The sequence below is a fragment of the Bufo bufo genome, chromosome 1 (genome assembly GCF_905171765.1).
Source record: "Bufo bufo chromosome 1, aBufBuf1.1, whole genome shotgun sequence".
Taxonomy (NCBI): Eukaryota; Metazoa; Chordata; class Amphibia; order Anura; family Bufonidae; genus Bufo; species Bufo bufo.
Window position 1 is genome coordinate 448,448,948 of NC_053389.1, and position 288,358 is coordinate 448,737,305.

The window sequence follows — 288,358 nt, forward strand, 5'->3', positions numbered from 1 at the left end:
AATCTTCTTTATATTCTAGCAATACAACCATTAGGAACCCAGCTCTAAGTTGAATTCGCAATGCGATTAATATAACCTGTATTAATCACATTGCGATTACAACTTAGATCTGAGTTCCTAATGTTTGTATTGCTAGAATTGACGAATATAACGAATATAGCCTTATATTCTCAATCTTCGTTATATTCTAGCAATACAACCATTAGGAACCCAGCTCTAAGTTGAATTCTCAATGCGATTAATATAACCTGCATTAATCGCATTGCAATTACAACTTAGTCAAATTTGTGACACTGCAGCTTCAGAATGAATGCTGGATGCTGTCCTTGCTTTTTGATAGGAGGTGGGAGGGTCTGGGAGGGAGGGTATGCTGATTGGCTGGAATGTGTCTGCTGACTGTGAGGTACAGGGTCAAAGTTTGCTCAATGATGATGTATAGGAGGCAGACCGAACATCACAAATGTTCGCCCGCCGCGGCGAATGCGAACAAGCTATGTTCGCCGGGAAGTGTTCGCCGGCGAATAGTTTGGGACATCACTAGTCAGGAATTTAGTCCAGACTTGTAATAGTGCAGAGGGTTATTCCTTAGTCCCTTTCTGCACTCTTCAAGTCTGGTTGCCTGGTGGTCACAGACTGTGACATATAAGCGTTTTGCCCCCTTTTAAACAGACTTTTTTTTAGATGTTCATCAGGCTGTGACAATATAAGTATTTAGGAACGTTCACCAGTGTATTTGAATAGTGTGAGATAGTTACAACAGTGACATTACCATGAACTGGATATCCCTCCAAAATTTATAAAAAGATGAGAAGAAAACTGGTCTGGGAGGCTACCAACAGTCCTACAGCAACATTAAAGGAGCTGCAGGAATATCTACTGACTGGCTGTGTGGTACATGTGACAACAATCTCCCGTATTCTTCATGTCTGGGCTGTGGGGTAGAGTGGCAAGACAAAAGCCTTTTCTTATGAAGAAAAACATCCAAGCCAGGCTACATTTTGCAAAAACACATCTGAAGTCTCCCAAAAGCATATGGGAAAAGATATTATGGTCTGATGAAACCAAGGTTGAACTTTTTGGCCATAATTCCAAAAGATATGTTTGGCCCAAAAACAACACTGCACATCACTAAAAGAACACCATACCCACAGTGAAGCATGGTGGTGGCAGCATCATTCTATGGGGCTGTTTTTCTTCAGCAGGAACTGGGGCCTTAGTTAAGATAGAGGGAATTAAGAACAGTTTCAAATACCAGTCAATATTGGCACAAAACCTTCAGGCTTCTGCTAGAAAGCTGAACATGAAGAGGAACTTCATCTTTCAGCATAACAACGACCCAAAGCATACATCCAAATCAACAAAGGAATGGCATCACCAGAAGGAGATTAAAGTTTTGTAATGGCCCAGCCAGAGCCCAGACCTGAATCCGATTGAAAATCTGTGGGGTGATCTGAAAAGAGCTGTGCACAGGAGATGCCCTCACAATCTGACAGATTTGGAGTGTTTTTCCAAAGAAGAGTGGGCAAATCTTGCCAAGTCAAAATGTGCTATGCTGATAGACTCATACCCAAAAAGACTGAGTGCTGTAATAAAATCAAAAGGTGCTTCAACAAAGTATTAGAATAAGGGTGTGCACACTGTTTTGCATGCACACAAGCTGTGCTGTCTTATCAACTGTCTGCTCCAAATTGCAAGTTGTTAGTGAGTCGTGCACGAAAGAGAAACCTCTTCAAGGATCAAAGCAGAATTCTCTTGTTTATTAGAGAAAGTTAAGCAGTATATATGTACATCAGATGGGGCATCCGCCCTGAGGCTCATGGCATTGTTCCATTGGCCATTATACAAAAATACATTTTCACTTCTGCGCAACAAGCATAGGTAAGGAATGTAAACTATAGATAAGTAGGGAGTGATCCTGGATGCCAGTGCCATATTGTAATGACTTCCGATCTTTCAGTCTCATATCCACAACACACCTCTTACTGAAAAGGTAAAATGTTAGAGGACAGTATTTTCTTGACATGTTAAGGTTTTGCTATGTTTTAAAACTTACCAAAATGTCTCTTGCTATATGAGGATGAGTAAATCAATTTGGAATTCATTCCAAATTAGAGAGGGAGGCAGACTGAGGCTGAGCATTGACTGGAAGGATATGCTGTAGTTGTGAAACCCATCTTTTTTCAATCCTTTTGGAAAGAAAGCTGAATTACATATGTTTGAGCAAATCCATTTTACCATTTTGGGATTAATGTCAGATGAACCAAAGAGAGAGAGACCTCCAAAGCAACATTCAACCAAAGTCAGACAAGCAAACTAGAATATCCCACCGAGAATTACACTTCTCTCAATAAAATATTCATGTTAGCTCTTTCTAGAGGGACAAGGGAACCAGAATCTCTGAAGAGAAAATTAAATCTTGCTTATCTGACTGGCCATGTGGTGTACTCTTCAAGGTGCTCTTTATCATTAGGGAGATCAAAAAATATGTATGATGAGTAGTGTTGAGTGAATCGGATTTAACTAAGCGGACCTCGATCAGAATTTCAGGAAAAATTTAATAAGTCATGAAGCCTAATTTCCTCACGCTTCGTGGTAATTCATCAATTTTTCCTGAAATGGTGATTTTAAAAAAACATACCTTAACCATTTGACCGCAGATAGGCTGTCACAGCCATCTTGATGTCACTGTGTCCAACGCAGGAGAGATTTGGTGCATTTTCTTCAATCAGGATGGTCATGCTGGCCTCTTCCCAATCAAATGGATGAGTTGAGTATGTACTTTTTTTTAACCCCTGATTAACCCCTGAAAGGCGCCAATGTGACTCTCAAATGCTGCGATTAGCGTTGAACATGGCATATGAGAGGATCAATGATGGGGGGGCAGCGCGATCGCCATTTCCTGCCTGCTACGTACAGTGTAATATGATTCGTGATGAAGTACTTCGTAACTAATAAAATTTTGTGTTTAATTTCGGTGAAGCAGCCAAATTGAATCTGTATGCCAGGCAAAACTACTTTTGGTTTTCTAGGAAGAATATATGCAAATTCATCTTAATTCAGCTTGCATGAGATAAGATTACCATTATTAATTTTTTTTGCAAGAAAAGTTAATTTGAACATATTTCCCAGAAACCCAAAGTTATGCAAATGTACTTGCCTGACAAGAACAAAAGATGGGACATCCTGTGTAATGCCAGCAGAATTAAGATATGCTAATTTGCATCTATTCTTCCCAGAAAGCAAGAACAGTGTTGCCTGGCATATAATACTTATCAAGGATATTTTTGTTCCTCCCAATAAGTTATTTTTCATAATATAATTTTTATCTATTGCTATGCTAGCTTCTCCACATAATGCTTCTCTGAAAAATATATATACAAACTAGTCTACTTTCTAAAAGGAAAGGAAAACTGTCTTGTACCAGTTAGGGGGGATTCATATCAGTGTTTCCTTTTCCGTTATAGCATTTAAATGTGATTAAAATGGAAAATAGCAGAATTACTATAACGGAAAGACAAATGGAACACTTTAAAAGGCATTCCGTTTTAATCCGTCCTGATAGAGTTGAATAGACAAAAATAATGGAAACAAGCATTCAGTATAAACATAGAAACATAGAAACATAGAATGTGTCGGCAGATAAGAACCATTTGGCCCATCTAGTCTGCCCAATATACTGAATACTAAGAATAGCCCTTGTCCCTATCTTATATGAAGGATGGCCTTATGCCTATCCCATGCATGCTTAAACTCCTTCACGATATTTGCAGCTACCACTTCTGCAGGAAAGCTATTCCATGCATCCACTACTCTCTCAGTAAAGTAATACTTCCTGATATTACTTTTAAACCTTTGCCCCTCTAATTTAAAACTATGTCCTCTTGTAGCAGATTTTCTTCTTTTAATTATTCTCTTCTCTTTTACCTTGTTGATTCCCTTTATGTATTTAAAAGTTTCTATCATATCCCCTCTGTCTCGTTGTCACCGCCAGCTCTCTGAGAAGCTCTGGCAGACGTTCCTCTGTACCTCTTGCATGATGTTCTTTGTTTTGGTTTCACTTTGTCATCTCTTTTCCTTCTCCCAGCTGTCATCTGTTTACAGTGATTGCCTCCCTTTATATTCCCTCCCATACTGCCTCACTTTGCGGTTTATACTACTTCCTGAATTGTGTTCACTGCTAGAGGTTGCAACTGCTGGTTCCTCAGATAAGTGTTTTCCTTTTTTTGCGTTTCCGCGCTGGCTTGATTCTAGGTGACCCTGACTCCCTCCGTATTAAGTGCAGGGAGCCGGTGGTCGTGTCCCCTCACTATAATAGGGTTTTCAGGTGTCACACAGTCTAGGTACGAGGGCATGCAATTATCTATCATAAAGATCTTTGCATGGGCATAGCAGTCAGGGAGAGCTCTAGGGGTTTTATAGGGCTCACCCATATGTTCCTTAGTTTGGGATCAAGTCAGTCGGATGTTTATTTATAACTTCCAGTTTTCTGCAACACCATCCGTAACACTCGTCATTCTTCCAAGCTATACATCTTAAGGTCCTTTAATCTTTCCTGGTAAGTTTTATCCTGCAATCCATGTACTAGTTTAGTAGCTCTTCTCTGAACTCTCTTTAAAATATCAATATCCTTCTGGAGATATGGTCTCCAGTACTGAGCACAATACTCCAAATGAGGTCTCACTAGTGCTCTGTAGAGCGGCATGAGCACATCCCTCTTTCTACTGGTAATGCCTCTTCCTATACACCCAAGCATTCTGCTAGCATTTCCTGCTGCTCTACGACATTGTCTGCCTACCTTTAAGTCTTCTGAAAAAATGACCCCTAAATCCCTTTCCTCAGATACTGAGGTTAGAACTGTATCACTTATCTTATATTCTGCTTTTGGGTTTTTACGCCCCAGGTGCATTATTTTGCACTTATCAACATTAAATTTTAGTTTCCAGATTTTTGACCATTCCTCTAGTTTTCCTAAATCCTTTTCCATTTGGTGTATCCCTCCAGGAACATCAACCCTGTTGCAAATCTTTGTGTTATCAGCAAAAAGACACACCTTACCATCGAGGCCTTCTGCAATTTCGCTGATAAAGATATTAAACAATATGGGTCCCAGAACAGATCCCTGAGGTACCCCACTGGTAACAAGACCATGGTCTGAATATACTCCATTGACTACAACCCTCTGTTGTCTGTCCCTCAGCCACTGCCTAATCCATTTAACAATATGGGAGTCCAAGCCCAAAGACTCTAATTTATTGATTAGCCTTCTATGTGGGACAGTATCAAAAGCCTTACTAAAGTCTAGATAAGCGATGTCTACTGCACCTCCGCCATCTATTATTAGTCACCCAATCAAAAAAATCAATAAGATTAGTTTGATATTATCTCCCTGAAGTAAACCCATGCTGTTTTTCATCTTTCAATCCATGGGATTTTAGATGTTCCACAATCCTCTCCTTAAGTATGGTTTCCATTAATTTCCCCACTATTGATGTCAGGCTTACTCGCCTTTGGTTGCCCGATTCCTCCCTACTACCTTTCTTGTGAATAGGCACAACATTTGCTAATTTCCAATCTCCTGGGACGACTCCTGTTACCAGTGATTGGTTAAATAAATCTGTTAATGGTTTTGCTAGTTCACTGCTAAGCTCTTTTAATAGCTTTGGGTGTATCCCATCAGGCCCCTGTGACTTATTTATATTAATTTTAGACAGCTGACAGAACCTCTTCCTCTGTAAAGACACATGCATCAAAAGATTCATTAGTCTTCCTTCCTAACTGAGGTCCTTTTCCTTCATTTTCCTTTGTAAAAACTGAACAGAAGTATTCATTGAGGCAGTCAGCTAGTTCTTTATCTTCTTCCATATACCTTCCTTCTTTTGTTTTTAATTTGTTAATTCCTTGTTTTAGTTTCCTTTTTTCATTTATGTATCTGAACAATGTCTTATCGCATTTTTCACTGACTGAGCTAATTTCTCTTCTGCCTCTGCTTTAGAAGCTCTTATAACTTACATAGAAACATAGAAACATAGAATGTGTCGGCAGATAAGAACCATTTGGCCCATCTAGTCTGCCCAATATACTGAATACTATGGATAGCCCCCGGCCCTATCTTATATGAAGGATGGCCTTATGCCTATCCCATGCATGCTTAAACCCCTTCACTGTATTTGCAGCTACCACTTCTGCAGGAAGGCTATTCCATGCATCCACTACTCTCTCAGTAAAGTAATACTTCCTTATATTACTTTTAAACCTTTGCCCCTCTAATTTAAAACTGTGTCCTCTTGTGGTAGTTTTTCTTCTTTTAAATATGCTCTCTTGTTTGGCCTCTCTCTGCCTAATTATAAATTTGCCTGTCATCCTCATTTTTTTTATTTTTATAATTACTAAATTATTATAATAATTATAATTATAATTACTATCTTTTGTTTTTTTTTATGATTTTGGCCATTTCTGCTGAGTACCATAGTGGTCTCTTCCTTTTTTTGGCTTTCACTGACAAGCCTAATGCAATTATCTGTTGCATTCAATAGTGCCACTTTTAAGTAGTCCCATTTCTCCTGGACTCCATTGAAACTGTTCCAATCTGTACCACTAATCTAATTTTAGAAAAGTCAGTTTTTCTAAAATCTAAAACTTTTGTTTTTGTGTGGTGTGACTCAGTCACTGTACTTATAGTAAACCACACTGAATGGTGATCACTACATCCCAAGCTTTCCCCTACAGTAATATCAGATACCAAATTACCATTTGTGAATACTAAATCTAAAATGGCCTCCTTCCGGGTTGGCTCCTCAACTACTTGCTGTAGAGATAATCCCAGTAGGGAATTTAGAATATCTGTTCTCCTGGCAGAACTAGCTATTTTGGTATTCCAGTTTACATCAGGAAGATTAAAGTCTCCCATAATGATACATTCCCCTTTCAATGTCATTTTAGCTATTTCCTCAACTAGTAGATCATCTAATTCTTTGACTTGGCTAGGTGGTCCATATATCACACCTACACGAGTTCCCTTATGATTGTCAAGCTGCTAGGTAACCCAAACTGACTCTAAATTGGTCTCGCTAACTTGTATTAAATAAAATTTTATGCTATCTTTCACATACAGGGCCACCCCTCCCCCTTTCTTGCCTTCTCTGTCTTTCCTATATAAAGAGAACTCTGGCATTGTTATATCCCAGTCATTACTCCCATTGAACCATGTCTCAGTAATAGCCACTAAATCTATATTCTCAGATGCCATTATAGACTCAAGTTCATTGATCTTATTCCCTAAACTGCGAGCATTTGTAGACAAGACTCTGAGCTTGTCATTTCTTAACCTCTGTGCTACTGGCATCTTCTGGCATTGTTCTGGGGGCAGTCGGACTGCTGGATTATCACCCTTTTGTCCCCCTTTCTTAGTTTAAATGCTTCTTAGCAAATACTTGGAACTTTTTATTGAGGACATTCGTTCCCTTGAGAGAAAGATGCAAACCATCTTTCTTGTACAGTTATTTTCCATTCCAACGAGAGCTAACATGAGACACAAAGTCAAACCCTTTGTTCAGACACCATTCTCCAAGCCATACATTGAATTCCTTAATGCGCTTCTTCCTATCATGCTGAAAGTTATGCATAGGCAAAACTGCAGAGAATGAAACAGTTGATGCCACCTCCAGTATATCATTTCCAAGTGTGTGAAAAGCTTCCTTCACCTTTGAAACCTCATTGCAAGCCAGATCATTTGTCCCAAGATGGACAATAACATCCACCTCCCTTTCCTGCTTTGCTTGCCTAATAATATTAAGGATACATCGTCTATCCCTGCTAGCGGTAGCACCAGGGAGACATATCACAAAACCATTTTCCTCAAACTTCACATCTCTTATGATAGAATCGCCCGCCAACAGCTGCTTACTATCAGTCCTCACCTTCTCCTTTTTGTCTTTGGCTGCAGTCTTGCATACTTTAGGCATGGGAGATGATTGTTCCTCACCCACTGTGCCTGAGACATCCTCCATGTAATGTGGCCAAAATCTGATAGAAATCTAAAGAAATCTGAAATGTGATAGAAATCTAATTATATATAGGTATATTAACCCCTTAAGGCCGTAGAGCGTACCAGTACGCCCTATTTCCCGAGTCCTTAAGGACTCAGGGCGTACCGGTACGTCCTAACTTTAAATAGATATTTCGGCGCCGCGGGGGTTAATCGCAACGGGATGCCGGCTGAAATCATTCAGCCAGCATCCTGTCACAATGCCAGGGGGGGTCAATTCAGACCTGCGGTTTGCTGCGATTTCTGCAGTTTCTGATCCCTGCGGTCCCTGACCGCGGGGATCAGAAACTTTAAAGTGCCCAAAATGACGATTTGCACCCCCCTGCATGATTTATGTGGGTGGGAGGTAGGGGGTGCGGGCGTTGCGGAAGGTGGGCGGTGCGGCAGGCGGGATCGCGATCCCCCGCCCGCCTCCCCCTGAAAATTCATTGGCGTCTAGTGGTTATACCAGGGTGTCAGCACATTGCTGACACCCTGGTATAAACGGCTGACATCTGTGCAGATGTCAGCCGTTTAACCCTTTCCAAACCGCGGTCTGTACTGACCGCTGTATGGAAAAGGTTAACTGTCATCGGTCAGGGAGCTCCCTCCCTCTCCCATCGGGGGGCTGCTGTGCCTTTGCAGCCCCCCGATGGAGAGGGAGAGAGCCCCCCGACAGCCCCCTGCCAGCCCCGTGCCCACCCTTCCCCGTCTGCGAAGTTGTGGCAGACGGGGAAGGTTCCCATGGCAACAGGACGCCTTCTCAGGCGTCCTGCGGTCCATGGTGCTAAACAGATCTATGCTAAAGGCATAGATCTGTTCAGTCTAAGTAAAATACAATACAGAACCCTATATGGTGTACTGTACTGTATTATACAGACACCAGACCCACTGGATCTTCAAGAACCAAGTGGGTCTGGGTCAAAAAATGCAAAAAAAGTGAAAAAAGTTAAGAAAAAAAAACACATTTATCACTGAATAAAAATTAAAAAAATAAAATACACTACACATATTAGGTATCGCCGCGTCCGTAACGACCTGATCTATAAAACGGTCATGTTACTTTCCCCACACGGTGAAGGCCATAAAAATAAAAAAATAAAAACTATGAGAAAATTGAAATTTTGCCCACCTTACTTCCCAAAAAAGGTAATAAAAGTGATCAAAAAAGTCGCATGTATGCCAAAATAGTACCAATCAAACCGTCATCTCATCCCGCAAAAATCATACCCTACCCAAGATAATCGCCAAAAAACTGAAAAAACTATGGCTCTTAGACTATGGAAACACTAAAACATGATTTTTTTTTGTTTCAAAAATGAAATCATTGTGTAAAACTTACATAAATAAAAATAAAGTATGCATATTAGGTATCTCCGCGTCCGTATTGACCGGCTCTATAAAAATATCACATGACCTAACCCCTCAGGTGACCACCGTAAAAAAATAAAAATAAAAACGGTGTAAAAAAAGCAATTTTTTGTCATCTTACATCACAAAAAGTGTAATAGCAAGCGATCAAAAAGTCATATGCATCCCAAAATAGTGCCAATCAAACCTTCATCTCATCCTGCAAAAAATGAGATCCTACTTAAGATAATCGCCCCAAAACTGAAAAAACTATGGCTCTTAGAATATGGAGACACTAAAACATTTTTTTTGTATAAAACTTACATAAATAAAAAAAATTGTATACATATTAGGTATCACCGCGTCTGTGACAACCTGCTCTATAAAAATACCACATGATCTAACCTTTCAGATAAATGTTGTAAATAACAAAAAAAACGTGCCAAAAAAGCTATTTCTTGTTACCTTGCCGCACTAAAAGTGTAATATAGAGCAACCGAAAATCATATGTACCCTAAACTAGTACCAAAAAACTGCCACCCTATCCCGTAGTTTCTAAAATGGGGTCACTTTTTTGGAGTTTCTACTTTAGGGGTGCATCAGGGGGGCTTCAAATGGGACATGGTGTCAAAAAACTAGTCCAGCAAAATCTGGCTTCCAAAAACCATACAGCGCACCTTTTACTATACGCCTCGCTGTGTGGCCATACAGTGGTTTACGGCCACATATGGGGTGTTTCTGTAAACGGCAGAGTCAGGGCAATAAAGATACAGTCTTGTTTGGCTGTTAACCCTTGCTTTGTTAGTGGAAAAAATGGGTTAAAATGTAAAATTAGGCAAAAAAATGAAATTCTCAAATTTCATCCCCATTTGCCAATAACTCTTGTGAAACACCTAAAGGGTTAACAAAGTTTGTAAAATCAGTTTTGAATACCTTGAGGGGTGTAGTTTATAGAATGGGGTCATTTTTGGGCGGTTTCTATTATGTAAGCCTCGCAAAGTGACTTTAGACCTGTAGTGGTCCCTAAAAATTGGGTTTTTGTAAATTTCTGAAAAATTTCAAGATTTGCTTCTAAACTTCTAAGCCTTGTAACATCCCCAAAAAATAAAATATCATTTCCAAAATAATTCAAACATAAAGTAGACATATGGGGAATGTAAAGTCATCACAATTTTTGGGGGTATTACTATGTATTACAGAAGTAGAGAAACTGAAACTTTGAAATTTGCTAATTTTTCAAAATGTTTGGTAAATTAGGTATTTTTTTATGCAAATTTTTTTATTTTTTTGACTTCATTTTACCAGTGTCATTAAGTACAATATGTGACGAAAAAAACAATCTCAGAATGCCCTGGATAAGTCAAAGTGTTTTAAAGTTATGAGCACTTAAAGTGACACTGGTCAGATTTGCAAAAAATGCCAAGTCCTTTAAGGTGAAATAGGGCTGAGTCCTTAAGGGGTTAAGGATGAACGAATCAGGATTGTTATGAATTTCATAAAAGTTTGTCTATAAAATTTTGATTGCATAAAAACAACGCCCAGCGGCATTTTACGGTTAATTTTGGTGAGGACAAAAAATTAGAAAGGAAGAAGATGGATGATCAAATGACACTTGGAGGAAGTGGAGGGATAGTTGTTTTGATTGGCTCAGAGTCTGAATTTTATTTTTGAACCAGTAGTATTATTCTCAAATTACATAGAAATTTCACTGTCAACATGGTCAGCATTGTTATATTGGTGCTAGACACATCATTACATTGCATAATGTGTTTTATAGTACCAAAATGTAATTTTTAAACCAGTGTTATTAAATAGATAAAAAGGGGTCATTTAAGACCAGATATACACCATTTTTGTGGCATATACATGGGGCAGATTCTGTTGCACGCCATGTTGCAGCAGAATCTTCAACTTCTTCTCCGCTCACGCCAGGTCTAAAAAAGTGGGCGTGGATAAGGAGGGTAAGTAGGCGGGCCAGTAGGCTCATCTCATTCACCATTTTCTACGCCTGGTCTACATCTAGGACAGCAATGAAGCTGTCTTGCATTTAGAATCAGCTCTGGATACGTTGAAGTTATGTAGAGGCCAGCACCTCTACATAACTCCAAAAAGGGGAAAGCAGTCGGCACTCCTCTGGCAGAGTTGTGGTGCACGCGTCCAGGGTATGAAAAGCCCACTTATAATATGGAACAGAAGACCAGCACTTCACAGGTGGAATCTTCAAACTTTTATTTCAGCATAGGAGGAAATAGCACAGATGCGACACGTGTTTCGGCTCAGGTGTGAGCCTTTGTCAAGCATAATGAACTATTGCATGAAACACATTTAAATAGGCCGCCTACATGGGCGTCGAACGTGATGAAGTCACATCACCATGGGAACGGAGATACAAATCATAAGGTGCAACAATTCTCTACATTGTTGCAACAAGGTACTATGCTGTATGTGATACAATTACATCTTTAAGAGTATTACAGAAAAGAGAAATCAATAGTAGACATGGGATACAATAAATCTAGAAATTACAATAAACATATTCAATGTAATGATAATAATAATCATCTATTTGAGAACTAAATAACCCACTGGCTGTCTCAAAATATCAACATATTAAATCTTGCTGCTCTTTTTTCTTTTTTTTCAGATGCTTCATTATTTTCATTTTCTCTGTGACTGAATGAATAAAGAATATATATAGTACATTAAAAATGTAATTACAGTAGAATTTCCTATTGGATCTTACAGGAATGCACTCAAATCATATTCTCGATTTAAACCTTTCGGTTCAATGGTCTGCAGGGTGTGAATCCAAAAACTTTCACGTTTTTTCAGTAATAGCAACCTGTTGCCACCTCTGCGTGGTGGCAGTACCTGCTCAATTATTTGAAACCTTAATTGTGAGACATTGTGAGCACACCTGTCAAAATGAAGGGGAACAGGCAATAGCAAATTTTTCTTACGTATGGTGGATTTGTGATTACTGAACCTGTCCTTCATTCTGACAGATGTCTCACCAATGTACAATAAGCCACAAGGGCATTTTAGCAGATATACAACAAAATTGCTATCGCAAGTGAAGAAACCTTTTACTGGAAATTTCTTACCAGTGTGCGGATGAAAAAAGGATTCGCCCTTAATTACCGCAGAACAGTGAACACACTGTAGACAGGGGAAAGTGCCTCTTTTTGGTGTGGAAAGAAAAAGTTGACGGGGCATGCTAGTAGTACCACCTATGTCCGCTTTTACAATAGTGTCTCTAATGTTCCTGGTTCTCTTATAGCAGATCATAGGGATATCGTGGAATTCGGCAACATCTGGATAAGCTGAGCGCATAATCCCCCAGTGTTTATTAACCACATGACGAAACTTATTTATCCAGGGGTGATATTTGACAATAAACAGTAACCGCTTATTTTCAACATGGGGCTTAAATGTCTCAATCTTACATTTCTCTATCTCTGAATCTAAGAGGGGTTTAGGATATCCCCTTAGCAAGAATTTTTCTGCCATTTCATTGAATCTGACCTCCCTCACTAATGGATCTGACACAATCCTCTTGATACGCTTAAATTGTGAGGAGGGTAAAGACCTTTTCACCGCCGGTGAATGGTTGCTGGAGTAGTACAACAAACTGTTCTTATCCGTTTTTTTGATGTATAAATCAGTCTGTACACAACCATCATGACCCTTTATCACCAAAGTATCTAAAAAATTAATTTTGTCATGGTCATGCTGCACTGTAAAGCACAACTCGGGCCATATATTGTTAATGTACTGGGTAAATTTTTCCAAGGACTCAATGCCGCCCCGCCATACGCAAAAAATGTCGTCTATAAAACGACGCCAGGCAATACACGATTGTTTATATAATGGATTTACGTATATGAATTTCTCCTCAAGCCACGACATATAGCTATTTGCGTACGGCGGTGCGGCATGCGAGCCCATCGCGGTACCCCGTTTCTGCCGCCCTACATGGGCGTCGAACGTGATGAAGTCACATCACCATGGGAACGGAGATACAAATCATAAGGTGCAACAATTCTCTACATTGTTGCAACAAGGTACTATGCTGTATGTGATACAATTACATCTTTAAGAGTATTACAGAAAAGAGAAATCAATAGTAGACATGGGATACAATAAATCTAGAAATTACAATAAACATATTCAATGTAATGATAATAATAATCATCTATTTGAGAACTAAATAACCAACTGGCTGTCTCAAAATATCAACATATTAAATCTTGCTGCTCTTTTTTCTTTTTTTTCAGATGCTTCATTATTTTCATTTTCTCTGTGACTGAATGAATAAAGAATATATATAGTACATTAAAAATGTAATTACAGTAGAATTTCCTATTGGATCTTACAGGAATGCACTCAAATCATATTCTCGATTTAAACCTTTCGGTTCAATGGTCTGCAGGGTGTGAATCCAAAAACTTTCACGTTTTTTCAGTAATAGCAACCTGTTGCCACCTCTGCGCGGTGGCAGTACCTGCTCAATTATTTGAAACCTTAATTGTGAGACATTGTGAGCACACCTGTCAAAATGAAGGGGAACAGGCAATAGCAAATTTTTCTTACGTATGGTGGATTTGTGATTACTGAACCTGTCCTTCATTCTGACAGATGTCTCACCAATGTACAATAAGCCACAAGGGCATTTTAGCAGATATACAACAAAATTGCTATCGCAAGTGAAGAAACCATGTTGATTGAAAAAGTCCTCACCCCATTAACGAAAAAAATGCCATCTTTTGTACTTGACACTAATCAATTTTTGTTAGACATTAAAAATTTACGTCTTGAGGTAGGAGATTTATTGGTAACATTTGATGTGTGCAGTCTTTACACATCTATTGAGCACACAAAAGGTCTTACTGCCGTAGAATGGATCCTAGAACAGTCAGAATATTCTAGTCAAGAAAAACAATTTTTTCTACAATTATTGGCACTGACTTTACAGGAAAATTATTTTCTGTTCCAGGACACATTCTTTCAGCAGAAACGGGGTACCGCGATGGGCTCGCATGCCGCACCGCCGTACGCAAATAGCTATATGTCGTGGCTTGAGGAGAAATTCATATACGTAAATCCATTATATAAACAATCGTGTATTGCCTGGCGTCGTTTTATAGACGACATTTTTTGCGTATGGCGAGGCGGCATTGAGTCCTTGGAAAAATTTACCCAGTACATTAACAATATATGGCCCGAGTTGTGCTTTACAGTGCAGCATGACCATGACAAAATTAATTTTTTAGATACTTTGGTGATAAAGGGTCATGATGGTTGTGTACAGACTGATTTATACATCAAAAAAACGGATAAGAACAGTTTGTTGTACTACTCCAGCAACCATTCACCGGCGGTGAAAAGGTCTTTACCCTCCTCACAATTTAAGCGTATCAAGAGGATTGTGTCAGATCCATTAGTGAGGGAGGTCAGATTCAATGAAATGGCAGAAAAATTCTTGCTAAGGGGATATCCTAAACCCCTCTTAGATTCAGAGATAGAGAAATGTAAGATTGAGACATTTAAGCCCCATGTTGAAAATAAGCGGTTACCGTTTATTGTCAAATATCACCCCTGGATAAATAAGTTTCGTCATGTGGTTAATAAACACTGGGGGATTATGCGCTCAGCTTATCCAGATGTTGCCGAATTCCACGATATCCCTATGATCTGCTATAAGAGAACCAGGAACATTAGAGACACTATTGTAAAAGCGGACATATGTGGTACTACTAGCATGCCCCGTCAACTTTTTCTTTCCACACCAAAAAGAGGCACTTTCCCCTGTCTACAGTGTGTTCACTGTTCTGCGGTAATTAAGGGCGAATCCTTTTTTCATCCGCACACTGGTAAGAAATTTCCAGTAAAAGGTTTCTTCACTTGCGATAGCAATTTTGTTGTATATCTGCTAAAATGCCCTTGTGGCTTATTGTACATTGGTGAGACATCTGTCAGAATGAAGGACAGGTTCAGTAATCACAAATCCACCATACGTAAGAAAAATTTGCTATTGCCTGTTCCCCTTCATTTTGACAGGTGTGCTCACAATGTCTCACAATTAAGGTTTCAAATAATTGAGCAGGTACTGCCACCGCGCAGAGGTGGCAACAGGTTGCTATTACTGAAAAAACGTGAAAGTTTTTGGATTCACACCCTGCAGACCATTGAACCGAAAGGTTTAAATCGAGAATATGATTTGAGTGCATTCCTGTAAGATCCAATAGGAAATTCTACTGTAATTACATTTTTAATGTACTATATATATTCTTTATTCATTCAGTCACAGAGAAAATGAAAATAATGAAGCATCTGAAAAAAAAGAAAAAAGAGCAGCAAGATTTAATATGTTGATATTTTGAGACAGCCAGTGGGTTATTTAGTTCTCAAATAGATGATTATTATTATCATTACATTGAATATGTTTATTGTAATTTCTAGATTTATTGTATCCCATGTCTACTATTGATTTCTCTTTTCTGTAATACTCTTAAAGATGTAATTGTATCACATACAGCATAGTACCTTGTTGCAACAATGTAGAGAATTGTTGCACCTTATGATTTGTATCTCCGTTCCCATGGTGATGTGACTTCATCACGTTCGACGCCCATGTAGGCGGCCTATTTAAATGTGTTTCATGCAATAGTTCATTATGCTTGACAAAGGCTCACACCTGAGCCGAAACACGTGTCGCTTCTGTGCTATTTCCTCCTATGCTGAAATAAAAGTTTGAAGATTCCACCTGTGAAGTGCCGGTCTTCTGTCTACATAACTCCAGGGGATCCACCGTCAGCTAAAGGGCTTATTAAGACCACCATCTAACATGCTGGTCTTAAAAAATGTGCCCAATAGTTCAGAAGCCACAGTAGCACCCAGTTCCATATCATGAATATGGTGCAATTCTTTCATGTGCCACGCTAGTCTAAGGTAAATCAGTGAATGGACATGTACTGCCTCAACACTGCCTCATACACTGTTCCCTGAGCGCATTTACTTCTGAGTAGGCAGACTAGAACAGTTGACCAAACTGAACTGGCCTGCTATGCTCTCTGTTGCTCAGCTTCCAGTTTAATCTCAGAGAGGGTTTTCAGTGTGGAAGGGGAAGTTGTCTTTCATGAGTTTACAGAACATCACTTTTGTCAAAATTAATGAGGCATAGATCCATGACAGCTTTCACACTTCTTCAGCTAAAGCCTATGAATAGATCTGCCCCATAATGCCACTGCTGCTGCTGTCTGTCTGCCTGCCTACCATCATGTTCTGAACTATATGGCTGTTGATTCTTCCGCCATCATGTCACTGTCTACCTGTCTACTATTCTGTTCTTTATGGTTACTGCTACCATCATGCCACTGCCACTGTCGGCCTGCCTACCATCATGTTCAATACTGTATGACTGCTGCTGTCGCCAGCATGCTAATGCCACTGTCTGTCTGCCTACCTTAATTTTCCATACCTTATGGTTGCTACCATCATGCGACTGCCTGACTGCCTACCATTATACTCTGGACTGTATGGCTGATGCTGCCACCACTGCTATCCCTGCTACTAATCCCCTACTGACACTTCTATTACCCCTACTACCACTACCATTACTGCTACATAGTCATCAATACTACTACTAATCCTAAGCAACCAGACACATATCTACTGCCCTTTCTGTTCCATACTGTGCTGCTACTGCTGCCGATACTATTGCTAATTTAATATTGCTGCTCCCAATTAAATGAGAATTTTTCCAGACTCATTAAAAACAAGCCACTCTATGAAAATTAACATTTGTGTATGTATATATATGGACAGGCATTCTAGCCTCATTAAGGCATAATTTTTGGATGCTTGTACAGAACAAGACCCTTTTTTTCTGACATAAACATATGTGTCTATAAACAGGGTTATAGATCTGCCACCGTTGATGGATAATTTCTGAATGCTTGGGACACTTTTCCATAACACTGTGTGTGTTTAAACACCATCTTCCCCTGATAATGGACAATTTTTGGAAGCTTTCTAATATGAAAAAGCATAACATATGCGATGGTGCAGTTCGTTTTTAAATGCACTGTTAACACCATCAGCCATGTGTTTACCCATAGGTATATATGTCAGTGTCACTCTGGCATTATTTGCTATTGTTGTCATTGTGTTCAAGAGCTTAAGGGTGGGGGGCTGGGTTGAGAGAAAGAGCAAATATTTGCAAAAAAAAATCTTTTCATAATAAATCTTCTAGGGGACTAGAGGGTGTTATATAACAATTTTTAGAGTAATTGGAGCAACTTTGATTCATGAAGAATTGATTTGAACACAAATCTAATTTTTGTAAAAATTCTATGAATTGGACACAAATCGAATTTCAAAAATTTAAACTGACCATATATAATTACAAAAATGGAAACTAACAATGCTTCACATAATGTAACTACTAGGAAAGGAAATACATTTGCACAGATTGCAAGACACAAGGGCACAATAAAGTTGTTGTATTTTGTGACTCCACTTAGCCACATACCTTTAACTAGACATTTTCCAAAACTATTGAAGGAACAAAAAGTTTTTAAAACACATATGTTTTGGTACACAGCATGTCCTCCCCTTTCTTCATGCATTTGTGCAAGAATACTGGTATGGTTTGTTTCCTGCGTGGGTTTAAGATATTTGACCTTTTTTTGTCATCCGCTAGTCTTCATTTATGTATATTTTGTAGTTATAAATATATCTACAGATGTCCTGTTTGAATAAGAAAGATGTGCACTGAATAATGTGCAGACATAGATTTTCTCTTACAGGTGGCAAACTGCTCTTGATTGACAGAATGATCCAAACACCACATCAATTACACTTATCAAAGCAATTACATCTGTCTGGATTTTGAGATATGTAGCTACACAGCAGTCAACAGGAGATATATTTTTGACATTGAAATCCCACTAATCAAGATTTTTTTTTATAAAGGGAGATAAGGCATACTGACTGTGTAGTAATAAGATGAAGTCAACAAATGTGAGATATTCTTCATGGGATTTTAAAATCGAAACTACTTTATTTTTTGTGATTAGGATCTGAAGGAGTCAGGCATCATATATAAATTCCAATATAATTTTGCCTCTGGTTGGTTTTTGCTTTGTTTATCTGTCAGATAAAAACTCACATACAATAACATATGTATTAAAGTCCTACTTTTCACAAGATGGTGTATAAAATGTATATGGACTGAGGATGTGGCCTAACTGTTCCAAATGTTAGAACTAGTGATGAGCGGCAGGGGCTATATTCAAATTCACGATATTTCATGATTATTTGGGCGAATATTCGTCATACATTCGCAAATTTGTGATTTTTTTTATTTATTACGAAAAATCGCCAATTTAATATTCGCGCAATGCGTGCAAAATACAGGCGTGGGTCACTTTTGCTACATTTTCCAAGCTGCTAGAAGTTTCCTGAGACTGGAGAAAATGGTTGGCACGGCAGAACATAAAAAATGGCTTTTTATGCAGTTAGAGTGCTCCAATATATTTGCGATTGCGCTAATCGGCACTAATGATGCAAATATTTTGCCGCAATACGTAAAACTTCACATTTTAGCAGGTCTGCATATATGTATGGACAGCAGAACCTATCACACTACCTAACACACTTCACTGGAACAGCTACACTATATCAGGATATAACCTACACTGACTATCTCCCACTAACTATCTGTATTTTATATACAAGCTACTGTATCTAACTATCTATCTAATGTAGTGTGGAAAGCACAGAGCACAGCAATTAAACGGCTGTCTCTCTCAGAACTTTAAAAAAAAACTGTAGAAAATGGCTGCTGGAGAGTTTCTTATATAGTAAGAGGTAGGCAACTTTTCTATTGGTTGCTAGGGATGTTGCTAAGCTCAGACAAATAATTTGCGGCCTTCTTATTGGCTCACAAGCAAGAAGGGAGGTTACTGATGAAAAAAAAACTAGATTAGAAATTACAAATATATATCACTATATTCTAAATATTCGTGAATTCTCGAATTGATAATATTCGCGATTAATATTCACGATTCAAATATTCACACCCAACACTAGTTAGAACTAGAAACGGTGTAAAGAATTTGAGAATGCATGTTATTGCCTATCCATGAAATATAGTCAGTTCAGTAGTCTTCATGTAAGCCCTTTTGTAATGATTTATGTCTCTAACAATACAGTTGTTTTCAAAATTATTCAACCCCCACTGAAATTGAGTGTTTTGGCCAGTTTGACATTGATTTTGATCATTTCAGTCATCTTGTTTACAATTAAATCAAAGAGGCACTTGTAAGTCAGACAAATATAACATAACATTTATAATGAAATAACCACAAATGTCTTTTCTGTGCTCACATCATTATCAGTTTTATTCAACCCCCAAGTGACATTCAATCTTAGTACTTAGTACAACATCCTTTTCCAGTTATAACAGCTTTTAAACGTGAAGCATAGCTTGACACAAGTGTCTTGCAGCGATCTACGGGTATCTTCGCCCATTCTTCATGGGCAAAAGCCTCCAGTTCAGTCACATTCTTAGGCTTGCGCGCTGCAACTGCTTTCTTTAAGTCCCACCAGAGGTTCTCAATCGGATTTAAGTCTGGTGACTGCGATGGCCACTTCAAAGTGTTCCAGCCTTTAATCTGCAACCATGCTCTAGTGGACTTGGAGGTATGCTTGGGATCATTGTCCTGTTGAAAGGTCCAACGTCTCCCAAGCCTCAGGTTTGTGACGGACTGCATCACATTTTCATCCATATCTCCTGGTACTGAAGAGAATTCATGGTACCTTGCACACGCTGAAGCTTCCCTGTACCTGTAGAAGCAAAACAGCCCCAAAGCATGATTGACCCCCCACCATACTTCACAGTAGGCAAGGTGTTCTTTTCTTCATAGGCCTTGTTCTTCCTCCTCCAAATATAGCGTTGATCCATGGGCCCAAACAGTTCTAATTTTGTTTCATCAGTCCACAGAACACTATCCCAAAACTTTTGTGGTTTGTCCACATGACTTTTGGCATACTGCAGTCGACTCTTCTTATTCTTTGGAGACAGCAAGGGGGTGCGCCTGTGAGTTCTGGCATGGAGGCCTTCATTACGCAGTGTGCGCCTTATTGTCTGAGCTGAAACTTCAGTACCTACATCTGACAAATCTTTTTTCAGTTCCTCAGCAGTCACACAGGGACTTTTCTCCACTTTGCGCTTCAGGTAGCGCACAGCAGTCGAAGTCAGCATCTTCTTTCTGCCACGACCAGGTAGCGTTTCAACAGTGCCCTTTGCCTTGAATTTGCGAATGATGCTTCCTATGGTGTCTCTTGGTATGTTTAACATCTTTGCAATCTTCTTATGGCCATTGCCCTTCCTGTGAAGAGAAATCACCTCTTCTCTTGTCTTCCTGGACCATTCTCTTGACTTCACCATGTTTGTAAACACACCAGTAAATGTCTAGAAGGAGCTGAGTATCACAGTCCTTTTAAATCTGCCTAATTGGTGCTTATTATACTTGATTGCTGCTCCTTGACATCCACAGGTGTTTTCAATACCTGATCGAAAACACTTGAATGAACCTCTGTTCTTAAGAGTGGTAGTCTTTAAGGGGTTAAATAATTGTGTCAATGAAGAAATCACAAAAAAAACATTTAATACTGTATTACAAAAACAATTGATGTCATTTTAGTTGCATTTGGTTCTTTAAAAAGTCCTTGTAAGATTTCATTCTGAACACAATTACAAATGTACACTAAATTCCCTAAAACCCTTTACAGCATTGGGGGTTGAATAATTTGGAACACAACTGTATATGGGGAAATGGTATGTCGCAGATCGTAAATGTGCTGCTATTTAACAAACTTGCATATGGATCAATTATTGATATATGTTCAGCCTCCATTCTTTTATCAGTTACATTATGCGACCTTGAGACACACGTAGTTAAAAAAAAAAAAAAATTGGACGATTTAATTCATCACAAATCGCGATAAATCTGGTATACCTAGGCCACTCTGCCTAATCATATGCATCCCAATTCATGGTCCAATCTCAGTGTGAAAGCTTGGAACTTAATCTGCAGGGACAGTGCAGGAAGAGTGGGGTATCGCCATGTGCATTACATTCTAGTGCACCCACATGCATTGTTAATCGATTCTGTAGGCACTGTGCCATCAGTATTACGGGCAGTTTAATTTCTCGCTGTCTACATCACTATGCAGGGCACCAAGATTCATAGCTAATCCCTTCTGTTAGCTGTGGAATTACTGTGCATCAGTATTGCAGGTCAATAAAAGCGTCAGGTTTAATTTATCATTGTGAACTTAACCGCAAGATTTAAATTGTGGCCCCATGACAGAGTGGGGATGGTGGCAGCATCAGCAGTGGCAGTAGTGGTTCCATGACAGAGTGGGGAGGGTGGCGGAAGCAGTAGTGGCAGAAATTGTGACAAAAGTGGCCCCATGACAGAGTAGAGACAGTGGCCGCAGCATCAGCAGTGGCAGCAATGGCCTCGTGACAGAGTGGGGATGGTGGCAGTTATGGTAACGGTAGTGGCCCCATAACAGAGTGGGGATAGTGGCAGTAGTAGTGGCTCAATGACACAGTGAGGATGATGGAAACAGCAGCAGTGGCAGTAGTGGACCCATAACAGAGTGGGGACAGCAGCAATGACAGTAGTGGCCCCTTGGGATGAGTGAGGATGGTGCAGCAATGGCAGTAACTATAATAATAGTGGCCCAATGACAGAAAGGGGATGGTGGCAGCAGCAGTAGTAGTGGCAATAACCGTGACAAAATTGGCCTCATGAAAGAGTGTCGAGGGGGGCAGTAGCAGTGGCAGTAAGGCTGTGTTAACATTATTGTTCCCATTCCTGTTTTTCTGATTCATCAGAAGAGCATCAAAAAAAATAATAATAATAATAATAATAATCCTGTATTTTGAGCATCCATAAAATATTGATGAAAAACACTGACCAACCACTGACAAAAAAAATCTAGTAACTACAATTAATTTGGGTTGAGTTGGTTGAGTGATTTGAGTGGTTCCTTCCGATAACCAACAACACTCCTCCCGTATGGCAATAATCTATCTGTCATGTTTGATGCATCTAGCAAGTTCAGCTTATCTGGTTTTAATCCTAATACATGATGAAAGAAAAATACCATTAAGTTAATAGTATGGAGGGATCCCAGACATTATGGGGGGACCCACATGGGTTCAAATTTTGTTGTACTGCACAGTAGAGATGGCATTGCGGTTTGCCTGGTGGTCATTTTGCGGCAAACTTTGCTCGTTTGTGGTTAGCTGAACGGGCGAACATATGGAGATGTGCGCCATATTCTTTTACATTGTGAAGAACTTTGACCCATGACACATCCATCAGGTGGTACAGGAAAGCCAATTGAGACATTTCAGCACAAGGATCTGGACCCCATTTTACATTTAGTCTTTTGCCAGTGTAGGGAGAGGCTGCTGTGTGGAGCAGGGACAGACTGTTAGGGACACCAAACGCTATCTAATAGGGCCTAGAAAGTCCTTTTAAGGACTGGTATAGGTGTGCTTACTGAGGGGTGTAATATACTTATAATTTACTTTCTAACATAGAAAGTATATTATAGTGCATTTGTATTGTGCAGCAGTTGTGTGTGTTTCTGCGATACTGCAGCCACACAGAGTGCCAAACAATATTGGAACAAGAAAATGTCTACTACAGTGATATACCAGTTGCCCACCAAAAATGATTGAAGAAGGGGTGTTATATACCAATAATAAGCATTCTTTTGCGGATTAGCTGCGTTACCGCAGCTACAGATAGTGACAAACGCCATTGGAACAAATAAATTCTAATGGTGTGATATACCAGTTTCTCCCCCCCCCAAAAAAAAATGATTGAAGCAGTGGTGTTATATACCAATTATATACTTTCTATATAGTGCATTTGGGTAGTGCAGCATTTGTTTGCGGTTTTGCTGCGTTACCGCAGCTACAGATACTAACAAACGACATTGGAACAAATAATTTCTACTGTTGTGATATACCAGTTGCCCCCCCCCAAAAAATTATTGAATCAGGGGTGTTATATAGCAATTATATACTTTCTATATAGTGCATTTAGGTAGTGCAGCATTTGCTTGCGGTTTAGCTGCGTTACCTCAGCTACAGATAGTGACAAACCACATTGGAACAAATAATTTCTACTGGTGTGATATACCAGTTGCCCCCCCAAAAAACTGATTGAAGCAGGGGTGTTATATACCAATTATATACTTTCTATATAGTGCATTTGGGTAGTGCACCATTTCTTTGCGGTTTTGCTGCGTTACCGCAGCTACAGATACTAACAAACGACATTGGAACAAATAATTTCTACTGTTGTGATATACCAGTTTCCCCCCCAAAAAAATTATTCAAGCAGGGGTGTTATATATAGGGTTGAGCGAAACCGAACTGTAAAGTTTGGGTTCGTACCGAACTTTAGGATTTTTGGAGCCCGGACCCGAACATTTTCGTAAAAGTTCGGGTTCGGTGTTCGGCACTTTCTTGGCGCTTTTTGAAAGGCTGCCTACTAATGGCATGGCTGTGATTGGCCAGAGCAGCATGTGACCCAGGCTCTATATAAGCTTGGGTCACGTAGCGCTGCACATCACTCTGCTGTTACAAGTGTAGGGAGAGAATGCTGCTGGACTTGTGATTTCAGGGAGAGCATAGGAGAGAATCTAACTCAGCGATCTACAGACAAATAGTTGTGTGGGTGCAGGGCACTATCGTTTTACCCTGCCCTTAGCTCATTGACCAAAAATACTAACTTTTAGAATTCCGTTAGTTGGGTGGGTGGTGGCGGCGGCGGTCATTTTATGCCTGCTCAGTGCACCAGCACTGCATCTGAGCTTTTGGGACATTGCAAATCACAATTTTTTGGGGGCAAACTACAACATCTGTATTAGTCAGTGTGCAATTTAAGCTAGAAATACACCCATCATTTTCTGGGGTTTGAAAAACACACATTTTTTTTCTCCAAAAAACAGTATTTGCCAGATCTGCAAATGTTAAATTCAAGTTTAATATATACAGCATTAATATTCTGTTAGCAAAAAAAGACTTTTTGGGCAATCTACAACATCTGGATTAGTCAGTGTGCAATTTAAGTTAGAAATACACCTATCATTTTCTGGGGTTTGAAAAACACACTTTTTCCCCCCCCAAAAAACTGTATTTTCCAGATCTGCAAGTGTTAAATTCAAGTTTAATATATACAGCTTTCATATTTAGAGATGTCCCGAACTATTCGCCGATGTTCAGTCCGGCCCCTATATGTCATCATTGAGCAAACTTTGACCCTGCACCTCACAGTCAGCAGACACATTCCAGCCAAATAGCAGCATAACCTCCCTCCCAGACCCTCCCTCCCAGACCCTCCCTCCCACCTCCTATCAAAAAGCAAAGACAGCATCCATCTTAGATTAATTCGGAAGCTACAGTGTTAGTGAGAGCAGGGACAGTGCAGCTGCTGCTGATTTAATAGGGAAATAGTTAGTTAGGCCAGTGTATTCAGTGTCCACTCCAGTCCTCAAAGACTCATCTGATCTGCTGTAAGGACAGCGTACTGACAGCACCCCAAAAAGCCCTTTTTAGAGCTTGTACATCAGTCTGCTTTTTTTTTTTCTCTGTAATCTAATTGCAGTTGCCTGCCAGCGTGTGTGTCAGGCCTACAGCGTGTACTGTGCCCACTACTGCCAGTGCCCAGTGCCACCACTCATATCTGGTGTCACAGTAGCTTGCATTTAAAAAAAAAAATAATTTTTTTTCACTGTAATCTAATTGCAGTTGCCTGCGTGTGTGCCAGGCCTACAGCGTGTACTGTGCCCACTACTGCCAGTGCCCAGTGCCACCACTCATATCTGGTGTCACAGTAGCTTGCATTTAAAAAAAAAATAAAACATTTTTTCACTGTAATCTAATTGCAGTTGCCTGCGTGTGTGCCAGGCCTACAGCGTGTACTGTGCCCACTACTGCCAGTGCCCAGTGCCACCACTCATATCTGGTGTCGCAGTAGCTTGCATTTAAAAAAAATTAAATTAAATTCACTGTAATCTAATTGCAGTTGCCTGCAAGCGTGTGTGTCAGGCCTACAGCGTGTACTGTGCCCACTACTGCCAGTGCCCAGTGCCACCGCTCATATCTGGTGTCACAGTAGCTTGCATTTAAAAAAAAAAAAGTTCACTTTAATCTAATTGCAGTTGCCTGCAGGCGTGTGTGCCAGGCCTACAGCGTGTACTGTGCCCACTACTGCCAGTGCCCAGTGCCATCACTCATATCTGGTGTCATAGTAGCCTGCATTTTAAAAATAAAAACAATTTTTTCACTGTAATCTAATTGCAGTTGCCTGCAAGCATGTGTGTCAGGCCTACAGCGTGTACTGTGCCCACTACTGCCAGTGCCCAGTGCCACCACTCATATCTGGTGTCACAGTAGCTTGCATTTAAAAAATAAAAACAATTTTTTCACTGTAATCTAATTGCAGTTGCCTGCAAGCGTGTGTGTCAGACCTACAGCGTGTACTGTACCCACTACTGCCAGTGCCCAGTTGTACCACTCATATCTGGTGTCACAGTAGCTTGCATTTAAAAAATAAAAACAATTTTTTCACTGTAATCTAATTGCAGTTGCCTGCAAGCGTGTGTGTCAGGCCTACAGTGTGTACTGTGCCCACTACTGCCAGTGCCCAGTGCCTCCACTCATATCTGGTGTCACAGTAGCTTGCATTTAAAAAATAAAAACAATTTTTTCACTGTAATCTAATTGCAGTTGCCTGCAAGCGTGTGTGTCAGGCCTACAGCGTGTACTGTGTCCACTACTGCCAGTGCCCAGTTGCACCACTCATATCTGGTGTCACAGTAGCTTGCATTTAAAAAATAAAAACAATTTTTTCACTGTAATCTAATTGCAGTTGCCTGCAAGTGTGTGTGTCAGGCCTACAGCGTGTACTGTGCCCACTACTGCCAGTGCCCAGTGCCATCACTCATATCTGGTGTCATAGTAGCTTGCATTTAAAAAAAAATAATTATAATTTCACTGTAATCTAATTGCAGTTGCCTGCAAGCATGTGTGTCAGGCCTACAGCGTGCACTGTGCCCACTACTGCCAGTGCCCAGTGCCACCACTCATATCTGGTGTCACAGTAGCTTGCATTTAAAAAATAAAAACGGTTTTTTCACTGTAATCTAATTGCAGTTGCCTGCAAGCGTGTGTGTCAGGCCTACAGCGTGTACTGTGCCCACTACTGCCAGTGCCCAGTGCCACCACTCATATCTGGTGTCACAGAAGCTTGCACGCATAGTACAACTAATCAAAAAAAAAATGACAGGCAGAGGCAGGCCACCCCGCAGGGGCCGTCGTGGTCGTGGTGCTGTGATTTCCTTTGGCCCTAGAATAATGCCCAGAGTTCAGAGGCCACGTACCCTGAACTCGAAAAGTTCTGAGGACATAGTTGACTGGCTTACACAGGACACCGAATCTTCTACAGCTTCCGCTCGGAACCTTGACGCACCATCCTCCTCCAGCTCAGCTTCGGGCACCTCTCAAGTTTCCACTCGCCCGCCTGCCGCCACCACCAACACTAGCACCACAGCTGCTTCACTTGATCTGTCAGAGGAGTTATTTACACATCAGTTGGAAGAAATGAGTGATGCGCAGCCATTATTGCCAGAGGATGTAGATAACAGGGATATGTCTCAGTCAGGCAGCATTACACACATGGACGTATGGTGTGATGATGATGATGTTGTACCCGCTGCTGCTTCCTTTGCTGAGTTGTCAGATACAAGTGAAGAGGTTGATGATGACGATGTGTCCGTGGATGTCACGTGGGTGCCCGCTCGAAGAGAAGAAGAACAGGGGGAAAGTTCAGATGGGGAGACAGAGAGGAGGAGGAGACAAGTTGGAAGCAGGGGGAGGTTGTCACAAGGAGCTAGTGGCACAGTCAGACAGCATGTATTGGCACCCGGAGTCAGCCAGACAGCATGCCAATCAGCGCATGCTGTTGCCACCACCAGAATGCCGCTATTGCAAAGCTCAGCAGTGTGGCATTTTTTTGGTGTGTCTGCCTCTGATAACAGCGATGCCATTTGCAACCTGTGCCAAAAGAAACTGAGTCGTGGGAAGTCCAACACCCACCTAGGTACAACTGCTTTCCGAAGGCACATGATCTCAAATGACAAACGCCTATGGGATCAACACATGATGAGTAGAAGCAGCACACAAACTCAAAGCCACCATCCTCCTCCTGGTCCAGCATCTTCAGCCATGTCAACCACTGCTGTCCTCCTTGCCTCCTCTCAACCATCCGTCACTCCGCCTCTCACCTTCAGCAGTTCCTGCTCATCTGCCCACAGTCAGGTGTCGGTCAAGGAAATGTTTGAGCATAAGAATACAATGTCACTGAGTCACCCCCTTGCTCGGCGTCTGACAGCTGGCTTGTCGGAACTCTTAGCCCGCCAGCTTTTACCATACAAGCTATTGGGACACCGCAGTGGAAGGTACCCGGCAGAAATTTCTTTAAACAAAAGGCACTCCCCAACCTGTACTCTATTGTGGAAAAGGAAGTCATGGCATGTCTGACACACAGTGTTGGGGCAAGGGTCCATTTGACCACTGATACCTGGTCTGCAAAGCACAGTCAGGGCAGGTATATCACGTACACTGCGCATTGAGCAAACCTGCTCACGGCTGCCAAGCATGGAATGCGTGGCTCTGCAGAAGAGTTGGTGACACCGCCACGACTTGCAGGCAGGCCTGCTGCCACCTCCTCTACTCCTCCTACTCCATTCTCTTCGCTAACCTCCTCGGCTGAGTCCTCTTCTGCTGCTCGTCTTGCTCCACATCAACTGCACCCCCCCATCTCCCCAGGGGATATTCCACATCCCGGATACGACAGTGTCACGCCGTCTTGGGGTTGACTTGCCTGAAAGCAGAGAGTCACACCGGACCAGCACTCCTGTCCGCCCTGAACGCACAGATGGACCAGTGGCTGACTCCGCAGCAACTGGAGATCGGCAAAGTGGTGTGTGACAACGGAAGCAATTTGTTGGCGGCATTGAATTTGGGCAAGTTGACACATGTGCCGTGCATGGCACATGTGTTTAATCTGATCGTACAACGCTTTGTGTATAAGTATTCAGGCTTACAGGACGTCCTCAAGCAGGCCAGGAAGGTGTGTGGCCATTTCTCGCATTCCTACACGGCCATGGCACACTTTTCAGATATTCAGTGGCGAAACAACATGCCAGTAAGGCGCTTGATTTGCGAGAGCCCGACACGTTGGAATTCAACACTCCTAATGTTCGACCGCCTGCTCCAACAAGAAAAAGCCGTCAATAAGTATTTGTATGACCGGGGTGCTAGGACAGCCTCTGCAGAGCTGGGTATTTTTTTGCCACGTTACTGGACGCTCATGCGCAATGCCTGTAGGCTCATGCGTCCTTTTGAGGAGGTGACAAACCTGGTCAGTCGCACCGAAGGCACCATCAGTGACATCATCCCATTTGTTTTCTTCCTGGAGCGTGCCCTGCAAAGAGTGCTGGATCAGGCCGTAGATGAGCGTGAAGAGGAAGAGGAAGAGTTGTGGTCCCCATCACCACCAGAAACAGCCTTATCAGCATCGCTTGCTGGACCTGTGGCAACGCTGGAAGAAGAGTCTGTGGAAGAGGAATCAGAGGAGGAATGTGGCTTTAAGGAGGAGGAAGACCAACCACAGCAGGCATCCCAGGGTGCTCGTTGTCACCTATCTGGTACCCGTGGTGTTGTACTTGGCTGGGGGGAAGAACAGACCTTCAATGACATCAGTGAGGACGAGGAATGGGACATGAGTAGCTCGGCATCCAACCTTGTGCAAATGGGGTCTTTCATGCTGTCATGCCTGTTGAGGGACCCTCGTATAAAAAGGCTGAAGGAGAACAACCTGTACTGGGTGGCCACGCTACTAGACCCCCGGTATAAGCAGAAAGTGCCTGAAATGTTACAGAATTACCGGAAGTCGGAAAGGATGCAGCAGTTCCAAAACAAGTTAAAAAGTATGCTTTACACAGTGTATAAGGGTGATGTCACAGCACAACGGGAATCTAACAGGGGAAGAGGTGAAAGTAATCCTCCTCCTACCACGACCATGCCGGCAAGGACAGGACGCTTTACAGACGTGTTGTTGATGGAGGACATGCAGAGCTTTTTAAGTCCTATGCATCGCCACAGCCCTTCGGGGTCCACCCTCAGAGAACGAATCGACCGACAGGTATAAGACTACCTCGCCTTAACTGCAGATATCGACACTCTGAGGAGCGATGAACCACTTGACTACTGGGTGTGCAGGCTTGACCTGTGGCCTGAGCTATCCCAATTTGCGATAGAACTTCTGGCCTGCCCCGCTTCAAGTGTCCTGTCAGAAAGGACCTTCAGCGCAGCAGGAGGTATTGTCACTGAGAAGAGAAGTCGCCTAGGTCAAAAAAGTCAAGATTACCTCACCTTTATTAAGATGAATGAGGCATGGATCCTGAAGGGACTTCCAGTGGGGGATGCATTTGACTAAAAAAGGCCTGATGAGATGCCTTGGGCTATAAAATGGTCCACACCCTGCTGTATTTAATTTCTTCATGCCGGATCACTTGCGTGACTTCTCCGCCACCAACTAAGGTTCAAGACGCAATGTTTTAGTGCACTTTCTGCCTGGAAAACATCAATTATTCCAGCAACAATACCTAGTTTTTCAGGCATGTGTACATGCCTAATTTTTCTGGCCTCTGGTGTTGCACTGTGGCTGCAAAAACAAAACAAAAAAAAAAGGCACATACATGTGTCAATCCCCCTTCGTGATCGTTACCTTGTTGTGGTGAAGGGGCTTGCGTATCACAATGAAGAGATCACCTCTATGAGTGTGTTGGCAATGGCAATATTGGCACACCCCAGATGAGATAAGGTCGTTGCTTCATTGTGAACAGACCAAAAGCGATCAGCTGGATAATTTTGCATAGAAAAAACATAAATTTTCTTTGTGATCATCTAAGGTGATCATTAAAGCCTACTAGGCCAACAATGGGCCCACACTGCAGAATCATTGTTTTCTGGGTCACTTAACTGTCACTGAACTACCTCAGCACGACCATAGCCTTTGAAAAACCGCCATCGACTGCAATCTCCCAAACGTGCGCACGAGCACAGTCATCACTACACCAAGATTGACGCATAGAGGAATAAAATTTATGTCATGAGTGTGTCAACTATTGACAACTCTTTGTGGTTGTCTAAACTCTATTCCATACACGTCCCCTGATAGGGGACGTAACAGGGATTAAACTGATAGGAATAGTACTACTTAACATACAACTCATATCTGGTAGCACAGTAAATTGCACGGCGCACGCGCAGTGCCCCAAATTGGAAGTAAGAGTACCGACCAACCATCTTTTTCCATCTCCCAGTTCCTAAAATCTATTCTATACACCGGCCCCTGATAGGTGACAAAACAGAGATTAAACTGGTAAGAACAGATTTTTTTAATAAAAAAAAAAAGAGGATAGCCTCTGCGGAGCTGGGTATTTTTTGGCCGCGTTACTGAACGCTCATGCACAATGGCTGTAGACTCATGCGTCCTTTTGCAGAGGTGACAAACCTGGTCAGTCAAACCCAAGGCAACATCATCGACCTCATCCCATATGCGTTTTTTCTGGAGCGTGCCCTGCGAAGAGTGCTGGATCATGCCGTAGATGAGCATGAAGAGGAAGAGTTGTGGTCACCATCACCACTAGAAGCAGCCTTGTCGTCGTCGATTGCTGGACCTGCGGCAACGCAGAGAGAGGAGTCTGAAGAAGAGGAGTCCGAGGAGGAAGGTGGCTTTGAGGAAGTGGAAGACCAACCACAGCAGGCGTCCCAGGGGGCTTGTTGTCACCTTTCGGGGACCCTTGGTTTTGTACGTGGCTGGGTGGAGGAAGAGACCTTTTAATGACGTCAGTGAGGACAAGGAACAGGACATGGCTAGCTTGGTATCCAACTTGTGCAAATGGACTGTTTGCGGTTGTTTGCGGTGCGTTAAACGGGGAGTTTGGTCTGTCATAGTTTGGTCTGTCACTGTGAAGCGGGCGTAACCCTTACACTACCTGATCGATACAACAGCATACCTGATGTTTTAAAGCACGTTATTCCAAACAATTTAGGAATGTCAGGCGATTTATGCCCTTTATGGATTAAAACCCAAATCTGCGTCAACTACGTAATTTTCCATGGGAGTTTTGCCATGGATCCCCCTCCGGCATGCCACAGTCAATGTGTTAGTCCCCTTGAAACAACTTTTCCATCACTATTGTGGCTAGAAAGAGTCCCTGTGGGTTTTAAAATTCGCCTGCCTATTGAAGTCTATGGCGGTTCGCCCGGTTCGCCCGTTTGTGAACATTTGCGGAAATTCGCGTTCGCCGTTCGCAAACGGAAAATTTTATGTTCGCGACATCTCTATTCATATTCTGTTAGCAAAAAAAGACTTTTTGGGCAATCTACAACATCTGTATTAGTCAGTGTGCAATTTAAGCTAGAAGTACACCTATCATTTTCTGGGGTTTGAAAAACACACTTTAAAAAAAAAAAAAACAGTATTTGCCAGATCTGCAAGTGTTAAATTCAGGTTTACTATATACAGCATTCATATTCTGTTAGCAAAAAAAGACTTTTTGTGCAATCTACAACATCTGTATTAGTCAGTGTGCAATTTAAGCTAGAAATACACCCATAATTTTCTGGGGTTTGAAAAACACACTTTTTTTTTCCAAAAAACAGTATTTTCCAGATCTGCAAGTGTTAAATTCAAGTTAAATATATACAGCATTCATATTCTGTTAGCAAAAAAAGACTTTTTGGGCAATCTACAACATCTGTATTAGTCAGTGTGCAATTTAAAGAGGACCTTTCACCGATTCTTACCCTATGAACTAAGTATACAGACATGTAGAGCGGCGCCCGGGGATCTCACTGCACTTACTATTATCCCCGGGCACCGCTCCGTTCTCCTGCTATGCCCTCCGGTATCTCCGCTCACTAAGTTATAGTAGGCGGAGATACCAGTCCCTAAGTTATGGTAGGCGGAGTCTGCCCTAGCGCTGGCCAATCGCAGCGCAGAGCTCACAGCCTGGGAGGTTATTTTCTCCCAGGCTGTGAGCTCTGCAATGCGATTGGCCAGCGCTAGGGCAGACTCCGCCTACCATAACTTAGGGAACGGAGATACCGGAGGGCATAGCAGGAGAACGGAGCGGCGCCCGGGGATAATAGTAAGTGCAGAGAGATCCCCGGGCGCCGCTCCACATGTCTGTATACTTAGTTCATAGGGTAAGAATCGGTGAAAGGTCCTCTTTAAGCTAGAAATACACCCATCATTTTCTGGGGTTTGAAAAACACACTTTTCTTTTTCAAAAAACAGTATTTTCCAGATCTGCAAGTGTTAAATTGAAGTTTAATATATACAGCATTCATATTCTGTTAGCAAAAAAATGACTTTTTGTGCAATCTACAACATCTGTATTAGTCAGTGTGCAATTTAAGCTAGAAATAAACCCATCATTTTCTGGGGTTTGAAAAGCACACTTTTTTTTTTTAAAAAACATTATTTTCTATATCTGCAAGTGTTAAATTCAAGTTAAATATATACAGCATTCATATTCTGTTAGCAAAAAGAGACTTTTTGGGCAATCTACAATATCTGTATTAGTCAGTGTACAATTTAAGCTATAAATACACCCATCATTTTCTGGGGTTTAAAAAACACACTTTTTTTTTCAAAAAACAGTATTTTCCAGATCTGCAAGTGTTAAATTCAAGTTTAATATATACAGCATTCATATTCTGTTAGCAAAAAAAGACTTTGTGCAATGTACAACATCTGTATTAGTCAGTATGCAATTTAAGCTAGAAATACACCCATCATTTTCTGGGGTTTGAAAAACACACTTATTTGACAAAAAACTATTTTCAGGCCTTGCAGCATCAGCTCGTGTGAAATTACAGGCTTATATACTGCTGTCAAATTCAGTTGTTAAACGAACAGTCGTTTGGGCTCCAAAAATTTAGTTGGCAGCCTTTGATGCAGATGTCATTGTGAGATACACCCTTAATACATTTGGGTTACATTCAGAGATTATAAATACCGCCATTTGGTGCACCAATATTGAATTCAGGCCTACAGAGGTTCAGGCCCTGTGAGATACCACCTCTACATACAGGGGTTTGAATTAGGCATTTGAAATACAGCCATTTGAAATACAGCCTTTTTGTGCAAAGATATATTTACTTCAGGCCTACACAGGTTCAGACCGTGTGAGATACCCCCCTACATACAGGGGTTTGAATCAGGCATTTGAAATACAGCCATTTGAAATACAGCCATTTTGTGCAAAGATATATTTACTTCAGGCCTACAGAGGTTCAGGCCCTCTGAGATACTACCTCTACATACAGGGGTTTGAATTTGGCATTTGAAATACAGCCATTTTAAATACAGCCATTTTGTGCAAAGATATATTTACTTCAGGCCTACACAGGTTCAGGCCCTCTGAGATACTACCTCTACATACAGGAGTTTGAATTAGGCATTTGAAATATAGCCTTTTGAAATACAGCCCTTTTATGCAAAGATATATTTACTTCAGGCCTACACAGGTTCAGGCCCTCTGAGATACTACGTCTACATACAGGGGTTTGAATTAGCCATTTGAAATACAGCCATTTGAAATACTGCCTTTTTGTGCAAAGATATATTTACTTCAGGCCTACACAGGTTCAGGCCCTCTGAGATACTACCTCTACATACAGGGGTTTGAATTAGCCATTTGAAATACAGCCATTTGAAATACAGCCTTTTTGTGCAAAGATATATTTACTTCAGGCCTACACAGGTTCAGGCCCTCTGAGATACTACCTCTACATATAGGGGTTTGAATTAGGCATTTGAAATACAGCCATTTGAAATACAGCCTTTTTGTGCAGAGATATATTTACTTCAGGCCTACACAGGTTCAGGCCCTCTGAGATACTACCTCTACATACAGGAGTTTGAATTAGGCATTTGAAATACAGCCATTTGAAATACAGCCTTTTTGTGCAAAGATATATTTACTTTAGGCCTACACTGATTCAGGGCGTTTGTGATCCCCACTATACATACAGGGGTTTGAATTAGGCATTTGAAATACAGCCATTTGAAATACAGCCATTTGAAATACAGCCTTTTTGTGGAAAGATATATTTACTTCAGGCCTACACTGATTCAGACCGTGTGAGAGACCCCCCTACATACAGGGGTTTGAATCAGGCATTTGAAATACAGCCATTTGAAATACAGCCATTTTGTGCAAAGAAATCTTTAATTGAGGCCTAGTCTGGTTCAGGCTGTGTGAGATACACCCTTTACATACTGTCGTTCTTTTTTACTATTAATTAAACACCCATTTAGGGCAAGATCCTAAATTCAAAAAATATGAGGAGAGCGTCAAATAAGGGACGTGGCCCAGGTCGTGGTGCTGCTGGTGGAGCTCCTGTTGCAGGGAGAGGACGTGGTATATCTGTGCCAGCTACACGCACAAGTGAAACCCCTTCCTCAGGTGCGAGTAGCCGACAAAACCATACAGCCATTTTGTGCAAAGAAATCTTTAATTGAGGCCTAGTCTGGTTCAGGCTGTGTGAGATACACCCTTTACATACTGTCGTTCTTTTTTACTATTAATTAAACACCCATTTAGGGCAAGATCCTAAATTAAAAAATATGAGGAGAGCGTCAAATAAGGGACGTGGCCCAGGTCGTGGTGCTGCTGGTGGAGCTCCTGTTGCAGGGAGAGGACGTGGTCGATCTCTGCCAGCTACACGCACAAGTGAAACCCCTTCCTCAGGTGCGAGTAGGCGACAAAACCTGCAGTGGTATTTGGTCGGGCCTAATGCTGCTCTACGAATGGTGAGGACTGAACAAGTACAGGCGATAGTAGATTGGGTTGCTGACAGTGGATCCAGTTCCTTCACATTGTCTCCCACCCAGTCTCCTGCTGAAAGACCACAGTTTGCACCTGCAGCCGATGTCCATCAGTCTTTCACCTCACCCCCTTGCAAATCAGCCAAGCAGTCTGAGCCCCAAGTCATGCAGCAGTCTCTTCTGCTTTTTGATGACTCGGTTAGCAGGGTTTCCCACAGCCATCCACCTAGCCCTGCCCCAGAAGTGGAAGAGATTGAGTGCACCGATGCCCAACCACTTATTTTTCAAGATGAGTACATGGGAGGACCATTGCAGCACGTCTCGGATGATGACGAAACACAGGTGCCAACTGCTGGGGCTTTCGAAAGCGTGCAGACCGACAAGGAAGTCAGGGGTGAAGACTGGGTGGAAGATGATGTGGAGGACGATGAGGTCCAAGACCCCACATGGAATCAAGGTCATGCGAGTGACCGATGTAGTTCGGAGGAAGAGGCGGTGGTCGCACAAAGCCACCAGCACAGCAGAAGAGGGAGCAGGGTGCAAAAACGGAGTGGCCGTCCTGTAGACATTACGCCTTCTACTGCCCACCGCAGCAAGGGACCGAACACAGCAAAGCCAGCTCCAAGGAGTTCCCTGGCGTGGCAGTTTTTCAGACAATGTGCTGACAACAAAACACGAGTGGTTTGCACGCTGTGCAATCAGAGCCTGAAGCGAGGCATAAACGTTCTCAACCTGAGCACAACCTGCATGACCAGGCATTTAAGTGCAAAGCATGACCTGCAGTGGAGTAGACACCTCAAAAACCAAGAAAGGTCTCTGGCTCCTCCTGCTTCCTCTTCTGCTGCAGTCACGGCCTCTTCATCCACCTCTGGAGTTACAGTGCCACCTGGCACCCCACAAACAGAGGATCTGCCAGCAACACCAACACCTGGGTCACCAAGCATCTCCACAATGTCCCACGGAAGCGTTCAGCTCTCCATATCCCAAACGCTGGAGAGGAAGAGGAAGTACCCCTCTACCCACCCGCGATCCCTAGCCTGAATGCCAGCATTTCTAAATTAATTGCCTTTGAAATGCTGTCATTCCGTCTGGTGGAGACGGATAGTTTTAAAGGCCTTATGGCGGTGGCTGTCCCACAGTACGTCGTGCCCAGCCGCCACTACTTTTCAAGGCGAGCCATCCCTTGCCTTCACAACCAAGTAGGGGACAAAATCAGGTGTGCACTGCGCAACGCCATCTGTGGCAAGGTACACCTGACTACAGATACGTGGACCAGTAAGCATGGTCAGTGCCATTATATCTCCATAACAGCACACTGGGTAAATGTAGTGGCGGCTGGGCCTGAGGCGGATAGCAGTTTGGCGCATGTCCTTCCACCACCGAGGATTGCAGGGCGCTTCAGTTTGCCTCCTGTTGCTTCCTCCTCCTACACTGCTTCCTCATCCTCTACCAGCTCCTCATCCGGTCAGCGTAACACCTTCACCACCAACTTCAGCACAGCTAGGGGTAAACGACAGCAGGCAGTTTTAAAACTGCTATGTTTGGGGGACAAACCCCACACCGCGCAGGAGCTGTGGACGGGCCTTGAACAACAGACCGATGAGTGGTTTGTGCCAGTCAGCCTCAATCCCGGCCTGGTGGTGTGCGATAATGGGCAAAATCTCGTAGCAGCTCTGGGACTAGCCGGTTTGACGTACATCCCTTGCCTAGCGCATGTGCTGAATTTGGTGGTGCAGAGATTCCTTAAAAATTACCATGACATGTCAGAGCTGCTGCATAAAGTGCGGGCCGTCTGTGCGCGCTTTCGGCGTTCTTACCCTGCTGCTGCTCACCTGTCAGCGCTGCAGCGTAACTTCGGCCTTCCTGCTCACTGCCTCATATGCGACGTGCCCACAAGGTAAAACTCCACCTTGCACATGCTGGCCAGACTGTGCGAGCAGCAGCAGACGATAGTGGAGTTTCAGCTGCAGCAGGCACGGGTGAGTCGCTCGGCGGAACAGCACCACTTCACCACCAATGACTGGGCCTCCATGCGAGACCTGTGTTCCTTGTTGCGCTGTTTCGAGTACTCCACCAACATGGCCAGTGCCGATAATGCCGTTCTCAGCGTTACTATCCCACTTCTATGTCTCCTTGAAAAAACGCTCATGGCGATGATGGAAGAGGATGTGGCACAGGAGGAGTAGGAGGAGGAAGAGGGATCATTTCATTGGGTTTCCGGCCAATCATTCCCAAGTGGCTCAGAGAGTGGGTTCCTGCACCCACAAACCCAAGGTACTAAATTGTCCAGCCAGGGCACAGTTCTGGAGGATGAGGAGGTGGAGGATGAGGAGATGGAGGAGGAGGAACCATGTTCACAGCAGGGTGGCACCAAGACCAGCTCATGGCTATCACTGGTGCGTGGATGGGGGATACAGAGGACACAGACGATACACCTCCCACAGAGGACAGCTTTTCGTTGCCTCTGGGCAGCCTTGCACACATGAGCGATTACATGCTGCAGTGTCTCCGCAACGTCCGCAGAGTTGCCCACATTCTAACTTGTGCTGAATACTGGGTGGCTACGCTGCTGGATCCCTGTTACAAGGACAACGTACTGTCCTTAATTCCGTCACTGGAGCATGATCGTAAGATGCGCGAGTACAAGCGCACGCTGGTAGACGCGCGGCTGGTGGCATTCCCCCCTCACAGCGGGGGAACAGTGGAAGCACAAGTCGAAGGCGCAGAGGAGGAGGAAGAGGTCGTCAACGCAGCTGGGGCACCACCAGCACCTCAGAAGTCAGAATTAGCATAGCTGAAATGTGGAAAAGCTTTGTCTTCATGCCACAACAACCAGCAGCACCAGCTGATATGGAACTTCTTAGCAGGAGGCAGCATTTCACCAACATGGTGGAGCAGTATGTGTGCACACGCCTACACGTACTGAATGACGGGTCTGCCCCCTTCAACTTCTGGGTCTCCAAATTGGGCACATGGCCTGAGCTTGCCCTTTACGCCTTGGAGGTGCTGGCCTGCCCTGCATCCAGTGTATTATCTGAACGTGTGTTTAGCATGGCAGGGGGTGTCATCACAGACAAGCGCAGCCGCCTGTCCAGAGCCAACGTGGACAAGCTCACGTTCATTAAAATGAACCAGGCTTGGATCCTACAAGACTTGTCTGTACCTTGTGCAGAATAGACATTTATACCACCATCAAACATACATTCTTGTACTCAAGTCAAGTGCAATGATTCTTTGTTTTCTTTTTTTTTATTTGTCACAATATTTTGGGGGCTACCTACCCAAATAAAAAATAAAAAAAAACATTGTTGGCTACCTCCTCCTCCTTCTCAACTGGAGGCCAAATTACTTTGTTGCCAGGACACACTGTGTTCACAGCAAGCTGCAGCTTTCAGTGAATAGATGCATGCTGCCCATATATTTATGGCCACTCTCCACTAGGGATGAGCGAACCCGAACTGTATAGTTCGGGTTCGTACCGAATTTTGGGGTGTTCGTGACACCGACCCGAACCCGATCATTTACGTAAAAGTCCGAGTTCGGGTTCGGTGTTCGGCTCTTTGTTGGCGCTTTTTAAAAAGGCTGCAAAGCAGCCAATCAACAAGTGTCATACTACTTGCCCCAAAAGGCCATCACAGCCATGCCTACTATTGGCATGGCTGTAATTGGCCAGTGCAGCATGTGACCCAGCCTCTATTTAAGCTGGAGTCACGTAGCGCCGCACGTCACTCTGCTCTGAACAGTGTAGGGATAGGATGCAGCTGCTGCTGTTAGGGCCAGATTAGGCAGGGATTTACTCATCAAAAACACTTACTGAAGTGATCGATCTACAGCTGTGTATCATTCAACTTCTGCTAATTAATTGCTCATTGTTTTTAGGCTGCCCAGAGCGTTTTTCTGTCACTTTTTTCTGGGGTGATCGGCGGCCATTTTGTGTCTTGTGGTGCGCCAGCACAAGCTGCCACCAAGTCCATTTAACCATCAATAGTGTGTTTTGTTTTTTTGCTATATCCTACATCAGGGGCTTGGCTGTGCTTGCTATTTTATTGAGGGGTGAAATACAATTGCCAAAATAGCAGTACCCTAAATCTGGTGTTTCAGCTGTGGCTAGCCAATTGTAATACTGTCTGCTGTCTGGCAAAGGATATATTCTTTTCTGGGTTGAAATACAATTCCCAAATTAGCAATTCCCTAAATCAGTGGTTTCTGCTGTAGCAGGCCAAGTTTAAATCTATCCATAAAAAGGGTATATTACTGTAATGACCGGCGTCACACAAAGGGAGGGAAATGGGAAGGCCCTGTCCAAGGGAGAGGGAAAGGTGGTGACCCCTGACTCACCTTGTGGCTGGCACCTGACTGCCCTGACGTCCCTAGACGGGTTCCTCACCCGTACGCCGATCACGTGCCTAAACCCTGGCTTTCCCTAAGATGAGCCCTGTGTAGTGAACGGGGCGGTGGGATCACTAGTCCGCACCACTGACACTAAGAGGAAAACACCAAGGAGAGGACAGACAATAAGGACAAACATATAATCCCAGGTGGGCGACAACAGCAGACCACCAAGGCCCAACAGGGATCCGGAGGGTAACGTTCTGGAACAACAACCAGGGAACACAGCTACACAGCTCCAGTGGGTCAGTATAGAAGTCCAGGCAGGAAGCTCTATATCTGGCAACCAGAAAAGTGAAAGATGGGAATATAAGGAGGTTGGGATTGCTGGACAAGAAACAGCTGAGGAGGAGAAGCTACGGATCCCTGAGTGAGCCAAAAAGGATTGCAAGGCAAACCCAGAAAGCTACCATTACGAAACAGCACTGTCTTTGTACATCGAACGCACAGCCACCCGCTGCGACTTCCTGACCCCGGGTATAACGGAGTCAGACGTGGCTCTTGACACCATCGTGACAATTACATTGAAGGTGCTGATAGGGTTATCCTCAATAACTTCACACGCTACCATGCATTTCCAAGTCTAATTCTGTCCGTAAAAGGCAGAACACCCACCGGCAAGAGAGTTCGCCTGCTACTGGCCACCGCCACCTGGGACCGAGCACCCCAAAGGCAGCTTCAAGGAGTTCCCTGGCGTGGCAGTTCTTCAAACAATGTGCTGACGACAAGACCCGAGTGGTTTGCACGCTGTGCCATCAGCCTGAAGCGAGGCATTAACGTTCTGAACCTTAGCACAACCTGCATGACCAGGCATCTGCATGCAAAGCATGAACTGCAGTGGAGTAAACATCTTAAAAACAAGGAACTCACTCAGGCTCCCCCTGCTACCTCTTCTGCTGCTGCCACCTCGGCCTCTTCCTCTGCCTCGGGAGGAACGTTGGCACCTGCCGCCCAGCAAACAGAGGATGTACCACCAACACCACCACCTCCGTCACCAAGCATCTCCACGATGTCACACGGCAGCGTTCAGCTCTCCATCTCACAAACATTTGAGAGAAAGCGTAAATTCCCACCTAGCCACCCTCGATCCCTGGCCCTGAATGCCAGCATTTCTAAACTACTGGCCTATGAAATGCTGTCATTCAGGCTGATGGACACAGACAGCTTCAAACAGCTCATGTTGCTTGCTGTCCCACAGTATGTTGTTCCCAGCCGCCACTACTTCTCCAAGAGAGCCGTGCCTTCCCTGCACAACCAAGTATCCGATAAAATCAAGTGTGCACTGTGCAACGCCATCTGTGGCAAGGTCCACCTAACCACAGATACGTGGACCAGTAAGCACGGCCAGGGACGCTATATCTCCCTAACTGTACACTGGGTAAATGTAGTGGGGACTGGGCCCCAGGCGGAGAGCTCTTTGGCGCACGTCCTTCCGCCGCCAAGGATCGCAGGGCAACATTCTTTGCCTCCTGTAGCCTCCTCCTCCTACTCGGCTTCCTCCTCCTCTTCTTCCACCTGCTCATCCAGTCAGCCGCACACCTTCACGACCAACTTCAGCACAGCCCGGGGTAAACGTCAGCAGGCCATTCTGAAACTCATATGTTTGGGGGACAGGCCCCACACCGCGCAGGAGTTGTGGCAGAGTATTTAACAACAGACCGACGAGTGGTTGGTGCCGGTGAGCCTCAAGCCCTGCCTGGTGGTGTGCGATAATGGGCGAAATCTCGTCGCAGCTCCTGGACTAGCCGGTTTGACGCACATCCCTTGCCTGGTGCATGTGCTGAATTTGGTGGTGCAGAAGTTCATTCACAACTACCCCGACATGTCAGAGCTGCTGCATAAAGTGCCGCTGCTCGCCTGTCTGCGCTACAGCGTAACTTCAGCCTTACCGCTCGCCGCCTCATATGCGACGTCCCCACCAGGTGGAACTCCACCTTGCACATGCTGGACAGACTGTGCGAGCAGTAGCAGGCCATAGTGGAGTTTCAGCTGCAGCACGCATGGGTCAGTCGCACTGCGGAACAGCACCACTTCACCACCAATGACTGGGCCTCCATGCGAGACCTGTGTGCCCTGTTGCGCTGTTTCGAGTACTCCACCAACATGGCCAGTGGCGATGACGCCGTTATCAGCGTTACAATACCACTTCTATGTCTCCTTGAGAAAACACTTAGGGCGATGATGGAAGAGGAGGTGGCCAAGGAGGAGGAGGAGGAGGAGGAGGAGGAAGAGGGGTCATTTTTAGCACTTTCAGGCCAGTCTCTTAGAAGTGACTCAGAGGGAGTTTTTTTGCAACAGCAGAGGCCAGGTACAAATGTGGCCAGACAGGGCACACTACTGGAGGACGAGGAGGACGAGGATGAGGAGGAGGTGGAGGAGGATGAAGCATGTTCACAGCGGGGTGGCACCCAACGCAGCTCGGGCCCATCACTGGTGCGTGGCTGGGGGAAACGCAGGACGATGATGATACGCCTCCCACAGAGGACAGCTTGTCCTTACCTCTGGGCAGCATGGCACACATGAGCGACTACATGCTACAGTGCCTGCGCAACGACAGCAGAGTTGCCCACATTTTAACGTGTGCGGACTACTGGGTTGCCACCCTGCTGGATCCCCGGTACAAAGACAATGTGCCCACCTTACTTCCTGCACTGGAGCGTGATAGTAAGATGCGCGAGTACAAGCGCACGTTGGTAGACACGCTACTGAGAGCATTCCCAAATGTCACAGGGAAACAATTATAAACCCAAGGCGAAGGCAGAGGAAGAGCAAGAGGTCGCCAATGCAGCTGTGTCACGGCCAGCTCCTTGGAGGGCAGGGTTAGCATGGCAGAGATGTGGTAAAGTTTTGTCACCACGCTACAGCTAACTGCACCACCACCTGATACGGAACGTGTTAGCAGGAGGCAACATTTCACTAACATGGTGGAACAGTACGTGTGCACACCCCTCCACGTACTGACTGATGGTTCGGCCCCATTCAACTTCTGGGTCTCCAAATTGTCCACGTGGCCAGAGCTAGCCTTTTATGCCTTGGAAGTGCTGGCCTGCCCGGCGGCCAGCGTTTTGTCTGAACGTGTATTCAGCACGGCAGGGGGCGTCATTACAGAAAAACGCAGCCACCTGTCTACAGCCAACGTGGACAAGCTGACGTTCATAAAAATGAACCAGGCATGGATCCCACAGGACCTGTCCATCCCTTGTGCAGATTAGACATTTATAACTACCTCCCCTTAACCACATATTCTTGTACTCCAGGGCACTTCCTCATTCAATCCTCTTTTTTTAATTTTACCATTATATTGCGGGGCAACCCAAAGTTGAATGAACCTCTCCTCTGTCTGGGTGTCGGGGCCTTAAAATATCTAACAATGACCTGTTCCAGTGGTGGGTGACGTAAAGCCTGATTCTCTGCTATGACATGAAGCCTGATTATTTGCTATGGGACCTCTCTCCTCTGTCTGGGTGCCGGGGCCTAAAAATATCTGACAGTGGCCTGTTCCAGTGGTGGGTGACATGAAGCCTGATTCTCTGCTATGACATGAAGCCTGAATCTCTGCTATGGGGCCTCTCTCCTCTGTCTGGGAGCCGGGGCCTAAAAATATCTGACAGTGGCCTGTTCCAGTGGTGGGTGACAAGAAGCCTGATTCTCTGCTATGACATGAAGCCTGATTCTCTGCAATGGGACCTCTCTCCTCTGTCTGGGTGCCGGGGCCTAAAAATATCTGACAGTGGCCTATTCCAGTGGTGGGTGACATGAAGCCTGATTCTCTGCTATGACATGAAGCCTGAATCTCTGCTATGGGACCTCTCTCCTCTGTCTGGGTGCCGGGGCCTAAAAATATCTGACAGTGGCCTGTTCCAGTGGTGGGTGACATGAAGCCTGATTCTCTGCTATGGGACCTCTCTCCTCTGTCTGGGTGCCGGGGCCTAAAAATATCTGACAGTGGCCTGTTCCAGTGGTGGGTGACATGAAGCCTGATTCTCTGCTATGACATGAAGCCTCAATCTCTGCTATGGGACCTCTCTCCTCTGTCTGGGTGCGGGGCCTAAAAATATCTGACAATGGCCTGTTCCAGTAGTGGGTGACATGAAGCCTGATTCTCTGCTATGACATGAAGCCTGAATCTCTGCTATGGGGCCTCTCTCCTCTGTCTGGGTGCCGGGGCCTAAAAATATCTGACAGTGGCCTGTTTCAGTGGTGGGTGACAAGAAGCCTGATTCTCTGCTATGACATGAAGCCTGATTCTCTGCAATGGGACCTCTCTCCTCTGTCTGGGTGCCGGGGCCTAAATATATCTGACAGTGGCCTATTCCAGTGGTGGGTGACATGAAGCCTGATTCTCTGCTATGACATGAAGCCTGAATCTCTGCTATGGGACCTCTCTCCTCTGTCTGGGTGCCAGGGCCTAAAAATTTCTGAGAGTGGCCTGTTCCAGTGTTGGGTGACATGAAGCCTGATTCTCTGCTATGACATGAAGCCTGATTCTCTGCTATGGGACCTCTCTCCTCTGTCTGGGTGCCTGGGCCTAAAAATATCTGAGAATGGCCTTTTCCAGTGGTGGGTGACATGAAGCCTGATTCTCTGCTATGGGACCTCTCTCCTCTGTCTGGGTGCCGGGGCCTAAAAATATCTGACATTTGCCTGTTCCAGTGTTGGGTGACATGAATCCTGATTCTCTGCTATGACATGAACCCTGAATCTCTGCTATGTTGTCTCTCTCCTCTGTCTGGGTTCCGGGGACTAAAAATATCTGACAATGGCCTGTTCCAGTGGTGGGTGACATGAAGCCTGATTCTCTGCTATGACATGAAGCCTGAATCTCTGCTATGGGACCTCTCTCCTCTGTCTGGGTGCCGGGGCCTAAATATCTCACAGTGGCCTGTTCCAGTGGTGGGTGACATGAAGCCTGATTCTCTGCTATGACATGAAGCCTGAATCTCTGCTATGGGACCTCTCTCCTCTGTCTGGGTGCCGGGGCCTAAAAATATCTGACAGTGGCCTGTTCCAGTGGTGGGTGACATGAAGCCTGATTCTCTGCTATGACATGAAGCCTCAATCTCTGCTATGGGACCTCTCTCCTCTGTCTGGGTGCGGGGCCTAAAAATATCTGACAATGGCCTGTTCCAGTAGTGGGTGACATGAAGCCTGATTCTCTGCTATGACATGAAGCCTGAATCTCTGCTATGGGGCCTCTCTCCTCTGTCTGGGTGCCGGGGCCTAAAAATATCTGACAGTGGCCTGTTCCAGTGGTGGGTGACAAGAAGCCTGATTCTCTGCTATGACATGAAGCCTGATTCTCTGCAATGGGACCTCTCTCCTCTGTCTGGGTGCTGGGGCCTAAATATATCTGACAGTGGCCTATTCCAGTGGTGGGTGACATGAAGCCTGATTCTCTGCTATGACATGAAGCCTGAATCTCTGCTATGGGACCTCTCTCCTCTGTCTGGGTGCCGGGGCCTAAAAATTTCTGAGAGTGGCCTGTTCCAGTGTTGGGTAACATGAAGCCTGATTCTCTGCTATGACATGAAGCCTGATTCTCTGCTATGGGACCTCTCTCCTCTGTCTGGGTGCCTGGGCCTAAAAATATCTGAGAATGGCCATTTCCAGTGGTGGGTGACATGAAGCCTGATTCTCTGCTATGGGACCTCTCTCCTCTGTCTGGGTGCCAGGGCCTAAAAATTTCTGAGAGTGGCCTGTTCCAGTGTTGGGTGACATGAAGCCTGATTCTCTGCTATGACATGAAGCCTGATTCTCTGCTATGGGACCTCTCTCCTCTGTCTGGGTGCCTGGGCCTAAAAATATCTGAGAATGGCCTTTTCCAGTGGTGGGTGACATGAAGCCTGATTCTCTGCTATGGGACCTCTCTCCTCTGTCTGGGTGCCGGGGCCTAAAAATATCTGACATTTGCCTGTTCCAGTGTTGGGTGACATGAATCCTGATTCTCTGCTATGACATGAACCCTGAATCTCTGCTATGTTGTCTCTCTCCTCTGTCTGGGTTCCGGGGACTAAAAATATCTGACAATGGCCTGTTCCAGTGGTGGGTGACATGAAGCCTGATTCTCTGCTATGACATGAAGCCTGAATCTCTGCTATGGGACCTCTCTCCTCTGTCTGGGTGCCGGGGCCTAAATATCTCACAGTGGCCTGTTCCAGTGGTGGGTGACATGAAGCCTGATTCTCTGCTATGACATGAAGCCTGAATCTCTGCTATGGGACCTCTCTCCTCTGTCTGGGTGCCGGGGCCTAAAAATATCTGACAGTGGCCTGTTCCAGTGGTGGGTGACATGAAGCCTGATTCTCTGCTATGACATGAAGCCTCAATCTCTGCTATGGGACCTCTCTCCTCTGTCTGGGTGCGGGGCCTAAAAATATCTGACAATGGCCTGTTCCAGTAGTGGGTGACATGAAGCCTGATTCTCTGCTATGACATGAAGCCTGAATCTCTGCTATGGGGCCTCTCTCCTCTGTCTGGGTGCCGGGGCCTAAAAATATCTGACAGTGGCCTGTTCCAGTGGTGGGTGACAAGAAGCCTGATTCTCTGCTATGACATGAAGCCTGATTCTCTGCAATGGGACCTCTCTCCTCTGTCTGGGTGCTGGGGCCTAAATATATCTGACAGTGGCCTATTCCAGTGGTGGGTGACATGAAGCCTGATTCTCTGCTATGACATGAAGCCTGAATCTCTGCTATGGGACCTCTCTCCTCTGTCTGGGTGCCGGGGCCTAAAAATTTCTGAGAGTGGCCTGTTCCAGTGTTGGGTAACATGAAGCCTGATTCTCTGCTATGACATGAAGCCTGATTCTCTGCTATGGGACCTCTCTCCTCTGTCTGGGTGCCTGGGCCTAAAAATATCTGAGAATGGCCATTTCCAGTGGTGGGTGACATGAAGCCTGATTCTCTGCTATGGGACCTCTCTCCTCTGTCTGGGTGCCGGGGCCTAAAAATATCTGACATTTGCCTGTTCCAGTGTTGGGTGACATGAATCCTGATTCTCTGCTATGACATGAACCCTGAATCTCTGCTATGTTGTCTCTCTCCTCTGTCTGGGTTCCGGGGACTAAAAATATCTGACAATGGCCTGTTCCAGTGGTGGGTGACATGAAGCCTGATTCTCTGCTATGACATGAAGCCTGAATCTCTGCTATGGGACCTCTCTCCTCTGTCTGGGTGCCGGGGCCTAAATATCTCACAGTGGCCTGTTCCAGTGGTGGGTGACATGAAGCCTGATTCTCTGCTATGACATGAAGCCTGAATCTCTGCTATGGGACCTCTCTCCTCTGTCTGGGTGCCGGGGCCTAAAAATATCTGACAGTGGCCTGTTCCAGTGGTGTGTGACATGAAGCCTGATTCTCTGCTATGACATGAAGCCTGATTCTCTGCTATGGGACCTCTCTCCTCTGTCTGGGTGTCGGGGCCTAAAAATATCTGACAATGGCCTGTTCCAGTGGTGGGTGACATGAAGCCTGATTCTCTGCTATGACATGAAGCCTGAATCTCTGCTATGGGACCTCTCTCCTCTGTCTGGGTGCCGGGGCCTAAAAATATCTGACAGTGGCCTGTTCCAGTGGTGGGTGACATGAAGCCTGATTCTCTGCTATGACATGAAGCCTGATTCTCTGCTATGGGACCTCTCTCCTCTGTCTGGGTGCCGGGGCCTAAATATCTCACAGAGGCCTGTTCCAGTGGTGGGTGACATGAAGCCTGATTCTCTGCTATGTGACCTCTCTCCAATTGATATTGGTTAATTTATTTATTTTTAATTTTTTTAAATTGATTTCCCTATCCACATTTGTTTGCAGGGGATTTACCTACATTTTGCTGCCTTTTGAAGCCCTCTAGCCCTTTCCTGGGCTATTTTATAGCCTTTTTAGCGCCGAAAAGTTCGGGTCCCTATTGACTTCAATGGGGTTCAGGTTTGGGGCGAAGTTCGGGTCAAGTTCGGATCCCGAACCCGAACGGTTTCGGGAAGTTCGGCCGAACTTCTCGAACCCGAACATTTAGGTGTTCGCTCAACTCTACTCTCCACCTTACGCAGAGTCACCCACCTCACGTAATCTCCTTTGCCCAAAACAGCAGAAACTGCTACAGCAGCTCTTATGTTTTGGGCAGGCTGAGGCAAATCAGCAAATGGAGATGTTCCACCTTAACACCAGGGTTCAGTGCTACCTGGACTTTCTCTAGCACATACCATGTTCCCTGACCCCATGGACTTGTGGGCACGTAGACTGAAACAATAGTCCGAACTGACCCATTATCCTGTCTCTTGCCCAGCCTCCAGTGTCATCTCAGAGAAGTTTTCAGAATGGCAGGGGCAATGTGACACCCAAATAGACAAGGTTATCCTCTGCCAGTGTACAAAACATAATTTTTGTCATAATGAACGAGACATGGACCCATGAGGATTTTCACACTCCTCTGGCTGAGGCCGATGAATAGATCTGCCCTTGCTGATGGTGTCCCAACATGCCACTGCTGCTGCCAAACTGCCTACCATTATGTTCCATACCGTATGGCAGGTGGCTGCAATGTGCATGTATAAATGCAGGCAGGCATTCTGCCCATGTTAAGACATAATTTTTGGACATTTGTGCAGAACAATCTGGGCCACTCTAGATGTAACATCATTATACAGCAACAATATACATTCACTAGGCCTTAAAGCCACAAACACATATCTAGACAATGACACCATCATGACATCAGTCCAAAAAGAATTAATTTTGAGATCCATAGAATTCATCCTATGCCCCAATTTCACGTATAAAGAAAAATTTTACATCCAAACCAAAGGAACAGCAATGGGCACCAAATTTGCACCCTCTTATGCAAACCTTTTCATGGGGGCTTTCAAGGACCAACACGGTCTACTAAAGCACCCCAACATCAAATTCTACAAAAGATATATCGATGATATCATCTTCATCTGGCAAGAAAGACCTTAAAACATTCGTACAGACTCTCAACCAGAATGATTGGAACATTAATCTCACATTAGAATCTGACCCAACAAACACAGTTTTCCTAGACCTCCACCTCAATAGCAAAGACAACATTATCTCCACCAGCACACATTTCAAAAACGTAGATGCCAATAGCCTTTTAGACTTCAACAGCTGTCATTACCACAAATGGAAAACCAACATACCCTTTAGCCAGATGAAAAGAATAAGACACAACTGCACAAATACAGACACCATGAAAACACAAATAGAGACCCTAAGCCAAAGATTCCTGGAAAAAGGTTATCCCCCACAACTCATCAAAAATTCAAAAAATAATATTTCTCAAATAGACCAGAAAGAAAGCCTCCAACCCAGACCAAAAGTAACTAAAGAAACCCCCTTTAGACCAGGGCTAATCACAAGATATAATCAAAATCATCAAACAATCAGACACATTTTAACTAAACACTGGTCCGTACTACTCAAAGACCCCATACTAGGTAAAGAAATACCAAAAATACCAAGACTCACCTTCCGAAGAGCCAAAACCCTAAAAAACATCATGCCCAAACAAACACACCCCGAAAACAACAGAACACACAAAAATAATAAGAAAACACTAGAATTCAAGGGTTCTTCCAAATGCGGCACAAAAAAATGTAAATGTTGCCAAATGATTAAAACGGCAGAAAGAGAGATGGACATCCCACATCCTATAGGTAAAATATCATTCCAACAACAAATGACATGTGCAAGCAGAAACGTTATCTACCTACTTCAATGCCCCTGTAACATCTACTATGTAGGCCGAACCACACAAACGCTGAGGGAGCGGATGAATGAACACAGATCAAACATAAAAAGAAAAATCCCAACACACAGCGTATCGCGTCATTTCTCACTACTGCATGAAGGCAACCCTCTCGATCTGAAAGTTATCCCTCTAGAGCAAACCCCTTCCTACCAACAACTTTGTAGGAAGGAAATGTTCTGGATTTTCAAACTCAACACCCTCACTCCGTTTGGCCTGAATGAAACACTAGAACACGCCAACTACTAATTATTATCACTACAGTCACAACAAATACCCAAAAAACACCCCACCATCACCTCCTATTTTATACTTCTCACCAGTTTTTATCCTTTCTTTTCCCTCTACATCTTATAAAAATACATGAACTACATATATCTTTATCAGAACATACAACAGCGCATCAAAATACCCAATTCATGCAGATCATGATGTGGATGCACATATAACCGCCCTATTGATATCTTTTAGCCAATAGTCATGCACACACATGTCCAGACACCCCCATGATGTTAGGTAGAATAAATCCCAATATCGATTTTTTATGCCCCACACAAAAGAAAAAACTGACCCAATGGTGATGATTTTTATTATAAAGACCACTGTGAAGATGCTCCTATCGGGTCCTTTTATGCCCACATAATGAAACAACCGCAAGTAACACATAAAAAGATTGGAAGAATTAGCATTGAAGATCTCACCAGCTGGAAGATCTGCATGCGTTCCAGCTTGGAACGCTATACCCCACTTCCGGACATGCGCACAGTCCGCACAAACAACTCCGGACGCCGCGATGCGCTCCAGCCTGGAACGCATCAACTTCCGGTCATGCGCAATGGCGCGGCCGGACACTTCCACATCCGTCCGGCCGAACGGATCGGATTTTGGCGGTATTTTCCCCCTGTGGGCGGTCCCCTGGTATGTTTTGGTGCCCTTTTACCAATTAGGCACCATTTTAACAATAATTTGAGAGTAAAATGAGGATATAAATACCTGCTACCACAGACAGACCAAATATTTCTCCTGATGAAGGGACGTGCCTGTCCCGAAACGCATTGAGCCGGATTTTTACATGTATTGCAATAAAGACAAGTGAAGAGAAGCACCCGTGTGATTGGCTGCCTTCATCTGTTAAGATTCTAAAAGCGATCCAGGCTGGGGGGTGTTTGGTTTACAGGTGTATTATGCTTATCCTGGTAAACCGCCCCCCTCGTGAAGTGAGTAAATAAGCATACGATACTACAGTATTTTTTATTATATTTACTTGTATCCTTTTAAACAGATTTTACCTATTTGTTACAACTCACTCGCCCTACTACACCACACTGTCGTGTATGACACTACAGAATACGGTCTCTTAGGCTCTTGAGACAGAATGTAGTGTACTTATGCTCATCCATTCCGAATTTGTTCCTACCTTGCCTGTATTTTTTTATATATCTTATATCTTATATTTAATTTTTTTATATATCTACACACTTTTTATTATACTTTTTTTTTTACAATTTTGAAATTTGTGTAAAATCCACTGTACCCTTGAATAACTTGACACTGACCTACCACTATTGGCGCTAAAAAGGTTTTTTCCAAGAACAGGCGAGATTGAGGTTGTACCAATACCCATCAGTCCCCCTAGTTCGGCATACTCTCACAAAAGCACATATGCAGTGCTGGTGCACTGAACTTGCATAAAATGGCCACCTCCACTCTCCTTACTAACAGACGGATAAAAGTTATTTTTGTCTGTCAAAGGGCTCAGGGCAGGGTAAAAAGATTGTGCACTGCACTCACAAAACAAAATCTATGTAGATCGCTGAGTTCAATTGGAGTTCTGATTAAAGATTCTGTCCTTTTCTCTCCCTCACAGCAGCAGTATTCTATCCCTACACTAAGCACAGCAGAGTGACGTGCATCGCTTCGTGACTCCAGCTTATATAGAGGCTAGGTCACATGCTGCACTGGCCAATCACAGCCATGCCATTAGTAGGCATGGCTGTGATGGCTTCTAAGGGCACACAGTTAAACGCTTGTTGATTGGCTGCTCTGCATACTTTCAAAAAGCGCCAAGAAATGGCCGAACACCGAACCCGAACCCAAACTTTTACAGAAATGTTCGGGTTCGGGTCTGGGGTCCAAAAATCCTAAAGTTCGGTACGAACCCGAACTTTATAGTTCGGGTTCGCTCAACCCTAGTTACTATTAAATATTTCTCTATAATCCTCTCTCAATTAAAATAACGCAGCATGCTCGCCCCAATGTGCAGTCAGCTGCCTCCCAGAAAAAATAAAGCAAGTAAAAAATCTGTTCACACATAGTATTTTCTCAAACCACAGATGAAGATAGTTTGAAAAATCATTACACTTATCTAATACAAAGTAAAATTAGTATAATCATTTTCTTATGTCACCATTTTCAAGCACAATTGAAGTTCAAATGTAGCAACACTAGTATTTTACTTAAAAAAAAGGAGTATATGAGTATTTATGCTAAGCTTGTCTTCAATATACAATCTCACTTACCAGAACATTTTGTGAGATATTCTAAAATTTTATATCAACAAAATGTAAATTATTCATAAAGAAAGGAATATCTAATAAAGATGAGAGCATTGTTACTGAATTAATCGAATTTGAACAAATTTTCTAACAATTCCATTCAAATCTGAATCCAATTTTTGGCAATATGATTTTTGTGAATTTCTTAAAATGTCAGCCTTTTTTCAGATCAGTAGACAGGAAAAATGAAAAATGAGGATCAAATAACCCCAGACATGTTTACTCAATCCAGCAGGCATTTGTCACCAAAAAGCTAAATTTGTTCTGAACTTTTTTTTAAACAATAGAAATCTTACAGTACAGGTTTTTTTTAAGGAGGTTTTTACCACCAACAACCATGTGTTTACCCATAGTCATACAGGTGAAACTCGAAAAATTAGAAGTCCATTTATTTCAGTAATGCAAATTAAAAGGAATTGCATTAATGCAGCTTAAAATTAGAATTTTGTGAAAAGCTTCAATATCCTAGGCTCAAAGTGTCACGCTCTAGTCAGCTAATTAATCCATACCCCCTGAGCAAAGGGTACCTCAAAATTGATAGTTTGGGGTTTCATAAGCTGTAAGCCATAATCATCCAAATTATACCAAATAAAGGCTTGAAATATCTCGCTTTGCATGTAATAAATCTATCTCATATGTTAGTTTCACCTTTTAAGTTGCATTACTGAAATAAGTGGTAGGCAATTAAGAGTGCCGTATTTGTGTGAGGGGAGGCGGGGCGTTCACTATTTAAACCTGGCCCTCCTCCCCCCACTTGTCGGTTCGAACGATTTCGAATCGGCTTGTGGGTTGGTGCCAGAGAAGGGCATGCGTCACTGGAGGATCGGGGGATCGGCTGCGTCGAGCTCGTCGCTACGGTGATTAGGTAGGCAGGGTGGCTTGCACACCCGTCTCGCTATGTATAACATGTGGGGCTGCCGAGCGTGCCGCCGGTCCCCAGCTGCGCTGGAGACTGCCCGCACTCCCGATCGCTTCCGGCACCCCGAGACAGGCACCCCGATCCGCTCCAGGCCCTGCGCTAAGCACCCCCGCTCCCACATGCAGTGTCCCCCAGGCAGGCACCTCTCACCTGTGGCTCAGCAGCGACGGGTCACGACGTCCGCTCGCATACCCTGAGCATCGGTCACGCCGGCCGTCGGCTCCACGACGCAGCGTTATATATCACTCACTCCCGTATCAGAACGTTCCGCCGTAGAGGAAAACGCCGTCCGCTCACACAGGGATCTATTCATTAGCTGCAATCAGTAAGCGGAGGTTCAGCTGCAGGATCAGGGGACGGAAGCCGAAACCTATAGGCGATTAATACGCCGCGGCTTTCCCTGTACAAATAGTCGATAGCGGTGGGCACGGGATGCAATGTTCCACATGGCGGAGCGCAAATCCCTCGCAGCCGATCCTGATGCACGTTCTCCTGGTAATTACAATTAGCGAGGCTGTGAAGGTGGACATGCTTATTCATGTATAACAAGTTATGATTTCAATGGTTAATTCTAACCTAGAAGGGAATCACTGGCTTGCTGCGCTCCAGCAGGTCCTGGCTTGAGAGAGGGCGGGGGATGGTCGACACCTACAGGCCCATACTGGTACTGCAGTCTTGGTGCAGGGCTCCTCTGCTCAGGCACAGTGGCTAGGTACTAAGGCAGGAGTAAAAAAAAAAAAAAAAATATTTAAAAAAATTTGGAATATGTTCAAGGATCAAATATAAAGAGGGCTTCAAGGAGGGGGGCTGGCCACGTCACTTTGCGCACGCAGCCGGGCCGCCCATAAGCCCATACGGTCAGTCAGGGGGTTGGTTCGGGCGCAGTCACAATAATCCGGTGGTTAGCTAGGGAGCGGTGGCATGAGTGAAGTGTCGCCCAGCTGGCGTGCGCTCACTCACACGTCTGTCCTTGGTTATTCAGGTCCACAGGTGGTGGGCTAACTTACGATACTGTGGGGTTCGTGGCTGTCATGGCCACCAGGTGAGTCAGGGGTGGTGCATGCGGGGGCCAACCCCCTCTTTTCTCCTGCATAGGCTTTGGGGACAGGGGATGGTGGTCTATTATGTCCAGGCCTCTGGCGCATCTCTTACAGGATGGCGCCTACAGTCGTGGCCTTTGGTGGGGGGGAAAAGAAAAAAAAAAAAAAAAGGAAAAAATTATAATAATGGTATAGATAGGAATGTTGCTTTGCCAGGTCTGTCACGACTACAGACTCCTTATAAAGCCCTGCCACGACTGCAGGCATCAGTCTGTCACGACTACAGACCCGCTCTAAAGCCCTGCCACGACTGCAGGCAACAGTCTGTCACGACTACAGACCCGTTATAAAGCCCTGCCACGACTGCAGGCATCAGTCTGTCACGACTACAGACTCGTTATAAAGTCCTGCCACGACTGCAGGCATCAGTCTGTCACGACTACAGACCCGTTATAAAGCCCTGCCACGACTGCAGGCATCAGTCTGTCACGACTACAGACTCGTTATAAAGTCCTGCCACGACTGCAGGCATCAGTCTGTCACGACTACAGACCCGCTCTAAAGCCCTGCCACGACTGCAGGCACAAATCCGTTACGACTGCAGACTCATTATTAAGACCGGCCACGACTGCAGGCATTAGTCTCATGTCAACAGACTCATGAGGTAATACTACCACGTCTACAGGCGATGGTCCGTTACCGCTACTCTCGATGTAGGGTCCCCTCACGACTATAGGGGCTAGTCGGTCACATCCACAGACTCGGACGCACTCCCGTTAACTACAGGCACTGGGTGGGCATCTACGGGTAGTTGCGTCACGACTACGCACGTGGGTCAGCCACGGCCTGGGAGGTCAGCCTTCACAGTCACAGGTAGGTCCAGTTAGGCTTCAGTCTCCCAGCGGGTTCCAGTCACAATAACCAGCCCCTAGGTGAGGGGGGGCACTCCCGCACCGGCGCACAATGCCAGGGAGCTGTGCGGCTCCTCACGCGGCACACGGTTCAAACCAGCGGGGGCCGGGGCCCACGGTAAAGGAAGGGCTCCCTCTGATCCGGTGCACATTGCCAGGGAGTGGCGCTGCTCCCCACGCGGTACGAGTGTCCAGCCGGCGGTGGGTCGGCCCTCCCGCACTGGTGCATTCTGCCAGGGAGCAGCGTGAGCTCCCCACGCGGCTGGGGGGTAAGGCTCCTCATCTTCAATAAAGTCTGGCACGGGCCGCCGTGCCGTTAGGTAGGCAGGGATCAGGGGAAGGAGTACTAGGCTCGGTCAGGGGGAGCAGATCATAGGCAGTGGCTGGCTTCCTGCTGCCGGCCGTACATTAGGTTCCAAGGGGGTTATTTAGGCACAAGATGTTAGTTAGTCCGTGCAGGTGATCTGCGTTATACCATGCTCTTCATGCTCGTACTCAGAGCTGTGCCCATACGGGAGCTGCTTAAGTGGTTGATAGTGAAAAAAAAAAAAAAAAAAAGTATGTGTATATATATATATATATATATATATATATAAAAAAAAAAAATAAAAAAAAAATTATATATACATTTTTGAGTCTCTCACGCATGGCTTCTCCGTGTTAGTTTTACACATACAGATCTGCCATTAGAGTCTCTCATGCATGGCTTCTCCGTGTGAGTTTTACACATATGACTCCGCCATTAGTCTCTCACGCATGGCTTCTCCGTTTTAGGTTTACACATATGACTCCACCATTAGTCTCTCACGCATGGCTGCTCCGTTTTAGGTTTACACGTATGACTCCGCCATTAGTCTCTCACGCATGGCTGCTCCGTTTTAGGTTTACACATATGACTCCGCCATTAGAGTCTCTCACGCATGGCTTCCCCGTTTTAGGTTACACATTTGACTCCGCCATCTGAGTCTCTCATGCATGACTTCTCCGTTTAGGTTCACACATATGTCTCCGCCATTAGAGTCTCACGCATGGCTGCTCCGTTTTAGGTTACACATATGACTCCGCCATTAGAGTCTCTCACGCATGGCTTCTCCGTTTAGGTTCACACATATGTCTCCGCCATTAGAGTCTCTCACACATGGCTTCCCCGTTTTAGGTTACACATATGACTCCGCCATTAGAGTCTCTCACGCATGGCTTCTCCGTTTTAGGTTTACACATAAGACTCCGCCATTAGAGTCTCTCACGCATGGCTTCTCCGTTTTAGGTTACACATATGACTCCGCCATCTGAGTCTCTCACGCATGGCTTCTCCGTTTTAGTTTTACACATATGACTCCGCCATTAGAGTCCCTCACGCAGAGCTTCTCCGTTTTAGTTTTACACATAGGACTCCGCCATTAGAGTCTCTCACGCATGGCTTCTCCGTTTTAGGTTACACATATGACTCCGCCATTAGAGTCTCTCACGCATGGTTTCTCCGTTTTAGGTTACACATATGACTCCGCCATCTGAGTCTCTCACGCATGGCTTCTCCGTTTTAGTTTTACACATATGACTCCGCCATTAGAGTCCCTCACGCAGAGCTTCTCCATTTTAGTTTTACACATATGACTCCGCCATTAGAGTCTCTCACGCATGGAGATTAAAAAAAAAAAAAAAAAAAATTTCCTCACCAGGCCCAGCTGCGCTGGGGCTAGTCTCCCATCTCACCATAGCTAAGAGACTGATGGCCAATTCCTTGGCCAGTAATACTCTGAGGGCTTACAAGACAGCTTGGCACCTGTTTCAGAGATATGAGAACACCTACCCGGCCGCTGGCCGGGGACCTATCACTCACCTATTGGGCTTTGTCAGGGTTTTTGCCACTCTCAATTAAACCTGTCCTATAGCATTGTTAACTATACATGGCAGGTATTCAGCACCATTGGTGCAGGCTACATCCGGACCTACCGTCACTCTTCTCCGCCCACCCGATCAAAGCGGCGTTGAAGGGTTTGCGCAAGATGTCTGTTGTGAAACGACATGGGCGTCAGCCATTTACCGGTAGCTTGTTCAGGCCGTGACAGGCAAACTGCAGGGGCAAACCGTTCGGGCCGCAGGTTAGCGCTCTGGTAGAAACAGCCTTGTACCTGGCTTTCCATGGATTCCTCAGGTCAGGCGAGCTCATGGGCACCAATACGCTGGCTGGGTGCCTGCGGAAAGGTCAGCTCATCCGGCGCGGGTCCATCTATGTCCTCACCTTGGCCTCGTCCAAGACGTCACGGCCGGGGCAACCAGTGGCGGTCAGATACTTTCCCACGGACAGCAGATGGTGTCCGGTGCAGGCCTTGGAGGCTTGGCTGCGTAGTATTTAGTCCAAGCGGCATGTTCTCCCGTACTCGAACTAGTCAATGCCCGGCTAACCACCGCGGCCTTTCTTACGTACTTTCAGGTTAGTTGACAGGTCCAGGGGTCGGTCCTCGCTGGATCACAGGACATTCCTGCCGCATGGGCGCGGCAGCGGCGGCGTCCATGCATAAGGTGCCAGTACATGTCATCAAACGGTTGGGTCGTCGCAGTTCCGTGTGTTCCATACGTAATATCCCGGATCCTTATACAAAATATCATTGGCTTTCGAGTTTTGGTCTGTAGTTTCTGTTATCAAGTTTTCTAACTCCTATGCATGGTTCTTTTGGCCCCTTTAGGCTACCCTTCGATAAGCAGTTCCGGCCTAACTCTGCTGCTTCTAGGTTGGGGGGGTGGAGTATAGGCGTAGGTAGGGGACCCTCTCAGCATGAGCCGATCCGAGCACAAGTGGTAGGCAATTAAGAGTGCCGTATTTGTGTGAGGGGAGGCGGGGCGTTCACTATTTAAACCTGGCCCTCCTCCCCCCACTTGTCGGTTCGAACGATTTCAACCCACCCAGGAGCCCTCCCTTCTTTCAGGTCTCATTATTGGGGTAGCCCCCTTTAGGCTACCCTTCGATAAGCAGTTCCGGCCTAACTCTGCTGCTTCTAGGTTGGGGGGGTGGAGTATAGGCGTAGGTAGGGGACCCTCTCAGCATGAGCCGATCCGAGCACAAATAAACTTTGCACAATATAAATTTTTTTCGAGTTTTACCTGTATCTGTCACTGTCACTTTATGATTACTAATGCTGTATTGGCATTAAATAAAGCTTGAAATGAGTTGCATACAGTCCTAGAAGACCCCAAAATGTCATCCACAACTTTTCAAGGCAATTTTAGCACTTTTGATTTAGTCAAATTTATTTGAACCTGAATTGAATGAGACCCATTGAATGTGTTTTATGGCTAATTGAGGCTGATTCTCAAGAAGTTTTAAAATATATTATCAGACAGTCATACTTATATTTGCTGAGAACAATGACTTTTTACATTAAGATCAGTCTTGATATACAAGAAATTATAATGATTTTTTTTGCTGTTAGACTTGTAAATAATGATTGCAATTACTCAGATATCAACTAATCATAGTTATTGCTACATAAAAACACAAATTTAATCAGATCAGAATTTTGAAAAAAAAACATCAAATTGTTTCTTATGCCTCGCCAATAAATTACAAAGTTAATGCTCATTCACACGACCGTATGTATTTTGCGGTCTGCAAAAAACGGATCAGCAAAAAATACAGATGACGTCCGTGTGCATTCCCTATTTTGCAGAACAGAACAGCTGGCCCCTAACAGAACAGTACTATCCTTGTCCGTAATGCAGACAATAATAGGACATGTTCAATGTTATTGCAGGATGGAAATACAGACATATGGAAACAGAATGCACACGGAGTACCTTCCATTTTTTTTGCGGACCCATTGAAATGGTTCCGCATACGGTCCGCAAAAAAAGCAGAACGGACACAGAAAGAAAATAAGTTTGTGTGAACTCTCCCTTAGGCCTCTTTCACACGGCCGTTTTTTTTTTCCGTTTTGCGGGCCGTTTTTTGCGGTCCATATACGGTCCGTATACGGAACCATTCATTTCAATGGTTCCGCAAAAAAAACGGAATGTGTTCCGTATGCATTCCGTTTCCGTATTTCCGTTTTTCCGTTCCGTTTAAAGATAGAACATGTCCTATATTTGGCCGCAAATCACGTTCTGTTGCTCCATTAAAGTCTATGGGTCCGCAAAAAAACGGAATGCATACGGAAATGCATCCGTATGTCTTCCGTTTCCGTTTTTTGCGGAACCATCTATTGAAAATGTTATGCCCAGCCCAATTTTTTCTATGAAATTACTGTACACTGTATATGCCATACGGAAAAACGGAACGGAAAAACGGAACGGAAACGGAAAAACAACGGAAACAAAAAACGGAACAACGGATCCGTTTAAAACGGACCGCAAAACACTGAAAAAGACATACTGTCGTGTGAAAGAGGCCTTACTTAGATCTTTTCACTATATATCACATTAGCCATTTTGTTTCCATTTTCAAAACATGTTGTCGGGACTAAAATCACCTTCTTCTCACAGAGGAATAATACTAATATCTTTTCCATCTCTTTAATGTCAAATATGCTCACTGCCTAATAAGATGGTTAAAAGGTAAAAAATAAAACTTTATTAAAGGTACTTGTTTAAAATACAGCTAGTCCCTCTCATTATGTTTGAAAGTAAGCATCGGGATCAGAAATCAGTGGGGGTGAATATATTTTAGACTTTCCCGCAAATGGAACTGCGGACAAGGTATCACTATTTATGGATTTTCACTGTGACGTTAAATGTGTCTGCAGCTGGATTCCAGGTGAGTAAGTGGCACTAAGAGACCGTGACTATTTTTATTTTATTTTATTAATTGCTATGGTCCAGCTACCAATATTCAGCAGGGGTCCGTGTCCATAACCCCAGAAATTTCTCAATGTTGCCAGTGTACTTGACTACCAGAGCAGATATCTGGGCGACCCCCACCACTGCTCGCATTGGCTACCTAGTGGTCCTCTGCCCTTCTTAACACGTTTCTGGTTGCCCTATGTCGGGCACCTCTTCAGGAGCTATGGGTAAGCAGGTGCTAAATAATCATAATCTAGTTGCCTAAGCTGGAGACAAGCGGAGGACTCTGCACGTGTATCGTGCAGCAGCATCGGTGCTGGTATGGCTGCTATAAGCCCCACTGATTTCTGATCCTGATGCCTACTTTAAAACATAATGAGAGGGACTAGCTGTATTTTAAACAATTACCTTTAATAAAGTTTTGCTTTTTTTACCTTTTAACCATCTTACTAGGCATTGAGCACTAAAATTAGTGTTGGGCGCAAATATTCGAATAGCGAATATTAATTGCATATATATCGGCACTTCGAGAATTAGTTAATAATTAGAATATAGTTATATATATTCGTAATTTAGAATATCCGAGATTTTTTTTTCATCAGTAACCTCCCTTCGTGCTTATGGGCCAATGAGAAGGCTGCAATGTCTTTGTCTGAGCTTAGAAACATCCCTAGCAACCAATAGGAAAGTTGCCTACTCCTTACTATATAAGAACCTTCCCAGCAGCCCTTGTATGCAGTATTTTGCAGATCTGAGAGAGACAGAAGTGTTATTGCTGTGCTCTTTCTTTACTGTTTAATTACATTAGATAGTTCGTTAGTTAGTTAGCTTATAAATAGAGTTGAGCGAACACCTGGATATTCGGGTTCGAGAAGTTCGGCCGAACTTCCCGGAAATGTTCGGGTTCGGGATCCGAACCCGACCCGAACTTCGTCCCGAACCCGAACCCCATTGAAGTCAATGAGGACCCAAACTTTTTGCCACTAAAAAGGCTGTAAAACAGCCCAGGAAAGAGCTAGAGGGCTGCAAAAGGCAGCAACATGTACGTAAATCCCCTGCAAACAAATGTGGATAGGGAAATGAATTAAAATAAAAATAAAAAAAATAAAAATTAACCAATATCAATTGGACAGAGGTCCCATAGCAGAGAATCTGGCTTCATGTCAGCAGAGAATCAGTCTCTTCATGCCATAGCAGAGAATCTGGCTTCATGTCAGCAGAGAATCAGTCTTCATGTCATAGCAGAGAATCAGGCTTCACGTCACCCACCACTGGAACAGGCCACTGTCACATATTTAGGCCCAGGCACCCAGACAGAGGAGAGAGGTCCCGTAACAGAGAATCTGGTTTCATGTCAGCAGAGAATCAGTCTTCATGTCATAGCAGAGTATCAGGCTTCACGTCACCCACCACTGGAACAGGCCACTGTCACATATTTAGGCCCCGGCACCCAGACAGAGGAGAGAGGTCCCGTAACAGAGAATCTGGCTTCATGTCAGCAGAGAATCAGTCTTCATGTTATAGCAGAGAATCAGGCTTCACGTCACCCACCACTGGAACAGGCCACTGTCACATATTTAGGCCCCGGCACCCAGACAGAGGAGAGAGGTCCCGTAACAGAGGATCTGGCTTCATGTCAGCAGAGAATCAGTCTTCATGTCATAGCAGAGAATCAGGCTTCACGTCACCCACCACTGGAACAGGCCACTAACACATATTTTGGCCCAGGCACCCAGGCTGAGGAGAGAGGTCCCGTAACAGAGAATCTGGCTTCATGTCAGCAGAGAATCAGTCTTCATGTCATAGCAGAGAATCAGGCTTCACGTCACCCACCACTGGAACAGGCCACTGTCACATATTTAGGCCCCGGCACCCAGACAGAGGTCCCGTAACAGAGAATCTGGCTTCATGTCAGCAGAGAATCAGTCTTCATGTCATAGCAGAGAATCAGGCTTCACGTCACCCACCACTGAAACAGGCCACTGTCACATATTTAGGCCCCGGCACCCAGACAGAGGAGAGAGGTCCCGTAACAGAGAATCTGGCTTCATGTCAGCAGAGAATCAGTCTTCATGTCATAGCAGAGAATCAGGCTTCACGTCACCCACCACTGGAACAGGCCACTGTCACATATTTAGGCCCAAGCACCCAGGCAGAGGAGAGAGGTCCCGTAACAGAGAATCTGGCTTCATGTCAGCACAGAATCAGTCTTCATGTCATAGCAGAGAATCAGGCTTCACGTCACCCACCACTGGAACAGGCCACTGTCACATATTTAGGCCCAGGCACCAAGGCAGAGGAGAGAGGTCCCGTAACAGAGAATCTGGCTTCATGTCAGCAGAGAATCAGTCTTCATGTCATAGCAGAGAATCGGGCTTCACGTCACCCACCACTGGAACAGGCCACTGTCACATATTTAGGCCCCGGCACCCAGACAGAGGTCCCGTAACAGAGAATCTGGCTTCATGTTAGCAGAGAATCAGTCTTCATGTCATAGCAGAGAATCAGGCTTCACGTCACCCACCACTGAAACAGGCCACTGTCACATATTTAGGCCCCGGCACCCAGACGGAGGAGAGAGATCCCGTAACAGAGAATCTGGCTTCATGTCAGCAGAGAATCAGTCTTCATGTCATAGCAGAGAATCAGGCTTCACGTCACCCACCACTGAAACAGGCCACTGTCACATATTTAGGCCCCGGCACCCAGATAGAGGAGAGAGGTCCCGTAACAGAGAATCTGGCTTCATGTCAGCAGAGAATCAGTCTTCATTTTATAGCAGAGAATCAGGCTTCACGTCACCCACCACTGGAACAGGCTGTCACATATTTAGGCCCCGGCACTCAGACAGAGGAGAGAGGTCCCGTAACAGAGAATCTGGCTTCATGTCAGCAGAGAATCAGTCTTCATCTCATAGCAGAGAATCAGGCTTCACGTCACCCACCACTGGAACAGGCCACTGTCACATATTTAGGCCCCGGCACCCAGACAGAGGAGAGAGGTCCCGTAACAGAGAATCTGGCTGCATGTCAGCAGAGAATCAGTCTTCATGTCATAGCAGAGAATCAGGCTTCACGTCACCCACCACTGGAACAGGCCACTAACACATATTTTGGCCCAGGCACCCAGGCAGAGGAGAGGTTCATTCAACTTTGGGTTGCCCCGCAATATAATGGTAAAATAAAAATAAAAATAGGATTGAATGAGGAAGTGCCCTGGAGTACAATAATATATTGTTAAGGGGAGGTAGTTAATGTCTAATCTGCACAAGGGATGGACAGGTCCTGTGGGATCCATGCCTGGTTCATTTTTATGAACGTCAGCTTGTCCACATTGGCTGTAGACAGGCGGCTGCGTTTGTCTGTAATGAAGCCCCCTGCCGTGCTGAATACACGTTCAGACAAAACGCTGGCCGCCGGGCAGGCCAGCACCTCCAAGGCATAAAAGGCTAGCTCTGGCCACGTGGACAATTTGGAGACCCAGAAGTTGAATGGGGCCGAACCATCTGTCAGTACGTGGAGGGGTGTGCACAGGTACTGTTCCACCATGTTAGTGAAATGTTGCCTCCTGCTAACACGTTCCGTATCAGGTGGTGGTGCAGTTAGCTGTGGCGTGGTGACAAAACTTTTCCACATCTCTGCCATGCTAACCCTGCCCTCAGAGGAGCTGGCCGTGACACAGCTGCGTTGGCGACCTCTTGCTCCTCCTCTGCCTTCGCCTTGGGCTTCCACTGGTTCCCCTGTGACATTTGGGAATGCTCTCAGTAGCGCGTCTACCAACGTGCGCTTGTACTCGCGCATCTTCCTATCACGCTCCAGTGTAGGAAGTAAGGTGGGCACATTGTCTTTATACCGGGGATCCAGCAGGGTGGCAACCCAGTAGTCCGCACACGTTAAAATGTGGGCAACTCTGCTGTCGTTGCGCAGGCACTGCAGCATGTAGTCGCTCATGTGTGCCAGGCTGCCCAGATGTAAGGACAAGCTGTCCTCTGTGGGAGGCGTATCGTCATCGTCCTGTGTTTCCCCCCAGCCACGCACCAGTGATGGGCCCGAGCTGCGTTGGGTGCCAGCCCGCTGTGAACCTGCTTGATCCTCATCCTCCTCCACCTCCACCTCCTCCTCATCCTCGTCCTCCTCGTCCTCCAGTAGTGGGCCCTGTCTGGCCACATTTGTACCTGGCCTCTGCTGTTGCAAAAAACCTCCTCCCTCTGAGTCACTTCGAAAAGACTGGCCTGAAAGTGCTAAAAATGACCCCTCTTCCTCCTCTTCCTCCTGGGCCACCTCCTCTTCCATCATCGCCCTAAGTGTTTTCTCAAGGAGACATAGAAGTGGTATTTTAACGCTGATAACGGCGTCATCGCCACTGGCCATGTTGGTGGAGTACTCGAAACAGCGCAACAGGGCACACAGGTCTCGCATGGAGGCCCAGTCATTGGTGGTGAAGTGGGGCTGATCCGCAGTGCGACTGACCCGTGCGTGCTGCAGCTGAAACTCCACTATGACCTGCTGCTGCTCGCACAGTCTGTCCAGCATGTGCAAGGTGGAGTTCCACCTGGTGGGCACGTCGCATATGAGGCGGTGAGCGGGAAGGCCGAAGTTACGCTGTAGCGCAGACAGGCGAGCAGCGTCAGGGTGTGAACGCCGGAAGCGCGAACAGACGGCCCACACTTTATGCAGCAGCTCTGACATGTCGGGGTAGTTGTGAATGAACTTCTGCACCACCAAATTCAGCACATGCGCCAGGCAAGGGATGTGCGTCAAACCGGCTAGTCCCAGAGCTGCAACGAGATTTCGCCCATTATAGCACACCAACAAGGCCAGGCTTGAGGCTCACCGGCAGCAACCACTCGTCGGTCTGTTGTTCTATACCCCGCCACAACTCCTGTGCGGTGTGGGGCCTGTCCCCCAAACATATGAGTTTCAGAACGGCCTGCTGACGTTTACCCCGGGCTGTGCTGAAGTTGGTGGTGAAGGTGTGTGGCTGACTGGATGAGCAGGTGGAAGAAGAGGAGGAGGAAGCTGAGTAGGAGGAGGAGGAGACAGGAGGCAAAGAATGTTGCCCTGCGATCCTTGGCGGCGGAAGGACGTGCGCCAAACAGCTCTCTCCGCCTGGGGCCCAGCCGCCACTACATTTACCCAGTGTGCAGTTAGGGAGATATAGCGTCCCTGGCCGTGCTTACTGGTCCACGTATCTGTGGTTAGGTGGACCTTGCCACAGATGGCGTTGCGCAGTGCACACTTGATTTTATCGGATACTTGGTTGTGCATGGAAGGCACGGCTCTCTTGGAGAAGTAGTGGTGGCTGGGAACAACATACTGTGGGACAGCAAGCGACATGAGCTGTTTGAAGCTGTCTGTGTCCACCAGCCTAAATGACAGCATTTCATAGGCCAGTTGTTTAGAAATGCTGGCATTCAGGGCCAGGGATCGAGGGTAGCTAGGTGGGAATTTACGCTTTCTCTCAAATGTTTGTGAGATGGAGAGCTGAACGCTGCCGTGTGACATGGTTGAGATGCTTGGTGACGCAGGTGGTGTTGGTGGTACATCCCATGTTTGCTGGGCGGCAAGTGCCAATGTCCCTCCAGAGGCGGAGGAAGAGGCCGAGGCGGCGGCAGCAGCAGAAGAGGCCGAGGTGGCAGCAGCAGAAGGTTGTGGTAAGGTTCAGAGCGTTAATGCCTGGCTTCAGGCTCTGATGGCACAGTGTGCAAACCACTCTGGTCTTGTCATCAGCACATTGTTTGAAGAAGTGCCATGCCAGGGAACTCCTTGAAGCTGCCTTTGGGGTGCTCGGTCCCAGATGGCGGCGGTCAGTAGCAGGCGGAGTCTCTTGGCGGCGGGTGTTCTGCTTTTGCCCACTGCTCCCTCTTTTGCTACGCTGTTGGCTCGGTCTCACCATTGCCTCTTCCTCTGAACTGTGAAAGTCAGTGGCACGACCTTCATTCCATGTGGGGTCTAGGACCTCATCGCCCCCTGCATCGTCTTCCACCCTGTCTTGATCCCTGACCTCCTGTTCAGTCTGCACACTGCAGAAAGACGCAGGAGTTGGCACCTGTGTTTCGTCATCATCAGAGACGTGCTGAGGTGGTATCCCCATGTCCTCATCATCAGGAAACATAAGTGGTTGTGCGTTAGTGCATTTTCTCTCTTCCACCCCTGGGAAGGGCTAGGTGGATGCCCTTGGGAAACTCTGCCAGCAGAGTCTTCAAACAGCATAAGAGACTGCTACATAACTTGAGGCTCAGACAGTTTCCCTGATATGCATGGGGGTGATGTGACAGACTGATGGGCTTGGTTTTCATGCGCCATCTGTGCGCTTTCTGCAGAAGACTGGGTGGAAGATAATGTGAACGTGCTGGATCCACTGTCGGCCACCCAATTGACTAATGCCTGTACCTGCTCAGGCCTTACCATCCTTAGAACGGCATTGGGCCCCACCAAATATCCCTGTAAATTCTGGCGGCTACTGGGACCTGAGTTAGTTGGTACACTAGGACGTGTGGCTGTGGCAGAACGGCCACGTCCTCTCCCAGCACCAGAGGGTCCACTAACACCACCACGACCATGTCCACGTCAGCGTCCCTTACTAGATGTTTTCCTCATTGTTACCGTTCACCACAATAAGAAAAACATTATTCGGGTCAATGTATTGAATTAAATTCAGGCCTTTTTTTACAGACACCTAACAATATCTGGCTATCTATTTAGGTACCGCATTACACTAATACAGGTACACCAGTAATGACAGATTTAGCTGAATATAAATGTGAGGCCTATTTTTTAGGCGCTGGGTGACAGGTATACGTTTAATCACAGAATTAGACTTGGATCTGCACTGTAGCGTGTGTGTTAAGTTTTTCAGAATGACCCTATCAGCACCTTGAATCTAATATACCCTTTTAGGGATAGATTTAAAGTAGGCCTGATACAGCAGAAACCACTAATTTTGAGAATTGCAAATTTGGGAATTGTTTTTCAACCCAGAACAAAAACTGTGCTTTGACGGTCACAAAAAATAACTTGACCAGCTAAAACAGTACAGATTTGGATGAATATAAATGTGAGGCCTATTTTTTAGGCGCTGGGTGACAGGTATACGTTTAATCACAGAATTAGACTTGGATCTGCACTGTAGCGTGTGTGTTAAGTTTTTGAGAATGACCCTATCAGCACCTTGAATCTAATATACCCTTTTAGGGATAGATTTAAAGTAGGCCTGATACAGCAGAAACCACTAATTTTGAGAATTGCAAATTTGGGAATTGTTTTTCAACCCAGAACAAAAACTGTGCTTTGACGGTCACAAAAAATAACTTGACCAGCTAAAACAGTACAGATTTGGATGAATATAAATGTGAGGCCTATTTTTTAGGCGCTGGGTGACAGGCTCAACTTGCCCCTGATGTAGTATATGTCCAAAAAATAACCACACTATTGATGGTTAAATGCACTTGATGAAAGCTTGACCCTGATGTAGGATATAGCAAAAAATAACCACACTATTGATGGTTAAATGCACTTGAGTGACACAGGCTCAGCTTGCCCCTGATGTAGTATATGGCCAAAAAATAACCACACTATTGATGGTTAAATGCACTTGATGAAAGCTTGACCCTGATGTATTATATGGCCAAAAAATAACCACACTATTGATGGTTAAATGCACTTGGGTGACACAGGCTCAGCTTGCCCCTGATGTAGTATATGGCCAAAAAATAACCACACTATTGATGGTTAAATGCACCTGATGAAAGCTTGACCCTGATGTAGGATATAGCAAAAAATAACCACACTATTGATGGTTAAATGCACTTGGGTGACACAAGCTCAGCTTGCCCCTGATGTAGTATATGGCCAAAAGATAACCACACTATTGATGGTTAAATGCACTTGATGAAAGCTTGACCCTGATGTCGGATATAGCAAAAAATACCCACACTATTGATGGTTAAATGTACTTGGTGGCAGCTTGTGCTGGCGCACCACAAGCCACAAAATGGCCGCCAATCACCCCAGAAAAAAGTGATATAAAAACGCTCTGGGCAGCCTAAAAACAGTGAGCAATTGAATATCAGCACTTCAATGATCCACAGCTGTAGATCGATCACTGAATGAAGTCTTTTGGAGGAGTTAATCTGCCTAATCTCGCCCTAACGTCGCAGCTGCAACCTCTCCCTACGCTTGTATCAGCAGAGTGACGTGCAGCGCTACGTGACCCAAGCTTATATAGAGGCTGGGTCACATGCTGCACTGGCCAATCACAGCCATGCCAATAGTAGGCATGGCTGTGATGGCCTCTTGGGGCAAGTAGTATGATGCTTGTTGATTGGCTGCTTTGCAGCCTTTCAAAAAGCGCCAAGAAAGCGCCGAACACCGAACCCGAACCCGGACTTTTACAAAAATGTTCGGGTTCGGGTCCGTGTCACGGACACCCAAAATTTCGGTACGAACACGAACTATACAGTTCGGGTTCGCTCATCCCTACTTATAAATATAATAATGATAGTTAGTGGGAGATAGTCAGTGTAGGTTAGATAGTGATATAGTGTAGCTGATAGGTTCTGCAGTCCATACATACATGCTTCATATATAGTGCTGTATGTATGTATGTATATATGCATGCTACATACATACATACATACATACATAGTGCTGTGATGTCACAAGTTCACAACGATACTTAGTGCACAAATCACTAATAAGTAGTCAGACCTGTTAAAATGTGAAGTTGTACGTATTGCGTCAAAAAATTTGCTTCATTAGTGCCGATTTCACAATCGTGAATATATTGGACCACTCTATCTGCATACAAAGCTAATGTAATGTTCTGCTGTGCCAACCATTTTCTCCAGTCTCCGTAAACTTCTAGCAGCTTGAAAAATGTAGCTATAGTGACTCACACCAGTATTTCGCATTAAGCGAATATCACATTGCCGATTTTTCGCGATCAAGAAAATAATCTCGAAGTCGTGAATTTTGGAATATATGACGAATATTCTACCAAATATTTGTGAAATATCGCAAATTCGAATATTGTCCCTGCCGCTCATCACTGACTAAAATCACCTTCTACCAAAAATCTACAAAACAACTAAAAATATGGGCAGAATATATACCCATTACCCTATTAGCAAAAAATTGATCAGAGCCCTGATACAATTCAGGCTTTGAATACACTCCGAGTTAATGAGCAGGCAATGGGCCCCTAAGCAAAGGGAGGGGGGAGTGTACTTATTTAAAATATAGCTTTTAATAAGTTATACGATATGCAGAGTAAAAAGGACTCACTAAACGAAAAACATACAAACATAGATAGGACCAATTAGTACCAGGCTGGTACAAATGAAAAATTCTGCTCCGTCTGTGAGGACGCGAGCAGTCTTACCAGACCCTTTGTAGTAAGTGGGTACGGTTCCTTGGTAACCGGAGGCAGGAAAACCTGGGAGTATGCCGGGCGGAGGACGGATGCTTCAGCTGTGCAGTCAGGTAGATCAGACAGTGTAGTCAGGTAGATCAGACAATAGGAGGAGTCCTATATATCCCTATCAAGGTGAGAGGGGCTATTATGCTGCTACCTGTCTATACAGAGCACTCGCCTTGAAAAAGGAGACCCCGTCCGGTAGCCTGTCCCTATGGTGGACCTGTACCCTGGAACTACAGAAGGTTTTTTCAGTGATGAATGGATGGTTATACTTCCAGTGGTCACCCGACGTGGCACGTTTCTGTCCGTGACTTCTTCAGGGGGAACGACTGCAGGAGGTAACAGTATAGCCGTAGGTATTTAACCTTAGGCTAGTTTAACACTGAGTTAAAAGGACAGGCTGTAGTGGCCTGTGGACTGCTGAAGCCTGGTTGGGCTGCAGTTGCTGCTTAATCCAGGGTGGAAAGCAGAGTGGCACAGGAGGTGTAGTCTTGTGCAAGACGGTCTGGGGAATCTAATAATCCCTTTCAAACATGTGCAACCCCTATGGTTGGGGGTGACAGTATAGACCAGCCGCTGGTCTATACTGTCACCCCCAACCATAGGGGTTGCACATGTTTGAAAGGGATTATTAGATTCCCCAGACCGTCTTGCACAAGACTACCCCTCCTGTGCCACTCTGCTTTCCACCCTGGATTAAGCAGCAACTGCAGCCCAACCAGGCTTCAGCAGTCCACAGGCCATTACAGCCTGTCCTTTTTCCTCAGTGTTAAACTAGCCTAAGGTTAAATACCTACGGCTATACTGTTATCTCCTGCAGTCGTTCCCTCTGAAGAAGTCACGGACAGAAACGTGCCACGTCGGGTGACCACTGGAAGTATAACCATCCATTCATCACTGAAAAAACCTTCTGTAGTTCCAGGGTACAGGTCCACCATAGGGACAGGCTACCGGACAGGGTCGCCTTTTTCAAGGCGAGTGCTCTGTATAGACAGGTAGCAGCATAATAGCCCCTCTCACCTTGATAGGGATATATAGGACTCCTCCTATTGTCTGATCTACCTGACTACACTGTCTGATCTACCTGACTGCACAGCTGAAGCATCTGTCCTCCGCCCGGCATACTCCCAGGTTTTCCTGCCTCCGGTTACCAAGGAACCGTACCCACTTACTACAAAGGGTCTGGTAAGACTGCTCGCGTCCTCACAGACGGAGCAGAATTTTTCATTTGTACCAGCCTGGTACTAATTGGTCCTATCTATGTTTGTATGTTTTTCGTTTAGTGAGTCCTTTTTACTCTGCATATCGTATAACTTATTAAAAGCTATATTTTAAATAAGTACACTCCCCCCTCCCTTTGCTTAGGGGCCCATTACCCTATTATCAAACTAATAGAAGCAATCCATTAGTAGATTCTAATGGGGTCATTTATCAAATCTGCTATGACAGTTTTGTCGTGTAAATATGTAGTAAGTGATGGCCACCTGAAATTTTGTTATACTTTGCAACATTTGGTGAGCCTGGACAATTTTAGGAATGGTCAGGATTTCAGATTAGAATACCTTTATGTCTCATTTATGATGCATGACATTTTAAAAAATCATACCCTCTGGTGTACTTTTACAGACATACAGTAGGTGTACACCACATTGCACTTGTACTAGAGATTAGCAAATTTCTTGAAATTAGTTTTTGGTCTGATTTGACAATAAAAAAAAAATTTGATTTGTAACCAAGTCAAATATGCTACATTGCCCTGAAATTTGATAAGTATCACTTGCTGGTCTGCTAGTCAAAAAGACTAATAGTCTCTGGGACAATAGAGAAAGAGAGAGAGAGAAAATGTGAGAGACAGAAGACTAGTATGCTACTATGGGTTTCGTGGCAATATATAAGCATTGTATGGGGGTTATTCTTTCTAATTACAAAGAGTGCCTAGTATGCATAGTATGTGTGCAAAAGTATTGTAAACCAGGCAAAGTTCTTCTAAGTTTCTGAGAATTAGTGTTCCCTCAAAAAGGAATAGAGGAGCATTGACTTGCTTACTCCTCATATTTACTCATCGGCATTCTCCATAAGAAAAAAAAGTACCCCAACCAAGGACTCTCAGGCAGCCAAGCAAATTTTCTTTGCTTAGCTCTATTAAAGGGTACCTGAGACATTCAGTGGAGTTGCATTAGTGCCTATGGAGTGGGCAGCTCACATATCTGGAACTATCAATGCTGAACAGTATATAGATGTTTTAGAACAACATATGCTTCCTTCCTGACATTGTCTCTTTCAAGGAAACCCTTGCATATTTCAGCAAGATGATGCCAATCCACATACTGGGCAAAACCTTTAGAGAATTCCGCAGAAGAATCGCAGAACATCTGAATGACATCCGTAAGGGTGCTGATACCCCTATTGCGAGGCATATATCCACCCTACATGGTGGTAATGCGGAGGTGATTAAATTTCAGGCCATTGAGGTGGTGAAAAGATCCCCAAGAGGAGGCGACTTCGATAAGCGGTTACTGCAAAAGGAGACACAGTGGATTTATCGTCTGCATGTACTCCAACCACAGGGACTCAATGAATATGACTCTTTTGTTTGTTTTCTTTGAGCCCCTTTATATGTGGCGTTCCTTATAGGACTGTGGGGGGTTAATCAGTTGGTATATGAGTGAGGGTATGATCTAAATTGATCTGCCTTGCATTCATGACATCTGGCCCTTTGCAGATAAGTGAGGAACTCAGCGGTATCATATATTCTATTATATATGGTATTTTTGCAGTTAACCGCTATGTCGCAATAAGCATCACCCCTATTGTGAGATTATGCAGGACCTTCCCGTTCCTGCTGCTTTGATCTATATTTGACAATTACAGCAGTCAATATTGTAATCATTACACTGGATCATTTACCATCATAAGACTCTCATTCCGGGTCCTGTAACACCATGCTGCCGTAGTAATGTAAGCCGCCGTATGATCATTCTTACATCTATTATACGAATGTTTTGACATTCGTCTGAGATCGCCTCATAGAGGGGGCGGGTAGGTGGGGCGGGATGGATGATGCAGCGTTTGCCGCGCCTCCTGTTTCCCTATTGGCCGCTCCAGGGGCTGGATCCAGCGAAGGGGAGGGGCTTCCTCCTTATATAGCGTGCGTCCTTGCGGCCTCGTACGGCCACTTAGTGCTGACAGCTGCAGCCTCTGTAACGGAGGTCAGCAGCTTATTCTGCTATTTGTCGTCTCACCCACATTATATGCTCCTGACGAGCCACACATGGTGAAACGAGTTGAGCGCTAGTGGGGGCAAACCTTTGCTTTTTATATGTCGCTTGTATTGCGCTCACACTACAGCAGTGGTCTGTGTCAATCCAGCCCTCTGTAGTATGTGAGCAGCCGCAACCAAGCTTCTCCTGCTCATACCCAGCCAGTTTAGTGTCCCTAGATTCGTGTTCGTAGGGCCGACACTCAGACACCTGGTTCATCCACGAACAGGTGCCCCTTAGTAGGTCGGGCCCTATGGGCAGATGTTTATCAATGGATTAGTGTGTTAAACTTAGTCCAGGGTCCACCAAGCTGGGTTTCTTTGAGCATAGCACCTCGTCCGTGCCATGGTGCACACCTGGGCTGCACGAGCTCACCACGGCCGACGGCTTGGTGGTGCAGCCATTAGTAGCGCACCAATAGTGGATTTTTCTAGTGACCCTATCCACACCTGAGCGGCACCGCTTCATGCGGTTTCACGTGTCATCTTGACCCGGGTTCAGAATTGTGGTTAGTTAGGTCATTCGAATTTTAGATATAGTTTGTAGGTTTCCTTTCCTCCCCCAGTTTTTTTTGAATTAATAAAGTATTCGTTTTATCTAATTTTCATAGCGTTCCGTACTTCAGTGATATACAATCCACATACTGACTCCATCACAACAGTATGACTTTGTAGAAGAGGAGTGTTGGGTGCCTGCATTCCAGACGTTTGACCAATAGAAATCATTTGGCCCATCATGAAGCAAAAATCCAAGAAGAAGGACCCAGGACTATCGGCCTATGAGATTTGAAAATCATTGAATTCAGTTTTTTATTTATATTTCTTTACATTTTACACAGCATCCAAACTTTCTTGTAATTATAATGAAAATATTGAAATGCTAACAAAGTATCAATTACTGTAAGTATAAAGAATACTTGATATATAGTATTTTTTGCTACATGATGGATCTGCTGATTATACTTCAGAAATCTCAGCTCTTCAAATATATTGTTTTTACAAAGTAAAATTAATAAATGAAAACTTTTGAAGGCCACAAAAGTGTGAAAAATGTCACAGGAAATCTTAGAAGATTTTATATTGCAGATAGTGTATTACTTTTCATCAACACACTTCTCATTTGCAACTTGAAATTTGACAGCATTTATTAGAAGGGTGATGGCTTGAGACAATAGTTTATGAGGAGATTTAATTAGAAATAATAAAAGAGACAAAAAATAATAACAACCGAACACCAATAAAAAGAAATACATTTAAATACTTCTGTTTGCAGAGTGTACAATCAGTATTATATTACTCTGTCTACTATCTAGGTGCAGAAATTATATATATTTTTTTAAATATTCAAGCATGGAAGTTTTCAAAGAAAAACATATCTTAGACTGTGTAATTATATCTTAATTGGAACAGACAATGTACTTTTGCTCAAATAATTAGGTTCGGGGATTGAGTAAGCTTGAAGTCTAAGCTTGTTTTCAAAGATTATTAAATGTTATGGAAACAGCACTTTCTCCATTTGGAAGTCAAAAAATAAAAATAAATCCAAAAACCCAAAAAACATAAAAACAAAAAAATCATGCTTTTGGGCAAATCTAAAACATAAAGAGGAAAGAGCTCAATTGTTTCTATTAATACTAAAAATGAGTGTCTTGCCTCTGCTATGCAATCTCCCTCTGCAGTGAAAGAGTTATTGCTGATAGTATTTGGCAAAGTGATTAGAAGATTTTTAAACCAGTGAGACTTAGGCCTCTTTCACACGAGCGTGTCCGGATAAGGTCCGGATGCGTTGCGGCAAACCCGCGCAAGTAGGTACCCAATTGCAGTCAGTTTTGACTGTGATTGCGTTCCGTTGTTCAGTTTTTATATCGCTCGGGTGCAATGTGTTTTGCACGCGCGTGATAAAAAACTGAATGTGGTACCCATACCCGAACTTCTTCACAGAAGTTCAGGTTTGGGTTCAAGGTTGTGTAGATTGTATTATTTCCTCTTACAACATGGTTATAAGGGAAAATAATAGCATTCTGAATACAGAATGCATAATACAATAGGGCTGGAGGGGTTAAAAAAAATAAAAAATAATTTAACTCACCTTAATCCACTTGTTTGCGCAGCCGGCATCTCTTCTGTCTTCTTCTTTGAGGAATAGGACCTTTGATGACGTCACTGCGCTCATCACATGGTCCATCACATGCTCTTTTACCATGGTGATGTTCATGTGACGGACAATGTGATGAGCGTAGTGACGTCATCAAAGGTCCTATTCCTCAAACAAGAAGACAGAAGAGATGCTGGCGGCTCGAACACGTGGATTAAGTTGAGGTAAATTATTATTATTTTTTTTTAACCCTTCCAGCCCTATTGTACTATGCATTCTGGATTCAGAATGCTATTATTTTCCCTTATAACCATGTTATAAGGGAAAATAATAAAGATCGGGTCCCCATCCCGATCGTCTCCTAGCAACCGTGTGTGAAAATCGCACCACATCCGCACTTGCTTGCGGATGCTTGTGATTTTCACGCAGCCCCATTCACTTCTATAGGGCCCGCGTTGCGTGAAAAACGCACAATATAGAACATGCTGCGATTTTCACCTAACGCAAAAGTGATGCGTGAAAATCACTGCTCATGTGCACAGCCCCATAGAAATGAATGGGTCCGGATTCAGTGCAGGTGCAATGCATTCCCCTCACGCATTGCACTTGCACAGAAATCTCGCCCGTGTGAAAGAGGCCTTAACGTGATAAAACCACATAGGGCAAGTCACACAACTTGGCAGCAGTGATGGCCAGTTCGCAGTGTTTGCCGACGAACACATGCGATCTGCCATCTTTATTCCCAAGTCCGGCAATGCAGAGGTAAGTCCTTACCTGTGCCTGCGCCGCGAGCCACTCTGAAACACATGCGGTCACCGGGAGCAGGCAGTTCCGAGAACAGCCCGGTGACTGCGAACTGGCCATCACTGCTTGGGAGGTGATTTAGAATTGTTTGTTCATGGATTCATGGAAAAGTGAGTAGATATATCAGGTAAGACTTTGCGCCAGTTTAACAAATGCATTAGCACTTTCAATTAATATAGCAACTGCACAGACAAGTAAAGGAAATAATAATAATGTACCAGTATTATTTCTAATTTATGCTTCCAGTACCTAATAAAGAGAGAAAATATGTAAAGCAAGTAAAAAGTATAAGTAGCATTGTGTATTAATAAATGCATCCCACATTAATGATTTTATCACAAATAATGGTAAACTTTTTTCTTACTTTAATTAGATTTTTCAAACATAAAAAGACCACAACAAAGTACCAATTGTTATAAAGTTAGCATATTATGCATAGTTTACAATAGTTGAATGCACAGTAACAATTCACAATAGGTATAGTAAAATGGTATAGTAGTATAACTATTAGGTTCATAAGCGATCGATAATGATCAAACAATGTGTAATCAAAAAAGGTACAAGACTATATATTATATATATTTATCATGGCTAACTTTATACTGGCTCTTCAAACAGTCCAGGGTATTTTATTACAAGATGGGGAAACAGAAACCAGGGCTCTTTTGGAGAAGAGAGAGTGAGACTTTTAACACATTGAAGTCTGGACAATCTAGGCCCAAAGGATAGGCAGATCTACATCTCTCTATTCCGGAGGTTCATCCCCCATCTTCTACAGTGAGGTGAATCATGGGACAATGTGCAATTAAATATAGATGGGGATTCATAAACAAGGAATTTGGATATGGACCAGAAGGGTACATAGCTCTTAGAGATAGGCAAATTTCCCAAATTTCGATTTGGGTCCAATTCAGTTGAATCAGCCAAAATAATTAGTTTGAATAAATTTGGTCCTGATCTAAAGTGCCTCAGTGGCCCTGAAAAGTCGTGTATGACACTCTGAGGTCTTCTAGGACTGTATCTAACTAGTGTTGAGCGCGAATATTCGAATAGCGAATTTTAATCTCGAATATCGGCACTTCAAGAATTTGCGAATATTTAGAATATAGTGCTATATATTTGTAATGACGAATATTCAGAATTTTTTTCCATCTGAACACATGATTCCTCCCTGCTACTTGCTTCTTGAGTCATTGGCCCACAAGCAACTTAAGCAGGGAGGAATCATGACTTCAGATGGAAAAAAAATTACGAATATTCAAAAAAACAAATATATAGCACTATATTGAATATAGTGCTATATATTCGTTTGTTAGAATATTCATAATTTTTTTTCCATCTGAAGTCATGATTCCTCCCTGCTTAAGTTGCTTGAGGGCCAATAGCAAAAAAATATACAATGCAACAGCACTCTGCAAACCAAATAAAGTACAAATGCCAAAGTAATAGAAAGTATTCTGGTGCTAATGCTACGCTAATAAGTTTGAGATGCTTGGCAAATACATTTTGTACAAATTTATTTGGGCCCGTCTGCCAAACGTCAAGGCGATCTCACTAAGATGGGAATCTAAAACTAAATACCACATTAACTGGTGCCATACTGGCCTCCATTATCATTCAGGGAATGCAGTTTCCACATGCATGCCAAGCCCACAATGTATTAGCGCCACGATGGCCTCCATTATATTCAGGGGATGCAGGCTCCACAAGCATGCCGAACCCACACTATATAATACCTCTTTGGTGCCTCACTGACCTCTATTTTGTTCAGGGAATGCAGGTTCACTAGCATGCTGAGCCCACTTTGTATTCCACCTTTCCTGGTGCCAAATGGCCTCCAATACATACAGGGAGAGCAGGCTACAGCTTTATAGCTACACTAATTAAAATCAGCCTATGGGCCAGACAGGTTAATCAGGAGTGCACGAAAAACTGTTACATCTGTGACAGGTCTTAGAAGGTCTGAAAGATTGTCTACGCATTAGTGATCTGACAGCCTCTTTTGGTTTCACTTTGTCTGTGTGTTGCTGGTATGTCCACACCTCCTGTTCAGGTGTGGATCATGTGACCTTTACCTCGCCCTATTTAGTCTGACTTTTCCCATCACTCCTTGCTTGGGATAGCTTCATTTGGTCTTGGAAGAGCTGGAGTGTGGTTCGTGTTGAAGTCCTGTTCGTCCATCATCCTCTGAAGTTAAGTGTTCCGCTTGTTATGTTTTGTATTTCCCCCTGGTTGTTTACTAGGCCTCAGTGAGACGCTAGTTCCTTCGCCAGGGAAGGAACAGGTGGTCTCTGCCCTGTCATTATCTTTAGGGCATCTGAGGGTCACCAGGGTTTTCTAGGTTCCCGTGTATGGGTATCTCTACCATCGAGAGGTGCCCATTCGGATAGGAGTTAGGGCCAGGAGCAGGGATTTATAGATGGTGACCCTTTTCCTTCCCTAGTGGTGAGGCCTAGTGTCTTTCTCCTTCCTTCTTGTTGTCTTTTGGTGTTCTCCCCTACTACATCTGTGACAACAACAGAGTCAGCCACACTTCCAATAAAAACTGCAAAGAAAAATTGGGGGTCAGTCAGCACATCCAGTGCGCAGGTGCGCGTTGCCATAAATTTTGTGCTTTCAGCCATGGCAAGGCGCACCTGCGCACTGGATGTGCTGACTGGCCCCCAATTTTTCTTTGCAGCTTGTGGGTCAATTAGTCATTGGCCCACAAGCAAGAAGCAGGGAGGAATCATGAGTTCAGATGGAAAGAAATTTTGAATATTCGTAATTTCGAATATATAGCACTATATTGAATATAGTGCTATATATTAGTTTTTTAGAATATTCGCAATTTTTTTTCCATCTGAAGTCATGATTCCTCCCTGCTTAAGCTGCTTGTGGGCCAATAGCAAAAAAATATACAATGCAACAGGACTCTGCATGACTCATTGGCCCACAGGCAAGAAGCAGGGAGGAATCATGTGTTCAGATGGAAAAGAAATGTATTCGTCATTACGAATATATACAGTTGCAAGAAAGTATGTGAACTCTTTGGAATGATATGGATTTCTGAACAAATTGGTCATAAAATGTGATCTGATCTTCATCTAAGTCACAACAATAGACAATCACAGTCTGCTTAAACTAATAACACACAAATAATTAAATGTTACCATGTTTTTATTGAACACACCATGTAAACATTCACAGTGCAGGTGGAAAAAGTATGTGAACCCTTGGATTTAATAACTGGTTGAACCTCCTTTGGCAGCAATAACTTCAACCAAACGTTTCCTGTAGTTGCAGATTAGACGTGCACGACGGTCAGGAGTAATTCTTGACCATTCCTCTTTACAGAACTGTTTCAGTTCAGCAATATTCTTGGGATGTCTGGTGTGAATCGCTTTCTTGAGGTCATGCCACAGCATCTCAATTGGGTTGATGTCTGGACTTTAACTGGGCCACTCCAGAAGGCGTATTTTCTTCTGTTTAAGCCATTCTGTTGCTGATTTACTTCTATGCTTTGGGTTGTTGTCCTGTTGCAACACCCATCTTCTGTTGAGCTTCAACTGGTGGACAGATGACCTTAAGTTCTCCTGCAAAATGTCTTGATAAACTTGGGAATTCATTTTTCCTTTGATGATAGCAATCCGTCCAGGCCCTGACGCAGTAAAGCAGCCCCAAACCATGATGCCCCCACCACCATACTTCACAGTTGGGATGAGGTTTTGATGTTGGTGTGCTGTGCCTCTTTTTCTCCACACATAGTGTTGTGTGTTTCTTCCAAACAACTCAACTTTGGTTTTTATCTGTCCACAGAATATTTAGCCAATACTGCTGTGGAACATCCAGGTGCTCTTGTGCAAACTGTAAACATGCAGCAATGTTTTTTTTTAGACAGCAGTGGCTTCCTCTGTGGTATCCTCCCATGAAATCCATTCTTGTTTAGTGTTTTACATATCGTAGATTCGCTAACAGGGATGTTAGCATATGCCAGAGACTTTTGTAAGTCTTTAGCTGACACTCTATGATTCTTCTTCACCTCATTGAGCAGTCTGCACTGTGCTCTTGCAGTCCTCTTTACAGGACGGCCACTCCTAGGAAGAGTTGCAGCAGTGCTAAACTTTCTCCATCTATAGACATTTGTCTTACCGTGGACTGATGAACAGCAAGGCTTTTGGAGATACTTTTATAACCCTTTCCAGCTTTATGCAAGTCAACAATTCTTAATCGTAGGTCTTCTGAGAGCTCTTTTGTGTGAGGCATCATTCACATCAGGCAATGCTTCTTGCGAAAAGCAAACCCAGAACTGGTGTGTTTTTTTTATAGGGCAGGGCAGCTGTAACCAACACCTCCAATCTCATCTCATTGATTGGACTCCAGTTGGCTGACACCTCACTCCAATTAGCTCTTGGAGATGTCATTAGTCTAGGGGTTCAAATACTTTTTCCACCTGCACTGTGAATGTTTACATGGTGTGTTCAATAAAAACATGGTAGCATTTAATTATTTGTGTGTTATTAGTTTAAGCAGACTGTAATTGTCTATTGTTGTGACTTACATGAAGATCAGATCACATTTTATGACCAATTTGTGCAGAAATCCATATCATTCCAAAGGGTTCACATACTTTTTCTTGCAACTGTAGCACTATATTTTATAGTGCTATATATTAGTTTTTGACCCACGCCTGTATTGAGTGCACAATATTCACATATTACACGATCATTACCTTGCGTAAAAAAAAAAGAATGTAGAATATAACGAATATACGAATTAGTGAATATATGAAAAATATTCTACAAAATATTCGCTAAATATCACGAACTTGAATATGACCCCTGACGCTCATCACTATATCTAACCCCTTTCAAGTTCTTTATACAAATATATCATTAGTAGGGTTGAGCGAACATTAAAGTTAAAGTTCGGGTTCGAGACCCTTTGCTCAAAATCTGAATCTAACTCAGCGATCTACATACATTGTGTTTTGTGGGTGAAGGGCACAATTTTTTTATACTGCCCTGAGCCCAGTGACCGAAAAAAAATAACTTTAATAAATCAGTTAGGTGGGCGGAGGCGGCGGACATTTTATACAAGCTCAGTGCAAGAGCACCGCATCTGAGCTTTTGGGACATTGAAAATCCAATTTTTTTGGGCAATATACAACATCTGGATTAGTCAGTGTGCAATTTAAGCTAGAAATACAGCCATCATTTTCTGGGGTTTTAAAAACACACTTTTTTTTGCCAAAAAACACTATTTTCCTGATCTGCAAGTGTTAAATTCAAGTTTAAAGGGCTTCTATCACCAGATTTGGTCCTATTTAGCTGACTGACACTAGCGATGTGCTAGTGTCAGCAGTCCATAACAGTGTTCTTACTTAACATCTGTCTGCTGCCGTTCACCTTAAAAACGTACTTTTATTGATATGCTAATGAGCCTCTAGGTGCTATGTGGGCGTCATTAGCACCTAGAGGGCTCTGTCCACCAACCATTTCAGCCGCCCATCGCGTCCCTCCAGCCCACCCCGCTCCTGTTGATTGACGTGAAACTTCTGAGTATCTCGTACCAATTCCCACGCCTGCGCCGTGCGCAGGCGCAGTAAGTGAATGCCGCGCTCCTGGTGCCGGCTTCCTCACTGTAACGTAGTTGGCGCAGTGAGGAAGCCGGCACCGGGATAATACAGAAGCGCACGGCGCAGGCGCGGGAATTGGTACGAGATACTGAGAAGTTTCACGTCAATCAACAGGAGCGGGGCGGGCTGGAGGGACGCGATGGGCGGCTGAAATGGTTAGTGGAGTAAGTTTTTAAGGTGAACGGCAGCAGACAGATGATAAGTAAGAACACTGTTATGGACTGCTGACACTAGCACATCGCTAGTGTCAGTCAGCTAAATAGGACCAAATCTGGTGATAGAAGCCCTTTAATATATACAGCTTTCATATTCTGTTACCAAAAAAAACACTTTTTTGGCAATATACAACATCTGGATTAGTCAGTGTGCAATTTAAGCTAAAAATACAGCCATCATTTTCTGGGGTTTTATAAACACACTTTTTTGCCAGAAACCAGTATTTTCCTGATCTGCAAGTGTTAAATTCAAGTTTAACCCCTTAGGGACACAGCCTTATTTCACCTTAAGGCAATTTTTTGCAAATCTGACCAGTGTCACTTTAAGTGGTGATAACTTTAAAACGCTTTGACTTATCAAAGCCATTCTGAGATAGTTTTTTCGTCACATATTGTACTTCAGGACACTGGTAAAATTAAGTAAAAAAAACTTTTATTTTTTTTGCATAACCTAATTTACCAAAAATGTGAAAAAATTAGCAAATTTCAAAGTTTCAGTTTCTCTACTTCTGTAATACATAGTAATACCCCTAAAAATTGTGATGACTTTACATTCCCCATATGTCTACTTCATGTTTGAATTATTTTGGGAATGATATTTTATTTTTTGGGGATGTTACAAGGCTTAGAAGTTTAGAAGCACATCTTAAAATTTTTAAGAAATTTACAAAAACCCAATTTTTAGGGACCACTACAGCTCTGAAGTCACTTTGCGAGGCTTACATAATAGAAACCACCCAAAAATGACCCCATTCTATAAACTACACCCCTCAAGGTATTCAAAACTGATTTTTACAAACTTTGTTAACCCTTTAGGTGTTGCACAAGAGTTATTGGCAAATGGGGATGAAATTTGAGAATTAAATTTTTTTGCCTAATTTTCCATTTTAATCCATTTTTTCCACTAACAAAGCAAGGGTTAACAGCCAAACAAGACTGTATCTTTATTGCCCTAACTCTGCCGTTTACAGAAACACCCCATATGTGGCCGTAAACCGCTGTACGGCCACACAGCGGGGCGTAGAGTGAAACGTGCGCCGTTTGGTTTTTGGAAGGCAGGTTTTGCTGGACTGGTTTTTTGACACCCTGTCCCATTTGAAGCCCCCCTGATGCACCCCTAGAGTAGAAACTCCATAAAAGTGACCCCATTTTAGAAACTACACCCCTCAAGGTATTCAAAACAGATTTTAAAAACTTTGTTAACCCTTTAGGTGTTGCACAACATTTAATGGAAAATAGAGATACAATTTCAAAATTTCACTTTTTTGGCAGATTTTCCATTTTAATATTTGTTTTCCAGTTACAAAGCAAGGGTTAACAGCCAAACAAAACTCATTATTTCTGGCCCTGATTCTGTAGTTTACAGAAACACCCCATATGTGGTCGTAAACTGCTGTACGGGCACACGGCAGGGCGCAGAAGGAAAGGAATGCCATACGGTTTTTGGAAGGCAGATTTTGCTGGACTTTTTTTTTTTACACCATGTCCCATTTGAAGCCCCCCTGATGCACCCCTAGAGTAGAAACTCCAAAAAAGTGACCCCATTTTAGAAACTACGGGATAGGGTGGCAGTTTTGTTGGTACTAGTTTAGGGTACATATGATTTTTGGTTGCTCTATATTACACTTTTTGTGCGGCAAGGTAACAAGAAATAGCTTTTTTGGCACCGTTTTTTTTTTTGTTATTTACAACATTTATCTGACAGGTTAGATCATGTTCTAATTTTATAGAGCAGGTTCTCACGGACGCGGCAATACCTAATATGTATACAATTTTTTTTATTTATGTAAGTTTTACACAATGATTTCATTTTTAAAACAAAAAAAAGTTTTAGTGTCTCCATAGTCTAAGAGCCATAGTTTTTTCAGTTTTTGGGCGATTATCTTAAAGGGACTCTGTCACCACTTTCTAACCCCCCCTTTTAAAAGTATTGTTATCTCCATGGCGCCCCTGTGATTAGGTGTTGAAAGGTGTTGTTAGAAGATAAATTCGCCGTCTCCTTTTGATAAAAAGAGCTTTTATCTAACCTGTCAATCTTCTTGATAAGGTGCCCAGGGCGTTTCTGTTGGTCTCAAGCTGCCGCCCGCCGCCGCCGCTGTTGGTGCCCAGCTCCTCCCCTGATGCTTTCAGCGCCGCCTGAATGTAATGAAATACGCCTCCGGCTCTCGCTCAGTGCCCCCTCCTCCTTTTCAAAGATCCCGCGCGTGCGCACAGGCCGGCTGCAGTGCTCATCTGATGAGGAGGTTGAGCGAAGTGCGCGCATGCGCACTTCGCTCAATGAGGCTGATTGTAAATGTCCGCACGGGCGCATCAGGCACAGGCCTGTGCGCACGCGCGGGATCTTTGAAAAGGAGGAGGGGGCACTGAGCGAGAGCCGGAGGCGTATTTCATTACATTCAGGCGGCGCTGAAAGCATCAGGGGAGGAGCTGGGCACCAACAGCGGCGGCGGCGGGCGGCAGCTTGAGACCAACAGAAACGCCCTGGGCACCTTATCAAGAAGATTGACAGGTTAGATAAAAGCTCTTTTTATCAAAAGGAGACGGCGAATTTATCTTCTAACAACACCTTTGTAATCACAGGGGCGCCATGGAGATAACAATACTTTTAAAAGGGGGGGTTAGAAAGTGGTGACAGAGTCCCTTTAAGTAGTGTCTAATTTTTTGAGGAATGAGATGACGGTTTGATTGAAATGCCTTTTTTTACACCGTTTTTATTTTTATTTTTTTACGGTGGTCACCTGAGGGGTTAGGTCATGTGATATTTTTATAGAGCCGGTCAATACAGACGCCGAGATACCTAATATGTATACTTTTTTTTATTTATGTAAGTTTTACACAATGATTTCATTTTTGAAACAAAAAAAATCATGTTTTAGTGTTTCCATAGTCTAAGAGCCATAGTTTTTTCAGTTTTTGGGCGATTATCTTGGGTAGGGTATGATCTTTGCGGGATGAGATGACGGTTTGAGTGTTACAATTTTGGCGTACATGCGACTTTTTTGATCACTTTTATTACCTTTTTTGGGAAGTAAGGTGGGCAAAATTTCAATTTCATCATAGTTTTTTATTTTTTATTTTTATGGCGTTCACCGTTCGGGTAAAGTAACATGACCGTTTTATAGATCAGGTCGTTACGGACGCGGCGATACCAAACATGTGTAGGGAATTTTTTTTTTTTTCATTTTTAATCAGTGATAAATGTTTTTTGATTTTTACTTTTTTTCACTTTTTTTCACTTTTTTTTTTACCCAGACCCACTTGGTTCTTGAAGATCCAGTGGGTCTATGATACAGTACAGTACATTATATAGTGTTTTGTACTGTATTTTACTTACACTTTGTCTGAACAGATCTATGCCTTTAGCACAGATCTGTTCAGCACCATGGACAGCAGGATGGCTGAGAAGGCGTCCTGTTGCCATGGGAACCTTCCCCGTCTGCTCAGTAGTGGCCAGAACTGCGCAGACGGGGAAGGGTAAGGAGGGGGGCTGTCTGGGGGCTCTCTCCTTCTCCATCGGGGGGCTGCAAAGGCACAGCAGCCCCCCGATGGGAGAGGGAGGGAGCTCCCTGAGCTGTTAACCTTTTCCATACAGCGGTCTGTACGGGCCGCGGTATGGAAAGGGTTAAACGGCTGACATCGCATCACAGATGTCAGCCGTTTATTCCAGAGTTTCAGCAATGTGCTGACACCTTGGTATACCCACTGGCCACCAACGATTATTCAAAAGGAGGCGGGCGGGGGATCGCGATCCCGTCTGCCTCACCGCCCGCCTCCCGCTCCTCTCGCAACACCTCCCGTGCACCTCCCGCCGCCATAATATCATTCAGGGGTGCAGGGGGGGTGAAACATATATATTTTAGGAATACTAAAGTTTCTGATCCCTGCGGTAAGGGACCACGGGGATCAGAAACTGCAGAAAGTGCAGCAAACCGCAGGTCTGAATTGACCTGCGGTTTGTTGCGATTGCCGACATGGGTGGGTCACGAGACCCCCCGCGCATTTAGCCGAGGTGCCTGCTCAATGATTTGAGCAGGCAAAGGCTTCCGATCACAGCCCGCTGCGCTGCGGTGATCAGAAATACAAAGGGCGTACAGGTACGCCCTGTGTCCTTAAGTACCAGGTCATAAGGGCGTACCTGTACGCCCTATGTCCTGAAGAGGTTAATATATATAGCTTTCATATTCTGTTACCCAAAAAAATTTAACTTTTTGGGCAATATACAACATCTGGATTAGTCATTGTGAAATTTAAGTTAGAAATACACCCATCATTTTCTGTGGTTTTAAAAACAAACTTTTTTGCCAAAAAACACTATTTTCAGGCCTTGCAGCATCAGCATGTGTGAAATTACAGGCTTATATACTGCTGTCAAATTCAGTTGTTAAACAAACACTCGTTTGTGCAAAAAAAAAAAAAAGTTGGCAGCCTTTGATGCAGATGTCATTGTGAGATACACCCTTAATACATCTGGGTTAGATTCAGAGATTTGAAATACCGCCATTTCGTGCACCAATCTTTAATTCAGGCCTACTGTGTGTCAGGCCGTGTGAGATACACCCTGTATATACAGGGCTTATATTCTTTCATTAATAAAACACCCTTTTTGGGTCAAAATACATAATATGTCAGGCCTTGCAGCATAAGCACGTTTGAATTTCCTGGGTTATATACTGCTGCCATATTGAATTATTAAACAAACACCCGTTTGGGCAAAAAAAAAGTTTATTTGGCAGCCTTTGCTGCATATGTCATTGTGGGATACACCCTTAATACATTTGGGTTAGATTCAGTGATTTGAAATACTGCCATTTGGTGCACCAATATTTAATTCAGGCCTACATTGGTTCAGGCCGTGTGAGATACATCCTTTACATACAGGGGTTTGATTCAGGCATTTGAAATACAGCCATTTTGTGCAAATAAATCTTTAATTGAGGCCTACAGTGGTTCAGGCCGTGTGACATACACCCTTTACATACAGGGGTTTGATTCAGGCATTTGAAATACAGCCATTTTGGGCAAAGAAATCTTTAATTCAGGCCTACAGTGGGTCAGGCCGCGTGAGATACACCCTTTACATACAGGGGTTTGATTCAGTCATTTGAAATACAGCCATTTTGGACAAAGAAATCTTTAATTGAGGCCTACAGTGGGTCAGGCCGTGTGAGATACACCCTTTACATACAGGGATTTGATTCAGGCTTTTGAAATACAGCTATTTTGTGCAAAGAAATCTTTAATTGAGGCCTACAGTGGTTCAGGCTGTGTGAGATACACTCTTTACATACAGGTGTTTGATTCAGGCATTTGAAATACAGCCATTTTGGGCAAAGAAATCTTTAATTGAGGCCTACCGTGGTTCAGGCTGTGTGAGATACACCCTTTACATACAGGAGTTTGAATCAGGCATTTGAAATACAGCCATTTTGGGCAAAGAAATCTTTAATTGAGGCCTACAGTGGTTCAGGCTGTGTGAGATACACCCTTTACATACAGGGGTTTGAATCAGGCATTTGAAATACAGCCATTTTGGGCAAAGAAATCTTTAATTGAGGCCAAGTCTGGTTCAGGCCGTGTGAGATACATCCTTTACATACTGTCGTTCTATTCTACTATTAATTAAACACCCATTTAGGGCAAGATCCTAAATTCGAAAAATATGAGGAGAGCGTCAAATAAGGGAGGTGCTGCTGGTGGAGCTCCTGTTGCAGGGAGAGGACGTGATCGATCTGTACCAGCTACACGCACAAGTGAAACCCCTTCCTCAGGTGCGAGTAGGCGACAAAACCTGCAGCGGTATTTGGTCGGGCCTAATGCTGCTCTACGAATGGTGAGGCCTGAACAAGTACAGGTGATAGTAGATTGGGTTGCTGACAGTGGATCCAGTTCCTTCACATTGTCTCCCACCCAGTCTCCTGCTGAAAGACCACAGTTGGCACCTGCAGCTGATGTCCATCAGTCTTTCACCTCACCCCCTTGCAAATCAGCCAAGCAGTCTGAGCCCCAAGTCATGCAGCAGTCTCTTCTGCTTTTTGATGACTCTGTTAGCAGGGTTTTCCAGGGCCATCCACCTAGCCCTGCCCCAGAAGAAGAAGAGATTGAGTGCACCGATGCCCAACCACTTATTTTTCAAAATGAGTACATGGGAGGACCATCGCAGCAAGTCTCGGATGATGACGAAACAAAGGTGCCAACTGCTGGGGCTTTCGAAAGTGTGCAGACCGACAAGGAAGGCAGTGGTAAAGACTGGGTGGAGGATGATGTGGAGGACGATGAGGTCCTCGACCCCACATGGAATCAAGGACATGCGAGTGACCTATGTAGTTCGGAGGAAGAGGTGGTGGTCGCACAGAGCCACCAGCACAGCAGAAGAGGGAGCAGGGTGCAAAAATGGAGCGGCCGTCCTCTAGACAGTACGCCTCCTACTGCCCACCGCAGCAAGGGACCAAGCACACCAAAGCCAGCTCCAAGCAGTTCCCTGGCGTGGCAGTTCTTCAGACAATGTGCTGACGACAAAACACGAGTGGTTTGCACCCTGTGCAATCAGAGCCTGAAGCGAGGCATAAACGTTCTCAACCTGAGCACAACCTGCAAGACCAGGCATTTAAGTGCAAAGCACGAGCTGCATTGGAGTAGACATCTCAAAAACCAAGAAAGGTCTCTGGCTCCTCCTGCTTCCTCTTCTGCTGCAGTCTCGGCCTCTTCATCCACCTCTGGAGTGACAGTGCCACCTGCCACCCCGCAAACATTGGATCTGCCAGCAACACCAATACCTGGGACACCAAGCATCTCCACAATGTCCTACGGAACTATCTCCCAAACGCTGGAAAGGAAGAGGAAGTACCCCCCTACCCACCCGCGATCCCTAGCCCTGAAAGCCAGCATTTTTAAATTACTGGCCTTTGAAATGCTGTCATTCCGTCTGGTGGAGACGGATAGTTTTAAAGGCCTTATGGCGGTAGCTGTCCCACAGTACGTCGTGCCCAGCCGCCACTACTTTTCCAGTAAGCACGGTCAGGGACGTTATATCTCCATAACAGCACACTGGGTAAATGCAGTGGCGGCTGGGCCTGAGGCGAATAGCAGTTTGACGCATGTCCTTCCACCACCGAGGATTGCAGGGCGCTTCAGTTTGCCTCCTGTTGCTTCCTCCTCCTACTCTGTTTCCTCATCCTCTACCAGCTCCTCATCCGGTCAGCGTAACACCTTCACCACCAACTTCAGAACTTCAGCACAGCCAGCGGTAAACGACAGCAGGCAGTTTTAAAACTTATCTATTTGGGGGACAAACCCCACACCACGCAAGAGCTGTGGACGGGCCTTGAACAATAGACCAATGAGTGGTTGGTGGTGTGCGATAATGGGCAAAATCTCGTAGCAGCTCTGTGACTAGCCGGTTTGACGCAGATCCCTTGCCTGGCACATGTGCTGAATTTGGTGGTGCAGAGATTCCTTAAAAATTACCACGATATGTTAGAGCTGCTGCATAAAGTGCACGCCGTCTGTGCGCGCTTTCGGCGTTCTCACCCTGCTGCTGCTCGCCTGCAGCGTAACTTCAGCCTTCCCGCTCACCGCCTCATATGCGACGTGCCCACAAGGTGTAACTCCACCTTACACATGCTGTGCAGACTGTGCGAGCAGCAGCAGGCAATAGTGGAGTTTCAGCTGCAACACGCACGGGTGAGTCGCTCGGCGGAACAGCACCACTTCACCACCAATGACTGGGCCTCCATGCGAGACCTGTGTTCCTTTTTGCACTGTTTTGAGTACTCCACCAATATGGCCAGTGCCGATAATGCCGTTCTCAGCGTTACTATCCCACTTCTATGCCTCCTTGAAAAAACGCTCCTGGCGATGATGGAAGATGATGTGACACAGGAGGAGGAGGAGGAAGAGGGATCATTTTGTAGGGTTTCCGGCCAGTCATTCCCAAGTGGCTCCGAGGGTGGGTTCCTGCACCCACAAACGTAAGGTACACAATTGTCCAGCCAGGGCACAGTTCTTGAGGATGACGAGGTGGAGGATGAAGAGGAGGAGATGGAGGAGGAGGAACCATGTTCACAGCAGGGTGGCACCCAGACCAGCTCATGGCCATCACTGGGGCGTGGATGGGGGGATTCAGAGGACACAGATGATACATCTCTCACAGAGGACAGCATTTCGTTGCCTCTGGGCAGCCTGGCACACATGAGCGATTACATGCTGCAGTGTCTTTTTTTTTCTCTCAGGCTATGAGCTGAGCGCTGGAGCCGGCAGGCTCCACCCAGTTAAGCCGAACATATGAAGATACCGGAGCCTATACCGGGAGAACAGAGCGGCGCCCAGGGATAACAGTAAGTGCAGGGATACTTAGTTTACATTTTTTATTCTAGTGAAAGGTCCTCTTTAACTTCGTTAATTATAGCAAGCTGACCCATTAGAAACACAGCTCTAAGTTGAAATCGCAATTCGATTAATATAACTTAAAGTAATCGCATTGCGATTTCAACTTAGACCTGGTTTACTATGGTTGGCTTGGTAGAATTAGCGAAGATGACGAATATGACGAATGTATTCGTCATATTTCTCAAAACGAAGATAACAAAGCATTCTCCATCTTCGTTTTAGCTCCATATTCGTCAACTTCGCTAATTCTAGCATTCAAATTGGAAAGTTGACTATAGAGACAGCTATGTTTAATTCACTATGTGATTATATTACTTGGCTTTTTTTTAAATAAATAGAATAATTATAATTATCAAGTATTTTATTTATTTAAAACAAAGCAAAGTAATATTATCGCATAGCGAATTAAAAACTTAGCTGTCTCTAGTCAACTTTCCTATTTAATTGCTAGAATTAGCGAAGTTGACGAATATGGAGCTAAAACGAAGATGGAGAATGCTTCGTTATCTTCGTTTTGAGGAATATGACGAATACATTCGTCATATTCATCATCTTCGCTAATTCTAGATATCAAACCAATATTAAAGTTAACTTAAGTTAAAATCGCAATACGCGATTATTTAAATCGCATATTAATCGCGATAACTAGAATAATGACGAATATTCGATTTCGACAAATATGAGATGAATATTCGCGAATTTCATCGAAATCGAATATGGCACCTCTCGCTCATCACTAGTACTGAATGACGGGTCTGCCCCTTCAACTTCTGGGTCTCCAAATTGGGCACATTGCCTGAGCTTGCCCTTTACGCCTTGGAGGTGCTGACCTGCCCTGCAGCCAGTGTATTATATGAAAGTGTGTTTAGCATGGCAGGGGGCGTCATCACAGACAAGCGCAGCCGCCTGTCCACAGCCAATGTGGACAAGCTCACGTTCATTAAAATGAACCAGGCATGGATCCCTCAGGACTGGTCCGTACCTTTTGCAGAATAGACATGTATACCGGCACTAACCAGCCATTGTTATACTGCAGCGCAATTGCTCATTCTTGTATTTTGGAAATTTCACACTCTTTTAGAGTGTACCCTAATAAAAAAAAAAATATTAAAACCAAAAACCTGTGTTGGCTACCTCGTCCTCCTCCACCGCCGCTTCCACCTACACCGCTATGTCCACCGCCTCCTCAAACTCCTACTTCATATGGAACTCCACCTCATAAATCAATATTTTTTTTTTTTATTTGTACGTATTTTATTTTATATCATTTGACTACTTTGTCAGTTACATTTTCTGGTGAAATTAAGCAATTTTTGGGTGTATAGTACCCCTGCTATACTAAGTAGACAGGTGTACCAAAAATATAAAAATTGTCATTAACTTTTTCGTGCGAAATTCACAAATTTTTGGGTGTGATGTACCACTGCTATACCTAGTTAGCCGGTAAAAAAAACAAAAATTGTCATTTACATTTTAGGGTGAAATTCACCAATTTTTGGGTGAATAGTACCACTGCTATACCTAGTAGGCCGGTTAAAAAAAAAATTGTCATTTACATTTTCGGGTGAAATTCACCAATTTTTGGGTGTATAGTACCACTAGTAGGCCGGTGAAATTCACCAGTTTTTGGGTGTATAGTACCACTAGTAGGCCGGTTAAAAAAAAATAATTGTCATTTACATTTTCGGGTGAAATTCACCAATTTTTGGGTGTATAGTACCACTGCTATACCTAGTAGGCCGGTTAAAAAATAAATAAAAAATTTTGTTTACATTTTTGGGTGAAATTCACCAATTTTTGGGTTTGATGTACCACTGCTATACCTAGTAGGCCGGTTAACAAAAAAAAAATATATATTGTCAGTTACATTTTCAGTTGAAATTCAACAATTTTTGGGTGTGAAGTACCACTGCTATACCTAGTAGGCCGCTTAAAAAAAAAAAATTGTCAGTTACATTTTCAGTTGAAATTCAAAATTTTTTGGGTGTGATGTACCACTGATATACCTATTAGACCGGTAAAAAAAAAAAACATTTGTCAGTTACATTTTAGGGTCAAATTCACCAATTTTTGGGTGTAATATACCCCTCCTGTACCTAGTTGACTGCTTAATAAATTTCAATAATTTTTATTTTATATTTTCGGGTGACAATAAACAATTGTTTTCTGTCATAGACCCCTGCTCTACCAAGTAGACAGGTTAATACATTTCTGTAATTTTTCTGTTACATTCTTTCTGTTACAATTGTAATCCCTGCATAGGTGACAGGGATTACAATTTCTGAAATGCTTCTTTAATTGATGCGCGCCACCTCCTTTGATTCAATGCTTAAACTTAAACAAGTTGTGCCACATTTGCACTTCAATAATTTGTCCCACATTCCCGCTATACTCTTTTGGCCAACATTTGCGCCTCAATAGCTTTTCCCTATTTTATGTTATTTTAAGTGATTTCCCTATCTACATTTGTTTGCAGAGCACTTTCCACGCTCTTAACCACATTTTGACGACATTATGCAGCCCTCTAGCCCTTTCCATGACATTTTTACAGCCATTTTAGTGCTCAAAAGTTCGGGTCCCCATTTACTTCAATGGGGTTGGTGTTCAGGGTCAAGTTCGGGTCAAGTTCGGGTCCCGAACTCAAACTTTTTTCTGAAGTTCGGCCGAACCCATCGAACCCGAACAGCCAGGTGTCCGCTCAACTCTAATCATTAGTAATATCACATTGAAAGCAACATATATGAATATTGCAAAAAAAATCGTAGCTGGAGGTAACAATCTGTTTTAAATCACACAACACTGGTAGATTTTCTTTAAAAATTTTAAACATAAAAATGATCCTTTTTTCGTGGCAGATGCTGCCTTTTCTGTCTTCTGATCTGTGAAATGGTGGCCGATATTGTTGATTTATTCATGTGTTACAAATTAAAACATTTTTGGATTGGCCAAAATTGGAAACATTTGGAAAATACATAACAAATTCAATTCATGTAGAACCGATTTGCTCATTTGTGGTGGCTCTAAAGCCCAAGCCAAGGGCTGAAGGTAAAAAATATAACTGGATAAATTCAAAAGGATTCACATATGAAAGGAATTAAAATGTGGTCTGTTTCATTACTCTTCTACCCTAATGGAAACAGAAAGACTTGTGATAGGTCTCCTGTTATTTTCTATGTTTTATTATAACTGTTTTGTTTATTTTGTATGTCATTTTTCTATTTTTTTTTACTTTTGTAATCACTGTACCTTCTATATTTAATACATTAGTCCTTGTGTGCTCCAATATTTCCTAGCCAATGAGAGAGTGTTAAAGGGTATCTGTCACCGATTTTATGTTGATCTCCTTAGCAAAATGCTGGGTCACTTTATTTGATTCTTGTCATTTTGCTAAAATCTTCTGCTAAATAGCTCAAGCGTATGCCAAATGAGTCCCCATATTCATGAGCTTGGCTCTCCCCGCCCACCTGCTGCTGATTCATATGAAAAATCTGTCAATCAGAGGCAGCTGGGAAGGGAGAGCCGTGAGCTCGTGAATATGGGGACTCATTCGGTATGCGCTTGAACTGTTTAGTACAAGATTTTAGCAAAATGACTTTGTCAATTAAGCAAAGTGGCCCAGCATTTTTCTAAAGAGAACTGTCACTATTTTATGTTGTCCTTAGCTAGGACACCAAAAAACCGGTGACGGATTCCCTTTAAGTCTGTTTGATGCCAGAGGACAACGTGTGCATTTAGCTACTGATGTATTTATGGAGAATAGTGATGAATTGTGGGAGTGTGTATCTGAGGATAATCGGACTGTGTTTGTGGTGTGAGTTATGGTCAATCTGCATCCTGAGACTGGGGTAAGTGGAAGATTAAGGGAGTAGAGGTAGTTAATTGCTCCCACATTCATCCACTTCACATGCTGGAAATGTGCATACATGACACTAAGCTCTCAATATACTCAAACAGTATGACAGTGTGAAAATGGATCTGCCAAAATATATTCTAACATAATTTAAAAAATATATATATAATAATGTTCAGAAAATGTATAGTAGGTTCAAGGATAAACAAGATATAGAAACATGCTGATAGCAGTAGTTGTGGAAAACAGAAGTAAATGAAAATTCTTGTTCAGGTAGTGGGACTTGTACACTCATAAAGCCTATGCACTAAGTGAAAGGACTGCCATAATATGTTAAAATAATAAAAAGGGCAGTAGTAAAATGTAACTTTTAATGTTATACCTTAAAATTCAAAAGACCCACAAACAATTCCCTACCATGAAAGTGTGTTTATGCCTAAAAAGGATAAACCAGCATTCATAAAGATATACACTTCTTACTGGAGAACATGTACAACTAGGGCCTTGGTTGAATCTCACACCCAATCAGGTTGTTCCCGTCCCCACAGATGAAAAGTGCGGAATCTGCTGTATTCCACAATCTGTGACCACACCGATTTCTCACCGTCTGGTCTGTGTGTGTATATAATGTTGCAGAAAGGGCAGAAGGATAAAGCCATACCACTGATAGTTAAAGAGTGCTAGGAAACCTAAACATAAGTGCTCAGATAAATAGATATATGTGTTCTAATATAATAGAGGGCCTCATTCACATTGTGGTACAATAGTTCAGGTAGTGGGACTCCTACACTCATAAAGCCTATGCACTAAGTGAAAGGGCTGCCAAAAATTACAAGGAACCGGCACTCCAAAACACCCTTTGTTACACATAAAGGAGGGTATCATACACACCCTTGAAAAATTATGATTGATGGCCTGCTGGTGACCCTTAAAAACATTTGGGGCATGCCCTCTGATCTGACCATCTAAAACATTAGGGGTGAGGGCCTGCTGCGGCATTGGTGACTCTAGATAACCTCTGGGCGATTGCTGGTCCCCGTGACGGCGACGATCCATTCGGATGTCTGCCCTATAAACTTTCAAAGCTCTTTTCTGGGACTACCATGGTGATCACGGGTAACGGGGAATCAGGGTTTTATGCCAGAGAGGGAGCCTGAGAAATGGCTACCACATCCAAGGGAGGTCAATGGCTGAAATCAGATTGGCTGTTGTTACCTTGCCCCTTTTTTTTCCTAATTGTGAACCACCCAGAGAGGGTGGGTCAAGTTATTAAAGCACAAGCATCCAAGGAAGGCAGCAGGCGTGCAGCAATTGCTCACTTCCTACTCGGGAGGTAGTGATGATAAATAACAAGAGGTCATGTTATTGGAATGAGTACACTTTCCGTTAACGAGGATCTATTGGAGGGCAAGTCTGGTGCCAGCAGCCGACTTTCTCCCGGCCTCCACAACGTTCACCCAGTGTGCTGTCATGGTGAGGATTGTGTTGACAAGACTCTTGGCTACTGAGACTGGACTTGTAGGTGAGGGCCTGCTGCCGCTTTGTTGACTCTAGATAACTTCTAGGCGATCGCACATCCCCGTGATGGCAACTATCAATTTGGATGTCTGCCCTATCAACTTTGGAGCAATTTTTCAACAAGCACCTTCTAGTAAAGCACCGTTTTGCTTGTCCTCTGCACCAGAGGAATGAGAGATGAGAAGTTCTCTTTGTAGCGGGGGTCAAGAAAGGTGAACAACCAGTACTCCGTGTTGTCTAAAATGCGTATAACGTGCGGGTCGTGGGAAAGGCAGCCTAACATGAAGTCAGCCATGTGTGCCAGAGTACCAACAGGCAAGACTTCGCTGTCATCATCAGAAGGTGAGCTGACCCTGTAAAACATTATATGTGAGGGCCTGTAGGTGAGCTGACCCTGTAAAACATTATATGCGAAGGCCTGCAATTGAGCTGACCCTGTAAAATATTATATGCGGGGGCCTGCAGGTGAGCTGACCCTCTAAAAAATTATATGCGAGGGCCTGCAAGTGAGCTGATCCTATCAAAAGTTGTATGCGAGGGCATATATGCGAGGGCATTATATGCGACGAATAAGCATGTTGATGTGATGGAAGATGAGGAGGAGGAAAAGAAAAGGAAGATTTAACCATATACCCTTTTTTGTGGTGGAAGAAATACATTTTTCATTTTTATAAGAGTCAACCTGTCAGAATTTTCAGTTGACAGGGGGATACGCTTATCTGTTATAATGCCACCAGCAGCACTAAATACTAGCTCAGACAAAATGCTGGCAGCAGGGCAGGCCAGCACCTCCAAGGCGTAGAGCGCCAGTTCGCGCCACGTGTCCAGCTTGGGCACCCAGTAGTTGTAAGGTACTGAGGGATCACTGAGGACGCTGACACGGCCTGCTATGTACTCCTTCATCATCTTTCAAAAATTTTCCCTCCTTGTAACACTAGGCACCGCATCAGGGTAAGGGTGCTGGCGGGTGTCATGAAACTGTCCCAGACCTTGGAGAGTGTTGCCCTGCCTCTGTTGGAACTGCTTAGTGTTCCCCTTGTCTTCCCTCCTCGGTTGCCCAAGGAAGTATAGACTCTGCCACCAGCATTGTCAGATGGAAATTTTTGGAGCAATTTTTTAATAAGGACCTTCTGGTATTGCACCGTTTTGCTCGTCTTCTCCTCCTGAGGAATGAGAGATGAGAAGTTCTCTTTGTCGCGGGGGTCAAGAAGGGTGAACACTCAGTAATTCGTGTTGTCTAAAGTGCATATAACGCACGGGTCACGGGAAAGGCAACCTAACATGAAGTCAGCCATGTGTGCCAGAGAACCAACAGGCAAGACTTCGCTGTCATCATCAGGAGGATGACTGTCCATCTCCTCGTCCTCTTCCTCCTCTTCTGCCCACCCAAGCTGAACAGATGGAATTAAACTTCCATGGGTACTACCCTTTGTAGCGGAGGCAACCGTCTCCTGCTCCTCTTCCTCTTCATCGTCCAATTCGCGCTGAGAAGACAGACGGAGGGTGGTCTGGCTATCACCCTGTGTAAAGTCTTCTTCCCCCATTTCCACCTCTTCCACATACAAAGCGTCATTCTTAATTGTGAGCAGCGAGGGTTTGAGTAGACACAGAAGTGGGATAGTTACGCTGATAATAGCGTTATCGCCGCTCACCATCTATGTTGATTCCTCAAAGTTTCTTAAAACCTCACAGAGGTCAGACATCCATGCCCACTCCTCGCTTCTGATTAGCGGAAGCTGACTGGAAAGGTGACGACCATGTTGCAGCTGGTATTTCGCTACTGTCCTGTGCTGCTCACAAAGCCTGGCTAACATGTGGAACATCGCACAACAGCCGGTGAGCTGGCAATTTCAAGCTCTGCTGCAGCATTGACAGACCGGCTAAAGCGGTCGATGACTTGCAGAAATGTGCACACACGCGGCGCACCTTCACCAGTAGCTCATGCAAATTGGGGTAGGTTTTGAGAAACCTCTGAACCACTAAGTTTAAGACGTGGGCTAGGCATGGGATGTGTGTGAACTTGCCGAGCTCCAAAGCCACCACCAAGTTACAGCCAAGTTACAGCCATTATCACACACAACCATGCCTGGTTGTGGGTTGAGTGGCGAGAGCCACAGCTCAGTCTGGTCTCATATCCCCTGCAACAGCTCTGCGGCGGTGTGCTGTTTGTCCCTTAAGCATATCAGCTTTAGCACAGTCTGTTGATGTTTCCCCACTGCAGTGCTACACTGCTTCCAGCTACCAGCTGATAATTTGATAATTTGGAGGTGGAAGTGGAGGAGGAGGCAGAGGAGGATAAGTGGGAGTTGAAGCCACTAACGTAGGTGCTGGCGAAAAAATCCTGATCCCTCCCCCTCTGTACTGCTGGTCGGGTCAGTGACCTCATTGTCTACCACCTCCTCTTCCACTTCCTCACTCTGATCGTCCTCTTGATTTGTTGACCTAACCACAACCTCAGTGATTGACAACTGTGTCTCCTCCTCTTCATCAACCTCTTGAGACAGTAAATGCAGTTGACTCATCGTCATCCACCTCATTAAACACTAATCGCCGTTCCCCACCGTCATGTTCTTGTGACTGTGGTTGCTCAAGAGGTTGGGAATCAGGGCACAAGATCTCATGTCCCTCTTCAAGCGTGCTTGGCGAGAGGTCCAAATCAAGTAATGGCGATGAAAAGAGCTCCTCTGAATTTCCGAGTGTGGGATCACTTGTTTGGCCAGACTCTCCATGGTGGGAGGAAGGAGGATCAAGGTGAGGATTCTGTTGACCCGACTGTTGATTACTGAAACTGGACTTGGTGGAAGACAGGGTTGTGCTTAACCAACTGGAAGCATTATCTGCTGCAATTCAACCGACCCCCTGGTCGCACTGGTCTGACTTCAAGAGTTTAGTCCTGCAACGTCCTGCAAACTGGAACATGAAGCTAGGTATCGTGGATGATTGTTTTTCTTGTGCTCCGGTAGCAGGCACAGTTTCAACGCGCCCAGGACCACGGCCTCTGCATGAACCATCAGCATCAAGGCCACTTCCCCGTCCCTTAATGCTCGCCTTCTTCATATTAAATTTTATATGCACGCTTGACACACAAGATGTGGCACGGATGTCACAGTTCACAAGTCACTGTAGACACCCTCTATAGAAAAAGTATTGAAAAGTATGGAAAAAATATAGTAGTTTTCACTTATATTTTTCCTATCTCTGGCCCTGACACACAGAAGGTATTGCACAGATGTCACAAGTCACTGCAGACACCCTCTATAGAAAAAGTATTGAAAAGTATGTAAAAAATATACTAGTTTTCACTTATATTTTTCCTATCTCTGGCCCTGACACACAGAAGGTATTGCACAGATATCACAAGTCACTGCAGACACCCTCTATAGAAAAGGTATTGAAAAGTATGGGAAAAAATTTGATGGCTATATTATATTGCTGCCACCACACACAATAGTCCTTAAAACAACTTTTGGGTCTGTAAAACGATTTTCAACTAAATAGATTGCGATCACACTCCCTACACTATATGTCCCTTCCTAAGCGCAGCTCTCCCTGAGTAATAATGAGCCGAACACGTGCCATCGGGTGCTATATAGCACCCGATTAGGTTTTCCGGCCAGCCAATCACTGTAATGCCAGTAACCAACAAGGCTACGGCATTACAGTGATGGCAGTACTTACCTGCACGTTTATTGGCTGCATAACAGCCGCGAAACATATGGGAAGGAGACTCGAGCATGGCGCTCGAGCACATGCGGTACTCAGCCGAGCATGCTCGCTCAACACTAGTGGCTATTTTTAGTAGAAACATATCGGTTCTGGTGGCTTGATGAGTCCAGGGAACATAACAAAAGTTGTGGTGCAGGTTCTATGCACCACAACTTTTCATGCACCAAGGGAACGCTGTATGATATATCCACTAAAAAAGCTGTCTCTGGAGCTTATAGTACTTTACAATAGATCGTTATTTTTCTTGTAATTGAGACTGATGCTAGTATTAAGAGTGATATTTTAATCGGCAAATAAATTCTGTAAAACATGGCTTGACTGTAACAAAACTACCATAGCACAATATAATATGAATGTAAATGGAACTTTAGCAAAAACATAAGCCTCATATGTACAATATATAAGAAGAATGGCTCTTTTTAAAAACATTTTCATGCTTATTGGAACTAGATCTTTTCTAACAGCCATTTCATGTTGTGAGAGTCTCTGGATGTCCATTTCATATTCCCATTCCTAATATGAAGTGTCAGCTGGTAAAGCCACCTGTGATCCTCAGAGATGTTGAGGCACTAGAGGCAGCTATGTATGACATTGCATTAACAATACCTGCAATAGGCAAGCTGCTCTCTCCTTTTCTATATTGTGGAAGCATCTGTTCATAAATGTTTATTATGTTTAAATTATTTCTCATCAGCTGTTGCAGATTCTCTTTTCTTTAGACATCAACTTTCTATAAATTCCATGGCAAAGAAAAGGAACCTCACCATATTTTTAGATTGATTAATTTAAGAAATAATTAAATGCAATAATTTATTTTATTTCTATGTTCTGCCATAAATGCCATAAGGTCAGGCTCACACTAATGTCTCTGTCTTTTTTACACATATGTTCTTAATAAACATATGGTTGATGGATGCTAGTAATGGAATTCATAGGTCATAAAACCTTACTGTATATTGCATTTGGGTGCACTGGCTTAGAGGCTAGTTGATGTCTTGGGCAATTGATGCAACCTAGCTACATGAAGTTAAGCCACAATCATGAGATTGACTTGGAGGTATTGTCAAAATAATGTTTTATGACATTCAACATCATAAAGCACTGATTGTGTGGGTTTGGTCTCTGTTCTAGCACCATCAGTTTAAATAACTTGTATTCCAATTATATCAAACAAGAGGAACCTTGAATGTGCAACCACCTCTTTATGGATGTATTTTGCAAAACTGGACTGTGTTTGGGTTTGATGGTGGTTCCATCAGCCAAATTCCCAATGATCATTTCTATATATCATCCTATTAACTTGCCATAAAACAATACCTCCTAATCTACAGTACATTTAAGGGTGCAGTCTAATTTCTATAAATGTTTACTGTACTAAGAATGAGCCTTTTAGTATCTTCTAAACATTTACAGAGAGCCTTAAAGGGGTTCTTTGGCAATTATGTGTTTTTTACAATTGCCTGCAGCCTGCCTTCGTAAATTGAAGATTCAAACATACCTGTTTCCCTCCTCTCCAGTCCTCTCTGCTACCTCTTCTGTGTCCACATTCTAGATTGTTTTCTTCCGGGACTGTATGGACATTGTCAAATGCTCCGCTGCAGCCAATAACTAGCTTCAGCGATAAGATGGCTACAAGCAGCACAACACTGCTAAAGCCAGTTATTATAAACATAATGTGCAGCTCAAGAACAAAATAAGCTAGGGACTGGGACATGGACACAATGGAAGCAGCGCAGAGGACTGAAGCAGCAAGGAGCAGGTAAGTATGAATCTTTTATTTAGGTTTGCATTCTGCTGGCACTTAGTAAAATCACAGTATTCCCAGAAAACCCCTTTAAGGCAAGGAAAGAGAACTGCAGGTTTCTAGAGAACAATGGATGTGCAGTTTCCCCCTAATAAGATATATTACCAGGTTTCATAATAATTATAATGAGAGGTATGCTTTAAATCGGCACTGATTTGAAGCAACCTGACAGAGCAAAATTTATTTGTCTCACAGTTACCAAAATGTGGCACAGCCTGACTTTCAGATCAAGGTTTCAGCATATCTTTCTCTGACGATCAAAAAAAATCTAGTAATGCTTACCCAAGCTTGTTAGGCCAATGCTGTGGGGATTAATTCATAATGTTTAACCGTGCACTCCCTCTTAGGGGTACCAGTGAGGGGTGTGTTTTAGTTGTCAATCACCAAGAATAGAGTTTTTGCATATTGACTAAAGTAATGAACCAAAGAAAAAATATGGGAAGTTTTGGGCAATATGACTTTCTTTTCATGCCAGGTCTCAATGAGCAGCTCCACAAGGCCACAGACACACCACTGAAGAAGATCATATTGACCAAAACAACCAGCATCTTTACTTATGTCTATTACATTATTCAATATGCACTAATTGGAAATATAATAAAGTCACGTTGCAATCCTTTTGGGAATACTGTGATGCTGATATTGTAGCTTAAAGATAACAGTATTCCCAAACCATTCATTCTTAATTCTGTGATAAATTTGTCTTGAAAGCCCATGATTGACTGCCAGGATCAGATTATAGCTGCCTATAGAAGTGCTTATTCATATTAATACTGCTCAGTACTTCTCTTTTATAGTATTTCCTATATGGTAGTAGTGCTGACAGATTCTGAGTGGATAAGATTGAGTTAGGGAACAGAATCTCCAGCTTTCTTGATATACTTTCTATGGGAGCAGCCAAGTCTACATATATTAGCTCAGGAGAACTGAAAATTAGAGATCATGCATACAGAGAAGAAAAGTTTTGAAAATGGCAGACACAAATCACATAATGGTCAAATATAGTAGTATTCCTCATGTACATACAATACTCAACAATTTATTCTGAAAAATGAACTCTAATGACAGGTACGTACCCTTTAAGTTATCTGAGGCATTAAGGAAATATAGTGAGGAACAAAAGATTTTGAACACCCTGAGATTTTCCAAGTTCTCCCACTTAGAAATCATGGAGGGGTCTGAAATTCACATTGTAGGTGCATTCCCTCTCTGAGAGACAGAATAAAAAAAATAAAAAAAGGAAATCACATTGCATGATTTTTAAAGAATGTATTTGTCTTGCACTGCTGAACATAAGTATTTGAACACCTGAGAAAATCAGTGTTAATATTTGGTACAGAAGACTTTGTTTGCAACTACAGAGGTCAAACATTTCCTGTAGTTCTTGACCAGGTTTGCACACACTGCAACAGGGATTTTGACCCACTCCTCCACACAGATCTCCTTTAGATCTGTCAGGTTTTGGAGCTGTCGCTAAGAAACATGGAGTTTCAGCTCCCTCCAAAGATGTTCTATTGGATTTAGGTATGGAGACTGGCTAGGCCACTCCAGAACCTTGATATGCTTCTTACAGAGCCACTCCTTGGTTATCCTGGCTGTGTGCTTCGGGTTGTTGTCATGTTGGAAGACCCAGCCATGACCCATCTTCAATGCTCTGACTGAGGGAAGGAGGTTGTTGCTCAAAATCTCACAATAAATGACCCCATTCATCCTCTCCTTAATACAGTGCAGTCGTCCTGTCCCCTTAGCAGAAAAGCACCCCCAAAGCATGATGCTACCACCCCTATGCTTCACAGTAGAGATGGTGTTCTTGGGATGCAACTCATCCTTCTTTTTCCTCCAAACACGACGAGTGAAGTTTAGACCAAAAAGTTCTACTTTGGTCTCATCTGACCACATGACTTTCTCCCATGCCTCCTCTGGATCATCCAGATGGTCATTGGCAAACTTCAGACGGGCATGGACATGTGATGACTTGAGCAGGGGAACCTTCCATGATTTGAAACCATGACGGCGTAGTGTTCTACCGACAGTGAACTTTGAAACTGTGGTCCCAGCTTTCTTCATGTCATTGACCAGCTCCTCCCTTGTAGTTCTGGTCTGATTCCTCACCTTTATTATCATTAGTGATACCTCGAGGTACCTCATTACCAGTAGAAAGAGGGAGGTGCTCATGCCGCTCTACAGAGCACTAGTGAGACCTCATTTGGAGTATTGTGCTCAGTACTGGAGATCATATCTCCAGAAGGATATTGATACTTTGGAGAGAGTTCAGAGAAGAGCTACTAAACTGGTACATGGATTGCAGGATAAAACTTACCAGGAAAGATTAAAGGACCTTAACATGTATAGCTTGGAAGAAAGAGGAGACAGAGGGGATATGATAGAAACTTTTAAATACATAAAGGGAATCAACAAGGTAAAAGAGGAGAGAATATTTAAAAGAAGAAAAACTGCTACAAGAGGACATAGTTTTAAATTAGAGAGGCAAAGGTTTAAAAGTAATATCAGGAAGTATTACTTTACTGAGAGAGTAGTGGATGCATGGAATAGCCTTCCTGCAGAAGTGGTAGCTGCAAATACAGTGAAGGAGTTTAAGCATGCATGGAATATGCATAAGGCCATCCTTTATATAAGATAGGGCCAGGGGCTATCCATAGTATTCAGTATATTGGGCAGACTAGATGGGCCAAATGGTTCTTATCTGCCGACACATTCTATGTTTCTATGTTTATATGTTCAAATACTTCTGTTCCTCACTGTATTTCCCAGTCTCCTTAATGTGTTTTGATTTGTAATTTAACTATAAAGGATGTTTGGAGATGGATAAATGCAGTTAACAGACATAATAGATGTTTTTCTGAACAATTGCATTTTGCATATTTAAAGAGGACCTTTCACCCATTATGACCAGGGCCAGGGACTATTCATTGGATTCAGATATATTGGGCAGACTAGATGGGCCAAATGGTTCTTATCTGCCGACACATTCTATGTTTCTATGTTTCTATGACAATGTGAACTAAGTATACAGACATGGAGAGCGGCGCCCGGCGATCTCACTGCACATACTATTATCCCCGGGCGCCGCTCCGTTCTCCCGCTATGCCCTCCGGTATCTTCGTTCACAAAGTTATGGTAGACGGAGTCTGCCCTTGTTCTGCTGTAGCGAGGTCCAATCGCATTGCAGAGCTCACAGCCTGGGAGAAAAGAACAAGGGCAGACTCTGCCTACCATAACTTAGTGACTGAAATCTCCGCCTACCATAACTTAGTGAACGAAGATACCGGAGGGCATAGCGGCAGAACGGAGCGGCGCCATGTATGTATACTTAGTTCACATTGTCATAATGGGTGAAAGGACCTGTCACCACATAATGCAATGCAATCTGAAAGCACCATGTTATAGAGCAGGAGAAGCTGAGCATATTCATATATAGTTTTTTGGGAAAAGATTCATCAAAACCTGTAATTTATACTTTTATATCATTGCTTTGTCAATAGTGTTGAGCACGAATATTCTAAAAGCAAATTTTTATTCCGAATATCGTCACTTCGCGAATATTTAAAATATAGTGCTATATATTCGTAATTCCGAATTTTTATTTTATTTATTTTTTAACACAGTACACATCAGGTGATCATCCCTCCCTTCTTCTAGCTTGTGGCCCAATGAGAAGGCTTTGTCACAGCTTAGCAACATCCCTAGCAACCAATATAAAAGTTGCCTGCCCCTTACTATACAAGTTGCACGTATTGCAAAAAAAATGATGCTTCATTAATTGCTGAAAATTCGCAAGCAAAAATATTTTTGAGCACTCTATCTGCATATAAAGCTATTCTAATGTTCTGCCATGTCAACTATTTTCTCCAGTCTCAGGAAACTTATACCAGCTTGAAAAATGTAGCATAAGTGACCCACGCCAGTATTTTGCGCGCATTAAGCGAATAATACATTGGCGATTTTTGCTATTAAGAATATAATCTTGAATTCTCAAATTCACAAATATATGATGAATATTCTACAAAATATTTGCGAAATATCGCAAATTCGAATATTGCCCCTGCCGCTTATCACTATTTGTCAACTTCTTGTGAAGAGCTATCGGTACAGGAGGGATGAGTTATCAGTGACTGACAGCAATCTCTCTTGCACACTTACAGTATACACACAATGCTATTAACCACTGATAACACCTCCCTCTTGTACTAATAGCTCTTCATATGAATTGGAAAAAGCAGAGATATACACTTACCTAAAGAATTATTAGGAACACCATACTAATACGATGTTGGACCCCCTTTTGCCTTCAGAACTGCCTTAATTCTACGTGGCATTGATTCAACAAGGTGCTGATAGCATTCTTTAGAAATGTTGGCCCATATTGATAGGATAGCATCTTGCAGTTGATGGAGATTTGAGGGATGCACATCCAGGGCACGAAGCTCCCGTTCCACCACATCAAAAAGATGCTCTATTGGGTTGAGATCTGGTGACTGTGGGGGCCATTTTAGTACAGTGAACTCATTGTCATGTTCAAGAAACCAATTTGAAATGATTCGAGCTTTGTGACATGGTGCATTATCCTGCTGGAAGTAGCCATCAGAGGATGGATACATGTTCTCATTCTGTTTACGCCAAATTCGGACTCTACCATTTGAATGTCTCAACAGAAATCGAGACTCATCAGACCAGGCAACATTTTTCCAGTCTTCAACAGTCCAATTTTGGTGAGCTCGTGCAAATTGTAGCCCTTTTTTTCCTATTTGTAGTGGAGATGAGTGGTACCCGGTGGGGTCTTCTGCTGTTGTAGCCCATCCGCCTCAAGGTTGTGCGTGTTGTGGCTTCACAAATGCTTTGCTGCATACCTCGGTAGTAACGAGTGGTTATTTCAGTCAACGTTGATCTTCCATCAGCTTGAATCAGTCGGCCCATTCTCCTCTGACCTCTAGCATCCACAAGGCATTTTTGCCCACAGGACTGCCGCATACTGGATGTTTTTCCCTTTTCACACCATTCTTTGTAAACCCTAGAAATGGTTGTGCGTGAAAATCCCAGTAACTGAGCAGATTGTGAAATACTCAGACCGGCCCGTCTGGCACCAACAACCATGCCACGCTCAAAATTGCTTAAATCACCTTTCTTTCCCATTCTGACATTCAGTTTGGAATTCAGGAGATTGTCTTGACCAGGACCACACCCCTAAATGCATTGAAGCAACTGCCATGTGATTGGTTGACTAGATAATTGCATTAATGAGAAATAGAACAGGTGTTCCTAATAATTCATTAGGTGAGTGTAATTCTATCAATTACAAATTTTACTGAATCTTTTCCCACAAAACTAAATATCAATCTGCTCAGCTCCTCCTGCTCTATAACTTTGGGCTTTCAGATTGCAATGCATTTTGTGGTGACAGGTCCTCTTTAAAGACATTACTCAATCGTTTACACCACTGTTATGGCATACAAATTCTATGTTTTTTCTTTCTTAACAATTTTTTTTCTTACAAAAGATTTCAAGATAAAGCATTTTTAAAACCATTGCCTTCATATGTTTGTACAGTGAAAATGTGTTAGGTCTGAAGTTCGTGCCCACGACTCTCTTGCTCTCCCTCACTGCAAAACTCACTTACCATCCGGCGTCGTGGTCATAGTTGTCATCTCCATGTTATAGCCTCCATCATCTTGCCTAGTGTGCCCTTAGGGTGCTCATGCGCTCCTGTCCGATCTTTTAAAGGGCCAGTGCGCACACTCACTAAACCTTTCCCAGCCAATGACTAAAGGTCCCTGGGTATTTAAGGCACACTCTCTAGGCAGGGGGCGCCTGAGCTTATAAGTTACATGTGAACAGCAAAGGTGTTGGAACAGCTTGTGCTTCTGCTACTTCCTAGGATTTACCTTAGTTATCCAGCCTGTGTTCCTATTTGTGCTCCTGCCATGCACCCATCCAGCTTGTGTGCTCCTGACCTCACTGTTCTGTTTTGGTTTCAGTTTTTGTTTAAGTTCTACTACTCTGTCTACCTGCCTGTGCTACTGTCTTGGTTCCTGTCTGCCCTATTCCTGCATCCACCATTACCATGCCCGCAAGCTATCCTAGTGTCTCTTGTTCCGTGTTACCAAATAGCTGCAGTTCCAGTGATTGTCATTGTGGTGTGGATTTCATGCATCCCAGCTATCTGAACAAGTTTCCTACAGTAGGTTTTGTCAAAAACCTCTTTGATTAGTATAAGTGACTATTCAGACTGTACCTGCGTTTTTGGTGCGTTTTCTGTGCCATGTGCTTACAGTGCTTGTAGCAGTATCCCTGACCCCAGTGGGTCAGCTGCTAACTACATTGGGACTATCCCAATAGGTAACGCTCTGCTTGCTCCTCTGTGGCAAAGTCCAGATCCCTGTACATGTGTTAATATCATAGGAACACAGAACATAGAATATTGCCCTCAGAGTTTAGCACAAACCAAACCAGTTAGTTGTCACAGTGGATGTTACTTGTGTAATTAATCTACTGGCTGGGCCCACCACAAGACTAGAGCACATTTTGGATTTTAGTGGCCTATTTTTCTATTGCTGGATCTACAGCAGCTTACTGTCAGAACAGATGTTGTTAGAAACTTCTTGTAAGTATCCCCCTACTCACTTTAAAGAAAGTTCTTCACAGGTCAGCTACAATTTTCTTTCTTCTTTCTGGGGTGAGTTCTCTACCCCTACTCTCATGCTGCTACACACAGCCCTCAGAGTCCTGTCCTCCTCTCATTGGTTACTTGCACCCTTTCTTATGGGAAGCGAGGTGGCTACCCATAATCCTGGCCCTGTTTTAGTAACCAGTAGAACCTGGTTAACTTTTTAAAGGGCGCAGTTTGTCTCAGATGGTACACGATGGGCACAACATATTGTGCAGTGAAATGCCATATCTGTGCATTAATTTCTACAAAATGCTCACTCCACTCCTTTATAAATACCTGGCTGGTATATTTTCCAATATAGGGTCACTTCTCAGGGTTTCTATTTATTATTTCACTGCAGAGTCTCTAAAGTTGTCAGCACAAGATGCATAAATCACCATAATGCGCTTCACATGCACATGGTGCTCTTTTACTCCTGAGTTCTATGGTATGTCCAGGCAATAAGAGGGTGTACATTCCACACTGGTATACAATAGGCGCAACACATGACATCTATGTAAAATTAGAATTCTTACTTTGTACCATCTGCTGTCAATTAATTTTTGCTAAATTCTGTGAGAGTTGTGGTTTCCAAAAAAGGGTCACTTCTTGAGTTTTTTTTTATTTTATATTTCATCATGGAGTCTCAGCAGTTGTCGGCCAGCGCTGAATAAGTCAGCAAATCAGATCGCAAATGCACACGGTGCTGTTTCTCTGCAGTGTGCCCACACAGCACTTTACAAACACATATGGGATGGTGCCGTATTCAGAAAGAAATGGGTAACAAATGATGGGGTCCTTTTTCTCCTATAACCCTTTAAAAAATGAAAAATCTGGGACTAAAAGCAAATTTTTCTTTTAAAAAATTTTATTTTTCGTTTTCATAGCCAAGTGTTTTTAAATTCTATGAAATGAAGGTCAAAGTGCTCACTAAACCCCTTGAAAAATTCATTGGGGGATGTAGTTTGCAAAATGGGTCACTTTTAGGAGGTTTCCACTTTAAGGGTAACTCAGGATCTCTACAAATGTGACATTGAGCCCAAAAACCATATCCACTCTCCAAAAACCATGTGGCACTCCTTCCCTTCTGTTTGCCCAAACAGCAGATTAAGACAACTTATGGGGTATTCTCATGTTCAGGAGGAAATGCTTAACAAAATTTGTGATGCTTTCTTTCCAGTTACCCCTTGTGAAAAAGAAAAATGGGGGGCTTATGCAAATCTTTTTTGGAGAAAATGAAATTTTTAATTTTAATAGCCAAATGTTTTTAAATGCTATGAAATTCCTGTGGGTGTCACTTTTTAGGGGTTTCCACTGTAGTGGCATATCAGGGTCTCTTAAAATGTGACATGGCACTCAAAAACCATTCGGGGAAAATCCGCCCTTTAAAAACCATATGGCACTTCTTCCCTTCTGATACCTGCCGTGTGCCCATACAGCAGCCTACAACCACTTGTGGGGTGTATATGTACACCACAGGATCAGGGTAATAAATATTGTGGCTTATTTTGTTGTTGACCCATGCTGCCTTACAGGAAAAAATAGATTAAAATGGAAAATCTGCAAAAAAGAAAGTAACATTTTGAAATTCCACCTCGATTTTCCTTTAATTTTTGTGAAACATGTAAAGGGTTAACAAAATGAAGGGTATAGTTTCTAAAATGGGGCAATTTATGGGTGGTTTCTAAGCCCCACAAATTTACTTTATAACTGAATTAGTTCCTCAAAAAGTGTGTTTTTCTTAAAAATTTAACAAATTGCTTCTGAAATTCTAAGTAAATAAAATAAAATGACATTTACAAAATAATGCCAACATAAAGAAGACATATGGTGAATATTATTTAGGTATCAATATCTGTCTTAAAAGTAGAGAAATTCTTAAAAGTAGAGAAATTCAAATTTTTCTACATTTTCCATAAATTTGTTTGTTTTAGTAAATAAAGGTGAAACATATCAACTCAATTTACCACTAACACAAAGTACGATGTGTCCCGAGAAAACCATCTCAGAATTGAAAGGATAAGTATAAACATTCCAAAGTTACTACCACATAAAGTGATGTCTGATTTGCAAAATTTGGCTCGGTCCTTAAGGTATACTGCCATCTATCGTGTAGCAGCAGGGCAGTGTAATAACAGCTGCTTATCCCATTCAATTTTGAACAGGTGTCCATAGTGGTACAGTTCCAAATCTTCACCAAAATTTATTTCTTTTCAAAAATGTAATTCTTCTGTATGCCATAATTTAGACTTTTTGCCAGGGCAGGTCTCATTATTATGGAAATGTGGTGCAGTCTCGTGCCTTCACCAAAATGTAATTCAACTTTATGATATTAATGTTTCTATCCTTCTGTCAGATTTTTTTTCCCAAAAAATTGTTTCAAATTGTCTAATTTTCTAAATGACAGTAGCCTTTCCCTGTCACATACTGTGTTCCCTGCCTCATGGACTTCTGGGAGGCAGAATGGAACACTGGCCAGAACTGGCCCAGTTTGCTCTTGCTGTACTGTTTTGCCAAGCGTCCAGTATCATTTCAAAGAGTATATTCAACGAGGCAGGTGGTGTTACCACCCAAATTTAATTCTGCTGTATTACATTCGTACTTCTAGCCAGCTGTCTATAAAATTTGTCTCTGTTTAGAAGTTTTGTGCAGTTTAGAGCCTTCACCCAAATTTTATTTTTCTCTACGGCAGTAGAACTTCTGGATAGCTGTCTATAAAAATTGTTTAATTTTAGAAATCTTGTACAGTTCTGCACCTTTGCTCAAATTTTGTTCACTGTGGCAGCAGTACTTCTGGACAGCTGTCCTTTTTTTTCACAAAAATTGTCTAGCTTTCTTAATGACTGTGGCCTTTCCCAGGCACATATCGTGTTCTCTAACCCTGTGGTGTTCTGGAGAGGCAGATTGGAACAGTGACCATAACTGGCCTAGTCTGCTCTCGCCTTACTGTCTTGTCCAGCCTCCAGTGTCATCTCAAAGAAGGTATTCAGAGCAACAGTTAATGTCATCACACCCAAATGGACAAAGATGTCTGCTGCCATTGTACAAAACATAACTTTTGCAAAAAATCAGGCATGGATCCATGAGGATTTAAATTTCCTGTTGAGGCCAATGAAAAGATCTGCTATTGATGCTGGTGCCCCATCTTGCCACTGCTGCTGTCTTCCTGCCATCATATTCTGTACCATGTAGCTGTTGCTGTCACCACCACAGCTGCTACTTCCCTCTGCTAACCTCCCTTCTGCCACTACCATTACCCCTATACAGCCATCACTACCACTACCCCAACACAGCTGCATACACACACACACACACACACACACACACACACATCTACTTACTGTCTTGTCTGTTCCATGCTGTGCTGCCACTGCTGGCGCTACTGTTCCTGTTACTATTACCCCTACAAATCTTATTATTTCCATATCCATACTATATTGCTGATGTTCCCAAAAAAGGGAGAGTTTTTTCAGGCTTGTTCAATTTCTTAACAAACCATAGTTTCTTCTCACAATTAACATATGTATGTATAAATACAGGTAGGTATTCTACACCTGGTAATGCAGAATTTTGGGATGCTTGTACAAAACAAACCACTATTCTAACATTAATCTGTGTATAAAAAGGGGCAGCTATCTGCTCCGTTAATGATAATTAAAAGATATAAAAATGCAGAGTCCTATGAGACCTTAGAGTCTCATTTACCAATTTTCAGTACAATTGGAGCATATTTAGTGTATAATCGATTCAGACCCAAATAGATTTTTTTTATGAATTTGACAAATCGTACACAAAACGAATTTCAAGAAGTTCACTCTTCTATACTTCAAACCAGTTGGAGCACTATTGAATAGAATAGAATAGACTGATTCGGCCGAATCAAAACAGAATCTATTTTTTTGTGATTCTAGTGCCTATTAATATGTACCTCAAACACTTACAGTCAGGTCCATAAATATTGGGTCATCAATGCATTTCTAAAATATTTGGCTCTATACACCACCACAATGGACCACCACCACACTCTAAGGGTAACTCAGGGTCTCTACAAATGTGACATTGAGCCCAAAAACCATATCCACTCTCCAAAAACCATGTGGCACTCCTTCCCTTCTGTTTGCCCAAACAGCAGATTAAGACAACTTATGGGGTATTCTCATGTTCAGGAGGAAATGCTTAACAAAATTTGTGATGCTTTCTTTCCAGTTACCCCTTGTGAAAAAGAAAAATGGGGGGCTTATGCAAATCTTTTTTGGAGAAAATGAAATTTTTAATTTTAATAGCCAAATGTTTTTAAATGCTATAAAATTCCTGTGTGTGTCACTTTTTAGGGGTTTCCACTGTAGGGGCATATCAGGGTCTCTTAAAATGTGACATGGCACTCAAAAACCATTCGGGGAAAATCCGCCCTTTAAAAACCATATGGCACTTCTTCCCTTCTGATACCTGCCGTGTGCCCATACAGCAGCCTACAACCACTTGTGGGGTGTATATGTACACCACAGGATCAGGGTAATAAATATTGTGGCTTATTTTGTTGTTGACCCATGCTGCCTTACAGGAAAAAATAGATTAAAATGGAAAATCTGCAAAAAAGAAAGTAACATTTTGAAATTCCACCTCGATTTTCCTTTAATTTTTGTGAAACATGTAAAGGGTTAACAAAATGAAGGGTATAGTTTCTAAAATGGGGCAATTTATGGGTGGTTTCTAAGCCCCACAAATTTACTTTATAACTGAATTAGTTCCTCAAAAAGTGTGTTTTTCTTAAAAATTTAACAAATTGCTTCTGAAATTCTAAGTAAATAAAATAAAATGACATTTACAAAATAATGCCAACATAAAGAAGACATATGGTGAATATTATTTAGGTATCAATATCTGTCTTAAAAGTAGAGAAATTTATTAAAAGTAGAGAAATTCAAATTTTTCTACATTTTCCATAAATTTGTTTGTTTTAGTAAATAAAGGTGAAACATATCAACTCAATTTACCACTAACACAAAGTACGATGTGTCCCGAGAAAACCATCTCAGAATTGAAAGGATAAGTAAAAACATTCCAAAGTTACTACCACATAAAGTGATGTCTGATTTGCAAAATTTGGATCGGTCCTTAAGGTGAAAATTGGCTATGGGTTATACTGCCATCTATCGTGTAGCAGCAGGGCAGTGTAATAACAGCTGCTTATCTCATTCAATTTTGAACAGGTGTCCATTAGTGATGAGCGGGAGGTGCCATATTCGATTTCGCGATATTTCGCGAATATTCGCATGAATATTCGTGTTATATTCGTCGAAATCGAATATTCGCAATTATTCCAATTATCGCGAAATTATTTTTTCGCATATTGCGAAAATTTATCTTGATAGTATAAGGCAACGTTCCTATGCTAATGACTATGGCTAGGCTAATATGTGTATTTTACGAAATTTCGTAATATTGCTCTAACTTCGTCTCTTAGAATATTACGAATATTCTAAAAGACGAAGTTAGAGCAATATTAAGAACATTTGCAAAAGTCGAAATTGCGATGCGAGTAATAGAACACGAAATAGTCGCATGAAGATTTAAACTTAGCACTGCTATATTCCATATTCTAGCCTAATATGGAATATAGCTGTGCTAAATTAGCACTGCTATATTCCATATTAGGCTAGAATATGGAATATAGCTGTGCTAAGTTGAAATCTTCATGCGACTATTTCGTGTTATATTACTCGCATCGCAATTTCGACTTTTGCAAATGTTCTTAATATTGCTCTAACTTCGTCTTTTAGAATATTCGTAATATTCTAAAAGACGAAGTTAGAGCAATATTACGAAATTTCGTAAAATACACATAGATTGTATTTAAGCTAATATACTGCTATAGTAATATTTTTTAATAGTGTACATATTTTACAAAACTTAGGTTCAGAAGAGGCAAAAAAAAATTACAGGAAAAAAAAGGGATTATAGCACTATATTAGCTAAATTACAATCTATATGTGTATTTTACGAAATTTCTTAAGATTGCTCTAACTTCGTCTTTTAGAATATTCGTAATATTCTAAGAGACGAAGTTAGAGCAATATTACGAAATTTCTAAAAGACGAAGTTAGAGCAATATTGAGAACATTTGAAAAAGTCGAAATTGCGATGCGACTAATATAACACAAAATATTCACATGAAGATTTCAACTTAGCACTGCTATACTCCATATTCTAGCCTAATATGGAATATAGCAGTGCTAACTTAGCACAGCTATATTCCATATTAGGCTAGAATATGGAGTATAGCAGTGCTAAGTTGAAATCTTCATGCGAATATTTTGTGTTATATTACTCGCATCGCAATTGCGACTATTGCGAAATTTCGTAAAATACACATATAGATTAGATTGTAATTTAGCTAATATGGAATATAGCAGTAAGTTGAAAACGCCACTGACTGGAGCAGCCAGGAAGCCAGGAATCCAAAGGACAGGTAAGAACAATTTTAGGGAAATGGGAAAGAAAAAAATATAATAAAAAAAAAAAGAAAAAAACGAATATTCGATTTCGCGAATATATAGAACGATATTCTAAATATTCGCGAAATCTCGAAATTGCGATATTCGAGAAAAAAATTCGCAATTCGAATATTCGCGCTCAACACTAGTGTCCATAGTGGTACAGTTCCAAATCTTCACCAAAATGTATTTCTTTTCAAAAATGTAATGCTTCTGTATGCCATAATTTAGACTTTTTGCCAGGGCAGGTCTCATTATTATGGAAATGTGGTGCAGTCTCGTGCCTTCACCAAAATGTAATTCAACTTTATGATATTAATGTTTCTATCCTTCTGTCAGATTTTTTTTTCAAAAAATTGTTTCAAATTGTCTAATTTTCTAAATGACAGTAGCCTTTCCCTGTCACATACTGTGTTCCCTGCCTCATGGACTTCTGGGGAGGCAGAATGGAACACTGGCCAGAACTGGCCCAGTTTGCTCTTGCTGTACTGTTTTGCCAAGCGTCCAGTATCATTTCAAAGAGTATATTCAACGAGGCAGGTGGTGTTACCACCCAAATTTAATTTTGCTGTATTACATTCGTACTTCTAGCCAGCTGTCTATAAAATTTGTCTCCGTTTAGAAGTTTTGTGCAGTTTAGAGCCTTCACCCAAATTTTTTTTTTCTTTACGGCAGTAGAACTTCTGGATAGCTGTCTATAAAAATTGTTTAATTTTAGAAATCTTGCACAGTTCTGCGCCTTTGCTCAAATTTTGTTCACTGTGGCAGCAGTACTTCTGGACAGCTGTCCTTTTTTTTCACAAAAATTGTCTAGCTTTCTTAATGACTGTGGCCTTTCCCAGGCACATATCGTGTTCTCTAACCCTGTGGTGTTCTGGAGAGGCAGATTGGAACAGTGACCATAACTGGCCTAGTCTGCTCTCGCCTTACTGTCTTGTCCAGCCTCCAGTGTCATCTCAAAGAAGGTATTCAGAGCAACAGTTAATGTCATCACACCCAAATGGACAAAGATGTCTGCTGCCATTGTACAAAACATAACTTTTGCAAAAAATCAGGCATGGATCCATGAGGATTTATATTTCCTGTTGAGGCCAATGAAAAGATCTGCTATTGATGCTGGTGCCCCATCTTGCCACTGCTGCTGTCTTCCTGCCATCATATTCTGTACCATGTAGCTGTTGCTGTCACCACCACAGCTGCTATTTCCCTCTGCTAACCTCCCTTCTGCCACTACCATTACCCCTATACAGCCATCACTACCACTACCCCAACACAGCTGCATACACATACACATCTACTTACTGTCTTGTCTGTTCCATGCTGTGCTGCCACTACTGGCGCTACTATTCCTGTTACTATTACCCCTACAAATCTTATTATTTCCATATCCATACTATATTGCTGATGTTCCCAAAAAAGGGAGAGTTTTTTCAGGCTTGTTCAATTTCTTAACAAACCACAGTTTCTTCTCACAATTAACATATGTATGTATAAATACAGGTAGGTATTCTACACCTGGTAATGCAGAATTTTGGGATGCTTGTACAAAACAAACCACTATTCTAACATTAATCTGTGTATAAACAGGGGCAGCTATCTGCTCCGTTAATGATAATTAAAAGATATAAAAATGCAGAGTCCTATGAGACCTTAGAGTCTCATTTACCAATTTTCAGTACAATTGGAGCATATTTAGTGTATAATCGATTCAGACCCAAATTGATTTTTTTTTATGAATTTGACAAATCATACAGAAAATGAATTTCAAGAAGTTCACTCTTCTATACTTCAAACCAGTTGGAGCACTATTGAATAGAATAGAATAGACTGATTCGGCCGAATCAAAACAGAATCAAATTTTTTCTGATTCTAGTGCCTATTAATATGTACCTCAAACACTTACAGTCAGGTCCATAAATATTGGGACATCAACGCATTTCTAACATTTTTGGCTCTATACACCACCACAATGGATTTGAAATGAAACAAGATGTGCTTTAACTGCAGACTGTCAGCTTTAATTTGAGGGTATTTACATCCAAATCAGGTGAACGGTGTAGGAATTACAACAGTTTGCATATGTGACTCCCACTTGTTAAGGAACCAAAAGTAATGGGACAGAATGATAATCATAAATCAAACTTTCACTTTTTAATACCTGGTTGCAAATCCTTTGCAGTCAATTACAGCCTGAAGTCTGGAACACATAGACATCACCAGATGCTGGGTTTCATCCCTGGTGATGCTCTGCCAGGCCTCTACTGCAACTGTCTTCAGTTCCTGCTTGTTCTTGGGGCATTTTCCCTTCAGTTATGTCTTCAGCAAGTGAAATGCATGCTCAATCGGATTCAGATCAGGTGATTGACTTGGCCATTGCATAACATTCCACTTCTTTCCCTTAAAAAACTCTTTGGTTGCTTTTGCAGTATGCTTTGGGTCATTGTCCATTTGAACTGTGAAGCGCCGTCCAATGAGTTCTGAAGCATTTGGCTGAATATGAGCAGATAAAATTGCCCGAAACACTTCAGAATTCATCCTGCTGCTTTTGTCAGCAATCACATCATCAATAAATACAAGAGAACCAGTTCCATTGGCAGCCATACATGCCCACGCCATGACACTAGCACCACCATGCTTCACTGATGAGGTGGTATGCTTAGGATCATGAGCAGTTCCTTTCCTTCTCCATACTCTTCTCTTCCCATCACTCTGGTACAAGTAGATCTTGGTCTCATCTGTCCATAGGATGTTTTTCCAGAACTGTGAAGGCTTTTTTAGATGTCGTTTGGCAAACTCTAATCTGGCCTTCCTGTTTTTGAGGCTCACCAATGGTTTACATCTTGTGGTGAACCCTCTGTATTCACTCTGGGGAAGTCTTCTCTTGATTGTTGACTTTGACACACATACACCTACCTCCTGGAGAGTGTTCTTGATCTGGCCAACTGTTGTGAAGGGTGTTTTCTTCATCAGGGAAGAATTCTTCGGTCATCCACCACAGTTGTTTTCCGTGGTCTTCCGGGTCTTTTGGTGTTGCTGAGCTCACCGATGCATTCCTTCTTTTTAAGAATGTTCCAAACAGTTGTTTTGGCCAGGCCTAATGTTTTTGCTATCTTTCTGATGGGTTTGTTTTGTTTTTTCAGCCTAATGATGGCTTGCTTCACTGATAGTGACAGCTCTTTGGATCTCATCTTGAGAGTTGACAGCAACAGATTCCAAATGGAAATAGCACACTTGAAATGAACTCTGGACCTTTTATTTGCTCATTGTAATTGGGATAATGAGGAAATGACACACACCTAGCCATGGTACAGCTAAGAAGCCAATTGTCCCATTACTTTTGGTTCATTAACAAGTGGAATACACATATGCAAACTGTCGTAATTCCTACACCGTTCACCTGATTTGGATGTAAATACCCTCAAATTAAAGCTGACAGTCTGCAGTTAAAGCACATCTTGTTCGTTTCATTTAAAATCCATTGTGGTGGTGTATAGAGTCAAAAATGTTAGAATTGTGGCGGTGTCCCAATATTTATGGACCTGACTGTATATTGCATTACTGAAATCATAGGTTAATGTTTCTGTTTTCTTTTTCATCATTTTTTAAGGGAAAATCATATGGCCAAAGGCAGTGACTAGTGGAGATAGCACACAGAAAAAATCGAGTATTTGCCCAACAAATCAGGTTGCTGCTTTTATTTTCCAAAGGGCCTTTGTGTGAGATATGATTGGTTCCAACTGCTCCACCTCATGTAGTTCCCATTATATGCTAATTACATTTTTGCTTTAAGGGTCCATGGATCTTTATTTAGTAATCCACATGGCCTCGATAGTGCTGTATAGTTAACTAGAGCTATGTGTTTTGTGACAGCCTGTTATTTTCTCAGTACCAAAAATGTCAGTGTTTGATAAATAACAAATGGTTGTCTATTAAAAGCTTTTGAAACATGAGACAAATTTGCACCCACTGTCAACGCTTATGAAATGTGCTACATATTTTATTTAAATCCTCAGCAATTCAAGGGATTAAAGCACATTGTTTGTCACAAATAGGCTGAGACACACTGTACTGTCCTCTAAATTATTTAAAATATCTGCAACACATATTAGCTGGTAAATCTTATGACACATAGAAGTGTCTCTTTATCTTTGCATACATATTTTATCATTTCTGGTTATTTCAACATTAATACTCCCTTGATTTGCAATATTTTCACTAATATATTTTGTCACATAGAAGTTATAGGATACATTAAATATAAAATATGTGTGTGGAAGGTAAAAAGGAGGGGAAGATGAGATACCAGCTCATACGACTGCCCTTGTCTACTAACAGTGGACCTCAACTTTCATATAACTTCTCAAACTAAGCTGCCATATGTGTATACACAAATGAAGTCACTGTAATAGACCATTCAATGGCTTTTACCAGGCATGTTTATGTGATACATTTCTACTCTTCAATTATCTTTTAGTTAGTGGGTAAAGACTAGCTGTTCATCATTAGAGATGGCCTTGCGGTTCGCCCGGCGGTCGTTTCGCGGTGAACTTTTTGCGTGTTCTTCGCCGAACATGCAAACATATGGAGATATTTGTGCCCGCCATATTCTATTACATTGTGAAGAACTTTGACCCATGACACATCCATCAGGTGGTACAGGACAGCCAATTGAGACATTTCAGCACATGGACCTACCCCCTACCTGATAAATAAACCTGATCTGGCCGCCATTTTACATTCTGTTTTTTGCCAGTGTAGGGAGAGGTTGCTGTTTGGAGCAGGGACAGGCTGTTAGGGACACCAAACGCTAGCTAATAGGGCCACAAAAGTCATTTTATGGACTGGTATAGGTGTGCTATCTATAGGTGTGATACACAGAGGGGTGCGATATACTTATAATATACTTTTATAATGAGTCAAAAACACATAGATATACACTGCTCAAAAAAATAAAGGGAACACTTAAACAACACAATGTAACTCCAAGTCAATCACACTTCTGTGAAATCAAACTGTCCACTTAGGAAGCAACACTGAGTGACAATCAATTTCACATGCTGTTGTGCAAATGGGATAGACAACAGGTGGAAATTATAGGCAATTAGCAAGACACCCCCAATAAAGGAGTGGTTCTGCAGGTGGTGACCACAGACCACTTCTCAGTTCCTATGCTTCCTGGCTGATGTTTTGGTCACTTTTGAATGCTGGCGGTGCTTTCACTCTAGTGGTAGCATGAGACGGAGTCTACAACCCACACAAGTGGCTCAGGTAGTGCAGCTTATCCAGGATGGCACATCAATGCGAGCTGTTGCAAGAAGGTTTGCTGTGTCTGTCAGCGTAGTGTCCAGAGCATAGAGGCGCTACCAGGAGACAGGCCAGTACATCAGGAGGAGGCCGTAGGAGGGCAACAACCCAGCAGCAGGACCGCTACCTCCGCCTTTGTGCAAGGAGGAACAGGAGGAGCACTGTCAGAGCCCTGCAAAATGACCTCCAGCAGGCCACAAATGTGCATGTGTCTGCTCAAACGGTCAGAAACAGACTCCATGAGGGTGATATGAGGGCCCGACGTCCACAGCCCAACACCGTGCAGGACGTTTGGCATTTGCCAGAGAACACCAAGATTGGCAAACTCGCCACTGGCGCCCTGTGCTCTTCACAGATGAAAGCAGGTTCACACTGAGCACATGTGACAGACGTGACAGAGTCTGGAGACGCCGTGGAGAACGTTCTGCTGCCTGCAACATCCTCCAGCATGACCGGTTTGGCATTGGGTCAGTAATGGTGTGGGGTGGCATTTCTTTGGAGGGCCGCACAGCCCTCCATGCGCTCGCCAGAGGTAGCCTGACTGCTATTAGGTACCGAAATGAGATCCTCAGACCACTTGTGAGACCATATGCTGGTGCAGTTGGCCCTGGGTTCCTCCTAATGCAAGACAATGCTAGACCTCATGTGGCTGGAGTGTGTCAGCAGTTCCTGCAAGACGAAGGCATTGATGCTATAGACTGGCCTGCCCGTTCCCCAGACCTGAATCCAATTGAGCACATCTGGGACATCATGTCTCGCTCTATCCACCAACGTCACTTTGCACCACAGACTGTCTAGGAGTTGGCAGATGCTTTAGTCCAGGTCTGGGAGGAGATCCCTCAGGAGACCGTCCGCCACCTCATCAGGAGCATGCACAGGCGTTGTAGGGAGGTCACACAGGCACGTGGAGGCCACACACACTACTGAGCCTCATTTTGACTTGTTTTAAGGACATTACATCAAAGTTGAATCAGCCTGTAGTGTGTTTTTCCACTTTAATGTTGATTTCCATTTTTTTATTTTTGTGTGATTTTGTTGTCAGCACATTCAACTATATAAAGAACAAAGTATTTCAGAAGAGTATTTAATTAACTCAGATCTAGGATGTGTTATTTTTGTGTTCCCTTTATTTTTTTGAGCAGTGTATATAGTGATCACCTGGAAGTCAGGGGCCTAGGGGCTAGGGGCTTACTAGGGACATTTTTATATAGGTAAGGTTCCGGACGGGGTCGCTATTATCAGGGCCAGAATAGCACCCCCTTGTTGGGCAATATAAGGGACAGTTCTTTGCCCACCCTGTCCTTCAATACTACATCATCATCTAGCCCAGGGATAGATGTTTTTTGCTTTCCCTCCGGGATTAATGGATGTGCACTGGAAACCCCCCCGGATTGTGGTAGGACATATGGTTTCTGATTTGGTGCCGCCGAGCACCTGATTTAGTGCCGCCGAGCACTTGTATTGCCTACCACATCTATTCTTTTTGCTTAACGTTAATAATTTAATTTATTTTCATTTTGAGGGATATTTTGTCCATTCATACGTCTGCAAAATGGGTCCGCATTCGTTCCGCAATTTTACGAATTGTGTGAAGACTCATTAATTTTCAATGGAGCCGGAATGTGCTGTCCGCATCCACATTTGCGGATCCGCATCCGCATTTGCGGATCCACACTTCCGCATCCGTGCTTCCGTTTCTGCAAAAAAATAGAACATGTCCTATTCTTGTACGCAATTGTAGACAAGATTAGGCATTTTATATTCTAGTGCCGGCGATGTGCGGGCACATTGCCGATGTCCGTGTTTTGCGGATGCACAAAACACTTACGGACGTGTGAATGGACCCTCATAGTAACATTATTAAAGGTTACGTTTTATCTTTATGTATATTGTAATGGATTGCCTTCCGTGTACAATGTTATAATATACTTTGTATGTTAGAAAGTATATTATAGTGCATTTGTATTGTGCAGCAGTTGTGTGCGGTTCTGCTGCGATACTGCAAGTATATAGAGGGACAAGCGTTATTGGAACAAATAATTTCTACTGGTGTGATATACCAGTCGCCCCCCCAAAAAAATGATTAAAGCGTGGTGTTATATACCAATATACTTTCTTTATAGTGCATTTGGGTACTGTATAGTGCATTTGCGCATGCGCATACGCGAAAATGATATTGCCGATATTTCGCATTGAAAAAAATAATGAATGGAGATCGCAAATTCGAATAATACATCTGGTATGTCACTGTTCATGTTGTGGGACTATTTGTGCACTTCTAGTAATTATTTCTTGGCTGCAAGGTTTTTCAGGTTCGCCTGCCATTAAAATGAATGGGACCCACCGCGAACTTGCAGTTTGCGAACATTTGATTGCGTTCGCCAACTGTCCCGGCGGATGTTTGTCCATCACTATTCATCATGTCAGCGACTACATATGCAGAAAATAAATTATATTTCCTAATGCTCAATCACTCAGAATCAGTTAGATGCATCATTTAAGACATTAAAGAAAAGAACTAAGCAATATAGATGTGAATAAAGCACTTGAGGCGAGATATAACATATACGATTAGGTGCTGAATCTAGTGATACATGTCTGTGTTGTGTCTGCTTCTCTCTGCACATTCTTGTCACGGCGGAGAGTTGGGGAAACCCCCCACCGTGCGGTGTCAGAGGGTAAAGGGGGATCAGCCTGGCCAAAAGGAGTAATAAGGGAGCAGGTCACCTCCTACCGCGTCCCTAATCCTCTCCCTGACTCCTCACCGTATGAGCGGACCCCGATGGTAGGACGACTCATACTCAGGATACCTAAAGACCCTAAGTCGCCCTGGTAATCCCTCACCAAGGAGCAGGGAAGAGACGACCTGTTCATCCCAGTAATGAAGGAACAGGAGTCTCTAACTAAGGCCAGGCTGCAAGCAGAGGGGAACACATACAGCATATGGAGATGGCAGGTAAGTGAAACCAGACACACAGACTGGAACCCGTGCACAAGTGCTAGTGTCCACACCAACATCAAAGGACACAGCACACACCACGAACCACACAGGGACCCAGGACACTCATAGCTGAAATAAATGTGAAACAGGGGAATGTCTAAACAACATGCTGGACACCAAACACTACCAGACATGTAACACCAAAAATAGACATACCAACACCCTGATCAAAACCCACTCCATACACAAAGGGACAGGAAGGGAAGGAGACACCACAAGGGTGGCCCTCACTGGACAGATGGAACAGAGAACCACCAGCATACACCAAGGCTGGAGGAACACTGGGCTTCAAGCATCCAGCAGAGACTAAATAGCCCAAGCAGCCACACCCACACACACATAAACCCAGTATTTACAAAACACTATGAAGGGAGTTAACCCTTCCAACACCAGACAAGGGAAGGCTACAACTTAAAGGGGAAGTGCACACACAAGCATACAAAACCACATGTTACCACCGGCAACAGCCTGCGTGGCAACCGTGTCACGGCAATCACCCAGAAGGCCAAGACACTGCCACCGCATGCTCTCACAGCAACACGTTGCTGCGGACAACCGCAAGTGTGGCAACAGTGTCACAGCGCAAACCAAAGGCCGTGACAATTCCCCTATCCTTGCCCCTCTCCATAGACTATAATGGGATTATGTAAACTAATCCTTCAGTCAACAGACACCCACTATTGGTCTCACAAGACAGTTTTTCAAAAATTTCAGGGAATAAGTTAGTTTAGAAAAGGGAAAGATGAGGAAAACATCTAAAAACTGGAGAACAATGCATATTTATCTGATAACATATATTAGAAAGTTTATTTTTTGCCTATACTATTGACTTAGGCAAAGTTGTGTGAAAGTACAGTGACCATTTAAGACTTATGATGAGGGTTGTCTACTAGGAATCCTTCCTTTTCACTTGAAATCACCTCTCCTCTACCAGTAATGTTGTGGTCTGTGTTATGGATGTGCCTGTCATGGATTTTCCCACAACAGGTGGCTGGAGATCGGTGAGACTGGCAACACGTGGTTTGATCTGATAGGTTTCCTTGTGGATCAATAGGCGTCTGTGTTGTTTCTGGTATTGGCCACACCCCTTGCCTCAGTTGTTGCTAATGTGGTCATTTCACCTTTCTTATTTATTGTTGCTTCTCCCACAGTGCTATGCGGTTTATAGCTTCAGTTTTAGTTGTGGATTGCTGGTGTGTGGATCTCAGCGGAGTTCCTGGTTCTTCCATAGCCCCTTTGAAATTAAGTCTTTACTTTCCCTTTTGTATTTTGTTTGGGTTCTATGTGTTGCATTTCCCTATTGTTTGTATTAGGCCTGGGGGAGACTACTGTTCGTCCTTCCTTTTGGAAGAACAGGTAGTCTAATCCCTGCCATTAGTAACAGGGTCCTATACGGCTAGATAGGACACTAGGTATTCCTGTGTATGAACACAGCTACCTCTGGGGTCTGTTCATACTGGTAGTCAGTCAGGATTTTGGCTAGGGTTTTATTAGGAGGTGTCCATCTTCCTTCCCTAGTTCTCAGGCCTGATTCCCTGTTCCCCCCTTCCCTCTTATGCTCGGTGTGGTGTTTCCCTCCCACACCAAAGCGTGACAGTGACATTGTCATGCAGAGAAGCAAAGATGAGAAGCAAATCAGTTTCACCAGATTGACACAGCTCCAAGAAAAACTGTTTCATTTATAGCATGTTTACAGTCTTAATGTGCAAATGATATATTGCCTGTACATCTATGTCTACCACCCTACCCGTGCTCTCCGTTCAGTTAATGACTTACGACTGACTTCCACCATAATGCGAACCTCTCACTCCTGGCTCCAAGACTTCTCCCGAGCTGCACCGGTTCTCTGGAATGCCCTACAGCAAAAAAACAGGTTAAATCACATCATACACAGTTTTAAGTGCTTCATAAAAACACATCTTTTTAGGGTGGCATATCACATCCCCTGATCTAACTCCTCTCCATATAGCCCATTTATCATTTCCTGAACCTTATCTTCCACCAAACTCTCCACCACACCCATGCACCCAGAAGCACTTCATAAATTGGGTGCTGACCGGCTCATGCAGCTTTATATCTGCTCCCCTATTCTTCCAAGATGGCTGAACCATTTTACATAACAAGCCCTTCTACCTTTTGTGTCACCCCCTATCTCCTCATAGATTGTGAGCTCTTGTGAGCAGGGTCCTCATTCCTCTTATTGTAATTATTGACTAGTCTGTTGCTATGTTATTTATGACTGTTTGTACATGAACCCCTGAACTGTAAAGTACTGCGGAATATGTTGGTGCTATATAAATAAAGATTATTATTATTATAAATCAGCCATTTAAAGGAGTTGTGCCACCAAAAATATTCGACATTTTTTAAATCCACATTTAACATAGCCTTAATTTAACATAGCCACTGAGCTAATACATAAAAAAGCAATCTGTATAGCGTTAGCTGGTGTTTGTTCTTTTCATTATTTATTTTCCACCTCAATGAGGAGGTTATATGCCCTAAATTTTAATCTTCAACTTCCACAGCCATATCTACTGTTAGAAGCTGTGGCAGTTACAGAGAAAGAGCTACAGCAGGAAGGACACCCTCTGAGCTGCTAGTCTGAAATAAATATAGCAGAACAACTGGAGCAGTTTGTGGGTACAACTCTGGATCTATGTAAGGTACAGGGCTGGCTCTGATTTTCATTTTTACATGAATCTTGGTATATCCCCTTTAAGTAGTGACTAGAGATGAGCGAATCGAAGCTGACAACGTCGAATTCATTCCGAATTTCAGGAAAAAATTGATTTGCACCGACGGCAAATTTCCTCGCGCTTCATGGTAAAATCGCTCCCGCACGTGTGTGGACATGGAGAAAGGAACCCTGGGAAGGCGGGATCACCCATAATGCCATGCATGCAGCCAATCAGCAGCCAGCCCTGTGATGTTGCAGCCCTATAAATAGTGGCAGCCATCTTAGATTCTGCCATTTACCAGTGTACTTACTGAAGGGAGAGACATCTGCAGGCACTAGGGACAGTTATAGGAAAGACTTTATTGCGGTGAAAAAACGATTTATAAGTGCAGGGAAAGGATAGGAATGAATCGTTCCACAGCATTTGTGTAGAATAGGGTTCAGTAGGGGAGGTTACAGACTGGGTAATAGGAGAAATCCTATTACATCTTGGTGCACTGACTGTGGATACAAATTGCCATTATACAGCTCTGTCATTCCAGCAAACCATTCTTGTTATTGAAGTGCAAGTGCTGTTTAATACAGCCATTAACAGGGTTTATTACAGGGAAATATTTCTACAGTACAGGTGAAACTCGAAAAATTAGAATATCGTGCAAAGTTCATTTATTTCAGTAATGCAACTTAAAAGGTGAAACTAATATATGAGATAGACTCATTACATGCAAAGTGAGATATTTCAAGCCTTTATTTGTTATAATTTGGATGATTATGGCTTACAGCTTATGAAACCCCAAAGTTACAATTTTGAGGTACCCTTTGCTCAGGGGGTATGGATTAATTACCTGACTAGAGTGTGACACTTTGAGCCTAGAATATTGAACCTTTTCACAAAATTCAAATTTTAAGCTGCATTAATGCAATTCCTTTTAATTTGCATTACTGAAATAAATGGACTTTTGCACGATATTCTAATTTATCAAGTTTCACCTGTATGTCTTATTTGCCTTTGTGCAGTGTAGTTATATGTTCTACAGCCCTGTTTGCCATATATTAGTGGCAAAATAAAAATATATTCGCCATCCAGCATTGCACTTATCTGTTGAAAAGTCTTTTGTGTAGTGTAAAAGTAGAAAAAAATTAGGGCCTAATTGCCGTTCAGCGGTGCACTGATATATTCTACAGCCCTGTTTGCCGTGTATTAGAGGCAAAATAAAAATATATTGGCTGTCCAGCGCTGCACTTATCTGGTGAAAAGCCTTTTGTGTAGTGTAATAGTAAAAAAAAAATAGGGCCTAATTGCTGTTCAGCGGTGCAGTGATATATTTTACAGCCCTGTTTGCCGTGTATTAGTGGAAAAATAAAAATATATTTGCCGTCCAGGGTTGCACTTATCTGGTGAAAAGCCTTTTGTGTAGTTTAAAGTAGAAAAAATTAGGGCCTAATTGCCGTTCAGCGGTGCAGTTGTATATTCTACAGCCCTGTTTGCCGTGTATTAGTGGCGAAATAAAAATATATTTGCCGTCCAGTGTTGCCCTTATCTGGTGAAAAGCCTTTTGTGTCGTGTAATAGTAAAAAAAATATTAGGGCCTAATTGTCGTTCAGCTGTGCAGTGATATATTTTACAGCCCTGTTAGCCATGTATTAATGGCAAAATAATAATATATTCGCCGTTCAGCGTTGCACTGATATGTTGAATAGCCTTTTGTGTAGTGTAAAAGTTTAAAAAAATTAGGGCCTAATTGCTGTTCAGCGGTGCAGTTACATGTGGTGAAGCCCTTTTTGCGGTATGGACCGAATTGCATAGTGGTGACATTTTTTATGCTAAATGGTCTTTTTTTGGGGGGGGGGGAATTGATGGGTGATTGTAGACTTTGTTCTGTATGAACCGAATACCATTATCCTTTCTTTTTTTGTCAAATCTTTATTTAGATTTTTAAAGCTCATACATATCAAATGGTATGACATTTGCAGATAAATACAAACAACAATAAAATGAACAAAGAAATATCAATACTCCATATCTTGAATTGTCACAACTTGGTCAAGTATTATTTCTGACGAGTGCAATTATGTTAGTTCCCTTATGAAAATGAATGACACAATCTGTGGTTCGATAGCGTGATCTTCTTTAGCATCCCATAATGTCACTGCTATAAGAGGAGCACACTAGCCTTTCATCTGTACCTCTGCCTACATTTAAGTGAATCTAAATTCTAAATGAAGAACCATCCTATGTAAGTGTGATGTAGACATTAATGATTCCATACTAATCACCCTCTCAGGTAATCAGCCACATATATTAAACACTCGTTCTGGTAGTGAACTCCTTATACCACTCAGACCATTTCTCCCAAATTAGTAAAATTCTATCATGAGATAATGTCTCCCAACTAGTAAGCTCTTCAAGCTGGTAGATCTCCTGTACTTTAAACACCCATTCCCTCAAACTGGGAATCTGCTTGGATAGCCAATATTTCGGAATAAGGAGCTTCGCTGCAGCTATCAGTAGCGCAGGCAATGAATTGTTGGTCAGCTTGTAGTGACTATCTGGTAAGTTGAGAAGTACTACTTGTGGTGTAAGTGGTGTTATTATCTTACAGATCTTTTGGATTTCCTTTGATATCAAATATCAATATCTAGTGATTTGCGGGCATGACCACCATATATGTTGCATGTTACCTTCAGCCCCCCCACATCTCCAGCAATCGGCAGATACTTCAGGTGTAATAGAGTGTAACTTATCCGGCGTTTTGTACCATCTCGTTACTATCTTAAAGGCATTCTCTTGGATCTTAATGCACCTGGAATAACCATGTGAGTGTGCAAGTAATCTTCCAACTGTGCTATCGTCTAGTGATTGCCCGATTTCTTCTTCCCACTTTATAACAAATGGTGGTCTGAGGTCTGCTCCTATCTCTAGTATTTTATTATATAGACGTGAGACAAAACCCTTCATACCTGTCGGTTGATTACATAACGTGTCGTACCAGGTGGGGACATAATTGCTCTTAGTGCACATCAAGTACTGAGAGCATACTTTGTTGAATTGTGAGTATTGGGTTGGAGCCCAAGGGATGCGCTTGAACCTGTCTTTTAGACTATGAATAGGTGGGACCTTTCTGTTTTCTAATGTGTCTCCAACCGCCACATCTCCCATAGCTGCCCATATACCCATGTCATCTTGAAAATCCGCCTGTAACAGATAGGGGAGATAGCTGATAGGCGTGAAGGGTGATAATTTCTTAGAGGAATGTATATGTCTCGATAGCTTAAACCAGTTATCAAATACACCACTTAGGGAACTGGGTATATTATCTCTACTAGAGGGCTTTCTACTCGTGTCCCATAACAGGGCTAAATTCCTCTGCCCCAATATCTTCCTAGCAATTTGGCAACCTAGTTTAGTAACTCGGGGATTTGCTAATTCTGAGTGTAATCTCATTTGAATTGCTCCATAATATCCACTGATATCAGGCAATCCAAACCCTCCCTTGTGTTTTGGTAGGGTTAGTCTCTTATATGCTAACCTGGGTTTAGCCTGATTCCATACAAAGTTGGAAAAGGTCCTTCTCACCTGGTTCAGATAGTGCAGTGGCAAAGGTACAGGCACTGTCTGCATCAGGTATAAGAATTTGGGAAGTATATACGTTTTCAACACATTTTTCCTTCCCAACCATGTCAAAAAGGGGATTTTCAGCTCATTTAATTGAGTTTTAATATCTGTTAACAGTTTGGGGTAGTTTTGTAAAAATAGCTGGTCAGGATCTCTGGTTATGCAAACCCCTAAGTAATTTATATTGTCCTCCTGCCATTGGAAGGGATAATTGTCCTTAAGGTAGGCTATGGTGGTTCGAGAAGTGTTGACCCCTAACGCAACACACTTTGATAAATTAATTTTAAAATTGGATAAATCTCCAAATTCATCCAATTGTCTCAATAGTGCTGGGAACGCTTCTAATGGTTTGGGGAGCAGTAGGAGCATATCGTCCGCGAATGCCGCTACTTTGTGAGTCTGTGGACCTATCTTAAGTCCTTGAATTCCGTCATCCTGTCTGATGGCCTGAATAAAGGTCTCTAGACACAAAATAAATAGGGTTGGAGATAAAGGGCAGCCTTGACGGGTTCCGTTTTTAATTTCAAAGTGGGATGTAAGATTACCGTTTACCCGTATCCTCGCCGTGGGTGAGGAGTACAGAGACAGCACAGCGGTCACAAACTGAGCAGGAAAGCCAAACCTATGTAAGGTAGCTTCCATAAACTGCCAGTCTACTCTATCAAAAGCCTTTTCGGCATCAGTACTCAGGAATGTGAGCCCTTCCCCTCGAGACATAGCATACTGTTGATCCTGCATTACCCGGAATGTGCTGTCCCTGCACTCCCTGCCTCCCACAAACCCTGACTGCTCAGGCGAGATTAGATTTTTGAGCCAGGGCGCAACCCTGTGAGCTAGGATCTTGGCCCATAGTTTGATATCTGCATTAAGCAGTGATATTGGCCTATAGCTAGCCGGGACTGCCGGGTCTTTACCCAGTTTGAGCAGCACTGTAATATGGGCTTCTAGTGACTGTTTGGGCAAAGGTACTCCTTGTAGTAGGGCATTAAAAAGAGATACCAAATGAGGGCCTAGCGTAGGGAAAAATTTCCTATAATAAGCGACCGTTAAACCATCTGGTCCCGGGCTTTTGCCTTTAGGGGCTGTCATTGATTCAGTATCTCCTCCTGACAGTTCCGGTAGGTTGAGATTTTTTAAGTAAACCTTTATCCTATCACTCCTGGCCTGGCATTCCTCTATGGGTTCATTTTTCCTTATGTTATATAGTTCATGATAATATGTTATAAACACCTCATAAATATCCTCAGTTTTTGTAGTCAACGAACCATCCGTTTTTCTCATTTGTTTAATAAACGCCTGTTCTGTTCTCTTTTTAATCATTGCAGATAGGATTTTACTCCCCCTGTTCCCGTGTATATAATGCTTTTGTTTAACTCTTAAATACGCTTTTGCGGCCTTAACATTAAGAAGCGATTTCAATTCTTGCCTAAGAGTAACTAGCGATTCAATATCCTTTACTGCTAGAGATTTTTTGTGTGTCCTCTCTAGTTGAGAGATTCTCACCAGTAATTCCGTCAACCTTTTTGTGCGTTCTTTCTTGAGGTGTGATCCTAAAGCTATGAATTCTCCTCGTATAACCGCCTTGTGCGCTTCCCATACTATAGTCGACGATGTGTCTGAGGACTTATTTATATCAAAATATTATTTTAGTTTCTTAGTGATACCCTCAACATGTTTTTGTGTATCCAGTAATGTATGATTTAGTCTCCACGACCACTCCTTCCCTGATATCCCTGGGATCGTAATGGTGCTATACATCATGGCGTGGTCTGAAGTTGTTATGCTATCTATATCAGCTGATTTGACTAACGTTAAATATTGTTCTGGGATTAGAAGGTAGTCTAGCCTCTGATAAGACTTGTATGGGTTTGAATAGAAGATATAATCCCTTCTATCCCCATGGATTGATCTCCATACATCAACTACATGAAGGTCTCTCAGACGCGTTTTTAGGGATTTAAGCGCTTTGAAGGAGATAACCGATCTCTGGGATGAGGAATGCAGTAAAGGATTTAAAGTTAAGTTAAAATCGCCTCCTATTAACAACCATCCAGTAGAGAATGCGGATATCTTGTCCAAAGTCTCCATCAGCCAACTCACCGGTTTAATATTTGGGGCATATAAATTACACAGAGTGAGTTTTGTGTGACCTATTTCACAATTTACCAGTAAATACCTGCCTTCTGGGTCTATTAGTTGGGAATGAAAAGTGAAAGGTATCCCTTTCTTCAGCCCGATACTAACCCCTTTAGAAGCTGATCTATCCGAGCAGGCATGAAACCAGTTATGAAATGAGGTACTGCCCAAATTGGGCAAATTGCGAGGTGTAAAGTGAGTTTCCTGCAGCATTATTATATCTATCGCTGCTTTCTTAATTGTACTAAATATACGGCTCCTTTTAACAGGGCCTATGCAGCCATGGGCATTAAAGGTTGCTATTTTGAGTATCAGTGGCGCCATCTATGTGTCATGATAAGAGCAACACGTGTGCCGTATGACCAATGTGACCAGACCTAGAGATTAAACATTAATAACAAACGGAGTGTAAACCAACATTCAACCAAATAGGAACCACATGAACCAATAGACGACTGCATTGTCAGCATGTAATTCCTTTTGGCCGGTAAGGGGGGGGGGGGGGGGGGGGTGATTAGTTGTCAACAGTACACCCTGATCGGCCTAGAACCCTCTCAGCCCACCAAGGTAGTTACCAATAGCATCTAAACACCCGATTGTAATCTATAAATCCAAAAATAAATTGGGTTGAATTCAAACTATACAAGCTATACAAGAATTCAATTGCTTAACAGCTTAGGAACCTATTGTTTAGCCTTAGAAGGGATTTTAAACCTATTACAAGATAAATTTTGCCCAAATTAAGGTGTTATAAGCAATATGAGATAACAATAACATGTCAGACTGCGTGTAGGCACGTGGAAAATTGGCAGGGAGATCTGCCAGGTGTAACCCTTTCACCAGTCTAACAGGTGATCAAGTATCCATTTCTCTGTTCACTGCTTTCTTGTTCCATCCCATCCTCTGTTGCTTTGGTTTAGACCAAGGCGAGACTTTAGGCAATGGTGGCAGTTCTTCCTCAAAAGCTACCGGCATCCATGATGGAATTTCAACAGGAGTTATGTCCGTCATTTCCCAGAACGGTTTCAAATCGTCTGGAGTGCGTATTGTGAAGCGACGATTCCCTGCTGAGACCAGGAGACCAAAGGGAAATAGCCACCTATAAGGGATCTTTGCAGAACGTAGTGTGTCAGTCAGCGGTTTTAATAGCCTTTTCTTTTGAAGTGTAGAGGTTGCTAGATCCTGATAGATTTGCACGTTCTTGCCTTGTACTGAAATCTCCTTTTTCTCTCTTGCCTTTTGCAGAATTTCTTCTGTGTCTCTGTAGCTCAACAATCCGCATATTATATCTCTGGGATTTTCAGATGACCCTGGTTTGGGTCTAAGTGCCCTGTGCACCCTCTCGATTGTAATGCCTTTGGCTCTATCAGGGCCCAGCAGGAAAGTGAAAAGTGAGTCCATCACTGTAAATAGATCTTCACTGGTCTCAGATCCAGGAAACCCTCTGATTCTTATATTGCGCCTTCTATTTCTGTTTTCCTGATCCTCCATTTGAAGCAGTAAGCTATTCATGGCTCTGGTATGTGAGCTCAGTGAGCTTTTAACCGCTGAATTGAAAGTAATTATGGCATCTTGTGTTTGCTCTAGCGCCTCCACTCTGTCCCCAATATGGCGGACCTCTGCTTTTATAGTGGTTAAGTCGGCTGCTATCGGAGCTAAAGCCCTTTGCAGGGCACATTCTAAAAAGTCCCTAGTTAGAGCTGTCGGGTCTTCCCCCGTATGCGTTCTGCTCACCTCAGTCAGGGCTTCACACACTGCTGCGCCGCTAGTGTCATCTGCTCCTTCTTCCTCTTCTCCTCGTTTCGGCGCCATCTTGCTAGGACGCGAGGTTGCCTGAGGTGCCGGCTTCTGTAAGTATTTGTCCATGTCGGACTGCAGTGGGGGATCCCTTTTTTGTTCCGCTATGGTCCTGATCAAATCCTTGGATTGGATCTTCATACCGCAGGTCGGGTGGTGTTTAGACTAGTGCTGAGATAGGTTCTAGTGGCAGGAGCTCTGTTCTCAAGCTGCCGCCATCGAGCTCGGTCAGGCCACGCCCCCCTCCCATTATCCTTTCTAACATGTTTTTTTCGGGAAAATTGATGGGTGATTGTAGACCTCCTTTTGCTATATGGACCGAATTACGTCATCGTGGGTCAAGCGGTAAACATATTGAAGACGCTGATGACAACATCTGCTCCGTCTGCATTCGATCTCCACATCACACAAGACAAGACAGGAGAGCCTCTGCTTTGCAGTTCCAAGTCCAGGAGTTCCATCAGAATTGTGCGAAACATTCATGCTCCCTGTGCAAAATCATAACAAAGGGACTCCGTAGGCAAAAGAAAAATATATTTGTTGTTCAGAGTTGCATTGTGTAGTGTAAAAGTTGAAATAATTAAGGGCCTACTTGCGGTTCAGCCGTGCAGTTATTTGTGGTAAAGCCCTTTTTGCGGTGACATTTTTTATGTGAGACGGGCTTTTTTAGGGAAAATGTATGGGAAAATTTTTAATTTCGAAGCAAACTCTGCTGCTCTGTATCTCTTGTGAAGTAAATGTCTCCAATTATGCCCCTCGCGCGATTTACACCAAATGCCTTATTTTCATGTAGAGATCCAAGAATTATGTTGGAGGCATATAGTGTATACAAGCCATGTGTGAACCCTCTCATCACTCTTACGCTGTTCAGCACATGGTTTGCCTGGGCAAACGGAGTCACACAGGGGAGGAAATGCTCCATGTCCTTCAGCAAGAAATCGAATCCTGTCTTTCTCTGCTACAACTGAAAATCGGAACCACCAACATGGCTTCAGCATTGCGTCAAGGAGGGCTAAGCCTTTCACCCTGCATGGCATATGTGTTCAATATGGTTGTCAAGCGGTTCCTGAAGTCTTCCACCCATCTGCAAGACATCCTACAAATGGCCAGGAAACTTTGCATGCACTTCAGCTCAGCCACTCGTATAGCGCAAAGCACACCCTCCTTGAGCTGCAGCGGCAGAACGGCATCCCCCAACATAGGCTGATATGTGATGTTTCCACCCGTTGGAATTCCACCCTCCATATGTTGTTCCGACTATACAAACAGAGAAATGTTGGAACATATGCTGGTAAATCTGGCTGGGGAGGGGAATGGAGACATGATACCTTGAAAGATGGTGGCAGAGTTTGATACATTTGTCTGTCAAGATCTCTGTTTACAGTCAGTGAACGGGAACATCATTTATCGCAAGGATATGCAAAGACCAACCGATGGGTGTTAACCCCCAGCAGTAGGTCATCGGCACGAAGGATCAGTCATTTTCACAGCCCGAGGTATCCTCCTGGAAGCTTGACCTCTGCACGTCGATGGTCTGCATTGCAAAGCTTGTCCAAAAGAAAAATACTGCAGTGCACCCACTTGGAGGAAACTCTGGATCCGGCACAGGCTGCTTTGCTCCTTCAAAAATAAAGGACTCTGTACAGCGTGACAACAATGTATAATTTCTCATATACCGGACTGAAAGAGTATTCCAAGCACCTGTCCCCCCACATAGCTGCCGAGAAGCAGAAGGGTCTTGCCATTGAAGTGGGCTCAGAGCCGAACCTAAAAGCCAAATTTTCCTGTTTACCTGGACTCAAACGAAAGGACAGAGATCCACTGGCTGTGCTCATACAGATTTCATCCAAGCCTCCACTCACCAAGGCAAGGACCGGATTGTGCGGACAGGTTGGTTCTGCGGGATGTACACAGAGGACGATCTATTGGAGGTGTTACCAAAGACATTGACTTGCCTCCCGCTCTTCCTATATAATGGCTCGGAGGCGCTCCCAGCTATTGTGAAACTTTGACTGTTGTTTTGGTAAGCTGGTGATCAGTTCTCAGGACCTTACGTGGATAGCAGAGATGTGGACCGGTCAAGACATGTCTGTCACGAGGGTGTCAAGAACCACGCCTGACTCCGTTATACCCGGGGTCAGGAAGTCGCAGAGGGTGGCTGCACGCTCTATGTAAGATAGGGCTGTTTCCTTATGGTAGCTTTCTGGGTTTGCTTTGCAAACCCTTTTGGCTCACTCAGGGATCCGTAGCTCCTTCTCCTCAGCTGTTCCTTGTCCAGCACTCCCAAAGCTCCTTATATTCCCCTCTCACACTTCTCTGGTTGCCAGATATAGAGCTTCCTGCCTGGACATCTATTCTGACCCTCTGGAGCTGTGTTGCTGCGTTCTCTGGTAGTTGGTCCAGAACGCTACCCTCCGGATCCCTGTTGGACCTTTGTGGTCTATTGTGGTCGCCCACCTGGGTGTATGTGTTTGTCTGTTTTGTCTGTCCTCTCCCTGGTGTTTCCCTCTTAGTGACAGTGGTGCGATCCCACCGGCCCGTTCACTATCTAGGGCTCATTTTAGGGAAAGCCAGGGTTTAGGCACGTGATCGCCGCACGGGTGAGGAACCCGTCTAGGGACGTCAGGGCAGCCAGGTGCCAGCCGCAAGGTGAGTTAGGGGTCACCACCTTTCCCTCTCCCTTGGGCAGGGCTTTCCCTTTTTCCTCCCTGTGCGTGACGCCGGTCATTACAGTGTCTCGATCACCGTCGGCCACAGAGCTTGTTTTCTCTGTGCCCATCGAACCTTACATGGACATTTCTTATGCCAGCCACGCAGAGGACTTCAAGAATTTATGGAATAATATTCATAAATCAAAGGACGAGGTCACGTTGAAGGAAGTGGACAATTTATTCCAATGTTTTTACTCACAGTTCTTTAGACACTTTAGAATCCACTTATAAGCAACCCAGCTCGTCAAGGTGATGGCATCTTTGGCATCAGCACATTGTGAAGGAAAAGTGAAGTTCCTCAGTAAGGACTACCTAATCCGAGTGCTGGGATACATCACAGAGCTGCCAACAATAACATCCAGTATTGAACACATGGACGACTCTCATCTCGGACCTTGTCCACAATGTTTGGTACCCCAGTACATCTTACATGTCTTAGATATGATCCCTGCAGTGCTTACTACATGTTATACCGCTTCTTACCATTCTGTTACAGCAGCTATGAGACCTGCACATACTAAGGCTTATTTATGAAGATTTTCGGGTGTTGCCTATACCGACCAGTTACCTTCCAGCTGTGATTGTTTAGCCTGCACCGTAGAAATGAGCTGGAGTCGGCGTGTTTGCTGGACTGTCCAGTTATCAGCCATAACCTCATACATTTCATGATCAATATGCATTACCATCATGGTCACCCCGACACTGGTCGTCAATCCATTCTTGTTGATGAAGCACTTTATTTTTCCAGTTTCTCTTTTAATTTTAGCGGTTTTGCCCCTTCTGTGTATTTTATGTGTGTTAATGTCCTTTTTGTTAAATAAACAGGTTTTTTTTCTCCCCGTTTAAAAAAAAAAAAGAATTGGCTTGTGATTTGGTAGCCAAAAGCAGGAGTGGGTACAAAACACAGAAGACATGCAAATATTCCTTTCACGTGTCATCTGTTTTAGATCCACTCCTGTTTTTTTTTTTTTTTGCATTAGCAATACTGATGGATTACTGACCAAATGCTGACTGAGTGAAGGCGGATGCTCCACAGACAGTATCCATTTTTTGGGGGTTATTGTTCTGACGGATCAGAGGAAGAGCAAAATAATCTGTGACGTCAACACAAACTTACTGCTGACACCCTCTCCACTTTGTAAGGGGGCTCTACTTGTATAAGCGTTTAATAGAACAAGTTCTGTAGACATCTATGTGGAATCAGTTGACAATGGTGTAAAAGGAGTGCGCTTCTTCTTGGCGCTAACATCGACCTGTAAGGCTGAGTTCATAACTGAGTTATTTGGTCAGTTTTGGCCCCGTGACTGCCCAAATAAATGAAGTGTGCAGTGATTCAAAGAGCGACGCCTGTCATCTGCATGTCATACGGACTCAGTATTATTTCCCTACCAAAGCAAACTCCCTATGCGTGTTACTGCAAGGCACAGTATTCTACACCACTATAAAGGCTCTCTGGAGCCAGGGAATAGCCTTTTTTAACGTAATTCGCCGCGAATAAATTCGGATTGAACCAAATTTTTCCTCAAAAATTTTGCAAACTGGCAAATCGATTTTTTTTTTAATTCACTCATCTCTAGTAGTGACAGTCATTTCCATCATTAGCAATACCTAAACTATATTTGAAAAATTAAAGACCTATCAGCTCTCCTGACATGTCTGTTTTAGTAACCTCTTGCATTCCCCATTTAATATCAATTCTGCAGCATCTATTCTTATTACTCTTTGCTATGCCTTATCTCTATTATTCTCATTTTGCACTTCAATGGAAGCAGTGCTGCGGTTACCACATCTGCCCAATATGCAATAAACGGATCTGTGTAGTTCCAGCACCGACTTCTGACACTGGAGCTACAGATGATTGTTGGTGGTATGGGAATGTTGGACCCCTGCTGATCAGATATTGATTGTTTATCATGAGGAGAATATACCAATGTTAAAATCCTGGAATATGTCTTTAAAATATTTTTATATAACACTCCACTGGGTAGTTGATTTTTATGTAAAGTTGTCCCATCACTGGTTGAAATTGATGCTTATGGCACACAACAAAATAAAAATAAAAATTGATCTGTCTCTGAATTGATTCTACCCAAATCGATTGGAAATTGTCTGTTTTTAAAATTAATTTTGGCTCTTACTCTCCCCCTTTCCCCTTTGAAGCTCTTTAATGCAATGACAGCAATATCAAGTAATGTCAGAGTGACACTAGCCACTATTAGCAGTGGCAGATCAATTCACTGGCCTCTCCGGAGGTGTGAAGTATGTTTCATGGATGCATGCCTCGTTCACTTTGACAAGACTAGCGAAGGACAACTTTGTCTATTTGGGTGTGACAACAACACCTGCTGCGCCAAACATTGTATCTGAGATGACACTGGATACTGAACAAGACAGAACAAAGAGTGAAAACTGAGACAGTTCTGGCCACTGTTCCAATCTGGCTGCCCAAAAGTCCTTGGGGTCAGGGAACATGCTATGTGCCACAGAAAGGCCACAGTCCAGGTAGGACTGACCCTGGATGTCTCGGTTTTCTATTTTGCATCAGTCTGGCACAGCACCTGAAAAAACTGTCCATAATGTTGATGATACTGAGATGACTGCTGCAGCTTATGTTACTTGTGGTAGACGAGACAGCAGGAGGTGGGTGACTCAACGTGGGGTGGAAAGGGACCTCCAGGGTAGACATATAGGGTGCTAGCATTTTCAAACACTCTGAGTACATGACAGGTGTCTCTGATGAGCTGCCACTACCTCTCCTCAAATCAGCACATGCTCCCGGCTGAGGTGGTCTGGTGCATGACTTAATCATTCACTGCTTTATCTGCTTCTACAGTTGCACAAGCATATGCAAGGTTGAACTCAAATTGAAATGTTACTGATCAAGTGATGTAATGGCCGACCAGGAAGGCGTTCCTTGCCAAATAAGAATGCCTGAAATGTGAGGACAGTCCCCTGGACATGTCAAACACCTTCTTCAAGCAACAGTATTTTTTCAAAATATGCGCCTACAATTTTCCTGCCATTGTTGCTGACCCTCTTGACCAGTTGATGTTGGCAGGTAGACAGCCAGAGGGATGTTTGCTGCTTGATACATTTAGCAACTGATTGGCTGTGTTGCTACTCTTGCCCAGGCTCATCAGCTCTAACACAGCATGGCAATGCTTCACTTTACACATATGATAAGAAGGAGGGGGAGTGAAAGTGCTGCTCTGCTCTTTTTCTGTTGTGGATGTGAGCATTTCCATTGAGAAGGATTTGGAGAAGGCGGATAAGTGCCTGATAGGGCGAACCAGGCTGACACACATGTGGAGGTGTCAATAGGACTTGGCCTTCCTGCTGCAGTACTGCATCACCTCTGCTGTGAAAAACTTTGACCCAGTGGGCTTTGAAATATGTGTACTGTTCCTAACCATAACAGCTGCTCCAGGTGTCCATAGTGGTGTTCACCTTGCCACACAGAGATACTTATAAGAAGCTACCCATGATCTCCGCCACAGTACTGTAAAAAAGGCTTTTTTTAAAAAAGATAATGGCATCTGGATATCTTCCAGTGAGGCTGAATGCATATTAGTTCCCCAATATATTCTCCCTTCCACAACTAGATTACTGGCTTGTGTCTAAAGTTTCTTTTTGGCAGACACAGCCAACACACATGCTCTCCGATTGCAAGCTGTGCTCAAAATGGCATCTCTCCAGCCCGGAGGCGGAAAGACCTTCCAAATCCTGTTCCTGATTGTCTGACTGGCTGTCTGTCAATCTCTGAGTTTATCAAGGCAATTTCCTTCTCTCCTAGGGTCATGAAATCCACCACCTTCATCCATCCTATCATTTTCACCACTAATTTTCACTGTAAAATGGTGCAGGTTCTGTTTTGCACGATACCCCCAAGGCAAATCACTAAAACTTCAGATTCATTTGAAAGCAGAATTTTTGTGAAATTTTTAATAAATCCAATTTGTTTCAAATTAATTAGATCTGTTCTTGTCAATCAAAGCCGTGTGTTTATTTGCATGTGTGAATCCAAATAAAGTCAGCTTTTTATTTGACTTTATTCTAATAACAGTTCTGATTTTAGACAGCTGATTTCTTCTGTACTGTAACCATTTACAGAAAAATGTAGCATTCGGCAGTTTGATTAGCTATTCTGTGCATTCTTGCTAATTTATCTTAAAGATATGTGATATATATGCTTTTCAGAGTACCTATTAATCCTGCTTAAACATTCTTTCTAGTGAATATTTGTGTTCTCCATGGTATAAAGATTCTGGAGCATTTTATCTTTATTGTCCTGTCCATGTGTTATTTCTCCTGGAAGTTTATGAATGAGTTGACAACTGGGCATTCCCATTCCCATAATCACTAGGGTGTTTCTATACACAGTCTAACAGCGTCAACACTGATTTAAATGTGGCAGAGTGTGAAGGGTGATACCCTGTTAGGAATGGCAATGGTAACTCCCAGATATAAATTTATCCATACATTTCCAGAAGAAATAACAAAGGAACAGCTCAAAGTAGAGATCTACGAAGGGGTCTTTTTACCAAAAATGCAAGTATTTACTAACACACATTTCAAACAAGCTGCCAACCTATTTTTAAGTGACACTAAACACATCCATGGTCGACTGCACATGATAATGAATTACAATTTTCCCAACATAAAGGGTTAAAAAGTTCAATATGATTCAACAAAAAAGGAATTATTATGATCATTGAAAAGTTAGATTGTATGCTATTAATTTCTTGGATGGCAAGGAGGCAGTTTAAATTGGAGGTGCTTAGCATAAACTGTACTTCTGCAGCCCTTGCACATTTCTTAATAAAAGATGTGTAGTATAGGCCGAATAGAATAATCCCAAGAGGACTGAAATTAATCTATTTCCAGAGCCAGATCAAGGTTCAAAAGATGAGAAAATTGATACAGAGCCTAGGTAAGCGCTATGCCTAAATTGTTCTCATTGATTTTTGTTAGCATTGAATTGCTTTTTTTAAATGAATAGTGTGATCTTCTTTTAATTGATTGTTATGCAAACTGCCGTCTTCACTGGCTAAGTTGTTATACTTTATAGTAAAAACTTACATGATGGTTGTTTTGAAAAGTATGTTACATATTACTATGTACAGTATGTGCACAGGTACATCTATGGAACATGACAGTGTATCTTGGAAATGTCTTCAATTTATGGAAGGCATCAGCTTATCTACTATTTTGAGGTCATCACATGATAAGTATACTTAAAATAAATAAATAAGGAATGCACCACTTATGTTCTTCCTATATATATATATTTGCAATGTTTAAAAAGTCCTCTATCCAAATTTAAATCCTATCATATGTCCAACAGTAGGTGAGTTGCTCTCTGTTTACTATCCAAGTGTCATCAGTGCAGGGTCAAGTGCCGCTTTGAGACATGTGACTGGTGAGACCAGTCATTGGCTGCAGTGGGATTCTTTTATCTTTTATTCTTTGTACCAATACATTTTTTCGTAGTGAAATGCATCAAATGTATTGACAGATGCATGCCTCTTAATACATTTGGTATACCATGGACTGTCCTAAAGAATAGAAATTAAATATCCACCTGTTTTGAGCAGTTGCGCTGCAACTTGCATCATTTTTTGTCTTCAAAAATGATAAATCTGTCAGAAATATCTTGCCCCCAGCCTCTCCCAGTAAATCATGCCTTTTTTTTAAATAAAGTAATCAAAACCTTAATGTGCCATTTCCCAAAGAATTCCAAGCGAAGTCCAAGCATGTAGTAATTAAAAAAATTAATTGCTAGCGAAGATATTTTCATGCTACTCAATGAATTCCTATGGACAGCGATATCAAACCTTTTTTTTTTAATTAGAGATCATCAATGTAAATACAGCCCAGTAATCCACTTTAAGGGAAATGTGTACTGTACAGCATTCTCATTAGAGTGATACAATATCTGCCCAATCCTACTGACATTACAGACAGCTAACAATCTGATCCCCGTCACAAAAATTGCTAAGTGCTTAAAGTAGTGCTGTACTTCGCTTGAGGACTAGACAGAAAATGTCTACAATGCTTTCAAGACTTTATGAGATGTGTTTTTTTTTTACCATACAATATGTTACTCCTTGATGAACACATTCATCTGTTGTTGATTTAACTCATTAAATACTGCTAAATAATAAAGCCATTTTGTGCTCAAATAATACTGCTATACAGCAACAATTTAGTGCCAAATAATAAAGCCATACAGTGCCCAAATAATACCACCATATAGAGTTATAGAATAATACTGCTAGTTTCCACCTCCCTTAAGCAAGGCTAAATCTATCTTTGGAGAATAACGCCGGTATAAAGAAAGCCTAAAATAGTCAGTACTCTACTGTAAATGGGTAGATGACCAATAGGCCATTCTTTCTAACGTGCCACACTCCAGTACTTTTTTTATGCAGCCAGCAATAGTACATCACCAAACTGTAGATATACCCATCCTGTGCAGAATCAGTGCTTTTCAAAGGACCAAATGATTACAAGTTCCTTTGATGCCAGAATGCTGCAGGTGGTTCTACAGCATGGCACTTTTATATTACTGGCTGGTGACCATAGAATCCAGTGATAAGTTGGAGGCCCTTTTCTTCCACTGTGGGCCCCACCCCATTATTACTCTGGCCCCTTTCTATAATCACTCTGTCCCCTATATACCTTCAGTTTTCCCCAATGTGCCACTAATCTTTCTGCCCCAATTGATTCTCCGCCCCAAATGTCACCACTCTGCCTTCAAATGTGCCACCACTCTGCCGAAAAGCCGCTTAAACACCTAATGTGCTACCACTCTGCCCAAAATGCCACTCTGCCCTCTAATGTGCCACCACTCTGCCAGAAAGGTTGCACTGTCCTCTAATGTGCCACCACTCTGCCCCATGTGGGACTACTCCACCCTAAATGCCACTCTTCCTCCAATGAGCTACCACACAACCCACTCTTCTGCCACACGTCTTGCTGCTGTCACACATTCAGTCACTAGAGCTGCTTTGTGACTGGCTGAGTATGATGACAGAAGCGCACACTAATACAGTGCAATGTCACTGTCTGAGCACACCGAACCACAGAAAAGGTGAACTCCCAGGCATCCATCCAGACCTAGTGCCAGAAGGAGGACTGAGCGAGGGGAAGCCAGAGTGTCCAGCCTAAAGCCCATGTCTAGTAAACCCCACATAATGTCTTTCTGTCAATGATGTCCTGTGGCATCGACTGGCAGCAGGCTGGGAATAGAGATTCCTGGCAGGCGGTCCTGTCTGTCCATAACTGCATGTTGAGGATTCAGATACAGTTGAAAGTTGAAGTGCTGGCTAACCTGCCATTCAGGGGCCTGGTAGGGCCTCCTGACAGGAGTGGCGCCACAAAACTGTGTGGTTTGCTTGGTGGTTACCAGAATTGACAGATGACCAGTCCAGTCCTTTGTACAATAGATGCAAATATCTTTGTCTGAGCTTAGCAACATCCCTAGCAACCAATAGGACAGTTGCCTACCCCTTACTATATAAGAACCTCCCCAGCAGCCCTTGTATGCAGGATTTTGCAGATCTGAGAGAAATAGCAGTTATTACTGTGCTCTCTACTTTTCCTGTGTCATTACATTAGATAGTTAGTTAGCTTATATATATATTACAGACAGTTAGTGGGAGATAGTCAGTGTAGGTTAGATAGTGATAGAGTGTAGCTGCTGTCCATACATACATCCATGCTGCATACATAGTGCTGTGATGTCACAAGTTCACAACAATACTTAGTGCACCAATCACTTCTAAGTAGTCAGACCCGCTAAAATGTGAAGTTGCACGTATTGCGCAAAAATATGCGCATCATTAATTGCGGACTTTACTTCACTGTTATGGGGGATACTGTCGATATCTTTTAACGACACACATAAACATTAAATGAAATAGATGAAATATACCCATGCAAAGCCGGGTCCTTCTGCTAGTCTCCTATGTTAAAAAAAATGAGTTTCTGTCTGTCTGTCTTTCTGTTCTTTATGAGCGACCAAACGACTGGAGCGATCTTCACCAAATTTGGCACATAGGTGCATCAAGTGTCTGGGAAGGTTTTAGACCAGGTCTTATTCTAGGACGTAACGTTCCTGAGTTATTCCCAAAATATGACCTGCATTAGCCAATAAAAGCCTGCAAGTATTTCTCTTCATATCCCAATTGCCATACACACGGTCACATGTTCCTTATCAGCCAATAGAAGCTCGCAGGCCCTTAGTCTCCACATACACACAGTTTTACTCCAGGTTTCCATAACAACTCACCCATTTTTCTTCACTGTTGTAGGTCAGCTTTAGGCTAGGGCTACAGGACGACAATAAGTCGCACGACACAAAGGGCACAACTACGCTGCTACATGCATCCATCATGGATGGATTTTTTGCGACCATCATGTCTCAATCGCAGCATGTCGCAGTGTGACATGATAGCCTATCATTCTGAAAAATTGTTGCGCGACAATGCTACGACAAAATGTCGTGCGATGTATGTAGTCATGTAGCTCTAGTCTTAAAGGGGCAGGGTGCTGTGGAGGTCACAGTTAAGGGGCCACGGGCCACTATTAAAGAAGCAGCTGCTGTGAAGGTCACTGTTAAAGGGTCAGGCACTGTGGAGGTCACTGTTAGAAGTGTGTTCACTGTGGATGTTACTGTTAAAGGGCAGGGGCTGCTATTAAAGGGGCAGCTGCTGTAGAGGTCACTATTGAAGGGGCAGGGGCCACTATTAAAAGGGAAGCTACTGTGGAGCTGACTATTAAAGGGGCGAGCATTGTGGATGTTACTATTAAGCTGCAGTGGAGGTCACAGTTAAAGGGGCAGCTGCTGTGGAGATCACTGTTAAGAGGCATGGGCCACTATTAAAGGGGCAGCTGCTGTGGAGGTCACTAATAAGAAGGCAGGGGCCACCGTGGAGGTCACTGTTAAACTGCTGTGGAGGTAACAGTTAAAGGGGCAGGTGGGTATTGTGGAGGTCAGTTTTAAAGGAACAGGGTACTGTGGCAGTCACTGTTAAAGGGACGGGTGCTGTGGAGGTCTCTGTTAAGGGGGCAGGAAACTGTGGAGGACACAGATAAGGAGACGGTCCCCTATGGAGGTCACAGTTAAGGGGCGGGGTGCTGTATAGGTCACTGTTAGGGGGAGGACCCCTGAGGAAGTCACTGTCTAGGGATTGGGGTGCTATGAAACTCACTGTTAAAGGGGCAGGCTGCTAAGAAGGTCAAAGTTAAGGGGATGGGCTGCTGCGGAGATCCATTTTTAACCACTTCCCGCATTATCACGTACATGTAAGTGAGCGAATGTGGCTCCTTGCCGCATCCTAACATGCATTTACGTGATGGTATTGGGCGGGTGAAGGAGCTGCACTCGCCCGATCCGCAGCATGGGCCTGGCTGTTACTGATAGCTGCATCTGCCGGCATCGGTGTGTTCGGTGATCAATGACAGGGGGGTGATCAATGACAGGGGGGTGATCAGGAAGTCTATATGGGGTGATCACCCCCCTGTCATTGATCACCCCCCTATAAGGCTCCATTCAGATGTCCGTATGTGTTTTGCGGATCCACGGATACATGGATCGGATCCGCAAAACACATAGACGTCTGAATGGAGCCTTACAGGGGGGTGATCACCCCATATAGACTCCCTGATCACCCCCCTGTCATTGATCACCCCCCTGTCATTGATCACCCCCCTATAAGGCTCCATTCAGATGTCCGTATGTGTTTTGCGGATCCGATCCATGTATCCGTGGATCCGTAAAAAAAATACGGACGTCGGAATGGAGCCTTACAGGGGGGTGATCAATGACAGGGGGGTGATCATGGAGTCTATATGGGGTGATCACCCCCCTGTAAGGCTCCATTCAGACGTCTATGTGTTTTGCGGATCTGATCCATGTATCCGTGGATCCGTGAAAAACATACGGACGTCTGAATGGAGCCTTACAGGGGGGTGATCAATGACAGTGGGGTGATCAATGACAGGGGGGTGATCAGGGAGTCTATATGGGGTGATCAGGGGTGATCAGGGGTTAATAAGGGGTTAATAAGTGACAGGGGGGGGTGTAGTGTAGTGGTGTTTGGTGCTACTTATTACTGAGCTGCCTGTGTCCTCTGGTGGTCGATCCAAACAAAAGGGACCACCAGAGGACCAGGTAGCAGGTATATTAGACGCTGTTATCAAAACAGCGTCTAATATACCTGTTAGGGGTTAATAAAATCGCATCTCCAGCCTGCCAGTGAACGATCGCCGCTGGCAGGCTGGAGATCCACTCGCTTACCTTCCGATCCTGTTAAAGCGCGCTCCTGTGTGCGCGCGTTCACAGGAAATCTCGCGTATTGCGAGATGACGCGTATATGCGTGACTCTGCGCAGGGCTGCCGCCTCCGGAACGCGATCCTGCGTTAGCCGGTCCGGAGGCGGTTAAAGGGGTGGGCACTATTAAAGGGACAGGCAATGTAGAGGTCACTGTGAAAGGGGCGGGCACTGTGGAGGTCACTGCTAAATGGGTGTCACTGTTAAAGGGACGGGAATTGTAGAGGTCACTTTCAAAGGGGCGAACACTGTGGAGGTCAATATTAAAGGGGCGGACACTGTGGAGGTCTCTGTTAAAGGTGCGGGCAATGTGGAGGTCTCTGTTAAAGGGCCAGGCACTATGGAAGTCACTGTTAAAGAGGCAGTCACTGTGAAGGTCACTGTTAAAGGGGTGGTCAATGTTAAAGGGGCGGGAACTGTGGCGGTCACTGTTAAAGGGACAGGCACTGTGGAGGTCATTGTTAAAGGGGCAGACTTTGTGTAGGTCACTGTTATAGGGGCAGGCACTGTGGAGGTCACTGTTAAAGGGGCTGTCACTATTAAAGGGATGGGCGATGTTGAGTCACTGTTAAAGGGGCGGGCAATGAGGAGGTCACTGTTAAAAGGGTGGTCAATGTTAAAGGGGCGGGCACTGTGGAGGTAACTGTTAAAGGGACATGCACTGTGGAGGTCATTGTTAAAGGGGCAGACACTGTGGAGGTCACTGTTAAAGGGGCAGGCACTGTGTAGGTCACTGTTAAAGGGACGGGCACTGTGGAAGTCACTGTTAAAGGGGCTGGTACTGTGGAGGTCACTGTTAAAGGGGCGGCCACTATGAAGGTTACTGTTAAAGGGGTGGTCAATGTTAAAGGAGCAGACACTGTGATGGTCACTGTTAAAGGGGCAGACACTTTGCAGGTCACTGTTAAAGTGGCGATCACTGTTAAAGGGGCGGGCACTGTGGAGGTCATTGTTAAAGGGGCGGGCACTGTGGCGGTCATTGTTAAAGGGGTGGGTACTGTAGAGGTCACTGTTATGGGGGAAACTGTTGATATCTTTTAATGACACATGGAAACATTAAATTAAATAGATGAAACACAGTTTTATTCCAGGTTTCCATAACAACCCAGCCTTTTTTCTTTACTGATATAGGTCAGCTTTAGGCTAGGGCTACGCAATGACTTGTGCCGCGTGACAATAAGTCGAACGACACATAGGGCACAACTACACTGCTACATGATGCCTCTTTAACTGTGCTCATTTAACAGTGACATCCACATTGGACGCTTCTTTAACAGTGACCTCCAAAGCGCCCTGCCCCTTTAATGCTAGCGCTACACGACAACACGTCACGCAACATTTTGTCTCAACTATTTTTATAATGATAGTCTATGGTGTTGCACTGCGACATGCAACGTGCTGCGACTGCGACGCAACAGTAGCAGAAAAATCAATTTTGGATGTGGAAAATAAAGCATGTCCTATTATTGTCCACATTACAGACAAGGATAGGACTGTTCTTCTAGAGGCCGGTCATTCCGTTCTGCAAAATGTGGAACGTGCATGGCTGGTATCTGTGTTTAGCGGATCCGCAATTTGCGAACCGCAAAACAACGGTCGTGTGCATAATCTCTTATCATTATACTCTTCTCCTGCCTACTCTGTTCCTTAGGCTACTTTCACACGACCGTATGTGTTTTGAGGTCTGCAAATTGCGGATCAGCAAAAAAAACTGATGACGTTCCGTATGGCATCCGTTTTTTTGCGGATTCATTGCAACAATGCCTATCCTTGTCCGCAAAATGGACTAGAATAGGACATGTTAAAAAAAAAATTGTCGGGTTATGGAACGGACATACGTATGCAGTATGCATTTTTTGCAGATCCATTGAAATGAATAGGTTCTCTTCCAACCTGCAAAAAAAACAGAACAGACATGGAAACAAAATATGTTTGTGTGAATGTTGCCTTATAGTGTAGCTCTCTCCTGTGTATAGTAATTCTTAGGCTACTTTCACACTAGCGTTTTGGCTTTCCGTCTGTGAGATCCGTTCAGGGCTCTCACCAGCGGTCCAAAACTGATCAGTTCTGCCCCAATGCATTCTGAATGGAAAATGATCTGCTCAGAATGCATCAGTTTGCCTCCGATCAGTCTCCATTCCGCTACCTGCAGCGTTTTGCTGGTCGCTTGACGAAACTGAGCCAAACGGATCCGTCCTGGCACACAATGTAAATCAATGGGGACGGATCAGTTTTCACTGACACAATCTGGCATACTAGAAAACGGATCCGTCTCCCATTGACTTTCAAAAGAGTTCATGACGGATCCATCTTGGCTATGTTACAGATAATTCAAACTGATCCGTTCTTGATGGATGCATGCGGTTGTATTATTGTAACAGATCCGTTTTAGCAGATCCATGACGGATCCGCCCAAAACGCGAGTGTGAAAGCAGCCTTACTGATGTTCAAAAGATAATCAAAACAGATTATGCATCATTTGTAATATTTGTACTCTTTCTGTTTTTAGGTTTCTATGTGCTTTATTGCCATAATTTAATGTACATGGGACCCGTCTCTAGAATTGGTGAGACGGTAAGAGTCTCTTCAGTCTGAGATAGCCAACAGCCCTTAGCTAATTATATTTCAGTCACTGAAAGCTTGAAACAGTAAATGATTCAATTCAGCACAGTTATTCCAAAATTGTCACACAAAAATAATCGGTATACTAACTCATTAACAAGTTCTAAAAATGAAACTAAAATTACATAAAAATCTGTGAATGTGTATCAGTCAATCGGATCCGTTTGATTAACAAAAATAGAGTCATTTTATGTGTCTAAAGCAATATGGTCTGAATTGACACTGCTTAATACAATGACTGTAATGAAACTAAAGAATAAACTATGAATAAACAAATACGACCTTATCTTTCGGTGATGTACTTTTTATTCATCCTCCCTCCACACTTTTGCTGCTTGCTGCCTCTTGCAGTTTCACAAGGTTGCAGGAGATTGCCCGCTGAAAACTCTCACTTCACTTGTGCCGTCTCCCCTTCAGCTCTATAAACATGCAGAAGCAATCTTGGATATTGTAGTATGCCAGGAGTCTATTGTTGTTACAAAAAAATAAAAGATTAAAACAGGCTTATGCTATTAAAAAAAATTCCATGTACTGCACTGCAAGTACTTTCCATACCCAGGGTTTCGTCGACTGCTTCTTTCAGGGCATACTAGGCGAGTCTTTCTTCCTCACATATATGGCAATTGACAATACACTTAACCTCTCATTAAAAATAAAACACTTCATACAATGCAAACCCAAACTTGGTATATACTGAAATATTATAATACTAATATCATGCTTCCATCCCCTTCCATTGTCGGATATAAATTATTTTGATTATCCATTCTTTACTTTTGTGTACGTTTTAGTTCATTTCCTAAATTTAGAATCTACAAAGCAGTGTTCAATTTCTATATTTTTTTTTCTGTGTACATACCAAAACATGCCAAATTTCAATCCATGAATTCCAGCATTAAATTGTGATTATCCAAAACCAAGTGTAAACTAAGACAAATCCACTGATTCAAATGTGAGCTGAAACCAATCAAATAAACCAGTATCTCATTAAAAATTCTTATTCTAATCAGATACTCAACCAATCAAAAGCTACACACTCTCTTCATTCATACATAAATAAATACAATAAACCAATCACTGTTCACACACTCCTTTTGAATAATCAGGTTTTCTAAACTAATGCCCACTAAACCAATCACATTCTACACACTCCCTACATTCATACTTCAATGAATTCCATGCGCCAAACCCACCAATTAACATCCTTACCATGCTTACTATTCAAATAAACTACCTCACTCTCATACAAGTGCATACCTAAGTTCTAAAAATGATCTTCATCTTTATGAATTTCACTTTAAGGCCTCATGCACACGGCCGTTGCCTGGCCATGGCCGTATTGCGGCCCACAAACAGCGGGTCCGCAATATGCGGGCACCGGCCGTGTGTTCCCCGCATGATGGATTGGGTCTGCAATCCAGACCTGCGGTGCGGAACGGAGGCACGGAACCCCACGGAAGCAATACGGAGTGCTTCTGTGGTGTTTCTGTCCATGCCTCCGCACCGCAAAAAAATAGAACATGTTCTATTTTTTTACGGTGCGGACGGATCACATACCAATTCAAGTTGAATGGGTCTTGATCCGTCCCGGCCGCCACATGGATGTTGCTTGTGTATTAGGGACAGCAAATTGCGGTCTCCAATGCACGGAACGACCGCACAACGGCCGTGTGCATGAGGCCTAAGGGTGTAGTACTGCCACACAAGATTTGTTATGCAGCACACACCGACTGCAGCAGTACCATGGATTTTACAGTTGTAATTTTGCAGAAGACTATCCACAGCATATGCGTCATATGTGACCGTATCCTGAAAGAGTAACAATGGGGGAAAAGGCAGCAAAAACATGCTATGTTGGTGTTCAGTTTCAGTTGGATATAGGCATTCTACAATCAAGGTCCAACAGTTGCAGAGATTCGGACCCACATTTACTAATCTGGTCTAATTTGTAGACAGAGTATACATAGACAGTCTAAAATGCGCTAAACTTTTCACAGTAGCTGATGCTGGATAATAAATCTGGTGCATCTTTAGACCGCCTCATCTAGTTTATACCACCTAGTAGTTTTTTTGCTGAAAATAGTTCCACGTACCCTGAAAAATCTGCCCCAATTTTACAAATTTCCCTGTGCTAAAAATGCCTAAATTCAAAAAAGTCAGTGTACCACAATTGTGTCCACCAAAAACTTTAGACTGACTCTAAATTAGTCTAATCTTTGCCATCTTTATGTGGTAGAATCATGGATTTCAGCTTCATAAATATGTCTAGAAGGTAGACAAAAGCTGGCCATACTCACCTTCTAGTTGAAAACCATGAAATATTAAGGAAACTTGAAAAAGGCATTGTTTTTGGCACACCTGAATAATAAATATTAATATGTAGAGGATACGGTCGGCACTGCTGTAGGTGTGGGATTTAATTTGGTGCTGCACTGATCGAACGTCAGTAGTGGTGGTGCTCAGCATAAAAAACAAGTAGTATTTGCAACAAAGGAGAGAAAAGAAAAAAGAATGCGGTACTCACCAAAAAATACTCTTTGCAGCATTATTCACATAAAAAGGTCAGCGTCATGTGGGCAAAACAGGCTTGAAAAAGCGCAACAAGCACGAAACGGCTATTGCCTTCTATCTGTGTTTTGCCCACATGACGCTGACCTTTTTATGTGAATAAATTTAAAAGAGTATTTTTTGGTGAGTGCCACATTCTTTTTTCTTTTCTCTCCTTTGTTAAATAATAAATATATCTAAAATCTAAAATAAAGTGCTCCAGAATTTTGGTGCATACAATTCTAAGAAATTAGCGCACTTATCATAGTCAAAAGTTGGCCTGTGTATTTGCAATTATATATACTAGAGTCCTTCCTAATAAATAATCGTAATTCAGCTCCTTCAACCCAATCATCTATTAAAAATAAGTACAACAACATTAGAAATGTTTCATGCAGCATTGCAATGTAATTGATTCAAATAAATAATTGCTATTATTAATATTCTCCAAAAAGTCATAAGTAAAATATGAAATCATTTAAATATAGGAATAAGGAATGAGTTCACTAATGAGAACCCTGCAAATAAATGGATGCTGAAACATGAGAAAGAGCAGGAGGCACAACACTTTCAAATTGACTCATTTACAAATATATTGTAGTTCAGGGACCAAAAAAAGTGAACTTATTTTCCACTAAGCAATGTACAAAAAATAAATGGTAATCTGCTTGTTAGCAAGGCGGAGAGAATACAACAGCCATTAAAATTGTCACAGAAAAGGTAACTGTCATTGCGTGGAATAGATAGTGCTTAGGGCTTACAAGAAGAGAATAATCTAAATGGGATTCTGTCACAGAGGTAAACTTTCTCGGCAGGGGAGAGCAGCAGTATGCGTTCCTCTTTTCTAAACCATGTTTCATGTTGCAACAAAGGAGGGGAAAACATGAGTCAATAACCACAGGCCATTAAAAAGTACACATAACACTTTATTAAATCAAATTGAGCCATTATTAACTTCCTTGCTGCTGTAAGGGAATACATTAGGGATTATTAGTAACATTTACTGGATCCCTAATGGACATTTTGACCAGGGTGTCTATAGATATTGCATTAATTTCCTGTGATACAATCATAAGTAATAGTGTGTGTTATGGAATGATAAAAATTGTTCCATCTTTGAAAATATATATTTTTTTAATAGGACCCCTGGCGATCATTTGGTTGCCATGGGCCTGACAGCAACAACCATCCTCTGGCATGAGGCAGGAACTGTAAAGAAAAGTTTGAGATAACTGAGTTTCTTGAAATTAGTGTTGGGCGCGAATATTCGAATTGCGAATATTAATCGTGAATATCGGCACTTCGAGAATTTGCGAATATTTAGAATATAGTGATATATATTCGTAATTTCGAATATTATAGATTTTTTTTTTCATCAGTAACCTCTCTTCTTGCATGTGGGCCAATGAGAAGGCTGCAATGTCTCTGTCATAGCTTAGCAACATCCCTAGCAACCAATAGAAAAGTTGCCTACCCCTTAGTATATAAGAACCTCCCAGCAGCTATTTTCTAAAGTTTATTGCAGTTATGAAAGAGACAGCAGTGTCATTGCTGTGCTCTGTGCTTTGTTGTATTACATTAGACAGTTAACTTATATATATAATTCAGATAGTTAGGGGGAGATAGTCAGTGTAGGTTAGATTGATCTATAGTGTAGCTGATGTCCATACATACATGCTACAGACATAGTGCTGTGATGTCACAAGGTGCACATATTGCGAAAAAATATGTGCATCATTAATTGCTGAAAATTCGTAAGGCGCGAATATATTGGAGCACTCTATCTGCATAAATAGCTATTCTAATGTTCTGCCGTGCCAACCATTTTCTCCAGTCTCTGGAAAATGATACCAGCTTGAAAAATGTAGTATAAGTGACCCACGCCTGTATTTTGCGCGCATTACACAAGTATTACATTGCCGATTTTGGCAATCAAGAATATAATCGTAAAATCTCAAATTCGCGAATATATGACAAATATTCTACAAAATATTTGCGAAATATCGCAAATTTGAATATTGCCCCTGCCACTCATCACTACAGGGTGGGCCATTTATATGGATACACCTTAATAAAATGGGAATGGTTGGTGATATTAACTTCCTGTTTGTGGCACATTAGTATATGTGAGGGGGGAAACTTTTCAAGATGGGTGGTGACCATGGCGGCCATTTTGAAGTCAGCTATTTTGAATCCAACTTTTGTTTTTTCAATAGGAAGAGGGTCATGTGACACATCAAACTTATTAGGAATTTCACACGAAAAACAATGGTGTGCTTGGTTTTAACGTAACTTTATTCTTTCATGAGTTATTAACAAGTTTATCTTTGTTTACAGCCATTGACATGTTGCCAAGGTTAACACGTAAGGAGCGGATAGAAATTGTGTTGATGTCTGGTGAACGCAGTAACCGGGTCATTGCAGCAGATTTCAATGCAAGACATCCTACGAGACCACCCATCTCCCATGCTACAGTTAGCAAACTGCTTGCTAAGTTTCGTGAAACTGGTTCAGTGTTGGATTTGCCAAATTGTGGATGCATGAAATCTGTCTCTAATGAAGAAACATCAGTGGCTGTCCTAGCTTCATTCAGCAAGAGCCCACAGCGTAGCACTCGCCGCATGTCACTGGAGAGTGGCATTAGTCGAACATCCCTTCGGCGGATATTAGCTACTCACAAATGGCACCCTTACAAACTCCAGCTACTGCAGAATCTCAACGAGGATGACCCAGATCGGCACACTGAATTTGCAGAATGGGCAAAACAAAAATTGGAACAGGACCCTCAGTTTACGCAGAAGATTTTGTTCAGTGATGAGGCAAACTTTTATGTGAATGGTGAAGTTAACAAACAAAACCACCGCTATTGGTCTGACACTAACCCACATTGGATAGATCCCTCCAAGACTGTTGGAACAAAAAAATTGATGGTATGGTGTGGTATATGGGGTACAAAGATAGTGGGGCCATTCTTCATCAATGGAAACCTCAAGGCCACTGGATATGCAAAATTGCTACATGATAATGTGTTTCCCTCTTTATGCACTGAAGCTGGCACGTTCCCTGAGTTTTTCCAGCAAGATGGTGCACCACCACATTATGGGTGTCAGGTCCGAGCATTCCTAGATGAACAGTTTCCTGGAAAGTGGATTGGTCATCGTGGGCCAGTTGAATGGCCCCCAAGGTCTCCCGATCTGACCCCCTTAGACTTTTATCTTTGGGGTTATCTGAAGTCAATTGTCTATGCTGTGAAGATACGAGATGTGCAGCACCTGAAACTACGAATACTGGAAGCCTGTGCTAGCATTTCTCCTGCAGTGTTGCTATCAGTGTGTGAAGAGTGGGAGAAGAGGGTTGCATTGACAATCCAACACAATGGGCAGCACATTGAACACATTTTATAAGTGGTCAGAAACTTGTAAATAGCTCATGAAAGAATAAAGTTACGTTAAAACCAAGCACACCATTGTTTTTCTTGTGAAATTCCCAATAAGTTTGATGTGTCACATGACCCTCTTCCTATTGAAAAAACAATTTGGATTCAAAATGGCCGACTTCAAAATGGCCGCCATGGTCACCACCCATCTTGAAAAGTCCCCCCCCCTCACATATACTAATATGCCACAAACAGGAAGTTAATATCACCAACCATTCCCATTTTATTAAGGTGTATCCATATAAATGGCCCACCCTGTACTTGAAATTTGTATCCAATTTGAATGAATTGGTTGGCAGATTTCATTTGTGTGTGAATAAATTTGACCCGATTGCCCAGACAAGCCATGTATGCCACTCTGATGGCTTCTGGGACTGTACCCAACCTCTTCCAGCAATTTCAGGCCAAGACAGCATTAGCAATATCAAAGTGATAGTGACATACTCAAAGTAACAGTGACATACAGTATATAGCCCCAAGTAAGCAGATGGTAGCCAGTGGTAGCAAACACACTACACTGACATTCTTTATGCTTTTAGAAATGAAAAAATGGTCCAAAAATGATTCCTTTTGGGGGAAGATGTCTTCCAGTGTTTATGCATACATTGTGGTATCAGAAGAAACAATGGCTTGTTTTTTACAAAAGCCATGAAAAAATTCTCCCCTTTTTGAGAGCAGCAGGAGTATGGAATCCCACGGACAAGGCAGGAGATATGTGGCTGTGTAAGAGAAGTAGCTGTGGCATCAATCACAGTAGTAGCTGCAGCAGTACATTTTGGAACCTGACAGACAGGCCAGGAGATGTGCAGCAGTGTAGGGGAAGTAGTAGCAGGAGCGGATTGTTGTTTCCTGCACACACACCTTGGTATGGATGACTGACAAGGGAGTGGAGCATGAGGAGGAAGAGTCTGAGCAGTATAAACAGTAGCTGATGATGATGACAACAATGGCCAACAGCAGCAGCGACATCATCTGCCCCAGAGCTGACCACAGTAGAAGCAGATCTGTTCCTGACAGTTCTTTTTGACTGCTTTGGCCATACATTGGCTCTGCTTTTTGTTGCTACGACCTACTCACTACCTCATTATCATGTGGATCCAGTTCCCACGTCCTGTCCAACACACAATCATCATCGTAGTCATTATTGCATCATTCTCTGGGATCTGAAGTTTTTGGGAAAGTCAAGAGAAATTTGATCAATTTAGAACTGACTTATTCATCTCAAGTGTTATAACCAGAATTTGTGCATTTCTTTCAATAAAAACAAATAAAAAATCTGAACTCCTAAAGGGATTTCATGCAGAGCTCTTAAAGTGAATATGTGGAGTACTTAGCAGACCTTGTACGTAATACATTAAAATAAAAACAGTACCAGTACACAGCTTTATAAATACATGAGTGTAAACCTCCCAAATTCTAATGGTCTATGTACCTAATGGTGCTATGTTAGTCTTTAGATTTCATTTGCCAGTTCAGTTTTGGACTGGACTATAAGTGTGTAACCACACACAACAAATATTCATAATATTCTGCAGCTATCTTATTCATCTGAATGGGGCTTACAGATATCCCTGTGTTTACCACCAAAGCAACTCTATTCAGATTTATGGGACTCATTTTGGGTGACAGAAAATTTAGCAACAAATCTGGCATGAATAAATATACACTGAGGGAGTCATTTATTAAGACTGGCATTTTAAACTCCAGTCTCAATAAGCCCTTTAACTGGCGGGGAATCTTTGGCGCATCAACCGCCTGTCTAAATGTAAGTCAGCTTCCTTGCTGGTTTTAGTGTAGACCATTTTGTATGCTTAAAACAGGCGTAAAAAATGATGAATGAGATGGGCCTGCCAGCCCGTCCCCTTCCCCGCTCACACCACGGCCACTTTTTTAGACCTGGCGTAAGTTGAGAAAAGTTGCAGATTGTAGCGTAAATAACCTTTGTGCCAGAATCTGCACCAGGAATAATATTGGTGTATTTCTGATAGTAAATGACCACCTTTGGGTTTTAGTTTTACATTCAAAGCCTGTACACAAAAGCTGGCCTTTGTAATTTAAAGTTCTACTTTTACTTTACTTTTACTTTTTTGTTCTCATAATGCTATTGCTGCTAAACTTTGGATCCATTTGCTACAATCCAATACAGTTCAGTCTCCATAGGATTAATTTCTAAGTAACTTCTGGTTACTGGTTTGGTACTAGGAGCTCAATATGTTGAATGACCCATTTAGGAGAAATGTTATTAGGAATGTAAGAAAAGCAATTGATATGTGAGTCGTGATGATGCTTGCATTAAGGTTTCGTCTCTGGAGTATAGTGAGAGAATGTGGGTAATAATAATAATATATATATATATATATATATATATATATATATACTAATATTTGTGCTTTCCTTTTCTGTGCATGTGTATGGTCTTAGGCATTAGTGCTATCATTACTCTCAATTTGACAGTATTGATCTTGGTCGGTGCATACATACAGCGACAAAACATTTAGCTTAGCTCCTTTAGTTCCATAGCTACAGAGCACAGCACAGGAATTTTATACATTGTGGGAAGCCAGGTCTCAGTGTTTAAAGGGGTTGTTCAATTAAGACAATTTTTCTCTATAAGTCTGATCTGTGAGGGTCTGATCACTAGTAGATCAGGGGGGCCCTGCTCCCCAGTTGAATGTAGCTGTAGACATCAATGCATGCTCCATTCAACTATGGAACTGCCAGAGGTAACCAAGCTTGGATAGAAGATAAGTTGTCTTAAAGGGGTTATCTGAGATGCAAACAGACTTCCAGACGTGGCAGACCTGCAGTGGTAATGATACCCAGTCAGTCTGTGTGGCTCCTGGACTGGCTATTCTGCTCCCATCTGAGTTGACATCAATATCCATCGATAGGGGAACACGTTACCGCTGCAGCCAATCACAGGCCGCAGCAGTCACCTTCTCCCCTTGCATCATGTGTGATGTGAGTGGGTCACTGCTGTGGCCTGTGATTGGTTGGCTTGGTTGCCTATTGCAGACAATCAGATTTCATTTTTCATTTTTTGGAGATCCTTTGTAAAATGAAAGGTGGAATTTGATTGGATGCTTGGGCAACTAAGTTAGTTTTTCTTTACAACAGTTTTAATGAATTTCCCTCAATATTATGTACACGTGCAAAAAATATTATAAGGTTTAGGCACTTTTCTACACTTTAGCAGCTTTGAAAAATGTCTAGAAAAAGGTTTGGGAGAAGATTAATAAAATAAGCAATACATTCTAATGGAGGAAGCCTTTTTCGTGCAAGGTATTAGTATAAAGCATGCCGACCAAGAAGGGGAAATCATATATCTGACCAGTCAACTTTCAGTAAAGTCAGGATGTCAACCAGAGGGAATAAATTAGTGGTGTCACAGCAGAACCAAAAAATTACCCTATAAAACATAACCTTTAATAGTAATCATAAAAATTTAATATTAACCTCAGTGAAAAAACCCTACAATGGACCTACTCTCGCCCTGCCTCAGAAAGGAATATCCCACTGTCTTCTTAGCTTTCCCTCTATTACCCTGATAACACTGGGGTCCAAGGAGGCAGGGGGTTGCCAGACATAGGTTTGAGAAATTTACACTTATGGATTATATGATATTAACTCTAGTGGTGTATCAATATATATGGTCGGACAACCCCTTTAAGTCTGGCATAGAAAAGTTGTAAACGTTGGCTCAAGCCTCAAGTCATAGTTTCTACCAAAACATACAACTTTTTGCCCCTTTCTGAGCAAATGGGCAAGCTGGGGGCAGTTAGGGATGGACATGTGTGCCAAATAACTGGAATACATTACATCTGCAATCTACCTCAGTTCCTGACTGGAGTAGATTTCAGTTCTAGTGTATAGGTGGCCCGTGCTGTGCCTAGTAATTAAGAGGCAAGCACCTCTTAATAATCAAGGTGCATCTCAACCAATCGCAGTACAGATATTATAGCAGATATTCGGAAGCAAAAGCTTTCCTTCCTGACAATCTGCTGATCACTGGTGGAGGAGACCGCCGCCTTTACATGCAGAGATCTCCTCCAGATTATGGGGAGGAGCGATCACTCTTCCCCTTACTGACTCATTGTTTACACAGCACTATCTGCTGCCAGTAAACAATAATTTTTGCGTGTGCACAAATGATCGGATTACCCAATAAACATGCATTTCACTCGTTCATCTGGTAATCGGTGGTACTGTATATTTACTCGGCCCGATCATTGCTAATGAGCGTTACTATGAACACTAGTTTGCGATAATCTGTGTGATTCTCTGCCTGTGTAAAGGACCAATCTTTTTTTTTTTTTAATTATTTTATTTTTTTTGTTGCAAAGTACAGTACCAAAAATTACATCATTATTTCATCATGTAACAAATCCCCCTCTTATTTTATAGCCACCCTCCCTTTGGTGTATTCGTGTTTTAACTTAGCATATATTAAAGATACAGCAGAAGTGTTTGACGTCATATCATAACAGAAGTCTAAAAAGGAATACTGTACAATATCTAAGTATTTCTTATTTTCAGTGTAGTGTATAGCGTGTCGTAATTGTGCGTAGCGAAATTTATCAGTAAGTGTTGCTGAACAATCCGGAAGGATTTCATTTAAGGGCTTAATCTGTCCCCTATCAAAAACTTGTGAAATTAAATATATCCCCTGTTTTTCCCAGTATCTAACGTCACCCATTTGCTTAATTTGTGGTAAATGTGTATTCCCCCACAGGGGAGTGTACTGGACTGCTTGGGATACTCCGACCATGCGTCGAACTTGTTGCCAGGTGTGCTCAAGCATTTTTCTAAAAGGGTTTATTATTGTTTTCTTCTCAGAGGGGCCTTTCTCAAGAATAGAGAAGACATCCTCTCTAGGTCCACAGTTCTCACTAAAAATAAGCCGTATGCATTTATTCTTTCGGTTCCTTACACACCATCTCAGCTGTGCAGCTAAGTAATATCCTTTTAGAAAGGGGGCGGAAATGCCGCCCTCTTCTTTATAAAGGTACTGTATTTTGATTCTAACTCGTTTGCGCCCCCATATTAATTCATTAAAAAGACTCTCCAATTTATTAAAAAACTTATCTTCTATCGTTATTGGACTTGCATTGAGTACATATAGTAACATCGGTAATAGTGTCATTTTAATAAGCGCTATACGATTAATTTGTGACAGAGGCAACCTTAACCATGTTCTGATTTTTCCCTTAACCTTGTCTATTATTGGGAGTATGTTCAATTTCTCATAGTGTTTCAACTCGGTCCCTATATGGATACCCAGATATAATAGCGATTCTGCTGGGGTCAGGACACTCACCCGATAGTTATAACTCGGTGGGACAGGGCGCCTCAATGGGAGAAATTTAGATTTTTCCCAATTTATTTCGTATCCAGAGAGGGATCCAAACTCGTCTATGATTTCCATAACCCTGGGTAGATTCCTATGACCCTCCCCCAAAAATAATAGAGCATCGTCCGCATAGAGACTTATTTTATCGGCCTCTCCCTCACATCCGAAACCCTGTATCTCCCTATTTGCCCTAACTCTGCATGCCATTGGCTCCAAAAACAGCGAGAAAAGTAAAGGGGAGAGGGGGCATCCCTGACGTGTTCCTCTGGTCAGGGGGAAAAGGGGGGAATACTCCCCATTGACTCGGACCCTAGAGACCGGGTTTCGATAGAGAATCTGGACCCATCTAGTGAAGTATTCTCCCAACCTCACTCGTGACATCACTCCCCAGAGGAAGGACCACTCCACCCTGTCAAACGCCTTAGCGGCGTCTAAGGACAGGATGGAGCAGTCCTCCCCACTCCCCATCTGGATGTTCAGAAAGGCCCTTCTTATATTATCCTGGATTTTCCTTTTAGGGATAAACCCGGTTTGGTCCTCATGAACCACTTTATGTATAACCGCTTTCAATCTATTGGCCAACAGTTTTGCGAGGATTTTATAGTCTGTGTTTAGCAGAGCGATGGGGCGGTACGATGCAACTGACAACGGGTCCTTCTCCTTTTTTAGGATGAGTGTGATGGTTGCTTCCATCCATGAGGGGGGTAGGGAACCCAATATCCATGATTGATTTAATACCTCCAACATTTGAGGGAGCATAGTCCCCTCATGTTTTCGATATATTTCGAATGGGAAGCCGTCCGACCCTGGGGACGTATTACCCTTGATGGTTTTTAACGTATTCTGTAGCTCGCTCAATTGGATCGGTCTGTTCAGCCAATTTATATCTTGTTGGTCAAGTTCAGGGATGTTAATATTTTCTAAATATTCATCTATTTTTCCTCCCTGTTCTATAGGTCCAGCCTGATATAGCATAGAAAAATATCGGGTAAATTCCCCTAAGATGTTATCGGGGTCCCTTAAAATGTTTCCCGCCTCTGTCCTAATTCCATTAATATTATTGCTACCCCTTTGATTTTTAACTATGGTGGATAATACTCTGCTTGGTTTACCGGATTCGCTAAAGGTCCTTAACCCCGAAAAGAACAGTTTATTCTGTGCTTTATTATATAAATATTGCCTATACTCCTCCCGTGTTTTTTTTAACTGATATTGTTTTTCAGGGGTATTAGTCTGAACAATCTCACCCATTATCCGACCAATCGTATCTTCTATTTCTTTTTGAGTTTGCGCAAAAAACCTCTTCTGTTTCCTAATTTGATATGAGTATAAGCCGCGCAGGTATGCCTTTAAGGAGTCCCAAACCATATGTATATGTGTTGAGTTGATATTATCACTCCAAAAGAGTTTAATTTCCTCGTCAATCTTATCCACTTCTTTTATTAATGTAATCCAATGGGGGTTGAGTTTAAAAATTATATTTTTACTAAATTTATTATTATTATCCAGTATTACGGTAACCGGGGAGTGATCAGAGATACCATGGCTTTCATAGTTCATTTTTTTTACCCTGTTAATAAGTCCCGGGCTGGCGAGGGCCAGATCAACTCGTGACATGGACCTATAGGTTTTACTAAAACATGAATATACCTGCTTGTTACCGTAAAGAGATCGCCATATATCTACCAATGCCATTTCTTTACCAATTCGGAACAGTAACGTGTCGGAGCTGGTATTTTGTTCATAATTGGTGATGGTGGATATCCTATCTAATTTAATGTCCATGACCGAGTTGAAATCACCCATCACCAGCACCGGGCACTCCTCTCGTGCCGAGATGTACTCCATCAGTCTACTTAACACATATGTTGAAAAAGGTGGTGGGATATAAATAAAAGCAATTATATTCCTTTGTCCCTGCCACTCACAGTAAAGAAAAACATACCGACCTTCCTGATCGATTAGTTGTTCTATTGGTACATAATTTACCTGTCTATGAACATACACGCTAATCCCGCGTGAGTATATAGAGTAGCACGAATGATATTCATGAGAGGCCCATCTCCTTCTGCCGAGCGCCGCCACTTTTTCCTCTGTTAAATCTGTCTCCAACAAAGCGACTATAGCTGGTAAATGTCTAGAGACCAAATCGAACACAGCACACCTCTTAATTTTATCCGCAAATCCGCGGACATTCCATGTCAGGATTCTAGACATTTTTATTTATTGTTTTAGTCCCTTTTTTTTTTTTTTGGCTCCTAACTTTAGGACGGCGCCGGGCAAAGGCAGAGGGGCACCCCCACGAATCTCGACCGCTCCAGCAGGAAGAGAAGATACCCCCCCTCCCCCCCTTCCCCACCCCCGTGCTGACCTGCGGATCGCGAAATGCGATTCATAGGCCTCTAACCTTGAGCTACCCCCCCCTCCCAACACCGTCGACCCCCCCAGCTCCCCCCTATATTGCTGCAGCTAGATTATTTAAGACCCTTTGAGTCCATCCAATCGGCCGCCGCGCTTGGATTAGTGAAGAAGTGAACGGTGTCTCCAGGAATCACCCGTAATTTCGCGGGATACATCATGGAGTATTTTAATTGAGCCTGTATCAGTCTCTTCTTAACATCTTTATATTCTCTTCTTTTCTCCTGCGTGACTCTGGAAAAGTCCGGGTATATCTCTATATTAGAGTCGTTGTACTTGACCGTCTGTATCTCTCGTTTCCACCTAAGAATATAGTCCCGATCTCTAGAAGAGACCATTTTAACTAACAAGGGTCTTGGCATTGAGGCTGGTGGAGGTTTTCTTGTTGGAATGCGGTGTGCTCTCTCCACTATATATGATGAGGCTGCCTCTGCAGATGATACATTATCCAAGAGCCATTTTTGAATAAATTCTGTTGGATCATTTCTTTCTACTCCTTCTGGGAAGCCCACCAATTTAAAATTGCCTCTCCTAGATCTGTCCTCCAGATCTGCCAATTTTTCCTTCAGCATCTTATTATCGCTCTCCACTCTCTCCATCCTCCTCTTTATCTGATTGGTGTCTTTTTGCAGCTCAGAGGTGAGCGTTTCATATTCCTTAATACGTTGTCTCATTTTATTTAGATCATCTCTTATTACTGAGATATCAGTCTGTACTGCTTCCACCGTGATTGTTAAAGTGCTTAGTGCTTGATTGGTTGTGTTGACAGCATCCAGTATCCCTGTTAACTTATGATTGTCCATTTCTGATTGTCCATTTCTGATTGTCCATTTCTGGTTCTTTACTTTCTCCTGCTCTGTTTAATGGGTTTTCATCCATCCTCTATCTGCATTGACTGCTTCTGATTACTTCTTGTCTTACTTAGTATGGGTGAAGATTTAAGATATTTATCCAACTCCGTAATATTACTCCGGGCTGTACCACCCTTTGGTGAGAAGCTGCCAACCGATTTTCTATTCTGTGGCTTCTTTTCTTTCCCTTCCCCTTTTCCCCCTTACACCCTCCTTTTCCCCCCTTTTCCTCTTTCCTCCTTCTCCCCTCCCCTCTCACTCCTATAGATCTATCTTAGGCCGAGAGAAAGGGATACACAACTTTTTCCCCTGGTATATCAAGTTATTATTATTATTATTATTATTATTATCATACAGTAGTAAAATACCAAAGAGCAGAAAGTCTTACGTTCCTTAATCTCCCGATGTTCCAAAGTTCCCAGATTCCCGGATCTTGGAAGGCTTTCAGGTAGAGATGGACCAGGTATTTTCTACGCCATCCACCCACGTTAAATATCAGCGAGCGGAGAGATAAGCCTTGGCACTGCAGCCCCCCCAAAAAATAACATAGCGGTGATCCCGGGCAGCGTCTTTGGGTGAGGCGCAGCTGCTTTTATCTAGTATTGAAGGAAGGACTTCACGATAAGGAGTAACCCCCAAAGATTCTGGGCGGAAAGGGGGGTGGGTTGTGCACTATGGTGTAGGTCGCCCTGTTACACTGTTGCACTGTTATGAGAGCCGGTTGTGCACTGTAAGGAGTGGAGAGAGGGGGAGCACATCAATTTACAATGCTCAGCTCCAAGAGTGGGACAGGAACAGGCAAAGATACAGCTTCTGGAGAGGGCTCTATCTGCTCTTTCGGCACTGAAAACCAGCTCTTCCTGGAGCGTAGAACATACGTGCCGACAGCTTACCCACACGGCAGCTCATAGGAAATCTCAGGCAGCGCTGCAGAGCTGGGACTGACGCCGAGAGCGGTGGAAGGGCGAAGAGGCAGGTGAGCAGGGGGGAGACACAACTCCAGAGGGATTTCAAAGCCGCACACTTGGCACTATTACTGCTGCTTTCCCCACCAAGCTTCCTCCTGGGGCGCTGTGTACCCGGCGATTCATTCAGTCAGCGGCTTTTGGAGGACCGCGTGTATCGCTGCTGCAGGGGCCGGAGCTGGAGCCGGCGCTGGGGGCGGGGGGATCGCGGCACGTCCGTAACTCACGTCATGCCGCCCTTAATAAATCTCCCCCTACCGGTTTTGTATGTAGATAGTAAAACTTGTATGTAGATTCAATATAGTATTCTCTATACAATATGGGTGCATCTGAAATAAATGGATTTTATTTTACAATAATATGACGGCATGTGTACTATTTTTATTTATAATCTGCTACATGCTTATGGGGTCCTGACCATCTGGAAATTGTTTGACAAATTAAAGCTAATTAAAGTATTTAGCAATACAACTCTTTCTATCCTTGAGAAGTTCTTGCAAAGCAGTCGTGCGCAGTTTAAGAGCTAAAGAGCTGCACTTCACCTGGACACTGCTGCCCTGATAAATGGTTTGTGATTGTGTTTACACTGCCCATTCTTCTTTATGTTCTTAACTCTTTCAGCCATGCAGGGTTTTCGATTGATTGTGTTTCTGTTTTTTTACTCCATGCCTTTCCCAGATTCATAATTTGTTTCTTTTGTGGGGCAAGTTGTACTTTCTAATGGCCCCATTTAATATTCCATTGCATACAATGCTTTGGGAAGCTGGTAAAAAGTTCCTAAAAAGTCCTATGATTTTTATTTTTACTGTTTATTTTTATTTTAATTATGCAAAAAGAGAATTACATTATTTTTTTATTTTAAAAACTGTTTAGATTTTTTTGTCACCCTAAGTGACCAAAAGAAGTAATTATTAGATATCTCCCTTATATTGCAATGAATTGTCATTGTAATTCATTGCAGATTCCCAATGTTCTTACGGAGTTGTGCCACTGCAGACATTAGTTCCAGGTGTCTGCTGTTTAAAATTGCAGAAACCCAGTGGCTATGGAACCCGCTATGCTGGACAGTGGGCGCCATCTTTAAAGACTTGCATTCCAACATACATGTATGGCAGCAGTTGGAAAGGGGTCAAAGTACACATTTCAACATTTCAATGTTACAGTATAAGGTTACATGCACACGACTGTGCCATTTTTTGCAGTCCGCAAACCGCGGATCCACAAAAAACGGAAGCCGCCCGTGTTCCTTCTGCAATTTGTGGAACGGAACGGGCAGCCCATTGTAGAAATGCCTATTCTTGTCCGCAAAACGGACAAGAATAGGACATGCTATATTTTTTGCGGGGCCACGGAACGGTCCGCATCTTTTGTGGCCCCATTGAAGTGAATGGGTCCGCATCTGAGCCGCAAAAAACGGCGGCTAGGATGTGGACCAAAACAACGGTCGTGTGCATGAAGCCTTAAATAACAAAGTTGCTGTAAAATAAAACAAACTCTTTGTGGTATCCCCCATTCTTGTTTGTCTCAAATGAATCCTTTCTAAATGCATGCAGTCATATACATTTGTAATAAAAAATCTAAAATTTGAAACATAATTTACTCCACAATAATCTGTAATCAGCTTGAGAATCGATCCATGGAAACAAGGAGAAAGAGAGCTATCCCTTGATTTATGTCAAGGTGTACCCTGAATTAACACATTTGCGTACAATAAGTCAAGAAATTTTCTTCTCACCAAAAAAATTAATAAAAAGCGATCAAAAAGTCATTTTCCCCCCCAAACTGATATCACTAAAAAGTACAGATCATCCCCCCAAAAAATTGTCCTAACACAGTTCTGCGGACGTAACTATAAAAAAAAATTCTGGAGGTCAGAATATAGTGATACAAATAAAAATAAAATGTTTCCAAGGTTTTTATTTTTTTCAGTATTAAAACACAAGCTAAAGTGTGGTATCATTGTCATCATACAGCCCTGGAGAATGAAGAGTAAAAATCTATTTCACCAGACAGTGAACATGGTAAAAAACAAAACCCATAAAAATGTGGTAATTATTTTTTTCCAATTCAACCCCATTTGGAAATGTGTTCTAGCTTCCCACTACATCCTATGCAATATTAAATGGGGCCATTAGAAAGTCCAACTTGCCCCACAAAAAAACAAGCCCTCATATGGCTATGTGAATGAAAAAAAAAAAGTCATGGCTTCAAGAAGGCAGCGAGTCAAAAACAAGATAGTTGTGGGTCCCAGAGGTGAAACTTGCATCTATCAGTGTTTTTGGCATATCCTGTGGAATATCTTGTGTGTGAAGTATCTCTTTAGGACGTTCCAACAGCTGTTGCATTGTCAGCTGTAACCCACCTTTTGTGCCAGACTGCTCACATCTTTGCAACGTGCTCTACTGGTTTTTGGCCAGCATTCAAAGAGTTTAGTGTCACTTCATCCCATGTTCCCAGATAGCTTTGCCCATCCATCCAAAACTGTTACCACTTACACATTTTGCATATTTTATAAGCGCCTCCTTTCATGTATTGTCACTGGGAGCTTGTACTTAAAGAAGACCTGCCACCTCTTCTGACATGTCTGTTGTAGAAACAACATTAATGCATTGCATTCTCCAGATCAGAATAGCTACCTGGTTCAGTCATGGGAAAAAATAAAGAGGGGTATGGTGGCATAAAAACAAAGTCCAAGGACTATGATGCCCAGGAGCAGGGCCTTGAATAGCAAGTCACTGGGGGGAAATTTATGAAAACTGGTGCAAAGAAAAAATGGCTTAGTTTCCCATAGCAATCAATCAGATTCCAACTTTCAATTGTCAGAGTGCCTTTGAAAAATGAAAAGTGGACTACTAAGCCAGTTTACCCTTTCACCAGTTTTGATGAATGTCTACCATTCTGTTGACAAAAATGGTGAACAGTAAGGCAAATGCCATTTTTTCGGAAACAGATGAATGAGTGTGTTGATTTTCAGACACACCTATTCACTTGCTCATCATGATCTCTGAGAAAGGAGACTTCTTGGCAATGGTGGGAGCCCCATAAGTCATACTCCCACTTTGCCTACAGTCTGTCTATGGGTTATAAAAGTAAAATGGGGTTAACCCCTTAAGGACTTAGGACGTATCGGTACGGCATGGATCCCGAGTCCTTAAGGACCCATGACGTACCGGTACGTCATAACTTGAAATCTGTATTCCGGCGCCCGAGGGGTTAATCGGAACGGGATTTCGGCTGAAATCATTCAGCCGGCATCCCGTAACAATGCAGGGGGGGGTCATTTGACCCCCACGCATCGGCGATCGCAGAAAACCGCAGGTCAATTCAGACCTGCGGTTTGCTGCGCTTTGTGCAGTTTCTGATCCCCGCGGGCCCTGACCGCGGGGATCAGAAGCTTTAGTGTCCCTAAAATATATATTTTACATCCCCCCCTGCACCCCTGCATGATTTTTTGCCGGCGGGTGGTGCAGGGGGGGAGTTGTGGGCGGTGGGGGCGGTGCGGGAGGCGGGCGGTGCGGCAGGCGGGATCGCGATCCCCCGCCCGCCTCCCCTTGTATAATCGTTGGTGTCTAGTGGGGATACCAGGGTGCCAGCACATTGCTGGCACCCTGGTATAAACGGCTGACATCGATGATGCGATGTCAGCCGTTTAACCCTTTCCATACAGCGGTCCGTACGGACCGCTGTATGGAAAAAGTTAACAGTAAGAGGGAGCTCCCTCCCTCTCCCATCGGGGGGCTGCTGTGCCTTTGCAGCCCCCCGATGGAGAGGGAGAGAGCCCCCAGACAGCCCCCCGACAGATCCCCTCCTTACCCTTCCCCGTCTGCGCAGTTCTGAGCAGACGGGGAAGGTTCCCATGGCAACAGGACGCCTCTCAGGCATTCTGCTGTCCATGGTGCTGAACAGATCTGTGCTGAAAGGCAGAGATCTGTTCAGACAAAGTGTAAGTAAAATACAGTACAGAACAATATATATTGTTCTGTACTGTATTATACAGACATCAGACCCACTGGATCTTCAAGAACCAAGTGGGTCTGGGTCAAAAAAAAAGTGAAAAAAAGTGAAAAAAAAGTAAAAATCAAAAAACACATTTATCACTGATTAAAAATGAAAAAAATAAAATTCCCTACACATGTTTGGTATCGCCGCGTCCGTAACGACCTGATCTATAAAACGGTCATGTTACTTTCCCCGCACGGTGAACGCCATAAAAATAAAAAAATAAAAACTATTAGGAAATTGAAATTTTGCCCACCTTACTTCCCAAAAAAGGTAATAAAAGTGATCAAAAAAGTCGCATGTACGCCAAAATAGTACTAATCAAACCGTCATCTCATCCCGCAAAAATCATACCCTACCCAAGATAATCGTCCAAAAACTGAAAAAACTATGGCTCTTAGACTATGGAAACACTAAAACATGATTCTTTTGGTTTCAAAAATGAAATCCTTGTGTAAAACTTAAATAAATAAATAAAAAGTATACATATTAGGTATTGCCGCGTCCGTATCGACCGGCTCTATAAAAATATCACATGACCTAACCCCTCAGGTGACCACCGTAAAAAAATAAAAATAAAAACGGTGTAAAAAAAGCAATTTTTTGTCATCTTACGTCACAAAAAGTGTAATAGCAAGTGATCAAAAAGTCATATGCACCCCAAAATAGTGCCACTCAAACCGTCATCTCATCCCGCAAAAAATGAGACCCTACTTAAGATAATCGCCCAAAAACTGAAAAAACTATGGCTCTTAGACTATGGAGACACTAAAACATTTTTTTTGTTTTAAAAATGAAATCATTGTGTAAAACTTACATAAATAAAAAAAATTGTATACATATTAGGTATCGCCGCGTCCGTGACAACCTGCTCTATAAAATTACCACATGATCTAACCTGTCAGATGAATGTTGTAAATAACAAACAAAAAAAAACGTGCCAAAAAATCTATTTCTTGTTACCTTGCCGCACAAAAAAGTGTAATATAGAGCAACCAAAAATCATATGTACCCTAAACTAGTACCAACAAAACTGCCACCCTATCCCGTAGTTTCTAAAATGGGGTCACTTTTTTGGAGTTTCTACTCTAGGGGTGCATCAGGGGGGCTTCAAATGGGACATGGTGTCAAAAAAACCAGTCCAGCAAAATCTGCCTTCCAAAAACCGTATGGCATTCCTTTCCTTCTGCGCCCTGCCGTGTGCCCGTACAGCGGTTTACGACCACATATGGGGTGTTTCTGTAAACTACAGAATCAGGGCCATAAATAATGAGTTTTGTTTGGCTGTTAACCCTTGCTTTGTAACTGGAAAAAAAATATTAAAATGGAAAATCTGCCAAAAAAGTGAAATTTTGAAATTGTATCTCTATTTTCCAATAAATCTTGTGCAACACCTAAAGGGTTAACAAAGTTTGTAAAATCAGTTTTGAATACCTTGAGGGGTGTAGTTTCTTAGATGGGGTCACTTTTATGGAGTTTCTACTCTAGGGGTGCATCAGGGGGGCTTCAAATGGGACATGGTGTCAAAAAACCAGTCCAGCAAAATCTGGCTTCCAAAAACCATACGGCGCACCTTTCCCTCTACGCCCTACTGTGTGCCCGTACAGTAGTTTACGGCCACATATGGGGTGTTTCTGTAAACTACAGAATCAGGGCCATAAATAATGAGTTTTGTTTGGCTGTTAACCCTTGCTTTGTAACTGGAAAAAAAATATTAAAATGGAAAATCTGCCAAAAAAGTGAAATTTTGAAATTGTATCTCTATTTTCCAATAAATCTTGTGCAACACCTAAAGGGTTAACAAAGTTTGTAAAATCAGTTTTGAATACCTTGAGGGGTGTAGTTTCTTAGATGGGGTCACTTTTATGGAGTTTCTACTCTAGGGGTGCATCAGGGGGGCTTCAAATGGGACATGGTGTCAAAAAAACAGTCCAGCAAAATCTGGCTTCCAAAAACCATACGGCGCACCTTTCACTCTACGCCCTACTGTGTGCCCGTACAGTAGTTTACAGCCACATATGGGGTGTTTCTGTAAACGGCAGAGTCAGGGCAATAAAGATACAGTCTTGTTTGGCTGTTAACCCTTGCTTTGTTAGTGGAAAAAATGGGTTAAAATGGAAAATTAGGCAAAAAAAAGAAATTCGCAAATTTCATCCCCATTTGCCTATAACTCTTGTGCAACACCTAAAGTGTTAACGAAGTTTGTAAAATCAGTTTTGAATACCTTGAGGGGTGTAGTTTATAGAATGGGGTCATTTTTGGGCGGTTTCTATTATGTAAGCCTCGCAAAGTGACTTCAGACCTGTAGTGGTCCCTAAAAATTGGGTTTTTGTAAATTTCTGAAAAATTTCAAGATTTGCTTCTAAACTTCTAAGCCTTATAACATCCCCAAAAAATAAAATATCAATCCCAAAATGCTACAAACATGAAGTAGACATATGGGGAATGTAAAGTAATCACAATTTTTGGGGGTATTACTATGTATTACTGAAGTAGAGAAACTGAAAGTTTGAAATTTGCTAATTTTTCTAAATTTTTGGTAAATATGGTATTTTTTTATGGAAAAAAATTAACTTTTTTGACCCAATTTTAGCAGTGTCATGAAGTACAATATGTGACGAAAAAACAATCTCAGAACGGCCTGGATAAGTCAATGCGTTTTAAAGTTATGAGCACTTAAAGTGACACTGGTCAGATTTGCAAAAAATGGCCAAGTCCTTAAGGTGAAATAGGGCTGAGTCCTTAAGGGGTTAATAGGGCAGAACACATTTAAACCAATGATACATTACTCCATGAGTTAAAGGCTATGTAGACCTTTGGGGGCAATTTTTTTTTATTGTATTGTACTTATTTTGAGCAAATTTTTTTTTTTCAATTGGTCTTTTTAACAATATGGAATCCATTTATCTCTACAGAGCGGACATGCCCTACTAGCGGCCTAAAGATTTTTTGTCTTTTCTGTCATCTGGAGAGCAGACAGACTCCTTATCTCTGCTCTCTCACATTATAAACACTCATTAAAGCTCAATCCTTATCTTACTGAAAAGAATACCTCTTAATAGTTTATAGATAAGGCTTATTAGATGACAAAAGTAAAAATACCAATCACACAGCTAGAAGAACAGTTAACCCTTTGTGACAATCAGTGGCGTAGCATCGGTTGCCAGCACCCGGGGCACGTCAAGTGCCAGCACCCCCACCAACCTGTGGCCACGCCCCCTTTTTTTTTTTTACAGATAATGCAGTAGATAACACCACAGATAACACAATGATAACTCTCTGAGTACAGATAGTGCAGTAGATGGGTGTGAGGCCCCAGAATTCAGAACACATGCAGTGTGACCTAAAGTCTGGGGTCAGACTGCAGCAGTGTGGGCCAAATTCTACATCCAACCTCCCCCCCAACCCTACTGTAAACAGATATGTGGATGGACATTTCATATATCGCTACAAAATATACAGTAGAATACAGCAGCACATACCTCTTACATCCAGTGACATCTCCTGTGATGTAGATTCTTTCTTTAGCATCTTCATTCAGAGATAAGACCGCCATGGCACCTTCTTTCAGCCGTGTCTCATCTCTGCAGAGTTTCACAGAAAAAAAAAAATTTGATTCCTCATTTTACTATTGTCCTCGTCCTCCTGTTCCTCACCTCTCTTCCTCACTCCATCACTACTTCTGGCCTCCATCACAGCTTCTGGGGTTCCCACGTACCGGTGCAGGCGGTCACAAACACATCAGTGTGGCCTCCTGCTCTGCGTCATCACATCATCTTGCGAGACTCGGCGCAGGAGGTCACATTGAGGTAATCACAATCTCCTGCGCCGCTCTACTGCCTTAAAGGGTTCGGGCCTGGTGGCCTGAAGCCTATGAGGCAGAACGGAGGGGACGGGAGCCATAGGCTCCCATGGCCCTTATTGAAATGCCTGCTGCCCGGTGCCCCCTGTAATTTTGCGCCCAGGGCAACCGCACCCCTGGCCCCCCCACGCTACGCCACTGGTGACAATGGCTCAATATTTTTAATAGAGGCCAATCGAAAATATGATTTTTAGCTAAAAATGAGTCAAATGCATAACAAAAACTGCCTCTGAAGGTGTACATAGCATTTAAATTGCAGATTAACCACGACTACTAGGCTTTACAACGATCATCAATATTTCCTCATAGACTTGGAAGACTTAAACGTCAATATGACAACTCACAAGTATGCATTTAGAGTGTGTGTTTTCACAAACTAATATGTATATTAGGCTCTAGTACATACTAACAAATTCTAAATAACCTGCAAGCAGTAATAAATATCATGGGAAAAAAGAATAACGGCACTATGCTTTCGAATAGCTGCAGGGGGCAGGACAACACCTATTTAGTGTGTATTCATGGTAATAAACAGAACAGTGCTAGGAGTGAATATATTTTACTGCTGATGTTTACTGCTTAGGGCTGTATAACTCATTTCACAAAGCAAGGCACCAATGTCAATGTCAACTAATTCAATGTAACTTCCATTTGAGAAGTGTATTTATTGCTGAGCTAAGTTTTTTCTTAGGAAATCTCTGGCAATTATGAATCATCACTAGTTTATATTTACAGGCAAGATCTGCAACTTTTTGGGGGAATGTTTATTGAAGCAGAAGATGTGAAAGATGTGAAAAATGCCAGCACTTATCAGAAATGCAAATGTGGCATTTGTTCAGCTTAATCTGAATACTTATTGCACCAGGGAAGTAGAGGAGAAGTGCCAATTAGAATTCAGCAGCAGCACCACAGCTCATCCTGTCTGTCATACATGACAGATACTTTTTTAAAGTAACAGTATAAGCCTCCAGCTCAAGGCACTCCCACTAACATTTGGAGAATATAAAGAAATTTGCTGCTGAACATCACAGATATGAAGCCACGGCTTATTTTAAATATTTATGTGTTTGATGTTAAAATTTAAGTCGTAATTTTCGAACATATTGCATACTGGTACAATAACACCGTTAATTGCATATCATTTCTTTCCCTACGATTGGTTACAGCTCTATTTTAGGAGAAAATTGCAGACTTGAATATAAATAAATGAGACTTGAAGATACTGTACGTTGTAATCAGGTGCCTTTAGAAGTGAAGTAAATTGATGCAATCAGTGATAAAAAGGAAAGATTGCATTACATTACTATGTCAGATATCAGTGAACTAATTCAGGTCATGTTCAGCTATATAGGTTATCCAGTCAGGCCCGTGAGAACAATGAAAAGAACAATAGATTCCAAGTCCTTTTGTTTTTACATATGTATACAGTGTATTATGTATATAATTTTTTTTGCTAAGAATTAATCAGGATTTTCAGATTGAATATATTTTATTTTTATTTTTTATCTTTTTCTTTCTCTAATTAGTTTTTTGCTTCTTTTAATGACATTCATGTCACAGGTGAAAGCTGTGAATCCATGGAATAGTCTACCTCAGAATCTGGTCAGAGTAAGAACAGTTGATAGTTTCAAGGAGGTTTAGATTATGTCTTAGAACGGTATAACATTACCACTTATGCAGCTATGTAGAATTCTTCTTCAGAAAGTTGATCTAGTCTGATCACCACTTGGGGTTGGGAGGAGAATTATGGGTTTTCTACCTTCCGCTGGATAAATAGGTGGAAACAATTTCCTAAAATTTAGGTATATTCCTTTCCTCCATCCACGTCTTCTCAAATAGCTTGGTTGGACATAAACTATGTCTTTTTTTTTTTAAACATACTACAGTATGTAACTCTGTGATGTTTTACCAGTATAAACTGACTATAAATCAGCATATAGTGATATAGCTTGTGTCTCTGTTGGTAAAATCTTACATTAATAGGTAAGCTGCCTTTTTTTATACAACCCACAACACACATAGAGCACAATTTATGTGTAATATTATAAAGATCTAATGAGAACAACCACCTCAATGTACATATCTGTGTTTATGGCTAACCATAGATATAAAGATTTGGCCATAAATTGATCTACAATCCCATTTCCCAATATTGGGACACTGGTCATTAAAGGGGTATACCATATGCGATCTGAAATAATAGAAACAGATTGCTATTTTGTACTTATCAATAGTTGATAAAATGCTATCTGTAATGACTGAGACAATTCCAATACATTCTAGGGATAATGAGGGCATAAGTTTTAGCATCAATTGATTTAGTATCATGTACATAATAATTCTGAAAAGTGACATATTTTGTGGATGGATCATGATTATTAGTACTTTTATAGCCATCTTATGGAAATCTAAAAAGTAGTGTACTGTATAAGTACAAAGTGTAGCCTTTAGGCATTGTAATGGCTGTTATTAGCTGGTGTCACCTTAGAAAATTCAGCATCTGCTAGATCAAGATAACTTCGAAACAGTTGAACAGATTACTTTGAAAAGTTTAACGACTTGAGGACATAAAGTATGTTTCAGATATATTTTTAAGAAGAAAATACTGTTTGAGTAGTATGAAATATGATTTGTACTCTAACATTACTAGTTATTACAGGAAAACAATTAGGGTAAAACACTGGTGTGAAATATCAGACTGACAGACATAAGTGTTCTCATTTTGTAACAAAATAAGTGACCCCCAGTATCCAGTCCCAAACTGTAGGTTGCCTTAAAAAAATATATATATATTTTTTGGGCTGTTTAATGTTAAAGATCTTCAATATCAGATTGGTAGGGGTCTGTCTCCTGGCACCTCCACTAATCAGCTGTTCGAAGAGGCCAGATCACAGCGGCCTCCTTGCAGCTTGCTGAACAAAGCACCATTGAGAGGATAGCGCATGTGCTTGGTATTGTGGAACTGAGTGGAACAGATATTGATGACCTATCATGAGGAAGGTTCATCAGGGTGCTACCAGTTGGGGGGGGGGAGTGTCCTTGTGCAATCTGACACTGGTGGCACACGTCCCAAATGGCAACATCAAATTAGACCTACTGTATATTGCAGACTGCTACCAATTTATTCATAAACTTCTAGTAGAAATAATAGAACAGTACAGCATAGAGTCATAAGAATTGATGTGCCAGAATTGTTATCACATGGGGAATACAAATAGTTAATAAAATAGAAATCTCAGAAGAGGTAACAGGTCCTTTTTAATATTTTTCTGTTATTTTTCATTGACTGTAGTGCTGGATTTGTCTCTGGAAAGAGTAGACCTCTGTCTATAGACCACTGTGCAGGACAGTTGTCCCACAAATGGGAAAATGTACTTAAAATGGTATCCATATGTAAAGTAGGCACTTACATTGATGAAGATATGAAGGAGGGACATCTTGGAAGGGATAAAAGAGGGTGCTAGATATTGGGAGAAATTGAATATTTTAACATTATTCATGATGTAAAGTTTGGCCTACAATGTCAGACATTTTTTGTCTATGTGCAGCTGAAATCTGGTATTGATTTTTAAATGTGGCTATTTTATGCAGTGGAAACTTTACCTTGGTGATAACTTTGTTCAAGCTATTTTTTAACAGCAGGATCACATTATATAATTAACTGGCAAAGTAGAAAGTGGGCAGCAGCTCGAGACTGAAATTCCATTCATATACGAAGCCTTTGAAATATGTAGCACATAATTTCATTGGTTTTTAGCTTTCTCTTGACAAGTACTGATAATGTCATTAGAGGCTTCTGTATTGCAAACAATCCCATGAAGATATTTTGCTGTTAGCTTTCTAATATGACCGATATTCCTAATAATCTTTTTATAATATAAAAGCATTTACCATATGAAAGCAAAGCAGTTTAACCTTTTTATCCTATTATGGAAATTCAATTCTTTATCTCTCAATTCCATTCTTTTTAATTCTCAAATCTATTTGATGGGCAGTGGCACCAGTAGTAGCAATAGAAAGAGACTTTCTAAATGCTTTAATTATTAATTTTAATCTGCTGCAGTGCACTGTAGTTATGTTGAACTGCTTATGATTTTTAATTGTAGAATGTTATATATGTGCAATTGGCTAAAATGAGAATATACTGTTATAATGTGTTAACCAATTTAATTTCCAAACCAAGCCATAGATTGCACCTTCTTTGTGTAGAGTCAGACTAGCATTTTGAAAAGAGTGTCAAATAAATGAGTAATTGTAGAACAAAATTATTGCTTATAGCAGTTGCATTAATTTTAGAAGGAAGGCTTGCTTTTTTGTCAATACTTGTTCCGTTTATCCAGATCTCGTGCATCAAACAAAAATCCTAGGTCAACTTACAAAGAATGCGTTTTGGCTAGAGATTTCTCACCTGAGTACCACTTCTAAATGCGGCACCAATGGCAAGAATCAGAGCTAATGGTCTACTGTCAGACATATTTATGCTGCATCAGGGAACCCGTCAGGGATGCCTGTTGTCACCACTGCTATTTGCAATAGCCATTGAACCCCTGACAGCAGCACTTAGAATATCAACAGAGGTACCGTATATGACTTTGAATATGGATGCATACACAAAAAAGTATCCCTGTACGCAGATGATCTATTATTATTTCTAGTGACCTCAATCTTTTAGGGTGGTTTTATCTATTATCGCCGGATTTGGGAAGCTATCAGGGCTCACTATTAATTAATTGGGCAAAATCTGTTATACTGCCTCTGAGGGAAACAGCAGATTTCTTAGGAGATCGTAGGAGATCTTCTTAGGAGATGGCCATTTGCAAATAGTAACCTCCTTCAAACACATAGGGGTACAGATCTTTGCTAATATGAAAGATTTTAAGATTCTTAATTTGCAACCACTGCTGACTAAATTCTGACATTCGGTACGTGGATAGTGTAAACTTCCACTCACTATTATTAACAGGATTAATTTGATCAAAATGATAATCATGCCCAAACTATTGTACCTCCTCCATAACAAGTTTGGATTGCCCTATGCTTATTCCAAAAAATTTGCATGAAAAATTTGCAATTAAAATTTGCGATTAGAATATTCACGATCTACACTACTCATGAACAGCGCCATCTATTGGTTTCATGACAAGACTATGAATCCAATAGATGGAGCTGTTTATGAGTAGTGTAGATCGCGAATATTGTGATCGCAAGTTTTTATTACAAATTTTCCATGCAAATGGTTTTTCAGCTGAAAAACAAGGCAGATTCTGCTCATTTGCATGTCTTTCCCATATGCCCATGTTTATGCAAATGAGTTTACATGACACATTTGAATAGAAAGGTTATTGGTTAGTATGTTATGTTAAAAAATATAGGCTAAGTGTCTCAGAAATTATCATATCAGAGTGAGGACTTTGTCCATATATAATGCTTGCATCTACTTTACTAAGTGCATTATTATCTTATTTCTGTGATTTTCTTCAATAATATGGCCAGGGACATCCGCACATTTGTATATCATACCGTGCAGGATGTTTTTATCTTAGTTTTTTCTGTGATTTTTTTTATTATGTTAGGACAATCAGAAAACTTTCTGTCACCCTAATGATTTTGATCTAGGTGCGCAGGTCCACCCAAGCCATCCAAGAAATATAAAGCAACTTTGAGGCTTACTGGCTCTCAGTCAGATGAGAGCTGCTTTGGAATGTCTCATAGTGCACAAGGCTGCCATTGTAAGGTATGCTGACTGTTATCTGTCTCATGGATATATTGTTGGCTTGCACATACCTGGCTTTTGGTATATAGCCTTTGTGTGGTTGTTTATTGTATGTCATAGGTAATAGGAGTCCAAGATGCATCCAGCCATCCTCCTAATGCTGTTTCCAAACCATTTTGATGGGGTTTCCGTCAATTTCGAACCTTTTTTTGTGAACCAGACACTCTCTCTTATTCAGAGCAGGGGCTGCCTGTTTTAATGCTCGGGTCTCCCATTGACTTTCATTGTATTAAATTGTACTCAAGCACATGCAGTATTTGGCCGAACACTGCAATGTGCCGAGCATAGCGATGCTCGAGCCGAATAGCAGTTTGGCTGAGCATGCTCACTCAACACTAGTGGTGAGATATTTAGAACAAACACCTATCTGGCCAAATGTGTTATATCCTAATCCTAATAAGTTGGGCAAGTCAGACGTATGGACCGCCAAAGGGTTTAACTACGTATCACAGATTTTTTTTCATTTACTCAGTTAAAACAGGAATTTGATTTATTGCTTACCTCTTTTTATTATTGTTTGCAATTATGACATGCTAATACATCTCAGAATACTTCTGATCCTATAATGCCTGGAACTCATCATTTATTTTTAGATCTGGTAGTAGGTAAAGGCAGTACTAAAGGAGTCATTTCATTACATTACAGGTGTTTATTAGAAGCTCACATAAAGCAACATCCTATGACCATTAAAGACTAGTGGTAGATACTGTATACAGGGTCAGACTGGGGTTCCTTGGGCCCACCAATGTATCAGAGCATGGCCCCACCAGAGGATCATCTGGTACTCTGGTGGGCCTGCCCGGCGCTGACTGTATATATAGGGTTAGTTACTGAAGACCAGTGGCAGGAAGTACTTCATAATATCCCACAAGCATTGGTCAGCAAAACACATTGACTATCACAAGTTCATCTTGGACACAGAGTGAACTTCATTGCTATTCATTTTGTTAAAATTGAATACTGCTCCGAGAATACTGTACTGGAAACAGTATTAATCCATCTAATGTGGAATTGCCCTTAATTAAAACAGAATTGCTAGATCTTATGAATAAAGTCTATGCAACTAAAAACCAAAGAGTTCCCTTATTGTGTATTCTTGGGGTAGTGCCTGAAATACCTGTTCAGGAAAATCATCATTTAGCTATTCTCCAATTATTATATTTGGCCCCCAAGCTAATTGCATTCTATTAGAAATCCCAGTCAACATCTTCTAGAATATAGTAGAATATATTGCTAAAGTAAACCTACAGCTAGAAAAATGTGTATATTCAAAATGTAACTGTTTACATAGATTCGATAAAATCTGGGGTCCATTGTTAAATTTACCACTACCTTACCACCTTAACCTTAGTAAAAGAATGATTTTCTGAACGTCTTTGGAATCAAATCCAATTTCTTTTTTTAAAATTGCAGAATCAGGTATAAAAGAAATTTCAAGAAATTCACTCATCTCTACAAAGAATGTCTTTTTGGGCAGCTTTTTTTCTCTCTATTTTTTAGTTTACCCCCATTATGGGGAGTCATGCCAAATGAAGGATAGGAGGAACATGACTTAGTTTAGATAACTCAAATTCAACTTTTTAGTGAAATGTTGGGCTCTCATTCTTCAAATAAGACATTATTAATATTATATTAAACACCAAAATCACACTGGTCCCCTGAAGTACTAAAAATTCCTTCTATTTGGCTAGGTTCTGAAGCAATAATGGATCCAAAGGTCTAGCAAAAGAAAACCCAAATTAAAGCTGTTTTTTAACCTATTACTACCTGCTTAAAGAGCAGCTGTCAGCTTGATCAACCATATTAAATCAGGCACACTGCTATCTGTCTTGTGAAGATGGGTGCAAATTATCGCTTCTGTGTGTCAAGGCCTAGCTCTTTAGTGCTCCTCAGCTCCCTAGCTACCGAGCGCTAGTGACACCCTTCATTCCACTGAAGCTTTAATTTGTATAAAAAGTTGTTTTTTTTCCTCAGGAATGCTGCAACCAATTTTCATAAGACCGGTATCAGTTTAATCAGCAGAATCAACACTATCAACTTGGTTTAATAAAGTTTCTGATGACAGGTTCTCTTTAACACAGTTCTTATAGGATGATTCACAGATGTCTTATTAAAATGTATTAATAATATTACATGTATACCTAATGATAACAGGATCATTTTAGATATTATTAGATTTATAGACTGATGGTAGGCCCTCTGAATTGTTTCCTTGTGTGGGCCCAAGGCAGATCAGTCCAGTACTGCTATACCACTGTCTCCTGTAAATTTTTGCACATTCTTGAAATGTTTGTGCATGCTTTATTCTGGCATGAACAACACAATTAATATGGTGAGTCTATCACCTGCCTCTTACACTGTGTGAATCCTTTGTGCATTGCTACTGGTTTGTTTTAGATAGCAAAGACCTGTAAAATGAAAAGGATTAGTAATCATTGAGTTTATTCCCTCACAAATAAAATCCAACCACCTGCTTGTATGTTTATGAGCCAAATCTATTTGATGATCCATCTTTTAAGTAATGAGAGAATACAGACCGGTATTGAAAATACCAGTAAATGGTGATGGATTATGTTGATCTCTGCACCAGACTTTTATTAAACAACCTGCAGAGATGTCAGACTCTAGAGACTCCTTGAGGTGGGAGAACACAATACAGCATTTTAATGGAAATGGTCTTCGTTTTATTATTTATAACTGAGGCTATTGATGCTAGGGATCTGTAAAAGTGACTTCAAATCACTGTGGCATTCACAAAATCAGAAAGTGTTGACGTGCACAACGTGAAAACATTCACATTCCAACCACACAGAACACATTGGGATGTTGTCTCATTACAAGTTCAATCACCATGGCTTATAAAATCTTAATTAATAGCTATACATTACTTCGCAAAGGAAAAAAAAATCATGAAACTCTGAAAAAGAAAAAGAAAACAAAAAAATTATAATAATCCATGCATGATCGATGAAATTAAAATTAGATTTTATGTAAAAAAAAATAATCTACATAAAAAGTATGACTGCAAACCAATTAAATTTTTTTTAAAGTTTACACTGTGTGCTGCTTAATCAGATATATACTCCTCAAATTTCCAATTGCACACCATGAAGTGAAAATCATGGAATAGAAACAAAATAGTTAAAACATCTCAATTTATTCAGTATCGAGTATGAGCACCATATACAGAAATTCACGCACTTACAAACCTTATCATGCTATCAATGAGATAGTGGTTGTTTGAGGACTGTTCTGCCATGTTGAACACACTTGGGTATGAAAATCATCACGAATGATGTCCCAGAAGTGCTCGATGGGAGGCAAGTCCAGAGACGCTGGATGTAATGGCAGCATGTTTAGGGCATGTAGGCAGCTACGAAAAGCACTATAAGGGCTGGTGTTGTCTTGTTGAAAAACAGCTCCTTGGACACTTTGGAGAAATGGCCATACCACGCTGTTAGTTTACCTGAAATGAAGACTAGAGTTGTCCAGAAATCATACATTATGCCCCCAACACCATAATCCCGAGTGTATGACAGATTTGATGTTCCCTTGTGAAGGCCTCTTCATGGAGTTGCCCACATTGTCTCCAGACCAATCTCCAGCTATCATTGCTTACAAAACAAAAATAATCACATTCAGGAAAATATCCCACGGCGCAAGAAACCAACCAGAAGATCCAAATTGATGTAGGTTGTCAGTAGTGATGAGTGGCATAGGCAATATTCGAATTTGCGATATTTAGCAAATTTTTGGCTGAATATCCGCCATAAATTCGCAAATTGTTTACTTGATTGCGAAAATCGTCAATGTAATATATTCACGATAAATTCGCAATAAATTCACGATTATAATATTCAACACTATTCGCGAATATGAATATATAGCACAATATTCTAAATATTTGCAAATTCTCGAAGTGGCGATATTCGCGATCAACAATGGTTGTCAGTAGTTTGTTAAGCAGAAAGATACAATGCATTTCAGGGAGTTATCTCCCCTTAATCAGGTTTAAACTGCATGTATAACATATTAACACTTAAGACAAGTATATATACACATAAAAAAACTGCCAGTAAAGGGGTCAAAAGGTCAGGGGGGTGGTCCAAATGTGCAGATAGATAAAATCAACTAAGACATTGGTGGTTCAAGTGGTCAAACATAGGAATTATTTAAACTCAATAAATCAATATAAAAAAATAGCTGAGGAGGGTCACATGATCACAGTTGGGATCACGTGGCTGCAGTCTGAGTCACGTGATGTCTGGTTTCCTTGGTTGCCAGACACAAGATACGCAGGCTAGGCTGGACAGGTACAATGTCGGATCTGGGGGCCTAGGAGGAGGAGGTGCCTGAAGCGGAGTGCCGTGGTCACGTGACTGCAGGGCCGGTCACGTGGACACCGCATTGCTAGACAATCTGATGCAGATGTCAAAACTGTAAGCCTGGTTAGGCTGGAGGGAGCATCATGGTTGGGGGAGGAGGCAGTGTGATCTGCTCACCTGAATTGACTTGAGGACTTTGTAGGTGGAAGGAACAAACTGTGGGCATTGAAAAAATATATATATTTATTAATAAATAAATGAATAAAGAAATGTGGGCAGTGATTAAATAAAAGCAATAATTTTTTTATAAATAATGATCAAGAGGTTAGACATTATTAGCAACTGTGGGGTATGAGTGTGGACTTGGGACATAAGCTCACAGATTGAAGGAATGAAGGGAAGGCATTAAACATAGATGATGAATGATAATGATGGTGGTGACGGGTGGTAGATGGTAGTGAAAAAATAATAGTCATGACAGTGGGTCGTAATGAGGACAATTGATGAAATATGACAGATAACATTATTACATGATTGGATAAAATATTGCAGGATTAGATGAGATGCAGGGACATTATTAATAAAACAGTATTATCAAAAAAGTAAGACTCATCACAGAGGAGGATAGACCTCCATTCTGACATTAATTGTTTCTTGCTGTGCACCATGATAGCCTCTAAGAGACGTGGTATGAGGTCAATGGAACACCTGTAGCCGGATGCCTGACCCATAGCCCAATGTAGTGCAAATGCCTTTTGATGTTTTGTGCATGCGCTTTTTGCCACCCTATGCTTGGGGTGTGAAGTCCAATTTAATTTGCAGTACAGTACTATGTGCCATTCTTTTAATCAGACAATCTGTCTGTGCAAAGGTTGGACTCTGTCTACCTCTTTCTTTCATTTCAGTTCATCTTTTTTTGTCCCAACCATCAGGACACATTTAAGAGTGCTAACATCTCAGCACTCTATCAGAGTGATAAATCAAGGCCTCTCAATTCAAGGATTCTGTCAATCTCAGTTTGCAACAAGGGTGGTAACTGGCACGTTGATGAACAGAAGGCATCACACAATCATCCCACATGACTTGATATGATTTTTGAGGTTTCATGTGGCTGAAAAAAACCCTCTGTAAACAGAAATTTAAAAACATTGTGGGTGTCAGAATGCAAAGGATTTTTAAATTTTATCTTGTCGCACAAAAAACAAGTTGGTTTTGTCTTATGAGTCATTAAGAAAACTCAAATTTAGAATAACTAGTGTCTCGCCCTGCCCTGTGGGTGTTCTGAGGAGATCTGTCAGAGTGTCAGAGTTGCTGCACGTATCTCGATCTGACAGTTTGTTTTGTTGTGGGTTTGAACTGAATCCAACCTCCTCCCAGGTGTTGTTCTTTAGGTAATTAGTGAGGATATGTATTCCTCCCTCTCTCTATAGCCTTTGCTGGTTATAGTTCTGCCTTGTGTGATCTCTGGAAGTTTGGTGGATCGTCTTCTCTAACACATCTCTAGATAAGTCCTTTTCCCTTTTTTCCTTCTGTGTCTGTTTTTACTAGGCCTCTAGGGTGACGCTAGATCCTTCGGTTGTTGAAGTAGCTGGGTGTCTATTTCCCTCTTCCCTACAGCTAAGGGTTTGGTTCAGTGTGTTATAGCCTTAGGAACGTGGGCATGTGCATATCTACCATCGAGATATGCACATGGGCATAGCAGCTTCGGGAAAGTGTTTTTCAGGGATTGCTAGGAGGTTACCCCTTTGTTCCCTAGCATTTGGGGCCTAGTCAGTTGTTTTGTTTGTCTTGTCGTGTTCTGTTTCCTTCCCTTATCTTACATACGTGACAACTAGTAGTTTGGGAACAGCATCATTGTAAGCACTTGCACTCTATGCAGCATTAAGGTAGATAATAAATATTGAAGTCTTAGAAAAGCATGTTGTACTAGTATTGTCTTATGCTATCCCATTATGCATAATTAAAGGGGTTGGCCACTATCTGGTTACTGTTGACCAATATGTTTGTAAGATGACTATTTGACACTAATATAGTGTCTGTTGAAATTCTGTGCCATTTTTTATTTCATTAGGTATGCCCCATTGTTTGCTAAGTCTTTTTTGCTGTCTTTACAGAGGTCTTATCCATAAAATGGCTGCTGATGGAGGGTCATGTGCCCAGGAAAATCACCTTAAGTGATGACTCCTCCATTCAAATACAATGCACCTACCATCTGCACTTGCAGTGTTAGGAGTTTAGTGCAGATGCAGTGAGTTTCAATAGGAGTGGCTGAGTGATGTGTCTGGTCACATGACCCTCCATCAGCGGCCATCTTATGGACAGGACCTCTATATGGGCATAAGACGCCTAACAAGGGACATAGCATATGAAATATAGTAAACAGCACAGAATATTAACAAAGGCTATATTAACAAGTGCCATACAGTCATCTTGCCTACATATTGGTCACAAGTAGCCTTAAAGTGGCCAACCAATTTAATATGGGAAAACTATATGCTACAAGATCTAGCCAGGGAGGATCATGTAGGTAGCATAACATCAGTTATATTTGAGTTTTGGAAGGCTAGCCATGTGATCATGTCTGATCCCTTTCAACCAGTGCTTTGCATAAAATTTACACCTTTATATACCCTTTGCCCGACATTTAGAGGGTTCAGCAGCATTGTTGAGCGAATCAAAATCAAACGAATTGACTTCGATCTGAATTTCAGGGAAAAAAAATAAAAAATTACATACTTACCTCATCCATTTTTACACAAAGAGGCGATCGCTGCTATCTGGATTGAAGATACTGCGTGAAATCTCACACGGGGTGACGCATGACGTATGAGATTTCCCGCAACATCTTCAATTAAGATGGTCTCTATGCGAGCAAATAGATTCGTTTTTTTTTTGTTTTTTTTTACCCTGATTAACCCCTTAAAGGCCTACATATTAGCCTCAGATGCCGTGATCAGCATTTAACTCTGCATCTGAGAGGTTCAATAACAAGGGGTGTCACATTTGCAGTTGCCCGTCATTGCGTCCACTACATACAAAGAACTGTGCTTTGTGGCAAAGTAATTTAAAGTAACTCAAATTTTTCATAACTTTCCTCATCTCTGTTGAGCAGCATTCATGTGGATCATTTAAGCAGGGAATTGACGCCTTTCATGAGAGAAATTGTAGGTAATCTTCAATAGCAGAGATGGGAGATGTGCAAAATGTTTACCGTAATTTAAAGAGACTTTAATATGGATTTCCTGGCAATTCTCATTTTCTTACTTGTTATGGTACAGTAAATTATGGCCTTTATGTTTACTTGTACATAAGTAGTGTATGAGCATATATTATGCCTTCTTTTTTTTTATTATTTAACTTTTTTATTGGTTTTCAATAAAGAACAGGAAGTAACAGGGTTACAGGTACAGGCACGCAGGCCATGCAAGTAGTTACAGAAAGGATTCAAATACAGTCAAGTACATGGCATATTTAGGCATAAATATTGATGGTGGCCGGTTAAACCGGCATTTCGGGAGTGAGTGTAGTATCCTGTGAGATGGGTGACAAATTGAGGGGGGGGGGGGGTAGTGGGTATGGGTCTCAACATTAGGCTACAGGTTACCAAGCAGAGCTTAGTGTTCGACTAGTGTGAGGAGTGGTGTGTGAGAGGCTTAACATTAAGATGAGGTGGTAGCCAATGGATGGGGTAGTAATCTCTGTGGGAAGGCCAGGGCGAGTGTGACTAGTAACAGGATGGGCCTTGCCCAGAAGGTTTAGGGAGCTGGACACGGGGAGATTACCCTGTTGGGAGACCTATAGGTCGACCATGGGAGCCAATTTTTGAGGAATGTAGTATGTGTGCGTGTTTCCCATGATGACATTTCCTCAAACCTGTGCAATTGATCTACTTTTAGCATCCACTTTTCTAGAGAGGGGATTTGGGTTTGCAGCCAGTAGCAAGGAAGTATGAGGCGAGCAGCTAGTAGCATTTGGGTGAAGACAAAAGGGAGTCGTGGGGGGATCGTTCCCTGATATATGGACAATAAGGCCAGTTGGGGTGAGGGCTGAATGGAGGTACGACATATATTGTTTGCTATAGAAAATATTTCGGACCACCATTTGGTTATGAGGGGGCATGACCACCAGATATGAATGAAGTCTCCTTTTCCCTGCAGGCACCTCCAACATGTGTTTGAGGCAGTGGGGGAATAGAGAGCCGTCTTATCAGAAGTACGGTACCATCTTGTGAGGATCTTGTATCCATTCTCCTGGATACGGACACAACGGGAGGTCTTGTGAGGAGACTCAAGAAGCTTGGGGAGGGATGTGAAAGGGATAATAATGTTTAGATCTGTTTCCCATTGTTTCAAGAAGGCTGGTTTGGCCAGCATAGGCACCGAGCGTAGTCTACTGTAAATTTGTGAGATTAATTTATTAGGGGTAGAGGGGAGGGAGATCACAGACTCGAGCCAGACTATGGGACGTTGAAGGGTACCCAGTTGAATGTGTTGGTTTAAGTAAGCTCTAAGATATATTACTGAGAACATATCACATGGGCGAGGGTTGAGGAGGCCTTTCATGACGTCTGGGCCGAGGGGTTTGCCAGAGGGGTCCAACAGCGATGAGATAGCGATTGCTGAGGAGGACAATCCTAAAGAAGTAGTCGATCTCAGGGCTGGTGGGGGCTGTACCAAGCACATCCCTTGTTGTAAGAAGTGGAGAGGGGAAGGGTATTGAACAGTGGGATGTAGAGAACCACTTCCAAGCCTCAAGAGTAGCCTTGACAATAGGGTAGTGGGAAAGTGATTCAATTAGGATATTTTGGCTTCCTAATAAGAGGGCCCTAGGTGGCTTCCCAAGTACCTCCAATTTCATTTCTACTACAGAAGAATGCGTAGTTGAGCGTAGCCATGCCACTGCACGAGCGAGGAGAATAGCTTTACCATATAGCTCCGGGTTACACAAGCCTATCCCCCCGTCCTCCCTAGGCCTAGTGAGGAGGGAGAAGGCAAGTCTGGCTTTCTTCCCATTCCAGATAAAGGATCTAAACTTTTTATGGAGTGCTGCATAATATTGTTTGGGTACAGGGATTGGGAGAACCTGTTGTAGGTAACTTAGGCGGGGGAGGTAGAGAGAAGAGAGCAAATTTTTGCGGCCAAACCAGGACAACGTGGGGTTGGATTGGGCCAGACTGTCAATGGAGTTGAAGATTGAAGATTTGAGGGGGAGATAGTTGAGGGAGAATAAATCGTTTATCTTGGGGCTAATTATTACACCCAGGTAGGAGATGGTAGGAGAGGACCAGTTAAAAGGCGAGCTTTCCTTGAGACGTGGTTTAGTAGTAGGGTTGATACCTGAGCATAGCACTAGGGATTTGTTAGGGTTTATCTTGAAGTCGGAGACCGCGCTATAAAGGTTGAGGTGGGACTGGATGCAAGGGAGAGAGACTGAGGGATTAACCGTCATCATTAAGACGTCATCCGCAAATGCTGCCAGTTTTTGTTCTCTGCCTCCCAAACATAGACCCTCAATTCTCCTGTCCAACCTGATGATAGACAAGAGCGGTTCTAGGGCCAATATGAACAAAAGTGGAGACAGAGGGCATCCCTGCCTTGTCCCGTTCTTTATGGCAAATGGAGAGGAGAGGTTCCCATTAACCATGACCCGAGCTGATGCTTGGTCGTACATGGTAAAGGTGGCTTGAACAAAGGGATCAGGGAGGCCAAATCTGAGTAAGGCATGCCTTAGATATAACCAATTCACCCTGTCGAATGCCTTCTCGGCATCTGTGCTGAGAAGAAGCAAGGGAGAGGAGTTGCGGTTGGCATGGCAGAGAGCATTAATCACTCTGGAAGTATTGTCTTTACCCTCCCTGTTGCAGATAAAGCCCACCTGATCCCTATGAACAATAGAGGGAAGAAGAGAAGCTAGTCTGTTGGCCAGCATTTTGGCCAGGAGTTTGAGGTCTATGTTCAGGAGGGAAATGGGCCTATAATTGGAGCACTGTTTGTGGTCTTTCCCTTCTTTAGGTATGAGCGTAATATGGGCTGCTGTCATATCTCTGGATAGTGGGACCCCTTTAAGGGATAGGTTACAGACCTCAAGGAGGTGTGGTAAAAGGGTCTCTTTAAAGGTCTTATAATACGGCACAGGTAAGCCGTCTGGGCCAGGGCTCTTACCTTTTGGCATTTGATTTAATGCTTTGTTGAGTTCCACTAGGGTAAAAGGAGCTTCTAAGAGCGTTTTTTGTTCAGGCGTTATGGTGGGGATATTGGAGGAGTTGAGGAAAGATGATATGAGGGGGATTTGCGTTTCAGGGGCTGCATTGGAGGGGGGGTTGTAAAGATTTTCATAAAAAGATCGGAACTGGGCAGCAATCTGGATGGCCGAAAAAATGGGCTTGCCCTCAGGGGAAGTGAGTTGATGTATATAATTTGATGCTCTCCTACTCTTTATCCTAGACATTAAAAATTTAGTGGCCTTATCACCGTGAGCAAAAAATTTGTGCTGGGAATTCAAATAGAATTTGGCCGATTTAGCTTGGAGGAGGGTTTTGAGCTCTGCTCTGAATTTCGATAGTTCTTGGAGGTTGGCATCTGTGGGGTTACTTTTGTGATGGGATTCAAGCCTTTGGATGTTTTTAAGGGCCTCATCAATAGCTTTTTCCCTCATTTTTTTCTGGTAAGAGCCAGTGCTGATGAATTGGCCCCTGATATAGGGTTTGTGCGCATCCCAAAGCGAATTAGCAGAAAGGTCGGGACTCTTGTTAATTGAAAAGTATTCCTTTATATGATTGGAGATCAAATCAATCATGGGCTGATGTCCCAATAGAGATTCATTTAGTCTCCAATTGAAACGTAAGGAGGTACTATTGGGGGCCAGAACAGAGAGGAAGATTGGGGCATGGTCAGAGAGATGCATGGAACCTATAGAAGCCTGACTGCATAGTTGGAGGTGTTCCTTGGAAATAAAGAGGTAGTCCAGGCGGTGGTAAGAACCATGCATTGGGGAGAAGAAAGAATAATCCCGGATGTTTGGGTGGTGTGACCTCCATACATCGATTAGGTGGAGATTCCAGAGACTATGTCGGAAGTTTTTGAGGGATCTGAGGGAGTGCTGGGACTTCTTAGCGGAAGTATCTATTGAGGGATGCAAAGCTACGTTTAGGTCTCCTCCCAGGACCACTATTCCCTCCTTGAAAGAATCAATTATGGGGCAGATGCCTGAAAACTAGCTGGATTGGTTGGAGTTAGGGGCATACAGGTTTATAAAAGTGTAGGTGTGCGGGCCTATGGTGCCTTTCACCAATATGTATCTCCCATCTGGATCTTGTAAATGACATGTATAAGAGAAGGGGGTCTTCCTTTGAAAACCTATGCTGACTCCGCAGGAAGCAGAAGAGCCTCCTCCGCAGTGATACCACTGGGAGTAGTGGGAAAATTGCATATTGGGGTAGCAATTAAAGCGGAAGTGCGTCTCCTGGAGGAACACCACATTAGCCCCGGCTTTCCTAAGAATAGCAAAAATTTGGCTGCGTTTTGAGGGCGATCGAAAGCCTTTCACATTATATGAGCTAATGTGGAGGTCAGCCATAGTAAGCTGTATAGGTTGGGGTACCTCTTAGCCAATGGTGAGTCCTCCAGGAGAGCATGACCTTCCCAAGTAGTACCTCCAATAGGATCAAGATGCGGGGTAGGATGGTGAAGATCTTATGGTGTTTTGACAGGTGTGGCGAGTACCTTAAAAGTGGGGGGAAAAGGGTAACAAAAACAGAACATTTTAAAACAACAAAGAGGTGAGAAACAAGCATACATGAGTACACTATGAGCATGGGGGGGGGGGGGTAGTGGGTCAAGTGACCCGGATAGGGACCGTTTAGCACCATAAAAGGGGCCGTGGGGTAATGAGCGAGGACGCATTACATATTGCAAAGATTAAGATGAGGGGTAAAAAAAAAAAAGAAAAACAAATAGGAACAAATGACGGCATACTGTGGAGAGACAATATTAACAGGAGTGAAGAGGGGCTGTTAAGTTAAACCTTTCATGTTTCACGGGAAAGGCTCCTGGGTGTAAGATGATGTCCTCTCTTCTTGGACCTGGAAGATTTTGGAGTGCGCTGGGTTTCAATATTATGCCTTCTTAAAGGGGTTGTCTCATGACAACGACCACTGTCCACTTTTCCTATTAGGACATATAGAAGTTATTGAGGGGAAGCCTCCTCTTAGGAATCTGCTCTTCAACCTGGTACGTAGATGCACTACATGGGCAGCATTTATTTTGAATGACAGGTTTACCTAAAGTGGTTTGAGAAGTCAGCACTATGGTAATCAGTCTATTTTTAAACATGGGTTGTCTTTGAGAAAGCATACATCGGATTTCTGCTTTGTTAAATGTGTATACTTTACCATTGAACAGTTTGACAGCTAAGGCTAGTTTCACACTTTCGTTTTTGCTTTCCGTTTGTAAACACCGTCATGGGCACTCACAAGGGCACTCACAAGCGGTCCAAAACTGATCAGTTTTGCCCTAATGCATTCTGAATGGAAAAGGATCCACTCAGAATGCATCATTTTGCTTCCGATCAGTCTCCATTTTGCTCTGGAGGCGGAGACCAAAATGCTGCCTGCAGCGATTTGCTGTTTGCTTGACGACACTGAACCAAACGGATCCGTCCTGGCACGCAATATAAGTCAATGGGGACGGATCTGTTTTCTCTGACACAATCTGGCACAATAGAAAACGGATCCGTCTCCCATTGACTTTCAATGGAGTTCATGACAGATCCGACTTGGCTATGTTACAAATAAGACAAACGGATCCATTTATGATGGATGCATGCGGTTGTATTATTGTAATGGATCAGTTTTTGCAGATCCATGACGGATCCGCCCAAAACGCGAGTGTGAAAGTAGACTAAGCCCGAACTTTACATATGAGAAAAAAATGCAATTAAAAAAATACGTTATCTTAAACACACCATGATAGGTTGATGTTTTCCTTATTGACATATAACAGTTAATGCTAATGAAATTTAATGATAGTTAATCTGAATGCCAGCCAAATCAGACTTTATTGTTTGTCGTAAACATTGATTAAAACCGGCTCTCTAACTTCCATAGCAGTGAACTGTATTGTGCTTCTTTGTTCTAGAATAGCAGCAGTGCTATTTTATACTATGAACCAAATGCCAGATTACCTTTGAATAATTCATGAACCATCTAGTGTTTCTCTTTGATTCTGAATCATATATTGCAGGTCCCTCCCTGTGAGACAAGTCACTTCAAATAATCTATTTTTTGAGTTCAAAGCCAGTGTTTAAGCAGCCAGGGTGAATAGATTCATATTTAAAAGCTATTTATGAAAGTACTATTTGTGTGTGGCACATTTTACAAATAAATGAGTCTTCTTATCTGTAAAAAGTATCTATAGCGTGAAGGGAATAGTGTTACCTGACATTACTATTCCTAACTTTAAATGCTCATTTAAATCATGCAACAGAGAGCAAACAGGGAACATATAACAAAAATGCAGCCTCTCCAGGGTCGTGTTCTAAAACCTTGGATGTTGAGTAATAAGCTCCTGCCTTTAGCATCCTCTCTATATTACATTTTATGAGAAACAAATGCAAAAATAAAACTACTTGCTAACAAATACATATTTTTCTCCTCTTCTCTCCCTACATATCTGTCAGTGTTTACAGACAAGGGTATACTATATGTAGTGATTCTTTAAATGAGTAAAGAAATTATTAAAGGCATTTTGAGAAACATGCTTAGAGTGAAGGTTTCAGACTGAACACTGCTCCTCTGACCTTAACTACCATCATCATAAAGAATTCTGATGCTGTGAGTTCATGCCTGAGCACAGGTCTACCGTGCTTATATAAGGCCATGTACAGTAGACCCAAAGTCAGACAGGGACTCACTGTATCATAAGTAATTATGATGTTACAAGTTCAGGCAAGAGGAGTAATGTTCATTCTAGGAAACTTGGTTGTCACATGGAGCATGTTTCTTGGACCTAACACACTTGTGTGAAATAAGCCTTAGGATATCTCAACAAAATTAGATTGTGGGGGTCTGACATCTGGCACCCCCACCAATAAGCTGTTTTGAGCAGTCTCTGGCTCCTGAAACTATACCGTGGACAGAATCAGCAGCACCGGGTTCACTGTGTAGTGACTATGAAATAAATCAACTGGTTAATGGATATTAATTTGGCAACTATACTTAATTATTAATCATACTCCATTTTCAGACTTTATGCCTAAATGTCTATTTGCTAACCTTTGTCTACTTATGAGTTATAAAAGCATGGGATTTTTACAGAATGCCAAAAAAAGAGGAACTGATGAAGTTAGCAGTATTTTTTAGGAACAAACATTTCTGCAGAGACACCAAGAAATGATCATAATACATGTAATGTCTAGAGATGAGCGAATTTTTCAAAAATTCTATTCGTCGGTTCGCCATTTTATTTTTTTAAATTTGGTTTGATCCGAATATATTCGAGACGAATTTAATAAAAAAAGTCTATTTCCTGGCTGCAGAGAGCCTTTATAGTGGTGTAGTCCACTGTGCTTTGCACACATGCTTTGTAACACGCGTAGGGAGGCTGCTTTGGTAGTAAAATAATTCTGTGAGTCCGTATGACATGCAGATGACAGGCGTCACACTTGAAATCACTGCACACTTCACTTATTTGGGCAGTCACTGGGCCAAAACTGACCAAATAACTCAAATATGAACTCAGCCTTACAGGTCGATCTTAGCGCCAAGAAGAAGCGCACTCCTTTTACACCATCGTCAGCTGATTCCACATAGATGTAAACAGAACCTGTTCTATTGAATGCTTATACAAGTAGAGCCCCAGACAAAGTGGAGAGTGTGTCAGCAGTAAGTTTGTGTTGACGTCACTGATTATTTTGACCTTCCTCTGATCTGTCAGAACAATAACCCCCAAAAAACGGATCCTGTCTGTGAAGAATCCGCCTTCATTCTTTTATTTATTTTTTTGAACGGGGGAGGAAAAAAACCTTTTATTTCACAAACAGGACATTAACACATAAAATACAACACAGAAGGGACAAAACCACAAGATTTAAAAGACAAACTGAAAAAAAGTGCTCCATCAACAAGAATGGATTGACGACCAGTGTCAGGGTGATGATAATGCATAATGCATATTAATCATGAAATTTATGGGGTTATGGCTGATAACTGGAGGACAGTCCAGCAAACAAGTCGACTCCAGCTCATTCCTTGACGCGCTGGGTTGCTGATAAGTGGATTGAAGTGTCTGAAGAAATGCGAGTAAAGACTTTGGAATAAATTGTCCACTTCCTCCAAAGTAACCTCGTTCTTTGATTTATGAATATCATTCCATAAAGTCTTGAAGTCCTCTGCGTGGATGGCATAAGAAATGTCCATGCGAGGTTCGACGGTACAGAGAAAACAAGCTCTGTGGCCGTCATTGATCCAGACACGTCATGCCCGGTCCACATAGCTGCTAGCCACATAAGGTCCTGAGAACTGATCACTAGTGATGGACGAACATAGGTCGGGACAGTTTGCGAACGCGTGAATGTTCGCGAACCGCAAGTTCGCGGCGGGCCCTATTCGCTTTAATGGCAGGCAAACCTGAAAAACCTACAGCTCATATTTGAAGCCAACAAATACTTAGTAGAAGTGCACAAATAAGCCCACAACATGGACAGTGACATACTAGAGTAGGATCAATGACAAATTTTCCAACCAAAAATATTTATCTTAATCAGGGGACATTTTTATGCGTCTTAAAGGGAAATTCTCTGAAATGTGCCCTGTTGGAACCTATGAAAACTTTATTTTAGGCCACTGGAGTACAGGCCTTAAAAATTAGACATTCACCTGACATAAAAGAAATTCTAATTATGTGGCTCGAGGCACATTATGCGTCAATGGCTAAAAATTTTACTGTAGGCCACTGGACTACAGGCCCCAAACATTAGGCATTCACCGGACAGAAAAGATCAAATGATTATGTGGCCGGAGGTATATTACATGGTCACTGGATATCATTTTACTGCAGGCCAGTACAAATACAGGTCAAATACATATGTTTAAAAGAACTAAAAATATAAAATTGGATTAAAAACATGGCTAACGAAATTCCCCTTCTTGAAAAAAACCCTAATGATAATAGTTGAAATTCGATAACACGTGGTCGTCACTGGTGTTGAATTCCTCTGAGGCCCCAACAATTATTCATTTACCGTACAGTACTTCCCTGCCCGTGTTTGCTAGACCATGTGTCTTTGGTCAGATGTATCTTGGCACTGAAGAAGTGTGTGCCAGAGATACATTCACTTGGCACTGAAATGTGACCATATAGTTCAGGGATGCCTTTCTGGGAGAAATATTTCCTTCCGGGGACCTTCCATTGCGGTGTGCCAATGGCCACAAATTTTCTAATGGCCACCGAGTCCACCAATTTATGTGGCAGTAGTTGGTGGGCTAGCAAGCCAGCGGTCAGTTGTTGGGCAAGAGGATTAGCACCCCTGAATCAGTATTTGGTGGAAACAAGTATATGGCACCCCTCAATCAGTATTTTGTGGAAGCAGGTGTATTGCACCCCTTAATCAGAATTTGGTGGAAGAGGGTATATAACAATAGGAACCCTCAATCAGTGTTTAATGGAAGAAGGTTTATGGCACCGCTAAATCAGAATTTGGAGAAAACAGTTACATAGCAACCCTCAATCAGTATATGGTGGAAACAGGAATATGGTACCCCTCAATCATTATTTTGTGGAAGTAGATGTATTGCACCCCTCAATCAGTATTTGGTGGAAGAAGGTATATAGCAATAGCATCCCTCAATCAGTATTTAGTGGAAGAAGGTACATGACACCCCTCAATCAGTATTTGGCGGAAACAGGTATATGGCACCCCTCAATCAATATTTTGTGGAAGCAGGTGTATAGAATCCCTCAATCAGTATTTGGTGGATGAAGGTATATAGCAATAGCACCCCTCAATAAGTATTTAGTGGAAGAAGGTATATGGCACACCTCAATAAGTATTTGACGGAAACAGGTATATAGCACCCCTCTATCATTATTTGGCGGAAGAAGGTATATAGCACCCCTCCATTAGTATTTGGCAGAAACAGGTATATGGCACCCCTCAATCAGTATTTTGTGGAAGTAGATGAATTGCACCCCTCAATCAGTATTTGGTGGAAGAAAGTATATATAGCAATAGCCCCCCTCAATCAGTGTTTAGTGGAAGAAGGCCTATGGCAACCCTCAATCAGAATTTGGCGGAAACATTTATATAGCAACCCTCAATCAGTATTTGGCAGAAACAGGAATATGGCACCCCTCAATCAGTATTTTGTAGATATAGGTGAATTGCACTTCTCAATCAGTATTTGGTGGAAGAAGGTATATAGCAATAGCACCCCTCAATCAGTATTTAGTAGAAGAAGGTCCATGACAATTTTCAGTCAGTATTTGGTGGAAAATGGTGTATTGCATTCCTCAATCAGTATTTGATGGAAGAAGGAATAGAGCAATAGCATCCCTCAATCAGTATTAAGTGGAAGAAGGTATATGGCACCCTCAATCAGTATTTGGCAGGAAACAAGTATATAGCACCCCTCAATCAGTATTTGGCAGAAATAGGTGTATGGCACCCATCATTCAGTATTTGGCGGACACATGTATATAGCACCCCTCAATCAGTATTTGGCGGAAACAGGTATATGGCACCCCTCAATCAGTATTTTGTTAAAGCAGTCGTATCGCAGCCCTCAAACAGTATTTGGTGGAAGAAGGTATATGGCACTTTTCAATCAGTATTTGGCGGAAACAGGTAAATTGCACCCTTCAATCAGTATTTGGCAGAAATAGGTATATGGCACCCCTCAATCAGTATTTGGTGGAAGAAGGTGTATTGCAACCCTCAAACAGTATTTGGTGGAAGAAGGTATATGGCAACCCTCAATCATTATTTGGCGGAAACAGGTATATAGCACCCCTCAATCAGTATTTGACGGAAACAGGAATATGGCACCCCTCAATCAGTATTTTGTGGAAGTACAGTAGGTGTATTGCACCACTCAATCAGTATTTGGTGGAAGAAGGTATAAAGCAATAGCACCCCTCAATCAGTATTTGGTGGAAGAAGGTATATAGCAATAGCACCCCTCAATCAGTATTTAGCAGAAGAAGGTATAAGACACAATCAGTATTTGGCGGAAACTGGTAAATAGCACCCCTCCATCAGTATTTGGCGGAAACAGGTATATAGCCCCCCTCAATCAGGATTTTGTGGAAGAAGGTATATGGCACCCCTCAATAAGTATTTGGCCGAAACAGGTTTATAGCACCACTCAATCAGGATTTTGTGGAAGAAGGTATATCGCATGCCTCAACCAGTTTTTTTAGGGCTACATGTATATCACACCCGTTGCAATTTGTTGGTCCAATAGCGTTTGTCCTTCTATCTAGCTGCAGTATCGGAGCAGAACCGCACACAACTGCTGCACAATACAAATACACTATAATATAATTTCTATGTTAGAAAGTATATTATAAGTATATCACACCCCTCTATATCACACCTATCAATAGCACACCTATACCAGTCCTTAAAAGGACTTTTGTGGCCCTATTAGCTAGCGTTTGGTGTCACTAACTGCCCCTGTTCCAAAATGCAACCTCTCCCTACACTGGCAAAACACATAAGGTAAAATGGCTGCCAGATCGGATTCTGTTATAGGGTTGGGGTGTGTCCATGTGCTGAAATGTCTCAATTGGCTGTCCTGTCCCACCTGATGGATGTGTCATGGGTCAAAGGCATGTGCGAATATCGGCATATGTTCGCATGTTCGGCCAATCGTGAACAATCAAAGGTCATCGCAAAACGACCGCCTGGCGAACCGAAAGGCCATCTCTAGTTGAGATCAGCACCAATGTACCATGCAGACTTCCACATTAATGCATCAGTCCATCCGTGAACCCAGATTCCCAGTGGTCATTAGATACAGTGCTGTCCATAATTATTCATACCCCTAGCAAATTTTGACCTAAAGTTACTTTGATTCAACCAGCAAGTAATTTTTTGACGGGAAATTACATAGGTGTCTCCCAAAAGATAATAAGATGTACAAGAGGCATTATTGTGGAAAAAAACATTTCTCAGCTTTTATTTACATTTGAGCAAAAAAAACAAGATGTCCGCACTGTGGAAAATCTCAGAGGACGTGGTCGGAAGCCAAAAGTGACACCTGTGCTGGCCAGGGGGATAGTTAGAGAGGTGAAAAAGAATGCAATGATCACCACCAAGGCCATCCTGGTGAATCTGGGCTGTGCTGGTGGCAATGTCTCAAGGCAGACAATCCAACAGACACTGCACACTGCTGGGTTCCACGGATGCAGACCAGGCACACAAAAGCTCGCTTGACCTTTGCAAAAGCTCATCTGGACAAAGAAGAAGACTTCTGGTCTTCTTTCTTATGGTCAGATGAAACAAAAATTGAATTGTTTGGTCACAATGATGTTTCCTTCATTTGGCGTAAAAAAGGAGACGCTTTCAACCCAAAGAACACCATCCCCACTGTCAAACATGATGGTGGGAACCTAATGCTTTGGGGGTGTATTTCAGCCAATGGACCAGGGAACCTAATCACAGTAAACGGCACCATGAAAAAAGAGCAATACATGAGGATTCTCAACAACAACATCAGGCAGTCTGCAGAGAAACTTGGCCTTGAGCACCAGTGGACATTTCAGCATGACAATGACCCAAAACACACAGCAAAAGTGGTGAAGAAATGGTTAGCAGACAACAACATTGTCTGCTAACATCCACACACGTTTTGGAGAAGTCCAGACTTGAATCCAATTGAGAATCTGTGGAGGGAGCTAAAGATCAGGGTGATGGCAAGAAGACCCTCTAACCTGAAAGATTTGGAGCTCATTGCTAAAGATGAATGGGCAAAAATACCTGTGGAGACATGCAAAAAGCTGGTCTGCAATTATAGGAAGCGTTTGATTGCTGTAATAGCCAATAAAGGCTTTTCTATCAATTATTGAGAAGGGTATAAATAATTTTGGACTGGACACTTTTTGCTCAAATGTAAATAAAAGCTGAGAAATGTTTTTTGATGCTTGAGGGGTTTGATATTGGGACAGCTTTCGAAAATAAAAACAGCTGATTGCTTTAGGCTTCTAGCCACATTTTGGAAAAATAAAAATAAAACGCTAGAAATACCAGTCCTTAAGTACCTGTGTGCTAACCAACTACCGCATATGCAGTGCCACATTGTCAAGGCTGTCTATACAGTCTGACAAAATGGACTTGCATTGCAGCAAGGACAGTAAAAGTATTATCACACTAAAGACATTGATAGAATATTGTCATGCTGCTGTGACCACCACAGATTCACAGAATGCAGCCTTCTTTGTTTAGGACCTCTTAAAAATGCAGAACACAGCTATGTTCTGAAGAGGCACAACACTTTCCTAGCATAGCTGCCACTTCATTCTACCAGTGATTTCACATTGATTCACATCCTAGCAATATGCCATCAACGTTCTCCCCAACAACCATAATAAAATAGAAGATACATTCCAAAAACATATTTTAGTGCCGCTAAAAAAAAAGACCAAACATAAACTTATTTACTTTTTTATTACATTTTCTCTGTTATCCCCAAAAAAGATATAAGTACTAATGTAAAAATGGCATAACAATAAAGTCCCATGTAAAAATTATTTGATTAACTAACAAAAATATTGTAATCCCACATACACTAAGAATCCAGTTCCCTAGGTTAGAAAGTGTATTTGTGGGCTCCCCTATTTGCAAAAAATTTATTTGTTGGAGGAATTAAAAATGGGGCCATCAAATTGTACTACCCTATGGTGAATAAAGATAATTGCGTATTTATTCTTCATTGATTCTCTTGGAGATTCTTAAAGGGGTATTCTCACTTCAGCAAATAGCATTTAATATGTAGAGAAAGTTTATACAAGGCACTTACTAATGTATTGTTATTTTTCATACTTCTTCCTTCACTGGCTATATTTTTTCATTATACACTGCTCGTTTCTATGATTACAACTAGGAATGAGTGAATCGACTTTGGATGAAACATTTAAAGTCGATTCACATAATACTTTGTTTGATTACTGTACGGAGCGAGCGTTCCATACAGTATTAGAATGTATTGGCTCCGATGAGCCGAAGTTATTACTTTGTGAAGTCTCGTGAGACTTCGCATAATAGCTTCATAAATTAATTTCTATTGTTAAAAAACCATTTCCCGAACCCGAGTTCTGGAAATAGTTTTTTATAATAGAAATTGACTTATGAAGTTATTATGCGAAGTCTCGTGAGACTTCGGAAAGTAATAACTCCGGCTCATAGGAGCCAATACATTCAAATACTGTATGGAGCGCTCGCTCCGTACAGTATTCAAACAAAGTTTTATGCGAATAGACTTCGGATGTTTCATCCGAAGTTAATTCGCTCATCCCTAGGAACAACCAACCTGCAATCCAGCAGCATTGGCTGTGCTTGCACGCTATAGGAAAAAGCACCGGCCTATGTGAGCTCCTGCAGTCTCGGCCACCAGAGAGGTTGAGACTTTTTCCTATAGTGTGCAAGCACGGCCACCACTGATGGATTGCAGGGTGGTCGTAACCATGGAAATGAGTAGCAAATAATGTAATGGAAAAATGAATCCAGCCAGCAAAGGATTCAATATGGACCATCACAACACATTAGTAAGTGCCTTGTATTAACTTTCTGTACATAATAAATGCTATTTACTGAAGTGACACAACCCCTTTAAAGGGTTTCAAGAATTTTCAGGATTAAACTGACTGACATTAGCGATGTGCTAATGTCAGCTGCACCTAACTCTGCTATTCTAATGATTATCCGTGCCCCCGTTACTGTAGAATTCTTACTTTTATAATATGTAAATGAGTTTCTAGCAGCAGGGGGGCTTTGATCCTGCTCCTAAAGGCTCCCGTCTCCCACCTCAAGTCATGCCTTCCAAGTGTTGATTGACAGGGCCAGGCATCATTCGCATCCTTCTGCCTGCCCTGTGCCCTGTGGAAACCTCGCGCCGTTCAGTATTCTGCGCAGGCACGGTGAGGGAAGTACGCTCTCAGGCTGCCAGCTTCCTCACCGCGCCTGCGCAGAATACTGAACAACGCAAGATTTCCCCAGGGCACAGGACAGGCAGAAGGATGCGAACGATGCCTGGCCCTGTCAATCAACACTTGAAAGGCGTCACTTGAGGTGAGACGGGAGCCTCTAGGTGCAGGATCAACGCCCCCCCCCCCCCCCCCCCGCTCCTAGAGGCTCATTTACATATTATAAAAGTAAGAATTCTACAGTAACGGGGGCACGGATAATCATTAGAATAGCAGAGTTAGGTGCAGCTGACATTAGCACATCGCTAATGTTAGCTAGCTTAATACTGAAAATTCTAGTGACAGAAACCCTTTAAGCTCTATTTTCTGATAATCTCAAACCTGGTGTTTCTTTACTTACATCTTAAATATTTTTTAAAAAATGTCAGTCACATTAACTCACTGTAAATCGAAAATCTGGCAATCTTTTTTTATTGTATTTGATATTGTATTTCTGGAAAATATTGCATATATTGCACCCTCGGGGAAAGCTTTAACATAAGTTGGGGTATACATTGTCACTATGAGTTGCAAAATTAAAGCAATTTTGCAATTATTCATAGCTAAATATTTCATGATACATACTATTTTCACTTTCCTACCAGCAGTAAATAAAATGGCAACTGCTATGAATATCCATGTATTCTTGTCTGTACTAGTGTTTTGCAAATAAGACAGAATTATTATTATTTTTTTCAGGGAAAACAAACATTTGCAATTAGCTTTATTTCCACAATTAGCTTTATTTCCTGCTGCATGCAGCTGTACCGTATTTCTTCTGGCAGAAAGCTGGCATTTACTGTATACTGAAAACTTCAGCTCAGTCTGAGGTCCAGTGTACTTTGAACAGGGCCGTCTTTAACAAGGGGCAAAGTTGCTCCTGGGGGGCCCAAGGCAGCTGCCTCTTGGGCCCTGCTTGCCACTGCCCCGGGTGTCAGGCTGTCAGCTACACAGGGGGTGCTGCCATGCCTGCCGGCACTCCAGGCAGCGTACTGTGAGAGCTGTGATTCTCTAGGACCTTAGATGACATCATCACCATGTGACCAGTAACCTAGCAATATTACTGGTCACATGGCTATGAGGTCATCAAGGTCCTACCAGGAGTGTTGCTGTAGAAGTTTGCCTTAATGGTGGAGCTTTTTGTGTGAAGATTACATCAGAAAAAGGTGACAGGGGCTGTTATGCTAATATACTGTAAACTACTGTATAGTGGGGTGCTGTATAGTGTGGGAGCCTGTATACTGTGGGGGCTGCATACTGTGGGGGCCTGTATACTGTGGGGGCCTGTATACTGTGGGGGGCTGTATACTGTCGGGGGCTGTATAGTGTGGGGGCCTGTATACTGTGGGGGGCTGTATAGTGTGGGGGGCTGTATACTGTATACTGTGGGTGCTGTATATTGTGGAGTACTATACTGCTGTACTGTATAGTGTGGGGGGCTGTATACTGTATACTGTGGGTGCTGTATATTGTGGAGTGCTATACTGCTGTACTGTATACTGTGGGGGGCTGTATACTGTGGGTGCTGTATATTGTGGAGTGCTATACTGCTGTACTGTATACTGTGGGGTACTGTATAGTGTGGGGTGCTATACTGCATACTGTGTGATGCTGTATACTATAGGGTGCTATACTGCATACTGTGGGTTGCTGTATACTATAGGGTGCTATACTGCATACTGTGGGGTGCTGGGGTGCACTGTAACACTAGGGTGAGCCGAGCCCTGGTCTCCTTCCTGCAGAGCGGTGCCCACTTCCAGCCTGAGCCCAGCTGCCCAGAGCACTGATCCTGAGCCGCTGGAGTCTTCAGAACTGGAAGTATTTACAGTCATTCACTGTACTCTACCAGATATGTGGATTTTTTGTGTGTGTGTTGTGGTGGAGGGCGTGATTGCCTGCTAAGGTGTGGGAAGGCGGGATCCAGGGGGCCCAAGTAAATTTTTGCCCAGGGTCCAATCAATATTAAAGACGGCCCTGACTTTGAATTAAGTTTTCATTAAGAATATCTCAGTTCTATGCTCAATTTTGCTTTCCATGAACCCTGACCAGCCTCCATGTCCCAGCTGATGATGCTGCGACCACCTTGCTTCACTGTAGGGATGGTATTGAGCAGGTGATAAGCAGTGTTTCATTGCCTCCAGACATAATGCTTAGAATTAATGCCAAAAAGTTCAATCTTGGTTTTATCAGACCAGGACATCATGTTTCCCGCAATCTGAGAGTCCTCTAAGTGTTTTTTTTTTTTTTTTGAAAACTCCAGGCGGGCTTTTATGTGTCTTTGACTAAGGAGTGGCATCTTTGTGGCCACTCTGCTATAAAGCTTAACCACCTCCCGACCGCCTATCGCAGGGATGCGTCCTGCGGGCGGCCGGGTTATTCCTCGTCGACGCATCTACGCGTCATCTCGCGAGACGCGAGATTTCCTGTGAACGCGTGCTCACAGGAGCGCGTGTTCACAGGATCGCGAGGTAAGCAAGTTGATCTACAGCCTGCCAGCGGCGATCATTCGCTGGCAGGCTGTAGATGCAATTTTTTTAACCCCAAAAAGGTATATTAGATGCCGTTTTGTTAACAGCGTCTAATATACCTGCTACCTGGTCCTCTGGTGGTCCATTTTGCTTGGATCGACCACCAGAGGACACAGGCAGCTCTGTAAGTAGCACCAAGCACCACACTACACTACCCCCCCTGTCACTTATTAACCCCTTATTAACCCCTGATCACCCCATATAGACTCCCTGATCACCCCCCTGTCATTGATCACCCCCCTGTAAGGCTCCATTTAGACGTCCGTATGTGTTTTGCGGATCCGCAAAAAACTGACACCGGCAATGTGCTTTCCGCATTTTGTGGATCCGCACATTGCCAGAACTATATAGAAAATGCCTTTTCTTGTCCACAATTGCGGACAAGAATAGGACATGTTTTATATTTTTGCAGAACGGAAGTGCGGGCCCGGAAGTGCAGATCCGCAATTCCGGATCCGAGCGGGACAAAATCTGACTCCATAGAAATGAATGGGTCTGCAATTCCGTTCCGCAAAATGCAGAACAGAATTGCGGACGTGTGAATGGGGCCTAAGGGTCCCTTATCACCGTCAGTTAGTTAGCCACTTGTTAGGTAGTTAGCGCCCACTGCACCGCAGTCACTAATTAGTCGGTGATTAGCGTCATCGCTGTCGCTAATCAGCACTAGTACTATATAGTATCTGTAAGTGATCAATACTGATCACAATCAGATCTATATCAGTACATTAGGGTCACCTTAGGCTCTACAAAAAACGCAGTGTTCGCCCGATCAGGCCTGATCTTGTGCGCACACTTGCGTTCAGTCTGCTCCACCGCTGTGACAGAAATGTTTTTTCTTCTGATCACTGCAAAAACACCGTAAAATCGCTGCGGCGCTATAAAGATCACTTTTGAGCTTTTTGGATCTTTATTAGCGATCGCAGCTTTTTTTTTTTTTGCACATTTTTTGGCAGAGATTTTTTCATCCACATTGATCGATGCGAATGAAGAAATCTGTGCCGTTAATTTTTTCTTTCAGCCCAGCGACTGAACGGAAAAAAAATATCTCATTAACTGTATGCTCAATATAAGGCCTCATGCACACGACCGTGCCATTTTTTGCCTGTCCGCAAACCGCGAATGCGCAAAAAATGGAAGGCGCCCGTGTTGACTTCCACAATTTGCGGAACGGAACGCGCGCCGGCATTATAAATGCCTATTCTTGTCTGCAAAGCGCGGACAAGAATAGGACATGTTATATTTTTTTATCGGGGCCGCGGAACGGAGCCACGGATGCGGAGTGCTGTCCGCATCTTTTGCGGCCCCATTGAAATAATGGGTCCGCATCCGAGCCGCCAAAACGGCGGCTCAGATGCAGACCCAAACAACGGTCGTGTGCATGAGGCCTAAGGAGAATAGCAGAAACTCCAAATGCTGGCCATACATGTAATGATTGCGTAGACCCTCAAATGCCAGGGCAGTACAAACACCCCACAAATGACCCCATTTTGGAAAGAAGACACCCCAAGGTATTCGCTGAGGGGCATATTGAGTCCATGAAAGATTGAACTTTTTGTCACAAGTTAGCGGAAAGGGAGACTTTGTGAGAAAAAAATAATAAATCAATTTCCGCTAACTTGTGCCCAAAAAAAATCTTCTATGAACTCGCCATGCCCCTCACGGAATACCTTGGGGTGTCTTTTTTCCAAAATGGGGTCACATGTGGGGTATTTATACTGCCCTGGCATTTTAGGGGCCCTAAAGCGTGAGAAGAAGTCTGGAATCCAAATGCCTAAAAATGCCCTCCTAAAAGGTACTCGTTGGACTTTCAGCCCCTTTGCGCATCTTAGCTGCAAAAAAGTGTAACCCATGTGGTATCGCCGTACTCAGGAGAAGTTGGGCAATGTGTTTTGGGGTGTATTGGGGTGTATTTTTAGGAACTTTAGGAAAAGTTGTCATTTACAGAGATATTTCTCTCACCCAGCATGGGTATATGTAAAAATACACCCCAAAACTACTTTTTCTGAGTACGGTGATACCACATGTGTGACACTTTTTTGCAGCCTAGGTGCGCAAAGGGGCCCAAATTCCAATGAGTACTTTTAGGATTTCACAGGGCATTTTTTACGCATTTGGATTCCAAACTACTTCTCACGCTTTAGGGCCCCTAAAATACCAGGGCAGTATAAATACCCAACAAGTGACCCCATTTTGGAAAGAAGACACCCCAAGGTATTTCGTGAGGGACATGGCGAGTTCATGTAAAATTTTATTTTTTGTCACAAGTTAGTGGAATATAAGACTTTGTAAGAGAAAAAAAAGATATATATCATTTTCCGCTAACTTCTGGCAAAAAAAAAAATATTCTAGGAACTCATCATGCCCCTCACGGAATACCTTGGGGTGTCTTCTTTCCAAAATGGGGTAACTTGTGGGGTATTTATACTGCCCTGGTATTTTAGGGGCCCTAAAGCGTGAGAAGTAGTTTGGAATCCAAATGCGTAAAAAATGCCCTGTGAAATCCTAAAGGTACTCATTGGAATTTGGGCCCCTTTGTGCACCTAGGCTGTAAAAAAGTGTCACATATGTGGTATCACCGTACTCAGGAGAAGTAGGGCAATGTGTTTTGGGGTGTATTTTTACATATACCCATACTGTGTGTGAGAAATATCTCTGTAAATGACAACTTTTTAAAAAAATTTATACAAAGTTGTCAATTTACTGAGATATTTCTCTCACCCAGCATGGTTATATGTAAAAATACACCCCAAAACACATTGCCCTACTTCTCCTGAGTACGGCGATACCACATGTGTGACACTTTTTTGCAGCCTAGGTACGTGAAGAGGCCGAAAGTCCAACGAGTACCTTTAGGCTTTACAGGGTTGCTCACAATTTAGCCCCGCCCAAAATGCCAGAACAGTAAACACACCCCACAAATGACCCCATTTCGGAAAGTAGACTCCCCAAGGTATTCACTGAGGGGCATAGTGAGTCCGTGGGAGATTATTTTTTTTTTTTGCCAGAAGTTTGCAGAAATGGAAACTTTATATATATATATTTTTTTTATCAGAAAGTGTCATTTTCCGCTAACTTGTGAAAAAAAATTTAATCATACATGAACTCACCATGCTCCTCTGGGGTGTCTTCTATCTAAAATGGGGTCATTTGGGGGGTATTTATACTATCCTGGCATTCTAGCACCTCAAGATACATGACAGGTGCTCAGAAAGTCAGAGCTGCTTCAAAATGCGGAAATTCACATTTTTGTACCATAGTTTTTAAATGCTATAACTTTTGCGCAAACCAATAAATATACACTTATTGGATTTTTTTTTTATCAAAGACATGTAGCACAATAAATTCTGACACAAACTTGTATAGAAATGTAATTATATTTGAACTATTTAACCAGAGAAATTTAAAAATACACTTTTTTTGAGAAAATTGCGGCCTATTTTGATTAATATCGGAAAAACGAAAAATCTTAGCAGCAATCAAATACCACCAAAAGAAAGCTGTATTTGTGAGAAGAAAAGGAGGTAAAATTCATTTGGGTGGTAAGTTGTATGACCGAGCAATAAACTGTGAAAATAGTGTAGTGCAGAATTGTAAAAAGTGGTCTGGTCATTAAGGGGGTTTAAGCTAGGGGGGCTGAGGTGGTTAAATTGGTAGAGTACATCCAGCACTCTGCCCTCCATGCTGGATGAGACATTGGTTTATATTTTGGCCAAAGCATAGTAAGCCACTCACCGCGTCAAGGCTGTCTCATGAGTGGTCCCTAACTCTTGTTCCTACCTGTTCATGGGCCATGACAGCCACATAAAATCCAGGGAATGCAGGTCAGCATGCAAGCCAAGTACACTTTGCTTGTAACCCCGTCCGGTGCCATTACAGCTTTCATCGGATCCAGGGATGCAAGTACCAACATGCATGCTGAACCCACCATATACTTCTCCTGGAGCCAAATGGCTAATGGTAGGTTCTATACAAGCAGACTCAGTTTTATACTGACTTTAAAACCAGCCTCAAGGACAGATTAACTGGTCAGGTGTGCAATGACTCCAAGGAGATCGCCACGCCTCCAATATATACTACAAAGAAAAAAATAAGGGGTTGGGTCAGCACAACCTGCTGCAGGTGCACATCACTATGGCGAAATACATATACAAACGGAAAATGCAAATGTGATCGCACACTACATCCAGCACTCTGCCCTCCATGCTGGATGAGACATTGGTTTATATTTTGGCCAAAGCATAGTAAGCCACTCACCGCGTCAAGGCTGTCTCATGAGTGGTCCCTAACTCTTGTTCCTACCTGTTCATGGGCCATGACAGCCACATAAAATCCAGGGAATGCAGGTCAGCATGCAAGCCAAGTACACTTTGCTTGTAACCCCGTCCGGTGCCATTACAGCTTTCATCGGATCCAGGGATGCAAGTACCAACATGCATGCTGAACCCACCATATACTTCTCCTGGAGCCAAATGGCTAATGGTAGGTTCTATACAAGCAGACTCAGTTTTATACTGACTTTAAAACCAGCCTCAAGGACAGATTAACTGGTCAGGTGTGCAATGACTCCAAGGAGATCGCCACGCCTCCAATATATACTACAAAGAAAAAAATAAGGGGTTGGGTCAGCACAACCTGCTGCAGGTGCACATCACTATGGCGAAATACATATACAAACGGAAAATGCAAATGTGATCGCACACTACATCCAGCACTCTGCCCTCCATGCTGGATGAGACATTGGTTTATATTTTGGCCAAAGCATAGTAAGCCACTCACCGCGTCAAGGCTGTCTCATGAGTGGTCCCTAACTCTTGTTCCTACCTGTTCATGGGCCATGACAGCCACATAAAATCCAGGGAATGCAGGTCAGCATGCAAGCCAAGTACACTTTGCTTGTAACCCCGTCCGGTGCCATTACAGCTTTCATCGGATCCAGGGATGCAAGTACCAACATGCATGCTGAACCCACCATATACTTCTCCTGGAGCCAAATGGCTAATGGTAGGTTCTATACAAGCAGACTCAGTTTTATACTGACTTTAAAACCAGCCTCAAGGACAGATTAACTGGTCAGGTGTGCAATGACTCCAAGGAGATCGCCACGCCTCCAATATATACTACAAAGAAAAAAATAAGGGGTTGGGTCAGCACAACCTGCTGCAGGTGCACATCACTATGGCGAAATACATATACAAACGGAAAATGCAAATGTGATCGCACACTACATCCAGCACTCTGCCCTCCATGCTGGATGAGACATTGGTTTATATTTTGGCCAAAGCATAGTAAGCCACTCACCGCGTCAAGGCTGTCTCATGAGTGGTCCCTAACTCTTGTTCCTACCTGTTCATGGGCCATGACAGCCACATAAAATCCAGGGAATGCAGGTCAGCATGCAAGCCAAGTACACTTTGCTTGTAACCCCGTCCGGTGCCATTACAGCTTTCATCGGATCCAGGGATGCAAGTACCAACATGCATGCTGAACCCACCATATACTTCTCCTGGAGCCAAATGGCTAATGGTAGGTTCTATACAAGCAGACTCAGTTTTATACTGACTTTAAAACCAGCCTTAAGGACAGATTAACTGGTCAGGTGTGCAATGACTCCAAAGAGATCGCCACGCCTCCAATATATACTACAAAGAAAAAAATAAGGGGTTGGGTCAGCACAACCTGCTGCAGGTGCACATCACTATGGCGAAATACATATACAAACGGAAAATGCAAATGTGTACTTGGCTTGCATGCTGACCTGCATTCCCTGGATTTTATGTGGCTGTCATGGCCCATGAACAGGTAGGAACAAGAGTTAGGGACCACTCATGAGACAGCCTTGACGCGGTGAGTGGCTTACTATGCTTTGGCCAAAATATAAACCAATGTCTCATCCAGCATGGAGGGCAGAGTGCTGGATGTAGTGTGCGATCACATTTGCATTTTCCGTTTGTATATGTATTTCGCCATAGTGATGTGCACCTGCAGCAGGTTGTGCTGACCCAACCCCTTATTTTTTTCTTTGTAGTATATATTGGAGGCGTGGCGATCTCCTTGGAGTCATTGCACACCTGACCAGTTAATCTGTCCTTGAGGCTGGTTTTAAAGTCAGTATAAAACTGAGTCTGCTTGTATAGAACCTACCATTAGCCATTTGGCTCCAGGAGAAGTATATGGTGGGTTCAGCATGCATGTTGGTACTTGCATCCCTGGATCCGATGAAAGCTGTAATGGCACCGGACGGGGTTACAAGCAAAGTGTACTTGGCTTGCATGCTGACCTGCATTCCCTGGATTTTATGTGGCTGTCATGGCCCATGAACAGGTAGGAACAAGAGTTAGGGACCACTCATGAGACAGCCTTGACGCGGTGAGTGGCTTACTATGCTTTGGCCAAAATATAAACCAATGTCTCATCCAGCATGGAGGGCAGAGTGCTGGATGTAGTGTGCGATCACATTTGCATTTTCCGTTTGTATATGTATTTCGCCATAGTGATGTGCACCTGCAGCAGGTTGTGCTGACCCAACCCCTTATTTTTTTCTTTGTAGTATATATTGGAGGCGTGGCGATCTCCTTGGAGTCATTGCACACCTGACCAGTTAATCTGTCCTTGAGGCTGGTTTTAAAGTCAGTATAAAACTGAGTCTGCTTGTATAGAACCTACCATTAGCCATTTGGCTCCAGGAGAAGTATATGGTGGGTTCAGCATGCATGTTGGTACTTGCATCCCTGGATCCGATGAAAGCTGTAATGGCACCGGACGGGGTTACAAGCAAAGTGTACTTGGCTTGCATGCTGACCTGCATTCCCTGGATTTTATGTGGCTGTCATGGCCCATGAACAGGTAGGAACAAGAGTTAGGGACCACTCATGAGACAGCCTTGACGCGGTGAGTGGCTTACTATGCTTTGGCCAAAATATAAACCAATGTCTCATCCAGCATGGAGGGCAGAGTGCTGGATGTAGTGTGCGATCACATTTGCATTTTCCGTTTGTATATGTATTTCGCCATAGTGATCTGCACCTGCAGCAGGTTGTGCTGACCCAACCCCTTATTTTTTTCTTTGTAGTATATATTGGAGGCGTGGCGATCTCCTTGGAGTCATTGCACACCTGACCAGTTAATCTGTCCTTGAGGCTGGTTTTAAAGTCAGTATAAAACTGAGTCTGCTTGTATAGAACCTACCATTAGCCATTTGGCTCCAGGAGAAGTATATGGTGGGTTCAGCATGCATGTTGGTACTTGCATCCCTGGATCCGATGAAAGCTGTAATGGCACCGGACGGGGTTACAAGCAAAGTGTACTTGGCTTGCATGCTGACCTGCATTCCCTGGATTTTATGTGGCTGTCATGGCCCATGAACAGGTAGGAACAAGAGTTAGGGACCACTCATGAGACAGCCTTGACGCGGTGAGTGGCTTACTATGCTTTGGCCAAAATATAAACCAATGTCTCATCCAGCATGGAGGGCAGAGTGCTGGATGTAGTGTGCGATCACATTTGCATTTTCCGTTTGTATATGTATTTCGCCATAGTGATGTGCACCTGCAGCAGGTTGTGCTGACCCAACCCCTTATTTTTTTCTTTGTAGTATATATTGGAGGCGTGGCGATCTCCTTGGAGTCATTGCACACCTGACCAGTTAATCTGTCCTTGAGGCTGGTTTTAAAGTCAGTATAAAACTGAGTCTGCTTGTATAGAACCTACCATTAGCCATTTGGCTCCAGGAGAAGTATATGGTGGGTTCAGCATGCATGTTGGTACTTGCATCCCTGGATCCGATGAAAGCTGTAATGGCACCGGACGGGGTTACAAGCAAAGTGTACTTGGCTTGCATGCTGACCTGCATTCCCTGGATTTTATGTGGCTGTCATGGCCCATGAACAGGTAGGAACAAGAGTTAGGGACCACTCATGAGACAGCCTTGACGCGGTGAGTGGCTTACTATGCTTTGGCCAAAATATAAACCAATGTCTCATCCAGCATGGAGGGCAGAGTGCTGGATGTAGTGTGCGATCACATTTGCATTTTCCGTTTGTATATGTATTTCGCCATAGTGATGTGCACCTGCAGCAGGTTGTGCTGACCCAACCCCTTATTTTTTTCTTTGTAGTATATATTGGAGGCGTGGCGATCTCCTTGGAGTCATTGCACACCTGACCAGTTAATCTGTCCTTGAGGCTGGTTTTAAAGTCAGTATAAAACTGAGTCTGCTTGTATAGAACCTACCATTAGCCATTTGGCTCCAGGAGAAGTATATGGTGGGTTCAGCATGCATGTTGGTACTTGCATCCCTGGATCCGATGAAAGCTGTAATGGCACCGGACGGGGTTACAAGCAAAGTGTACTTGGCTTGCATGCTGACCTGCATTCCCTGGATTTTATGTGGCTGTCATGGCCCATGAACAGGTAGGAACAAGAGTTAGGGGCCACTCATGAGACAGCCTTGACGCGGTGAGTGGCTTACTATGCTTTGGCCAAAATATAAACCAATGTCTCATCCAGCATGGAGGGCAGAGTGCTGGATGTAGTGTGCGATCACATTTGCATTTTCCGTTTGTATATGTATTTCGCCATAGTGATGTGCACCTGCAGCAGGTTGTGCTGACCCAACCCCTTATTTTTTTCTTTGTAGTATATATTGGAGGCGTGGCGATCTCCTTGGAGTCATTGCACACCTGACCAGTTAATCTGTCCTTGAGGCTGGTTTTAAAGTCAGTATAAAACTGAGTCTGCTTGTATAGAACCTACCATTAGCCATTTGGCTCCAGGAGAAGTATATGGTGGGTTCAGCATGCATGTTGGTACTTGCATCCCTGGATCCGATGAAAGCTGTAATGGCACCGGACGGGGTTACAAGCAAAGTGTACTTGGCTTGCATGCTGACCTGCATTCCCTGGATTTTATGTGGCTGTCATGGCCCATGAACAGGTAGGAACAAGAGTTAGGGACCACTCATGAGACAGCCTTGACGCGGTGAGTGGCTTACTATGCTTTGGCCAAAATATAAACCAATGTCTCATCCAGCATGGAGGGCAGAGTGCTGGATGTAGTGTGCGATCACATTTGCATTTTCCGTTTGTATATGTATTTCGCCATAGTGATGTGCACCTGCAGCAGGTTGTGCTGACCCAACCCCTTATTTTTTTCTTTGTAGTATATATTGGAGGCGTGGCGATCTCCTTGGAGTCATTGCACACCTGACCAGTTAATCTGTCCTTGAGGCTGGTTTTAAAGTCAGTATAAAACTGAGTCTGCTTGTATAGAACCTACCATTAGCCATTTGGCTCCAGGAGAAGTATATGGTGGGTTCAGCATGCATGTTGGTACTTGCATCCCTGGATCCGATGAAAGCTGTAATGGCACCGGACGGGGTTACAAGCAAAGTGTACTTGGCTTGCATGCTGACCTGCATTCCCTGGATTTTATGTGGCTGTCATGGCCCATGAACAGGTAGGAACAAGAGTTAGGGACCACTCATGAGACAGCCTTGACGCGGTGAGTGGCTTACTATGCTTTGGCCAAAATATAAACCAATGTCTCATCCAGCATGGAGGGCAGAGTGCTGGATGTAGTGTGCGATCACATTTGCATTTTCCGTTTGTATATGTATTTCGCCATAGTGATGTGCACCTGCAGCAGGTTGTGCTGACCCAACCCCTTATTTTTAAATTGGTAGAGTGTTGCAGTGCTGGTTGACCTTCTTGAAATTTCTCCCATCTGTACTCATTATCTTTGAAACACAGACAGAATGGCCATGGTCGCCTTTTTTTTTTACCAAGGCCCTTCTCCCCCAATTACATAGTTTAGATTGTTCTAAACTTCACTCATTTAATAATTATGGAGGCCACTGTGCTCTTGGGAACTTCTGGTGTAGCAGAAATTTTTTGTAGATATCCCTTTTCTAGATCTGTGTCTCAATACAATCCTGTCCCTGATCTCTACAGACAGTTCTTTTCTCCCCATTGCTTGGTGTTTGCTCTGATATGCATTGTCAGTATTGAGATCTTATACAGACAGATGTGTGTCTTTCCAAATCATGTCCAATCAACTGACTTTACCAAAGGTGGACTCTAATCAAGGTGTAGATGTGATGCATCTTTCTTCACCACCACTCCTCCGTTCTAAGACCGAGGAGTATTGGTGACGAGTGAGGATCGGAGAAGTTCTATAAAATCCAGTCTCCCCAAAATCCAATCCATTTTTTCTCCGTATTTCTCTGCTTATACAAGATATATTCATATCTCTTAGTAGTGTTCACCAGATTTAACCATGTATTCATAGTGGGACTGTTTCGTGAAAACCAAGAACGTGCTATCAAAAGATGTGCCAAAAACATTATCTTAAAAAAAAGATTTTTTTTATGTTGCTGACAACTCACCTTGGCCAGCTCACCCAATACCCAGCATTCAGCAGAAAAAGGGATCCGCACCTTCAGTTTTCCCTCAATGTGTTTATGAATAGCCCCCCAATAATGTTTCAACTCTGCACAGGACCAGAACATATGCAAATAGTCCGCTTCAGGGACATCGCACCTGGGACAGTTAGAGTCTTTCCTAATCCCATATCTATTAAGCCAGAGAGGTGTAACATAAAGTCTATGTAGAATATTAAACTGCACCACCATGTGATTAAAATTATGTGAGACCAATTTTAAATTCAAAGTTACCTTCTCCTGGTCGTCCAAATGAATCATTGGACACTCATTTTGCCAAGTCCTCTGACCAGTAGAGGAAACACCTCCAAATCGAGTTATTAATACATTTTTATAAAGGTGAGAAATCATCTTCTGATCCAAATTCCCTATCCACTTATTAAATTGTGTTGAAGTGTATATTTGAAACCTATTTTTTTCCTGTATATTTAAAAGTGCCGATCTTAACTGTAAATACCAAAACCATAATAATTTCTGTGCTTTTTCTCTCTGTGATAATTCTACAAATGAAATAATATCTCCATTACTTACTACCTGTGTCAAATATATAATATTACTATTTTGCCAGTATTGTTCCTTAGCTAGTTCATCTAAAGTTTGAAATGCTGGTTATACCATAAAGGAGTGCATCCTAGTGAGCCTTTCACTCCACACCATAGTCTAATAGCCTGCCATGACTTCACAAAAAGATTCCTGGCTGATCTAAATTCCCTATCGGAGTTGATAAGTTGATCAGACTCCAGTAGGGTAAAAAAGTTATCATATGGAGATCTGTTCACTAAGTCCCTGCAAAGTGGGCTATCTTTCCATTCACGGAGAAAACAAAACTGTGCAGCTAAGAAATATCCCTTGAAACAAAGGAGGTTAACTCCTCCCCTCTCCAGGGGCTTATACTTACCCATTTCCTCCCCCAGAGTAGATCATTAATAATTATTTTAATTACCTTAAAATACCTATCCGGGATCCAAACTGGAGAATTCCTAAAGAGATAGAGTAACTGAGGGAGACTCACCATCTTAACTAAAGATATTCTATCAGCCTTTGAGAAAGGTAATCAAAGCCACGTTCTTATTTTTAACCTTAACTTATTTATCAATAACATCAAGTTGAGCAGAATGAAATCTTCCACCCTAGGGGAGACTGTAATGCCAAGATACTCAAAAGAGTCGGCAATTTTTAGGATGTTCAGAGGACTATCCTTGGGAAATGAAAATTTATCTAAGGGCATAGTTGTAGTATCTAGTGGCATAATCGTGGTTTTATCCCAATTTATATCCAGACCTGAGACTTCTCCAAAAGAGATTATCGTTTGCATAATAGTTAGGAGAGTAGGTTTGTTCTGTTGGACATGAAATAAAATATCATCAGCATATAAAGAAATGCGATCTTCCGTTCCCAATACCCCAAACCCTAGTATCCTAGGATCTTGTCTAACCCTGATAGCCAAATGTTTGATATAGATATCAAATAGAAGAGGAGATAGTGGACATCCCTGGCGAGTGCCCCTGGTCATAGGAAAACTTCTTGTAAGATGTCCATTTATATTTAGTCTTGCAGTAGGGGATCTATAAAGAGCTTAACCATATTAATAAACCTAGGGCCAAAGCCCATCCTCTGGAGCACTCTCCATAGAAACCCCCACTCAACTCTATCAAAATCCTTAGACGCATCTATAGACAAGATAGATCATGAAGGCCCCCCAGAAGTCTGTATGTTAGCAAAAAGACAATGTAGATTATAGTGATTCCCCTTATTGGGAATAAAGCCATTTTGATCTGGATGTATAATTGATGTCATAACACTAGATAGCCTCATAGCTAAGATTTTAGAATAAAGTTTAACATCTGTGTTAGGCCTCATGCACACGACCGTTGTTGTGTTCCGTTCCGCAAAATGGGGTTCCGTTGTTCTGTGATCCGTTTCTGTTTTTGTTTCCGTGTGTCTTCCTTTATTTTTGGAGGATCACCAGAAGGAAAGTAAAAAAAAATCTAAGACAGGTTTGCCATGCAAATGATTGGAAAAAAATGGACGCGGACGCGGATGACAATCTTGTGTGCCTCCGTGTTTTTTAGCGGTCCCATTCACTTGAATGAGTCCGCGAACCGTTTTCCGCGAAAATAATAGGACAGGTTATATTTTTTTGACAGACTGGAACCACGGATCATGGAAGCGGATGACAAACGGTGCATTAGCCGAGTTTTCAACGGACCCATTGAAAGTCAATGGTTCCGCAGAAAATCATGAAAAACGGAACAACAGACACGGAATAAAACAACAGTTGTGTGCATGAGGCCTTAAGGAGAGAAATAGGTCTATAAGATCCCAAGTCACTAGGGTCTTTACCCTTCTTAAATATTACTGTTATCGTGGCCTCTGTTTTTGGAAGGACTCCCTCTTTTATTGAATCAGAGAGTGTTCTCCACAAATGGGGAAAAACAATCTCCCCATATTTACGATAGAACTCATACGGGAGTCCATCCAATCCGGGGGAAGAGTTACCTGAACAGGCCTTCATTGCTTCTTCTATCTCTTGGGGAGACAAATCCATCTCCAAGCGTTCCTTTTGCCCATCTGCATGAATCGGAAGGGAAATAGAATCCAAGTATGGGTCAATCGCTGCCTCTGAGAGGACACTCTCTGATTCATACAATTCACTAAAATATTTTATAAATACTTCTAATATTCCCTCCTGGTCTTCCACAGTAGTGCCATCGGACATACGTATACTACGGATTTCTTTCTTTGAATCCTGGCTTGCTATTTCTCTAGCCAGCATCTTCCCAGGGCGACCTGCCTCTAAAAAAAAAAATTGTCCTCTAAAGAACAACTTCTGTTGTGCTTTATCCAGAAGGAAGTCAGAAAAAGCCTGGCTTGTCCTCTGCATAATCTCTCTACCTTCCTCTGTTTTCCCCTTGGCATACCTGGCCATTCCTTCAGCGGCTGCTTCCTCTAGTTCTTTCTCCTTCATCGCATACTGTTTGCTCAGATTTGCAACTGTACTAATAAAAATCCCTCTCGTAAATGCTTTAAACGCATCCCAAATATATTGAGATTTAGCTGAGGCATAATTCCTAACCCAAAAGGATATCATTTCCTTTTCAATCTCATTATGGTTATCTATTATTAATTGATATCATGTTGTAGTAAATGACGCTTTTTCATTGCTTGTTATTAAGTTTTTTTGGTGGCAACTAAGAATAAATGAGCAATTCAGTAATTTTTTCAATTTTTTTTTATGGAGTTCACATGTACAGTCGTGGCCAAAAGTTTTGAGAATTACATAAATATTGGAAATTGGAAAAGTTGCTTAAGTTTTTATAATAGCAATTTGCATATACTCCAGAATGTTATGAAGAGTAATCAGATGAATTGCATAGTCCTTCTTTGCCATGAAAATTTACTTAATCCCAAAAAAAACCTTTCCACTGCATTTCATTGCTGTCATTAAAGGACCTGCTGAGATCATTTCAGTAATCGTCTTGCTAGCTCAGGTGAGAATGTTGACGAGCACAAGGCTGGAGATCATTATGTCAGGCTGATTGGGTTAAAATGGCAGACTTGACATGTTAAAAGGAGGGTGATGCTTGAAATCATTGTTCTTCCATTGTTAACCATGGTGACCTGCAAAGAAACGCGTGCAGCCATCATTGCGTTGCATAAAAATGGCTTCACAGGCAAGGATATTGTGGCTACTAAGATTGCACCTCAATCAACAATTTATAGGATCATCAAGAACTTCAAGGAAAGAGGTTCAATTCTTGTTAAGAAGGCTTCAGGGCGTCCAAGAAAGTCCAGCAAGCGCCAGGATCGTCTCCTAAAGAGGATTCAGCTGCGGGATCGGAGTGCCACCAGTGCAGAGCTTGCTCAGGAATGGCAGCAGGCAGGTGTGAGCGCATCTGCACGCACAGTGAGGCGAAGACTTTTGGAAGATGGCCTGGTGTCAAGAAGGGCAGCAAAAAAGCCACTTCTCTCCAAAAAAAACCCATCAGGGACAGATTGATCTTCTGCAGAAAATATGGTGAATGGACTGCTGAGGACTGGGGCAAAGTCATTTTCTCCGATGAAGCCTCTTTCCGTTTGTTTGGGGAATCTGGAAAAAGTCTTGTCGGAGAAGAAAAGGTGAGCGCTACCATCAGTCCTGTGTCATGCCAACAGTAAAGCATCCTGAGAACATTCATGTGTGGGGTTGCTTCTCATCCAAGGGAGTGGGCTCACTCACAATTTTGCCCAAAAACACAGCCATGAATAAAGAATGGTACCAAAACACCCTCCAACAGCAACTTCTTCCAACAATCCAACAACAGTTTGGTGAAGAACAATGCATTTTCCAGCACGATGGAGCACCGTGCCATAAGGCAAAAGTGATAACTAAGTGGCTCGGGGACCAAAACGTTGACATTTTGGGTCCATGGCCTGGAAACTCCCCAGATCTTAATCCCATTGAGAACTTGTGGTCAATCCTCAAGAGGCGGGTGGACAAATAAAAACCCACTAATTCTGACAAACTCCAAGAAGTGATTATGAAAGAATGGGTGGCTATCAGTCAGGAATTGGCCAAGAAGTTGATTGAGAGCATGCCCAGTCGAATTGCAGAGGTCCTGAAAAAGAAGGGCCAACACTGCAAATACTGACTCTTTTCATAAATGTCATGTAATTGTCAATAAAAGCCTTTGAAACATATGAAATGCGTGTAATTATATTTCACTACATCACAGAAACAACTGAAACAAAGATCTAAAAGCAGTTTAGCAGCAAACTTTGTGAAAACTAATATTTGTGTCATTCTCAAAACTTTTGGCCACGACTGTACATAATTTACATTATATTTATATAGTCTGGATTGTTATAAATGCGACAATACCAAACATATGGGGAAGATTTTTTTTTTTGCAATTCTTTTCATTGAAAAGCATATTTTCAATGTGAAAAAAAGCATATTTTTTTATGGAATTTTTTTATTTAATGAATGTGTTTTTTTTTTGTTTTTTTTACTACTTAATAGTCCCACAAGTGAACTATAACATATAGTATTTTTATTGCTTTTAAAATGAAATGCACTATTTCTATAGTGCGATCACATTTGCGGGGTGCCGATGGGAGATAGAGAGTGTTCGCTCTCTCTATCAGCACTTTACATGCGGCGGGTGCCATTGCCCGTGGCATGTAAAGTGTTAAACAGCCCGTATCGGCACTTATGCCGGTTTGGGCGATTATAGCAGGGCCGAGACTCCCCGTAAAAAAGCGGCGGCCCAGCCTAGGGCCCCTTAGTGACCGCCTTAAAAACATGCATGGGTGGTCACTAAGGGGTTAATGTACTCACATTTTGGCTGTCATGGTAGGAAGTCATATTTAGAAACTTAAGCTACAACAGAGCACTGTGTGAGAGCAACAGAATTAATACTATAGCTAATAAATATACAGTATGTAACAGGAATTAAGCTATATGTGTTTGTAGTTACATAGTTAGACATTAAAGTAGTCATGATGAATTAGAAAACCTTATCTTAGAAATTGACTGAAGTACTTCAAAACAAATTACTTCTTTGCAGTATACTGTATGTTGATATATTATACAGCATTAATATCTTGTATTGTATACTCAAATTATACTGCTATTATCTTTTAGTAACATCATTATATCTATTCTAATGATGGTGTGTAATATTATGCATATAAATATAAAGGAAATAAGGCTTATTAGCTGTTTGAGTTTATTTGTAGAATGCTATTGTAGCAGAATGCCAGAATCCAATTCTTACTAACAACATCTAATTTTCTTCAAGGCATCTTGTAGAGCAGGATTCATAAATAGCTCCTTTAATTGCCAAGGTTTAATCAGAAAATGAGATACTTCTTTTAAATGTTTTGCTTAACCTCTTCATGTCCACCATATGCAGATATATTTTCTAATTGTCAAAGCACCATGCTGCTAAGATACATGCATATGATTGGAACTTCAGTACTAGGCCAATTTTTATTTTCTTGTTGTTTGTTTTTATCTCCTTGCCTTCCAAAAGTCATCACTTTTTTACTTTGCCATTCATATAGACAAAAACTCACTGAAAAAAGTGGCCTAAACGGGTGGAAATGCTCCAAACCCAGACACTGTAGCGCGTCTATAACCGGGTGAGCAATTCCTCCGCATGCGGTCCGCAGACAACAGCAATCCCCAGCAAAAAATGCATACAATGGAGGATGTCGGTGCAGACCGCATGCACCACAAGAACATCTTACACGAAATGATACATTGTGCAGATGAAAAAATATATATACACACAAATCACTGCAGAAAATGCACCAAAATGATATGCAACTGACAATACTAGCTAATTCCTCAAGCCGATGCTAAAAGCTGAGAACTTTGCCAATATCTTCCAGTCAGGAACATATCGGAGCCCCTCATGCACCACGTCATGGTGTCTCAGCACGCATGGGGTCCTACCACTAAACTGCCCGTGGTGTGTGAACAGGGTCTGAACAATGCAATTAACTCACAGCCAGACTCTCACATGCCTCCATGGTGGTATCACAAATGCATTGTGAGGTAAAATAAAGCTGTGAGCCGCACCCACCATGTGACACAGAAGCTACCAGGTGCAAAAAAATGTTACTAACAAAATGAAGTGGCACATTCCATACACATAAAGACAAAAACTCACTGAAAAAAGTGGCCTAAACGGGTGGAAATGCTCCAAACCCAGACACTGTAGCGCGTCTATAACCGGGTGAGCAATTCCTCCGCATGCGGTCCGCAGACAACAGCAATCCCCAGCAATAAAATGCATACAATGGAGAATGCCGGTGTGGACCGCATGCACCACAAGGACATCTTACACAAAATGATACATTGTGCAGATGAAAAAATATATATACACACAAATCACTGCAGAAAATGCACCAAAATGATACGCAACTGACAATACTAGCTAATTCCTCAAGCTGATGTTAAAAGCTGAGAACTTTGCCAATATCTTCCAGTCAGGAACATATCGGAGCCCCTCATGCACCACGTCACTGTGAGTGAATTTCTAGCATTGTTCAGACCCTGTTCACACACCACAGGCGTTTTAGTGGTAGGACCCCATGCGTGATGAGACACCGTGACGTGGTGCATGAGGGGGTCTGATATGTTCCTGACTGGAAGATATTGGCAAAGTTCTAAGCTTTTAACATCGGCTTGAGGAATTAGATAGTATTGTCAGTTGCGTATCATTTTGGTGCATTTTCTGCAGTGATTCTTTGCCATTCATATAGCCTTATGAGTAGGGATGAGGGAAACCGTGGATGTTCGGTTTCGACAGGTTCAGTTGTTCCAAAGTTCGGTTCGGGTACCTGAGCTTGACCCAGAACCCCATTTAAGTCAATGGGGATCTGAACTTTGGAGCTTCAAAATGGCTCTAAAATAGTCATAGAATAGGCTACAGGGCTGCAAAAAGAAGCAAAATGGGGGAACAAACAGGACAATTGCACTGCAAACAAATGTAGATAGGTCTGTGAAGGTTCTCATTTATCCAGGTCATGGTATATCTGTAAATAATAAATCAAGGCAAATGACTTGATACAGTCACTCAGAATTGAGAAAGCTCGTTGGAAGAACGAGTGAAACGTTTTCAAGAAATCTACAGTAAGTTCAGTTGCCTTGATTTATTCTTTACAGATAAATGTGGATAGGGAAATTACTTAAAATAACATAAAATACATAAAAATAAAAATAATAATCTTGAACCAGGAAGCGGAGGTCAAAATGGAGTAGGAAGTTGGAGAGGCTGTGGACGAGGTGGTGTAGGTAGAAGAGGCGGAGGAGGAGGAGGACGCTAACACGGTTTTTGTGTTTTGTTTTTTCTTTATTTAATTTTTTCTTAATTTGTCTGTTAATTCTGCGTGTGACCTATAGCCATTTTTTTGGGGTGTGGCTGGTATATTTCTCTTCTCTGCCAATATAACAAATACATTTTTTTAACCAGGAGATGGAGGTGCAAGTGGAATGGACATGGAGGTGTAGGTGAAAGAGGTGGAGGAGGAATCCAACACTGTTTTTGATTTTTGCTTATTTATTTTTTATTTGTCTGATAATTTTATGTGCGTGACCTATAGTCATTTTTGGGATACAGCCATTATACTTCTCTACCCTGCCATATAACAAATAATAATCTTTAGCCAGGAGGTGCAAGTCCGAGTGGAGGAGGAGGTGGATGTGGCAGTGTAGGTGGACACAATTAAGAGACTGATTAACTATTCTGTTACCGTAAGATGGATGCAAATGCTGTGTTATGAAACCCTAAAATGGCTTTATGTCACTGACACAATTAACAGACTGAATAAGGCTACTTTCACACTCGCGTTTTGGCTTTCCGTTTGTGAGATCCATCATGGGCAGTTTTGCCCTAATGCATTCTTAAAGGAAAAGGATTACGCTCAGAATGCATCAGTTTGCCTCTGATCAGTCTCCATTCTGCTCTGGAAGAGGACACCAAAACGCTGCCTGCAGCGTTTTGCTGTCCGCTTGACAAAACTGAGCTTGATCATCCTGACACACAATGCAAGTCAATGGGGACAGATCCGTTTTCTCTGAGACAATCTATCACAATAGAAAAGCCAATACGGATCCGTCATGAACTCCATTGAAAGTCAATGGCTATGTTACAGATAATACAAACGGATCCATTCATGATGGATACATGCGGTTGTATTATTGTAACGGATCCGTTTTTGCAGATCCATGATGTATCCACCCAAAACACGAGTGTGAAAGTAGCCTAACTCTTATATTACAGTAAAATGGATGCAAATGCCATGTTATGAACCTCAAAAAATGGTTTTATGTCACAGACACAATTAACAGACTGACTGACAATTTTTTTTCTGCCAAATGCCAAAACGTTCTTATCTGCCGACACATTCTATGTTTCTGTGTGACAGATGCAAATGTAGTGTTTTGAACCCCAAAAATGGCTTTATGTCACTGAAACAATTAACAGACTGATTAATTATTCTATTACAGTAAGACGGATACAAATGCCGTGTTATGAACCCCCAAGAATGGCTTTATGTCACCGACACAATTAACAGACTGATTAACTATTCTATACGCAGCGTGACGTGTGATGTCATTCAGACTGGGAACAGCTTTACCAGTACTGTCATGCAAAAACAATACTCAATCAGGTCATTTATCAACTGCAAGACCCGAGGCATCGTATATTTAGCAACCTGCAAATGCGGGATGCAGTATGTTGGAAAAACGATCCGAGAATTTCGGAGACGGATTAGGGAGCACTTAAATGACATTTGGAAGGGTGCAGACACTCCCATTGCACGTCACGTTGCCTCAGCTCATGATAATGACTTGAATTCTATTCACTTCCAGGGAATCGAAATAGTAAGGAGACCTGTGAGAGGTGGTGATCATGACAAAAGAGTATTACAGAAGGAAGCACAGTGGACTTTTCGGTTACAGACAGTGCGTCCGAAGGGGCACAATGAATTTATTTATTTTGCCTGCTTCATCTGATATGGTCCCAATATGTGCCTTCTGTAGCTGTTAGTCTGGTTATTGTTCCACCATAGCTATTAACAGCAATCTGTGTGGTGCTCATTTACTGTTGTATCCGTACCTATCCCTTCCACCTTATTCATCTATCAGCCTCGGTTAGCCCTCCTCATACTGCATATGTTGGGGGGTGCAGAGGACTCAGTGTTACTAGGTTTTGATAAATATGATTAGACACAATGTGATGAAGTTAACATTACTAATTTTGCTTCTAGTGTGCTTCGTTGCAGTATGACGTCTTCTTGCCTTTTAAATAATCGCCAAAGTATTCCTGTTACCTTTGGTGTGTTGACTCTTCGGATGTTTCGTCCCTGGAGTGGGGCGGCTAACACAGGAGCGGTGGCTTGTTATGCAACCGCACATCTAGCCTTCTGATAGGCCGCCTTAGGGATGATCTCCGCCTTCGATGGGAGTGGCCTAGGTGACTTAAACAGCTGTTCCCGGCGCCCACGTCACGGCCATCCTAGCGCCGACGCTGCCGCCTCCACAACTGAGAGGGGCAGCGCTCTGTGTTTGTCTATTAAGTGTTGTGTGTCTAAGCCCCAGCTCCTGATGATTGGTGTTAAACGCGTCGAGCAGTTAATGGGCAACATATAGGCATAGACAGACTTTAGCGACTAGGTAGAGGGCGATGTGCCGTCCCGGGCACTGAAGTATCTGTGAGAGGGTGATCTTACTAGGGGAAGTAATAGGAGTAGCTGCGTACTTTTGGGTGGCTATGCAGGATGAGCACATAATAACGCTCTGAATATTACTGCAGCCAGCACCGTTACCCACGCTTCTCTGCATTACTACAAACAATCCCCCTCTCAGTGCTCGGTTTCTGTTTATTTGTGGAAGCATCACATCAAGTCTTTGGTGGATGCTCCACAATTGATAGGGGTCTATCTACTTGCTAGCTGGTGTCCGGCAGTTACATATTCCCTTCATGTACCCCATATAAGTGAACGGGGTGGGATTAATTACTGGCCAGAGCTAGTGCTATACAAGGGATAACCCCTATTGTGAACATTAGTTTTTCTTGGATATTACTTCCGTTCTATATTTTAAGGTATACTAATAAAGTTTAACATTTTAAGTATACAACTACACAAACGTTCAGTTGTCCAGTGATTAAGGTCTATGGTAGTAACATGGAACGAGTAGGAATGGTGAATATATGAATACATAGTAGGTTTAGAAGAAGGATGTGTGAGTCTACCTTTGAGGTTTAAAACTCCTTGACAATTTTTTCAGTAATATATAGAAAAAAGGGTCTAAGATATATTGATTGTTTTAGATCATCGTTGGTGGAGAAATAGTCACGTGATATGTTGTATGGTGGAGTGATTTTATGAATGAAGCTACATCTGATGCAGTTAAAAATGGGAATATAGCCAGTGAGAGTGTATAACATTAACATTACAGGTTAACCCTTTTGGATTTATTTGATTGTTTGTTAGTTCAAAACAAAATGTATGTTTTTAATGTAAATTCAAGCAGCATTGTGATCCAGAGTACCTAAGGAGAACTTTAATTGTGGATACTTAAACACAAGTGTTGATGATTGAGGTCAATGCCCCTGACGAAGCTTGAGGCGAAACCCGGGTCAGGTGTGCAAAAGGCTGCTGCTTTTTATCTTTGAATTGCTTATACCTTTTATGGAATTTGTGACTATAATAAATACTTGTTTTATACACATTGGAGAAGGTGCTTCACTATTGTAGCAAACTCCTTATAGGATTACCATCGGGAAAGAGGACCTTGATGTACTCGCTTCTATAGTGCTTGTTTGAGTATAATATCAGGTGTGCTTGCAATCGATAGTAGCGTGTGATTTTGGTATTCCATAGGAATCAGTGGAGGAAGAAATATTCCAGTGGAGACTAATGTTTTACCCATACGTGCAGAAGTGGATACTCTGATTTGGAGTGGTTACCTGAAATGCGCGCGGTCTACTAAAACGCATTAAACTGAGTGTGAATTGTACCCACATCACTTTTTGACCTGCTGTGGCTATTTATCCAGGCAACTTATCAGAAGATTTAGTTTTTTGTTTTTGTCATCACTACTGATTAACTATTCTATTGCAGTAAGACCGATGCAAAGGTGGTGTTTTTAACCCCCAAAAAATCGATTTATGTCACCGACACAATTAACAAACTGATTAACAATTCAATTTCTGTGTGACGGATGCAAAGGAGGTGTTTTGAACCCCAAAAATGGCTATAAGTCACCCATAGAATTAACAGCCTGATTAAATATTGTATTTCTGTGCCACTGGTGCAAAGGAGGTGTATTGCACTGAGCAAAATTTCCTACAGGTCGCCCACAGACTTAAAGGGAACCTGCCACCGGGATTTTGTGTATAGAGCTGAGGACATGGGTTGCTAAATGGCCGCTAGCACATCCACAATACCCAGTCCCCATAGCTCTGTGTGCTTTTATTGTGTAAAAAAAAACCGATTTGATACATATGCAAATGAACCTGAGATGAGTTCTGTATGTGAGATGAGTCAGGAACAGGACTCATCTCAGGTTAATTTGCATATCTATCAAATCGGTTTTTATACACAATAAAAGCACACAGAGCTATGGGGACTGGGTATTGCAGATGTGCTAGCGGACATCTAGCAACCCATGTCCTCAGCTCTATACCCAAAATCCTAGTGACAGGTTTCCTTTAACAGCCCAATTAAGTATTGTATTTCTGGGTCACTGGTGCAAAGGAGGTGTATTGCACCGATCAAAAATGCCTACAGGACACCAACAGACTAAACAGCCACATTAAAAGGCTAATACTGTTCCTCATTGCAGCAGCATCCTGTCCCTACACTATTTCATATATATATAAGACCGCACAGCTCAAAAATTTCCCATGAAAGTGTCAGTAATAAAGGTATGTAGAAAGTATCCTTCAAATGTGATTGATCACTGGGTTCCAGATCCGGGCTCTCTCCACAGTCAGTGTTTCTATCTCTTGGATGTTATGCAAGAGAACTAGACATAGTGAAGTACCGCAAGCCCTTCAATAATCACGCTTTTTTATTATACTCACATTATTAAAACAAATCAATGCATATAAAATGTGGAGAGAGCCTGGATCTGGAACCCAGTGATCAATCACATTTAAAGGATACTTTCTACATACCACATTACTGACACTTTCATGGGAAATTTTCAAGCTGCACGGTCTTATATATGAAATTGAGGACTGAGTGTGAATTTGACCCTACTTCACCATAGACCCGCTGCGCTCCAAGCAACACTGCTGATTGAGACTTTTTATCTGTTTTACAGTTAAATTAATTTTATTGTTGTAAGTTTCTGTCCCTACACTAGTTAGAGCAGAATGGTGGTGTAACATGTGATCTGGCATTTATGCATGCAGGATCACGTGCTGCGCCAGCCAATCACAGTCATGCCCATACTGGGCATGACTGTGATGCTTCCTAGTGCCCATAGCTTAAAAACTTGTTGTTTGGCTGCACTGCAGCCTTTCAACAAGCTTTTTTAAAAATCTGAACACTGCACATAAATACAGACTTTCGTGCAGGGTTCGCTCATCCCTAGTCTTTACTATTTATTTGGATAAGGGGGCATTGCCAGTTTAATAAGGGAGGCTATAGTTATGCTTTTGTTAAAGAACAATAAGGAACTGCTAAGATATGGGCTCCTATCAACCTGTGTTTTTATTAAATATTTATTAAATATACAGAAGGTAATTGAACACTTGGTGCATAAAGATCAAGTTGGGTTTATGCCAGGAAGATCAGTTATAGATACTATTAAAAAACTGTTCTGGAATATTCAGTGTTCTGGTGATAAGCTGGATAATCATGAAGCAGTCTTATAGAAAATGGGATTTGATAATGTTTTCAATAGTTAGGTGAAATTGTTATATAAGGGAGATTAAGTATGTGTTAGTATTAATCGAAAGGCATCTAGCATATTTGAATTATATTCGAGGGACAAGATAGGGCTGTCCCTTATCCCCCTTATTGCTTGTTTTAATCTCTGAATCTTTAGCTAAATCGATTAGAAGGAGATAAGAGTTTTTGAGCATGGTCCATTGGAGGAGATGTTGTATGCTGACGATATGATGCACTGGCTTTAATTCCAATAGTAATGCAATCAATAGAGAGACATGGTAGATACTGCGGGATAAGAATAAACTTGGATAAATATTATTGTCCTTTTTGGATCAGGAATGTTCAGTGGGGCAGAGGGTTAGAATGTAATTTTCAGTTGGTGGAATCTCTCAGGTATTTGGGTATTGTAGTCACTCTACATAATGTAGAAAGATGCAAACAACAAATCCAGCTCACCCTATGTGTCGCATTCCCAGCACACAGATCCAACCAGGTTGGTCTTGTATTTGCAACAAAAGGAAAACTTGATCCAGCACTTGTGGGATAGTTGCTCCAACTTTATTGGTTAAAATCAATCACATACAGTGGACCCCTCTGCACACTGGCAACCCTTCAGTTAAACGTTTCGACCACTTCTTGCTCTTAATCATAACTCTCTGTTTGGTCTATACCTCCAGCTTAAATACACCTCCCCCACCTGTGTTCACAGGAAGGAGGAGGAGAGCAACTCCCGAGGGTGAAACCAATCAAATACACCTCGGTGACATCACTCACCATTAAACCCATATACAAATCAGTCATTAACTGAAGATAAATACAATATATTCCATACATACAAATTTGAATGTTTATTAAATAAGGGAAGAGATTGAGGTTTTATATCTCAAAAATATTATGATTTCCTGCATGTGGAGTCACCAGTCACCCCCATCTTGCATGCACTACCGAAGGTGCATAAATGTATTGACCAACCGCCACTGCACCCCATTGTGTCGGGCATAGGTTCTCTCACCGAAAGAATGGGAGAATGGCTCGACACAATATTACAACCTTTGGTCAAAAGAATGCCTGGCAAAATACATTCACTTGGTTAACCCTGGATGTAATCTCCTTGTACGCGTCCATTCCTTCCCGCAAAATCACGTATGTATGAGCTGCACTCGCTCGATCCGCAGCACGAGCTCAGCTGTTATTGATAGCCAGGCCCCTGCTGCATCGGTCGGCATCACCACATACTGCATTAACCCTTTCACATGCCACGGTCAGCGCTGACCATTGCATGTGCAGTGTTTACAGAATGAGGGGGCTCCCTCTGACTCCATCGGCCCCCCGCGCTGCACTCGCAGGGGGCCAATGGCTGCCATGGCAGACCAGATGCCTTACACAGGCATCGGACCTTCCAGCTATGGAAGCCCAGGAGATCCAGCTTGAGAGATGACAGTTCAATTCAGTACAATACATAATGTGTTGTACTGAATTTAAATAGGGATCAAACCTTGAAAATGTGAAGTCCCAGAAAGGGACAAATATAAAAAGTAAAAAAAAAGAGAAAATTTTATTTTTTTTATAATACGTTTATTTTAAGTTTCAAGTAACAAAAAAAGCATCCTTTTCCCAAAATAAAGTAAAAAAAAAAAGGTAAAATATAGGGAAAATAAGAAAAGTAGACATACTGTACTAGGTATTGCTGAGCCCATACCATAAAAAATGAGCCCCTACCTAAGACAATCGCCCCAAAAAAATAAAAATCTATGGCTCTCAGACTACGGAGACACTAAAACATAATTTTTTTGTTTCAAAAATGCTTTTATTGTTTTAGGTATCGCCGCGTCTGTAACAACCTGCTCTATAAAAATACCACACGACCTAACCCCTCAGATGAGTACTTTAAAAAAATATAAAATAAAAACTGTGTAAAAAAAGCTATTTTTTGTCACCTTGCATCACAAAAAGTGTAATAGCAAGCGATCAAAAAGTCATATGCACCCCAAAATAATGGCAATCAAACAGCCATCTCATCCCGCAAAAATGATACCGTACCAATGGCCCAAAACATAAAAATATGGCTCTGAGACTATGGAGACGCTAAAACATGATTTTTTTTGTTTCAAAAATGATATTATTGAGTAAAACTTAAATAAATTTAAAAAAGTATATATATATATATATATAAGTATATATATATGGTATTTCCATGTCCGTAACTACCTGCTCTATAAAAATATCACATGACCTAACCCCTCAGGTGAACACTGTACAAAATAAAAATAAAAACTGTGTGAAAAAAGCTATTTTTTTTGTTACCTTACAACACAAAAAGTGTAGTACCAAGCGATCAAAAAGTCATACGCACCCCAAAATCATACCAATCAAAGAGTCATCTCATCCCACAAAAAATGAGACCCTACCTACAACAATCACCCAAAAAAATAAAAATAAAACTAAAAATAAAACTATGGCTCTTAGAATATGGAGACCCTAAAATAATTTTTTGGGTTTAAAAAATGCTGTTATTGTGTAAAACTTAAATAAATAAATAAAATTATGCATATTAGGTATCACCACTTCTGTAAGAACCTTCTGCATAAAAATATCACATGACCTACCCCCTCAGATGAACACCGTACAAAAAATAAAATAAAAAGTGTGTCAAAAAAGGCATTTTTTTGTCACCTTAAATCACAAAAAGTGTAATACCAAGCGATCAAACTCATATGCACCCTAAAATATTACCAATCAAGCCGGCATCCCATACTGAAAGAAATGAGCCATGGCACCCAAAAAAAACAAAAAAAACTATGGCTTTCAGTATATAGAGACACTAAAAAAATTGTCATATTTGGCATTGTCGCATCCGTAACAACCTTCTCTATAAAAAATAGTACATAATCTAACCTGTCAGATGAATATTGTAAATAACAAAAAATAATAAGTGTGCCAAAACAGGTATTTTTTGTTACCTTGCCTCACAAAAAGTGTAATATAGAGCTACCAAAAATCATATGTACACTAAAATAATACCAACAAAACTGACACCTTATCCCATATTTTCCAAAATAGAGTAATTTTTGGGAGTTTCTACTCTAGGGGTGTAACAGGGGGTCTTCGAATATGACATGACAACTTTTTTTATCCCAGTGAAATCTGCCTTCCAATAACCATATAGCGTTCCTTTCCTTCTGCGCCCTGCCATGTGCCCGTATAGCAGTTTATGACCACATATGTGGTGTTTCTATAAACTACAGAAACAGGGTAATAAATATTCAGTTTTGTTTGGCTGTTAACCCTTTCTTTGTTAGCGGAAAAAAATTGATTGAAATGGGAAATCTGCCAAAAAAGTGAAATTCTGAAACTTTATCTACATTTTCCTTTTTTTTCTTGTGAAACACCTAAAGGGTTAACAAAGTTTGTAAAATCAGTTTTGAATATCTTGAGGGGTGTTGTTTCTTAAATGGGGTAACTTTTTTGGAGTTTCTACTCTAGGGGTGCATCAGGATGGCTTCAAATGGGACATGGTGTCAAAAAACCAGTCCAGTAAAATCTGCCTCCCAAAAACCATGTGGCATTCTTTTCCTTCTGCACCCTGCCATGTGCCCGTACAGCAGTTTACGACCATATATGTGGTGTTTCCATAAACTGCAGAATCAGGGTAATAAATATTGAATTTTGTTTGGCTGTTAACCCTTGCTTTGTGAGTGGATTAAAAGGGAAAATCTACCAAAAAAGTGAAATTCTTGTGGAACACCAAAAGAGTTAACAAACTTTGTAAAATCAGTTTTTAATACCTCGAGGGGTGTAGTTTCTAAAATGGGGTGATTTATGGGTGATTTATAATATGTAAGCCCCAGAAAGTGACTTCATAACTGAACTGGTCCTGAAAAAAGATTGGGTTTTGGAAATTTTCTTAAGAATTTTAAGATTTGCTTCTAAACTTCTAAGCCTTCTAATGTCCCAAAAAAATAAAATGTTATTTTCAAAATGATCCAAACATGAAGTAGACATATGGAAAATTATCCTAAGTTAATTTTTTTCCTCCATGATTTTTTCCCTGCCAATTGCCAAAGTAAAATGGCGCTGGCACTGTTTGCCCAAAATAAATCACCCAAACGTTGAACTCATTTGGCTAATTAATTTTTGTATAATTCATAATCAATAGTGATGAGCGGCATAGGCAATATTCAAATTTGCGATATTTCGCAATTTTTTGGCTGAATATTCAACATAAATTAGCAAATTTGAGAATTTGCGATCTCCAGTCATTGTTTACTTGATTGCAAAAAATCGGCAATGTAATATGTTTGCGAAAAATTCTTGATTAGAATATTCAACACTATTCGTGAATACGAATATATAGCACTATAGGGTGGGCCATTTATATGGATACACCTTAATAAAATGGGAATGGTTGGTGATATTAACTTCCTGTTTGTGGCACATTAGTATATGTGAGGGGGGAACTTTTCAAGATGGGTGGTGACCATGGCGGCCATTTTGAAGTCGGCCAGTTTGAATCCAACTTTTGTTTTTTCAATAGGAAGAGGATCATGTGACACATCAAACTTATTGGGAATTTCACACGTGTGCTTGGTTTTAACGTAACTTTATTCTTTCATGAGTTATTTACAAGTTTCTCTTTGTTTACAGCCATTGACATGTCGCCGAGGTTAACACGTGAGGAGCAGATAGAAATTGTGTTGATGTCTGGTGAACGCAGTAAGCGGGTCATTGCAGCAGATTTCAATGCAAGACACCCTACGAGACCACCCATCTCCCATGCTACAGTTAGCAAACTGCTTGCTAAGTTTCGTGAAACTGGTTCAGTATTGGATTTGCCAAAATGTGGACGCATGAAATCAGTCTCTAATGAAGAAACATCAGTGGCTGTCCTAGCTTCATTCAGCAAAAGCCCACAGCGTAGCACTCGCCGCATGTCACTGGAGAGTGGCATTAGTCGAACATCCCTTCGGCAGATATTAGCTACTCACAAATGGCACCCTTACAAACTCCAGCTACTGCAGCCTCTCAACGAGGATGACCCAGATCGGCGCACTGAATTTGAAGAATGGGCAAAACAAAAATTGGAACAGGACCCTCAGTTCACGCAGAAGATTTTGATCAGTGATGAGGCAAACATTTATGTGAATGGTGAAGTTAACAAACAAAACCACCGCTATTGGTCTGACACTAACCCACATTGGATAGATCCCTCCAAGACTGTTGGAACAAAAAAATTGATTGTATGGTGTGGTATATAGGGTACAAAGATAGTGGGATAGTGGGGCCATTCTTCATCAATGGAAACCTCAAGGCCACTGGATATGCGAAATTGCTACATGATGATGTGTTTCCCTCTTAATGCACTGAAGCTGGCACGTTCCCTGAGTTTTTCCAGCAAGATGGGTGTCAGGTCCGAACATTCCTAGATGAACAGTTTCCTGGGAAGTGGATTGGTCGTCGTGGGCCAGTTGAATGGCCCCCAAGGTCTCCCGATATGACCCCCTTAGACTTTTATCTTTGGGGTCATCTGAAGGCAATTGTCTATGCTGTGAAGATACGAGATGTGCAGCACCTAAAACTACGGATACTGGAAGCCTGTGCTAGCATTTCTCCTGCGGTGTTGCTATCAGTGCGTGAAGAGTGGGATAAGAGGGTTGAATTGACAATCCAACACAATGGGCAGCACATTGAACACATTTTATAAGTGGTCAGAAACTTGTAAATAACTCATGAAATAATAAAGTTACGTTAAAACCAACCATTGTTTTTCTTGTGAAATTCCCAATAAGTTTGATGTGTCACATGACCCTCTTCCTATTGAAAAACCAAAAGTTGGATTCAAAATGGCCAACTTCAAAATGGCCGCCATGGTCACCACCCATCTTGAAAAGTTTCCCCCCTCACATATACTAATGTGCCACAAACAGGAAGTTAATATCACCAACCATTCCCATTTTATTAAGGTGTATCCATATAAATGGCCCACCCTGTATATTCTAAATATTCACAAATTCTCGAAGTGGCGATATTCGCTATTAAAATTTGCGATTCGAATATTCGCTTAACACTAGTAATCAATCTAATTAGTTTAGAATTGATTTACTCAACTCTCTCCCTCTCTCTCTCTATATATATATATATTTGCCACCACCAAGAACCATTTCGAGTGCAGTCCGATTTTTTTTCATTATATATATATATATATATATATATATATATATATATAAAATATATAAAAAATAGGCAGCATTCCATGAAATAAATGAATAAACAATCACCTTTTATTCACCCATGTGGGCAGCGCAACGTTTCGGCTCAGCACTAGAGCCTTTTGCTTGAGAAAGGCTCTAGTGCTGAGCCGAAACGTTGCGCTGCCCACATGGGTGAATAAAAGGTGATTGTTTATTCATTAATTACCTGGAGTGCTGCCTATTTTTGATATTTTTGTATTTAAAAGACTGCTTATCTTTTGGGCCGTGCACCCTTCCACTGATTGAACCCTCTGTGCTGCCTCATTTTTCTATCTATCTATCTATCTACAGTATCTATCTATCTATCTATCTATCTATATATATATATATATATATATATATATATATATATATATATAAAATAAAGTATAGAAAAAAAATTACTCTTGCATTGTATCTTTCCAAAACGTGAAATTCAAGCATTGATGTCTCGAATCACAAAAGGTTTAATTTATAAATAAATGATTTATTATGTGAACAATATTATTTTGAATTCTGTGGCTTTCAGAGACCAATACACATTGCTATTCCTGTTCATAATAATATGGATATTTGCTTGTATCATGTCAAGGGTGAAGAAAGGCCGAGTTGTTCTGTATAGTCTCTGCCTTCCAGAAAGAAAAGATGCAGACAGTGCCATTTAAAAGCCTCCGATGATAAGTGAACTGGCTATTGACTTAGGAAATGTAATTAGAAGTGGATGATAAATTGTGCACTGTGTTAATGTCTTGCCCTGATGCTACACTAACCTCATTTAAAGTACAGCTTGGATGGTTTGAATAATGAGACCCCAGGGCTGAAAGATTTATAGATGCCTTAAAATGATGTGATAGACTCAATGCAAAAAGAATTTCTGAGGAAAGAAATCTACATGTGTTTAGCAGGTAGCACAAGAGTAGTTTCCTTCTATTATTCACTTGGCCCATTTTCAGCCGGAGATACATTATTGGTGTATTCCTTCTAACCTGATTACTTTAAGGATCTTCTTACTGTGGAAGGCTCATGTTTTAGTTGCCAGTTTTCTAATAAAGTCACTCAGAAAAGAACAGTTTCACTGCAATTTTATTAAGTAAAAAATAACCCGAATTCAAGATACTATACATCAAACCAGCTCTTTAACACCATGCTGACCCTCTGTTAATTATTGCTATGAACTTCTGCAACTACTTCTAATGTAAGACTTCTAATGTTCCCTGGAAAGTTGATGATACTGTAGCTCATGTCTACTTTACTAGATTAATTGACAAATAGAAAAAGTTGAGAAAATCTTTCTGAGATATTAAGACTTTCCTATATTCTAAGTCAAAACAGTTCAGACACTATCTTCAGATATTCTATTATTAGCATGAAACGGATAAATATATGTAGTAGATCTTTGCACATAGATGGCTTCACCAGATCTAACAATTATAAGTTAAAAACTCATGAATGCCATCTGAACCTTCTCTATTTAATGATTTCATAATGCATTGTGCAATATGTTGGGAAGTTTAAAGGCTATTTCCTCTAATATACAAAAGAACGCCAGATATTAGAATTCATTTTTCTATTACCAAATAATCAAGGTATACAGATGCAGCTGAGGTAAACTTAATGGTTAACGGTTGAGTAGAAAATGGCACAAAAAGGTTAACTAACTCTTTCAATGTATTTCAATGGCTTTTGTCACAAAATAACCATGATAACACTGTGACATGTTATCAGAGTTACCAGTGTTAATTTTAGCTCTGCTACATTTGTAGATTTCCTGAATATGGACCAGTTAATGGTAAACTTTACGATGAACGTAGGGATAATCATTCAGCTCTCCACAAATATTTAATGGAATATGGGTTATAACAACAATGCTTCTGCTTTTCTAGTGCACTAAATTTCACATTATTGGCAACAATTTAAAAGTTCAAGTCTTATGTAAGGGTCAGAAAGGTAAAGTTGAAAAACAGTAGGGATGAGCGAACCCGAACTGTATAGTTCGGGTTCGTACCGAATTTTGGGGTGTCCGTGACACGGACCCGAACCCGAACATTTTCGTAAAAGTCTGTGTTCGGGTTCGGTGTTCGGCGCTTTCTTGGCGCTTTTTGAAAGGCTGCAAAGCAGCCAATCAACAAGCGTCATACTATTTGGCCCAAGAGGCCATCACAGCCATGCATACTATTGGCATGGCTGTGATTGGCCAGTGCACCATGTGACCCAGCCTCTATTTCAGCTGGAGTCACGTAGCGCCGCACGTCACTCTGCTATGATCAGTATAGGGAGAGGTTGCAGCTGCGACGTTAGGGCGAGATTAGGCAGATTAATTCCTCCAAAAGACTTGACTCTGTGATCGATCTGCAGCTGTGGATCATTGAAGTGCTATTATTGACTTGCTCACTTTTTTGAGGCTGCCCAGAGCGTTTTTAGATCACTTTTTTTCTGGGGTGATCGGCGGCCATTTTGTGACTTGTGGTGCGCCAGCACGAGCTATCACCAAGTGTATTTAACCATCGATAGTGTGGTTATTTTGTGCTATATCCTACATCAGCTGCAGGCTGAGCCTGTGTCACCCAAGTGCATTTAACCATCAACAGTCTGATTATTTTTTGGCCATATACTACATCAGCTGCAGGCTGAGCCTGTGTCACCCAAGTGCATTTAACCATCACTAGTGTGGTTATTTTTTGGCCATATATTACATCAGGGGCAAGTTGAGCCTGTCACCCAGCGCCTAAAAAATAGACCTGACATTTCTATTCAACCAAATCTGCACAGTTTTAGCTGGTCAAGTTATTTGTAGTGACCGTAAAAGCAGACTTTTTGTTCTGGGTTGAAAAAGCATTCCCAAATTTGCCATTCTGAAAATAACTAGTTTGTGGTATTTGAGGCCTACTTGAAATCTATCCCAAAAAGAAAATCTTACATTGAAGGTATTGATAGTGTGATTCAGAAAAACCTAAGACACACGCTAGCGTGCTGATAGAAGTGTCATTCTGTGATTAAACCTATAACTGTCACACAGCGCAAAAAAAAAACAGGTCTCACATCTCTATTCAACCAAATCTGCACAGTTTTAGCTGGTCAAGTTATTTGTAGTGACCGTAAAAGCAGACTTTTTGTTCTGGGTTGAAAAAGCATTCCCAAATTTGCCATTCTGAAAATAACTAGTTTGTGGTATTTGAGGCCTACTTGAAATCTATCCCAAAAAGAAAATCTTACATTGAAGGTATTAATAGTGTGATTCAGAAAAACCTAAGACACACGCTAGCGTGCTGATAGAAGTGTCATTCTGTGATTAAACCTATAACTGTCACACAGCGCAAAAAAAAAAACAGGTCTCACATCTCTATTCAACCAAATCTGCACAGTTTTAGCTGGTCAAGTTATTTGTAGTGACCGTAAAAGCAGACTTTTTGTTCTGGGTTGAAAAAGCATTCCCAAATTTGCCATTCTCAAAATTACTAGTTTGTGGTATTTGAGGCCTACTTGAAATCTATCCCAAAAAGAAAATCTTACATTGAAGGTATTGATAGTGTGATTCAGAAAAACCCAAGACACACGCTAGCGTGCTGATAGAAGTGTCATTCTGTGATTAAACCTATAACTGTCACACAGCGCAAAAAAAAAACAGGTCTCACATCTCTATTCAACCAAATCTGCACAGTTTTAGCTGGTCAAGTTATTTGTAGTGACCGTAAAAGCAGACTTTTTGTTCTGGGTTGAAAAAGCATTCCCAAATTTGCCATTCTCAAAATTACTAGTTTGTGGTATTTGAGGCCTACTTGAAATCTATCCCAAAAAGAAAATCTTACATTGAAGGTATTGATAGTGTGATTCAGAAAAACCTAAGACACACGCTAGCGTGCTGATAGAAGTGTCATTCTGTGATTAAACCTATAACTGTCACACAGCGCAAAAAAAAAACAGGTCTCACATCTCTATTCAACCAAATCTGCACAGTTTCAGCTGGTCAAGTTATTTGTAGTGACCGTAAAAGCAGACTTTTTGTTCTGGGTTGAAAAAGCATTCCCAAATTTGCCATTCTCAAAATTACTAGTTTGTGGTATTTGAGGCCTACTTGAAATCTATCCCAAAAAGAAAATCTTACATTGAAGGTATTGATAGTGTGATTCAGAAAAACCTAAGACACACGCTAGCGTGCTGATAGAAGTGTCATTCTGTGATTAAACCTATAACTGTCACACAGCGCAAAAAAAAAAACAGGTCTCACATCTCTATTCAACCAAATCTGCACAGTTTTAGCTGGTCAAGTTATTTGTAGTGACCGTAAAAGCAGACTTTTTGTTCTGGGTTGAAAAAGCATTCCCAAATTTGCCATTCTCAAAATTGTTGTGAACGGAAACAATGAGGAAAACATCTAATAAGGGACGCGGACGTGGACATGGTCGTGGTGGTGTTAGTGTACCCTCTGGTGCTGGGAGAGGACGTGGCCGTTCTGCCACAGCCACACGTCCTAGTGAACCAACTACCTCAGGTCCCAGTAGCCAGCAGAATTTACAGCGATATTTGGTGGGGCCCAATGCCGTTCTAAGGATGGAAAGGCCTGAGCAGGTGCAGGCATTAGTAAATTGGGTGGCCGACACTGGATCCAGCACGTTCACATTATCTCCCACCCAGTCTTCTGCAGAAAGCGCACAGATGGCGCATGAAAACCAAGCCCATCGGTCTGTCACATCACCCCCATGCATATCAGGGAAACTGTCTGAGCCTCAAGTTATGCAGCAGTCTCTTATGCTGTTTGAAGACTCTGCTGCCAGGGTTTCCCAAGGGCATCCACCTAGCCCTTCCCCAGGGGTGGAAGAGATAGAATGCACTAACGCACAACCACTTATTTTTCCTGATGATGAGGACATGGGAATACCACCTCAGCACGTCTCTGATGATGACGAAACACAGGTGCCAACTGCTGCGTCTTTCTGCAGTGTGCAGACTGAACAGGAGGTCAGGGGTCAAGACTGGGTGGAAGACGATGCAGGGGACGATGAGGTCCTAGACCCCACATGGAATGAAGGTCGTGCCACTGACTTTCACAGTTCGGAGGAAGAGGCAGTGGTGAGACCGAGCCAACAGCGTAGCAAAAGAGGGAGCAGTGGGCAAAATCAGAACACCCGCCGCCAAGAGACTTCGCCTGCTACTGACCGCCGCCATCTGGGACCGAGCACCCCAAAGGCAGCTTCAAGGAGTTCCCTGGCATGGCACTTCTTCAAACAATGTGCTGACGACAAGACCCAAGTGGTTTGCACGCTGTGCCATCAGAGCCTGAAGCAAGGCATTAACGTTCTGAACCTTAGCACAACCTGCATGACCAGGCACCTGCATGCAAAGCATGAACTGCAGTGGAGTAAACACCTTAAAAACAAGGAAGTCACTCAGGCTCCCCCTGCTGCCTCTTCTGCTGCTGCCGCCTCGGCCTCTTCTGCTGCTGCCTTGGCCTCTTCTGCTGCTGCTGCCGCCGCCTCGGCCTCTTCCTCTGCCTCTGGAGGAACGTTGGCACCTGCCGCCCAGCAAACATGGGATGTACCACCAACACCACCACCTGCGTCACCAAGCATCTCAACCATGTCACACGGCAGCGTTCAGCTCTCCATCTCACAAACATTTGAGAGAAAGCGTAAATTCCCACCTAGCCACCCTCGATCCCTGGCCCTGAATGCCAGCATTTCTAAACTACTGGACTATGAAATGCTGTCATTTAGGCTGGTGGACACACACAGCTTCAAACAGCTCATGTCACTTGCTGTCCCACAGTATGTTGTTCCCAGCCGCCACTACTTCTCCAAGAGAGCCATGCCTTCCCTGCACAACCAAGTGTCCGATAAAATCAAGTGTGCACTGCGCAACGCCATCTGTGGCAAGGTCCACCTAACCACAGATGCGTGGACCAGTAAGCACGGCCAGGGACGCTATATCTCCCTAACTGCACACTGGGTAAATGTAGTGGCGGCTGGGCCCCAGGCGGAGAGCTGTTTGGCGCACGTCCTTCCGCCGCCAAGGATCGCAGGGCAACATTCTTTGCCTCCTGTCTCCTCCTCCTCCTACTCAGCTTCCTCCTCCTCTTCTTCCACCTGCTCATCCAGTCAGCCACACACCTTCACCACCAACTTCAGCACAGCCCGGGGTAAACGTCAGCAGGCCATTCTGAAACTCATATGTTTGGGGGACAGGCCCCACACCGCACAGGAGTTGTGGCGGGGTATAGAACAACAGACCGATGAGTGGTTGCTGCCGGTGAGCCTCAAGCCCGGCCTGGTGGTGTGCGATAATGGGCGAAATCTCGTTGCAGCTCTGGGACTAGCCGGTTTGACGCACATCACTTGCCTGGCGCATGTGCTGAATTTGGTGGTGCAGAAGTTCATTCGCAACTACCCCGACATGTCAGAGCTGCTGCATAAAGTGCGGGCCGTCTGTTCGCGCTTCCGGCGTTCACACCCTGCCGCTGCTCGCATGTCTGCGCTACAGCGTAACTTCGGCCTTCCCGCTCACCGCCTCATATGCGACGTACCCACCAGGTGGAACTCCACCTTGCATATGCTGGACAGACTGTGCGAGCAGCAGCAGGCCATAGTGGAGTTTCAGCTGCAGCACGCACGGGTCAGTCGCACTGCGGATCAGACACACTTCACCACCAATGACAGGGCCTCCATGCGAGACATGCGAGACCTGTGTGCCCTGTTGCGCTGTTTCGAGTACTCCACCAACATGGCCAGTGGCGATGACGCCGTTATCAGCGTTACAATACCACTTCTATGTCTCCTTGAGAAAACACTTAGGGCGATGATGGAAGAGGAGGTGGCCCAGGAGGAAGAGGAGGAAGAGGGGTCATTTTTAGCACTTTCAGGCCAGTCTCTTCAACGTGACTCAGAGGGAGGTTTTTTGCAACACCAGAGGCCAGGTACAAATGTGGCCAGACAGGGCCCACTACTGGAGGACGAGGATGAGGAGGAGGTGGAGGAGGATGAGGATGAAGCATGTTCACAGCGGGGTGGCACCCAAAGCAGCTCGGGCCCATCACTGGTGCGTGGCTGGGGGGAAACACAGGACGATGACGATACGCCTCCCACAGAGGACAGCTTGTCCTTACCTCTGGGCAGCCTGGCACACATGAGCGACTACATGCTGCAGTGCCTGCGCAACGACAGCAGAGTTGCCCACATTTTAACGTGTGCCGACTACTGGGTTGCCACCTTGCTGGATCCCCGGTACAAAGACAATGTGCCCACCTTACTTCCTACACTGGAGCGTGATAGGAAGATGCGCGAGTACAAACGCACGTTGGTAGACGCGCTACTGAGAGCATTCCCAAATGTCACAGGGGAACAAGTGGAAGCCCAAGGCGAAGGCAGAGGAGGAGCAAGAGGTCGCCAACGCAGCTGTGTCACGGCCAGCTCCTCTGAGGGCAGGGTTAGCATGGCAGAGATGTGGAAAAGTTTTGTCACTACGCCACAGCTAAGTACACCACCACCTGATACGGAACGTGTTAGCAGGAGGCAACATTTCACTAACATGGTGGAACAGTACCTATGCACACCCCTCCACGTACTGACTGATGGTTCGGCCCCATTCAACTTCTGGGTCTCCAAATTGTCCACGTGGCCAGAGCTAGCCTTTTATGCCTTGGAGGTGCTGGCCTGCCCGGTGGCCAGCGTTTTGTCTGAACGTGTATTCAGCACGGCAGGGGACGTCATTACAGACAAACGCAGCCGCCTGTCTACAGCCAATGTGGACAAGCTGACGTTTATAAAAATGAACCAGGCATGGATCCCACAGGACCTGTCCATCCCTTGTGCAGATTAGATATTAACTACCTCCCCTTAACAATATATTATTCTACTCCAGGGCACTTCCTCATTCAATACTATTTTTAATTTCATTTTACCATTATATTGCGGGGCAACCCAAAGTTGAATGAACCTCTCCTCTGTCTGGGTGCCGGGGCCTAAATGTGTGACAGTGGCCTGTTCCAGTGGTGGGTGACGTGAAGCCTGATTCTCTGCTATGACATGAAGACTTATTCTGTGCTGACATTAAGCCAGATTCTCTGTTACGCGACCTCTCTCCTCTGCCTGGGTGCCTGGGCCTAAATATGTGACAGTGGCCTGTTCCAGTGGTGGGTGACGTGAAGCCTGATTCTCTGCTATGACATGAAGACAGATTCTGTGCTGACATCAGGCCAGATTCTCTGTTACGGGACCTCTCTCCTCTGCCTGGGTGCCTGGGCCTAAATGTGTGACAGTGGCCTGTTCCAGTGGTGGGTGACGTGAAGCCTGATTCTCTGCTATGACATGAAGACAGATTCTGCGCTGACATCAGGCCAGATTCTCTGTTACGGGACCTCTCTCCTCTGCCTGGGTACCTGGGCCTAAATGTGTGACAGTGGCCTGTTCCAGTGGTGGGTGACGTGAAGCCTGATTCTCTGCTATGACATGAATACAGATTCTGCGCTGACATAAGGCCAGATTCTCTGTTACGGGACCGCTCTCCTCTGTCTGGGTGCCGGGGCCTAAATGTGTGACAGTGGCCTGTTCCAGTGGTGGGTGACGTGAAGCCTGATTCTCTGCTATGACATGAAGACAGATTCTGCGCTGACATAAGGCCATATTCTCTGTTACGGGACCTCTCTCCTCTGCCTGGGTACCTGGGCCTAAATGTGTGACAGTGGCCTGTTCCAGTGGTGGGTGACGTGAAGCCTGATTCTCTGCTATGACATGAATACAGATTCTGCGCTGACATAAGGCCAGATTCTCTGTTACGGGACCTCTCTCCTCTGTCTGGGTGCCGGGGCCTAAATATGTGACAGTGGCTTGTTCCAGTGGTGGGTGACGTGAAGCCTGATTCTCTGCTATGACATGAAGACAGATTCTGTGCTGACATAAGGCCAGATTCTCTGTTACGGGACCTCTCTCCTCTGCCTGGGTGCCTGGGCCTAAATGTGTGACAGTGGCCTGTTCCAGTGGTGGGTGACGTGAAGCCTGATTCTCTGCTATGACATGAAGACAGATTCTGTGTTGACATAAGGCCAGATTCTCTGTTACGGGACCTCTCTCCTCTGCCTGGGTGCCTGGGCCTAAATGTGTGACAGTGGCCTGTTCCAGTGGTGGGTGACGTGAAGCCTGATTCTCTGCTATGACATGAATACAGATTCTGCGCTGACATAAGGCCAGATTCTCTGTTACGGGACCGCTCTCCTCTGTCTGGGTGCCGGGGCCTAAATGTGTGACAGTGGCCTGTTCCAGTGGTGGGTGACGTGAAGCCTGATTCTCTGCTATGACATGAAGACTGATTCTGCGCTGATATAAGGCCAGATTCTCTGTTACGGGACCTCTCTCCTCTGCCTGGGTGCCTGGGCCTAAATGTGTGACAGTGGCCTGTTCCAGTGGTGGGTGACATGAAGCCTGATTCTCTGCTATGACATGAAGACAGATTCTGTGCTGACATCAAGCCAGATTCTCTGTTACGGGACCTCTCTCCTCTGACTGGGTGCCTGGGCCTAAATGTGTGACAGTGGCCTGTTCCAGTGGTGGGTGACGTGAAGCTTGATTCTCTGCTATGACATGAAGACAGATTCTGCGCTGACATAAGGCCAGATTCTCTGTTACGGGACCGCTCTCCTCTGTCTGGGTGCCGGGGCCTAAATGTGTGACAGTGGCCTGTTCCAGTGGTGGGTGACGTGAAGCCTTATTCTCTGATATGACATGAAGACAGATTCTGTGCTGACATGAAGCCAGATTCTCTGCTATGGCATGAAGAGACTGATTCTGTGCTGACATGAAGCCAGATTCTTTGCTATGGCATGAAGAGACTGATTCTCTGCTGACGTGAAACCAGATTCTCTGCTATGGGACCTCTGTCCAATTGATATTGGGTCATTTTTTTAAATTTTTTATTTTATTTTAATTCATTTCCCTATCCACATTTGTTTGCAGGGGATTTACCTACATGTTGCTGCCTTTTGCAGCCCTCTAGCTCTTTCCTGGGCTGTTTTACAGCCTTTTTAGTGCCGAAAAGTTCGGGTCCCCATTGACTTCAATGGGGTTCGGGACCAAGTTCGGATCGGGTTCGGATCCCGAACCTGAACATTTCCGGGAAGTTCGGCCGAACTTCTCGAACCCGAACATCCAGGTGTTCACTTAACTCTAAAAAACAGCTTTGGATCCTTCCAGATTTTCAATCTAGTGGATAAAATTGAGTGAGAGCATAGAAGAAATGGCCTTTCAAAGCTGTGCTTGTGTCAGCAATCTTGTGTCCAGTCATCAAGTTCGCATTTAGCCTCTGCATATACAAGACAGGGCAAATAGGACTATTACACCCTGATGCTTCTATTTATCCAAAAACTGCCTATAACACTTGGAAGGTCCTATTTTTCCAATATGTGCTATCATTAAGCTTATGCACAAAACATGACTACCCATCGTAATGAAAAAGACCATAATCTGTTACCTATATAATCAGCTGCTATAACTAGAGAATCATTTTCTAAGACTAGAGCCAAAACTAACTCCCCTCTGACTTTTCCCTGACAGATAGAGAGAATTGGCCCCTAGTAATGAGTTGCATAGGCAATATTCCTTTTCACAATATTTCGTGAATTTTTTGCATAAAATTCGCGAATTCTAGAATTCGTGATCTCCAGTCATAATTTTCGCGATTGCGCAAATCGGCACTAATGAGGCACATATTATTTGCGCAATACATGCAACATCACATTTTATCAGGTATGATTAGTTTTTTCTGATTGGTGCACTAAGTATTGTTGTGACATCACAGCACCATGTCTGTAGCATGTATGTATGGACAGCAGAGAGACAGTAATTCCTATCACACTACCTAACACCCTGCACTGGAACCTATCAGCTACACTATATCACTATCTAATCTACACCGACTATATCCCACTAACTATCTGTATTATATATATGAGCTAACTAACTATCTAATGTAATTGGATAGGGAATAGGATCCAGGTGAAAGTAGTAAAGGGATAGGCAACCTTCCTATTGGTTGCTAGGGATGTTGCTAAGCTCTGACAAAGATATTGCAGCCTTCTCATTGGCCCACAAACAAGAAGGGAGGTTACGGATAAAAAAAATATATATATTTGCGATTACGAATATATAGCACTATATTCTACATCTTCGCAAATTCTCGAACTGCGGATAATCACGATAACAATTTGTGATTAGAATATTTGCAATAAACACTATTGTCCCCATCCTTTTGGTCTCCCAGAACATAAGCTGCGCCACCAGAAGTGTCTGGCAGTGACCCTCTACTCTCTGTCCATTGATGACACATACACACTTAGCTGAATTGGACATATATGTGTATAGGGGAGCAATCATTTGTCCTACAGCGATTGGCTATGTATGGCCAGATTAGCATCATGGAATCTGCCCATTGCAAACAATATTATCTGTTGTCACTTTGCTCAACTAAATGTCATAACTGTTACATTAAAAAAATGGATACATCTAATTTCTAACTCATCTAATTTTTGGTGGTTTGGCATTGCATGCACATTGGTAAGTGTAGTCTTTATACCACACAATGTACAGTAATTAGATATAGAAGATACTAAAGGTGGCCATACACCTTAGTCTTTTGTTGGCTGGACCCGCTGAGAACAGTAGGTTCCGCTGATACTCTAATTTGTGATGGGAGCTCCTGACTCTCCAGGGTCTCCAAGTCTCCTAGAATCTGTAGGGTTTAGATGACGGTAACAGGCTGCACTTTCTTATTGCTGTCACTTCTAGCTTCCCCCTTCCCCCCCTGCCTTACAACTGACATTGAAATTCAGGAGGCAAAATTTCTGATCCTGCTCTATGACTTAAGGGACTATATACAGGAGTATGTGACTATAAATAATATTATAAGTGATAATCAGCATGGGTTTACGAAGGACAGAAGTTGTCAGACTAACCTGATTTGTTTTTATGAGGGGGTGAGTAGTAGCCTGGACAGAGGGGCAGCTGTGGATGTAGTGTTTCTGGATTTTGCAAAGGATTTTGATACTGTCCCTCATAGACGCTTAATAAGTAAAGTAAGGTCTATTGGCTTGGAAAGTATAGTTTGTAATTGGATTGAAAACTGTCTGAAGGACCGTGTCCAGAGAGTGGTGGTCAATGATTCCTATTCAGAATGGTCCCAGGTTATAAGTGGTGTACCCCAAGGTTCAGTGCCGGGTCCTTTATTATTTAATTTATTTATTAATGATATTAAGGATGGGATTAATAGCACCATATCTATTTTTGCAGATGACACTAAACTGTGTAGAACTGTACGGTCTATGGAAGATGTCCACAAACTACAAGCTGACTTGAGCACTCTGAGTGATTGGGCATCAACTTGGCAAATGAGGTTCAATGTGGACAAATGTAAAGTTATGCATCTTGGTAGTAATAATCTCTGTGCTTCATATGTCCTAGGTGATGTAGCACTGGGAGAGTCACTTATAGAGAAGGATTTGGGTGTCTTTGTGGATGGTTGATTAAATTATAGTATACAATGTAAATCAGCTGCTTCTAAGGCCACCAGGATATTGTCATGCATTAAACGAGGCATGGACTCGCGGGGCAGGGATGTTGGTGCGGCGCTGGTGCGGCCTTATCTGGAATACGCAGTACAGTTCTGGGCACCAGTACATAGAAAGGATGCACTGCAGCTGTAAAAAGTACAGAGGAGAGCAACTAAAATGATAAGGGGCATGGAGGGTCTAAGTTATGAAGAAAGATTAAAATAATTGAATTTATTTAGTCTTGAGAAGAGATGTCTAAGGGGGGACATAAATAACCTGTACAAGTATATAAATGGGCCATACAAAAAATATGTTGAAAAGACAAGGGGGCACTGCCTCTGACTGAAGAAGAAAAAGTTCAGTCTCCAGAAGCGTCAAAGCTTCTTTACTGTAAGAACTGTGAATCTGTGGAATAGACTTCCTCAGAATGTGGTTACAGCAGGAACAGTGGACAGTTTCAAAAAGGGTTTAGACAAATTCTTAATAGTAAAAAACATAAATGCTTATGAAAACAGTCTCACTTAGAAATCTGAGTCTCACTTCCTTCTGGGATTCGTGTCCCCACCTATCCCTTGGTTGAACTTGATGGACGTTTGTCTTTTTTCAACCGTATTAACTATGTAACTATGTAACTTCAGATCAGTGCTGCACTTCAAGTAGTGCTCCTAGGATACTGAGCCTGGCATCACTTGAAAGTTAATATTTTAGCTATAATAGTTTAGCTTTGGATCGCTAAGTCATGATGACATGTTACATACACTCTATAATATGTAATGATTAACAGAGTAATTTCAATAGTCCATAATAATGTATATTTATGGATATGGGTACGCATGGGGGATTCATAGGTTCATTATGGACATTTCTGCCACTGATATTCATTTCACACATACAGTATATGAGGTATACAGTAAGAACATCCATGCACATCCGAAACAACCTCTTTTAGATATACTGAATGAAACATACTGTATATTCAGTCAGAAAATTTGCCTGATGATGTGGAAGATATTTGCTATACACTTCTAATAGATATCTACATCAGCAGCAGCAGCAGCAGCACCACCTTCTTCAGCTTTTTTTACTCACCTCTCTCTTGGTATTCACCTGCTTTTCCCAGAGCACTGTTATTGCCTAATTCACATATAAACACACATCTTGTATATGTGAATGCATACTGTTCAGCATAGGCAAATAAAAATTTCCCTTCAGCAGGCTCTCGACTTCAGGGCCTCCTAAGCACAGGTCAAATGGGTCTTTAGGAAATTCAGACTCCGTTTCTGATCTGATTATTGACGGCCTCTTCCTAAAACCCATTCAATTAGGATTTTGGACTTATACGTTTTTAGACTAGCTTTCTTATTTGTAAGTTGTGTTAGTAACTTATAAAAGGCTACAACTGTTACAGAGTAACATATCCATTTTTAAAATAATGAATGGCCTTCCCCCAATACTTTATTAGATTAGGTTATCTTTTGTGAAAGGAAACACTTCACCACTTTTGTTGGTCTAGTCTTAGTTTATATTTTGTCTTCACTGAATACACATGAAGCTTCATGCACACTTATAACAAAATAATGATTTATAGAAACATTATAATATTATACATGACTTATGACACTCCAAATTAGTGCACAATTAGGAGAAATTAAACTGAAATTGATTACATTGTTTCAAAATCAATACTTGTCCGCTGTATTAAGCTTTACATATAGAACACATTGCTTAAGGAAGACATTTTACAGATACAGAATGGGAACTTAACGTTGCCCTGGAAAAAATAAAAATAAAGTGGCCCTATTTTATAATTGACTCAAAGCAGAATAAACACAAGTAACTAGAGCATAATAGTAATAGCATAATGCTGTACATTATACCACCCCTACATAGCTACAATACCACAATGTGTCACAAAATACTGCCCCAGCAGTACAAAATATCTCCACAAACACTGTCCCTCTGTGGTGCCATGTTCTGTCCTCCTACTCCAGTTACCTCTGGATTGCAATATAGGAGTCAGGAGGGAAGGGTTAGATTATTACTTACCGTGGCTGTGGTCGTGAAGGCATCAACTCAGCTTAAAGTTTCCCTGTAGGTTCTATGGTCAGTCCTTTCTGACCTTCCACCTCTACTGACATGTCTGTTTTGGTAACTGCTTACATTTCCCATGCAATCCCAGTTCTAGGGCATCTATTCTTATAACGCAATGTTGTGCCATTCCCCTCTGCTGTTCTTACTAGAAATTTATGAATGAATTGGCAGCAATCTGCCATAAAAGGTTCATCTGGGTGTAATTTGGGGAAGGAGGGTGTCCATACACAGTTAATCAGTGCTGCCAATGTCAGACACACTCCCAACTGTTAACACCCAGATGGACTTCTTATTGTAGACAGCAGGCTTAAACTGTATTCCTAAGCTTCTAGCACGGAAAATAGAGGAAATGCACAACATACAATCATATATAGATGGCCCAGTATTGTTATTATACTGGGAACACAAGTAATTACTAAAACAGACATAACAGGAGAAGCGACATGTCCTCTTTAACTTGTCTGTGATTACATATGTAACAAGATGATCAGTGGTTCATCCATAAAGAATCTGTGTTTGGTCTGTGTGTCTGTTTCTTGCCCTCTGTTTGTTGTATGTATTCTATGGACACTGCTTAAAATTATCAAACTTTCCATCACCATTTTTTTCACAAAGAGGGGAATACTGGGAGCCACTAATTGGGGCATTCAAAATACTGGGGGCCACTAATTGGGTATTTATCCTACTGGTGGCACTATGGGGAAGGGGATTTGATGTCCAGAGTGCACAGAGGATGTTTTTTTTTTAATTAGGCAAAACAGCCATTAAAAACAGCCAGATGGCTGCAAAAATGGCTGCAAAAATGGTTGAAAGGTTGAAAGGTTTTTCATGGACATTCTCGTGTGAATGTAGCCTAAGGGGCACATACAAGCTGGAAGGAATTATTAGTCAATAGGCTTGTTATAGTAGTAAGGTAACATTCACAGAACAAAAATCAGACATTAAAAATTGCAAAACAGTCCATTTTTAATTGCCTTTTCTGCACTGATGCCTTTGCAAGAAACAGCTGTTAAAAAAATCATCCATTTTAATTTTTGGGTCATATAAAACATATATCCTATTTTTTTACAGACTTTTTCATGGACCATAAAAATACTGCCATGTGAATAAATTCATAGAATAATGTTGCTCTTACAATGGCTATGTGATGGTAGTTAAACAAAAGTCTGTCACACAGACGTTTTTTACAGTTTTTTACTGCTACTTTCCTCTACCCAACAAGGAAGGACAGGATTATGTTTCTGTTCACAAAATGTTTCTTTTATGTATCTTTTTAATAACTAAAATATGTTCCTCCTTAAAAATAAAATACGTACAAACTGAGAAATCACTTAATTTACTTTTTCTGGTTGAGTCACTGGAAAAGCTCACATTACCAAGCTTTTCCTTTAAACAAATGACTGATATGAGATCTATCTATCTATCTATCTATCTATCTAATCTATCTATCATTCTCTCATTCTTTCTCTCTCTCTCTCTCTCTCTCTCTATATATATATATATATATATATATATATATATATATATATATATATATATAAATACATCTCAAAGATATAAATAGATAGATATGAGAAGATAGATAGATAGATAGATCTCGTATCAAACAGTCATTTGTTTAAAGGAAAAGCTTGGTTATGTGAGTTTTTCCAGTGACTCAACCACCCAAAAAAGTAAATTAAGTGATTTCTCTGTATTTGTACGTATTTTATTTTTAAGGAGGAACATATTTTAGTTATTAAAAATTTATTCTAGAGCACAGTAAAGTGCATTTTTTGCAAAATTGTTCACATTGATTGATACCTTAGAATGTATTTTAAATTACATTGCCTCTGGCTCCAAATAAATTGCATTTTAAGTTGTTTGGATTCTACAGCTTAAAGCCTGCTGGCAGAGAAATACCTTCTCCATCATTTTTTTAATACAGCATTGTGTCCAACACTTTTCCACCCATAAGATTTTTCCTACATTTTTAATAGGCATTTCATTGCCTAAAATTTTTACAGGCCAAAAAGTTGTAAAATAATCATTAATATTTATAAGTGGAGTATGTGTTTTGAGTCTTTTTATCCAAGCACAACTAATTCCAAAATATAAAATAATCTACTATAAAAATTCATGTTCTATTACCTAGTTACAAAAACCTAACAAATGAAACTGATCAAGTATCTAAATAGAGAAAGAAGAAAATTTGGTTAATGAGATCAGCTACAGATGGCCTTTTCTAGTAAATGAAGGCAAGACATAACAATTTCTAGCAACTGATGTTTTATTAAAATGGTAAATATTCAGGTACGACCTCTAAGTGCAGTTTAAAAAAATGTAGGACAGAGCAGCAGACTGTCACATACAATTACAGTTTATATTTGCTGAATTGTTTATTTTTTTCTTCTTTAACCTGTTACGGACACAGGGCGTACAGGTAAGCCCTAATTTCCTGGTACTTAAGGACACAGGGCGCACCTGTACTCCCTGTGTATTTCCGATCACCGCCGCGCGGCGGGCGGTGATTGGAACCCGGTGCCTGCTCAAATCATTGAGCAGGCACCTGGGGACAATGTGCCGGGGGGGTCCTGTGACCCCCTCCCCCCTGTAGGCGATCGCAGCAAACCGCAGGTCAATTCAGACCTGCGGTTTGCTGCATTTCCAGGTTATTCGGGTCTCTGAGGACCTGATAACCCGGAACAGGATGGTGATCGGTGGTGTGATAATACACCACCAATCACCAGCCTTAGATCCTTAGAGGTGATGTGACATCACCTCTCAAGATCGGCTCTGATTGGTAGGTGGGCGGGCGGGCGGAAGGTTCAAATTAGAGCAGCGCTCCTCTCCTCCTCCTTTTGTGTCCGGGGAGCAGAGGAGAGAGGAGCGCTGCACGTCGTCGGATCTCAGAACCCCCCCATCTGTCCAGGCATCACCCTATCTGTGCCCAGCACCCGATCTGTGCCCCAGCACCCCCCATCTGTTCAATCAGGTACTTAGGGAAAGGCTAGGGAAAGGTTGGTTTAGGCAGGGATATAAAAGGGAAAGTTAGTGGAAGTAAAAAAAAAAAAAAGTTTGTGATTGCATCACCCTAAATCGGGTGTCTGGGGTCCACAGCACAGCTGTGTGACACTAGACCCCCCAGGGTGCTGCAGCCTGCGCCCCTGCCCCCCTTCCCCCCACAACATTTTTTTTGTGTGCGTACGCTGACTGTGGCCGACACTCTTAGCGTCCGGCCACTGTTAGCGCATCACACACCCCACCGCTGATCAACTTCGGACGGTTGATCAGCGGATTTTAATAAAAAAAAATTATTTCTCATTTTTAGCCCTTTTTTTAGTTAGTCTTTTTTTTTGTCTGTTAGGTTTAGGGTGAGCTCGCGAACACCCGTGTCCCCACACACACGCAGACACACACTCCTCTATGGCCCGCCGGATGTTCTTGGCCAAGGAGGCATACGCCAGCTTGCCTCCGAGTCCGGGAGTCCTAGTGAGGATGAGGATGACTCCACTTTCCTGTTGTTATCTGTGTCCTCCTCATCATCTAGCTATGATGATGAGCCCCCAAGGCGGCGGAGCAAAGGGGGCCACCATGCTAGGGACCCTGTGGTCCACCCTAGTACGAACAGCTCTGGGGCTCGTACTAGTTTTCCGGCCCACCAGTTAAATCCACCGGAGCCCCCTGCCAGTGAACTTGTCTGGTGTACCCCAGAGCGTTTTTAGCCCGTGATTCCTGATTTTGTAGGCCAACCAGGAATCCAGATTTCCACAGTGGGCTTCACTGAATACGACTACTTTAGTCTTTTTTTCAGTGACCACATTGTAAATCTAATGGTGGAGCAAACAAACCTGTACGCCCAACAGTTTGTTGCTCAACACCCGGGCTCCTTTTTGGCTAGGCCCGGTCAGTGCAGCCGAGAAGAGGACATTTTGGGGCCTCGTGCTGCACATGGGCCTAGTCAAGAAACCTAGTGTGAGGCATTACTGGAGTGGCCCACTTTACAGTACGGCCATGACACATACCCGGTTTGAGGCCATCCGGAAATGCCTACATTATTCAGATAATGCAGCATGACCCCCCCCCCCCCCCCCCCAAGGTAATCCTGCCTATGACTGCCTGTACAAAATCAGGCCGGTCATTGATCACTTTGGGGTCAAATTTGTACAGGCCTATGTACCTGGAAGGAAGCTCGCGGTTGATTAGTCTCTCATTGCGTTCAAGGGGAGACGCAGTTTCCACCAGTATGTTCCCTCAAAGCGGGCGAGGTATGGCGTGAAGCTGTACAAACTTTGTGAGAGTACATCAGGGTACACTTACAAGTTTTGTGTGAACGAGGGGCGAGATTCTGGGTGTTAGCGGGAAACTTGTGTGGGACCTTATGCACCCACTGATAGATAAGGGTTACCACCTGTACGTGGATAACTTTTATACTAGTATCCCCTTGTTCCAGTCCCTCGCCGCCTGATCCACGTCCGCTTGTGGGACCGTGCGGAAAAATCAACGTGAGACCCGTGAGACCCGAGGGGTGAGACCTGTGCCCTTATCACTGGAAACCTGTTGCTGGTCAGATATAAGGACAAGAGGGAAGTCCTTGTACTGTCCAGAATTCATGGTAATGGCATCACCCCTGTCCCTGTGCGAGGTACCGCGGCAACAGTCCTCAAGCCCGATTGTATCGTTGACTACAATCGGTATATGGGAGTAGTTGATCTCTCTGATCAAGTCCTCAAGCCATATAACGCCATGCGCAAAACCCGGGCATGGTACAAAAAAGTTGCGGTCTACTTGGTGCAGGTTGCCTTGTACAACTCTTTTGTGCTGTCCCGGAGCGCTGGCAACACAGAGACATTCCTTCAGTTCTATGAGGCAGTCCTCAAGGCCCTGATCTTTTTTGACCGGGAAAGAGCAGGCCGGAGTACCTCGGGAACTGGAGGCGCCCGGATCGTCCCTGGTCAACACTTTCCAGGTGTGGTCCCCCATACTGGAAAGAAGGGACGGACCCAAAAAAAGTGCAGAGCGTGTCGCAGGAGGGGGATACGGAAGGGCACCACTACTCAGTGTGACACGATCATCTGGGCCTCTGCATTGACGGTTGCTTCTGGGAGTACCACACTTCCATGGAGTACTAAATTTATATCCCAATTTAGCCACTGACAATCGGATAAAAAACTGGTTCTCAGACTTGGGACACAAACTAAAGAAATATTTTTTCAAAAATAGTATTTTGTAAAACTAAAATAAATTAAAGAAGTAGACATATTAGGTATTGCCGCGTCTGTAATAATCTGCTCTATAAAAATACCCCCCCAACCCCACAGTCAAAAAAATAAAATAAAAACGGTGCAAAAAAAGTTTTATTTGTCACCTTACATGACAAAAATTGTAATAGCAAGCAATCAAAAAGTCATATGCCTCCCAAAGTAGTGCCAAAAAAAACGTCCTCTCATCCCGCAAAAAATGAGCCCCTACCTAAGATAATCGGCTAAAAACTAAAAAAAAAATGACTCTTAGACTATGGAGATACTAAAATGTTTTTTTTTGTTTATAAAAAGATAATATAGTGTAAAATATAAATAAATAAAAAAGTAGACATATTAGGTATCGCCGCATCTGTAAGAATCTGCTCTATAAAAATACTCCTCTAACCCCTCAGATGAAAACGGTAAATAATAAAAAATAAAAACGGTGCCAAAAAAGCAATTTTTGGGCAAATTTTTCATTTTAATCAGTTTTTTGCAATAACAAAGTAAGGGTTAACAACCAAACAAAACTTAATATTTATTACCCTCATACCGCAGTTTACAGAAACACCCAATATGTGGTTGTAAACTGCTGTATGACCAAACGGCAGGGCGCAGAAGAAAGGAACGCCGTATGGTTTCTGGAAGGCAGATTTTGATGGCCTTTTTTTTTTGCACCATGTCCCATTTAAAGCCCCCCTGATGCACCCCTAGAGTAAAAACTCCATAAAAGCAACCCCATCTAAGAAACTAAACCCCTCAAGGTATCCAAAACTGATTTTTCAAACTTCGTTAACCCTTTAGGTGTTCCACAAGAGTTTCTATTTCTAGTAACCTTGCCTCACAAAAATGTAATATAGATAAACCAAAATTCATATGTACCCTAAAAATAGTCCCAACAAAACTGCCACATTATCCCGTAGTTTCCAAAATGGGGTCACTTTTATGGAGTTTCTACTCTAGGGGTGCATCAAGGGGGCTTCAAATGGGACATGGTGTAAATAAACCAGTCCAGCAAAATCTGCCTTCCAAAAACCATACGGCGTTCCTTTCCTTCTGCGCCCTGCATTTAGGCCACAAATACGTATTTTTGCTTACTGGGGTTAAAAAAAACTCTGATATACTGCACAACTGGGATTAGTCGTGCATAAGTGAGTGTCACATTTAGGCCACAAAAACGGCTTTTTGCTTACTGGGGTTAAAAAACCCTCTGATATACTGCATATGTGGGATTAGACGTGCATAAGTGAGTGTCACATTTAGGCCACAAATACGTCTTTTTGCTTACTGGGGTTGAAAAAAACTCTGATATACTGCACATCTGGGATTAGACGTGCATAAATGAGTGTCACATTTAGGCCACAAAAACGGCTTTTTGCTTACTGGGGTTAAAAAACCCTCTGATATACTGCATATGTGGGATTAGACGTGCATAAGTGAGTGTCACATTTAGGCCACAAATACGTCTTTTTGCTTACTGGGGTTGAAAAAAAACTCTGAAATACTGCACATCTGGGATTAGACGTGCATAAGTGAGTGTCACATTTAGGCCAGAAATACAGCTTTTTGCTTACTGGGGAAAAAAAATCCATCTGTTTCATATAGTGCACATCTAGGAAAAGACGTGCATAAGTGAGTGTCACATTTAGGCCAGAAATACAGCTTTTTGCTTACTGGGGTGAAAAAAAACAACATCTGTTTCATATAGTGCACATCTAGGAAAAGACGTTCGTAAGTGAATGTCACATTTAGGCCACAAATACGTCTTTTTGCTTACTGGGGTTAAAAAAAACCTCTGATATACTGCACATCTGGGATTAGACATGCATAAGTGAGTGTCACATTTAGGCCACAAATACGTATTTTTGCTTACTGGGGTTAAAAAAAAACTCTGATATACTGCACATCTGGGATTAGACGTGCATAAGTGAGTGTCACATTTAGGCCACAAAAACGGCTTTTTGCTTACTGGGGTTAAAAAACCCTCTGATATACTGCATATGTGGGATTAGACGTGCATAAGTGAGTGTCACATTTAGGCCACAAATACGTCTTTTTGCTTACTGGGGTTGAAAAAAAACTCTGATATACTGCACATCTGGGATTAGACGTGCATAAGTGAGTGTCACATTTAGGCCACAAAAACGGCTTTTTGCTTACTGGGGTTAAAAAACCCTCTGATATACTGCATATGTGGGATTAGACGTGCATAAGTAAGTGTCACATTTAGGCCACAAATACGTCTTTTTGCTTACTGGGGTTGAAAAAAAACTCTGATATACTGCACATCTGGGATTAGACATGCATAAGTGAGTGTCACATTTAGGCCAGAAATACAGCTTTTTGCTTATTGGGGAAAAAAAATCCATCTGTTTCATATAGTGCACATCTAGGAAAAGACGTGCATAAGTGAGTGTCACATTTAGGCCAGAAATACAGCTTTTTGCTTACTGGGGTGAAACAAAACAACATCTGTTTCATATAGTGCACATCTAGGATTAGACTTGCATAAGTGAGTGTCACATTTAGACCAGAAATACAGCTTTTTGCTTACTGGGGTTAAAAACCCCTCTGATATACTGCACATCTGGGATTAGACGTGCGTAAGTGAATGTCACATTTAGGCCACAAATACGTCTTTTTGCTTACTGGGGTTAAAAAAAACCTCTGATATACTGCACATCTGGAATTAGACATGCATAAGTGAGTGTCACATTTAGGCCACAAATACGTCTTTTTGCTTACTGGGATTAAAAAAAAAATCTGATATACTGCACATCTGGGATTAGACGTGCATAAGTGAGTGTCACATTTAGGCCATGAATACGGCTTTTTGCTTACTGTGGTTAAATAACTTTGATATACTGCACATCTGGGATTAGACGTGCATAAGTTACTGTGAAATTTAGGCCACAAATACCGCTGTCATATAGAGTTTAAAAAAAAATTTAAGTGCAATACCCTACCTCAGGGTTTTTATTGGCGGTTAATTATTTTTAACAGACTTAACCACTTTTTACTTTGCTTGGTGAACGCTAACTATGAGGCAAACATCTAATAAGGGACGCGGTCATGGTCGCGGTGGTGGTGTTGGTGGAGCCTCTGGTGCAGGGAGAGGACGTGGCCGTTGTGCCACAGCTACACGTCCTACTGAACCTACTACCTCAGGTCCCAGTAGCCGCCAGAATCTACAGCGATATTTGGTCGGTCCTAATGCCGTTCTAAGGATATTAAGGCCTGAGCAAGTACAGGCGCTAGTCAATTGGGTGGCCGACAGTGGATCCAGCACGTTCACATTATCTCCCACCCAGTCTTCTGCAGAAAGCGCATAGGTGGCACCTGAAACCCATGCCCATCAGTCTGTTACATCACCCCCGTGCATATCGGGGAACCTGTCTGAGCCTGAAGTCATGCAGCAGTCTCTTATGCTGTTTGAAGACTCTGCTCGCAGGGTTTCTTAAGGACATCCACCTTGCCCTTCCCCAGGGGTGGAAGACATAGAATGCACTGACGCACAACTACTTATGTTTCCTGATGAGGACATGGGAATACCACCTCAGCACGTCTCTGATGATGACGAAACACAGGTGCCAACTGCTGCGTCTTTCTGCAGTGTGCAGACTGAAAAGGAGGTCAGGGAGGAAGACTGGGTGGAAGACGATGCAGGGGACAATGATGTCCTAGACCCCACATGGAATGAAGGTCGTGCCACTGACTTTCACAGTTCGGAGGAAGAGGCAGTGGTGAGATCGAGCCAACAGGGTAGCAAAAGCGGGAGCAGGGTGCAAAAGCAGAGCAGCCGTCGCCAAAACAGTTCGCCTTCTACTGGCCACCGTCACCAGGAACCGAGCACACCAAAGGCAGCTTCAAGGAGGTCCCTGACATGGCACTTCTTCACACAATGAGCTGACGACAAGACCCGAGTGGTTTGCACGCTGTGCCATCAGAGCCTGAAGCGAGGCATTAAAGTTCTGAACCTTAGCACAACCTGCATGACCATTCATCTACATGCGAGACACGGGCTGCAGTGGAGTAAGCACCTTCAAAACCCTCCTGCTCCCTCTTCTGCTGCTGCCTCGGCCTCTTCCTTCACCTCTGGAGGAACGTTGGCACCAGCCGCCCAGCAAACAAAGGATGTGCCACCAACAACACCACCTCCGTCACCAAGCATCTCCACCATGTCACACGGAAGCGTTCAGCTCTCCATCTCACAAACCTTTGAGAGAAAGCGTAAATTCCCACCTAGCCACCCTCGATCCCTGGCCCTGAATGCCAGCATTTCTAAACTACTGGCCTCTGAAATGCTGTCATTCAGGCTGGTGGAGACGGACAGCTTCAAACGGCTCATGTTCCTTGCTGTCCCACAGTACGTCGTTCCCAGCTGCCACTACTTCTCCAGGAGAGCCGTTCCCTCTCTGCACAACCAAGTATCGGATAAAATCTAGTGTGCACTGCGCAACGCCATCTGTGGCAAGGTCCACCTAACCACAGATTTGTGGACCAGTAAGCACGGCCAGGGACGCTATATCTTCCTAACTGCACACTGGGTAAATGTAGCGGCGGCTGGGCCCCAGGCGGAGAGCTGTTTGGCGCACGTCCTTCCGCCGCCAAGGATCGCAGGGCATCATTCTTTGCCTTCTGTTGCCTCCTCTTCCTACTCGGCTTCTTCCTCCTCTTTTTCCACCTCCTCATCCGGTCAGCGACAGCCCTTCACCACCAACTTTAGCACAGCCAGGGGTAAACGTCAGCAGGCCGTTCTGAAACTGATGTGTTTGGGGGACAGGCCCACACAGCGCAGGAGTTGTGGCGGGGTATAGAACAACAGACCAACGAGTGGTTGCTGCCAGTGAGCCTCAAGCCCGGCCTGGTGGTGTGCGATAATGGGCGAAATCTCGTTGCAGCTCTGGGACTAGTCGGTTTGACACACATCCCTTGCCTGGCCCATGTGCTGAATTTGGTGGTGCAGAAATTCATTCACAACTACCCCGACATGTCAGAGCTGCTGCATAAAGTGCGGGCCGTCTGTGCGCGCTTCCGGCGTTCTCATCCTGCCGCCGCTCGGCTGTCTGCTCTACAGCGTAACTTCGGCCTTCCCGCTCACCGCCTCATATGCAATGTGCCCACCCGGTGGAACTCCACCTTGCACATGCTGGAGAGACTGTGCGGGCAGCAGCAGGCCATAGTGGAGTTTCAGCTGCAGCACGCACGGGTGAGTCGCACTGCGGAACAGCACCACTTCACCACCAATGACTGGGCCTCCATGCGAGACCTGTGTGCCCTGTTGCGCTGTTTCGAGTACTCCACCAACATGGCCAGTGGCGCTGACGCCGCTATCAGCGTTACAATACCACTTCTATGTCTCCTTGAGAAAATACTTAGGGTGATGATGGAAGAGGATGTGGCCCAGGACGAGGAGGAGGAAGAGGGGTCATCTCTAACACTTTCAGGCCAGTCATTTAGAAGTGGATCAGAAAGAGGATTTTTGCACTAGCAGAGGCCAGGTACAAATTTGGCCAGCCAGGGCCCACTACTGGAGGAGGAGGAGGAGGATTGGGATGAAGCATGTTCACAGAGGGGTGGCATCCAACACAGGGCGTGGCTGGGGGATACGGAGGACGCAGACGATACGCCTCCCACAGAGGACAGCTTGTCCTTACCTCTGGGAAGCATGGCACACATGAGCGACTACATGCTGCAGTGCCTGCGCAACGACAGCAGAGTTGCCCACATTTTAACGTGTGCTGACTACTGGGTGGCCACCCTGCTGGATCCCCGTTACAAAGACAATGTGCCGTCCTTAATTCCCTCACTGTAGCATGATCGGAAGATGAGCGACTACAGGCGCACGCTGGTAGACGCACTCCTGAGAGCATTCCCGACGGACGCCGGGGGACAAGTGGAAGCACAAGGCAAAGGCAGGGAAGGAGGAAGAGGTCACCAACGCAGGTGTGTCAGCGCCAGCACCTCAGAAGGCAGGGTTAGCATGGCCAAAATGTGGAAAAGCTTTGTCACCTTGCCGCAACAACTGGCCCCAACTGCTGATATGGAGCGTGTAAGCAGGAGGCAGCATTTGAACAACATGGTGGAACAGTACCTGTGCACACGCCTACACGCACTGACTGATGGTTCTGCCCTATTCAACTTCTGGGTCTCCAAATTGTCCACATGGCCAGAGCTTGCCTTGTATGCCTTGGAGGTGCTGGCCTGCCCTGCAGCCAGTGTACTCTCTGAAAGTGTATTTAGCACGGCAGGAGGCGTCATTACAGACAGGCGCAGCCGCCTGTCCACAGCCAACGCGGACAAGCTCACGTTCATTAAAATTAACCAGGCCTGGATCCCACAAGACTTGTCTGTACCTTGTGCAGAATAGACAGTTCTAACAGCCTCAACCATCCATCTTTGTACTCAAGTGCATTTATTCCTTTTTTTATTTTTTATATGTCCCAATATTTTGTGGGATACCCCTATGTAAAAATGCAAAATAACACAAATCTGTGTTGGCTACCTATTCCTCCTTCGCCGCCGCTTCCACCTAGACCGCCACGTGAGCCTACACGGCCACATCCACCCATTCACCGCCTCCTCAACCTCTTCCTCCTACATCATTCCTAATTTTTATTTTTTTAAGGTCTTTTATGTTTTTTTAATTTATTTCCCTATCCACATTTGTTTGCAGAGTATTTGCCATGCTCTTAAGCACATTTTGCTGCCTTTTGCAGCCCTCTAGCTCTTTCCAGGGCTACTTTAGAGCCATTTTAGTGGTCAAAAGTTCGGGTCCCCATTGACTTCAATGGGGTTCGGGTTCAGGGTCAAGTTCGGGTCCCGAACGCGAACTTTTTTTTCAAGTTCGGCCGACCCTGCCGAACCTGAACATCCAGGTGTCTGCTCAACTCTAGTCCTTAAGGAGTTAATTGAAGCACTAATTCTTTGAGTATGAATCAACTCTAGTAATAGAAGTAGCAACAAGTTGACTCAGTGGTTAGCACTAGTGCTTTAAAAAGCAAAGCTCTTAGTTAGAAACCTGACCAAGGACATCATCTGCATGGAGTTTGCATGTTTTCCCCGGGTTTTTGTGGGTTTCCTGTCATACTGATAGGGAATCTAGATTGTGAGCTCCTCTGCGGGCAGCAAGCTATGAAAATGTCCGTACAGCGCTATGCAAGTAAAATAAATAAAAAAATAATCATTAGTTCATTTCTCTAATATTCTTTTGTTCTCTGCCAAATCCAGCCGCTTTTGTATAGTTAGTGTTTGACCAGTTATTGTGAGCCAAAACCAGGTGCAGGTCAAAAACACAGAACAGGAGCAAATCTTTCCTTTAGGTTGGTTTCACACAAGCATGTTTAATGCGTTGAAGTTGCAGTGTGTCTGCGAGAGCTCCCGTCCTGACCTACATAGCACTGATAGGATCGCATAGCATTATATTGATTTATGATTCTATGTCACCCTAAGGCCTCTTTCACATGGGCGTCATGGGCCAGATAAGATGCGGGTGCGTCACAGAAAAATGCACAATTTTTCTGCGCGAGTGCAAAACATTTTAATGCGCTTTGCACGTGCATGAGAGAAATCTGCATGTTTGGTGCCCAAACCCAAACCCGGACTTCTTCACAGAAGTTCGGGTTTCAGTTAGGTGTTGTGTAGATTTTATTGTTTTCCCTTATAATGATGAAGACGCCCTAATTAGGGCATTTAAGATACACTCTGGTGTTCCAAATCAGTGTACCCCCCCAGGGGTTAATATCCACGCGTGGCTGAGAGACTAGATGCTGACACATAGATGGTCAATGCAATCTCTAACTTTTATTACATAGGGTAAGCGTATATACATCTTCAGAAGAGGGCAGTCCTCACTGAGGCTTAAACATTGTTTCATTGGTCAAAAAGGAAGAAGAGATAAGAGAGAGGAGATAATACACCAGCATCTGCGCACTGGGCCCTACTTTGGAATGTGAACTAATGTAAACATCTGGTTACCATCGCCATTTTGTAATGGCTTCTATTCTAACAATAATACTGCATACGTCATATGTGATACTTCAAAGAGGTGCTTCTCTATAGGCAGTGAATAATATATACATATCATCGAGCCATATAATTGGCTTATGCACTCCTTCACACTCTATATATGCCTCCCTTGTTGGGACATCTGTACAAGGATGAGAAATCAGACACTTCTCACAGCACAGCTCTTTGCCCCCCCTCTCTTCTCCAGTCTTGAAACAAAGAGGGGGTGGGTGGGCACTTGGAGAAGGAAAAGTTAACTCATTACAATCCTAGATATACAAAAATATAGAATAAAATTCACACATCTTTAACAATAACATGGATATAAGGGAAAATAATAGCATTCTTAATACAGAATGCTTAGTAAAATAGTGATGGAGGGGTTAAAAAAAATAAAAAAACATGTAACTCACCTTAATCCACTTGTTCGCGCAGCCCGGCTTTTCTTCTGTCTTCTTCTTTGAGGAAAAGGACCTGTGGTGACGTCGCTGCGCTCATCACATGGTCTGTCACATGATCCATCACCATGGTGAAAATCACTGCTCATGTGCACAGCCCCATAGAAATGAATGGGTACGGATTTAGTGCAGGTGCAATGGGTTCATCTCACGCATTGCACCCGTTCGGAAATATCGCCGGTGTGAAAGAGGCCTAAGACATACAGTACAGACCAAAAGTTTGGACACACCTTCTCATTCAAAGAGTTTTCTTTATTTTCATGACTATGAAGGCATCAAAACTATGAATTAACACATGTGGAATTATATACATAGCAAACAAGTGTGAAACAACTGAAAATATGTCATATTCTAGGTTCTTCAAAGTAGCCACCTTTTGCTTTGATTACTGCTTTGCACACTCTTGGCATTCTCTTGATGAGCTTCAAGAAGTAGTCCCCTGAAATGGTCTTCCTACAGTCTTGAAGGAGTTCCCAGAGATGCTTAGCACTTGTTGGCCCTTTTGCCTTCACTCTGCGGTCCAGCTCACCCCAAACCATCTCGATTGGGTTCAGGTCCGGTGACTGTGGAGGCCAGGTCATCTGGCGCAGCACCCCATCACTCTCCTTCATGGTCAAATAGCCCTTACTTTCAAAATTTTCCCAATTTTTCAGCTGACTGACTGACCTTCATTTCTTAAAGTAATGATGGCCACTCGTTTTTCTTTACTTAGCTGCTTTTTTCTTGCCATAATACAAATTCTAACAGTCTATTGAGTAGGACTATGAGCTGTGTATCCACCTGACTTCTCCTCAACGCAACTGATGGTCCCAACCCATTTATAAGGCAAGAAATCCCACTTATTAAACCTGACAGGGCACACCTGTGAAGTGAAAACCATTTCAGGGGACTACCTCTTGAAGCTCATCAAGAGACTGCCAAGAGTGTGCAAAGCAATAATCAAAGCAAAAGGTGGCTACTTTGAAGAACCTAGAATATGACATATTTTCAGTTGTTTCACACTTGTTTGTTATGTATATAATTCCACATGTGTCATTTCATAGTTTTGATGCCTTCAGTGTGAATCTACAATTTTCATAGTCATGAAAATAAAGAACACTCTTTGAATGAGAAGGTGTGTCCAAACTTTTGGTCTGAACTGTACATAATGCTGTTAGTGTGTCCAAAACTCTAAGGGTAACATAGCATCATAAACCAATGTAATACTATACGATCCTATCAGTGCTACGTAGGTCAGGACGAGAGCTTTCGTAGACACATACTGCAAGTTCAATGCATTGAACTCGCTTGTGTGAAATCAGCCTTATACTCTATCTCTGTGTAGCCTCCACAAAATCAAAACTCTGACTCTGATTTTCCAAATTTTAATGTTACCATATTTATATAATGCCTTGTCACCCACCCGAATCTGAAACTTAGGGAATTAAGGAATCCTCCCTTGGTAGAAAGATTTGGAAAATTATGGTTGGAAATAATGCTCAATATCACTTAATGCAAAATTTTGGATTGTTCAGTCCAATCATCACCAATGACCTATTGGATTTTTAATATAACATTATTTAGATTTTTATTATGTAGTGAAAATTGACTGACCGTTTATTTGAACATGTTATGGAAGTTACCTACTGTACATGAATTAGAAGACAATGAAGTACTGAAAAATTATATGTAAGGATCATGTAATAGAATTGGCTATTTGACAACTAAGCAGACTTTGTACTTTACTATATTTCACCATACACTTATCTCAGCCTAAACTATCTTTAGCATTATAGCTATGATGGCATTATGAAGATGACTACTCATAATCCCTTTATAATGAATATATTTTATAATAGAACAAATGTGTTATACAGTTTAAAGGCAGAATTCTGCCTTTTAATATTACAAATTTATTTATGATTAACATTAGAGATGAGCGAATCGAAGTTGAAAAAGTGGAATTCGATCCGAATTTCAGGAAAAATTTGATTCACACCAAATCCGAATTTCCTGACGCTTTGTGGTAACAAATCAAATTTTTTCCTAAAATGGCTGCTGCACATGTTAAGACATGGAGCAAAGAACTCTGGGAACGAGGAATCACCTACAATGCCATGAATGCAGCCAATCAGCAGCCAGCCAGCCCTATGATGTCACAGCCCTATAAATAGCCTCAGCCATCTTGGATTCAGCCATTTTCCAGTGTATTTAGTGCAGGGAGAGACATTAGCAGGTGCTAGGTAAAGTACTAGGAAATACTTTTTTTGGGTGTATTAGTTGAAAAAAAAGGGCTTATTAGCCGTTGTGTGGTGAAGTGAGAAAATTGCAGCCTTTTTTGGAATTTCATTTCCTTTTTATTTATTTATTTGATCTAACAGTATGTCAGACAGAGAAGTGACAGGCCCTGCACAGGGGCAGAGGCCTAAATGCTGTTGGTGCAGTAACAGGTCAAAGCAGAGGAAAGGGGCGTGGCAGCAGGGGTCACTTCGAGAGGCGAGAGCTCCTGGTGTCATCTAGTGGTCGTGTCTTGACCAGCAACCCAGCAGCTCTTAAATGGCTGACTCGGTCATCCACTTAATCCCAAGTGACATCAGACACCCCCAGCCAAGAGTTGGTGGGTTTGTCAGACACAACCGTTATATGGCATGGCCCAGGGGCAGGCTCTGTGCCCTCATCTGTCCTCAACCTGCCTCTGTCCTTTTATGTCCCCTCAGCCAGAGAAGTATTATATGCTGTGGGCTCAGCTCCACTATATAGCAAGGACAAGCTACTAGAGAACAGTCAATAGCTACTGCCCAGCCAAGATCTGGAGAAGACATCCGCTAATTCCTCCGGTAGGCAGGAAAGTAGTGATGAGGAGAGTGGCGTGGTAGCTGGTGTTGCAAATGGTCAGGCAGCTGTCTCAAAGACCATTAAGAAGGACATCAGTTATATGCAGACAGTACTCAATGATGATGTAGTCAATCGCAATTGGGAGCCGGGTGACGAAAGGGGCTTCATCATCATCAGGACAAGAGGGTGGCAACTTGCGCGTGAGGCAGCGGTGGAACCAGCAAGTCGGTAGCGTGGCAGAGAGTCAGCAGGGTGGCAGCAGTGGGAGAGCCAAACGTGCCCAGGGTAGTCCACTCACTTTGCAGGAGCCTACCTGCCCGGAAAGTAGTGTTGCAGGGGTTCACGGAGGCAGCGGCGGTAGCAGTCAGTCAGTGCAGAGTATTGCCAGTGATGAGCGGCCGTGTCAATATTCAAATTTGCGATATTTTGCGAATATTTTGGCGAATATTCGTCATATATTCGCAAATTCGAGAATTCGTGATCTCCAGACATTATTTTCTTGCAAAAATCAGCAATTGGAAAATTTGCAATAAAAATTCGCTCAACACTACTCCTAAAGTCAAAGATTTTGCAGACTTTTCATTGGCCCACCAGCAAGAAGCAGTGAGGGATCATGGGTACTGATGAAAATAAATCTAGAATATTTGCGATTATGAAGCTATAGCACTATATTCTAGATATTCGCAAATTCTTGAAGTGCCAACATTTGCAATAAAAATTTGCAATTAGAATATTCGCGATCAACACTAAGTGTTGAGGGTAAAATCACCTATTCGGCGGTGTGGCAGTTTTTTGTTAAGCTGCCGGAGGAGGTGAACATGGCCATTTGCAGAATCTGTGGGCAGAAGGTGAAGTGTGGCCAGGGTGCCAGTGATGGCACCACGGTCCTGCTTCAACATATGCAGTGTCACCATAAAGTTGTCTGGGAGAACCGTGGCTCCGATGTGGTGGTCCAGCCTGCCGCTGCAACCGCTGCATCACCCAGTGGCCGCACCAGATTTAAGGCAGTCAAAGCTGCACCACCTCAGCGAAGGGAGCTGTCTGTCCTTCCCATCATCTGCTGGTCCTGATGCTCCTGCTCCTCCTCCTCCTACTCCTCATCAGTAGAGTTGAGCGGACACCTGGATGTTCGGGTTCGGCAGGTTCGGGCGAACTTGAAAAAAAAAATTGGGTTCGGGACCCGAACTTGACCCTGAACCCGAACCCCATTGAAGTCAATGGGGACCCGAACTTTTGAGCACTAAATTGGCTGTAAAAATGTCATGGAAAGAGCTAGAGGGCTGCAAAAGGCAGCAAAATGTGCTTAACAGCATGGCAAATGCTCTGCAAACAAATGTGGATAGGGAAATGAATAAAAAAAACATAAAAGACCTTAAAAAAAAAAAAATTAGGAATTATGTAGGAGGATGAGGTTGAGGAGGCGGTGAATGGGTGGATGTGGCCGTGTAGGCTCACGTGGCGGTCTAGGTGGAAGCGGCGGCGATAGAGGAATAGGTAGCCAACACAGATGTGTGTTATTTAGCATTTTTACATAGGGGTATCCCCCAAAATATTGGGACATATAAAAAAATAAAGGAATAAGTGCACTTGAGTAAAAGGATGGATGGTTGAGGCTGTTAGAACTGTCTATTCTGCACAAGGTACAGACAAGTCCTGAGGGATCCAAGCCTGGTTCATTTTAATGAACGTGAGCTTGTCCACGTTGGCTGTGGACAGGCGGCTGCATCTGTCTGTAATGACGCCTCCTGCCGTGCTAAATACACGTTCGGAGAGTACACTGGCTGCAGGGCAGGCCAGCACCTCCAAGGCATACAGGGCAAGCTATGGCCATGTGGACAATTTGGAGACCCATAAGTTGAATGGGGCAGAACCATCAGTCAGTACGTGTAGGCGTGTGCACAGGTACTGTACCACCATGTTGTTCAAATGCTGCCTCCTGCTAACACGCTCCATATCAGCAGTTGGGGCCGGTTGTTGCGGCGAGGTGACAAAGCTTTTCCACATGTCGGCCATGCTAACCCTGCCTTCTGAGGTGCTGGCGCTGACACAGCTGCATTGGCGGCCTCTTCCTCCTCCCTGCCTTCACCTTGTGCTTCCACTTGTCCCCCGGCGTCAGTCGGGAATGCTCTCAGAAGCGCGTCTACTAGCGTGCGCCTGTAGTCGCGCATCTTCCGATCATGCTCCAGTGAGGGATTTAAGGACGGCACATTGTCTTTGTAACAGGGATCCAGCAGGGTGGCCACCCAGTAGTCAGCACACGTTAAAATGTGGGCAACTCTGCTGTCGTTGCGCAGGCACTGCAGCATGTAGTCGCTCATGTTTGCCAGGCTGCCCAGAGGTAAGGACAAGCTGTCCTCTGTGGGAGGCGTATTGTCTGCGACCTCCGTATCCCCCCAGCCACGCACCAGTGATGGGCCCGAGCTGCGTTGGATGCCACCCCGCTGTGAACATGCTTCATCCCCATCCTCCTCGTCCTCCAGTAGTGGGCCCTGGCTGGCCAAATTTGTACCTGGCCTCTGCTGTTGCAAAAATCCTCTTTCTGAGCCACTTGTGTTAGAGATGACCCCTCTTCCTCCTCCTCGTCCTGAGCCACATCCTCTTCCATCATCGCCCTAAGTGTTTTCTCAAGGAGACATAGAAGTGGTATTGTAACGTTGATAACGGCGTCATCGCCACTGGCCATGTTGGTGGAGTACTCGAAACAGCGCAACAGGGCACACAGGTCTCGCATGGAGGCCCAGTCATTGGTGGTGAAGTGGTGCTGTTCCGCAGTGCGACTCACCCGTGCGTGCTGCAGATGAAACTCCACTATGGCCTGCTGCTGCTCGCACAGTCTCTCCAGCATGTGCAAGGTGGTGTTCCACCTGGTGGGCACGTCACATATGAGGCGGTGAGTGGGAAGGCCGCACTTACGCTGTAGAGCAGACAGCCGAGCGGCGGCAGGATGAGAACGCCGGAAACGCGCATAGACGGCCCGCACATTATGCAGCAGCTCTGACATGTCGGGGTAGTTGTGAATGAATTTCTGCACCACCAAATTCAGCACATGCGCCAGGCAAGGGATGTGTGTCAATCCGGCTAGTCCCAGAGCTGCAACAAGATTTCGCCCATTATTTCTCACCACCAGGCCGGGCTTGAGGCTCACTGGCAGCAACCACTCGTCAGTCTGTTGTTCTATACCCCGCCACAACTCCTGCGCGGTGTGGGGCCTGTCTCCCAAACACATCAGTTTCAGAACGGCCTGCTGATGTTTACCCCTGGCTGTGCTGAAGTTGGTGGTGAAGGTCTGTCGCTGACCGGATGAGGAGGTGGTAGAAGAGGAGGAGGAAGCCGAGTATGAAGAGGAGGCAACAGGAGGCAAAGAATGATGCCCTGCGATCCTTGGTGGCGGAAAGACGTGCGCCAAACAGCTCTCCGCCTGGGGCCCAGCCACCACTACATTTACCCAGTGTGCAGTTAGGGAGATATAGCGTCCCTGGCCGTGCTTACTGGCCCACGTATCTGTGGTTAGGTGGACCTTGCCACAGGTGGCGTTGCGCAGTGCACACTTGATTTTATCCGATACTTGGTTGTGCAGGGAGGGCACGGCTCTCCTGGAGAAGTAGTGGCGGCTGGGAACGACGTACTGTGGGACAGCAAGCGACATGAGCCATTTGAAGCTGTCTGTCTCCACCAGCCTGAATGACAGAATTTCAAAGGCCAATAGTTTAGAAATGCTGGCATTCAGGGCCAGGGATCGAGGGTGGCTAGGTGGGAATTTACGCTTTCTCTCAAAGGTTTGTGAGATGGAGAGCTGAATGCTTCCGTGTGACATGGTGGACATACTTGATGATGAAGGTGGGGTTGTTGGTTGCACATCCTCTGTTTGCTGGGCGGCAGGTGCCAACGTTCCTCCAGAGGAAGAGGCAGAGGTAGCAGCAGAAGAGGGGGCAGGAGGGGCCTGAGCCCTTTCTTGGTTTTGAAGGTGCTTACTCTACTGCAGCTTGTGTCTCGCATGTAAATGCCTGGTCATGCAGGTTGTGCTAAGGTTCAGAACGTTAATTCCTCGCTTCAGGCTCTGATGGCACAGCGTGCAAACCACTCGGGTCTTGTCATCAGCACATTGTGTGAAGAAGTGTCATGCCAGGGAACTCCTTGAAGCTGCCTTTGGTGTGCTCGGTCCCTGGTGACGGTGGCCAGTAGCAGGTGAACTGTTTTGGCGATGGCTGCTCTGCTTTTGCACCCTGCTCACGCTTTTGCTACGCTGTTGGCTCGGTCTCACCACTGCCTCTTCCTCCGAACTGTGAAAGTCAGTGGCACGACCTTCATTCCATGTGGGTTCTAGGACCTCATCGTCCCTTGCATAGTCTTCCACCCAGTCTTCCTCCCTGACATCCTTTTCAGTCTGCACACTGCAGAAAGACGCAGCAGTTGGCACCTGTGTTTCGTCATCATCAGAGACGTGCTGAGGTGGTATTCCCATGTCCTCATCAGGAAACATAAGTAGTTGTGCGTCAGTGCATTCTATGTCTTCCACCCCTGGGGAAGGGCTAGGTGGATGACCTTGGGAAACCCTGCCAGCAGAGTCTTCAAACAGCATAAGAGACTGCTGCATGACTTGAGGCTCAGACAGGTTAACCGATATGCACGAAGGTTATGTGACAGACTGATGGGCATGGGTTTAAGGTGCCACCTGTGCGCTTTCTGCGGAAGACTGGGTGGGAGATAATGTGAACATGCTGGATCCACTGTCGGCCACCCAATTGACTAGCACCTGTACTTGCTCAGGCCTTACTATCCTTAGAACGGCATTAGGACCGACCAAATATCGCTGTAGATTCTGGCGGCTACTGGGACCTGAGGTATTAGTTTCAGTAGGACGTGTAGCTGTGGCAGAACGGCCACGTCCTCTCCCTGCACCAGAGGCTCCACCAACACCACCACCACTACCGCTTCCCTTATTGGATGTTTGCCTCATAGTTAGCGTTCACAAAGCAAAGTAAAAAGTGGTTAAGTCTGTTACAAACAATAAAAACCATGATGTAGGGTATTGCACTTAATTTTTATTTTTTTTAAACTCTTTATGACAGCGGTATTTGTGGCCTAAATTTCACAGTCACTTATGCACTTCTAATCCCAGATGTGCAGTATATATCAGAGGGTTTTTTCACCCCAGTAACCAAAAAGCCGTATTTCTGGCCTAATTGTGACATTTACTTATGCATGTCTAATCCCAGATGTGCAGTATATTAGAGGGTTTTTTCACCCCAGTAACCAAAAAGCCGTATTTCTGGCCTAAAGGTGACAGTCACTTATGCATGTCTAATCCCAGATGAGCAGTATATTAAAAGTTTTTTTTCACCCCAGTAAGCACAAAGCTGTATTTCTGGCCTAAATGTGACAGTCACTTATGCATTTTTAATCCCAGATGTGCAGTATATATCAGAGGGTTTTTTCACCCCAGTAACCAAAAAGCCGTTTTTCCTGCCTAAATGTGACAGTCACTTATGCACGTCTAATCCCAGATGTGCAGTATATCACAGGGTTTTTTCACCCTAGTAAGCACAAAGCCGTATTTCTGGCCTAAATGTGACAGTCACTTATGCACGTCTATTCCCAGATGTGCAGTATATTCGTTTTTTTTTTTACCAAACTAAGCGAAATGCCGTATTTCTGGCCTAAATGTGACAGTCACTTATACACCATTTGTGACCATTTGTATCCAGCCTACCATCTTTTGTGAGAGACTCGATGGATGTTCTCAAAAGATTAAATGACATCAGATGTGATAAAGATACCCTGCTCGCCAGTTTGGATGTTGAAGCTTTATATAGCTCCATCCCACATCAGGTGGCTGTGAGGCAGCCAATGCATTTTTACTGGAAAGGGGGTTACAATTCTATGAACACAATGAATTTGTGATCACACTGCTGAATTTTATTCTGCATCACAACATTTTCTTGTTTGACCGTTCTCTCTACCGCCAGCTCAGGGGGGTGGCAATGGGTAGTCCTTGTGCTCCTACCTTTGCTAACCTCTACCTGGGCTGGTGGGAGAGAGAGGTTGTCTTTAACGAGGAAATGGAACAATGGACCTCGTCCATACTATTATGGATGAGGTTCATTGATGACATTTTCATTCTATGGAAGGGCACAAAGGAGAGTTTCTTGGATTTTGTATCAAGATTGAACATCAACTCCTTGGGCCTGTTTTTTACATCAGAAAGTGATGAGAAACGGATCACTTTTCTGGACCTCACAATTGAGATTGATCCCTCTGGTTACATCAAAGCAAAAGTGTTCCGAAAACCAACAGCCACCAATGCCTTCTTGAGATGGGAGAGTGGACATCCTTACCCACTCAAGAGGGGCATCCCTAAGGGACAATACCTTAGAATGAGACGTAATTGTTCTCAATGGTGTGATTTTAAGACCTCGTCTGATGACCTCAAAAAACGGTTTACAGAAAAGGGTTATCCGAAACCAATTCTGAAGGAAGCATACCAACATGCAGCAGCATGTAATAGAGAGCAACTTCTGCATCCTAAGAATAGAACATCTAATGAGGCTCAGATACGAATAATCTGCACTTTTGACACAGCAAGTAGTGAGATACGTGCGTTGCTCACTGAAAATTGGGACATTTTAAAAACTGATCCGGATGTTGGTCACCTAGTAGGTAGTCGCCCCATGATTACATATAGACGTGGGGGTAACATTAGGGATAGGCTGGTTCACAGTGCATTTACCACCTTCAGGGATGTTACTTGGCTGGGGGCCAACAGACCTACTGGTACATATCAGTGTGGCAACTGCATAGCTTGTAAAGCTATCTGTAAAAGTACAAAATTTAAGAGCACGACCACAGGACATGAATATTCCATCAAGTCCTTCATTAATTGTAGGACAGTTGGGGTGGTTTACCTGGCCACCTGTATCTGTGGTATACAATATACAGGCAAAACCAAACGTGAATTCAGGAGGCGCATAGGTGAGCATCTCCTAAAAATTAAAAATTCTGGAGACACCCCTGTGGCACAACATGTGGCCACCTTTCATCCTGGCAATTTGGATTGCTTTAAATTCCAAGGAATAGAACATGTCAGGCCACCAGCCAGGGGTGGTGACATTGATACACTGTTGCTTAAAAAAGAGGCACAGTGGATATTCACCCTCAACACTGTCAAGCCTAATGGCCTCAATGATGCTATTTCATTTGCCTGCTTTATTGAATGAATTTCCAGTAATTTTTCTCACTCTCTATCATATTATGTCATATAATACATTATATGATATGATATGCTGAGTTGTAATATGAGTACTACTTCCCCTCTTGATCATTAATGTTCTATCTAAATACCTATGGGTAACAAAAATATTTTATCCATTTAGATATTTCCGTGCTTATTCATATCCTTTGTATCATACTGTCTGCCACTCCTTGTTGCCTGCTGCGGGGGTCAGATTCTGGTCTCCGTTGTAGTTAGAAGGAGTTTGGACTTATTACTATGTATCTTTATATCTTTAACCGCCTCATGTCCGCCCATAGGATATAAACGTCCTATGGGTGGACGTCTATTTCTGACAGCACGTTTTAAAACGTCCTGTCAGAAATAGCAGCTGCACGCTAATCGTGCAGCTGCTGATCGGGTTGCCCGCTGTCAGTGACAGCAGGGCAACCCTAAGACAAGGCAGGGACAGTGCCCAGGTGTCCCTGCCTTCACGATCGCTGCAGACACAGCGCTCACCGAGCGCTGTGTCTGCAGAGCAGGAAGCGCTGTGCGCTTCCTGTTCCGGCCCGGCGGTCATGTGACCGCCGGGACCGGAGTGTGCAGGAGCTGTGTGAGGTCTCTCAGAGACCTCGATCAGCCCTGCTGTGAGGCTGTACAGCGCTGGATTGCTGCTGTACAGCCTCTATAGGGGTGCATTTGTCCTGTAACTGGGGCTACTATGTCAGCCCCAGTTACAGGAGAAATCAACAGTGTAAAAAAAAAAAAAAAGTGAAGTAAATGTCCCCCAGAGGTCTTGTATGGGGGACGAAAAGTGTAAAATAAAATAAAAATAAAATAAAGGGTTGAAAAAATAAAATAAAAAAAGTTTCACATGTAAAAAAAAAAAAAATCCCAAGTAAGGAATAAAAAAAAAAAATTAAAAATAGAAAAAATAAAATAGACATATTTAGTATTGCCGCGTCCGTAAAAACCAGCTCTATAAAAATATCACATGACCTAACTCCTCGGGTGAACACCGTAAAAAATAAATAAAAAAAACTGTGTCAAAACAAGCAATTTTTGTCACCTTGCATCACAAAAGGTGCAACACCAAGTGATAAAAAACGCGTATGTCCCACAAAATGGTACCAATAAAACCGTCACCTCATCCCGCAAAAAATGAGCCCCTACATAAGAAAATCTCTCAAAAAATAAAAAAACTATAGCTCTTAGAACATGGAGACACTAAAACATCATTTTTTTGGTTTCAAAAATGCTATTATTGTGTTAAAGTGAAACAAATAAAAAAAAGTATACATATTAGGTATTGCCGCGTCCGTAAAAACCAGCTCTATAAAAATATCACATGACCTAACCCCTCGGGTGAACACCGTAAAAAAAAAAAAAAAAAAACTGTGTCAAAACAAGCAATTTTTGTCACCTTGCATCACAAAAGGTGCAACACCAAGTGATCAAAAACGCGTATGTCCCACAAAATGGTACCAATAAAACCGTCACCTCATCCCGCAAAAAATGAGCCCCTACATAAGAAAATCTCTCAAAAAATAAAAAAACTATAGCTCTCAGAACATGGACACATTAAAACATAATTTTTTGGTTTCAAAAATGCTATTATTGTGTAAAACTTTAATAAATGAGAAAAAGTATACATATTAGGTATCGCCACGTCCGTAACAATCTTCTCTATAAAAATGTCACTTGACTGAACCCCTCAGGTGAACGCTGTAAAAATAAATAAATAGAAACTGTGCTAAAACACCCAATTTTTTGGTCACCTTGCCCCATAAAGTGTTATAATGAATGATCAAAAAATCATATGTACCCAAAAATAGTACTAATAAAACTGGCACCTTATCCCCTAGTTTCCAAAATGGGGTCACTTCTTGGGAGTTTCTACTGTAAGGGTGCATCAGGGGGCTTCAAATGGGACATGGCATCTAAAAACCATGTGGAGTTCCTTTCCTTCTGCGCCCTGCCGTGTGCCCATACAGCAGTTTATGACCACATGTGGGGTGTTTCTGTAAACCGCAGAATCTGGGTAATAAATATTGAGTTTTGTTTGGCTGTTAACCATCGATGTGTTAAAGAAAAAAATTGATTAAAATGGAAAATCTGCCAAAAAAGTGAAATTTAAAAATTTGATCTCCATTTTCCTTTAATTCTTGTGGAACGCCTAAAGGGTTAACAAAGTTTGTAAAATCGGTTTTGAATACCTTGAGGGGTGTAGTTTCTACAATGGGGTCATTTATGGGGGTATCCACTATGTAGGCCCCACAAAGTGACTTCAGACCTGAACTGGTCCTTATAAAGTGGGTTTTGGCAATTTTCTTAAAAATTTGAAGAATTGCTTCTAAACTTCTAAGCCTTCTAACGTCCTAAAAAAATAAAATGACATTTCCAAAATGATGCCAACATAAAGTAGACATATGGGGAATGTTAAATAATAAATATTTTATGAGGTATCACTTTCTGTTTTAAAAGTAGAGAAATTGAAATTTAGAAAATTGCGAATTTTTCAAATTTTTGGGTAAATTTGGGATTTTTTCATAAATAAAGGTAAAATATTTTGACTCAAATTTATGACTATCATGAAGTACAATGTGTCACGAGAAAACAATCTCTGAATGACTTGGATAAATAAAGGCGTTCCAAAGTTATTACCACATAAAGTGAGATATGTCAGTTTTGCAAAATTTGGCCTGGTCAGGAAGGGGGCAAAGGGCCCAGATGGGAAGTGGTTAATGTCACCGTTTAATATGGAACCCAAGCGTGCGTCACAGACCTCTTATTATTCCTCGCTCCTGGTGTACTGATGAATACAGTGAAGGGAGAAGATATTCGTCATCGTGTCATCCCCTCTCCTATGAGTGACGCTTACGGGTGGGTGGAGCCAGGCTTTTTGTTAGTCCTGGATTGACGAGTTGATGAATCGTGCGTCATCTGGCTGTGACGGAAGGATTGGTGCGCAGTCAGGTGACGTACCTTATTCTCGATTGGTTACTCAATGCGAGTTGGCTTCACAGATGGGAGGAGTTTCCTCCTTTTAAACAAGTCTGCGCTACGCGTGGGTCACGGTTACATATGCCGAAAGGCTCTTTGCTGCACGCACGACATCAGTGGCGTGCAGCATATTCTAAATTAGATACTCATGATTTCTCTGTTAGTTGCTGCACCCAGTGTGAGGGGGTAATACTTATCAGCAACAGTGGACTTGGGGATCTATTCTTTAGTGCTGCACGCACGACATCAGTGGCGTGCAGCATATATGTAGTCAGATGTTACTGGGTACTCTGTCGCTCTGTTATACACCCAGTGTGAGGGGGTGACTTTCGGTAGTGACAGTGGACCTAGTGACTTGCTCCTGATTAACCAACAATCAGTTGGGTAGAGAAACGCGTCGAGCAATATATTTCTGCAAACACTATTGCAGACTGACTCTTGCTGATATTATAGGAGCCCAGTGGTTCATTCCTGTGTAATAGCCACCAGTTTAGGGTTGGTTCATCCTTAATGTAACCTGACACTATATGTTGTGCATGTTCTCCTACACACCTGGAGACTTGACACACTATATACTGTTTCAATCAGGTGCATTAATTTTGGATGTCCATTTTCCCATTGCTGGTAAAGGATATATACCAACATAATACACTCCTTATAATTGGAGTTCTAGTGGTAGAAGTGTAAGTAGGGATCAGCATCATTAGTCTGAGACATCCCCCTTCGCTCTACCAAGCCTATTTTGTAGAGAATTTTAATATATAAAAATAATAAACTGTTTTTAGCGTACTTTATTTAGGCAGTAAACAGTCACTTATACATGTCTAATCCCAGATGTGCAGTATATTAGAGGGTTTTTTCACCCCAGTAATTAAAAAGCTGTATTTCTGGCCTAAATGTAACAGTCACTTATGCACATCTAATCCCAGATGTGCAGTTTATATCAGAGGGTTTTTTCACCCCAGTAAGCAGAAAGACGTATTTCTGGCCTAAATGTGACAGTCACTTATGCACGTCTAATCCCAGATGTGTAGTATATATCAGAGGATTTTTTCACCCCAGTAAGCAAAAAGATGTATTTCTGGCCTAAATGTGACAGTCACTTATGCAAATCTAATCCCAGATGTGCAGTATATTAGAGGGCTTTTTCACCCCGGTAAGCACAAAGATGTATTTCTGGCCTAAATGTGACACTCACTTATACACGTCTAATCCTAGATGTGCAGTATATGAAAAAAACGTTTTTTTTTTTAACCCCAGTATGAAAAAAGATGTATTTCTGGACTTGCAGACATGCATATAGCCTGTGCTGGTGCACTATCGTTGCATAAAATGGCTTCCGATTATGTATTGATATTGACAAACTGAAGTAAAAAAAAGTTCGTTTTCAGCAGTAGTTGACTCAGGGCAGGCTTAAAAAAATTGTGCACTGCACCCACAAAACACATTTGCTGTAGATCGATGAGTAAAAAAAGCAGTTCTTGATAAGATTTCTCCCTGATCTCTCCCTCACAGCAGCTGCAGCCTCTTCCTACACTAATCCGAGCAGAGTGACGGGCGGCGCTACGTGACTCCAGCTTAAATAGAGGCTGGGTCACATGCTGCAGTTGGCCAATGACAGCCATGCCAATAGTAGGCATGGCTTTGATGGCCTTTTGGGGCATGTAGTATGACGCTTGTTGATTGGCTGCTGTGCAGCCTTCAAAAAGCGCCAAGAAAGCTCTGAACACTGAACCTGAACTTTTACCTAAATGTTCGGGTCCGGGTGCCGAAAAACCTAAAGTTCAGTACGCTCAACTCTACTCATCAGTCATTCCGTCAGCAATCGATCACTGAAGCGATTGCCAAGAGCTGAACGTGCTCCTGTCCAAGTTGCTGGTGCTGCTCCCTTTCCAAGTGGTGGACTCTATACCTTTCAGAGAACTGATGGCTTGTGCCAAGCCGAGATGGAGAGTCCCAAGCCATCATTTCTTTGCCAAAAAGACTGTACTAGCTCTGCACAAATATGTAGCACAGAAGGTGGGCCAATCCTTGATCCTGTCGGTGTCTGTCAAAGTGCATGGCAGTGCAGATATGTGGAGCTGTAATACGGTCAAGGACAATACATGTCCTTTACGGCCCACTGGGTAAATGTGGTTTCTGCCCAGTCAAACCAGCAACTTTGCCAGGTGATGCCACTTTCGCCTCCACGTTTTCACGCCGTTGGTCCTGCGACAATATCCGCCTCTGCCTCCTCATCCACCACCGTGTCCTCAATCTCCACTGCAGGGACAATTCACAATGCTCCTCCAGCAAACCACATGTGCAGCTCACTGTGGTGTCATGCTGTTCTATAGCTCGTTTGCCTGGGCGAACAGAGTCACACTGGGAAGGAACTGTTTCGAGTCCTTCATCTAGAAATCGAATCCTGGCTTTATCCTCATCAACTCAAAATCGGAACCATGGTGACCGACAACTGGAAGAACATGGTGTCGGCACTGCGTCAAGTTGGGCTGAGCCATGCTCCCTGCATGGCACACGTGTTCAATCTGGTTGTCAAGCGGTTCCTGAAGTTTTTCACCCATCTGCAAGAAATCCTAAAAATGGCTGATATGCGACGTTTCCACCCTTTATAATTCTACCCTTCATATGTTGGACCGACTATACGAACAGAGAAAGTCCATAAACGATTTATTGATGATCCAAGCGGACAGGAGTACTCCCCTGTGTAAGTTCAATGTCAGCTCATGCGTGACACTTGCCGTTTGCTCAAGCCCTTTGAGGATGCCACATTACTTGTCAGTCGCCAGGACCACGGGTGAACAACGTCTTTCAACTGCTTTATATCCTGTAACAGATGCTGTTAAATCTGGATGGGCAGGGGACTGGAGACGTGACGCCTTCATCTCATGGCCACATGAGCCCTGTGGGGGCTGAACTGGAGGATGAGGAGGACATTGGTGCAGCAAAATGGGTGGTTTTTCTACACAGGTGACAGGAGTGGAGGAGCAGCTGGAGTTGCAATAGGGAGATGAGGAAGACGAGGCATGTGACCCAGGCACACTGTTGCAGTATGCAGTGGAGATGGAGGCAGGGAGTCTCTCTGAGTCACTTGCTCAAATGGCCCGCTGCATGCTCACTTGCTTGAGTAGTGACAGCCGAATTGTCACCATTCGGCAGAGGGATGACTTTTGGCTCTCCACCTTGTTGGACCCTCGCTACCGGTCCAAAATGGGGGCCTTTTTCACACTCATAAGAGGAAGGACAAACTGAACTACTATAGAGACTTCCTATGTAGTCAGTTGGCCGCTGCCTATCTACGCCATTGTCCATCCTCTCGCAGGTCTGACTGGGGAGGTGGCCCTCTGCGCTCACGTTCCACTGCCATGCCTGCTGGGGAGGGGTGGACGGGTAGGAGCACTACTAGCTCCATCAGCAACAGCTTGAGTCTAGAGTCGATGATCAGCAGCTTTCTTAACCCACCTAGTGAAGAAACTACTGACCAGCTAGACCTGGAGCAGAACCTAAACCAACAGGTGGTAGCATACTTGGACAGCACCGTGCCACCCCACATTGAAGATCCGCTGGACTACTGGGTAGCCAAACTGGATTTGTGGCCGCAACTGGCCGAGTTTGCCCTGGAAAAGCTTTCCTTCCCGGCCAGTAGTGTAGCATCAGAGCGGGTGTTTAGTGCGGTGGGGGCCATAGTTACCCCAAGGAGAATTTACCTGTCCACTCAAAATGTAGAGAGACTGACCTTTGTCAAGATGAATCAAGTGTGGATCAACCATCACCAAGTGCTCCTTCTTACACCCACCATCGTCAGCGGGTACTGTTATTGCCACCCACCTCCCCACTGTCACTAGCTCACTCTGTGGTCTCCTGATGATGCTGCCCTCTCACCTCCCAGTTCTCCTCATGCTGCTGCTGCCACCTCCAAATTCTGTCATTGTGCCAGTCTGTGGCCTCCCTATGATGCTACTGCCGCCACCTCTGCACTATGTCACCTTGCCACTCTGTGGCCTCCTCATGCTGCTGCTAACTCAACACTATGTCAACTTGCCACTCTGTGACCTCCTCATGCTGCTGCTGCCATCTTCACACTATGTCACCTTGCCAGTCAATGGCCTCCTCATGCTGCTGTTGCCTCCTCCACACTCTGTCATTGTGCCACTCTGTGGCCTCCTCATGCTGCTTTTGCCCCCTCCACTTTATGTCACCTTGCCATTCTGTGGTCTCCTCATGCTGCTGCTAAATCAACACTATGTCACTGGGCCACTTTGTGGCCTCCTCATGCTGCTGCTTACTTAAAACTATGTCACTGGGGCACTCTATGGCCTCCTCATGCTGCTGCTGCCACCTCCACACTATATGACCTTGCCAGTCTGTGGCCTCCTCAAGCTGCTTCTACCTCAACACTATGTGATTGGGCCACTCTGTGGGCTTCTCAAGCTGCTCTCCGACCCTCCCCATTCCCTGACTGGGCCACTATTTTGCCTTTTTGGCCTGGTTGACATCTTCATTTATTTAACCCTTCTGATCTGTCAGAAGGAAGGAAAAATTTGACGCACAACGGATCCTGTCTGTGTAGCAGCTGTAAGGCCTGTATGGTCCCATCAGAATTGGCTTATGATTTGGTAGCCAAAAGCAGGAGTGGATACAAAACACAGAAGACATGTAAATATTCCATTCACGTGTCATCTCTGTTTTAGATCCACTCCAGTTTTTTTTTTTTTTTTTTGGCTTTAGCAATATTGATTAATTACTGACCAATAGTGATGGACGAAAATCGGCCGGGATGATTCGCAAACACGCGTTTGCAATCAAATATTTGCGCACTGCGCGTTCATGGCGGGCAAATGCACTTTAATAATAGGCGAACTTGAAATACCTTCAGCTCATATTTGCAGCCAGCAAACACTTACTAGAAGTACACAAATAGTCCCACAACATGGACATTGATATACCAGAGGGGGATTATTGGCCAAAAATATGTATTTTAATCAGGGGCCATTTTTATGCGTCTTAAAGGGAAACGCTTAAAATGTGCTCTGCTGGAGCCTAGAATTTTTTTTATTTCCAATCAGTTTGATGTATACAAATGTGCAGAACTCCACGTTTTTGTATACTGCAGAGTCCATTTAAAAAAATGCATACGTTAACATAATTTTTTTTTCTACCATGGAACTGTATGGTGAACGGACGCCACTGTACGGCATCAGTCTGAGGCATCTGTTAACGCACAAATTTTTGGTATGCATTAAATGGATGGCAAAAATAGGATGTAAATCCAGCCTTAGTGTCAGAATAAGCACCAGTACACAGCGGAGCAGCGTGGCGGAGAGGGGAGGCCGCCATGTGCTGACAGAGCGCTACCTGGTCCTGGTGGTCAGGGATGAAGACTGTGTTTCCCAAGGATCATTTTCTACTGGGAAATACAGGGCACAGTATAATACACTAGAATCTATATAATATAAAGATATCAGCACTACTCACGAATAATAATACAATTAGGTGGTCATTTATTATATAGAAATACATCTATGGTAAGCGTATTTCTGACACAGAATGTGGCGCAAAGGTCCTTAGCACCTCAATCTGCACATTTTTCCCGCTCATGCCAGGTCTAAAAAAGGATGGCGTGGGCAGGGAAAGGGATACAGTTATGGCCGCCCAGTTATTGGATACCACCGCCATACATTGACCGGATAACACCTCTGAACAGTGACAGGAAACACTGCCATACCGTGATAGGATAAAAGGGTATAAGAGGGCACAGTACAGGAAATGACTAGGGTCACTGCACAGGGTGTGGTAAGAGGGCACAATGCAGGGTATAAGGGGGCACAGTACGGGCTGGGGGGAACAGTCACATGACCCTGTGACATTAGAAGATCCTTATAGTGAATGCGGTCCATACGCCACCATAATGAGAGGCAGAGGACTGAGACAGGGGTGTGATTATGTGGCTAGAAATAAAAAATTTAACTGTCAGCCAGTACAGGCTCCAAAAATTAGGCAATAGGCATTCACCTGACAGCAAAGAACTTTAGATTCTGTGGCTGGAGGTACATTAGGCGGTCACAGGATAAATATGTAACTGTCGTATAGTACAGGCCCCAAAAATTTGCCAATAGGTATTCACCTGACAGCAAAGAACTTTGGCTTCTGTGGCTAGAGGTACATTAGGCAGTCACAGGATAAATATGTAACTGTCGGCCAGTATAAGCCACAAAAATTAGGCAATAGGCATTCACCTGACAGTAAATAACTATGGATTCTGTGGCTAGAGGTACATTAGGCGGTCACAGGATAAATATGCAACTGTCGTTCAGTACAGGCCCCAAAAATTTGCCAATAGGTATTCACCTGACAGCAAAGAACTTTGGCTTCTGTGGCTAGAGGTACATTAGGCAGTCACAGGATAAATATGTAACTGTCGGCCAGTATAAGCCACAAAAATTAGGCAATAGGCATTCACCTGACAGTAAATAACTATGGATTCTGTTTCTGGAGGTGCATTAGGCAGTCACAGGATAAATATGTAACTGTCGGCCAGTACAGGCCCCCAAAATTAGGCATTCACCTGACTTAAAAGGCCTTTTATGCTGCTGTATTTACATAAGGCAAGGACCATTCTTTGTTTTGGGTGGTGGCGGATATATGTGGGCTGGTATAAGAAAATTCAATTACACATGGTCATCACAGGTGTTGAATTCCTCCGAGATCCATGCCTCATTCATTTTTTTAAATGTGAGGTAGTCCACACTGTCGTGAGCTAGGCGAGTGCGCTTTTCGGTCACGATCCCCACTGCTGCGCTGAACGTCCTTTCGGACACTCGACGAGGGGCAAGCCAAGAGTTCCATGGGAAATTGTGCCAGCTTCAGAGCATCCATATCGGCTGTTAACTCGATGTAGTCGGACACCTGTCGGTCTAGGCGTTCCCTGAGGCTGGATCCAGAGGGCGGCTGTCGATGGGTTGGCTGCAAGAATGATCTCATGTCCGAAGTGACCAACACATCCTAAAAATCGCCCTCTTTTTGCAGGCGCAGTAGGATTGGTACCTCTATCACTATTTTGTGGAAGCTGATATATGGAGGGCCTCAATCAGTTGTTAGTTGAAGCTGGTATATCAACCTCAATCAGTAATTTTGTGGACACAGGTATATGGAAAACCTCTATCACTATTTTGTGGAAGCTGATATATGGCAGGCCTCAATCAGTTGTTAGTTCCAGCATGTATATCAAAACCCGCAATCTGTATTTTGTGGAAGCAGGTATATGGAAAACCTCTATCACTATTTTGTGGAAGTGCCACGGTCTTTGCTGTGTGCGCCGTGACACTTTTTCCACACTTGCAGTTGCTGTTGGCAATGTGTTGGCTGGTGTGTGCACTTCCCCTTTACGTTGCAGCCTCCCTCTGTTTGGTGTTGTAAGGGTTAACTCCCTGACTGGGTGTGGTCACTTGGCTTTTATCTCCTGTGGCTTCCTGGCTGGATTCAGTTGCACTTCAGCTGTCGTTGGTGCTGGAGCTCTGCTCCAGTCCAGGGTGTTCTATCTGCCCAGTCCTTGAGGACTACCTTGTAGGATATCGATGTCATCTGTGATGTCATTCCTTTGTCTCCCTTGTATCCTCTATGTACCCAACCTCACTTGTTGTATGTTTGGTGTGGGTTTATGTTCAGGGTTTGTTGTACGTCTTGTTTGTTGTTACATGTCTGGTATGTTGTTGGTGTTTGTCCATACATGTGTGCAAGACGTTACGCTGTGTGTGTTGTACCTCCGGAAGTGGGCTGGTTTCCCGGAGGGGTGAACCATAAGTCTGTATGCAGTGCTGCCTGGGGCTGCAGTGCACCTTGCTGTTTCGGGCCCAGGCAGAATCTGGAGTGCTGGATACCTGTGTGTGGTGTTGTTTGTACAGTGTCCTATTTGGTGTGTGGGCACCTGTACTTTTGCACGGGTTCCAGTCGTGGTGGCTGCGGCAGGTAAGTGTGTTTCTGGTATTCTTACCTGCCGACTCTGTTGCTGCATATGGTCTTTCCCTTTCCCTGCTGCTAGGCCATTTGAGACTCCTGTTCATCCGTGTCTGGGAAGAACAGGTCATCTCTCCCCTGCTCCTATGTGAAGGATTATCAGGGCGACTCAGGGCCAAAGGTATCCTGGTATGAGCCGTCCTACCATCCAGGTCCACTCACACAGTGAGGAGTTAGGGCGAGGTATAGGGATGCAATAGGAGGTGACCTGCTCCCTGATTCAGGCGTCCTGGCCTAGCTGCTTCTCCTTTATACCTGACATTGTATGGTGGGGGGTTTTCCCCACTCCCCACCATGACAGGAAGCTGATATATGGCAGGCCTCAATCAGTTGTTAGTTGAAGCTGGTATATCACCCTCAAGCAGTAATTTTGTGGACGTAGGTATATGGAAAACCTCAATCACTATGTTATGGAAGCTGATAGATCGCAGCCCTCAATCAGTATTTTCTGGAAGCATACAAATGCACTATAATATAATTTCTATGTTATAAAGTATATTATAAGTATATCACACCCCTCTGTGTATCACACCCATCGATAGCACAACATTACCAGTCCTTAAAAGGACTTTTCTGGCCCTATTAGCTAGCGTTTGGTGTCCCTAAGTTCCTAACAGTCTGTCCCTGCTCCAAAATGCAACCTCTCCCTACACTGGCAAAACACATAATGAAAAATGGCTGCCAGATCGGGTTCTGTTATAGGGTTGGGGGTGTGTCCATGTGCTGAAACCTCTCAATTGGCTGTCCTGTCCCACCTGATGGATGTGTCATGGGTCACAGTTCGGCGTAATGAAAAATAATATGGTGGGCGCGGATATCGCCATATGTTCGCATGTTCGGCGGATCGCAAAAGAGCAAAGTTCGCCGTGATCCGACCGCTGGGCGAATCGCAAGGCGATCACTACTGACCAAATGCTGACCGAGTTTATGCAGATGCTCAGCTGACAGGATCCGTTTTTTGGGGGGTTATTGTTCTGAGGGATCAGAGGAAGGGCAAAATAAACTGTGACGTCAACACAAACTTATTGCTAGCACCCTCTCCACTCTGTCAGGGGAGTTCTACTTGTATAAGCGTTTAATAGAACAGGTTCTATAAAAATCTATGTGGAATCAGTGACGATGGTGTAAAAGGAGTGCGCTCTTTCACGCTATAGTAGGATCTTGGGCCTCTGCACAGTTCTTAATACCTGGTGCTAACATCGACTTGAGTTATTTGGTCAGTTTTGGCCCCATAACTGCCCTAATAAGTGAAGTGTGCAGTGATTCTAAGAGCGACACCTGTCATCTGCGTGTCATACTGACTCACAGTATTGTTTCACAACCATAGCAGACTCCCTATGCGTGTTACTGCAAGGCACAGTGTTCTACACCACTATACACACACTATCTGCAGCCAGGAAATAGCTGTTTTTAATGCTATTCACCGCAAATAAAATCAGGTCGAATCAAATCTTTTCAGAAAATTCGGCGAACTGACCGAATCAAATTTTTTTAGAAATTCACTCATCTCTAATTAACATATATATATATATATATATATATATATATATATATAATTCTGCTGTTTGAGCTACTAAAGCCAGTGTAAAATGAAATACTACTCTAGGTATCAGAATGCATGCTGTAAATTTCAATGGTTGGCTCTATAATCAGGTTTATACTGTAGCTTAAATCAATCTATTCCCATGAGTTGTTATTTCTGTTGCATAAATAGACATATTTTGATTGCATTATGGCTCAGACTTTGTTCACATTTGCTTAGGAAGCTCAGTCAGGGGTCTGTGTCACAAATTTCATTAACAAAGAAGGACAAATAACACTACTTTATTGAGTAAAATACTGGACTCCCTGGCAGAAACCCAGTGGTCCTCATTATAACCAAGGGAGTCAGTCAAATTTGTTCATCATACACATGATGACACTATTCTTTTTTTTTGCTACAAAAGAACAGAACAATGAAAAAATTATACAGATGTGAACATAACCCAACCTTTTAATTAAGGCACATGTTAAAGGGCTTAGAGCAATAATAGAGCAAACAGTTTTTAAAAAAAAATAAATGATGTCGATGGCGAATGGACTGAAAAACAGTTGCAAATGAAAGCCCATTCTTTACATTAGTTTTTCATATTTTTTATTTACTTTATTAAGATTGGTGCTTCCTATACCATTTGTAATTTGTGCTAGAGTGAGACGCATCTTAATTATTAAGTGCATCTTCAGCCTCCTGTGCGCCAGAACTGAAATATATATCAGCCAGGAGGTTTCATTTTGTTAAATGTGTCAGGCCATGACAGTTCTGCCCCTTTCATGCCCCCTCATGCCTTTCCTTTGCAAAAGTGGTGAAGGGGAAAATTACTACATTTTGGTGAAAAGCAGGACCTACACTAAAATTTGTGACTTATCTACATCAGAAAACTGGCATAGAACCTTAATAAATGTCCCCCATGGTGCCTATTTAAATGCCTTTAGGAATCTGGTAGTCATTACTGGTTTTCTTGGATCATTTAAAATATTGGTGTTTCCATACCTTATAGCAGGGATCAGCAACCTTTGGCACTCCAGCTGTCCTGAAACTACAACTCCCAGCATGCACACTTACTAGGCTGTTCTTGTAACTCCTATAGAAGTGAAATGAGGATTCTAGGAGCTGTAGTTTCAGGACAGCTGGAGTTCCTTGAAGTTGCTGATACCTGCCGTATAGGCAAGCTGCCTTTTTATAGAATATATTTTCATTGTTCTGTACAGGTAGTTCATGAACAAGAACAACTGCCTACACCAATATAGTCCACCATAAAAGCTATGAACTTGGCCAGAACACAAATACATCACGCAGTTTCCTAGATACCAAGATGCAATTAACATCCCATCTCTACTCGAGTAGCCCCACATGCAACGATGGCTTCACCATTGTCCCTTTCCTTTTGCACTAGCGATTGTTCTCCACAGTCCTGGTCAATCATTCCCATTCTTCTCAGAAGCAGTGGTTGAGGAAGTAATCCCTTGAGTCATCTGTTTATTGTAATGTTGCACAATATATTGTATTTCTTGTTTCCTGTTTTTATAGTAATATCATTGTAAACTCGCTAGCTTAAACCTACAAAAAAAACTTTACATGTCATCGAGCAGAGCAAGGCAATTATAGCTTTATTTGTACAAAGATGTGATAGATATTTCAATTATATTTTGTGCAATATTTTTTGGTTTACTAGTGTTGTTCTTTTTTAGGTCGAGAGAATAATGAAACTTTCTCTTCATGAAGTTATGAACAACGCTATTAAAGCATACACTGAGTCTCCAAGGAAAGAATGGGTTCTCCACTGGCCTGGTCAGGTTGTATTAGCATCAAGTATGGTGCATTGGACCATGAAGGTTTCAAAGGTAATTTGACTTAATATGTACAGTTAGGTCCATATATATTTGGACAGACACAACATTTTTCTAATTTTTGTTCTGTACATTACCACAATGGATTTTTGAACAAAACAACTCAGATGCAGTTGAAGTTTAGACTTTCAGCTTTAATTCAGTGGGTTGAACAAAATTCATAAAAATGTAAGGAACTGAAGCATTTTTTAAACTCAATCCCTTCATTTCAGGGGCTCAAAAGTAATTGGGCAAATTAGATAAGTGTAAATAAAATGTTAATTTCTAATACTTGGTTGAAAACCCTTTGTTGGCAATGACTGCCTGAAGTCTTGAACTCATGGACATCACCAGATACTGTGTTTCCTCCTTTTTAATGCTCTGCCAGGCCTTTACTGCAGCGGTTTTCATTTGCTGTTTGTTTGTGGGCCTTATGTCTGAAGTTTAGTCTTTAACAAGTGAAATGCATGCTCTATTGGGTTCAGATCAGGTGACTAACTTGGCCATTCAAGAATATTCCACTTCTTTGCTTTAATAAACTCCTGGGTTGCTTTGGCTTTATGTTTTGGGTCATTGAGTTGAGCGAACCCGAATTGCAAAATTGGCACACAGTTCAGGGTACATAAGTGCATTTTTAACCCTTAGTAGTATAACTAATTTTAGCCTTAAGGATCATTTTTCTTCTTCAATTTAGCTGTATGAGACCTTGAATTTTTTTTGTATTTTAGCATTCATATACTGTATTAATAAACTTTAACTATTTAAAAATAAAAATAAAAAATTTGGGGGGGGGAATAAAAAAAACTGTAATTTTAGCATTATTTTGCCAGATTTATCTTTATGGCATTCACTGTGTAGTAAAAATTACATGATAACTTTATTCTGTTGGACACTATAATTACAATGTTTCCAAATTTATATATATTTTTGATATTTTCTCTATGCAACCTGTTATCTCCTCCACTGTCCATCCCTCTTCCAGACTAGCTGAGATCACAGGCAACTGAAAGGGAAATGGCTACTTTAACGCATCATATCTTGGGCTGGGTAGAGATATGAACTAGGTCTTGTTTGAAAGCTGACAGTCTAAGCTTTAAATAAAATCCAAAATTTCACCATTATGTTTACTTTAGGATTGGGTCAGGAATGACACCTGCTTTCACTTTCACCTGCTATCACTCCTTACCATATTCTAACAGTTATATCTCCCAAGGTAGAGGAGATAAAATATTAAACAATGAATCACAGCATTAACGCATAGGCTGTCACTTTTCAAACAAGATCAGGCCCATATCCCTAGCTGCTACAGTTCCCAATTTAAAGGGCTTCTGTCACTAAAGTCCTTATATTATTTTTTTGGCTCCTTAAAATCCTTATGCTGCGATTTATCAATGTATAGTGCTCTTAGTCATTTTCGTTCAGTAGTTTCTTAAAAAAACTGACTTTTAGAATATGTAAATTACCTCTCTACCAGCAAGTAGGGCAGCTACTTGCTGGTAGCAGCCGCATCCTCCTTTCATAATGACGCCCCCTCCTCATGTTGATTGACAGGACCAGCGAACGCGGTCGTCCTCTGGCTGGCCCTGTCTGCGTTCAAAATCACGCTTGTTCGGCCGCGCCTTCCTCAATGCGCTTACGCCGATGACGTCACATCTACACCCGGGGCAGGCGCACTGAGGAAGGAGCGGCCGAGCGAGCGTCATCCTATCAGTGCGCCTGCCCCGACTGAAGACCGGTACGGCGAAGGCGCAAGATTTATAATGCAGACAGGGCCAGCCAGAGGACGAGAGCGCTCGCTGGCCCTGTCAATCAACATGAGGAGGGGATGTCTTTATGAAAGGAGGATGCGGCTGCTACCAGCAAGTAGCCGCCCTACTTGCTGGTAGAGAGGTAATTTACATATTATAAAAGTCCGTTTTTTGAAGAAACTACTGAACGAAAATGAGTAAGAACCCTATATATTGATAAATCGCAGCATAAGGATTTTAAGGAGCCAAAAAAAGAAAATGACTTTAGGGGGGGTGACAGAAGCCCTTTAAGTCACCCACCCACCTAGCTTCCCAAGCTCTGCTTGGGCTGAACTGTTAGTTCCTTTTCTCAAAAGGGTTCATCTTAATTTGTGTTACAGAGCTGTCTTATGGCACCATCCCACAACACATAGGATGACTATAGTTCAATAGTACAAAATCACAGAAACTTATTGTGCCTTCATTTCTATTATCTTTGTCTATGCATTTTGTCTTACATATTAAGATATTCCAAGGTATACAATGAAATCAAAGAAAACATGTTCGGAAAATTGGTTGTATATTGTGTAAAGCATTTTAATGTCTAAGGTATTTTAATATTTTTCTGTGTAGTCATTTTTTTTTTTTTGTTTTAGTACATTCTAATGCAAATCATTAAATATATTAAAAGCTAAATTTAAAATAATGATCGTGAAGAATACTTTATTTTTTTTAACTTGACCTGATCAAGTTGTCTTAATATCGAGTAATCCAATACATGTCTACTGAACCGTGACTATTTATAGCGATAGTTGTCAATTAACATACAACTCAACATATCTGAAATAAGATTTCTCATAACCTATGACAAAAAATATGTTATTAAAGAATAAAAGTTAAAGGTTTTATACAGTGCATGTCTGCGAGCGCAGTCATGCACATCAAAATTCTTTTGGCTGTTAACCTCTACAAAGGTTATTCAATAGACGTTTACTCAAGAGGAACTGAATTGTTACTGTATGTCGAGAATAGTAAAAATTAAGTACTTAAAATTCCGGCCCAGGGCACGCATTAGGTCTATAGCATATAGCTATGATGGAAGTGCTATATTTTTTTTGTGTCTATCAATTTTAAAACTCTTTTAATAAATCATTTAACAGTACTACTATAAATAGGCTGAATGAGAGTCCACTTCAGTAGTTTCTAATGTACTTGGTACAGCAATAGTAAATCATATAGCTTTAGTAAGTCAGATCTGTGTTTGCTAGCTAACTTTAGAAGTTTACGTCAGAGAATATTTACAAGTAGGAAGTAGGGGCATTGAGATATGGGTGTATGTGTTGTTATAAAATGTATTCACAAAATGTATTTTGGCAAAAACAATATTTATTTTGAGCATAACCCAAATAAAATAAAAAAATTACAACATTAACAATCTTCAGCGGTAGTAGGGGTATTTGCAACTACCTTGGTTGCAAGTTCTCTATGTCGGGCATGCATCATTCTTAGGGACTCCTCTCATCCTGCCAATAAACTCTTCCAGTTTCTTCCTTCAAGAAGGCACTACAGGACCCTTCAGACTAAAACCAGCAGGTTTAGGAACAGTTTCTTCCTCACAGCTGTCACACTACTGAACTCAGTCCCCTGCTGAACCCTTTAATCTAGACTCACTTAACCCTCTACACTCCTCCTCCCTCCATTCCTTCCTATGACCATGATCATGACTGTCATTCATTTATTCTCAACATTCACGGTATGTTCATATTGGTTACTGCTATAGTTGGGACACTGCCAAAGCTTAAGTCCTTACACTACATTGTTCACTATTACAGTCTGTCCATAGCGCTAC